The sequence below is a fragment of the Arvicola amphibius genome, chromosome 5 (genome assembly GCF_903992535.2).
Source record: "Arvicola amphibius chromosome 5, mArvAmp1.2, whole genome shotgun sequence".
Lineage (NCBI taxonomy): Eukaryota > Metazoa > Chordata > Mammalia > Rodentia > Cricetidae > Arvicola > Arvicola amphibius.
The window spans coordinates 55,579,214-55,846,380 of record NC_052051.1 but is presented as its reverse complement, the minus strand read 5'-3'; the positions used below and the strand labels follow the sequence as shown (position 1 = coordinate 55,846,380).

General features: G+C 45.5%; 4 protein-coding genes across 7 annotated transcripts; 3 read left to right on the top strand and 1 right to left on the bottom strand.

Annotated features, from left to right (window-relative positions):
• The first annotated feature begins 54,561 nt into the window (after positions 1 to 54,561).
• Positions 54,562 to 146,374, top strand: Mga (MAX dimerization protein MGA). 4 transcript variants are annotated; one of them, XM_038329616.2, is made up of 24 exons: positions 54,562 to 54,747; positions 87,067 to 88,192; positions 99,619 to 100,561; positions 102,626 to 102,704; positions 102,831 to 102,926; positions 105,030 to 105,161; positions 105,423 to 105,527; positions 106,248 to 106,906; positions 108,333 to 108,675; positions 114,088 to 114,314; positions 115,056 to 115,238; positions 115,769 to 115,838; positions 117,404 to 117,921; positions 120,761 to 121,055; positions 122,687 to 123,310; positions 127,717 to 128,007; positions 128,179 to 129,656; positions 132,451 to 132,578; positions 134,341 to 134,392; positions 137,234 to 137,440; positions 139,350 to 139,461; positions 139,736 to 139,969; positions 141,270 to 141,446; positions 142,455 to 146,374. In XM_038329616.2, the coding sequence occupies exons 2-24, from the start codon at positions 87,132 to 87,134 to the stop codon at positions 143,717 to 143,719; spliced, it is 9,279 nt and encodes a 3,092-aa protein (XP_038185544.1). In that variant the 5' UTR covers positions 54,562 to 54,747; positions 87,067 to 87,131; the 3' UTR covers positions 143,720 to 146,374. The 4 variants fall into 4 exon arrangements, with proteins under 4 accessions (XP_038185544.1, XP_038185547.1, XP_038185546.1 ...); XM_038329619.2 differs by having other exon boundaries at positions 54,563 to 54,747; positions 120,908 to 121,055; XM_038329618.2 differs by lacking the exon at positions 54,562 to 54,747 and adding an exon at positions 54,962 to 55,035.
• Positions 146,375 to 151,511: 5,137 nt separating this feature from the next.
• On the top strand, positions 151,512 to 205,677 carry Mapkbp1 (mitogen-activated protein kinase binding protein 1). Its single transcript, XM_038331659.1, has 30 exons — positions 151,512 to 152,255; positions 178,375 to 178,466; positions 189,699 to 189,761; positions 189,955 to 190,012; positions 190,763 to 190,933; positions 191,315 to 191,452; positions 191,646 to 191,828; positions 192,364 to 192,524; positions 193,344 to 193,533; positions 194,041 to 194,187; positions 194,403 to 194,578; positions 195,275 to 195,366; positions 195,957 to 196,082; positions 196,381 to 196,451; positions 196,589 to 196,710; positions 197,179 to 197,254; positions 197,338 to 197,449; positions 197,755 to 197,818; positions 197,984 to 198,118; positions 198,268 to 198,404; positions 198,589 to 198,644; positions 199,708 to 199,929; positions 200,065 to 200,231; positions 200,395 to 200,540; positions 200,652 to 200,843; positions 201,013 to 201,097; positions 201,345 to 201,628; positions 201,857 to 202,453; positions 202,857 to 202,942; positions 203,445 to 205,677. The coding sequence occupies exons 1-30, from the start codon at positions 152,139 to 152,141 to the stop codon at positions 203,670 to 203,672; spliced, it is 4,494 nt and encodes a 1,497-aa protein (XP_038187587.1). The 5' UTR covers positions 151,512 to 152,138; the 3' UTR covers positions 203,673 to 205,677.
• Positions 205,678 to 210,636: 4,959 nt separating this feature from the next.
• LOC119814209 (cytosolic phospholipase A2 beta) lies at positions 210,637 to 221,054 on the top strand. Its single transcript, XM_038329682.1, has 22 exons — positions 210,637 to 210,786; positions 210,990 to 211,066; positions 211,251 to 211,410; positions 213,991 to 214,063; positions 214,310 to 214,446; positions 214,567 to 214,698; positions 214,990 to 215,030; positions 215,179 to 215,221; positions 215,446 to 215,500; positions 215,744 to 215,874; positions 215,979 to 216,062; positions 216,303 to 216,340; positions 216,994 to 217,129; positions 217,682 to 217,818; positions 218,036 to 218,258; positions 218,386 to 218,503; positions 218,768 to 218,905; positions 219,017 to 219,121; positions 219,284 to 219,463; positions 219,608 to 219,774; positions 220,205 to 220,391; positions 220,475 to 221,054. Exons 2-22 carry the CDS (start codon positions 211,047 to 211,049, stop codon positions 220,696 to 220,698), a joined length of 2,529 nt encoding a protein of 842 aa, XP_038185610.1. The 5' UTR covers positions 210,637 to 210,786; positions 210,990 to 211,046; the 3' UTR covers positions 220,699 to 221,054.
• A 2,049-nt stretch (positions 221,055 to 223,103) lies between these two features.
• Positions 223,104 to 264,603, bottom strand: Sptbn5 (spectrin beta, non-erythrocytic 5). Its single transcript, XM_038329681.1, is given in 66 exon segments — positions 223,104 to 223,143; positions 223,145 to 223,179; positions 223,265 to 223,369; positions 223,648 to 223,698; positions 224,292 to 224,396; positions 224,505 to 224,681; positions 224,837 to 225,014; positions 225,147 to 225,457; positions 225,640 to 225,792; positions 225,870 to 226,064; positions 226,298 to 226,502; positions 226,626 to 226,822; positions 227,659 to 227,871; positions 228,099 to 228,285; positions 228,541 to 228,797; positions 228,887 to 229,024; positions 229,802 to 229,948; positions 230,048 to 230,138; positions 232,647 to 232,819; positions 233,277 to 233,354; positions 233,594 to 233,782; positions 233,978 to 234,143; positions 234,362 to 234,480; positions 234,608 to 234,721; positions 235,418 to 235,532; positions 235,621 to 235,736; positions 237,343 to 237,423; positions 237,601 to 237,792; positions 237,883 to 238,032; positions 238,468 to 238,635; positions 238,919 to 239,023; positions 239,448 to 239,597; positions 239,843 to 240,046; positions 240,344 to 240,526; positions 240,711 to 240,821; positions 240,903 to 241,017; positions 242,974 to 243,119; positions 243,298 to 243,433; positions 243,812 to 243,957; positions 244,974 to 245,090; positions 245,320 to 245,520; positions 245,726 to 245,912; positions 246,184 to 246,398; positions 246,763 to 246,927; positions 247,218 to 247,388; positions 247,952 to 248,051; positions 248,189 to 248,328; positions 248,463 to 248,703; positions 249,601 to 249,888; positions 250,634 to 250,873; positions 251,099 to 251,229; positions 251,522 to 251,674; positions 252,382 to 252,525; positions 252,606 to 252,694; positions 253,734 to 253,860; positions 254,816 to 255,073; positions 255,186 to 255,386; positions 255,501 to 255,654; positions 255,905 to 256,137; positions 256,242 to 256,380; positions 258,025 to 258,656; positions 259,656 to 259,884; positions 260,323 to 260,480; positions 262,134 to 262,250; positions 264,155 to 264,322; positions 264,484 to 264,603. Coding segments are annotated over 66 exon segments (10,851 nt in total). The 5' UTR covers positions 264,595 to 264,603.
• Between the last annotated feature and the right edge of the window lie 2,564 nt (positions 264,604 to 267,167).

Sequence of the window (267,167 nt, the reverse complement as noted above, 5' to 3'; positions counted from 1 at the left end):
AAAGTTTGTTACATAACCTGTATAAATATTTAAAAGAGAGTCTCTCTCTCTCTCTCTCTCTCTCTCTCTCTCTCTCTCTCTCTGTGTGTGTGTGTGTGTGTGTATGTGTGTGTGTGTCTACGCTCATGCCATGATGCATGTGAGAAGGTCAGAGGACAATATGTAGAAGCCAGTTCTCTCTTTTCTTCATATGGGCCCTAGGGATCAAGCCCAGGTCATCAGGTTTGATGGCAGATGCATTTACCAGCTGAACTCACCAGCCCTTAAGAAATATCTGTTATTATAGTGTCAGTGTGTGTGTGTGTGTGTGTGTGTGTGTGTGTGTGTGTAAGAGAGAGAGAGAGAGAGAGAGAGAGAGAGAGATCTGCTCTGCTCTCTTCCACCACATGGATCCCAGGAAGAACAATCTATTTTAACTACACAGTCACACCTTCAAGCCCTATTTATTATTTATCTTTGTTTGACTTGAGATAGAATTTCTTTACGTAGCTTTGGCTGACCTGGAACTCCCTATGTAGACCAGGCTGGCCTTGAATTTACAAAGCTCTGCCTTCCTGTGTCTCCTGAGTGCGGGATTAAAGGTGTATGTCTACAATATTGGGTATTTATATTTAATTTTTTTTTCTATCTGAGACAGGGTAGCCCTGGCTTTCCTGGAACTCACTTTGGAGATCCGGCTGACCTCAAACTCAGGTGGACCTGCTTCTGCCTCCTGAGTGCTGGGATTAAAGGTGTGTGCCAACACTGTCCAGCCATTTTCTCAATCTCTTTTGTAGTCTGGGCTGGCCTTGAACTTGCTGGGATTATAGGGGTATTCCACTGTACTAGACAACAGTGGAATTACTGTTGTGGTTCTGGGGAATAAAACCCAGGGCCTTATTCACAGTAGGTGACCATCCTAAGCAGCACCTCCTACCCCAGAGTGAGCCTTTATTGATGGACAAGGCAGGAAGCACAGCGCCGCAATCATGACTGTCTAGTCCTTGACAACGTTGACAGATCCCAACAGCAAGCAGTCAGATCAGAAAACAATATTCCCAGCTCCCAGGAGCCACCCTTGGGATCTGCTCCAGGTCTCAGCTTCCTTCTGCTCCTCAGAGGCAATCTCTAGCCGGACAGATCCTTGCCTGGGATTAACGTAGTTTTTCTTGAATTTGTATCTGAGGAATCCTTTAGGATAAATAATTTTTCAATTGGCTCCTTCCCCCCCGCCCCCCTCTGCCCTTCAATTTGTCTTCATCCCTCCCTTCTTCCTTCTTTTTTTACTTCTAGGGATCAGGCCTAAGATGTAATGCATACTAGGTATGTATTCTGTCACAGTGCTTGCTGGGATTTTATATACCTAGCACCAGCAAATAAATAACAGCAAAATATGTTTTTAACAGCCTTGCGGTGTAGCACGATGAGGCCTTGGTCTCCATCCCTGGCAGGCTCCTGAGTGCTAGGGTCATACCTGTCCCATAGGTCCACCTAATTTCAGTAACTTTCAGAGTTTGGAATCAAAGGGCAAAGGCAAGACCAGAGTTGGTTTTCATTGCTTTTTTTAAAGTGCATGTATGTGTGCATTCGTGTATAGATGAGTTCGTGTGGAGTCCAGCGGGTAACACTGGGGCCTTCCTCCATGACTCTCCATCTTCCTTTTTGACACTGGACTAGTTTATAGAGCCGGCTAGTCTGGATAGCTAAAGAGTTCCTCAGGTCCACTTGCTTCCACATCCTGCCCCGACCACTCAGGTTTCAATACCCTCGTGCCTAGGTTCTTGAGTAGGCACTTTACACACTAAATCGTCACCTCCCTAGCCCTTGGTTTTCTTTTAAACCTGTCTTTTAGCACATAGGTCAGGTCTGCAGCCCTAGCTGGCCTCGAACTCAAAGAGATCTACCTGACTCTGTCCCCTGAGTGCTGGGGTCAAAGGTCTACACTACAGCTGGCCTGCTCACAGTTTTGAAACAATGTCTCCCAGACAAATCATCTCAGAGGCTTGTCAAAATGTAGGCTTTCATCGGAAAGGTCTGAGGTAGGCCTAGGGAAGGGAGTCTACATTTTTGGTTTCTCTTTTACTTTCATCCTTTTGTTTTGTTTTTAAATAGGGTCTCACTGTGTTGCTCTAGCTGTCCTGGAACTCAGGATGTGGACCACGCTGGCTTCAAACTCACAGAGACCCACTTGGGCCTGCTTTCCTAACGCTGGGGGTAAAACCCTGTGCCGCCACGGACAGCTCTCTCTTCCTTGCTTCTTAAAAACCTTCCTAATTTTTCTTTTCTTAACAAGTTCCTGCTATGTAGCCCAGGCCACTCTCAAACTTGAAACCCTGCTGCCTCCACCTCCTGAATGCCGGGATTGCAGGTGTGCAAAATCTCCCCTGGCTTTAGGCTGTGTTTCTAACATGCTCGCTGCTCATTGTGGGCGCTGCTGTTGCTGGGAAAGAGCCCACAGTGAGGACTAATAATTAATAATTCCAAAATGTGCAGTGAGATTTTAAAAAGACCTTGCATGATTACAATATAAATCACTTAATGTAATACAAATGGAAAAGATGAAAACAGTTGAATCTCTGTATTAAAGTTTTAATTAATTTTTATTATTTCATTTCTTATTATTTTATTAACATTTAGTTATTACTTGCATAATTGCAGAAGATGATTTTGTTTCCCAGAACACACAGGTAGTCCACAAGAAGCTTATAACCCTAGCTCCAGGGAGATACTATGCCTCTGGCCTCCTAGGGCAACTGCATTCATATGCACAAAACCTACCAGACAGATAAATGCAATAAAAAAACTTATTTATATAGGGGCTGGAGAGATGGCTCAGCTGTCAAGAGCACCAGCTGCTCTTCCAGAAGACCAAGGTTCAATTCATAGCTCACAATCAGATCTGAAACTCCAATTCCAGAGGATCTGTCGTCCTCTTCTGACTTCTGTGGGCACTGGGCATGTGTGTGGTTGGTACACAGACATAAATGTATACACATAAAATAAGCCAAAGTGCTTGGAAGACTCATAGTGACCCTGGGCCTGTTCCCCATCCTGCTGAGTCTGGGAACCTCTGACTGCCAGGATTGGGAGGCTGAGTTGGAGCCTGGTCAGGAGCTGGGTCACACGCGGGGTCACATGTGGCTTCTCTTCTCCTGGGCCTTGGCAGCGAAAGGCTCTGCCGGGCTGGAGGGGACACCATCGCCTTTGTCCTTGGTGTGGCAGCCCTCCAGCTGCGAGTGGAGCAGGCACCCAGGCGACCGAGCAGAGCACTGCAAGGGTCAGGAGGGGCGACTAACGGGCACTCAATAGGAGTCCCGCATTTCCAAGTCTCCTCGGTCAAGCTTTTCAACCTGCTGCTGAAGATCAGCCACTGCTTTGCCAAAGCTGTCTGAGTTTGCCGCCTCTGGTGGTTAAATTCATCCCCTAAGTAGCAACCTGATGGAGAGGAGTACAAAAGAGCCCGAGCTCCCGTTCTTATGCTCAAAGGCTCGTGCTCATGGCAACAGTCGAAGTCTGTTTGGAGGCAGGGACACAGGAGAACTGGTCCTCGGTCCTAGTTAGGTGGCTCATAGAGGCTGGTGATAAAGCTCATCCTTAGCCAAGTAGCAAGTTCAAGGTTTAGCCTGGGCTACCTGAGACCCTGTCTCAAAACAAATCAACCAACAAAACCCAAATAAGATGGGTCCTAGTGCCACAGAATTATAATGTCACCTACACATTTAGCCCAGGAAATCCAAGGCCTTCCTGGTCTACAAAGTCAGTTCAAGAGTCAGTCTGGGTGTCTGTGCTGTCTCAAAATAAATAAAATTTATTTTTTAAAATAAATAAATTTAAAATGAGAAAGAAAACTACAACACAGTGGTCTTTATGTTGCTTAGTCTTGAACTTCTGAGTTCAAACAACACTTCAGTTTCTCAGGCAGCAAGGACTACAGACAATAAACTACACGACCCACCCCAATACCCTAGCACCCACCAGCACCCACCCAACACCCTACCTAGCACCCACAGCACCCATCCAACACCCTACCTAGCACCCACAGCACCCACCCACCACCCTACCTAGCACCCACAGCACCCCCCCAACACCCTACCTAGCACCCACCAGCCACTCACCAACACCCTACCTAGCACCCACAGCACCCACCCAACACTCTACCTAGCACCTACAAGCCCCACCCCCAATACCTTTACCTAGCACTCACCCCACACCCTACCTAGCACCCACCCACACCTTACCTAGCACCCATAGCAACCCACCAAACACCCTACCTAGCACCCACAGCACCCACCCAACACCCTAGCACCCCAACACCCACTCAACACCCTGGCTCAGATCTCCTGCAGACTCTCACACTGGCCTAGTGCAGTACAGCTCCCCTTACTGGATACGAGCTCTCAGCGAGCCTGTGATAGAAGATGTTCTCCAGCAGTGACTGACAGCCATTCTGCTCACAGTCTCAGTCCAAGTTAACATTTTCAGATGTTTTAAGTTTTAGCAATCTGATGGGCACGACATCCTTGCTTACTGGTGATTTGACTGCTCAGTTGTTCATGGGAAACTGGGTATGGCTTGATTTCCTATAGCTTATGCTGTTTTTTCCTTTGTACTAACCTTGAGGAATTCATTAACCATTTTGAGCCAATTATATCTCAGCTTTATGACAGACAACTCTTCTGACTGTGACTTGTGGTTTTCTTTGCTTTCTCTTTGTCTCTATTTTTTTGTTCTCTTTTGAGACATGATCTTACTTTGTACCCCAGGTTGTTCTGGGACTTACCATGTAGCACAGGGTCATTCCCCCTGCCTCAGCCTGCCAAGTGCTGGGACTGTGGACATGAACCACAACAGCAGGCTAGCTTGTCTTTTTTTTCTTAGACATGACGTTGTGTACCCCACCCAGGCTGGCCTACATAGTAAGTTGGTCAACAAAGCACTTGCTATGTGGTCCAAGACAGCCTCAAACTTCCACTCGTCGCCTGCCTCCACCTGTTACCAGTTGATGGCATTACAGGTGTGTGCCATCATATCTGGTTTATGCCATTAAAGGTGCTCAAACTCAAGGATTTGGCATGCAAAGCAAGTGACCTACCAACGAGCTTCATCCTTAGGTCCTATGTAGGCTTTTTTTTTAGAAAGGGGAGACTCTTCACTTTTCCATTTTTGTGAGATTTATTTTTATTTATGTGTATGAAATGCTTGCCTGCATGTAAGTCTGTGCACAAGCATGCAGGGCCTATGAAAGCTGGAAGAGGGTGTTAAAATCCCCTGAAACTAGTGTTACAGACATTGTGACCTGCCATGTGGGTGCTGGGAACTGAACCTGGGTCCTCAGAAATGGCAGTTGTTGTTCTTAACCTCAGAGCCATCTCTCCAGCCCTTTATGTGGGCTTTTTTAATACAGAAGTTTTAAATTACAATGTAGCCAAATTCACAACACACACACACACACACACACACACACACAACAACACACATATATAGTTGAAACAGGGTCTCATGTAGTCCAGGTTAGTCCTGAACTTGTTATGTAGCCAAGGATGACCTTTGAAGACTGTTTTTTGGGCAAAAAATGGAGGGTTTTATATACAAAAATCTTTTTATTGCCAAGTGGTGGTGGGGCATGCCTTTAATCCCAGTACTCAGGAGACAGAGACAGGCGGATCTCTGTGAATTCAAGGCTAGCCTGGTCTGCAGAGCTAGTTCCAGGACAGCTAAGGTTGTTATACAGAGAAACCCTGTCTCAAAAAAAACAAAAACAAAACAAACAACAACAAAACAAAATTATTTTATGTACTGGAGTGTTTTGCCTACAGAAAGTGCATCAGTGTGTCAGTGCGTGCCTGGTGATTGCAGAGGCCAGAGGAGGACATCAGACTCTCCGGAAGTGGAATTACTGCAGCATGTCTACCTGCACACCACTGTGTCTCACCATGATGTTAATGGACCTGCATTGTAAGCGAGCCACCACAATTAAATATTTCCTTTGTAAGAGTTGCTGTGGTCATGGTGTCTCTTCAGAGCGGTAGAAACTTTAAGTAAGACACTTTGCCTTGAAACACACAATACACACACACCACACTACACACACACATACACACACTTATAAACAGACCAGCAACTATCATTACCTCTAGGGCTAGAGGTAGGTGAGTATACAGAGTTGAACAGAGGCCTTCAGGGGAGCAGTGATTAGCAGGACCCAAACTGAAACCTTTCTGGGCTCAGACTTTAGGTAGTTGTGCGGAAGTCTAGGCGAATCCTAGGCTTCAGAGGAGGATTTAGTAAACTCTTGCAGAAGGTATTTTTGTCATCAAGACTGCTGTGTGGTCTGGTTGCCTGAAATTCCCTGACTGTATAGCATTCTGACGCCAGCCATTTAGTAGACATCCAAAGAGTACCCACAGAAAAGCATGGGGTCCCTTGAGGTCCAGCACCTGAGGCAGGAACCTATCTGTCAGCTCCAAGAAACACCCGAGGAACAAGCCTAACTTTTCCAACCCTCCGTCTCCTGACTACAGTGACCTGAGCATCCAGCCCTCTCTATGGCCTCACACTCAACGCTGCTGCCCCAGGCCAGGGGGAGAGGTTAGTGTATAGAGGCCAAGGAGACTGCAGGAGAAGACCTCCCAATCTTCGTGGCTATGAGAAAGTCCTCATCCCGGCTGGGTAAAGATTTTCCAGTGTGGCTTGTTTTGGGGGTGTTTTACCAACACCCCTGTAGGTAATCCCTCAATAAACTCACCAGTTGTCTAGAACAAACTTTCATGGAATCATGCCTTGGTTTGTAACTGGGACCTTAGGAGAAGGGGTGGACACTTGTTTATATAGGCCTCCCCCAGGGAAGGACAACCTTGAATTCCTGACCCTCTGCTTCTTGCTCTCATCAATACTAGGATTATTTACAACCACAAAATGGGCCCCGTTTTCGTAATATTCTTTTTTTAAAAATAAATTTGATTGTTTTATTTTTTAATGATTATTTATTTACTTTATTGTGTTGATGCTTTGTCTGCATGTATGTCTGTGTGAGGGTATCAGATTCCTTGGAACTGGAGTCAGAGATAATAGGGAGCTGTTATGTGGATGCTGGGAATTGAACCTGGGTCCTCTGGAAGAGCAGCCAGGGCTCTTAACAGCTGGAACCACTTCTTCCCGCTCCTGTAATATTCTTTTTATTATTTATTTACTTTGTATGTTTGCATGTGAATGTTTGCGCCTTGCAATGGATACTATGTGTGTGCCCCGAGGAATCCGAGAGAAAGGCTTTGGGTCCCCTAGAACTGTAGCTTTCAGACAGTTGTAAGCCAACACGTGAGGCGCTGGGACTCAAGCTCAGGCCCTTGAAAGAGCAGCCAGTGCTCGTAACTGCTGAGACACCTCTCAAGCCTTTCTTAGAGTGTTTTGGGACCAATCCTCTAGTGATTAATTGCTCTGAATCACTTTTTCCTTGATATGTTCATGCCTTTCAATCTGGAGTCTCAAGTGACTTACAAAACACAGCTTCACACCTCCCAGGATCTGCCTCTTCTACTCGCCCCCCCCACTCTTATTTTATTATTGTCTTAGTTACTTGCCTTGGGGTTGGGGGTGCAGTTAAGACAGGGTCTCATGTTTGGGGAGACTGGCTTTGAGCTTTTGCCTCTCCTTGCCCCACCTCTCAAGGTCTGTGATTATAGCTTGGGCCACACATCCGCCTCTCCTTTCTTGCGTGGGGGGCCTTCTTCCTATTTGGTCCCTCTGCTGGGATTTTATTCCTGGCACCTTCTCCACTTGCAGGGCTTCTTGGAAGGAGTTTATAATTCTGAGGGTTTAGAAATGCCCAGTCTGTTCCTCATCACGAGCTCCTTAAAAAACAAAAAACCCGAAATGTCTTTTGGGTCTGGGTTTCCAGGGTCTGGAGGTGTGGGTGGGAAGGAGAGAGGCTAAAGGAAAACAGAAAGATGGATTATTTCGGAGGAAATGGATCAGCAGTTGGAGGAAGGAAGACAGAGAGCAGTGAGGTCGAAACAAAGCGTAATGATGTATATGTGTGAAAATGCCATCATAAAACCCAGTATTTCAAATGCTAATTTTTTGAAAGTTAAGAAAAATAAAGAAGACAGTGTGACTACTTAGCTCAGGCTGGAACTCACAATTCACCTGCTTCCCCGATGCTCTTGTCCTAGTGTTGGGAGTGTAGGTGAGTTTATCACTGCACCTGGTACCATGAAGTCTTTATTTTATTATATCTATTATGTAAGGATGCCATGTCAGGGTATAAATGAGATCAGATGACATGGTCAGATGCCATGGTCAGAGGACCACCTTCAGAATATCCGTTCTTTCCTTCTACCACATGGTTCCCGGGATGGAACTCAGGTCACCAGCCTCAGTAGCAAGGACCTCCATTTCCTGAGCTGTCTTATCTTGCTGGACTAAGCAGCAGCTCTTACTGAACCTCCATGAGGTGCTGTCGTAGTCATTAGACGTCAGGAATTCCTTTCTTGGCTTCTGTTGAATGCTGGTGATTGAGGACAGAGGTGCTCTTGGCTACTATCAAGGTGTCCAAGAACAAAGTTCTTTCCCTTCATCAACCTAACACAGATTCCAACCCCACAGCAATCCTAGCAGCTTGAAGAAGTAAAATCTCACATGCATTAGAGTGTGGAGTTTTGGTTTTGTTTTTATTTTTTGAGACAGGGTTTTTCTATGTATCCCTGGCTGCCCTGGGACTCACTCTGTAGACCAGGCTGGCCCAGAACTCATAGCCACCTCCCTCTGCCTCCCGAGTGCTGACATGAAGAGTGTGCCACCACCACTACTCAGCTGAGACTGTGGATTTTATTGAATACCTTATCCCAGGCTTGTGGAGATGGACACACAGTTGGGTTGGATAGCCATATGAACCACCTTGCTTCATTATTTTATTTATTTACCCATGTTTACTTAGAAGTAATGGAGATTATACCTAGAACTCCCAGTATGCTAGGAAAGGGCTCTGTCCCTTGACCTATATCCCCAGCTCCTTTTTCCCTTTTTATTTTGAGACCAGGCTTCTCTGTAAGTTTCTAGAAAGGCCTTAAACTTTCAATCTTCCTGTTTCAGTCTCCAGAGTAGCTGGGACTATAGACCTCGCTCACTATGAATTATGACATGGTTTATTATCATTTGATATTTTCCTGTGTGTGGTACTAGGTATTGAACTTTGCATATGTTAAGTTACACATTGAATGTGTGTGCTTAGGTATCATTTCTCAGGTGCTTGCCTTCCACCTTTGAGTCAGGGTGGGTACCTTGGCTTGGAACGTTGTGAGGAAGGCTAACCACTGTCCACCCACTCCTGGGATTGCAAATGCACTCCTCCACACTAGGGTTTACATGGATCCTTAGGGTCAGACTCAGGTCTCCATGTTGCAAGGCAAGGGCTTTTCTACTAACCCATCTCTATCTCCCATCCCATGTTTTTTTGTTTGTTTGTTTTTGGCTTTTTGTTTTGTTTTGTTTTGTTTTTTTGAGACAGGGTCTCTATATTTCTGCCTGTCCTGGAACTCGTTGTGTAGACCCAGCTGGCCTTGAACTCACAGAGATCTGCCTGCCTCTGCCTCCCCACGGTTGGGCTCAAAGGTGTGCTCCACCATAACTGGCTCTTAGTTATGGTGTTTTTTGAGACAGGGCCTCATAGAAGTCTCCACTTGCTGTGTAACCAAGGAGGATGATTTTGAACTCCTGAGTGCTAGGATTACCGGTGTGGACAGGTTTGTGCAGTGCTGAGGCTCAAACCTTCAGGAGTCCTAGGCAAGCACTTAGGCCTCTGAGTTACCTTTTCAATTCTAAAGCATCCCATCCTAGGCAGCTGTCAGGGGTCTTATTCCTCCAGGTTCGTTCTGTAGTGAGAATGTTACCCCAGTACCTGAGCACTGAGTGTGACTTTAGTGTCCCTTGCCTGGAGGACTTTCTACCCTCTGTGCCTGGCTGTCTCTTCCCCCATCTTTACAAGGACTTGTAGCCTGGAGTTTCAGCTCTATCCATGACTTTGTGTTTCTATTTAGTTGAAGGTCCCAGAGATGATAATCTTGTTTTTGAACTCAACACTATCATTTTGGTGTGTTCTTTTTGTTTTATCTACAGTTGCTATGCAATTAGAGTGGGGCGCAGGGGAGGGCACCCGGAGAGTGAGCTCTCAGAGCCACTTGATTCAGAGAGTCCCAGCGAATATCCACGAAGGACCGACAAGCCGCTGTGAGGAGCAAAAAAAAAAACGAGGAAGGCGTGGTTTCTGATCTGAAAGGGATTAGAATTTGAGGGAAGAAGGTGGCTCTGTAAATGCCACTGCTTTATTAGGATCAAACGCTTTACTGGAAGTAGTTGAGACCTGTGTGGGCCCAGAAGAGAAAGTAAGAACTTCCGGGTGAGGGGCTGGGGAAACTTCTCTGACGGAGTGGCTTTGAAACAGATGCTATAGACTTGGTGAGAACAGACTTTGCTGTTTGGGGACAGCCTCCTTGCATGGGTGGGCAAAGAGGATGCACTGAAGGGCCAGATGGCTAGAGGTTAGTATGTAGGCCATTTATTTCTCTTGGTCCTCACTCCCATCCTGACCCCATCACTCCAGAGGTGTGAACCTGGGCAATTTGTTTTGTTTCTTTGAGCCTTGGTTTTATTTATAAAGAGAAATCAGCATCTTCAGTTCCTTGAGGTTGTGAGGATAATTATGGGTACCTAACGAAGCATGTAACATCATAGCAGACTCTCAGTGAATGGCAGCCAGGGCTAGGGAGGTTGTCATCTGCCTCAAAAGCATGAGGTCCTAAGCTGCATCCTCAGAGCCCAGATAGAAGTACCAGGTGTGGTGATTCACATTTATAGTCCCTGGGGCTCAGCCATCTAATTGGTAAACTAATGAGAGACTGCCTTAAAGGAGGTATATGGTTTTCCTGAGAATGATACTCAGAGCTGTCCTCTGGCCTCCACATGTATGTGCACACATGTGCTCCCAAACACACACCTGCTATGTATGCATGTACACACACGTGAAAGCAAACAGGGTCTGAGAAATGGTTAAGAACATTTGATGCAGTCAGGCGGTGGTAGAGTACCCCTTTAATCCCAGCACTTGGGAAACAGAGACGGGCAGATCTCTGAGTTCAAGCCCAACCTGGTCTACAGAGTGAGTTCCAGGACAACCAGGGCTACATGGAGAAATCCTGTTTCAGAAGAAGAGAGGGGGGAGGGGGGGGGAGAGGGAGAGGGAGAAGGAGAGAGGGGGAGAGGGAGGGAGAGAGAGAGAGAGAGAGAGAGAGAGAGAGGTGTGTGTGAGAGATAGAGAAAGAGAGAGTGTGTGTGAGAGAGAAAGTGTGTGAGTGAAAGAGACAGTGTGTGTGTTATATGTGTGAGGAGTGTGTATGTGAAAGAGAGAGGGAGAGTGTGTGTGTGTATGTGAGTGTATGTGTGTGTATGTGAGTGTATGTGTGTGACTGTTAGAGAGCATGTGCTTAGCATGCAGTTTCCTGGATTCAATCCCCATCACCACAAAGCAAAGCCCAGATGTCTGCCTCCTAATCTTAGAAACCTGTGTCTGTAGTTACGTTAGGCTCCATCAAAAAGGGGAAGCAAGGCTGCAGCTGGAATTAAGGTTGCAAATCTGGTGACCCTGTGAGTGTGGAGAAGATTATCCCCTACTAGCTGGTAGGTGGTGGAATGAAGACCTCAGGAGAAGAGGGAAGCACAGGAGGGCATCACAAAGCTGGCACTGGATGTCCTTCACGTTTCTGGACATCACTTGAGAGATAGAAATGCCATGAGCCCAGAAATATAGGGAGCCTCTAGAAATAAGGTTTCTAGGAAAAATTAGCTTGGATTGGCCTTTTACACTGCATTAAAGGAGCAAATCAAAATGGAATTACAACAGTTCTCTGCCATCAAACTGAATCTAAATTCTTTAATTTTTGCGGTGCAGCTGGGAATGCCTCCACCTCCTGAGAGCTGGGACCATAGACAGTATCACACCAAGTTTTTGTGGTGCTGGAGATGGAAACCAGGGCTTTGTGCATGTTAGACATATACTCTACTATTTGAGCTACATTTTCGTTTGTTTTGTTAATCCCACAGACTCAAGAAGAAAGACCATTGACCCAAATCATGGTCAAATTGGAGCAAGCTCTTTATTCATGTTCACAGGCTGTCTCCCCTTTGTACAAGGTTCAAGAAATCAGCATTGGACATGGGGAAAATAAGGGTTTTATAGCTCAGGGATATGGGTCTTCCAAATGGGGGATAGGCAGGCAAATAGGTGGGGTCACAGAGGGAGAACATAAACGTAACAAGTTGGTCATAACAACCTCCTGAAACAAAGATGTGGTTGCAAGGTGATCATAAAAGGCAGTCATAACACCTTGGTGAACCAAAGCGTGGAACAGGCAATATAGGATCATTTGTAGTTCAGGCTACAGGTGCAGCATAGGCCGATTTGTGAGAAACAGAGACTTAATTATAAACAGGAACAAACCTAGTTTGTTTTCTACTGTAAGATGGCTTCCAAACCTAAAATGAAGGCAGGCTAGTTTATCAGTCTGAGTCAGGTTTTGTCTTGTAGTCCAGGCTGGCCTGAGGCGGTCCTCCTGCTTCAGCAGGCTGGCCTGAGGCGGTCCTCCTGCTTCAGCCTTTGGAATACTGGGATTACAGGCAGCATGACCAAGCCTGGCTGAAACTAAACTCACGTCAAACCTGTCACGTACTCAGGAAAGCACATGAACAGCCAAATTTCCCAAATGCCTGGTTTCAAACAGCATGACTACTTGAAAGGTCATCCTCTAATATCAATTCAAGACAAACTTGGGACAGATGAGACCTTGCCTCTTCAATAACAACAAAATACCCCTCGGGGCTGGAGAGATAGGTTAGTGGTGCAAGTGCCTCTTGCTTTTGCAGGAGACCTGATTTGGGTCCCATGACCCAAGTGGGGCTGCTCATACCAACCTGTAGCTTCAGATTCTGGGGACCTAAGGCCTCCCGAAACCTCAGTGGCCATCTACACCCATGTGTACATATCTACACACACATGTATGAGATTCAAAAATAAATACTTTTAATCTTTTCTTTTGAGATTATAATATGATCACATCATTTTTCTGCCTTCCCTTTCCTCCTTCCAAACCCTCTCATATACCCCTCCTTACTCTCTTTCAAATTCATGAACTCTTTGTTGTTGTTGTTGTTGTTTTTCAAGACAGGGTTTCTCTATATAGCCCTGGCTGCCCTGGAACTTGCTCTGTAGACCAGGCTGGCCTCAAACTCAGAGATCTGCCTGCCTCTGTCTCCTGAGTGCTGGGATCAAAGTGTTTGCCACCACCACCTGGTTCTCTTTCTTCATTAATTATTGTATACGTGTGTGTGTGTGTTCCTAAACACAAATACAACCTGCTTGGTCTGTATAATGTTACTTGTGTGTGTGTTTTCAGGACTGGACCATTTGATACTGAATAATCAGTGATGTGTTCTTCCCTGGGGAAGCCTATTCCTCCCACTCTCAGCGTTTCTTAGCTGCTTATAGTCATTTGTGTAGGGCTTCGGCTTGGTGAGCTTGCCCTGTGCACGTTAGCTTGTCTATTGGTGTCATCCTGCTTCAACTCATGCTTAGGTGAGTAGGGGTGTGACTTCTGAGCGTCCTAAGAGGCACCATCTCACAGCACACTCCTTGATCCTCTGGCTCTTACAATCTTTCTGTTCCCTCGACCACGATGATCTCTGAGCCTTAGGTACAGGAATTATATAGCAGAGGTATTAGTGGGGTTGGGCTCCACAATTCTGCGTTTTGATTGGTTGTGGTTTTCTGTAATGGTCTCCTTTGCAGAGGATGTTGCAAAGGGGTGAGTACCACACTTATCTGTGAGTATAAGGACAACTATTTAGAATGTAGTTAAGGATTATACTGGTTTAATAAAGAGCAATTCACTGGGCTGAGGTGGCACATGTTTTTAATCCCAGCACTCGAGAGGCAGAGGCAGGTGGATCTCTGTGAGTTCGAGGTCAGCCTGGTCTACACAGAGAATCCCTGTATCAGAAAAAAAACTGCTGATCACCAAGGTGAGTGTGCCGCTGCTGAATCTCGCACCCCTAGGATTATCGTGCTATGCTGGCCATTGTTGGGGGTCGTAGGCTGTTGGAGCCCACAAATGTAGATTTGTTCCACCTTGACCGAAGGTCGGAGAGTTCAGCCTATTCTGGCTCCTTCAAGGTTACTGACTGGCAGTTTTGTTACACCGTGACTACCAGCAGGAAGTTTGGACCTAGGGTGTGGTTACTTGATGCTTTGGGTATTGAAAAGACAACTTTGTTTGTTCCTTACATTTTGGTAAACAGGTCTTTGTCTTCCCCTCCTGTCTGGATGGGGTATATAAAGCCTATGAAAAGTAAACGTGGGCAGATTCAGTACTCACTGGCTTGCCCTCCTGACTCTATCCTGTGCCTCTATTTCTTTTGTATCTTTGTTATTTTTTTTTTCTTTCTGCCAGCATTTCTAATCTACATGCCCCTATCCTGGAATGTATGAACCGAACCCGTCGAGGCTGGACCCTGACAACAGGCATCATGTCTGGGTAGGACTCTTGGTTGCTTCCCCTTTTTGGAAACTTTCATGGCACTTTCTGGTGTCAAGAAAAGAGTCCTCAGGGAGGAAGCACTCAGGGGTTCCCTCTCAGGGCCTCTGGGCCCTGTATGTGAATTGCATGGTGTCTTTAGCAATAGGTGCTTACCTTCTTCCTCTGGGGGCAACTAAAGGTAAGAGCAAAAGCCTATAATGTTTTTGCCAGTCTTTGGACAACTCTGACCAACAGCTCAAAAGAGGGCTTCTCATGCTTGATGTTGGGGTTTCGTTAGATGGTCTATGGCTCTTTGGGGGAGCATCGTCAGATCAGATGGGAAAATTTCATTTAAACTATATATGTATATTTATGTACTGACTTAAATATATTATAGGTATTTTTGGTAGCGAGTTAACAATATGATTCCTTATGGTTTTTCAGACATCCTTACTGTTCTCTTCCCTCCTCCCTTCTGTGTTTATCCTCTTCCTAATTAGAGCCCCCATAATAATTCTTTTTAAAAAAAATCTCATAAAACAACCAACTGCCTTTCCCCCAACAAACCCTACAACCCACAAAGCGAGGGCTGGAGAGTTGGCTCAGTAATCAAGAACACGGGCTGCTCTTCCAGAGGACCAGGTTTTGATTTCATAGGGTGACTCATAACCCTCTGAAACTCCAGTTCCAGGGACTCTGCCACCCTCTTCTGGCCTTCCTGGGCACCAGGTATGCATGTGGCACACTGTATACATGCAGTCAAAACACCTGCACAGAAAATAAAAATTTAAGAAGTCCCCAAAATGTCTAAACTTCACTGAGTGGGCTGGTGGAATGGCTCAGTGGGTAAAGATGCTGTGACCAAGCCTGAGGACATGAGTTCAATCCCCAGGACACACATGGTGGAGGAGAGGACTAACTCCAGAATGCCAAAACCACAACCGCCACACCACAGAATAAATACATGGAGAGCATGGTGGAGCAGACCGTTACGTCCAGCACTCGGGACACAGAGGTAGGCTGTTTGTCTCAGTCTCAGTCTCTCAGTTTGAGGCCTGCATGGTCTACAGAGTGAGTTCCAGGACAACCAGGCTAACACTGAGAAACTCTGTCATAAAACAACAGCAACAAAACAAACAAACCAAATGAATGAAATTTAACTTGCTGTAATTTTCTTCCTTTCTTTTTTTTTTCTTTTTGTTTATGTGTGTGAGTGTTTTGGTCGTATGTCTATAGACCACATGCATGCCTGGTAACCAAGGAGGTCAGAAGAAGGCATTGGGTCACCAGGAACTGGAGCAATGGATGGCTGTGAGCCTCTCTGTGAGTCCTGGGAGTTGGACCCAGGTCCTCTGCAAGAACAAGAAGTGCTCTTACCTTCTAAGCCTTCTCTTCTGCCCTGCCTTGTTTTTGGTTTTTGAGACAAAATGTTTAACTGGAGCTCACGGTGACCATAACTTCTAAGGCCAAAGAGCAGGTGCAAGTGTTACAGCTCTGAGGGGAAGGCGTCCTGCCAAGGAAAGTCGCACCACCCCACAAACCTCATGCAAGATATTTCTGCCTAGGCCAAGGTGAGAAGAAGGCAGGCTTTGGGGGACGGAGCTCTCTAGGTGGCCTGGGATTGGTGGCCTGATCTTGGGCTTTTTACTCTGTTCCTGGGAGCATGGCTACCTGCTGCTTGAGGGGCAGTTATGGCCATTGAAGTGTCTTGTGGGTCTGCAGCCTACAATTGGAAGTCCTCGGGGTGGGCCTGGCGGCCCTCATGCCTCAAGAGCCTTACAACAGAGTAGGACAGAAATCTTTAAGTCAAGCTTAATTTAGAGAGCAGGCAATCTGAGAACAAAGCAGAGAAACATATTTAAAAAAAAAAGATTATTTGGGGCTGAAGAGATGGCTCACCAGTTAAGAGCACAGTCTGTTCTTCCAAAAGACCTGTGTTCAATTTCCAGAGCCCACATGGTAACTCACAACAGTCTGTCATTCTGGCGCCAAGGGATCCATTGCCCTCTGCTGGCATTTTTGGGCAACAGGCATTCACATAGGCACACTTGAACTCAAAACACCCAAACACATGAAATAAAATTAAGATCAAAAAGAAACATTTAGCTGGGCGGTGGTGGCACATGCCTTTAATCCCAGCACTTGGGAGACAGAGGTAGGCAGATCTCTGTAAGTTCGAGGCCAGCCTGGTCTATAAGAGCTAGTTCCAGGACAGGCTCCAAAATTATGGAGAACCCTGTCTCAAAAAACAAAAACAAAACAAACAAACAAACAAACAAAAAAACAACCAAAGAATAAAACAAAAAACCAACAACAAAAAAGAAACATTTAAAATATTTATTTTACTTTTAATTATGTGTTTGTATGTGTGTCTGCGTGTAAGTATGTACATGTGAATGCAGATATCCTCTTAGGCCAGAGACATCAGAATTCCTGGAGATGGAGTTATAGGAGCTTGTCAGTTGCCCAATGTAGGTGCTGGGAAGAGAACTCAGATCTTCCACAAGAGCAGTGTGTGCTCTTAACTACCGAGCATTCTCTCCAGCTTATTTTTAATTGTCTGTATGAGTACGTGTGTGGTGTGTGTCTGTGTGTGTGTGTGTGTGTCTGTGTGTGTGGTTGTGTGCATGTGAATGCAGCTGCCTGTGGAGGCTGCTATAAAGGGCATCAGATCCCCTGGAACTCAAGTTACAGGCTGATCAGTGTCGGTACTGAGAACCAAACCCGGATCCCCTGCAAGAGCAGCAAGTGCTCTTAACACTTGAGCCATCTCTCCGGGCTCTGATTGAGTAACCTGGTAAAAACAAACACTCTATAGCCCCCCACATTCCCAGATGGCAGAGAGACGATAGGGTGGAAAGACAGAGGCAGTCAGCATCTCAGAGTCCATCTTAGCTTTCTGGACAGGACAGGAGTCTGCCACATTTGTGGCAGATTTATCACGTGCCTGCCTCTCTTGTTACCAGTTCCTCATTTGGGGGCTATCAGGGCTCAGGTATTTCTTGAAACCCTGACTATAGTTAGTGCTTGCTGGTATCAACCTGCCTCTTCTCCAGGGGCACAAGTATGTTTTCTGATAGAGAATATAAAAGTGCCCCTATTTTTACCTTCTATCCCCTATTAGTTTTACTTCCATCTGACCTCAGACTTGGAACTTGAGGTCTTCCTGTCTCAGCCTTCCAGCTACTGGGCTAATCAATAGGTGTGTACTGCCACACTCAGTTTACATTGATTCAAAGTAGACTTTGCTCAGCACTTTAGAAGCAGAGGCAGGTGGATCTTTGTGAGTTCAAGACTAGCCTGGTCTACATAGTGAGACCCTGCCTCAAAATCAAAAAGCAAGCAAACAACAACAAAACTGGAAGCAAGAAATAAATAAATGAAGAAAAGTTGTCTTTGAACTTCTGATCTTCATGCCTCTTCTTCCCAAGTGCTGGGATTAGTGGCCTGCTCCATCAAGCCTGGCAAGAACTGTTGGTTTAGGAAGGGAAGGTGGCTTTAATAGTAAAGAGCTTGTCTTGCAAGTATAAGGAGCTGATTTTTACCCACAGAGTCCACATAAAAACACCAGATGCGGTGGTAAACACTTGCAATCTCAGTGCCGGGGGAACAGAGACAGGCTTGCTAGTTAGCCAGCCTAGTTTATTTTGGCAAGTTGCAGGCAAGAGACCACGTCTCAAATACTCAAATTAAAAAATAAAAAAAGAAGCTGGGCGGTGGTGGCGCACGCCTTTAATCCCAGCACTCGGGAGGCAGAGGCAGGTGGATCTCTGAGTTCGAGGCCAGCCTGGTCTACAAGAGCTAGTTCCAGGACAGGCTCTAGAAACTACAGGGAAACCCTGTCTCGAAAAAACCAAAAAAAAAAAAAAAAAACCCCAAAAAATAAAAAAGAAAAATAGACAATGCTTGAGAAATGACACCCAATATTATCCCCTAGCTTCCATGTGCACTTGTACACACACACACACACACACACACACATACACACACCTCTGTCCCTTTCTTTCCTTCTTTTCTTTCTTTCTTTTCTTTCTTTCTTCTTTCTTTCTTTCTTCCTTTCTTTCCTTTTCTTTTTCTTTCTTTCTTTCTTTTCTTCTTTCTTTCTTTCTTTTTCTTTCTTTCTTTTCTTTCTTTCTTTTTTCTTTCTTTCTTTCTTTCTTTCTTTCTTGGTTTTTGGTTTTTGAGACAGGGTTTCTCTGTGTCACCCTGGGTGTCTGGTTGTCTGGAACTCAGATCTGAGATCTGCCTGTTTCTCCTCCCAAGTGCTGGGATCAAAGGCATGCGCCCCACACCTGGCCAAGAATCTTAGTCTCCAAGCAAATGTTGTTATGCTAGGCATGATGGTACGTACATATTTATAATTCCGTAACTCAGGAGGGCAGAGGCTCTCAAGTGAGTTTAAAGGCTTCATGCTTGACTAGCATGCACAAAGGCCTGAGTCCTAAACCCAGCAACACAGAACCAAAGGAAATACTAAATAAAAAGATAGGGCTGGGGAGGTGGTGGCGCACGCCTTTAATCCCAACACTCGGGAGGCAGAGGCAGGCAGATCTCTGTGATTTCGAGGCCAGCCTGGTCTACAAGTGCTAGTTCCAGGACAGGCTCCCAAGCTACAGAGAAACCCTGTTTTGGGAAAAAAAATAGAATAGGCTCACAACTCACAATCTCAGAGAACCTAGACAACAATGAGAGACATACATAGACCTAATCTACATGGGAATTAGAAAAAGACAAGATCTCCTGTGTAAATTGGGGGCATGGGGACTTTGGGAGAGGGTTGAAGGGGAGGGGAGATGCAAGGAGGAGAGCAGAGAAAAATGTAGAGCTCAATAAAAATTAATTAAAAAAAAAACAAAACAAAACAAAAAAGGAGATAGGGCTGGACATGGTAGCACCGCCCTGTGATCCTAGCACTTGGGAGATGGAGGCAGGAGCATTAGGAGTTCAAAGTCAGACTCAACAATATAGCTGTTCTAGAACAGCCTGGGCTACATGAAATCCTATCTCATAAATCATTCAAAATAGGGGTTGCTAGAAAAAAATAATCTTGGTGTTCCACAAAGGAACACGTGAACACGAGAGAGTGAAAAGGAAAGGGGAGGGTCAGGAGGTATGAGCCCTTGCAGAGCTAATTTCCCTTGATTTAAAACAAAATGGTTGCAGTCATGGATGTGGCTCAGTAGGCAGAGTCCGTGCTCAGCACACACAAAGCCTTGGATCTGACCTCTTAGCACTGAATAAGCTGGGCATGGTTGTGTGTGCCTGTGATTCCAGCACTCTGGGATCAGATGTCCGAAGTCATCTTAGGCTCCCGCACCGATTACCGCTTTGTCCACCTGACACAGCTAGGATCATATGGGAGGAGGGAACCTCAACCAAGAAAATGGCTCCATCAGATTGACCAATGGGCAAGTCTGTGGGGGAATTTTCTTGATTCATGATCGATGTGGGAGGGACCAGTTCACTAAGGGAGGTCCCACCCCTGAGCAGGCAGTCCTGAGTAGTATAAAAAGGCAGGCTGAGCATTGGGACCAAGCCCGGAAACAGCATTCTTCCATGGCCTTTGTTCCTGTGTCCGGTTTCCTGCCTAGAGTTTGTGTCTTGGCTTTTCTTCATAATGAATTGTAAACTGTAAGATGAAACGAATCATTTCTTCCCAAGCTGCTTTGGTTATGGTGTTTTTTTTAAGATTTATTTATTAACTATGTATACAGTATTCTCAGTATTCTGTCTGCATGTATGTCTGCAAACCAGAAGAGGGCACCAGATCTCATTACAGATGGTTGTGAGTCATATGTGGTTGCTGGGAATTGAACTCAGGACCTTTGGAAGAGCAAGCAGTGCTCTTAACCATCTCTCCAGCCCCTTGGTTATGGTGTTTATCACAACAGTGGAAACCCCATCTAATACAGCTACATACAAGTTTGAGGCCAGCCTGGTCTTTTTTTCTTTTCTTTTCTTTTCTTTTCTTTTCTTTTCTTTTCTTTTCTTTGTTTTTCCTTTCTCTTTCTTTCTTCCTTCCTTCCTTCCTTCCTTCCTTCCTTCCTTCCTTCCTTCCTTCCTTCCTTCCTTCCTTCTTTCTTTCTTTTTTTTGGAGATACAGTATCTCTGTGTAACCCCAGCTGTCTTGTAACTGGACAGATAGGCCAGGCTGGCCTTGAACTCTCAAAAACTACCCGCATCTGCCTTCCAAGTATTGCAATTAAAGGTGTGTGCCACCATGCTCAGCTCTTGTCTTTCAAACATCTTTTATTTTGATTTTTAGCTCACTTTATTCTATATGTATGTGTATATGGTGTGTGTGTGTGTGTGTGTGTGTGTGTGTGCACTCCCTGAGGCCAGAGGTGGTTGTTGAGAGTCCTTTTTAATTACTCTTTGCCTTATTTCTTTGAGTCGGAGCTGCTCCCTAAACCCAGAACTGATATGTCTTGTCCAGGCTGGCAGCCAATAAACCCCAGACATCCTCTTGTCTCCATTCCCAACAACTCTGGAATTACAGGTGTAGGTCGGATCATGTCCGGCGTGGTACGTGGGCACAGGGAACCTAACTCAGAATCTCGTGGTTGCACACAGGTGCTTATGACTACTGAGTCATCTCTCCAGCCCCATGGCTGTCATCTTATGACTATGTTCAATTCGTTGGCCATTCATGGACAGAGCATTCACCAAAGCCTCAGGCAAACAAATATCAACTATGGGTTTCTTTGTCTCTTATCTTTCCTGTGTTACCTTTAGTTGCGTGAAGAACAGACCTCTTTTGCTAGCTTTCTCCTGGGTGCTGGAAAGTGTCTGCATCCCTTAGGCACCCATGGTGCTTATACTTTCCATTGGACAGGGTTCTGAGTATTTCAAGCTGTATCTTTATCTGAGAATGGATCTTTTCTGTTTTGCTTTGCTTTGCTTTTTTTTGTTTTTTCGAGATAGGGTTCTCTGTGAAACAATCCTGGCTGTCTTGGAACTCACTCTGTAGACCAGGCTGGCCTCAAACTCACAGAAATCTGCCTGCCTCTGCCTCCCAAATGCTGGGATTAGGGCATGCACCACCTCTGCCGGGCCTGAGAACGGATCTTGCTATGCAGCCTGGACTGCCTGCCTTTGAACTCCAGGTCCTCCCACACCATCCTGCTGAGTTACAGGGCTGTCCCAGGCCAGTCCTTGGCTTCTTGACCCATAGACTAAGTCAGTTACTAGAGAGATGACTCAGTAGTTAAAAGCACTTGTGTGCAGTTCTGAGCACCTGAGTTAAGATTCCCTACACCCACGCACCTTTCCCCTTTATTGAGATTATCAGGGTCTTCTTTGTGCGTTTCTGTGTGTTATCTCTCTGGTTGGAAACACCCTATTTATAGCCTTCCATCAAGTGATTACCGGACACGCTTAAAAAAAAAAACAAAAAAACCAGGAGTGGTAACTACATGCCACACCTTTAATCCCAGCACTCGAGGCAGAGGCAGGAGGATCTCTGTGAGCTTAAGGAGTGAGTTACAGGACAGCCAGGGCTACACAGAGAATCCCTGTCTTGAAAACCCAAATAAAATAATTAAAGAAAAGACTCTAGCTGGAAGATGGTGGAACCGAGAGCCCTTTCCTTGGTGGAGGATCCAAAGGTCCTCTTTGCTCTGATTCTTAGACCATTGCCCCTCCTACGACTCTAAACTAATGCCTGGAGGCAGTGTTTTGACAAAGAACTCAAATTTCCCTGCAGAATTGTTGCCGCTCTTACCTAGCCCACATCTTTTCTCTACAAGTTCCTACCATCCACAGGGCAGCCATTTGTGTGGTATGGGGGCGTAGTTACCTTTCACGTTTATTTACTTCGTGTGTGTTTGCACGTGGGTACTCACGCAGGACCGCCATGCACACACAGGACCCGGGGAACGGCTTTTGTGCAGTCAGCTATGTCCTTCGACCTTGCGGGTTCCAGGAATCAAACCCAGGTTGTCAGGCGTAAATACCTCTCCCCACCGAGACAGGCTAACTGTTTTGCCTACATCCTGAGCAAGTCTGCTTCAGGGGTTCCAGAGGCTTCTGTTCTTACTCCGAGTTAGAATAGAAACTGTCTTTTAGGGTCTCTTTCTTTTAGCTTGGAGAAATTCTTTGCTGCAAGCCTGAGGCTGATGAGTCACTTGGCTCAGGGATGGCTCATGACCTATTCTGTGTGTTCAGTGCTGCTGTCCCTCTCCTTAGAGTAGGGTAAGAATGGGAAAATGGACTCCATGAAGCCACACTGTCACCTTTATTCATTTATTTATTTATTTATTTATTATTTATTTATTTATTTATTTATTTTGTGTGTGTGTGTGTGTGTGTGTGTGTGTGTGTGTAGGTCAAAGGACAACTTGCAGGAGCTGATTCTATCCTTCTAAACATGGGTTCTGGGGATTATACTCAAGTCACCAGATTTATGTGACAAGCATCTTTACTCACCGAGCTATCTTGCTGGCCCTACATTTTCATTTTTATCACCCAGGCTGCCTTCAAACTTGCTAAATAGAACCAGGAGTTCAAGGATGACCTGTATGCTGGCGTACAGTTGAATCTCCTGTCCCCCTACTAATCAGAATGTGGCCTCAATGGCTAGGATCCTCTTCTCAGGAGTGCTGGGATTACAAGTATGTTACTGTGTACCTTGGTTTATCATTTAGAATATTTCCAAGCAAGCATTAAATCAGAACATCATCAGTTCTTATCGGTAGAAAGGGCGCAGTTTTCCACAAGGAGATGTGCTCATGAAGTAGGCTCAGTATAACATTTGGTGCTGTGCAGGAGTAGAAATGAACAGATGGCGTGCATGGCTGGGGATGGAGTGATTCCTGAACCACAGTCTTCCTTTTGACAAGAAGCTTCTGGGCTTTCCCTTTCCCGACATCTAGAAGTAGCCTATGCCTCTTGATCTTCAGAATCAGAGCTGATGTCCTTTCACTGGGACGGGGCCTGGCATCTTAAAATGGCTCCTGCATGAAGCCACCTTGGACCACACTGTGCATTAAGGTCACATTCTACCTGTTAGGGGACTCGCAGGTTCAACTAAATTTCAGAGTACATAAATTACAATTCAATGTTTCTAGGGGCTTCAAAAGTCAAGTCTGTCTTAGTATCCCTGGGCCAGAGACTTTTTCTAGCACCATCTGGACTCCTTGGAGTCACTGCCAATAGGACAGCAGGGACGCTCCAGACTGGTTCGTGTTGACCAGCCTTAGGATACCAGTGTGGTTTCCTGTCATGTCTCCCACTCCCCGGGTCAGCCATCAGTCGTAGCCTGTTCCATCGCTTCACACAATCCTTAAATGGAGCTGTTTGGTTCCTGCAGGAGTACAGGAAGAAAACAGCGAGGTAGGAGTGAGGAGAGAAAGCCTGCTGCAGAGGAGGGGAAGGATGGCGTGCGGCTGAAGGGGGAGGAAATGGCACACAGCGACCACACAGCAGCTGACAGCAGCAGGAAGAGCAGGGCGGGAAGAAGGCAGAAATGTGGGGTTAACATTTTATAGCCACCTATCAAATTTGCATGAGAAACTAAGCTAGCAAACTTGCAGCTTTAATTAATGATAAAGCTTAGCGTTTCCAAGTTCTCCATCTCTAGCGAGAACTTCAAATGGCTTTCCTGAGTTTCCCTCTTCTCTGCAACGTGATCAATGTCAAACTGGGAGGTTAGTAGAACTCAAGGCCTGTGTTTCCTCCTCCTCCCATACATCCTTGTGGTTGAGAGCCAACAGTTTCTTTGAGGGCAGTTCAGTGTGGTGCTTCTTTCTCTCCCGGGGCTTCCTTCCTTCCACTCTGCTGTGCCTTCCTTTGGCCTAGTTGACTCTGGATAGGTTGATAACTTTTCCAGAATTTTCAACTGCCAGGGGGATGGGGACGTTTTTCTAGGCCTTCACTAGATCACTGCATGGATGAAATGAGCTTTTATTTATAAAAGACTTTGGAAAGCCAGTAGTGGTAGGTGGTTCATGTCTGTAACTCCAGCATTTGAGAGATCAAGTCAGGAAGATTGACATAAATTGGAGGTTGTTTTTGGCTACTGAGGGAGTTCCAAACTAGCCTAGGCTACAAGGCTTTATAGCAAGACCTGTCCCAAAAAACAAAACAACAGAAAAGAGTCTGTGTGAGGATTCCTCATGAAAGCTGTAACCTAGGATCGAATTGCTTGCCATAACACACAAATGTTCTACTCCTTAGCATGACTGTCAGAGTGGGTGCTGTTGCTATGTACGGTTGTTTGAACGAGATTAGCCCCATGGGCTCATATATTTGAATGCCTGATTCCTAGTTGGTGGAATTGTTAGAGAAGGATTAGGAGGTGTGGTCTTGTTGGAGGAGGTGTCTCACTGGGGACTCTCTTTGAGCGTTCAAATGCCCATGCCACAGGGCAGCAATGGTGCACACCTTTAAGCCCAACATCCAGGAGGCAGAGGTAGGTGAATCTCTATGAGTTCGAGGCCAGACTGGTCTATAAAGCGAGTACCAGGACAGCCAGGGCTACACAGAGAAATTCTGTCTCGAAAAACAAAACAAAAAAGTCATATGTACATGCCACTCCTAGTTAGCTGTCTTTGCCTTGTGCTTGTGGCTCAAGATAGGAACTCTCAGATACTGTTCCAGTGCCATGCCTGCTTGCCATGGTCCCTGCCATAAAGGTCATGGTCTCACCCTCTAAAACTTTAAGAACAAATAATCAAATATATGAAGTTATGGGAGCTAGTCTCAATCAAACCATCACAGTGGTGTGGTATGGCGCACGCGCACGCGCACATGTGTGTGTGTATGTGTGTAGGAAAGACTTCATCATGTTATGTCAATAAGTTGTGAATCAGCAAGAAGGGTTTTCTGTATAATTATGGTCAGCTCATTCTAACCCAGCAGGAGACAGGAGCAGCAATGATAACTAAAAAGAAGAGACCTGATTTTTGGTGGAAATCTTAAGAAGCCAAAGTCTACACAGGCCAAGAGTGATGAAGGGGATATGAAATACGCTCAAAACTCAAGCGGTGACACTCTGGATTTAGCCTGGTACCAGGAGATTAAGATAGACTTATAGAACTGGAAGTGTCTTCCGAAGGCTGGTGGGACTTCAGGATTATGGAGAACCTTCTTGAAAAGAATCGCAGCAAACAGCTTGCGGTCAGATAGTCTGCTAGATCTTCGCTCTGTGGTCTGCTTGCTCATGTGGTTGTGTGGTGTCTGCCTGTGGCTAGAAACAGTGATAGGGTGGCAGGGAGACAGCCTTGCTTTGTTAGGAAGATTGTGTAATGAAGTTGAGAAGGCCCAGAGCTTGGGGCTGGTGAAGGCAAAGAGCTTTCAGTGCAATGCCTTTCACAACTTAAATTGACTTAAAATTTTTTTAAAATAGTTTATTTAACTTTATTTTCTGTGGATTGGTGTGAAGGTATCAGATCCTCACAGACTGGAGTTACAGTTGTGAGCTGTCATGTGGGTGCTGGGAATTGAACCCAGGTCCTCTGGGAGGACAGCCAGTGCTCTTAACCGCTGAGTCATCTCTCCAGCCTGACTTAAAAAATTTTGTATTTAGATTTTATTACATTTGAATTATTTTTTTATGTCTTTATTTATTGTGTACGGACATGCATGTGAAGTCCGAGCATTAGAACTTGCAAGAGTTGGTTTTCTCCTGTTGCATGTGTCATAGGAATCAACTCCAGTTGTCGGGTTTGGCAGCAAGAACATGTCCCCACAAAGCCAACTCTGTGGCCCTAAAGGCACCCCTTCAGTATCAGGTGTTCTTGAGATCTTCTGAGCCCTTCTTTGAGTCCATGAGAAAAACTGCTGTCGTCTCTTTCTAGAGGAGGACCCGGCATTACCAGTTGCCACTCCTGTGAAGTCTGTTGCAGAGAAGAAAGCACAGGATGGGCTCCTGGGGGCTCCTCAGTCTGACTCCTCCCTTCACTGTGGGGAACCAGGTTTTCCTCCCACCGGGATGCCTGAGCAATGTTCCATCTCCCAGATTCACAGGCATTTGTAGAATGCTTCCCACTTCCCTCCTCCAGCCGAGGATCACTGAGGTTAGTGGAGGATCAAGTTCACCTCTCAGGATGGGGAGGAGAAGCTGGGGGAAGGGAGACAACGAACATACGCAAAAGAAAATGACTTCTGCAGCACATGGTGCCTGTGCCACCAGGGAGAGGTTGGTGACAGCCTCCTCCCATTTCAGGAACAGCTCCCAGAGTTGTCTGTAGGGCGGATGCAAGTGATACATCTCAAATTGACGCCATTCTGTGCTGTTTGCTCCTTGTTCACATTCTCGACAACAATGGAGCTGTTACATAGCTAAGCTTGGTTCTGGATCGGTTGTTAGATGAGCATCCAGGCTGCCTGGCATGGTCTCTGAGCCAGGATTCATCCTTTCGAGTCATGAAGCCTCCCAGTCCCGCTGTGTGTGTTCAAGTGAACTGGAATACCTCAAGAGAGTTATTGTTAAGTTGCTCGTTCATTACCATATTTTAATGTGAAAAAACTATTAATCTGTATTGCTGGCGGAAGTTATAGTGATGATGGCAATTTGCCTGCAAACTATCCTGAATGTAATCTTTTCTTTTCAGGTTTTTTTTTTTTTTTTTTTTTTTTTTTTAATTGATGCATCCATAAGGGAGGAGCATTTTGACTCTAGTGTGGCTGCTTTTCTGTTTCTCCTTTAGGAAGCTTGGCCAACATACCGCTGACATTTGAGAAGAGAATAGAGCAATTTGGCTTCTTACTTCTAAAACCTTCTGTTTCCTTAGTGACGTAAATAATTGTGGAATATTTCAAAAGTCTTCTTTAACCGATTTGGGTTTCTCTGTTTGTTTTTGAGATAGGGTCTGGGCTTTGTAGCCCAGGATGGCTTGGAGGTTAGGTGTCCTGATTCAGGCCTCTCCGTGCTGGTATTACAGGTGCCAACACTTGAAGGTTAGATCTGGCTTGTTACCCATGGGCAGGGCTATAAGAACAAACCTGGGAAGAAATCCTTTTTCTTCTTTTATTATTTTGTTGTATAGGGTGTTTTGCCTGCCTGTGTATCTATGTTACCCGCTTGTGTATAGTGCCTGTCGGAGCCAGAGGAGGGCATCAGATTCGTCCAGAACTGTAGTTAACAGATGGTTGTTAGCTTCCATGTGGGTGCTGGGACTCCAAGACTTCCCTTTCTCAGGAGGAGTAGCTGGTGTTCCTAACTGCTGAGACCATTTCTCCAGCTCTACTCTTCCTTTTTAACTCACTTTATTTAAATTAACTAGTAAAGTTTTTTAACTGGCCCTCACTGTGTATTGTATTACTATATTTTCTTAGAAACTATCCTTATTGTTTTTTATAAGTGGAGAACCATTTACTTCTTTCCTTCCTTCCTTGTGTGTGTGTGTGTGTGTGTGTGTGTGTGTGTGTGTATGTGTCAGGGTGGGGTGCATGCCTGTGTCCACACATGTAGAGGCCACATGTTGAAGTCCAATGTCTTCGTCTAACAATCTCTACTTTTCTTCTTGAGACAGGGTCTGTTGCTGAACCCGGAGGAGCTTGCCTTTTCTGCTAGACTGTCTGACAGCAAGTCCTGAGTACTTGCTTGTCTCTGTGTCCCCAGTACTGAGGTTACAGGTATGTGTTTCGACTAGGGTCCTGGGGTGTAAGCAGAAGCTGCTTGTTCATAACACTGGAGATCAAAAATCAGGTCCTTTATCCCACTGAGCCACCTCCCCAGCCCTGAGGCTGATATCCAGCTCTATTCATTGGTTCATTTGTTTGCAATGAAGTCTCACATAGCCCAGGCTAGGCTTGAACTCGATATATGGCCTAGGGATCAACTTAAACTCCTCATCAAACCTGTCTGCATCTCCCAAGCACTTTGGATTATAGGTTTGCTCCACCATGCCTGCCTAAGATTCAATTCTAGGGAGTCATTATAAACAAGCACCTGAGCCCCAGGTGTGGTGGCCCATACCTTTAATCCCAGCACTTAGAGGCAGAGACTAGCCTTGAATTCCCCAGCCTAGTCTTCACATTGAGTTCCTGGGACAGCCAGAAACTACACTGTGAGGACCCTGTCTCAAAAGAAAGAAAGCAAAATCTAAATAGCTTAGGTTGGCACCACGATGGTTTATTAATGTTAGATTTCTTACTATTACTGGGAAGACGTGGGTCAAGTTGAATTTGAACTCCGTTCTCCAAATCCTTCACCTAAAGATGCCTTCTTTCCTCCTGGCTTGTCACTTCTCTAGTACTGAGGAAAAGAGTTATTTCTGAAGTCAGCGTGGTCTATCCGCATCTTGCCTTCTCCTTATCCTCCCCGGAAAAACTGTCTCACGAATTGTTTGGCTTCCATGGTTTTCCATTGGCTCCTTTGTTTGGGCGTCTGTTCCCTTCTCACTTCCAGGCGGGGCTGTTTGAAAAAAGGCCTCTGTAGGACACGACCCTCTCTCTCTTTAAGGCTTCTGTCCCATTTTCCTTCTCTTTCCTGCCAAATTCTGAGCGCTTTCCATGCTCTTCGTGACTCACTCTTGGGTCCTCTGCCATCTGGCTCTTCCCCAACCCCCACTCCCACGGCTGTGTTTGTGGTCATCTATCTCCAGATATGTAGGGGTTTGTTTTTGTTTGTTTGTTTTGTTTTGTTTTTGAGATAAGTCTGCCTGCCTCCTCCCTTGGAAGCTGCACCTGGCTCCTTTCCTTTCCTTTCCTTTCCTTTTCCCTTTCCTTTCTTTCCTTTTCTTTCTTTTCGGAGTGCTGGAGAATCCAAGCTTAGGTGCTCATGTCTGAGAAGCAAGCCCTTTACTCACTGAGCCATCTCCCAGTCTCCAGCGTCCCCCTTTTCAAAACGATTTATTTTAAATGATGTGTATGTGTGGTATTAGAGAGGTGGCTCAGCAGTTAAGAGGAACCCCTGGTATCAATTCTTAGCCAACTCACATGGTGGTTCACAACCATCTGTAACTCCATTTCCAGGGGATTTGTTGCCCTCGTCTGAATTCCTCCAGACACCAAGCACTCACATGATGCACGACATACAAGTTAGCAAAAACACTCATATACAGAAAATAAAATAAAAGAATCTTTAAAATAAATATTGGTTAAGGGAAGACTCATTTTTCTTCTTAAAAAGAAGCTTTAGGGTCTGTGTACCTGAGTGCAGGCACCTGCAGGGGCAAGAAGAGAGGCACTGGGTTCCTTGCAGGCTGGTATGTCAGGGAATTTTGAGCTACCTGATGTTGTGTGGTAAAACTTTTCCTAGGGAGACACAACACACACGTATCTACATACCCCAGACAGGGAACTCACCATGACCAAAGTACAGATAATAACATCAAAGTCCAGGTTTGGTGAAGCCAGTGAGTTTTATGGATTACTTACAGGTGAGGTATTACTTACAGGAGCAGAACTAATCAAAGACAGGCTGCATCACCAAAGCCCCACCCAGCATGAGTGACAGCTCCAAAGCTGGGAACCTGGAGCTCACAGGTCAGACAGTGTCCTGTCCACGTTCCTCAGTTGGTCTAACTCTCTTCCAGGAAGCTTGGCTGGTTTCTGCTTCTTCCAGGCAGCTGGTATGGTCTTTGGATTTCTGCTTCTTCTTGTTGGAGAGGACACTCAGCTTTTATTGCTCTTACACTGACAGAGAGGGGCTTAGTGAATCTGGTCAGTTTCAGGAACTTCCTGAAGTTATTGTGAATTGTTTGCATTCTTGCTTAAGGGATGTTTTAGTCACTGTTCTATTACCATGAAGAGACACATGACAAAAGCAAAACTGGGGAGGAAGGGTTTATTCGGCTCACACTTCCACACCACTGTTCATCATTGAAGGAAACCAGGACCGGAGCTCAAAACAGGCCAGGACCCCTGGAGGCAGGAGCTGATGCAGAGCTGTGGAAGAGTGCTGCTTGTTGGCTGTTCTTCATGGCTTGCTCAGTCTGCTTTCTCATAGAACCCAGGACCACCAGCCCAGGGAAGGCCTCACCCACAGTGACCAGTGCCCTCCCCCACCGATCTAATTAAGAAAACTACCCTCCAGGTTTGCATTACAGCCCAATCTTATAGAGACATTTTCTCAACTGAGGTTCCTTTCTCTATGATAGTTATGGCTTGTGTCAAGTTGACATAAATAGGCCAGTACAGGAACTTCCCTGAAGGATGGAATGTTTTAGTCTCTGAGGGAACTGTTGTACCAATCTGATGAGGGTTTTGTGAATCCTTCTCTGTCCTCTGCAAGAGTAGTGTGTGCTTGCAGTCTCAGCCCTCCATTGTTGAGACAGCATCTTATATATCCTATTCTGGTCTAGAACTCTCAATCCTCCTGTCTCTTGCCTTCTGAGTGTTGGAATTGCACATGCTTTTCATCATACCTGTCCAAAGGACTGTCTAGGAATTTAGGTGTTTTGTTTTGTTTTTTTTGGTTTTTTTTTGTTTTTGTTTTTGAGACAGGGTTTCCCTGTGTAGCCCTGGCTGTTGTGAATCTGTAGACCAGGTTGGCCTAGAACTCAAAGAGATCTTCCTGCCTCTGCCTCCCAAGTGCGGGATTAAAGGTGCACCACCACTGCCTGGCTGAAGTCAGGGTTTCTATTACTGTGAACAGGACACCACAACCATGGCAGCTCTTACAAAGGAAGCATTTCATTTAGGTGGTGGCTTACAGTTCAGACGTTAGGTCCATTATCAACAGGGTAGGGAGTATGGCAGTGTGCGGACGGACATGATACTGGCTTACATCTTATTAGACGGCAACAAGGAGTGGACTGTCTCACTGGGCGCTATCTGAGCATGTATGAATCCTCAAAGCCCGCCTCCACAGTGACACACTTCCTCTAATAAGGTCACACCTACTCCAACAAGGCTACACCTCCTAATAGCGTCATTCCTTTTGGGGGCAATTTTCTTTCACACCACCACAAGAACTTTTCTTGATTTCTGACTTTGTTTTTTTTTTTTTTTTAAAGACAGGATAACCTGGGATTCACAGAGATCAGCTCACCTCAGTCTCCTGGGTGCTGATTTCTGATCTCCTCACTTGTTTGCTGGTAGTCAGTGTTGTGGTCTGTCCTCTACTGTAAGAAATTCTTTGTCCAGTGCCTTCCCAGCCTCCATCGCTTTCCTGCCACTCTCTGGTGTGGTAAGGAGGAAGGTTGATGGACAACTCTTTTTTTTTAAAATATTTATTTATTTATTATGTGTACAATATTCTTTCTGTGTGCACACCTGCAGGCCAGAAGAGGGCACCAGACCCCATTACAGATGGTTGTGAGCCACCATGTGGTTGCTGGGAATTGAACTCAGGACCTTTGGAAGAGCAGGCAATGCTTTTAACCACTGAGCCATCTCTCCAGCCCCAATGGGCAACTCTTGCTCTTCCTCTGTATCCTTACGCAGCCAGTGTTTTAACTGCTGAGTTATCTCTCCGGCCTGGAATGCAGAGTTCATTATAGCATTGACTATGAACTGTAATTTTGTTTAGTTAAGGATGAATTTGGTCTCTGTGCATATTAATCAAGCACGCCAAATGCCATTCTTTACCCAGCTAAGACAACTTACTGTTTTTTCTCCTTTAGGCTTCACTGTTTGGTGGACACGTCTGTTCTTTAGGGCCGAGGGGCAGTTTCATGGAGACATTTGAGTCCTTTACTCTTTCCTAAATCCTGTATTCAGTATTCTCCAAATTCTCAAGTCTTCTGGTTCTCGTGTTCAGACTTTGGTACCTGTAGCTTTAACACTCAGTAAACATATACTAGCATTATAGAACTTTGGGGGTGTGGTCGTTTGAATAAGAATCACCCCATAGGCTCATTATTTGAATGCTTAGTCACCAGGGAGTGGCGCTGTTGGAAAGGGTTAGAAGGATAGTAGGTGTGGCTTTGTTGGAGGAAGGGTTGTCATTGGGGTGGTCTTTGCTGTTTCAAAAGCGAATGCCAGGCCTCCGCTCTCTGTTTCAATACCTACAAATCAAGATGTCACTCTCAGGTACAACTTCAGCTCCTGCCCGCCTGCTGCCAGGCTCCCCCACCATGAGGATATGGACTAAATCCCTGAAACTGTAAACAAGCCCCCAAGTAAATGCTTCTTTCATGAGCGATGCCTTGATCATGGTGTCTCTACAGCAAAAGAATAGTGACTAAGGGCTGGAGAGATGGCTCAGCGGTTTAAGAGCATTGGCTGTTCTTCCAGAGGTCCTGAGTTCAATTCCCAGGCAACCATATGATGGCTCACAACCATCTTCTGACCTCTTCTGACCTGCAGATGTAAATGCAGACAGAACACTGTGTACATAATAAATAAGTAAATCTTAAAAAAAAAGAATAGTGACTAAGACAGAAGTTGGTACCAGGAGTCGGGGATTGCTTCAGCAGGCCTCACCATGATGTGTGTGGAGGAATACGGAAGATTGGGGACTTTGGACTGAAAAATGGTCAAACGCTTTAAGTGGGGCTTAATGGGCCAACCTAGGAGGCGCAAGGACAGTAGTGTTGACAGCAATGCAGACCCAGCTCAAGAAGTTTCAGAGAGACAGATTATTAGTAAGTGGCCTCTATGTGATATTCTTAGATTAGGGTTATGGTTATGGTTAAGGACCTAAGTTATTCTTGTGATATTTTGTCAAGTAATACAGCTGTTTTCTGCCCTTGTCCTAAAAATTTGTCTGAAGCTACACCGAAGAGTTTTGGGTGGATGATTTTGGCAGAGGAGATTGCAAGACAGTCTAATATTGACTGTGTCATGTGGTTTTTAGTGGTCACTCTTATGCAGATCTACAATAAAAAGGGCAAACAGAGCAAGAAAAACTGCAAAATGTACAGTTTGAGGAAAAAAGGAGTACCAGAAAATGTAATGGAGCTAGGTCCAGTGCTCAGGGAGATAAAAAGCTTAAGGAAAAGGGGCTAAAGAGATGGCTCAGCGGATAAGGGCACTGGTTGCTCTTCCAGAGGACCTGAGTTCAGTTCCCAGCACCCACAGGGCAGCTCACAACTATCTTTAATTCCACTTCCAGGGGACCATGATACCCATGGCAATATACCAATGTGCAGAAAATAAATAAATTTTAAAAATCTTAAGGAAAAGCCAGATGCTAAAGGGAATAAAGAAAGTAGCAAGGCAAGATCCTACCCAGCTAAGTTTCTAACTTAAAAAAGGATTAAAGAAAAGCTTAAGCAAAAAAAAAAAAAAGGGGGGGGGCGCCAAGTTACAGCCTCAGCAAGCAGCAGAACTTTGCAGCTTTAGCCATATGGTTCTGGCTTTAAGGTCAAGGATACAAGAAAGGGGCTGTTGAGCCTCTTTCTCTTCAGCTAAGAAAAGTTGCTGAGGTCAGAGTGTGTCAAGGTCGGCCTTGCATGGAGGCCATGTGTGAAGCTGTGAAGGAGAAACCTGGATTTCATTGGAGACCCAAGATCTCAGACATGCCAGAGTCGTGGGATACCTGCCAAAGAGAGCGGCAGACCAGGCATGGAACCAGCCCGAAAGAGAGAGAGAGAGAGAGAGAGAGAGAGAGAGAGAGAGAGAGAGAGAGAGAGAGAGAGAAAGAGAGAGAGAGAGAGAAGTGTGTTGCAGCCAACAAAGCTAAAAGGAGCTGGAGACCTGAAGATCACTTTAATATCAGACATGGAGATGCAGAGTTTGGAGTTTGCCTTTCTGGTTTTGGGTCAGTATTTATTCATTATGTTCCTTCTCCTCCCTTTGGGAATGGTAATGTATATCATGTGACATTGTACATTGGAAGTATATGATATGCTTTTTGATTTTGGTTTTACAGGGGTTTACAGTTAAGAGAGTGCATGAGTCTCAGTAGAGGCTTTGAACTTTGGACTTTTAAATAGTGTTGAGACTGTGATAGATTATGGGGACTTTTGAAGTCGAATTAAATGTGTTTTTTTGTTGTTTGTTTTTGCATTATGTTATAACTATAAACTAATGGGAGCCAGGGAGATAAATGTAGTAGTTTGAATAAGAATGGCACTATTTGAAAGGATAAGAAGGATTAGGAAGTGTGACCTTGTTTGAGGAAGTCTGTCACTGTGGGTAAGCTTTGAGCTCTCTGGGTCAGGATGTAGCTTTCAGTCACTGTTCTAGTGTTTGCCTGTAGGCTACCATGTACCCCACCATGGTGTAAATAGACTAAACTTCTGAGACTATAAGCAAGCCCACCCAAACGCTGTCTTTCATAGGAGTTGCCTCGATTATGGAGACTCTTCACAGCAATAGAACAATCATTGAGACGGGGTGAGTGTTAAGATTGAAGCCAGGGCCTTGGGCATGCTAGGCAAGATCACTGAGCGACATCCTCAGTCCACAACTTGTTTCTGATGACGTATAATTTTTGCAGATAGCTGCAGAGGGGGAAATGGTTACAGCCTTGAGTTTGTAGAGGCAACCAAAGAAATGGAAGCAAGAAAACAGGAGAGAAGTGGCCGTCAGAAGACAGCCGCGGGTCCAGATCTAGGAAACGCCCCATCGCAGGATACAGAGGACTATTTACCACAAAATGGTGAGAAATATCGAAGAAAGCCTGATTGATTCACTGCAACCCACTTTCTGTTTACCGAGAATCTACTCCCCGCCCAGCGCTTGGTAGTGATAGGAAGATGAATCAGAAGTTTTCTTTCCTGAAGGAAGTCAGTGAAAAAGAGAAATCTGTAAACAAAAACTTAAAAACCGATGTGCAGTAAGCATTATAATAAGAGTATTCACAAAGAGTTCTCGGAGACAGAGGAGAGGGTGACTAAGACTCGGCACAGAGGTGGGTAGAGGTGGGCGTGGTGATGACTGGGACTTAGCAGCCTGAGATGGGTGACAGTCTGCCAGGAAGACAGCACAGCCTCCTGAAGCCTGGGCCCTGTGAAACTGAAAACCATTCTGCTTAGTTTCAATGGGAAGCGGGGACTGGTGATTTTGTAGAGTTTATCACACCATTATGGAGCCTAGCTGGGCTGTCATCAAGCTTTTTGATTTTTGTTTTTCACAAAGGATCTATGACTAGCTGCCTGGAGATCCCTGACCCTACCTAGCCAGTGTGACTACTAATAATAGTCATGAAGACCACAATAGCTCCACGGAGAAGGCACAAGAGTCCAACCACGCCACCCAGTTCAAACTGCCAGCCTCTCTTCCTGAGCAAGAAATTAAAATTATGCAGGAAGACTCTGAAGATATATGACAACCACTATGTCACACTCATGATGGAGCTGAAGCCAAATGCTGGGCTTGGAATACACACCGACTTTGCCGATAAGATTGCAAGCCAGAGTGGCTTGCATGTACTCCCTAAATGCAAACAAAGTTTTATAAATTATACACAGCATATAACTTTTAAGTCTTCAGTTCGGAGTTTTGATATGGTAGACATTTTCATAACCATTCATCTGATCAAAATATATAGACCATTTCATCTCCTCTGAAAGTCCCTTCCTGCCTTTCTAGGGCTGATCTGGCCTTTTCTCTCAGTTTCCCACCAACACCTATTATCATGTTTCGGTAATCTATTGATGTATAGAAATCCCAGGTTAGGGATGTGGCTTAATCGGTAGAGTGTGCCCCAGGTAGGATGCATGATGTCCTGGGCTTGATTCCCAGGGCTGAAAAAATCAGACATGGTGGCTCACAACTGGAATCTCAGCAGTTGGGAAGTAGAAGCAGGAGGCTGGATTGTGTGCAAACTCCTGTGTACCAGTGTGTGTGACACACACACATGACCTAAAACTGATGCGGTGCCATTTCTGCTGGCTGTTTTTGTTTTCTTTTCTTTTATTTATTTGTTTTGAGATAGGTTCTTATTATGTAACTCCAACTTCCAATCTGTCTGCCTCAGCCTTTCAAGTGTCATAGGTTTTGCCACCATGCTTAGCAATTTCTAGTGTATTCTTCTGGTCAGTGCCATTGTAGACTTAGTAAAAATTCAAGTGGCTGGTGGGATAAAGTTGTAGATGAATGGAAAAGTAGTGTGTGGGTGGGTGGTGGTGGTGGGAAGTGGGGCACGCATGCCTATGGAGAACAGTTGTTAATATTGGGTGTCTTTCTCCAATTTTTTTGAGAAAAGGTCTCACTAAGTAGCCCCAGCTGGACTGAAACTTACTATGTAGACTTAGCTGGCCTTAAACTCACAGAGATCCATCCACTTATCTCCCAAGGGCTGAGCCTAAATGCCTGCATTGCCATGCCTGGCTCTCCATCTTAATTTTTGAGACGAGTTCTCTCACTGAGCCTAGAGCTTACCAGTTTTGGCCAAAGTAGCTGGTTATCCAGCCCCTGGATGTTTTGCATTGGGGTCTTGGAAACAAGTTCAACTCTATGAGTGCTGAGAATCACAGTTCAGGTCCTTAAGTCAGGTAAGCATAGGCGAGAGTTTAGTCTGGAACCCTCTCTGGATTTGGCTGTGTATAACCGGTCTTTTGTAGTAATGCACTTGGCAGCCAAGGTCCCTGACCTTAGTATGCACACATGCTCCTCTCTAAATAACTCACCTAACAATCCCAGAACCCTCTAGAACCCCCATCTTCATTGGGCTACACATAGTGTAATCTCTGAACAATAATATAAATTCTGGCCCTAGTAATAATCAAATTTAGAAAGTTCAATCAGTGTCTGTTTCCACTTGTCTGGTAAAGACTAGAAGGGCTGATCCAGCCTAAACTGGTTTGGCTTTATGTCCTTAGGCAAAACTGTGTCTTTTTGTTTGTTTGTTTGTTTTGTCTTATTTGTTTTGTTTTTTCTGTTTTTTTTTTTTTTTTTGGAGGCAGGGTCTTTTTACATAGTCATGGATGGCTGTCCTGAAACTCACTATGTGGACTAGGCTGGCCTTGAACTCATGGAGATCTGCCTGTCTCTACCTTCCAAATTCTGGAATTAAGAGTAAGTGCCACCATGCTTGGTGATTATATTAATTTTTGGCTTACAATTTTATTGTTTGTTTGTTTTTTTTTTTTTGTTTGTTTTTTGAGACAGGGTTTTTCTGTGTTACAGTCCTACCTGTCCTGGAACTAGCTCTTGTAGACCAGGATGGCCTTGAACTCACAGAGATCCGCACTACCACCACCTGACTTTATTTTGTTTTTAATCATTTGTGTGCAGAGTTGGTACGTGCATGTGAGTGTGACTGTTCTCTGAGGCCAGAAATGTCTGATTCCCTTTGAGCTGAAGTTAAAGGCACTGTGAGTTGCCTGTCGCTGGTGCTGTGGACTAAACTTGGGTCTTTAAGAGGGCAGTCATCACTATTAACTGCTGAACTGTCTCTCCAACTTCCTAGCCCTTTAAAAAAAACTTGAGACTAAAAAGATTTATTTTATAACTGGACAGTGGTGGCACTCGGGAGATAGAGGCGGGTGGATCTCTTTGAGTTCAAGGACAGTCTGATCTACAGAGTGAGTTCCAGGACAGCTAGGGCTACAAAGAAAAACCCGGTCTCAAAACTAAGCAAAAACAAAAAACAAAACAGACAAAAAATAAAAACAATCCTAGCAAATAAAGAAAATGAAGCCAAACAACAAAAAGATTTACTTCATTATGAATTATGTGTATATGTGTGTAGGGGTGTGTGTGCATGTGGGTGCTGGTGCCCTCAGAGACCAAACCCCTTGGTGCTGGAGTTGTGACAGTTGTGAGCAGTCACGTGGGTTCTGGGAACTGAACCCCAGTCCTCTGCAACAGTTCTATATGCTCGTAATGGATGAGACATCTGTCTAGTCCTCCAGCAATAAACTAACTTTAAAAAGTAATTAAGGTACCAAGTGTGGTGGCAAAGCCTTTAATCCCAGAACTTGCAGAGGCAGGCATATCTCTGTGAGTTCAAGACCAGCTTGGTCTACACAGTAAGTTCCAGGACAACCAGGGCTACACTGAGAAGCTCTGTCTGGAAAAACCAAAAAAAGAAAAATGGAATGAATGTGTCTGTGTGTGTGTCTGTGCATGCATGTGCATGTGCAAATGCAAATATGTCTCTGTGTGTCTGTATAAACATGTGCAAATGTGTCTGTGTGTGTCTGTGCAGGCATGTGCATGGACAAATGTGTCTGTGCACACGTGTGCATGCACAACTGTGTCTGTGTGTGTCTGTGCATGCATGTGCATGTACAAATATGTCTGTGTGTGTCTGTGTGTGCATGTGCAAATGTGTCTGTGTGTGTCTGTGCACGCATGTGCATGAGCAAATGTGTCTTGTGTCTGTGCACACATGTGCATGTGCAAATGTGTCTTTGTGTGTCTGTGTATGCGTGTACATGTACAAATGTGTCTGTGTGTGCATGTGCAAATGTGTCTGTGTGTGTCTGTGTGTGCATGTGCAAATGTGTCTGTGCACACATGTGCATGCGCCTATCGTGGCAACTGTGTGGCGACCAGAGTCTCTTCTCTCTTTCCAAAGCGGTTTTATTGATTGATTCAACTTGCTGGCCCCACAGCACTTTTTAAATGTTTGAGACAAGGTCTCACCATGTAACCCTGACTGGCTTGGAACTCACTCTGTAGAACATCTGACATTGAACTCACAATGTAGACCAGGCTACCCTGTAGCTTTTGGGGATCCTCCTGCCATTGCCTCCAAATTCACTTTTAAAAATGCTGTTGCTTTTTGTTGTTTATTTGAGTGCATTTGGTGTGTGTGTGTGTGTGTGTGTGTGTGAACATGTACACAGGATCATGCCACAAAGATGAGTGTTTATGTAAGTCTTTAGGTTCTCAACTTCCACCGTGCATGTTCCAGAGAGCAAACTTAGGTGATCAGGCTTGGCATCAGGCTCCTTTACCTGTGGTTTTAAACACAATCTTTTTTTTAAAAATTTATTTATTATGTATATAGTGTTCTAGGCACCAGATCTCATTATAGATTGGTGTGAGTCACCATGTGGTTGCTGGGAATTGAACTCAGGACCTTTGGGAACAGCCGTCAGTTCTCTTAACCTCTGAGCCATCTCTCCAGCCCTTTAACAAAAACCATTCGATTTTAGTAATAAAGACTCGGGAGCCAGATGCTGGGGTGAAAGCCTGCTAATTCAGCGAGGCAGAGAAAACACCCAGCTAACCTTCCTCCTCAGCTGATGTCCAAGAAGCCTCCTTTCCTGCCAATTCCTACACTGTCTCAAAACAAACTCTTCACATTGAGAGTCCCTCCCTTTAACTTCCTGTGCATCTGTCCTTCTGAACCCCTCATACAATCTCTGTTTTTTCTTAATAAAAAACCAGAGATTCTTATGTTCACTTCCTGTCATCTGGTTGCTTGCTCACCTCTTGACTTATGGTTGACTTTATTTAATGCTGTTTACAATATCCAAGCATGTGTGTGCTGGGAATTAACCCTGGTCCATTGTAAGAGCAGCAAGTGATCTTAATATTTGAGCCAACTCTCCAGCCCTTTTGAATCTCTGCGGCAGTAGGGGATGTTGACATGAGAACTATGTTAGGGCAAAGAATAATTCCCACAAGGTTGAGGTTGAAACAGACAGTTTGGTGTCTTGTTTGTTTTCAGTGCTAGGGATCAAAGCGAGGGCCTTACCCATTCACCCAAAGTACTTGAACACCCTGCAGCTGAGCTGTTCTCCAGCCTCTAGTTAGTATTTGGAAGTGGACCAGAGGTCAGTGAAGACAGAAGTTTCTGTCCTGACTGGTCCTGCAGCCATTCAATCCCAAATTAATACACATAGGCTTACATTAATTATAAACTGTTTAGCCTTTTAGCTCAGGCTTAATACTAACTAGCAATTACAACTTAAATAACCCATAATTCTTATCTATGTTTAGCAACCATGGCTTGGTACCTTTTCTCAGTAAGGCATTTTTATCTTGTTTCCTCTTTGTCTGACTGGTGACTGACTCTTTGCCTTTCCTCTTTCCAGAATTTTCTTAGTCTGGTTGCCCCACCTGTACTTCCTGCCTGGTTACTGGCCAATCAGCATTTTATTAAAACAATACAAGTGACAAATCTCTACAGTGTACAAGAGCATTATCCCACAGCAGGTCAGACTCTCTTAGTGAAGGTTTATTCCTTTGGAATGTAGAGTGAAATCCTGAAAAGGAAAAAGGGAACATGAATAAAGCAAGGTAGACTTTCTGATGGCAACAAAAGAGTCTGCAGACCTTAAGATTCATAAAAAATTACCCAACTATTTTTTCCAAAGCATTCTGTACTCTTAGAAGCAGAGTTTCAGTTATCCAAAATCCGAGTCAGCACTTGTCAGTCTTCTTTAATTTTAGACATTCTGGAGGATGTGAAGTGGTATTTTATTGTGGTTTTCTTTTTCCCTGACAATCAGTAGCATTATGAATGCTTTCACGTGATCACTAGCCATCTGTATGACTTTTAAAAGAAACATCAGTTTAAGTATTTTGCTTATGTAAAAAATGTTGGGGCTAGAAGTGTGGCTTGGTTGGTAGAATCCATGCCTACAACACACAAAGTCCTGAATTGGAGCCCAGGCAACCAAATGTGATGGCATAATCCCAGTGCTCAGGAGATGGGAGTAGGGGAGTGAGAAGTTCAATGTCATCCTTAGCTATATATTAGACTTCTGACCAACCCAGATTATGCAAGACTTCACTGTTCCTTCAAAATAAAAAGATGGGACTTGAGTCAGGGTTTTTTAAAAAATATATTTTGGATTTTTATCTTTTGTTAAATATATGTGCTGTGAATTCATCTTAATGAACCAGAAGGTTCATTATTGTTTTTATTATGATTTTATTTATTTATATTTGCCTTATAAGATAGGATTTTACACTATAGCCCAGGCTGGACTCACTAGCCTCAGACTCATAGAAATCTTTAAGACTCCTAAATACTAGGAGTACTGACCTGTAGCACTTTACCAAGCTTTCAATATTATTGAGTATAGTGGTATATTATTTGTGCTTTAATAAATAAAGCTTGCCTGAAGATCAGAGGGCAAAGCACCCATACTAGTCAGCCACACAGGCCAGGGAGTGGTGGCACACATCTTTAATCCCAGCACTCGGGAGGAAGAATCAGGCGAATCTCTGCTAATTCAAGTCCAGCCTGGTCTACAGAGTTCCAGGACAGTCCCCAAAGCTACAAAAACAAAACAAAACATAAAAAGAAAGAGTTTAATTGGTGTTGTGGTTCCAGAGTGTCAGAGTCTATGTTGATGGGGTGTGGAGGCAGACAGCTGCAGCAACAATGGAAAACAGCAGGGAGACCTCAAGCCCACCTCCAGTGACACATCTACCCCAACAAGGCTATACTTGATAATCCTTCCCAAATAGCACCAGTCAGGGACCAAATAATCAAATAGGGCCACTTTCTTTCAAGGCACCACACCTGAATTGCCTCAAATTAATCTATTTGATTATACTTATTTTATGTGAATATGTGTACACCCAAGGGTATATGTGGCAAGTGCTTTTACATATATTTTCATGACCCAAACTCTTTTATTCTAAATAATTTATTCTTATTATTGTGTGTGTGTGTGTGTGTGTGTTTATTCACATGCTTGGTATACATGTAGTCATGTGATCTAAAGACAGTTTGCAGGAGTTGGTTCTTTTTTCCCATCAGTGAGTTCCAGAAGTTGAACTTAGGTCTTCCAGGCTTGGAACCAAGGCCTCTTATCTGCTGAACTATCTTCTAGCTCATAAGTCATTGCTAATGCATCCTCTACTTGATGTTTGGTCAATTTGCTATTGGGGATTAAACCTGAATATTCACGCATGCTGGTGAAGCACTCCTCCACCACTGATTGACAACCCATAGAGGTTTTAATTCCTTTTCAGTCTTTTTTGTGTAGTTCAGGTTAGCCCTGGATTTACTATACACTCCAAGCTGATCTCAAACTCATCCTATCTCTTCCTCCAGAGTGTTGATATTAAAAACATGTTTTACCAATGCCTTGCAAATTTACTTCCTTTTAAAGGTGAATAATGGGGACTGGAGAGATGACTTAGCAATGAAGAGCAGTGGAGGCTTCCAGAAGACTTACGCTTAATTCTTAGCACCCACATGGCAGTTCTGTTGGAGAAGGCTGCTTGTTGGTTCCTGGCTGCTCAGTCCCAAAATAATCACACAGAAACTCTATTAATTAAAACACTGCTTGATCCATTAGCTCTAGCTTCTTATTGGCTAACACATTAATTTAACCCATTTCTACTAATCTGTATATTGCCACGTGGCTGTGGCTTACCAGCTAAGTTCTGGCATCTGTCTCTGGCAGGGCTACATGGATTCTCTCTGACTCCATCTCCTTTCTCCCAGTGTTTAGCTTAGTTTTCCCCACTTAGCTCTGTTCCCCTATAGCTCTGCTATAGGCCCAAAGCAGTTCTTTATTTATCAATGGTAATCACAGCATACAGAGGGAAATCCCACATCACCTCCCCTTTTCTGTTTAAATAAAAAGGAAGGTTTTAACTTTAACATAGTAAAATTACATAAGACAGTTATCAAGCAAGAATTACAGTTATATCTATTTTATCTTTTATCATCATAACTAAGGAAACTATATTATTACTATCTATTATTCAACTCCATCAAAGACTCCAGAAGGATATAATATTACCGAGGTAGACAGGAAGTGTATTATTATAAACAACTTCCAAAACTGTAGAATTGACAGTCGCTGCCTGAACAGTCACCCAAAGTTCTTCTGTACCACTGGGACATCCATCTTCAGCCTACATGCCCATAGTATCTAGCAGACTTTTCCATAAAGCAGGAAATTTCAAAGACAGTTCTGCCTGTATTGGCAGTTTGTTAGTCACCTTCTTCTGTGTCCTGCAGAATGTCTAGCAGATTCTTTTATGAAGCAGGAATATTGAAGGACCGTCTCTCACCTTTAGGCAAGTTCAGCATCATTTTTATGTGCGTCCTGCATGTCCAGTTCATCAAGCAGTCTAGGCAAGAGCAGTTTCTTGCCCAAATGGCTAACCAACTCCATAAGGATCCTCTTTGATGCCCATCTTTCTCTTGAAGTAGACTGGTGCTCCCAGGAGCAGATGTATCTCATTGTCATGAAAAATTCCTAATTTTTAAAAAAGATTTATTTATTTATTAAGTATACTGTGGTCTGCCTGTATGCATGCCTGCAGGCCAGAAGAGGGCTCCAGATCTCATTACAGGTGGTTGTGAACCACCATGTGGTTGCTGGGAATTGAACTCAGGACCTTGGGAAGAGCAGGCAATGCTCTTAATAGCTGAGCCATCTCTCCAGCCCAAAAGTCCTAAATTCTTAAATATTTTAAATGCCATATTCTGTAGTCTTTGAAAGGTTTGAAGAATGCCTATCTAGCTGGATGGTGGTGGCACACACCTTTAATCCCAGCACTTGGGAGGCAGAGGCAAGCCGATCTCTGTGAGTTCAAGGCCAGCCTGGTCTATAAGAGCTAGTTCCGGGATAGGCTCCAAAGCTACAAAGAAACCCTGTCTGAAAAAAAAAACAACCCCCCAAAAAGAATGCCTATCTATATGAAATACATATCTATCCATCTAGAAAATCTAACTAACATGACTATTAGCTTGACTATTATAGATGATTATTTATTAACCTATATTTCTTTATACAATACATTTATAAATGAGCTACATAAACACAATACCTTAATCAAGAGCAGAAAATACATATACACAGTATAACAAAATTGACCTTAAATTTGTATCTAGAGCAAGATCTTTACCAATGCAAATCTCTATAGCATATCCTCCTTTAAATAGAAGCAAACATTTATAGACAATATTTGGGAATATGGGCAAACTTCCTCCTGCTGTTTATTGAGTGAAGTAATTTTTTAAGGGGTACTCAAGGCAACCTTTCAGGAGGTCTTGATCCATCAAACCACACTAGTCTAGAAGGATTCCATAGGTTCTTATTCTCTTGGAAACAAAAGAACCTCTTTTCCAAAGCAACATATCCTTAGATTCAAATTCTGAAGTCAAGATACCTTTAAAGTATATATATTGGTTACTTAGTGCCTTCACAGTCAAAAAAATCAAAGAAAACACAATAATATACATAATACAGACTGTGAATTTTCCATCTTTACATGGCTTATTTTCTTTACTCCTTTTAATCTATTTCTTTTTATAACTCTATACGCTTCTCTTCTCTCTCCCAAGCCTATGCACATTTGTCCAACACCGTGACCCATTTAGAGGTCTTTAATGTCTTAATCAGTCCTATTGTGTATCTGTAATTCCTTACTGTCCAGGAGCACGTCTTAAAATGCTAAGCTCTTCTTAAAAACTAAAGTGGTGCCATTACTAGGGTATATATGGTACTTTCTATTTGCCCTGCCCTGCCCAGCCCAGCATGGAGGAGCTGTCTGATGCCTCTGAGAGCCATGCCCACATTCCCATTCTCAGGCACACAGCCTGTCCATGCCACCATTTCTGCAGCAGTCTGCTCACAAACCCCACTCAAATGCTCTGTAGCTGGACCTCCTGCCTGAAAGAGTCAGAGTTTATGGTGGCAGTATGGCCCAGAAAGCTGGCATTTCAAAATGGTGAGGCTTTTTCCTGCTACCACCGAATCAGGAAAATCTCTCTTAAAGGAGCTGCGGCAAGCCACCAGCTGAAAAAAAATGTGGCTAAACTTTGTTTTTTCATGTCTAGAGTTTATTTCCAAGTCCTCTCAGGTTTTACATAGATTTAGTCTACCATGTTGGGCATCAATTTGTTGGAGAAGGTCGTTTGTTGGTTCCCGGCTGCTCAGCCCCAAAATAATCACACAGAAACTCTATTAATTAAATCACTGCTTGATCCATTAGCTCTAGCTTCTTATTGGCTAACTCTTTTTTTGGGGGGGGGGTTTCGAGACAGGGTTTCTCTTTGGCTAACTCTTACATATTAATTTAACCCATTTCTATTAGTCTGTGTATTGCCACAATGCTGTGATTTACTGGATAAAGTTCTGGAAGGGCTACATGGCTTCTCTCTGACGCCACTTTCTTTCTTCCAGCATTCAGCTTAGTTTTCCCCACCTAGCTCTGTTCCCCCATAGCTCTGCTATAGGCTCAAAGCAGTTCCTTTATCAATGGTAATCACAGCATACAGAGGGAAATCCCACATCACAGTTCAGGCATATTTATAACACCAGTCTCATGGAATTCATTGCCTTCTTCTGTATGCATATGGTACCCAGGCATACTTGTAGACAAAATATCCATAATCTTTTTTTAAACTTTTTTTTTAATTAAAAAAGATGATGGGCAGTGGTGGAACACACCTTTAATCCCAGCACTCAGGAGGCCTTGTCAGGCAGATCCCTGAGTTAGAGGCCAGCCTGGTCTACAGAGCAAGTTCTGGGACAACTAAGGCTATACAGTGAAACTCTGTCTCAAAAACAAAGCAAAACAAACAATAAAAAGTTGGACTAATATCTTATTTTATATATATGTATATATATATATGTATGTATGTATATATAGACTTTTTATATATACATTCATTTAGTGATATATATTTGCTGCTTCCACTTTTCAAATATTACCAGTAATGTTGCTGTGATTGTTGGTGTACAAATAATTTCTTCAACAGTCTGTTTCCTGTGACCCATGACTTTAATCTCAGCATTCAGGAGACAGAGGCCGGTAGATTTCTGTGGCTAGCTTGGTCTACATTTTGACTTCCAGGCCAGTTTGAGGTACATAGTGAGATCCTTCCCCCCACACATCCCCCAGACATGGTTTCTCTGTGTAGCTTTGGAGCCTGTCCTGGAACTTTCTCTGTAGACCAGGCTGGCCTCGGACTCACAGAGATTCACCTGCCTCTGCTTCTTGAGTGCTGGGATTAAAGGCGTGTGGCATTACTGCCCGGCTCCCCCCCCCCCCTTTTTTAAACAGCAGCAACAAAACCCATCTGCTTTCACAGCTGGGTACAATGGCAAAGTCAGTGATTCTATCATTTGGAAGGTGGATCAAGACCTTGAGGTCACCTTTGAGTACATAGTTTCAGGCTAGACTGGGATCAAGAGACTCTCTCTGCCGGGCAGTGGTGATGCATTGCTTTAATCACAGCACTGGGGAGGCAGAGGCAGGAGGATATCTGTGAGTCTGAGGTCAGCCTGGTCAACAGAGGAAGTTCCAGGACAGCCTGGGCTGTTACACAGAAAAACCCTGTTTAAAAAAAAAAAAACCCGTCAACAACAACAATAAAAGTAAACAAACTAAAACAAGAGAGGGGGGAGAGAGATTGTCTCCAAAATGACAATAAAACTAAAACAAATCTGGGTGTTGTGGAGCGTGATTTTAATCGCAGCAATGGAGAGGCAGGTGGATCTCTGTGAGTTTGATCCAGCCTAGTCTACATAGGAGTTCCAGTATATCTGGGGCTACATAGAGAAATCCCGCCTCAAAAACAAAAAGGAAAAACAAGACCCCCGCCTTCAATTCCTTTGGGTAAATACTGGAAGTGGGACTGCTGGACCATATGGCATTTTATTTTTAGTGTTTTGAAGAAATGCCATACTGTTTTTCACAGCAGCTGCACCATTTTACACTTCCACCGGCAACGCACAAGGGTTCCAATTTCTCCACATCCTTGATATTTATTAGTTTTATTCATTTAAGAAGATTTATTTTTAATTATGTGTATGCATGGTTTTTGCGGGCTATGTGCACCTGATTGCGGTGTCCTGTGGAGGCCCGAAGGAGCTGGAGGCACTAGAGCTGCAGATCCAGGCAGCTGAGACTGGCTTGAGCTGGGTGTTGGAATCTGAATTCTGGTCCTGTGGAAGGGTAGTATGTTCTCTTACCTGCTGAGCTCTCTCTCCAGTCCCTATCTGTCACTTCAGAGTAGTATACCACTAAATTATAATCAAGTTCCAACATTTTTAAAAAAATATGGTCTCACTTTATATAGCCCTGCTGACCTGGAACTTAGTATGCATACTCGCAGAGACCCACCTGCCTTTGCGTCTGTAGTGCTGGGATTAGAGGTGTGTGCTACCATCCCCTACTCCCCTTTCAAGATAGGCTCTTAAGCTGAAACTCACTTGAACTCGTGATTTTCCTGTCTTCCAATCATGAGTTGCCAAATTTGGTTCTTTTTAAAGTATTGCTTTTATTTATTTTTGTGTGTTTGGGTACATATATGCCATGGCATGAGTGTGGAGGTCGGGAAATAACTTGTGGGGCTCGTTCTCTCCTTCCACCTTTATGGGTCCTGGGGACTGAACTCAGGTCATCAGGCTTGGTGGCAAGAGCTTTTAACCCACTGAGCTATATTGCCTGCCCTATTAATTTTAATTAATTTTTATATGTATGTATGTTTTGTCTCCCTCTGAGTCTAGAAGGGGCTACTGGATCTCCTGGAAGTAGAGTCACAGTTGTGAGCTGCTTCATGGGTCCTGGGACTCAACCCAGGACCTCTGGAAGAGCAGCCAGAGCTCTTAACCACTGAGCCATCTCTCCAGCCTCCTATTTTGTTTTTTATTTTGAGACAGAGCTCCTGTAGTTCAGGCGGGTGTTGATTTGTACAGCTGAAGCTGCCCTCAAATTCCTGACCCTTTTGTCTCTACCTATCACCTGCTGGGACCACAGACATGTGCCTTACAGCTCTACTTCTTTAAAAACGTGTGTGCGTGCACATGTGTGTGCGCGCGCGCCATAAAGACAGACTGGGGGCTGGAGAGATGGCTCAGCAGTTAAGAGCACTCACTCCTCTTACAGAGGACCAGGGTTCAGTTCCCAGCACTCACATGATGGCTCACAACCATCTATAATTCTGGTTCCAGGGGATCTGGTGCCCTATTCTGACATTCACATGCACCAGGCACACCTGGCACATATACATACATGAAGGCAAAAGACTCATCCACATAAAAAAGTGAAAATGATTTCTTTAAAAGGCAGAGTCCCTTCATTTCAGCCTAACTGTCCTGGAGCTTGCTATGTAGATTCAGCTGGCCTAGAACTCATAAAGATTCCTCTTGCCTCTACCTGGCAATAAACAAATATTTAAAAAACACCCCAAAACTAAAGTGCTTGGTACTTTTGTTGACAAGAGAAGAAAAAGACAGGGAGGAAGGGAAAAAAAAAAAGCTAAGGGTCCTAGCCTGGCGGTGCACATCTTTAATCCTGGCACTTAAGAGGCAGAGACAGATTGATCTCTGAATTCAGGATGAACTTGGTCTACAGAGTGACTTCACAGCCAGCCACTTTCAAAGGGAGAAGAGGAGGAGGAAGGATAAGAATGAAGAAAGTTCAAAATGTGGAAATGATTTGATAACTGCAAACATAAAGGGCTGGCCAGGGAATACCAAATCCAGTCAATATCCATGGAAATTAGAAACCAAATCCTCAGGTCCCTGATTACCAGTCAAATTAACTTTTATTCCTTATTACTGAAAGAGACTAATGAGATGACTTTATTCTTGCTGCTTAATCTATCCCAAGAAGTTCATTTGGTATCCAGCAGGCATGACATTGGTTTTGCTGAATTTGAAAATGATGGGTAAGAGTCAGATGTGGTGGCTCATGCCTCTAAACCAGCACTCGGGAAACTGAGGCAGAGGCAGGTGGATCTCTGAGTTTGAGGCCAGCCTTCTCTACAGAGTGAGTTCCAGGACAGCCAGAGCTACATAGTGAGACCTGTTTCAACACCCTTTACCCAACTCCCACATAAATGGGTAGGTTGTTGCTGCTGGAGGTGTTTTGTAGGGGCATTTTGTCAAGCCATTTCAGTGGCTTGTGAAGTAAAGACAGAATTTTTGAGAAGAACTAAAATAACCCAGTGTTTCTCTAGCTTTAGTAAACTATGAATTATAAAGGCCTTAATTTTGTTCAATAAAACTTTTATTTGTAGTCATAAAAGGAAAGAAAATAAAACAAGATCATAACATAGCAATGACTGGTTGGGCACAGAGGTGCAATTTAGCACTTGGGAGGTAAAGGCAGGAGGCTTACAAATTGGATGCCAGTCTGAACTAAATAGTTATATATTTAAATAAACAACAAGCAAAAAGTGGGGCTGGCAAGATGGCTCAGTGAGTGTCTGATGCCAAGCCTGACTGTAGCACGAATAATAAAACCCCAGAGACAGAAACTGAGGTTCAGCCTGAAGGTCAGAAAAGCAAAACAACCAAGCCACTAACGAAGTCTGACCTCTACCAAGCCTGGGTGATCGTAAACTTAGCATACTAAGCTTCTCTCTCCTCCCATTTTATATTCCCTCTAGGACTGGTATTAAAGGTGTGAGCCACCACCACCTGGATTTGTTTCTGCATTGATCTTGTATATCCCAGGATGGTCTTGAATTCACAGAACTCCATCTGCCTCTTGTTTCCCAGATCCTGGGATTAAAGGTGCATGTCACCATTGCCTGACCTTTAGTGGCTTTAGCTTTGCCTCTGGTCTTTAGGCAAGATTTATTTATCTAAATGCAAATAATATACCACTACACCTGAGTTTGATCCCCCAGACCCACATGATGGAAGCAGAAGTTGTCCTTTGACCTCACACCTGCCACCTGCACCTTAGCACACATCCTGACACACTAAATAAATAAAATTAAAAATAAAACAAAAAGACATTAAACATGTCCCTTCCCCAAATGAAATATCCCTGTCTAAGGCTCCAGTGAATGTTCTTTCTTTGGGTTATCCTCAGAAAGTTGTCTCTCGATGCTGCTAGTCTGTTGTCTCCATTGGTCCCTCCATCCTTCCCTGCTCCACTCCCTTTCTCTTTGCTGTACTGGGGAACCAAAGCCCACACATGCTACATAGGCACTCCATGGATAAGCTGTGTCCCTGGCTCCTCCTTCCTTAGCAGTGCTAAGAGTTAAACCCTGGGTTTTGGGCATGCTAGGGAAGTGCTTTCCACTTTTATAGATACCCAGGCCTTAGTTTCTTGAGACATTTTGTTATGTAGCCCAGGCTGGCTTCAAACTCTTGCTCCTCCTGTCTCAGTCCCCCCAGTGAGGGACTGCAAGGGTGCCACCACGCCAAGAGTTTCCTTTTAAGTTTGTGTCACAACTTGGACACTGGCATTTGGCACCTTTCTTTACCAGATGGGATTTTCGAGATTTAGCAACTTCTGTTTTTGTGCCACTGAGTGTGTTCTGTATTGTAACAGACAAGTGCAAATCTGATGAGAGTCTTATCAAAGTTAGATCTTGCTCACATTACATAGTCATTGCAGACTGACTGAGGAAATCTGCTCGGTGTCATCCTCAAAAGAGACCAAAGGTGGAGCATTGGTCATAGCTGCAGGGAAGATACAATGGTTGAACTCTGCATTGATATTAAAGTTTCTTCCCGGAAGTGATTTACAAAATTACCATTTATATTTTATTGGTAAAAAGTCATATAATCACTCTCCACTTCAAAGGCACTAGGATGGATAATTATACCATATTCTTTGAAGTAAGATAATACGTAAAATATTTGAGAATAGTATGAAAATTATTTTCAGTGTTCAGGAGACAGAGGCAGTAGGATTGCCATGAATGAGTAAAAATAAACAAAATAAACAACAATGAGTCAAAACAAAAGAAAATAAACAACAACAACCCCCCCCCAAAAGAAGTCCTAGAATGTAGTAGGAAGGGATGCTTGTTGGTTCCTGGCTGCAGGCTAGTTTAGACCTGAAATAATCACACAGAAACTGTGTGATTAATTAAATCGCTTCTTGGCCCATTAGCTCTAGCTTCTCATTGGCTAACTCTTACATCTTAATTTAACCCATTTCTATTAGTCTGTGTATCACCACAGTGGTTTACCGGCAAAGTTTTAGCATGTCTGACTCTGGCGGTGGCTACATAGCTTCTCTCTGACTCTGCCTTCTTCCTTCCGTGCTATAGGCCAAGCCAGTTTCTTTATTCATTAACCAATAAAAACAACACATAGACAGAAGGACCTCCTACACCACTAGAACAGCAAACAACAAAGAAACAGAAGTTTTGCAACTACCAGTACTCATGCTAGGCATGGTGGCGCATGCCTTTAGTCTCAGCATTTAGGAGTCAGAGGCAGGAGGTTTTCTTTGAGTTTGAGGCCAGCCTGGTCTACATAATGAGTTCTAGGATAGCCAGAGCTACATTAGACCTGTTTAAAAGTAAATAAATAAAATAAAAACCAAATAGATAAAGAAATAAAAATAAAAGAAAGAAAAAATACTTGAGGCAGGAGCTAATGTATGGTATGTTTCCCAACAGATGGACAGTATCACCAAGAAGTCCCAAAGAGATCTACAGTATAAAAATGTATTAGTGGCTGGGCGGTGGTGGCACACAACTTTAATCCCAGCCCTCAGGAGGGAGAGGCAGGTAGATCTCTGAACCTGGTCTATAGAGTGAGTTCCAGGACTGGCTTCAAAGCTACACAGAGAAACCCTGTCTTTTTTTTTGTTTGTTTGTTTGTTTGAGACAGGGTTTCTCTGTAGCTTTGGAGCCTGTCCTGGAACTACCTCTAGTAGACCAGGCTGGTCTCTAACTCACAGAGATCTGCCTGTCTCTGCCTCCCTAGTGCTGAGATTAAAGGCATGTAACACCACTGCCCAGCGGAGAAACCGTGTCTTGAAAAACCAGAATAAAAACAAAAAATAATCTGTTAGTGTTCCTCTAGCACCGTTGAGGCGAGGGAAAGAACAAAGTCGTCAAGAAAAAAAATCCAGGAGTATGTTATAGTAGGCTAGGTGTGGCACACCTTCAATCCCAGTACTGGAGAAGTAGAGGCAGGTGGAACTCTGTGAGTTCAAGGCACACCTGATCTACACAGTAAGTTTGGATTCAGAAAGAGAGACCCTGTCTCAAAAGAAAACATAAAAAAGAAAAGAAAAGAACATATTTTACTCCAGCAGTCTGGAGGCAGATCTCTGGGAGTTCACGGACAGCCTGGTCTTCATAGAAATCTCCAGCAGGGCAGTGGTGGCACAGGCCTTTAATCCCAGCATTTAGGAAGCAGAGGCAGGTGAGTCAAGGTCAGCCTGGTCTACCCAGTGAGTTCCAGAAAAGTCAGGACTACACAGAGAAACCTTGTCTCAAAAAAATAAACAAACTAACTAAGGTTATACAGTGAGACCTCCTCTTAAAAAATAAACTGGAGAGATGGCATAGTGATTACAGCACTTATTACTTTTACAGAGGTTTGGTTGTGGAAGGACGCTTAAAAAAATCCCACATGAGCTCAGAATTGAGAAATAGACAGTTATTTATTTAGGGGCAGACTCACAAATCAGAATCCTCTGCTGAAATGGAGATCAGAACCTGAAAACCCATAGACAGAAAAGACAGAGAGACTACACCAGCATATATAGTATAAGAGGCCACGCCCCGTGGCTGTAAGACTTCCTACAGCATTTGGTTTCCAACATTTACATGGGGTCTAACAGAAGATCTGATGCCCCCTTCTGGCTTTTCTGCGGGCACTAGGCACTTGTGTGCTACACATGCATACATGCAGGAAAACACTTATACACATAAAATAAAAATAGAAAAATCTTAAAAACAAACAAAGAATATGCCTTACTGGACAGAGAACAGGACTGTGTTCAAATGCAACCATCACCAACAATTACTACTGACTGACATTTTAGAATGTTTTGTAATGAAGAACTACGACAAATGTTCTAAATTTTTTCCTCAAAATCATTATGACAATCCAAATATTAGGTAAGAGTGTCCCTAGTTCTCTTCTCTTCTTCTTCTTCTTCTTCTTCTTCTTCTTCTTCTTCTTCTTCTTCTTCTTCTTCTTCTTCTTCTTCTTCCTCTCTCTCTCTCTCTCTCTCTCTCTTTCTCTCTGTCTCTGTCTCTCTCTGTCTCTCTCTTTCTCTCTCTCTCTCTCTCTCTCTCTCTCTCTCTCTCTCTCTCTCTCTCTCTCTCTCTCTCTCTCCCTTCCTTTCCTTTTTTTATACTAAAGGAACTTGATATAAAAAAAAAGTTCCGAAGTCTTTTCATAGCCAGGAAGTGAATCACAAGCTGTCACATCTATCAGACTTCAAGGCTCTTTCTATTACAGTCTATGGATTTTATTTTTGAGATAAAGTGTTATATAACCTTGAGTGGTCTCAAACTGGCTGTAGCTAAGGATGACCTAGAATTTTTGGCCTTCTTGCTTCTGCCTTCCAAGTGCTGGGATTACAGATGTGTGCCACAAAACATGGTTTATCTGGGGGCGCAGAGGACTGAATTTACGGCTTTCTGCATGCTAGACCAGCCCTCTACCAAGTGAGCTACATTCCTAGCTCTAGAGAGTGGATATTAAGCCCAGTTTATCAATTTACCTAGAGAACACCGAGGGATGGTAATATTAGTAGCTTCCAGAGTTGTTGCTAGAGTTAAATATAAAAACAGGTTTCTTAAAATAAGCTTCAACAGATATGATAACATATGTTTATAAAATGCTTTTGGTTTCTTGTCCAGGAATTAATTTTAGTATATTAGAGTAATGAGTACCTTCTAACCAGGAGTGTGCTCTTACATTAGGTTTTGGCTTGTAATACTGTAAATAGACCTGTTAACTAATGTCTAGTCTATAACTGTGACCTTGTGAGAGTCAGGATTTCTCAAACTGAACATCCTTTGACTTATCACAGTTTTGATATCCTCCATGTTGGTAAGTGTAGTTCAAAGCAGACGAGGTGCGAATTACTGTAAACAGGGGCTTCATTGTGGGTAGAATACTAGGTTCGGCTCTCAGCGGTGAATTTGCTAATGCATTCCAAAACCAACTCATTCTCGTATAAGCCCACCTTTTCTTAGTGTTAGCACTTTTTTTTTTTGCATAATTCCAATGTGCTACAAATTGTTTAGGTAAACCAGGGCCTATGCTGGGGACGTGTTGTCGTCGATCTTTAAAAAAAAATAAACAACACAACCCTACTCCTCCTATTTCCACAACAATAAGCTTATTGAGAAAGGTCGACTATTCCAAGAGAAATTGTAAGAATTACAACCATTCTTAAGTGGAGATTGCGGTAGACCGGATTCAAGTCAGCGTTCTAGTCCATTGCCCACGAAAGGCTGGTGGTGCTTGGAGGTAAACACCCTGGCTATTTTTCTCCAATGGTCACTGTTAGCACGCAGTGCTCCACGAAGGCAGGCTGAGCGGTTTTCCTCAGAACACACCGATCAAACAAGTAGGGGAGGAGGGACTGAAAGTGCCTGGTGTACTGTCACAGTCCGGTAATTACCCAAGCCGCCTCGTCCAGGGACCGGCTTTCAAAGGGACACCAAAGCAAAGCCCGAGAGGTGACAGCCAGGAAAACGGGAGAGGTGGCTTTCCCGGCATGCTCTGCAGCACACTGAGGGGCGCCAGACGCATCCCGGCGTGCAACGGGGAGCGCCCAAGGGCGATGGTTCACGGCTCCTGGAGGGGCAGGCGAAGTTAAGCCGGTAGGTGTGATTTTACTTAGTTCCGGGACCCCACTTTCTCGGTTCCCCTTTACGGATACCACCCCGTAAAGGGCAGAAGGAGGTCTTGCGGCCACGATCCCCTTGCGCGTGCAAGCCACTTTCGGTGCCGCTTCGAGCACCGTGCCAGGTGATTAGCGGCCGTGGGCGGGCCCGCGAGCGGCACGTGACTGGGCCCGGCAGCCAATGGCCAGCCGGGTGGTCCGGCAGCGCGACGATCCCGGGACCCCGGAGCGGCGCGGCGTGGGCCGACTCCCGTCCACCCGGCAGGTACGCGCAGGCGCCTCGTTTGTCACGCGTTCCGTTCGTCCCTACGTGCCCAGTAGCGTGTACTCGGCCCGAGGCGTGGAGAGTCTGTCGTGGGTGTTTTCGTGGGCAGGGGGACGGCGAGGGTGAGTGGAGGGGGGGGCGCCGTTGGCGTCACGTGCGCACTGCAGCCTATCGCCGGCCGAGGCGCACCCGCAGCCCTCCTGGCGCCCCGGGGTGCGATGTGTTCCGTGAGGCTCGGGCGGGCCCTCACTGGTGGTGCGCTCTTTCGAAGCCCGTGTGCGGCCTGAAAAATCTGCCGGCGACGTTGTGTTCGCCCGGCTCCCGCGCGAGCACCGGCGACAAGTTCTCGGCAAAATGGCTGCTGGAAACAGTCGCCTAGCAGGGGCAACGCTGGGGCCGCGTGAAGGTCACATGACGAGGTTGGCAGCGCGTGCTGCTGGCGCGGGGAAGGGGGAGGCTCAGGGCGTGGCGAGTCACGTGTCCGCGGCTCGCGAGCCTGTGATTTCGAGCGACTTTGCTGAGAGGCCTGATGGTCGACTTTTACCCCTCCCTTCTCGAAGCCTGGCAAGCATCCGTGAGAAGCTGTGCGGTGCAGTGGGATGAACCATAATCTGGGAGGCTAGATACAGGGTCCCCGCCTTTGGCCAGTTTTGTAATCTTCCTATCTATAGTTTAAAAGCAAGGTAGAGATGATTGTTTCTTAAGGTCTTATTAAGGCCCATGATTCCCTGGCCGCAGTTACGCGCAGAAAACCAAAATAACAGGTGGTAATGGGGAGTGAGGCTCGGTTACAGAATGCTTGTTTAGAATTTAGAAGGTTTTAGGCCACAGTGAACAAATTATTGATATTTATTACCGGACAAACTTTTCCCTCAACCACTCCATCTACCTCTTCGATTTGAGACTATGTAAACCAGGCTGGCTTCGAGTTAACAGAGGTTTTGTTCAAGTGCTGGAGTTAAAGGGATGTACCACCATGCCCTCTGGCTTTATCTGTCTTGATCAGTTCCATTTTTGCTGTATATTTGTTTCCTAAAGCTGTCTGAAAGGGCCTAGACTTAACACTTGTAAGAATGTTGAAGCTTTCTACCATCCAGCCTTTGTTTTTATCAAGGTCAAGGCTTTGTAGAAATGAGAAACCTAGAAATTATACATTGCCAATCACTACTAATAACACGTTTTATAATTTTCAGTTTTTTAACTTTTAGGGACAGGGTCTCTTTATATAGTCCTTTCAGCCCTGGAACTTGCCCTGTAGACCAGGCTGATCCTGAACTCAAAGATCCTTTTTCTCTGCCTCCCCAGTGCTGGATTAAAGGTGTGCACCACACCATGCCTGGCAAATAACACACTTACACACTTAACCTTTTTTTTTAAAGTTATTTTTTTAGGGAGTCAGAGATCAAGCCCAGGGCCTCAAGCACACTAGACAGGAGCTCAACCACTGGACTTCACCCCCTATGTACTACTGTTTATATTTTATAGTATCTTTTGATTTATCTTTACTTAAAATGTCTTTGGATTTTGTGAAAACAATTTGGAAAATATTCATTGAGCAATCAATAGGTGTCACTTTTGAATAATTACACAAACAGCTAACCCTTTTTTGGTTTTTGAGACAGGGTTTCTTTGTGTGTCTGACCATCCTGAAATTCGCTCTGTAGATCAGGCTGGCCTTGAACTCAGATCTACCTGTCTACCTCCCAAATACTGGAATTAAATGCACGTGCCACCACAGCTCAGCAGTAGCTAATACCATTTTTATAGCCTGGTTTTCTAAGTATTGTGTATGTTCTTTTTCTTTTCAATTTCTTGTTTGAGACAGGCTTCTATGTAGGCCTTATGGATCTTGAACTTACTATGTAGCCAGGGATGATCTTGAATTTCTGATTCTCCTGCTTCTATCTCTTGTGTGCCTGGATTGCAGGTGTGTGCTACAGTACCCATATTTGGTCTATTCAATACTGGAGTGGAACACGGTGGAACCAGGCAAGCATTTTACCAACCGACCTACATCTCAAGTCTTCTAAAATTTATTGGAAAAGTACAGCTATAGAGTAGGAGAATTTTTAAATTAAATTTTACTTCAAATTGTGTCTCTCTGTCTGTCTGTTCTTAGAGGCCGGAGGCATTGGATACTCCTGGACCTAGAGTTCAAGTCAGTTGTGTGCTGCCTGGTGTGGGTGGTGAGAAATAAACTCAGCTCTTCTGCAAGAGCAGTAAAAGCTCTTAGCACTGAATTATCTCTCCAGCCTTTAGGAACATTTTTGAAAAAAAAATGAGCATGGGTTCTTTTTGTATTAGTGAATATATTAAAAACCCTTTAATAATCGAAATGGTTAGTCTGTAATCTCAGCCCTCTACAAGGAGATAGGCTAGTTTGGATTACATACCGCCACCCTGTTTCAAAGCAGAAAACCAACACACATAAGTTAAGTAGCAACCTTGAAGTAGACAGGGCAATGAAACAAAATAATGAATACTCTGTGGGAAATGTTCCAAAATTATGTAGGACCATTAAGCTAATCATTTGGGGAAAAAAAATCCTTTAACATTTAAGTCAAACTCAGGTGAATTAATTATTTAAATATAAAAGGTGAATTAGGACTGGGGTGGTGGTGGTTTACTCATTTAATCCCAGCACTTAGGAGGCAGAGGCAGGCAGATCTCTGTGAGTTCAAGGCCAGCCTGGTCTACAGAGTGAGTTCTAGGAGAGTCAGGGCTATATAGAGAAACCCTGTCTTGATCCCCCCATCCCCCAAAAAGGGTGAAATTAGAAAATTACTACTTTGGGACCAAGTGAGTAGTATATATGCTTGTAATGCCAGTATTTCAAAAGTAAAGAAGATACCTCTTTAATGATGAGTTTCAGGCCAGCATGGACTGCATAGTGAGTCTTGTCTTGATTAAAAAGCAAGATTGGCCGGGTGGCAGTGGCGCATGCCTTTAATCCCAGCACTCAGGAGGCAGAGGCAGGCAGATCTCTGTGAGTTCGAGGCCAGCCTGGTCTACGAGAGCTAGTTCCAGGACAGGCTCCAAAGCTACAGAGAAACCCTGTCTTGAAAAACAAAACAAAACAAAAAAAGCAAGATTGCTGCTTTGAAAAAACTGAGTAAACAGCAGAGGTTAGTGCACATGCCTGTAATCTCAGCACTTGGGAAGCAGAGGCAGGATTACCACAGGTTTAAGGCTAGACTGAGATGGCTTAGTGGGTAATAATGTTTCTCCCGAGCCTGATAATCTGAGTTTAGTCCCTGGAATACACATGGTAGAAGGAGAGAACTAGCTCCCTCTACCTGTACACTATGGCATGCACCTACTGATACACATTTCAATATATTGACACACACAATAGGTAAACAAATGTTAAAAAGAAACCCAGAACAATAAAGATTCAGACTTGTGAAAGGAAAAATAAATCTTGCCTTCAAAACTTATTTAGTGATAAAAGTTTTGCTTTGTTGCCTAGATTGGTTTGAAATTTTTTATCCTTTTGTCTCAATCTCTTGAATATACTATCCTTTTGCCTTAGTTTCTTGAATAGATGAAATTGAGCAGTAGTACTAGAACATATTTTTTGTAGTTAAAATCTTGTTCCAGTGTTTTCATTCCCATTTTTTCTATTTTTATATTTTGAGACAGTTCCTCTGTGTAGCTTTTGGAACCTGGCTTGGAACTTGCTCTATAGACCAGATCTCAAACTCAAAAGAGATCCTCTGCCTCTGCCACCTGAGTGCGGGAATTAAAGGTGTGTGCCACCACCACTGGGACCTCCATCACCCATTTTATTTCTTCTTACCTGCCTAGATTTGTCTCAAACTTGCTAAGTAGTTGAGGCTGGTCTTGAACACCTGACCTTCTTGTCCTAGAAGGAACTCTGCCAATTTCTGAATACTTGAATTTCAGGCACATTCCACCATACTCAGATAGCTAGGTCTTTTTAGGTTCTTGGCTCGATATTTTCTCAGAGTTTGCTTGTTATTGATGACTCTGATAGTTCTTGCTATGTATTCCTGGTTGGCCTCTTTCTCTGTATATAGACCAAGACTGGAATGATCCTCCCACATTTCCCTCCTGAGTGCTCAGATGTAGTTGGATATTTTGAGCATGAGATACCTACTAGAAAGCCAGGGGTAGCTGTTGAATAGGGAAGTGTTCAGATTTCAGCCCCAGAGTTGAACATGGTAGCACATATCTTTAATCCCAGGATTCAAGAGGCAGAAGAAGGCAGAACTTTTTGAATTCAAGGGCGGCCTGGTCTGCCTAGGAAGTTCCAGGCTAGCCAGGGCCACATGATGAGATCTCTGTCTGTCTTGTTGTTTTTTATGATAAGGTTTTTCTGTAGCCCTGGCTATCCTGGAACTCTCTGTTGACCAGGCTGGCCTTGAACTCAAGAGATCCACCTGTCCCTGCTTCCTGAGGGCTGGGATTAAAGTTGTGCACCACCACCTCCCTTTATTTACCCACTCCTATTTTTTTAAATTAATGTATATATTCTGTTTGCATTGTATGCCTGCAGGCCAGAAGACGGTAGCAGACCTCACTATAGATTGTTGTGAGCCAAGCCACCATGTGGTTGTTGGGAACTGAACTCAGGACCTCTGAAGAGCAACCAGTGCTTTTAATCTCTGAGCCATCTCTCCAGCCCCATTTCCATCTCTCCAGTCCTCCCCTGATGTAGGAGGTCCTTCTCTTTATATGTTGCTTTTATTGGTTAATGAATAAAGAAACTGCCTTGGCTTTTTGATAGGGTAGAGCTTAGGTAGGCAGGGAAAACAGAACTGAATGCTGGGAGGAAGAAAGCAGAGTGAGAGAGAAACCATGGATCCTCTGCCTGAGACAGACACCAGTTAGAATCTAATGGGCCAAACAGTGTTTTTTGGTGTGTGTGTGTGTGTTTGTGTGTTTTTTTTGTTTTTTGTTTTTTGTTTTCGAGACAAGGTTTCTCTGTAGCTTTGGAACTAGCTCTTGTAGACCAGGCTGGTCTTGAACTCACAGAGATCCGCCTGCCTCTGCCACCCGAGTGCTGGGATTAAAGGCGGGTACCACCATTGCCTGGCTAAGCAGTGTTTTAATGAATATAATTTCTGTGTGGTTATTTTGGGGCTAAGCTAGCCGGGTGGCAAGGATGAACAAGTGGGCTGCTTCTTACAATTGGTGCCCAACGTTGGGCTCGAACCCACGACCCTGAGATTAAGAGTCTTACGCTCTACCAACTGAGCTAGCTGGGTGGCTGGGACGAACAAGCAGGCCTCTGCTTACAACACCCCCCTTTTATTTTTTAGAAAAATTCTTATTTGTATGTATGTTTGTGTGAGTATATGAATGTAACGTGTGTTGGTTCCTTTGGAGGCCAGACGAGGGAGTCATAGTCTCTTGAGTGGGAGTTATAGGCAGTTGTGAGCTGCTGGGAGCTGAACCTGGGTTCTTTGAGAAGGCATTGAATAAGCTCTCATAACTTCTGAGCCATCTCTTCAAGCCCCCATTTCTATTCTTTTTTTTTTTTTTTTTTTTTTTTTTTCTGAGACAGGGTTTCTCTGTATATCCCTAGCTGCCCTGGAACTCGCTCGTAGACCAGGCTGGCCTCAAACTCACAGAGATCTGCCTGCCTCTACTTCCCAAGTGCTGGGATTAAAGACATGCATTACCCCCGTCTAATGAGAAAGTTAATTTTTTAAAAAACAAAAATTAGTAGAATTTTTTTTTGAGAGATGCAAGACTAGGAGTTCAAGACCAGCATTGGCTGCATGAAACCCTGTCTGAAAAAAACCAAAAAACAAAAGTCAGGATAATACCTGTAATTCCAGCATGTGGGAAGCTAAGTAGCAGGATCATTTTAGATTCAAGGCTAGCTTGGGCTACATAGTAAGTTACAGGGCAGGCTAGACTACACAGTGAGACCCTGTCTTAAAAGTCAAGAGCCAGACAGTGGTGGAGCACGCTTTTAATCCCTGCACTTGGGAGGCAGAGACAGGTGATCTCTGAGTTTGAAGTCAACCTGGTCTGGTGTACAGAGAATTTTCAGGATAGCCAGGGCTACATAAAAAAAACTCTGACTCCGAAAACAAACAACAACAACAAAAACTAAACAAATAAAAAAAGAAAGAACAGAAAAGGGGCTTGAGGATAGCTTAGCAGTTAAGAGCACTTACTGCTCTTGTAGAGTACCTGAGTTCAGTTCCTACCACCTGTGTCAGATGGCTCACAAATGCCTATAACTCCAGAGCCAGAATATTTAATGTCTCTGGTTTGTGTGTGTGTGCATGTATGTGTGTGTGTATTTATACACTCATACTTGTTTGTGGATGAGCACTTTTCAGGAGTCCATTTTCTCCTTTACCATGTGGGTCCCAGGAATCAATAAAGTCCTCAAACTTGAAAACAAGCACCCTTACCTACTTAGTCATCCCACTAGTCTGATTTCCTTTCTTTAGAAGGTATTTTTATCCATGGCTAACTTGAAAGATAAGACTTTATCACCTGGTGGCTGCTGGGATTTTTGCCTAACCTGTACTATATTTTTCTCTTAAATTCTAATGAAATTGTACTTGTGCTTTTAAAAAAAGTTAAAATTAGGTAGCAATGTATTTTCTCCCAATTTGGATGGGTAGTTGATCTCTTACTTCATTTCTTTTCCCAGAGCTGCTGTTTGTGCTTTTATTTATAGCACAATATAAAATCACTTGGCATTTTCATTGTTTGTGCTTGGCATGTGAACAGATGCTTAATGATAATGCTTAGAAAGTTTATATTGTTTTATTTGACTAATAAGTAAATTAAAATTATATCTGGGTATATAGTTTAGTTGGTAGAGTGGTTGCCTAGAATGCACAGAGCCTTGGGGTTCAATCCCTAATACCACATGAACTGATCATAGTGACATGTAATCCAACCACTTGGGAGGTGGAGGCAGGAGGATCAGGAGTTCAGGGTCATCTTTGACTATATAGTGAGGTGATTTGGAGGCCAGCCTGGGCTACTTGAGACTTTGTCTCAAAGTCTCAAAAATAAAAGAGTTCCAACAATATATAATCATGGATTTCTAGCCAATTTTTTTAGACTCATTATGGCAGGTTTTAGTTTCACTGATATTCATTGTGATGTAAGTTAGCCAGTACAAAGTTTGAAGAAATAATGTAGGAAGTCAGTTCAAAGACATGGCAGGAGTGTTTTTAGTCTCTAGGGCTGAATAATGTTTATTCTTTGGAAGCAGCTGTTACAATAGATTCTTCCTTCTCTTGCCCACTTTCCCACCTACCTTCTCAGTAGTAAAGAATTCTATTTTAACATTGCATATGTACTTTGAGCTCTTTGCCAGAAAAGGAACCTAATGTAATAAATCGAGTAGACTCAGCAGTCCACCCCAGGAATGTCCTTTTAGTTGTTACATAAGAAGGAGAATTAATGGTGTGAACTGTAAATGTGAGAGTTTCAGTCTGTGAGTCCACAGTAGAGTTGATTATTTTGTTATTCAGCATGTATTGAGCACCTTCCATCTAGGGGCCACAAATGAGGTGTCCCTGGGGAGCCTAAGACAGACATAAAAAGCAGTTCTCTGTATAGATCTTGGCAAATGGTCGAGGAACTCAAACGTAACAATAAAGAGTAGTTTGGTCTTAACAAGAAGTATGTCAGTAAAAGCAGAGTGATATGGTACATATGTCAAGGACTTGAACTTCTTAAATCCATAATTACATTCTCAAGAGTTATATGCAGTCGTATGCCAGTTTTCAGCTTTTTTCTTCTTCCTGAATTGAGGATTGACTCTATGGTGTTTTTGCCCCAGCATCTCAAGTGTTGAGATTGCAGGTATGAACTACCACACTCAGCTAATTTTCATCACTTGAACTTGACTTGCAAATTCTGCATGCATATAATTTTTGCCTCACCCCCGTCTCCAGTGCATCTATAGTCCCATTTTTTTCTATGTGTTTGTGTGCATGTTGGGGGCAGAGGTTGACATCTAATGTCTTCCCCAATCATTTTTCACCATGTTTTTGTATGTGTACTTGTTAGTGTGGATGTGTACAAATGTCGGTGTGGGTGTGTATACATCTGCATGGATATGAGGGTCCAAGATCATGCTGGGTCTCTTTCCATCTTTATTTATATTTTTTTCTCTACCACTAGGTCTCTGTAGCTCATTTCTGCTAGACTGGCCAGCCAGTGAGTTTTAAGGACCTGCCTGTCTCCTCACCTTACTCTCCAGCAGTGGTGTTCATTAGATCACACTTTTTTATTTTATTTTTTATTTTATTTTTGTTACCTGGCTTCTGGGGATCCACACTTAATTCCTTTTGGTTTGTGGTAGGCACTTGAGTGACTGAGAAGTCTCTTATTATACCTTATTATTTTGAGGCAGTTTCCCAATGAATTTGGAGCTCATTGATTTGGCTAGACTGGATGACCCACAAGTTCTAGGGTTCTGCTTGTCTTCACCTTCCCACAACAGATATGACCAGTTTTGTTTTTTTGAGACAGGGTTTCACTGTGTAGCCTTGAGTGGCCTGGGGTTTGCTAGTATACCAGGCTATCTTTCTTTTTAATACAGTATTCTGAATACAGAATACAGTATTCTGTCTGCATGTATGCCTGCAGGCCAGAAGAAGGCACCAGATCTCATTACAGATGGTTATGAGCTACCATATGGTTGCTGGGAATTGAACTCTGGACCTTTTTTCTTTTTCTTTTTGGATTTTTGAGACAGGGTTTCTCTGTAGCTTTGGAGCCTGTCCTGGAACTAGCTCTTGTAGACCAGGGTGGTCTTGAACTCCCAAGTGCTGGTATTAAAGGCGTGCGCCACCACTGCCCAGCTGAACTCAGGACCTTTGGAAGAGCAGCCAGTGCCCTTAACCACCGGGCCATCGAGCCATCTCTCCAGCCCCCAGGCCGTCCTTGAACTCATAGAAATATACATGCCTCTGCCTCCTGGTCGCTGCAATTAAAGTTGTGCACCACCACACCTGCTTTCTTTTGAAGATTTATTTTTATTTTATGTGCATGGGTGTTTTCCTTGCATATATATCTGTGCATCATGTGTTTACCCGAGGACCACAGAGGCCAGTAAAGTTTCCAATTCCCTGGAATTAGAGTTATAGACAGCTGCGAACTGCCACCTGGATACTGGTAATTGAATGTAGGTCTAGAAGAGCATCCAGTGGTCTTAACCACAGAGCCATCTCTTCAGTCCTCATCCAGATCCAGATTTTTTTTTAAATGTGTGCTGGGGAGCTGAACTCAGCCCTCATGCTTATAAATACTTTAAGAACTGGTGAACATCCCTGTCCCTCATTCTCTGTAAACATTTTTTAAAAATATGTACTTTTGTGTTATGTATGTATAGCATACAAAGTTTAACTGACTACTTGCAGGAATTTTTGCCTCCTACCATATAGATCCCAGGAATCCAACACATTCTCAGGCTTGGCAGTAAGCACCTTTACTAGCTGAGCCATCTTGCTTACTCTCTTTTTGAGACAGTGTATCACGTGGGCTTACTTCAAACTCTTGGGCCTTCTGTTAGGCTCCTGAGTGTTGGAATCAGCATATGTACCACTGCTCTTCCTTTTCTTTCTCTCTCTTTTCTTTTGAGACAGATCTTACTATGTAGATCTGGCTGGCCTGCAACTTAGATATATAGAGAGACAGGCTGGCCATAAATTCACAGAGGTCCACATGCTGTCAGCATGAAAGCAGTTACAGGACAGTACACACATGGCTATGCTCCAGTAATTTATGCTTCCTGAAACTGGAATTTCATATAATTGTTTTATGTGGCGCACGCCTTTAATCCCAGCACTCGGAAGGCAGAGGCAGGTGGATCTCTGTGAGTTCGAGACCAGCCTGGTCTACAAGAGCTAGTTCCAGGACAGGCTCCAAAGCCACAGAGAAACCCTGTCTCGAAAAACCAAAAAAAAAAAAAAAAAAAATAATGTTACTGTTTTGAAGGGTTAGGGATATAGCTCAGAAGTCTAGCATAGACAAAGTCAGTCCTTAGTTCATCTGCAGCACTGAAAATAAAAGTTAAATTTTTTTCTAACTATGTAAAAATATAAGTTTTGGGACTATAGCTCAGTGCTAGGGGAAAAAAAGGGAAGATATAGAGACTCAGCAGGGTTGATTCATGGCTGTAATTCCAGCACTCAGGACACCAAAACAGGAAAATTGCTCTGAGTTACAGTCCAGCCTGGCCTACATCTTGTGTTCTAGGTCAGTGACATAGCTGCAGAGTAAGACCCTATCTCAAATCAGAAAAAAAATGTATGTGTGTTAGCCTGTGGGCTGTATAAAAGCATGTAGGGCATGGCCCGTGGAGTTGTAGTTCACTATTTTTATACAACCACCCTTATACGACTCTTCTGCCTGCTAGTTCTTCTTTAGTATGGCTCCTATTAAAAGCTTAACTGTTGTCACAATATTAGGGAAGACAGTTTGTTTCATATCCCTTTCTAATGATGGGATGCATTGTTCAGACAGTACCCTCTTGGGATCTCTATGAGTTTGTCAGTCTCTTTATTTGTGTGTGTGTGTGTGTGTGTGTGTGTGTGTGTGTGTGTGTGTATGTGCATTTGGAGGCCAGGTGTTAATGCTTAGTGCCTTCTTTCGTTTCTTTCCATACTAATTTTGAGAAATGGTCTCTCTGAGCCCTGGAGCTCAGTGATTGGGGCAGTCTCTTTGGCCAGTTTGGAAAGGTTTGCTCTGTTTGCTCCCCCTGCTAGGACTAGAGATACTCTGCAGCATACATGGCTCTTTAAAGGAAGATGGTGATCCAAATTCAGTTGTTCATGATTGCACAGTAAGCACTGTTTTCTGAACCTGGGGCTCACCGATTCAGCTGGCAAGCTTCAGGGATGTTCCTTTCTCTGCTTTCCTGATGCTGGGATTATAGGCATTGAACACTTTACCTGGCTTTCTTTTAAATGGGTACTAGGGATCAAACTCAGGTCCTCATGCTCTCATGACAAACACTTTACTGAGTTATTTTCCTAGCTCATAGTTTTGCTGTCACATTACACTAGTTTCCAACTTTTTTCAATGAATATTTACTTACCAGTATAACAGAGGCTAACTTGGCATTTCTCTACTTAAAAATATTATAAACATTTTAAAAAACATATTTGTATTTGTGTGTGTGTGTGCATGAACACAAGTACACACATGGCCATCTTCCTATCTTAGCCTTCCCAGTGCTGGAATTACAGCCTAGTTTAGATTATCTATTTTATATTTATTTTTGAGACAGAGTCTTGTAAACTGAGAGTGCTCGTTCATTTCCTAACTGCGTGGACCCGAATAATCACACAAAAACTGTGTTAATTACAACACTGTTTGGCCAAAAGCTTAGGCATATTCTTAGCTAGCTCTTATATCTTAAATTAACCCATTTCTATTAATCTGTGTATTGACACAATGCTGTGACTTACCGGGTAAAGTTCTGGGCATCTCTGCTTCAGCAGCTATCTGGTGTCGCCGTGACTCTGCTTACTCACTCTCTATATCTCTTCCAGTCTATGTATATTCTGCCCTGCCATATGCCAAAGCAACTTTATTCATTAACCAATAAGAACAACACATTTACAGAAGGGCATCCCACATCATCTCCCCTTTTCTATCTAAATAAAAAGATTTTAACTTTAACATAGTAAAATTGCATATACAAAACAGTTATCAAACAAGAGTTATAGTTACAATATTTAGTCCATTTATATTTGAAATTAAGGAAAACCTCTATCAACCCTTATTTTTGTAAGTCTAAAGTTTTATATCTAATTTATTCTTTATCATAACTAAGGAAAACTATAACTATCTGTCTTCAACTCTTCAAAGACCCCAGAAGGATGTAATATTGCCTAAGTAAACAGGAAGTGCATTGTAAACAACTTCCAAAGTTTTAGAATTGACAGAGACATCATCCAAAGTTCTTCTGTAATGTTGGGGCGTCCATCTTCAGCTTACAGGCCCATAGAATTCAGCAGACTTTTCTATGAAGTAGGAAATTTGAAGATCTGTTTTGCCTTGTAATGGCGAAGTTCATCAGTTGCTTTCTTCTGTGTCCTATAGAATATCTGACAGACTCTTTCATGATGCAGGAACCCTGAAGGACCATCCCATCTTTTGGAAAGCTCAGCAGTCACTTTTCTGTGGGTCCTGCATATCCAGTTCATACAGCATACTATCAAGCAGTCCAGGTGAGCAGTTTCTTGCTCAAATTGCTAGACTTGCCACATTGAAGGCAAATTCCATGACAACTGCTCTCTTCCCAGCCATAAACCTGCAGTTTTTTAGAATCTCACCAGAGCCATCAGTGAGGAAGGGAGGTGCACTACACTGAGGCACCACTGGTGACTCCCTAGTAAGACTGATTCATTTATTTTTATTTATGTGTATGAACATGTTGTAAGTTTATGTGCACCAAGTTGTTATAGGCCAGAAGAGGGCACTGGGTCCCCTGGACCTGAATTTAATACCATAAATAAATATTAAATACTAAAATGTCTTTAATGGGGGAAGAGATGAGTATGATATATGGAATCTTCAAAAAATTGATAAAACATTAAAATATCTTTAGTAAACTTTCTAACTCTGCTTACTATACTGGCTAGTTTGAAATTCTTTTAGTATCAAAGCTATGAATTTGGTTTGTGGTTTGGCCTGAGTCAAGGCACTTAAAAGTTGAGGGAAACTCCTCAGGGTGTTGAAGGGAGGCACTGTGGGGCTGTGTCTTTGTCACCTTGACATTGACTTAACACTAATCTTAAAATCTAGAGGATTTTAGACTTCTAAGAAATGGAAATGGAACCTTGTAACTGGTAAATAGAGGTTTGTAGACACATTGAAATTTGGTTCTCAGTTATGTTCACTCAGTTTGGAAGGAGCACTATAATACAAATGTGCCCTTTCCTTACCAGGTGGCCTTATCAGGAGTATGCATCTGTTAGTCTTTTCCAGTCTTAGCTGGCCTGGCCTGTGGTAGGGCACGCCTTTAATCCCAGCACTTGAGTGCTGGGTGGGTTTCTATGAGTTTGAGGCCAGCCTGGTCTTCTGAGCGAGTTCCAAGCAGTCAAGACTACACAGAGAAAACCTGTCTTGAAAAATAAAAACAAAAAGAATCCAAACTGTTAACTGTATTTCTGTCTTGAAAATGAAAGCTTTTCAACACTGCAGGTTATTTTTCAATCTTTAAACTGGCTTTTTAAACAGTGCACACCGACTTCCAGCAGTTTATGTTGACACTAAGAACTTAAGATAATTAGATTTTGTGCCATTTGGGATATATTTGAAAAGAACAAAGTTTTTCAGATTATATTTATATAGAAGTGTATTGAATTTCCTCATTCTTCTTAATACTGTAATAATTCCTCCTCCTTTTGCGGATACTATCCTCTGAATATAATGCTTTTACCAAAGATTTGGGTAGGGCAAACCTTTCCTGTCAGCTTTTGATTTTTAAATACAGGATTTCTTTAGCCTTGGCTGTTCTAGTGTAGTGTACTTTCTGTGTAGACCAGGCTGGCCAAAAATTCAGATAGAAGGCCACACTCTGACTTTTTCTGTTTTCTTTCCTGACACCTTTAAGGGAGCTATGAATAATGACAAAAATGAAATTATTTGTTTAAATCCATTTGTCGATTGAATTTTGTAGTGCTAGAGATTGAACCGAGGACCTTGTGTATGCTGTGCAAATGCTCTACATCTCCAGCCCTTGTTTCTTTCTTAAAATTTTTATTGCATTTGTGTGTACATATGAGTGATGTGTTTATGGGAAGGGGGGATGTACATGCCAAACCATATACATGGAGATTAAAGTATAATTTTGTGGCATTCACTTTTTTTAAACATTTATTTTTATGTATATGGGTGCTTTGCCTGCATGTATGTCTGTGTATCACTTGTAGGCCTGGTATCCATAGAAGGCAGAAGAGGGCATGAGACAGTTGTGAGCTGCCATGTGGGTGCTGGGAATTAAACTCAGGTTTTCTAGAATAGCAGTGATGCTCTTACCATCTGAGCCATCTCTTCAGCCCCAGGAGTTCACTCTTTCTTTCTATCTTTATGTAGGTTCTGGGGATTGAACTCAGGTCTCTAGGTTTGTTCAGCAAGTGACTTTAGCCTGCTGAGCCATCTTGCTCTCTGTCCCTCTACCCCTTTTTTGAAACAGGATTCCATATAGCTAAGGTTGACCTTGGATTTAAGATTCTCCTGCTTCTACCTTTTAATTTAATGCTGAAATTATTGATGTGTACTAATATATTTGGTGCTGGAAATTGAACCCAGGGCCTTATGTATACTAGACAAGCATTCTTATCAGTTGGTTATATCCCCAGCCCTGGTTTTGTTTTTGACAAACCTGCTCCTACAACCCCTCACCTATATTCCTGTGAGTAACCCTAATAAAACTCATTCATCAAATTGGACTTTGGTGGTATCCGTACTTTGATCTGTTGTGTACTCCCTGTCTAGGGTGAGTTGAGGTCTGTTGTGTCTCCCCTGAAAAAGTTTTGTCACACAACAGGACCCTTTTCTCAAAAACAAAACCAAAAGTTTAAGATCATATGAAGTCTAACCCAAAATCTTGCTGTTTATCTTACTGGTATTTTGCTTAATAAGGTGAGAAAAAATAAGCTGGCTTTTTATTTTCATTCTCTACCTCAAGAGATAACTAGAAGTATATAGGTTACCATCTATACGTATGGTACGTATGAATGTTACTGTTCTAGTTCTGTTAAATTGGGTATTAATGGCTCATGCCTGTGATCCATGCACTTTGGAGGCTGCTGAAGATTGCTATGAGTTCCATCTGACCTGGACTATAAAGTAAGACTTTGTCTGGAAAAAAAAAAGAACATAAGAAAAATAAACATCACAAAACAAGAACAAGTACTATTAAGAGATAAGCTAGCGGGCTGGAGAGATGGCTCAGAGGTTAAGAGCATTGCTTGCTATTCCAAAGGTCCTGAGTTCAATTCCCAGCAACCACATGGTGGCTCACAACCATCTGTAATGGGGTCTGGTGCCCTCTTCTGGCCTGCAGGTGTGCACACAGACAGAATATTGTACACATAATAAATAAATATTAAAAAGAAGGTTTTTTTTTTTAAAGAGAGATAAGCTAGCCTTGGGAAACAATAATGATTTTTTTCTATTAGGCACAGTAGGCATAGTGCCTAGGGCCATAGTAACTATAGGATCTAGCATAGTTTTTTAGTTTCTCTTAAAGGCAAGAAAAAAATTAGGACATATTCCTGAAATTTTGGGCAATTTTGTTTTTGTTTTTGTTTTTTCAAGACAGAGTTTCTCCAGGTAGCTCTGGCTGTTCTGGAATTCACTCTGTAGAGTAGGCTGGCCTCAAACTCATAGAATCCCACCTCCATCTCTCTCCCAAATCTCAGATTAAAGATGTGGGCCATCATTACCTAGCTGAAAGAAAGAATTTAATGTATAACTTTTGCAACAGTGCAGTCATAACAGTCACACAGCTTTAATTAACTTCTTGGTTTTTTTTTTTTTTTTTTTTTTTGCTTTTTGAGATTGGCTTTTTCTGGTTAGTTTCAGGGATTTCCTGATGCTGTGATGAGTTGTTTACTTTTCTGCTTAAAGGGGCTTCTTTTTTAAAATATTTATTTATTATATATACAATATATGCCTACAAGCCAGAAGAGGGCACCAGACCTCATTACAGATGGTTGTGAGCCACCATGTGGTTGCTGGGAATTGAACTCAGGACCTTTGGAATAGCAAGCAATGCTCTTAACTGCTGAGCCACCTCTCCAGCCCTTAAAGGGGGTTCTTGCAGGATGAAATGTTTCAGTTCTGGTAGGAAACTGTTACACAACAGGAGCCTAGGCTGGCTTTGTGGGCTAAACTTGTGGGGCGTGTCTTACCTCCCAAGTGCTAGGATTACTGGTATAGCTATCATGTCTTGCTTTATTTTTTTCCATTCCTTTCCTTTTTTGGGGGGGTTGTTTGCATATTTTTGTTGTTATTTTGTGTGTATGAATGTTTTGCCTGTGCATACATGTGCATGTATATGTATGTATATCACAAGTGTGTGTGCCTGGTGCCCTCAAGGTTCAGAAGGAGGCACTGGATTACTTGGTACTAGAGTTACAGTTGTGAACTGCTATTAAAATAACCATGTGGGTGCTGGAAACAGAAAGTGGGTCCTTTACAAGAGCAGCAAGTACTTTTAATTTCTGAGCCATCTCTCCTGTTTTTTATTTTTTATTTTGAGAACAGGTCCTTATATATTTGAGACTGGCTTTGATGTGACCAAGAAAGCCCTTGAATTTCTGATCCTCTTGTTTCCACCTTCTGATTGCTGATATTATTGGCTTGTCCCACCATGCCTGGTTTATGTGACACTAGGAATCAAATCTTGGGCTCTGTATGCTAGGCAAATTATCTACTAATGAGCTGCATCCCCAGCTTTTTTGGAATTCTATGTACTCTTAGTCCTATTTTATTATCCTTTGTGCTTCCTTTACATTTAGCAGAGAAAACCAGTAGCATTCTTTAGTCTTTGCTGTTACTGATGATCATTGATTATAATAAATTGTATGATCAGTGATTGCAAGCTACTGGGGGCAGAGATCATGTCTTTGTTTTCCAGGATTTATACATGCTACATACTCAGTAAATGCTTGACTTAAGGAATTAAGGTATCCTCTGTTTATTTGCATCATGTTCCTTTGTATAATTTTTTTTCTATTTTTTTCTGAGGGGAGATATTTACTAAGGCAGTCCCTTCTTTATGTGCTTAACATTTGAAGACTTTTACTATTAAAATAGCCTTAGTAATAACTCCAGGGTAGTTTCTCCCTCCATTGTTTTTATAGGTTTTTATTTATTTATTATTACTATTTTTATTTTTTATTTTTATTTTTTTTATTTTTTTTTATTTTTTTTTTTTTTTGGTTTTTCGAGACAGAGTTTCTCTGTAGCTTTGGAGCCTGTCCTGGAACTAGCTCTTGTAGACCAGGCTGGTCTCGAACTCACAGAGATTCGCCTGCCTCTGCCTCCCGAGTGCTGGGATTAAAGGCGTGCGCCACCACCGCCCGGCTTTATTTTTGTTTTTTGAGACAGGGTTTCTCTGTGTAACCCTTACTGTCCTGGAAGTCACTCTGTAGACCAGGCTGGCCTCAAACTTAAGAGACCAACCTGCCTCTGCTTTCCAAGCGCTGGGATTAAAGGCTTGAGCTCAGCTAGTTTTTCTTTTTATACCTCCAACAAATATTTAACAGTATAGAGTATAATCTAAATGTTTGAATAGGTGAATTTATATCATGAGCTTCATGGACTTCAAGACATGATATTATATTGTTCAAGTGCTCAGGCTCATTTCATAGGGAAGTTATCAATACATAATCTGCTTCCCTGTTTAGTGAATTTGATAATCTACCTTGTGTCAGTCTTTCTTGTTGCATTTATCTCTGTTTAAGTGTTTTATTCGTTTAAGACAGAGGTTCTGTCTATGTAGCTAAGGATGTTCCCGAACTCGATCCTTCTACCCCTGCTCCCAAGTGCTAGAATTATAGGCATGTATCACGTTGCTAGCTCATGGTTTATTCTTGTGTGTGGAAATGTGAGCAAGATACAATGATTTATGCATATGAAAATTTCATAATGAAAAATATTGTTTTGTATGCTAATAACATTTTAAAGTCTTATTTTCTTTCTTGTTTTGTTTTTGAGACAAGGTCTCCACATAGCCCTGGTTATCCTGGAATTCACTATGTAGACCGGGCTAGCCTTGAACTCACAGAGATCTGCCTGCCCCTGCTTCCTGAGTGCTGGGATTAAAGGTGTGCACCACCATGTCTGATATTTTGAAGTGTTTTTTCATTTAAAAATATTTTTATTTTATTTGAATGTATGCACACTGCAGTCTTTAAACGTACCGTGGGTATGCCTGGTGCCTGCAGAGTTATACCGGCTACCCTAGAACTGGAGTTGCAAACAGTTGTAAAGGACCATGTGGGTGCTAGGAACTGAGTCCTCTGCAAGAGCAGCAGTGCTCTAACAGCTGAGTTATCTCTCCAGCACCAATCTTCTTTTTCTCCAAAGGCCTTTTATTTTATAGGGAAAATCCTATTTCCAAATTTTGGATCATTTACTGTTTTTCTGTTTATTGATTTTGTAGATGGTACACATGATGGTTGTTCATGCCTCTGATCCTAGTGCCCAGGAGGACAAAACAGGGTAATCATGAATTTGAGGTCAGTTGTAGCACAAATTCTAGTTGGTATTAATGATAAAAACCCAGAGTCGGATATAGGGGTTAATGCTGAAAATCACAGAAGCAGTGTGGCCAGCCACTAGAGAGACCTTTTACCTCTACCAGTACTCAGACTGAAGGAGTGATCCTGTACTCACACTGTCTCCTCAGACTGCAGGGTGATCCTCAGACTGCACTGAGCTTTTGTTTACTCTCTCTGCCCAGCTATATCACTCCTGTCTCCACCTCCCCAGTGCATGAGTTCCCAAGTCCTGGGATCACCTTTCTGTGAGCTCTGTTACTCTTTTAGACAGATTGTAGCCCAGGGTGGCCTTGAATTTATAGAGCTCTCTCTCTGCCTCGGTCTCCCCAGTCTTGGGATTAAAGGTATGTGCCACCACTTCCTGACCTCTATTGGCTGATCTTCAGGCAAGCTTTGTTAAAACATAAACAAAATATCACTACTGTCAGCCTGGCTACATGAGACCCTTTCTCAGAAAAATAAACACAACAACAAAAAACCACTGGGAATCCTTTTTGTAGTGTCTTTAGACCCTGTATGTTCTTTGTTTTCTTATTGTGCCCCCCCAAAGCTTTGTTGAACTCTGCAAGCTATGACTTTGCGTTCATGTATCTACTCTTGAGGGTTCTTGCTTTTATTTACTCTTTTACCTATGCTTTATTCTCTAACATGTAATTAGTACTCAACAAGTATTTAAGTGATTTTAATTAATTAAACTAATAATTAAAATTAATTTTTTTACTTTGCATCTGTTGCAGTGACTGAACACTCTAAAAGCAACTTAGAGGAGGAATGGGTTTATTTCAGCCTACAGCTTATAAGTCCATCTTTGTTTAAATTCAGGGCAGGACTTCAAGCAGGAATTTAAAGCAGAAATATGGAGGAAATGCAGCTTACTGGATCACTCATAGGCCCATGCTTAGTTAGCCTTCTTTTCTTTCTTTTCACCCCCCTTGTTTGTGTGTCCCCCCCCCCCCCCCCGCCATACAGCATTTCTTTGTGTAGCCCTGACTGTCTGGAAACTCATTCTGTAGACCAGGCTGGCTTTGAACTCAGAGATCTGCCTGTGTCTGCCTTCCTCAAAGCATGTGCCACCACCGCCCAGCTTCCCACTTGATACTTAGTAATGTATTAATTTTACAAGTGCTATTTGTTCTGGATTGGAGTGTTTCCTTGCTTAGACATTATTGTTCTGAGAAGAAGCTGACCATTGATTTCTTGGCAAGATGATTTATATCCCATTCTGAGTTTGTTTTGTGCTATTTTTTTTTCTTCAGAAGACCAAATCATATGTCTGCAAGGACATTTTCAGTGGTATATAAATCTTCCATCTATATAAATGTATCAAGATTATTCATAGGTCAGTGAGATGACTCAATAGGTAAAGGCACTTGATGGCAAGGTTGAAGATCTGAGTTTAACCCCTGGGACCCATGATAGAAAAGAGAGAATTGACTCCCACAGTTTTTTTCCTAGCTCCATAAAGGTACTGTGGTATGTGTGCTCACACAGTTAAACATAGACACAATAAATAAATGTAAAATTTTACAGTGTAGAAAAAACTAAGGAAATATGAATAAATTTTAGCTTTCTAAAATGATTATTCATTGTAAGGTATGCCCTCTCTAGTATCTAATCTTAAAATGCTCCCCTTTAAAAATAAATAAAACATGATATAGTAAATGGTATCTTTTTTGATTTATGTGTATGTATGTGTGGGGTGTATATGTACATACATGTGCCACAGAATGCATATGGAGATTAGAAGGCAACTAATGGTAGGTAGGTTTTTATTTTATTTTATTGGAGACAAGGTTCTCTGTGTAGCCCTGGTTGTCCAGGAATTCACTCTGTAGACCAGGCTGACCTTGAACCCAGAGAGCCACTTGCCTCTGCTTATTAAGTGCTGGGATCAAAGACATTCACCCCCACTGCCGGGCTCTTTATGTGGGTTGCCAGGAATTGTATTTAGGACATCGGAGTTGGTGGCAGAAACTCCTATGTTGATTACCATTATCTATTTTTGAGAGGCAGTGGTGCTCTTCATGGAAAGTAAGTATGATTTATTTCATGTATTTGTATAATTTTTCAGTGTTTTTCTTCTGCCATATAGGCTTTTGGGTTTTTCTGTGAGTCCAACTGTGCAGTACACTTGCTATATTCCATCCAGTTCTGTTTGTTAGTAGTTTAACTAAAAGTGACATTTAACTATGAAAGATTAGGGAAGATCCCCTTAGGTAAAATGTGAGAAACATGGTTCTGTGCCATATGAGGCTGTAAAAGGGAATACATTTAAGTTTTTTTTCCAGTGCTGTATGTGTATGATATGATGTGGATGTGAGAGGACAACTTTTTGAAGTTGACTCTTTCCATCAGGGGTGCTAATGCTTTCTTCGTAATAGTGAAGCCCTTTTTTTACTCTTTTCTGTCTTTTGGTTTTTTGAGATAAGGTTCTTCTGTGTAGTCTTGGCTGTCCTGAAACTTATCTTCTAGACCAGGTTGATCAAACTCACAGAATTCTTTTTGCCTCTGTTTCCCAAGAGCTGAGATTAAAGGTGCATGCAACCACCACCCAGCTTTCTTTTAATCATTTAAGAAAGGTATGTCTAGGTGCTGGAGAGATGGGTCAGTGGTTACAAACAGCTCATCTTGTACAGGACCTGGGTTTGGTTCTTAGCACCCATACTGATCAAAACTGTAACTCCAGCTCCAGGAGATCTGATATCCACTTCTGGCCTCCATGGGCACCAGGCACACATTAGTAAACAGACATACATGCAGTCAAAACAGCCATACACATAAAATCTCAAAAAAGGCATACCATTTTAGAAGAACTGAAAAGGTAGAATCTGAATAAATTGCTTAAGATACATTTTTTTTTGTGTTGAATCTGCTACTTAAGTTATCCCAAGCGTTCTAGTGTAGAAATTTGAATGGTGTGTGAGATGACAATATTTCCCTTTGTCCTCATCATTTAGCAGGTATTCTATTTATTGAGTAGAAAAAGTATGTGTAAGGATGGACTAGGAAAATAACTCATCCAGTAAAGCACTTGCCACACAAGTGTGAGCATTTGAGTTTGAATCCTAGCATCCACATAAAAGGCTGGGTGTGGTGGCACAGGCTTATTCTCAGTGCTGGGAGGCAGTTTCCTTGCTTAACAAAATGCATGTATACGAAATATACATAGATCAAATCTGTACATTCTAGACAGATCCTTTATATTCTATGCATTATTTTTTCCTCCCTCAATATTTAGTAAAATTTTGAAAGTTAAACCAAGAAAAATCAAGGGAAAGATCGTGTGAGTTAGGCTTGAATGAACAAGGTGAGCCATGAGAAACAAGTTGAAAATTCCAGTAAGAAAGATGAAGCCTAGCTAGCATCAGCTTTAGTGGTTAGGTTGGCACTGTGCTATATTCAAGGCAGTCCTGGCTTGGCATTTTAAAACTTTGGTTATAAGAATATCTTTTTTAAAAAAAAACTCCTCCCCACTCTAATCGCACTGTGAAATGCATATGGTTGTAGCTTTTAGATTTTTAGAGATTGAACCTAGGGCTTTGCACATGTACTTTTTAAGTACTCTCTACCACTGCTGTATTTTTCCTTTTCTTCCTTTCTTCTGGAGATAGGTATAGTTCATGCTGACCTGAAACTTACTCTATAGCTTTGACTTGTTTGGCAGTTAATGATCTTCCTGAATGTTAAAATTATAAGCATGCACCATAATTTCTGGCTAATCACTTCTGCGCCCCCACCCCCTTGGTTTTTGAGAGAAAGTCTCTCTATGGAGCTATGGTTGTCAGTATGTAGCTCAGGCTATCCTCACATTTCACAGAGAATCACCTGCATCCTCATCTAAGTGCAGAATTAAAGGTATGTACCATCACATTTGGCCAAGGATGGACTTTAAAGGAAAATAGAATATAACTAAGTACAATTTGAAGAATACTGCATTGAAAGTAGAATGTAACCATTTATGCAATTACTTGAAAGAGCAATATAAAAAACACAACAGCTGGGCGGTGGTGGCTCACGTCTTTAATTCCAGCACTCAGGAGGCAGAGGCAGGCAGATCTTTGTGAGTTCGAGGCCAGCCTGGTCTATAGAGCTAGTGCCAGGACAGCCAAGGCTACACAGAGAAACCCTGTCTTGAAAAACAAAAACAACAAAAAACAAAAAAATCAAAATACAAATAAAGAACCCTAAAACAAAATAACAACAAAACCCCACAACAAACAAACCAAAAAAACCCAAATAATCATGTCACTTGGTCACTGGAATATAGCACAATTGGTAGAGTGATACTTAGCATACATAAACCAAGTTTGTCAGTAGCATCTGTTTGTACCTGGACATGGAGTCAGGAAGGTCAGAAGTGAAAAGTTGGCCTTGAGTATGTAAGTTTGAAGCCAGTCAGGGATATATAAAACCCTTTTTTAAGCAAAATAGTTACTTGGTAAATCCCAACTAAATCACTGAAATAGATATGGCTGAATTATTAATTGTAGGTTAGTATATAAAAACACAATTTTCAGAGAACTCTCAGACTCTAACTTTCAACATTTATAGGCTAAGTAGACGCCACTCTGAAAACCTGTGGGTAGTGACCCATTAGATCATCTAGTGATGCCTCTTGAAAATGTTGTATTAATTAAAAAAAAATTAGCCTGGCCAGATGGTAGTGTCACATGCCTTTAGTCTTGTGAGTTTGAGGCTAGCCTGGTCTATAAATCTAGTTCCAGAACAGACAGGGCTACACACAGAGTAACCCTCCCCACCCCCCACCCCCCACAAAAAAGAAAAAAAAGAAATAACCTGGAGGACCATTTCATGAGAGAGAGAGACAGAGACAGAGACAGGATGGGCAAGCTGTAAATCTTGTTAGTTGGAGGGAGTGTAAGAAAGTTATGCCTTTTGAGTCAGAGTCAGCAATGGTGGTCTGCAAGAAGCTCTAGAAATGGTGAGAGTAGTCTTCAGAGAAAAGAAGAAAGCCCAGAATGTCAGGGCAAATATACTTAGGATTTTGGCAAAAAAATTATGCTCAGAAAACCAATGAGTCTTATAAGTGAAAATCAGTAAGCAATTGTTGAAAGTTGTTGAAATGTGGCATCTCATGTTTGAGGGGAGCAGGGAAAGAGCACCAAAGAGCATTTCCATGGCCCTCTTTATGCAAGTTGTTCTCATTGAGTTTTCAATTAGAGAGGTTATTAGGGTTGTCTTTTTGGAGGTGCTATGAAGTCATTCATACCTTAGGGGTAGACATTTTTAATACTAAATAAACTCAAGTTTTAGTCTCAGGAAATGGAATTTTTGAGGAAACATCCCAACCCTTGAGAAGGCATTTTGGTTCTTGAAGTTGAAAAGGAACATCTTAAGGAAATGGTTGTTTTTTCAGTCCTGCTTAAGATCTTGAATGCTCTTGTTTGAATCATGGTTTTCAGAATGATTTCAGAAGTCTGTAAACTTTAGTTCTGGACTTGATTAGAATAAGCAATTTCTATGTATTGCATGTCTTCTCAGGAAGAGCTAAGTGAAAAGAAGCAAGTCAAATCAATCCTCTTGGCTCTATCCTTACAGTCTTGTTTTTTTTCCAAGTGTGTTTGTGTTGTCAAGTAGCACAGAATAACTTTACCTATTATCTCTCAGTTCTTTTGAGAGTGTAAAGTTTAGGAATGTGGACTGCAGTTTCTGTCTTCCTACTCAATTCTTTGTACCCCCATTCACTTCAAACATTATTTACTGGTGTATTAGCAGCATGAAAGTAGTAAGTAGCAGAGAAAGAAAACTAAAATTTTTGATGTTTGGTTGAGAAATACTGTTCTTTGACCTAGTTTTGCAACAGCCTGATATAATTGTTGGTTAATGGTTTCTTTGCATTTTAAAGCTTCAGTGCCTTGAAGAAACAAAAAATACACAGGATCAAATCACTATATCTTAGACAAAGCTCTCAGGCAAATTGTTTTTTAAGACATCTTTCATCTTGGTATCAGCAGTTTAGTGGCAGCTCTCCATCCTTTAGCGAACTTCTCTTTCCTTTGTTTTTCATTTCGACAGGGTGTCTCAGCAGGCTAAGCAGTCCTGGAACTGGAACTGACTATAGAATTCAGTTTAGCCTCGAACTCGCAGCAATCCTCCTGCCTTAGCTTCAGTGTTGTGATTACAGGCATAAGCTTCCATTCTTTGCTCTCAGGGAAGCTTTCTCTTATTTTCCCAGCGTTCTTTGTTGGTGAATATTGGAAAATTGCTTACTCTTCTTACATGGTGTTTGCTTCATAGTTTTCCAGTGCTCTGGCGCTTTCCAACCCCTCAGTACTTTGTACAGGAGGTCCTCAGATTCTTTTTTGTTGGACTTGTGAAGCCAGGGTGGGTCTACGAAGCCCTGTGTGGGTGGGGCCGGGTACGGCAGGGCGGGACCATTGAGGATCCCCTGGGAAAGGCTCAAAAGTCTAGTTGAGAAAGGCCCGGTGGGCTGTGGTTTCAGAATTTTCACGAAGGCTTCGAGTACAAGGTTGAAGGTATTGGGTACCTCTCTCCTGCCTCGCCTTTCTTGATTCTGGAAGCTTCAGTAGCTCTTTCTGGGTTTCTAAGACGTGAAAAGACTGCGGCTTCGGCTCCGGGGGCGGATCCCAAGGGTCTTGACGCTGCTCCGGGCCTTTTGGCTTCCTGATGTTGGGGGAGGGGTGAAGAGGTGCTGCTCGCGCCTCCCTTTGCGCCTGCGCGGGGGGCTCCAAGCGGGTAGGAGCGCGTGCGCGGTGACGTGGACGTCCGGTGCGTGCGCAAGCTCTTCAACTGAAGCGGACACACGGTGTGCGAACCCTTCAGATTAACCCGCCCCTAGAGGGATATGAAGGACTCGGGGTGAGGCCGACCACGCCCCGCACGGTAACTCTCGGGCCTGGGTGGAGGGCATCGCTTCAGTAGTGGCCCGATTGGAGTTTTTTGAGAGTTTAAACCACTTGTGTATTTGAATGGCTTGACTAGCGTTCCGCAGAGAGAGCTTCGCACGCCTGGGCCTGGCTTGGCCCTGCGCGATGCAGCCTTTGGTCCCTTGAGTGAGTTGCGCATGTCATCTCGCGCTCCTCCCCGACCTCACTTCCGTGTCGATCCGAGAACTAACCAGGAACATCGACGCCGGAGACCGTGGCCACGAGGCGGGCGGGGTGAGAAGTGCCCATGGCTCGGCCCTGCCCTCGCGTGCGTGGGGTGTTGAACAGCATGGCACGTTCTGTGTGACGAATTTTAGCCTGGCTGTAGGTCTAAACCTGTGCTGAATAAGCGCGAGTTTTAGAGTTCATCTCTCGGGGTTTCAACTCTCCGAGGGAAACAACCCACGTCGATTTCTCTAAGTAACTTGATGTTGTGTTTTGACACCTATACAAACGTCCCCCAGCGTTTTAATTTCTGGTCAAATGAAAGCAAGACCACTAATTTAATGGGAAGGGGGTGTTGAGTGAGTTGAATGGGAGTGAGAACTTTGTAAACAAAGGACCTGTGATTTGTTAGTGCAAATCGGAGGTGGAGAAAACAGGTGGGGGAAGAGCAGGTGTTTTATTTTTCTCTGTGGGCAGCCTTGACTGGTTTTCTGTTCATAGGATTTCCCCTTTCTGTTGAATTTTCAAGTAGGTTGTGTCTTGTAAGGTGAGCAGGGGCATTAGTAAGCTTACCACCACTAAATTGGGGAATCTGTGTTCGAAGATTATGTAGAGAAGTTGGGAGTCTTTTCGAACTGGAGAAATCGTTAGCAGAGTGTATTGCATTGCTGTGAAGTTTTTTGCCTTCACTTTCGTTCCCCGGAAATGTTCCTTTGCTCCGGCTAAATGATGGAAGCAGGGATGGGTGGAGAGTGAAAAGGACGGTGACTTGATTGGTAGAACGGGAGAATCTCCGTCTGAGGGAGACCCACCCTTGTTCGCCGCGGGATCCGACACGTGGATCTTGAGACATTAGGGCCCATTTATGCTCAGCCTTTGCGTGTTGAGCTCGCCAACCTTAAGTGGCCAAGTGCCTAGTAATCCCTGCCAGGCCTGCTTTCCTTTCCGGCACGACGCCGCAGCAAGGCTGCAGTTAAGGTGCCGGCGTGACGGCTGCTGGGAAATGGGCTGGCCCGGTGGCTCCTTGTGTAGTCTCCAAGGTAACCGAAAGCGACTGAACAGCCCTAGGACCACAGGGTTCCGCCTGGCTGCACGTGATCCTTGGGATTATACCCCATAAGAGTTTTCTTTGAGACATTTTTTTTTCACGTTTCTGGCTAGCTGTCTTCTGTAGTTGAAAAGCGAAATAATTGGGGCTTTTTTCTTTTGTTTGCTAGTTTTTTAAATTCACAGGTAGTGAGTTGGGTGCCCTTAACTACAACATAAAGGAAATTTAGTTCTCTTGGTGCTTTGGCATATTTTTTTTTCAAATTCTCTGCCCGTTTCTGTTGTAAAGGTTTTTCAGATTCTACTTAGTAGTTCGTGGGCACCTAAAAGCTTACTAGCCTGAATTGTTTTAGATTGATACCAAGGAATGGAAATATTTAATAAAATTTAAGTTTCAAAATGCGGTTTAAGGAACAAACATCATAGTGAACCTGCCATACATAATACAGTAACTTATTGTTTGAAAGGGTAACATTCAGAAATGGTGCTGACCATCTTTCGAAATTTGTGTTTTAAAAGTAATAAATTGACTTGGAATTTTGACTTGGTGTAGTTAAATTTTCTTGACACAGTATGTAAATCATTAAATTGCTACATAGTGTGATTTGTGGGTTGTATCAGGGTCACAATTATAGTAAAAATTTACCAACACCACTGGATGAAAAAATTGGTACTCTGAGTTTGTTACATTTGGTGCACTTTGCTACACTGTTTTAAAGCATATACCTTAGAGGCTGTGTATGTAGTTAGGAACGTCAAGAATCACCAAGAAGTTTTCTCTTTACAACTAAATTTAAGGCCCTTACTAATGCACTGTAATCTAGGTAAATGCTTGATGAGAAAAGGCTGAACCAAACATTTTTGAATTTTAAAATGTATGTAGATAAGCCTGGCCTAGAACTCACAGAAATCCTTCTGCTTCTGTCTCTCCAGTGCTGCGATCAAAGATAGGCACCACTGATTTGTGCTCTTTGTTAAAACTTTAAGAGAGCAAAATACAGAGTATTCCAGTATTGCTGAAAAGGAGGTTTTTTTCCTTCCTTTCCTGATTAAAGTACATTTGATTTTTGCAATGGACATTTATGGCTATCTTAGACTTTAGAGTGCTCTTCATAAGTGTGAAACAGCATGTTCACCAATTGACGAGCTGTAGATGAGAAAAATCAATTATAGGGCTGACAATGTATTTCAGTGGTATTCCAGGTGCATATCATGTGAAAATCCCTGGCTGGGTTCAGTTACCAGCACTACAAGGGAATCCTGTTTTTAATTGTAGCCATTGTATCTCAAGTTCCTGATACTTTGGGACCATAAATTGGCTCTTTGATTTTATGTTTTTTGGTTAACTGATGGAATAAATTGCTAGGTTTAGGTTTTTTTGTTTTGTTTTTTTTTGTTTTTTTGTTTTTTTTTGTTTTGTTTTGTTTTTGTTTTTTTTTTTTTTTTTTTTTTTTTTTTTTTTTTTTTTTTTTTAGTTTTCCAAGACAGGGTTTCTTTATAGCTTTGGAAATTGTCCTGAAACTAACTCTTATAGACCAGGCTATCCTTGAACTCTCAGAGATCTGCCTGACTCTGCCTCCCAAGTACTGGGCTTAAAGGCATGTGCCACCACTGCCTGGTTTAGGTTTAGTTTTTTTTTAATATTTTATGCAAGCCTACAAGTTCTGACTTTTCCTGGTTTTCATGTGTATTTTCACATTTTTTGTTGGATGACTGTGTACAAAGTTGAAATAAGGCAATTTGAGTTTTTTCTTTGTTGGGAGGGTTGGGGCAGGCAGGTCTTATGTATGGCTAGTTCAAGGGATTAAAGGTGTGAGTTACCACCACCTGGTTGATCCCTCCCTCCCTCCCTCCCTCCCTCCCTTCCTCCCTTCCTCCCTCCCTCCCTCCCTCCCTCTGTCCCTTCCTTCATTCCTTTCTTCTTTTTTTAAATGTGGTGCTGGGCATTAGCTTTTTGTATACTAGATAAGCACTCTGTTGACTGAGTTACATCTCCTCCCCAATTTGAGTTTTTAGCATTTAACTATTTAGGCAAAGGAAAAGCTAAACGTAGTTATTTCTACTATGGTGTATAACTTATGGTGAGTTCTTTAAGCTTAAGTATGTTACAGTCACCAGGTGACTTGTGAAACTTTTTGCTTTGTTAATGTTTGATAGGTAAGGTCTAAACATACTAGTTTTAGAAAACTATCCTTATGGATAAAATCTTAAGTCAGTTTTAGAAAATAATTCTTTTAAATTCTTTTACCTATTCTAGGCCATGGGTTTAATTCCTAGCACTATAAAATAAATATCCACATACTAAAGCCATTTGAATCCTAGAACTCCAGAGCCCAATATATTTCTGAAGAGTGCATCACTGGTCAGCCTAGCTAATAGAGGGACCTTGTCTAAAACAAACCAACAAACATCAAGATTAAACAAAACTAATCCAAGCCAGAAGAGTTTATCTTTGCTCATGAATGTTAGTGCTTTATTATTAAGAACTAGATTCCCTCTTTTTAAGCCCCTTGAGCTGGAAGTGGCCAGGCCCTGCCCCTGATGACCTCCAACTAACTGCCAGGCTATGACTAGCTGTGCCACAGAAAACCATAACAGCAGGACCCAGCTCCTTGAGATGGCGGAGGCCAAGCCCTGCTCCAGAGTAAAAAAGCCCCAAATTAGGCCACCTGGAAAGCTCTCGCCTAAGAAACTTTATATAAAGCCTGCCTCCAGCTCAGTTCTTGCTGCTTCTTGGTGAAGCAGAGGTATCCCCACCCTCCAGTATTTCCTCAGTAAATCTCTTGTGTGAGGCTTGTTGTTTGGTGTGTGTTATTCCTTGGCTCCTGATTTCCAGGATACCTTTCCCTTCAAAGCTGTAACACATCCCACAGCCCCTTTTATCCTGATCTCATCTCATGGCTTTTGCCTTAGCAGCCTTCTGATGGCTGTGATTGTAGGTGTGAGCCATCAAGTCTGGCTATAACATTTTGTTTTGGGAGACAGTGTCTACTTAGTCCTGGCTGTCTTGGAACTCTCTATAGATCAGGATGGGCTCAAACTCACAGAGATCCTCCTGCCTCTGCTTCCATGTTCTGAGATTAAAGGCATGTGCCACCATGTGCTGCTGTTAGTAACTTTTGAGCTATACTTCACCTAACATAAAATTCATAGTTTAAATGGGCACCAGGACTTGGAGAGATGAAGCACTTAAGTGTGAGGACTGGAGTTCTTGTCTCCAGTACCCAGATAAAAAGCCAGGTGGGCATGATAGCCTATTTGTTATCACAGCTCTGGTGAGGCAAAGATTGGATCCCTCTAGAACAGTGGTTCTCAGTCTTCCTAATACAGTTTAATATTAACTGTAATACAGTTCCTTATGTTGTGGTTGACCCCCCCAACCACATAACTTCGTAACTGTAATTTTGCTACTGTTATGAGTCATAATTCAAATATCTATGTTTTGTGATGTTTTAGGCAACTCCAAAGGGGCTGTGACCCACTGGTTGAGAATTACCGCTCTAGAACTAGCTGGATATGATATTTATGAAGTCATGTCAGTGCCGTATAAAGAATTAATTCTGGAATTGTGTATATAGTTCATGTTAGAGCACTTTCTGAGCATACTAGATGCCCTGCGTTCAACTCCCAGCACAGCTAATAATAAAGTTAATTCTGTAGTTTCTCTTTAGAGTGGGAGTGAAAATTAAAATTTTCACCCATCCCCAAAGAATTTGATATAACTGAATCTTTTTGTAAATTATTTCATAACCATTCCTTTTTAAAATGCAAATTATTTCATTTTATGCATTTATTTTTTCCCTCTCATTGTCCTCTCTCCCTTTAGTTTTATTTTGTTGTTGGTTTTTTTGTTGTTGCTTGTTTTGTTTTTTGAGACAGGATCTCACATAGTTCAGGATGACTTTGAACTTCTGACTCTCTAGCTTCCATCTCATTAGTGCTAGGATTATAAGCATGTGCCAAGCCACTATGCTCATGCTTTTTAGTTGGTTTAATAGGTGGCTACTCTGCCAACTGAGCCTACGTCTCCCTTTCCCCCTTTTTGAAGTAGAAAGTTGTTTTATTTGAAAGCAAGTAGAAGTTTAAGGTAGATTTCTGCCAAAGAGAACAGCCATCTTCTGTACCTAAGAGCTTCTCTGACTGCTTAGTAGTCCAACTGCCCTTGGTCTTAAGTAATCTTAACCTGCCTTAACCTTTTGGTTTTTCAAGACAGAGTTTCTCTGTGTAGCCCTGCCTGTCCTGGAGCTAGCCCTGTAGATCAGGCTGGCCTTGAACTCACAAGAGATCTGCCTACCTCTGCCTCTCAAGTGCTGGAATTAAAGGCAAATGTGCCCACTGCTTGGCCAGCCTTAACCTTCTAAGTGCTAGGATATCATGAGAACCACACCAGTTTATATAGTTTTTCTAAAACAAATGTATAATTTTAGTTTGTGTAAGATTACAGGGTTATTATTTTTTTGAGAGATAGGATATAAATAATTATTAACTCATTAGATTAGATTAAAATTAGTTTACAAAGATGATAGAAATGATTAGGATAACTGTATGTAGTGGCCTAGGCCTGTAATAATCCCAGTACTTGAGAGCCAGATAGAGGAGGATTAATGTTTGAGGCTAGCCTGTTCTGTATAGTGAGACTCTGACTCTGTCTTAAGAACTCCCACTTTTTTTTTAAGAGTGATTAGGTATTGTAGAATGAATACCTTTACAGCGATTGAAAGAAGGTTATAAGCAATATCTTAAGAGAGTTAGGAATAGAGTTAGGAATATTTTTTGAATAACATAATCAGTTGTATTTTTTTTTCTTTTGAGGCAGGATCTCATGTGTTCCAGGGTTTAATTATTTTTTTTGGCAATTTCATACTTGTATATAATGGATTTTAAATCCTTTTTTGTTTGTTTGTTTGTTTGAGATAGAATTTCTCTGTAGCTTGGAATCTGTCCTAGAACTTGCTCTGTAGACCAGGCTGGCCTCGAACTCAGAGAGATCCGCCTGCCTCTGCTTCCCGAGTGCTGAATTAAAGGCATGTGCCACCATCACCCAGCAGATTTTAAATCATTTTATTTCTGTTCATCACCCTTTTTTTCTCTCTTCCTCTCCACCCCTCTGCAGTTGAAACCAGTTTTCTCAAGTTCAGTGTTTTTCTTTTTCTTTTTTTTTTGTAATTCAGTGAATTTAAAGTTTTAAAATAAATGGTTACTGTGTTTGTGTGGATCTGCATGCCTATTTATGAACATGGAGATTTAAGACATAAGTAAAATTTTGGAATCCGTTTTCTCCATTTTTATGTAAGGTTCAGAGGTTGAACTCAGATCAAGAGGCTTGTCTGACCAGTGCCTTTTCCTGCTGAGGCATCTCACTGGCCTCCACTGAGTTTTAAGTAGCTTGGGCAGGGGTTTATTTACTGGAACATGGACAAGTGCTGGACAAGCATGGACTATGAACTTGTGTTCTTTCTCTCTCCGTCTCCCAAGTGTGCTGAGAGTACAGGCTTACACCACCACTCCTGGTTTATGCAGTGCTGGAAATTGAACCCAGGCCTCATGAGTGCTACAGATCTCTACCAGATGAGCTAGAGTTCCAGTCATCACAGTTGTATTTTTGTTTGCAAAATTCTGAGTTGATTAAAGTTTTGTTTTGTTTTTGTTTTTAGGATGAGAAGCATTTGTGACTATGTGTTGACTACAGTTTCTTACTACTGAATTTCTCACTGGAATCATGGAAGAGAAACAGCAAATTATATTAGCTAATCAAGATGGTGGGACAGTGACAGGAGCAGCACCTACCTTCTTTGTCATCCTCAAACAGCCAGGAAATGGCAAAACTGATCAAGGAATTTTGGTTACTAATCGAGATACCTGTGCTTTGTCTAGTAGGGTGTCATCACCAGGAAAATCTAAAGGGAAGATTTGCCTTCCAGCTGATTGTACTGTGGGAAGAATCACTGTTACCCTTGATAACAACAGTATGTGGAATGAGTTCCATAATCGAAGTACAGAGATGATTCTGACCAAGCAAGGAAGACGCATGTTTCCTTATTGTCGCTATTGGATAACAGGCTTAGATTCAAATTTAAAGTATATCCTTGTAATGGACATATCTCCTGTGGATAACCATCGTTATAAATGGAATGGTCGTTGGTGGGAACCCAGTGGGAAGGCTGAACCCCATGTTTTGGGAAGAGTTTTTATTCATCCAGAATCTCCTTCCACAGGTCATTATTGGATGCATCAGCCAGTATCTTTTTATAAACTCAAACTTACCAACAATACACTGGACCAGGAAGGTCATATTATCTTGCACTCTATGCACCGTTACCTGCCAAGGCTTCATTTGGTGCCTGCAGAAAAGGCTACAGAAGTGATACAATTAAATGGCCCCGGTGTTCATACTTTTACTTTCCCCCAGACTGAATTCTTTGCAGTAACAGCTTATCAAAACATTCAGATTACCCAGTTGAAAATAGATTATAATCCATTTGCCAAAGGCTTTCGGGATGATGGGTTGAGCAGTAAGCCCCAGAGAGATGGAAAACAAAGGAATAGTTCTGATCAAGAAGCGAATAGTGTTTCTAGTTCTCCTGGTCATCGTATTCGTCTTACTGAAGGCGAGGGATCAGAAATACATTCAGGTGATTTTGATCCTGTGTTAAAGGGTCATGAAACATCAGGCCTAGGCTTGGAGAAGCCACTCCATAATGTAAAACAAGACTTTCTTGGTTTTATGAATACTGATTCTGCACTTGAAGTTCCTCAGTTGAAGCATGAAATTTCTGAAAGGTGAGTCATAGTTTTTCTTATATTTATTTAGTGTTGTATGTGTGTGTATAGGTCAAAGGACAGCTTTAGGGAATTGGTGTTCCCTTTTACATCATGTGGGTCTAGGATATCAAACTCAGGTCATTTGGCTTGGTGGCATCCACCTTTGCCCACTGATCATCTCTTTAGTTGAGAAATAGTTTTTCTGTTTTTAGAGATAAAAAGAAGATTGAGATGGGCCAGATTTTGGAATTAGTTCATTGGTTTCGTGGAATGCAGTAGATGTTGATATCAGTTACTGTAAAGCAAACCCCACCTGCTTTTAATTCTTTGACAGCTTATTTTGGTGTAAAGAATAGCTACTTAGTTCAGGTTGTAGAATTGCAGCCAGATTGGAAAATTTATCAAAATAGGGAACTTTATTTATTTGTGGATTGTTCCTTGTTAACACATATAGACAATTTATGATTGTGGAACAGGGAGAAAAAATTAAATTATAACTGAAACAGTTTATCCAATTAAGGCCTAAGTGTACTCAGTATAAGCTGAATTTATAGCCATAATAAATAAATATTGCCCAAATAAAATAGAATCAAAAAATTACTATCTGTGAAAATATTCCTAATATATTTTCTAGAAATGAATTCATTGTATATAATTGAACCTTTTGTGTTTAAAAAAAATTCTCCAAAAGGTGGAGTACTTCTAAATACCAAACATTTCAGATAAGAGGTACTCAACTTCTTTATATTTTATACTGATTCTTCATTTTAGTTGTCTGTATGTACATATATGCACTGTTGAAAAAGAGGCTGTGTATTATCCACTGTAAAAGCCTGTGTGTGTGCGTGTGTGTGTGTGTGTATGCGTGTATGTATATACAGATGCTTCTAGTTTAAATTTTGGGGTGGGTCAAGGTTTCAGTGTATAGCCTAGTCTTCTGGAGCTTGCTATAGTTAGCTCATCTTGGCCCCAGGTTCAGGATCTTTCTGTCTCTTTCTCAGCTACTGGATATACAGGTGAATTTTAGATGTCTACCCATGGTGACTCTGATTCTTTTTATTCTCAATTTTTTTGGGAGAGGGTCTTATTATGTAGGCCTAGCTGGCCTAGAACTTGTTATGTAGACAAGGCAGGAATTGAATTCACAGAGATCTTCCTGCTTCTGCTTCTCAAGTGCTGGTATTAAAGATATGCATCACTATGCCTGACTTAAAAGATTCTTTTATTTAAAAGAATATTAATTTTTTTTTTTTTTTTTTTTTTTTTTTTTTTTTTTTTTTTGGTTTAACATTTATTTATTTATGGTTTCTCAAGAAGGTTTCTTTGTGTAGCCCTAACTGTCCTAGAACTTGTACTGTAGACAAGGCCGTCTACAGAGATCTTTCTGCTTCTGCTTCCTGAATGCTAGTATTAAAGGCATGTGCTACTACCGCCTGACTGATTTTTATTTATTTTTAAATGTGTGTGTATGTGCTATATGTGCTGTATATGCTAAATGTGTATGTGTTGGTACCTGTGTAGGCCAGGAGCGGGTAGATTCCCCTGAGCTGGAGTTAGAGGTATTTTTGAGCTACATGATGTGGGTTCTCTGGAGAACAGCAGATGCTTTTAACAGCTGGTAACCCTCCAGTCACCCCATTTCTTTTTTAAAAACAGATTTGTTTCTTACTATCACCTTACTTAAGCATTTAAAAAAAACCCCAATAAACAACAACAACAACAAAAACCCTTTAAACATTTACAGAAAGATTCTCTGCCCAAGGGTGTAGCTCAGTGGTACTTAATATGTTCTGAGTAATATAGTACTGAACTTCCTTTCAAAATGATGTATTAATTTTTAAGTTGAACACTTACGAATAGCATGATGAAATTCTGTGTTGCCCTGCACTGTCCTGCATGAGATGTGCATTCCAGTGTCTAGGATATCCATGCTGTGTATGCTACCTGCTCTCTAGTCACTTAGTAGCCTTCTCAATAAGAAAGGGAATTGTGGAAGGATTGTAGTTGTTGTTTTTGGTTTATGTTTTATATATTATCCTATGCTGTTGGCACAGTGCTGTGTTATTTATCTCATGTATCTAATCAGAGGTATTTTCCAAGTTCATCACAAAAAAGGTGAGTTCTGTATAGTAAAATACTTTTAGAGGAGACCTCATTCACATTTATTATAGTGTATTATAATTTTATGATATTATTCTTTGTTTTTAATCTATTGTGCCTAATTTATGAATTGAGGTTTATCTTAATTACCTGTGTATAGAAAAAGTATAGGGATTGCAAGCATTTCTTATGGATAACTGTACTTTAGGACTTTTGATGCACCTTTTATAGAATGCTTGCCCACTATAGGCCATACCTTAGGTTTGATATCCAACCCCACATAAAAACTGTGCATGGCTGGACGGTGGTAGGGCACACCTTTAATTCCAGCACTTGGGAGGCAGAGGCAGGCAGATCTCTTGAGTTTGAGGCCAGCCTGGTCTATAAAAGCTAGTTCCAGGATAGGATCCAAAGCTACAGAGAAACCTTGTCTCAAAAAACCAACCAACCAACAACAACAACAACAACAAAAAAAAACCCTCTATGGTGCTACATGTCTGTAATCCTGGCACTTGGGAAGGGAAGGCAGGAAAAAAGATCAGAAGTTCAAGGTTATTCTCACCTATATATCAAATTTGAGGTCAGCCTGAAACAAGTAGACCTTGTCTTTAAGAAAAATTGTTTTAAGCTCTCCCTCCCTCCCTCCCTCCCTCCCTCCCTCCCTCCCTCCCTCCCTCCCTCCCTCCCTCCCCTCCCCTCCCTCCCCTCGCCTAGTCACTCTAACTAGAGTGTCCTGGGTTGTGATGTGTAGAACTGCTAAAGGTGAGAGCATTATAGTTTTAGGTTTCATTTTTCTGATGACTGAGAACTATATATGAGAGAGTCTTCCTTGGTTATTGTTTTCTTTCCGTGTTCAGTTTTATGTACCTTTAAGGTCAAAACTACATTGTTTTTTAAACTAATAGAACTTTATAGTCCCAACTGCCCTACTATGGTCCTATTACATAGTTCACCTTTTGTTGTAGTGTCTTTTTCTAAAATTAGTCATTGTTGACTCCCAACTAGTTTGATGTTATTTTTTTATTCTGTTCTCTTTTGCATCTTCCCTTCTCTGTTTTTTTAAGACAGGGTCTCACTATTGGTTGGTCTGGAGCTCCATATGTATACTAAGCTGGCCTCAAACTTAGAGATACTCCTGCCTCTGCCTCCCATGTGTTGGGATTTAAGGTGTCTGTCTGTCTGTCTGTCTGTCTGTCTCTCTCGTTTTTTGAGATAGGGTTACCCTTTGTAGTCCTAGTTGTCCTGGAATTAACTCTGTAGACCAGACTGGCCTCGAACTCAGTGATCCACATGCCTCTGCCTCCCGAGTGGAGGCAGACTTGTGGCCCCATCGCCCAGCTGCTTTGTCTCTTGATTGTGCCATCCATTCTTCCAATTTTGCCGTGACTTCAAGTAGTGAGCCATTTACCCAGCCCCCAACTATCAATTTTACATGTTATTGTCCCTCCTTTCTCTTCTCCCTTCCTTCTCTTCCTGTCTTAAGTTGTGGGGATTGAAGTGAAAGTTTTAGGCATGGCAGGCAGATGTTCTACCAGCTTAACTATATCCCTGCTCATATACTACCTACTACCTATTTTATTTGTTTTTTGCTTGTATTGGGAACTGACTACAGAGACTCGTGTTTTACCACAGGACTAACCCCTAACTCCCCCCTCCTTTTTTTTTTTTTTTTTTTTTTTTTTTGAGAAAGTGTCAAAGTAAGTAGCCTGTGCTGCCTCAAATTCAGTCTAGCTCAGGTAGACCTTGAATTTGTGATCCTTCTGCTTTAACTTTCATTACTGAGATAATAAGCTTTTGGCAACAGGACCTACAACTTAGTGTGCTTAGAATTGAACCCCGGGCATATGAGATAAATTTTATCACTGAACTACATACGCATCCTTTACCATTTAAAATTATTTGCCAATGCAACAATTTAGCTTAGTTTATTTTGTTTGAATAAAACATCAGAGACATGGTAAATTATTTGTCCTTTTGTTTTGAAGGCTAGGAAATTGAAGAGCATGGAAGTGGTATCTGTTTGGCATCTGTGAAGTCTTCCCACTACATCATAACATAGGGTATCACTGTGAGGCAGCAGGTGGTCTAGCCTTGGTTTCTTTAGTCTTAAAATGCTGTGAATGCTCTGCAAAGGCACTCCTCTAATCTTTACCTCTCCAAATGGTGTTAACATCACTTTGGGTTAAGTTTCTAATACACAGACTTTCAAGGGACATATCAAAACTACTGAATACAAACCTCATGATTGTTATTTCCCCTTTATCCTCTCTGTGTTGTGTAGTTGGCTAGTTTTCAGTAAGCAGTGACAGAACACTGCAAAGTATAAACTGCCTTCTTCACACTGTATGCAGTGATTGCTTCAGAGACGCTTGCAGACTCGTGTGTGAGAGTTATAAGTTTGCCTTTTAAAAATTTTCATTTGCTTTTTGAGACAGAGTTTCTCTGTGTTGCTCTGATTGTCCTGGAACAACCAGGCTGGTCTTGAACTCACAGAGATCTAGTTGCTTCTGCCTCTTGAGTCCTGGGATTAAAGGTGCACACCACCACTTGGCTACCTAGTTCTCTTTTTAAAACAATTTTTTGTTACATTTATTGTATATGTATATGTGTGTGGATGTTGTGTCATGGTGCGTATGTGGAAGTCAGAAGACAACTTGCAGGAGTCAGTTCTTCTGTCATGTGGATCTAGGGATGAACTGAGATCATCTGGCTGTATGTATATATGTGGCCCTTTTACTATAATTAAATTTTTTTAAAAGATTTATTTTCATTTCTATTTTGGTGTCTGTGTGGTATGTATTTGAGTTTGGATGCCTGCAGAGGCCAGAAGAGGGTATTGGATCCTATAGAGCTGGAGTTAAAAGTGGTTGTGAGCAACCCAGAGTAGATGTTGAGAACTCTTCTACAAGAACAGGAGCCATCATTTAGCACTTTTATGTATCTTTTGTAGTATCTTTTATCACATGAGGAGACATTTTTATTCCATTTTCCACTTTGAGTTGTTAATAATCAGTAAATTTCATAAACATATTTTTATATTAATTGGGATATAATGTTCCCGCCCCCATTTGTTGATAAATTTTACTGATGGGGTGCTATTACCCAGCCTTGCATTGTTGGACTAAACCTTATTTATAGTAATACTGTTTTGTTGTTGTTTTGGGTTTTGAGACAAGGACTCTATATAGTCCTGGCTGTCCTGGAACTTGCTATGTAGACCAAGTTGGCCTTAACTCACAGAGATCCTGCCTCTGCCTCCCAAGTACTGAGATTAAAGGTATATATCATAACCAGATATAATCTTTTAAATATTGCTGGGCTGAGTTTGTAGAAAATTTTCATCTAAATTCATGAGAGATAGCTTTTTTTAGTTTTTTTTCCCGTGGGTAGGTATCATGGTTGTAAATTTCCCCAGAAAGAAGCTAGAAGTATCCCATACTTTCCAAGTTGGTGTTTAAATTTTGTTTTAAATTTTTATCACCTTAGGAAACTTTATAACAATATAATTATAAATTTAAAAAGCAATACAGTCTTAAAAGAAAAATTTTCAAATTACAAAATTCTTCAGAACACATTAAAACTTTTTTTTCTAAATGGATTAGTGTTAGTGATTGGTTAGTAGTGTCTAATGCCTGTTGGGCTAATGGTCAGTGGAACTAGAAAACTAGTCAGCTTTCCTAGAAAATTTTTTTTTGGAATGCTGTGTGTGTGTGTGTGTGTGTGTGTGTGTGTGTGTGTGCGCGTCTCTCGTTTTTCTCTGTGTAACCCTGTCTGTCCTGGAACTCACTCTGTAATCCAGGCTGGCCTTGAACTCAGAGGTCCCTCTGCCTAGGATTAAAGTTCTGGGATTAAAGATTTGTGACATCATTGTATTGCCTTTATGGAAAAAATGTTTTTTACTATTTCAGCACACAGGAAGTTTAATTCAAAAATCCACAGAATAAAAACTATGACAGAATTGAAACTAGCAACATACTACTAGCTTTATATTCTTTTTTCCTGGCTGGTGTCCCTTTGCCTACAACCTGTTCCTTCCTTATCACCTAATTTTACCATCTCTTGGTCTTTCTAAGCTTTTAGACTTTACGTATTTATACTCATTTAAATATGTGTGTGTGTGTGTGTGTGTGTGTGTGTGTGTGTGTGTTTATATTATAGGATGGTACCTGCATGACAAAGAACTTTTAATTTTTCTACCTTTGGATCTTGTTAATTTTATTTGCTTTTGCTTTAATTAATCCTGTATCAGGGGTTAGCAAGTCAAGACTTGGGTTCATACTTCATCAACTGTTTTTTTGTGTGACTTGCCAGCCAGTAATAGTTCTTACATGATTAGTTAGATAGGAGAAAAAGAAGGAATAATATTTCACCATCTCTGAAAATTATATAAAATTGAAATTTCAGTGGCTCTTTGTTGGATCATAGCTGTGTTTATGTTTTGCATGGATTCTTTTGTGCTTTAGTGGCAGAGAGCTGGCATAGTTTAAATGTTTTACTAACTTTTAGTCTTTTACAGAAAATAAATTCCTATAATAGATAATTTATTTTAGACTTTTGCTTTTCTTAGCATATATATTTAAAACTAAATTTGCTTCTGAATACTATTTTAGTTTACATCCTATATATTTTGATATTTGCATTGTTTCTTACTCATTTATTGTTTGAGTTTATTTCTGCCCAAGAACATAAGGCTTTGCTGTATTTGCCAGCCTACTGTGTCTTTTGGAGGGTTAATACTTTATGTATGTACATATTTTATTGATAGTGAGTGAAGTGTTCTGTTTCTGTTTTGCAAGATAGTGTCATTTGCTCTGTTTTGTCTGGCCTGGTATTCACTGTTGCCCAGGTTCTTGAATTCATGATAGTCTTTGCCTTAGCCTCCCAAGTGTAGAGGTTACAGGTGTGTTCACCAAGCTCACCTTTGAATGTAATCTTCTACAGTTAACTTGGTAAATGTAACTGATAATACTGCTGAGTTCTGTCTCGTTACTGATTGCTTGCTTGCTTGCTTGCTTGCTTGCTTGCTTGCTTTCTTTCTTTCTTTCTTTCTTTCTTTCTTTCTTTCTTTCTTTCTTTCTTTCTTTCTTTCTTTCTCTGTTTTTTTTTTTGAGACAGGGTCTCACTAATAGCTCTGGCTGCCCTGGAACTCACTGTGTAGCCTGCTTCTGCCTCATGAGTGTTGGGATTAAAGGTGTGCTTTTAATTACTGAGTTATCTTCCCTTCTACCCCCCTCCCCCCCCCTTTTTTGGAGACAGGGTTTTGTGTGTAACAGCTCTGGCTGTCCTGAGACTTTGTAAACCAGGCTTGAACTCTTATTCAGGCTGCTTTTGAATTCATGGACTCAAATTATTCATCTTTCTTGTGTCCTTTCCGTTCCTTCCTTTCTTGATATTGTCCCTTGTAAGATGTATAGCTGGCAAAGATTTTCTCCCATTCTTTTGCCTTAAGTAGTACCAGGAAGTAAATGCTTTACCACAGAGGTATAGACCCAGTTGTTCTAGGCTATTTATTTTGTTCCTTGGCCGGCCTTTTTAAACTTGATTCAACCTGCTTGTCATTTTGTATTATTTTTCAAACTGTAAAAGTTCTTTAAAATGTCTTTGCCTGTGCCTGTATTTGTTGTTGTTGTCGCCCCCCCCCCCCCATGTTTTCCTCTAGTTCAGGTACTCAACGTGTAGAGCGATGCATATCAGATATTGTACATAATGGATATTTACATTATGATTCATAACAGAAAATTACAGTTATGAAGTAGCAACAAAATAAGTTTATGGTTGGGGGTTGCCACAAGTTGAGGACCTGTATTAAATAAAAGAAGGTTGAGTACCGTTGCTCTAAGCTGTTTGGGTTTTAGGACTGACATAAAAGTCTTTGATTCATTTTGAATAGATTTTTGTGTAGGGTTAGTATAATAGCTACTTACTTGTTCCTGATAAAAACAATTTAAGCAAGGAAGAATTTATTTGGGCTCACAGTTTAAGGATACAGTCCATCATGTTATGAAAGGCACTGTGGCAGTAGTGTGAAGTAGCTGGCCACATTGTCTCCACTATCAGGAGATACAGGGTTTGTCTCCACTGGGTTTCTCTTTTTCGAATTTTGTTCAGCCTGACACCGCAGCCCATGGGATGGGGAAGCTTATCATATCTGGGTTGAGTGTTCTCGCCTTCTTCAATCTTTTCTGGAAAATAACCTCATAAACATATCAGAAATATGATTCTGTGGTGATTCAGAATGTTCTTAAATTAACAAAGAAAATTAACCATCACAGTGATTTTGAAGAAATACTTATCTGTGTGTAGATAATCCTGTTCTCGGCATCATTTGTTGAAGAGGCTATTTATTCTATGTGCCTGTACGTGCATGTGTGCATGCATGTGTATATATAATGTATGTTTTTAGCCCCTCTGTTGAAAATTGTGTACCTGTAGATGCATGGTTTATTTTTGTGTTCACTGTTTTTATAAATGGAAGTTTCTGTACCGTCTGGTCCTGTAACCATTTAGTCCCAAAAAAATACAGAGGCGTATAGTAATTGTAAACTGTTTGGCCTATTTTTTCAGGTTTATTATTAACTATTTCTTACAACTTAAATCCATAATTCTTATCTATGGTTAGCCATGTGCCTTGGTACCTTTTCTCAGTATGACATTCTCATCGTCTTCTGTTTCTGTCTGGTGACTGACTCTTTGCCCTTCCTCTTCCTAGAATTTTCCTAGTTTAGTTGCCCCGCCTATACTTCTTCCTGGCTACTAGCCAATCAACATTTTATTAAATCATTATGAGTGACAAATCTTTACAGTGTACAGAAAACATCCCACAGCATGTTTTACTGCTTTATACATCTGCCTTTGTGCCGGTATTATGTTGTTTTTGTTGCTATGGCTTTGTTATTTATTTGAAACCATGATGTCTCTTGCATTGTTCTGTTTAGGATTACTTGGGGTATTTGGAGGTTTGAATGCTTCCATATGAATCTTAGGATTTTTTTTAGTTCAGTTAAGAAAGTCATTGGAATTTTGATGGGACTGCATTGAATCTGTAGGTAGCTTTCAGAAATTTAGCCATTTTCCACAAAATTTATTTTTCTTAATCAATTAGCATGGATCTTCTCATGTTTTCTGCAGACTAGGTTTTCCTTTTTTTCCTCCTCTCAAGCTGTCTGAACGAGTTTGGGATTTTTCTGTTGTAGCCTATCTACAGCAAACTCCACAGGCACTGGGGTCCAAATGCTGCTGGAGTTGGCCCCTCACCACTGGCCAGCTCTGCCATTAGGCAGCTCCCACCACATGTGCTTCTTCCCCACGATCCACTGTGTGCAATTTTCAGACAGCAGGCTACCTCTCTGGGTGGGTTATGGGCTTTCCCTGGACCCTTTCCTTGGACTGCTGCCAAACTTGAAAACCCACTCGGTATTTTACTTTTCTGCACAGCAGCAGTCAGCCCTATGTTGCGTGCCGATGAAGTGCAATCCTAGTCTTATTAATAAAAACCTGGAGTCAGATATCGGGGTAAAAGCTGAAAGATTAGAGAAGTAAAGGAGTAGCCACAGTCACTTCTTTACTCCGAATTATCTGACCAAAAAGGGCTAAGATCCGTCTACACCCTGGCTTATCACTTCCTGTCTTCTGTCTGTACAGATCTCCAGACTTCTATGTTAACTAGTGACTAGCTCTACCCTCTGATCTGTAGGCAAGCTTTATTTGTCAGAACACAAATAAAATATCACCCACAAGATCTGGCTGTTCTGGAACTCACTCTGTAGACCATGCTGGTCTTGAACTCAGAGATCTGCCTGTCTCTGCCTCGTGAGTGCTAGGGTTAAAGGTATGCACCACCACCACTTAGCTTTTATAGTGTGTGTGTGTGTGTGTGTGTGTGTGTGTGTGTGTGTGTGTGCGCGCGCGCACTAGTGGGAATTGGTTTTTCTTTTACCATGTTGGTTCTAGGGGTCACATACAGGCCATAACGGCAGTCACCTTTACCACTGAGCCAACTCAAAGGCCTGATCTTGGATTTCTTGTTCTTTGTCTCCACTTTCTAAGTGCTAAGATTACACATATGTGTCATTATGCTTGATTAATGTGATGCTGAGGATTGACCTATAGGACTTTGTACATGCTGTGCGAGTACTTTACAGACTGAGGAACATTCCCAGCTGTATGTAATCTAGCCTTTTACTTTGGAAGAGTTTGTGGCAAAACTCTTATTTCTGTCTTTTTATCTGTCCGTCTGTCTGTCTGTCTTTGATTCAGGGTCTCACTTGGCAGGCTTGAAATTCTTTTTGTAGACCTTGCTTCACCTCAGATCCACCTGCTTCTGAGTGTTGAGATTAAAGACATATGCCATTACCACCTCCATGGATGCCATGCCCAGCTGCTGTGGTGAATCCTTGAATTGAAAGCATGTCTTTCCTGGGGGCGGGGAGGGTCTAGTACTCTACTACTGAGCCACACCCCTTTTCCTTGAAAGTGAGTTTTTTTAATTTGAAAAATTGAAAATCTTCTGGTAGTAACCTGAGTACACTGAGAAAACTATAATATATTGCTTAAGATGTTAACTTTTATTTTAAATATTTTATCTGAAATATAGACAAGAACTAGCATCTTGAAAGCACATTATTTTATTATGATTTCTAGTAGTGATAGACATTTTTTCCCTCTTCCTTATTGGCAGTTGATGATGCATGAATTTTGATTTGAGTTTTGATCAGTTCTAGCTGACTTTCAATATGGAGTTCCGTATATCTGATCAATATCTAAAGGCAAACATGTTTTATAAGGTACTCTGCATTTTTATTTAATGATAAAGGTAAACTATATTCTTTTCCCATGTTTTATTTATATAAGAAGGGTCAGTTTATGTGGTGATGAGGTTTGAACTCAGGACTTTTTTGTTCTAGGCAAGTATTCTACCAACTGAGCTACATTTCCAGCCCTGAAACTTTGCTCTTGAATTATATTTTTTCATGAAACATTGATAAATGTGTTACGTCAGTTAATTCTTTCTAAAAATTTTTTTATTTTTATTTTATGTACTTTGGTGTTTTGCCTGCATATATGTCTATATGAGGGTGTCATATCTTGGAGTTATAGTTGTGAGCTGCCATGTGGGTGCCATGTGGGGAATTGAACCCATGTCCTCTGGAAGAGCAGTCTGTTCTTAACCTCTTAGCCATCTCTCCAGCCCCAGTAAATTGCTTTTGAGCCCTTTGTTAAGTTACAGATCGTTTTTAAGGGATGGTTCATAAAATCTGATGCATTAATTAACTAATGATCTTAACTGTTTTTCCGTTCTTGAGTTTTGTTTATGGACAGTTCTGTACTTTTTATCTTCTTTCTAGTCTTATTGGGAACAGTTTTGAAGATGATTCCCAGATTGCCTCACCATTAAACCCGAATGGAAACTTTAATGTCGTCATTAAAGAGGAGCCTCTAGATGATTATGATTATGAACTTAGTGAATGCCCAGAAGGGGTCACTGTGAAGCAAGAAGAGACAGATGAGGAAACAGATGTATATTCAAACAGCGATGATGATCCTATATTAGAGAAACAACTAAAGAGACACAATAAGGTTGATAACTTGGAATCTGACCATCCATCTTATAAGTGGCTACCAAGTAGCCCAGGTGTTGCTAAAGCTAAAATGTTTAAATTAGATGCTGGAAAAATGCCAGTGGTTTACCTAGAGCCCTGTGCTGTCACCAAAAGCACAGTGAAAATTTCTGAACTTCCCGATAATATGCTTTCCACATCTCGAAAAGATAAATCAGTGTTGGCAGAATTAGAATATTTGCCTACATATATTGAAAATTCCGGTGGGACTGACTTTTGCTTAAGTAAGGATTCAGAAAATAATCTCAGAAAACATTCATCAGACCTCAAAATGGTACAAAAGTATACTTTACTTAAAGAACCTCAGTGGAAATATCCGGACATATTTGATAACAGTAGCACAGAAAGAATAAATGACAGTTCAAAGGGGTCATCTGGAGACTCATTTTCAGGAAAAGAGGACTTGGGCAAAAAGCGAACAACTATGCTTAAAATGACAGCACCTTCAAAGACTGTGAATGCTAGTCAGAGTGCCTCTCCAAACACTCCTGGAAAAAGAGGAAGGCCTCGAAAGTTGAGACTCTCTAAGGCGGGGAGACCACCTAAAAACACGGGGAAGTCTTTAACTGCTACAAAGAATGTTCCTGTAGGTCCTGGAACTACGTTTCCTGATGTGAAGCCTGATCTAGAAGATGTAGATGGTGTGCTCTTTGTTTCCTTTGAATCAAAGGTAAGATTGTGATGATCAGCTTTTTTCTAAGGTGTGTTTTGAATTGTAAATTGGCTTAAAATTTAGGATCTATTTTTGTTAATGTATCTATTTGTGAGTATGTTGGGAAAGGAAATGAGTATCTTCACGTTTGGTTTAGTTAACAGCATCACCTCTTAATATACCTCCTTTGAAATAGACTTTAAAAATGGACCTTTGCTTAGGTCTCACTCTAATTTACTCAGGGTATTTATCTGATTAAAAAAAGATTGATGTGTATCTGGTGTATGTGAATGCAGTTGCCTGTGGAGACCAGAGGTGTTGAGTTACACTGGAGCTAGAGTACAGGCTGTTGTGAGCTGGCATTGGCACTTGGAAATTGAACTTAGAATTTTCATTGTTGAAGACTCAAAGCTTAACAATTCATGAAAAGTTCACTTTTTCCCCCCTGAGATACTGTCGGGGACCAGCCTAGGCAAGATACTTCATCTCTCCTACTACTGGCTAGTAACAGTGGTGTAGAATATTGGAGAACAAAATAGTAGCAGTCTTTGTTTGGGGACAGGGGCTCTCTACATAGCTTTGGCTGTACCAGAATTCAGTCTGCTCTATAGATAATGCTAGCCTTGAACCCACAGAGATCATTTTGCTGTTTCCTCTGAGAGCTGGGACTAAAGGTGTGCTACCATGTCCAGCTCAATGCTAGCAGTCTTGATGACTTAAGTCTTACCTATAGTGTTTTGGTTTGTCTCCTCTCTACATGCATAATATTTTCCGTGCAGATGTTTTAAGGAGTCTGGTATTTCTAAGTTGGCTGTAGATGTTGGATGTCTTTCTACCTGTTTTTTTTTTTCCTCCTCCTCTGTTACTGAGAAAACTACTTTATGTAGGCTCTGAGACATGAGCATGTAGATTATGGGTAAATATAGTTTAATGTTGGTTTAATATGAGATTATATTTGTCTTTTTATAGGTGGTGGTGGTTTTTCTCCTCTTCCTTCTTTCTTTCCCCCCTTCTTCTTTTCTTCTTTCTCCTCCTTTCTCTTTTCTTCTCTTCCCTCCCTGACCATCCCACCCCTATGTTTGTATCAGGAATGGGGGAGAACAGTGATGGAGATCAAACCTAGGTCCTTATGCATAGTAAGAACTTCTGTACTACGTCTTAGCCCCTTATGATTAAAATAATTGAATGTGAATACTATAGAAAATAATAAAGTACATTACACTGGATATGGTGATACATGCCTAAAATCGTAGCACTTGGGAGATAGAGGAGCAGCATGATCAGGAATTGACTAGCACACTCAGCTACTTAATGAGTTTGAGTCCAGCCTGTGTTACATTAAACCCTGCTGCCACCACCACCCCTCCACCCGAAGACAAGAAACTCTCCAAAGTATGAGAACAGTTACTCCTCTTCTATGAATTTGAAGCTATTGGTGCTTTTATATTCTTAGTCCTTTATTATTATTATTTTAAAAAGATTCTGTGTGTATGAGTGATTATAAATGTATTTGGGTATCAATGTGCATGCCTGCGTATGTGCAGAGGCCAGAGGTTTGCGTCTTCTTCATTGTTTTCACTTTTATTCTTTGAGATAGGGTATCCTCAGGAGCTCACTGATTGGCTAGGCTAACTGACCAGTGAGCTCCAGAGAGTCTCATGTCTCCTTCACCCTGATCCCTACTAGGGGTTACAGAAAAGTGCCACTATACCCAGCTTTTGCATGGGTCCTGGGAATAAACCAGGTTCTCATGATTACGTGGTGAGCACTGTACTTACTCAACACTCCCTCTGGCCTCTGGTCATCATCATCATTTTTTTTTTTAAATTTCCTTTAAAAATTTTAGAAGCAGGGAGCTGGAGAGATGGCTCAGAGGTTAAGAGCATTGCCCGCTCTTCCGGAGGTCCTGAGTTCAATTCCCAGCAACCATATGGTGGCTCACAACCATCTGTAATGGGTCTGGTGCCCTCTTCTGGCCTGCAGACGTATATACACACAATACAGAGTATTGTATACATAATAAATAAATAAATATTTTAAAAAATTAGAAGCAACATAAACGATTTTATTTTTAATATATAGGAGGCTCTAGATATTCATGCAGTTGATGGGACCACAGAAGAAACTTCTAATCTTCCGACTACAGCCACAAATGACCCAGGTATTATATAAATATAAAAACAGTATAAATTCAGATATATTTACTGTTGGGGCTGTAGTAGTAAAGTGTGAAACATTTATTCTCTATGATATGTACATTGTTATTTTATCACTGTTTTGTCAATAGATTGCAGAACAAGAATTTCCCAGTTGGAAAAGGAATTAATAGAAGATTTGAAGTCTTTGAGGCATAAGCAGGTGATACATCCTGCTCTTCAAGAAGGTACTAGTTTCTAAGTGTGGACAAGCCAATTTGTCTTTTGTTCATTATCTCCTTTCTCTTTTTTCTTCCTACCCCTTTTTGCTTATTTCTTCATTCTCTCTTTCCCTCCTATCCATTTCATTTCAGTGCCTCTTAACTAGCAATTTTTTATTTTCTCTGCTTCTAAAGTTTTTTTCAACTTAAAAGCACATGTAGTTCCTTATTCTAGTAATATATATGTATATAGCATGTACTATAAGATGTGTGTGTATATATAAAATGTATCTCAGGAAGCAGTATTTTCTCTTCAAAATGGGAGCATTTTGCATCTTTAAAACTGGTTGCATTTGTGAGGTCTTTTTGCTTTGGGGTTGAGAGTCATGTTTTTATTTCTTAAATAACATATTAAGGACACACACACACACACACACTTTTATTGGGGCTGAAGAGATGGCTCGGTGTGCTTGCTATGAAGTATGAAGATCTTACTTTGATCCCCAGCACACACATAAGAAAGCCAAGTATGTCGATACATGCCTGCAGTCTTGGTGCTTGGAAAAAAAGAGACAAAAAAGATCTCTGATTTGTGCTGTCTGATCTATTTAGTCAAATTGGTGTGTTCCCGGTTCAGTGAGAGAACTTGTCAGAAAAAATAAAGTAAGGGGTGCTTGTGAAACTGGTATCTGTCTGTGACCTCCACATGCATAGGTGCTGGTGTTACAGCATGTCCATGTGCATGCTTCAACACATAAATACAAGAGTATTTTTGTCATTGTGTGCCTGTAAGTATATAACATTTGGAGGAGTATTGGGAACTTAATTAAAAAATTTAGATGGCTCAGTAGTGTAAGGTACTTGTTGCCAAATCTGGTGATTAGATTTCAATCTCTGGAATCCCTGTAGTAGAAAGAGAGATACGATTCCTGTCCAAGTTATCCTGATTTCCTCATGTCAACTTCCTAGACCCTTTGTGAGTTTTTGATTGGAAACTCAGCCTGTTACTTCTGTTTCATATTATATTACTTTATTTACAGGGTTATATTATAGTCTATGCTGGCCTCTATCTTATCTTCTTCACCTCTCTAGTACTTACATGCCTACTTAATATAGTTTTTGTTTGTTTTTAGTAGTAACCTATTCATTACAACGTCACTCTATATAACCTTTAAACTCCTTTTGGCCTTGTTTTTTTAAAAATTCTGGTGAAATATTTTTTCAAAATATTGTCTCTTTATAAGTAAGTCTCATTTTAGGTTCATTGATAAAAACTGGAGAGTTAGTGCTCATAATCAGGCCAGAAACTCTATCTGTGGCAAGGTTTTATTAGAACTCAAGAAGGCTTCTGAACCTCAGGGCCTAAAAAATAAAAGATTTGGATTTTGCTTTATTTATTTATGCTTCTTAGAGAATTGCTACAAATTTGACAACCTAAAATGGAAAACATTTATATTTTACACAGAATACATTTATATTTTACATTTTCTGTGTATTTGTAGTCTGAACATGGCTTGTCCCTTTCTTAGGTTCTCAAAAGAGTATAATCAAGATGTTGATGAAGCAATTGGCAAGGCATGTTTTTCTCTTCATTATTTGCTGGAGAGGATTCTGCTCCATTTTCCTTTAGTTTATTTCTCTGTCTCTCTCTTTCTCTTTCTATTTTTTTCAAGATTGGGCTTCTCTGTGTAACAGCCCTGGCTGTCCTGGAACTCACTTTGTAGACCAGGCTGACTTCTAACTCACAGACATCTGCCTGCTTCTGCCTCCCATGTGTTGGGATGAAAAGCATGCACCACCACCAATAACCACCCCCCCCCATCTTATTGACAGAATTTATTTTCTTGCAGCCTTAGCAACACTTCTAGGTTATCACATGTACATAACTTTGTAGGTTCCCATGCCCTGTACCACATTCCATTGGATGTAAGCAAATCATAGATTTTTTTCCTTATCCAAGGGTAGGTAATATGTAATACTGTAAGGTAAGGATTTAAGTGGGGCTGTTACTGCTTACTTAATCATTTTGCTTTTTACCGTTTGCTTTGTTAACTCTGAGCCAAAAAAAAATATTTTCTTCCCCAAAGACAGAAGGGAGATAATATGAGGTGTGATCTTTTTTTCTTGTAGTGGGCTTAAAACTGAATTCAGTGGATCCAACAATGAGCATTGATCTTAAATACTTGGGAGTACAACTGCCTTTGGCTCCAGCTACCAGCTTTCCCTTTTGGAACCTTACAGGAACCAACCCTGCTTCTCCTGGTGAGTGTGTAGTAGCATTTTTATAATTGAATAATATTTTTCTTCTTTAATGCTTAGAGTATTTGTAGTATAAATTTTAAAACATTACTTTTATTCTCTAACTTAGGATATTTAGATATCCATTTAGGATATTTTAGAGAGTAAATCTTTTGTTTCTTGGCATTGAATTAATACATAGAATGTATCATAGTAGAGAAACAGTAATTTGACATATTTGGCTGACTAGAACTCTGGTCATTTCTTTTGCTTTTTCTTTTATAGATGCTGGGTTTCCTTTTGTTTCTAGGACAGGGAAGACCAATGACTTCACCAAGATCAAGGGATGGAGAGGAAAATTTCATAGTGCTTCTGCATCTAGGAATGAAGGTAATTAGATTTTTAGTTTTTGTGTTTTGTATTTTCTAGTACTAGAGATTAAACATAGGATTCTAACAGCTTCTCAAGCATTTTCCTACTCAGCTACTCATTGTAGTCCAGTCACTTGGGAGTTAAGGAATTGCAAAAGGTCTGGCCTAGTGTCAGATCAAAGACATCCAGGGCTACATAGTGAAACAAAACCAAACAAATGAAAACTTAAAGATTATGCTCTTTTTTTTTTTTCCCCTTTTCTTTCTTCTTTTTCTTTTTCTTGAGACTGGATTTCTCTATAGCTTTGGATCCTGTCCTGGAACTAGCTCTGTAGACCAGGCTGGCCTTGAACTCACAGAGATCCACCTGCCTCTGTGACCCAAGTGCTGGGATTAAAGGTATATGCCACCAATGCCCAGCTTGGGGTGTGTGTTTATTTATTTATTTTTGTGGAACTCAGCTCTCTTAAATAACTCTGGCATTCTGTTGAAGTCTTCTTTGATTTCCTTTTTTTCCCCCTTGCTGTTATGTTTTTATTCATCACTGGTTTATAGTTAGGTGAAAAGAGACACTATCTCATTTGTCTTGGTTTTCTATTTTTCCTTCTTTCTGAGTGGAAATAGTTTAGAGAAGTCTCAATAGCATCTATCTCAGTATTCCCGACCTTGTAGAATGTTTTTTTTCCTGGAGATCTGAAACTCTCCTAGGTTTAAATGTCTTGTATCTCCTTATTTCTAGGTGGAAATGCAGAGGCCTCACTGAAAAACCGTTCTGCTTTCTGTAGTGATAAGCTGGATGAGTACTTGGAAAATGAAGGCAAGCTGATGGAAACAAGCATGGGTTTCTCTTCCAATGCGCCCACGTCTCCAGTAGTCTATCAACTACCTACCAAGAGTACCAGCTATGTTCGAACTCTTGATAGTGTACTAAAGAAGCAATCTACTAGTTCTCCTTCTACCTCTTATTCTGTGAAGCCCCATTCCGTAACCACTGCCTCTCGAAAAACAAAATCTCAAAGCAAACAGACAGCTCTCAGTGGTCGAACTAAATCATCTTATAAGTCAATTTTACCATACCCTGTTTCACCAAAGCAGAAAAACTCTCACGTGATCCCAGGAGATAAAATTACCAAGAATTCCTTAAATACAACCTCAGATAATCAGGTGACTAACTTCGTTGTGCCAGCTGTAGATGAAAGTTCGTTTCCAAAGCAGATTAGTTTGCGGCAGGCACAGCAACAGCAGCTGCAACAGCAGGGAACACGTCCTCCAGGCTTGTCGAAATCTCAAGTAAAGCTTATGGACCTGGAAGACTGTGCGCTCTGGGAAGGAAAACCAAGGACCTATATTACTGAAGAGCGAGCAGATGTCTCCTTGACTACTCTTCTTACTGCTCAAGTAAGTATTTGCTGTTTTCTGTAAACATTGGTGCTTAGCTAGAAATTAGACATTGATGCTTTTGACAAATGGTTAAGTTGGGTGTTAGCATTTTAATTACCTAGATGACATCTGCCCATCTCTTGGCTTCGCATGTGCTTTTAGTCCCTGTACTCAGGAGACACGGAACTCTGAATTTGACGCCAGCTTGGTTTACATAGTGAGCTCCAGGCCAAAGCTACATAGTAAGACCCTGTCTCAAACAAAAGAAGGTGGAAAGTCATAAAGGTGCCTGATATTGACCTCTGGCCGCCACATGTGTATGCATGGGGTAGCATACACACAGTTACACATTTATATACTGTACACGTACCGCAAATAAATACAAAAAAATAAAATAAATTTCTGGGGCTAGCAAGCTGGCTTAGTAGTTAAAAGTGCTTTCTACACAAGCGTGGCGACTGGAGTTCAATCCCCAGAAACAATGTAAAGGTGGGTAAAGAGAACCAACCACACAGCCTTGTTTTCTGAGTTCCATATATGTGCTTTGGCATGTGCATCCTCACACATCATGCACAAACAATAAGTAAAAATAAAATAAAATTCCGTACTGAATTCTAGAACTGAAGATCATGAGGCATCGGCAGTAAATGCTTTCTGTAATTTGTATATGTGCATGTATGCATGTATATTTCTATGTATACATGCATGTGTACATGCATATGTGTTTGTAGGTAAAAGTCAATGACAGATCTTGTTTAGACCCTCTCCCCTTTATTTATGGAGGCAGGATTTCTTGTTAAAATTGGAGCTAGTAAGCCAGCAGCTGGCTCCAGAGATCACCATTTCTGTCCCCCAAGTACCGGATTATAGGTGGCTGCTTTGAATGGGAGCACTTTATCCACTGAATCAACTCTCTAGTCTGTGTCCTGTATTTACTAGTCATTCACAAAAGATTCATTTATGATTTTCTTCACTTTTTATTGGTTATTTAGGGCATTTTGTACAACATAGTACATCGTAATTATTGTAGATTTTACAGAACATATATGCTGTTGGAGTGTTATTCACTCTGCTGTTGCAGTCTAGGCAATATGAGCCTGCTTGTGCTCCAGGAAAACTGTATGAAACATTAAGTTTGACCTATTCACCTTAGATTTGTCAGTTCTGCAGAAGAACATTATGTGTGGTTTCTAGTGAGTAAATAAATAATCTATATTTGATATTTTTGCTCTTAATGAGAAATTTCTTTCGCTGATATGTGCTAATCCATTAGAGTGGGAGCTTGTTTACTCAGAGCCCTAATTATATTTGTAGTCTGACCTTTGCGTCTGTGTTAGTCTTGTATTAGTACTCATAATCAGAAGGTAGATGAATATGTGACTCTAAAGTTGTTGGTGGTATTGGGATGATTTTGTAAAATTTTTACTTTCTCACTCAACTTTAGGCATCTCTCAAAACTAAACCTATCCACACAATCATAAGGAAACGAGCCCCACCATGCAACAATGACTTTTGTCGCCTGGGTTGTGTATGTTCCAGTTTAGCTTTGGAGAAGCGCCAACCTGCTCACTGCCGTCGACCAGACTGTATGTTTGGCTGCACTTGTTTGAAAAGAAAAGTTGTATTGGTTAAAGGGGGATCCAAAACAAAGCATTTCCATAAGAAGGCTGCTCATCGAGATCCATTATTTTATGATACACTGGGAGAGGAAGCAAAAGAAGGAGGGGGAGTCAGAGAAGATGAGGAACAATTGAAGGAGAAAAAGAAGAGAAAGAAGCTGGAATACAGTGAGTTGGTTTTTATCTTTTTTCTTTCTTTTTTTTTTTTTTTTTCCAAGGCAAGGTTTCTTTGTGTAGCCTGGCTATCCTGGAACTTACTCTGTAGACGAGGCTCAAACTCAGAGATCTGCCTTTCTCTGCCTCCGAAATAATGGGATCAAAGGTGTGTGCCACCACCACCCTATAGTGAGTATTAGTTAATTTAAAACTGTTTCATTTTTTGTAAAACTATACTTTTTGTATGTGTTTGTACCTGTTTCTGTGAATGTATGTAGAGGGGCCAGAGGTTGAAGTCATTTGTTTTCCTCAGTTGCCTTCCACTTGATTAAAATAAGTTTTAAAATTACACTAAATATTGTGTGTGTGCACGCGCGCGCGCGCGGGTATGCATTCCTAAGCATGGCAGCCAGAGGACAACTTGAAGAGTCTGGTTTTCCCCTTTACTACGTGGGTCCTGGGGATCAAACTTGGGTTGTGACTTTTGATAACAAATTCCTAATGTGCTGAGCCATCTCACTGGCCTGCCCTCCCTTCCTTTCCCTCCCTCTCCCTCCCTTCCTTTCCCTCCCTCCCCCCCCTCCCTCCCTCCCTCCCTCCCTCCCTCCCTCCCTCCCTCCCTTCCTCCCTCCCTCCCTTTTTGTAAAATTTAGACAAGGTTTCTATGTGTAACAGTCCTGGCTGACCAGGCTGGCTTTGAACTTAAAAGAGATCCACCTACCTCTGCCTCCCCAAGTGCTGGGATTAAAGATGTGTACCCCCCACTGCCCACTTGTCCTCCATTCATTGATGTGACTAGACTGGGTGGCCAACAAATTCCCATGGGTCTTGTTTCTACTTTCCCAGTTCTGGTACTGCCACATCTGGTTTTTAATGTTAGTGCTGGATGGAGATCTGTGCTTTGGGTCCTCGTGTCTATGTATGAAACACTTAAATAACTTAAGCCTTCTCTTCAGCCTGTGTATGTGTGTGTGTGTGTGTGCGCACACTCACGCACTCTCTTTCTTAGCACTTATGCTTGCTTAATAAGCACTCTACAATTGAACTAAATCCTCAGTCTCTTCTAAAAAAATTTATTTATTTTTAACACATATGTGTGTGCCTGAATGTATGTACCACCTGCATGTAGGAGATCTCAAAGATCAGAAGAGTCATCCTCTTCACTGGAGTTACAAATGGTTGAACCACCATGAGGGTGCTGGGAACTGAACCGAGGTTTGGTTTATTTATGCAGGCAGGATCTCTTGTTGAAACAAGCTAGTTTAGTGAGGCATCTAGTCCCAGGGATTCCTCCATCTCAGCCTTTCAAGTACTAGGATTCCAGGTGGCTGGCTGCCTTGCCTTCCCGACTTTTATGTAGGTTCTGAGGATCCAGACTCTGGTCTTAAATGCTTGAATGGCAGCACTTGATCCACTGAGTCATCTCCCTAGCCTTCCTTTATGTGCTTACTAGAAATTTCTTCAAACTTGCTGGCTCATACTTGTAATCTCAGCATTAAGGAGGATAGCTGAATTCAAGGCTAGCCTAGCCTATAGAAATACTCTGTCTCAGTTGCTTCCCCAACCAAAGACGGGCGTAAAGAGTCATCTAATATAAAGTAGACTTGACCCAAGAAGGTAGAAAAACTTCATTGGATATTAGCTACATTGCTAGACTAGAAAACAATGTCTTTAAAGTAGAGAAAATTACAAGTTACAGATAAGAAAGTTAAAAGGCACTAGATTTACTTTTTATAGGCCAATCATGTTTGATACCCTGGGTGATATGTTTATGATTAGATGATGTATGTGAAAACCAAGAATTCCAGGAAGGCAAAATTCTTAATACAAGGAAATAGAGTAACTGTAAATGCTTTGGTAAAAATTTGAGCAATTAGTAAAAGTAATGAGTCTCCATCTGAACAATCGAAATAAAGTTAGTGATGCACAATTAAATTTCTTCTCTAAAAGGTGGTTTGTATATATTCTATAAGGATTAATCACTTAAGCATGATTTTGGAAATGAGTTGATAGGTTCTGTGGTTTTTAGAGTAGAGAGACTTATACACAAAGCAGCGATGACTCAGACTTGATATAGAACAGGAATCAGTAACATAAACCCAATGGTTGTTAGAGCTGACAAGGCAGAAGTGGAAGAAGGGTAAGGTACCCACCTCCTTCCATTCCAGTGATCACTTAGCTTCCACTAAATCATGACAATAACCGCTAAAATTACAAATGGTTAACATTAGTTATTGGAGCTGAGTTCAAGGTCAACCTGGTGTACAATGTAAGTCCCAGGATAGCTAGGGCTATAGAGAGAAACTGTTCCAAAAAGTAAAACAAAAAATTAGTTCTTGGTAGGGACAGTGGATCTCTGATGGAAGACATGTTTTTCCTTTGCATGTTTCTTTACAGGATTTTAATTTTTGCAAGTTTATATTGTACAACTAGGATATAAATTAAAACTTTATATTCTCATGGCATGAAATTTAGACCTTTATGAGGCTTTATTTTTTTGTAATTATGATGACTAAAAGGATTTATATTGTTTAAAATCCATTAATCTATTGGTGTGAAGGAGAAAAACATTTCAGACACCTTGTAAGGATACCATATACATTTTGCAGTCTTATGCTGAGGAAGCTTTATTCTCTATTTTGCAAATGACTTGATTGGTGTTTAGTCTCAGTTTAACTTATCCAAGATTATATAGTTTTTCTAACTTGTACAACTCCGTGTTTTTTCTAGTATGATTTCTAAAGTATGGTTTCCTCAGGTTTTTTGTTTGATTGTTTTTTAAGACAGGATTTCTCTGTGTAGGTCCTGACTGTCCTGGAACTCGCTCTGTAGATCAGGCTGGGCTTCTCTGCTGAAATTAGAGGTGTATGCCACCACCACCTGGCGGTTTCTTGAACTTTTAATTTTACCTGCTAATACTCCCTTTTGACTTCCACTCTGTCACCTGTTTAGCCTTTGATTTGTCAAAAAAGTATGGCTAGTTGTATAAAGACAGTGTGACTATTTGCTGTGAGAAATATCAAACATAATAGGATTAAACCTGGCATTCTATTTTTTCTGATTTATTTTTGTTTTATATGCATTTGCATTTTTATCTCTGTGAAGGTGTTAAATCTTCTGGAGCTGGAGTTACGGACAGTTGTGAGGAGCCATGTAGGTGTTGGGAATTGAATCAGGATTTTCTGGAAGAACAAATAGTGCTCTTAATCGCTGAGCCATCTCCCCAGCCCAAAAATTTGGCATTCCTGTTACCTAAGCCCTCTTAAAATGTTGTTGGCGATAGAAGAAATAACTAACAATCTGTTGTGAAGATTAAAATAATTGGTTCTTATATATAACCTTTCTGATTAGGGAAAAAGTATTAGGAACACAGGTAACTAACCTATAGACTCCAAAAGAATGGCAACAGATTAATGTTATGAACAATTCTGTGCCAATAGGACAGTTCAGATGACAACAGACAAATTCTTTGGGAGATGTGAAACTCATAGAAGTAGAGGAACTGCTGGGAATGGTTGTGTATGCCAGTAATTCTGGCACTCAGTAGGCTGATGTTGAATATTTAGAGTTCAATGCCAGTATGGATTACATAGTGAGACCCTGTTGCAGAAAAATATTTCATTGTGCTAAAGAATTATACTGATAGTAAAAACATCTGTGATAATCACTAGCTTCACATGACTTTACTCTTTTGTTTTTGTTTTTGGAGAGAGAGTTTCTTTGTGGTTTTGGAGCCTGTCCTAGACCAGGCTGGCCTCGAACTCACAAAGATCCACCTGCCTCTGCCTCCCCAGTGCAGGGATTAAAGGCATGCACCACTACTGCCTGGCAATGACTTCACTCTTAAATTCTGTAACATACATAGGGAATAAATAATATTAATGTATAAAACTATCCCATAAAATGGTCTCATTTTAGGAGGCTATACTCACGTTTACACAGTGACCTTATAAGAAAACTGTACACTAATATTTCTGATGAGTATAGATTTTAAAATTCCAAACACAATTTGACTAAGTAGAGTACAAGAATGCATCCCAGGAACCTGATCTTAGTTTAATATTTGAAAATCAAATCAACAGTCAGGCATGGCAGTACATATCATTAGCCCTGGCTTTTAGGAAGCACAGGCAAGTAGATCTCTATGAGTTTGAGGCCAGCCAGACCTACATAGGTCATATATATATGCATGCATGCCCAGGTTACGTAGATTCTGTTTCAAGCAAAAAAAAAAAAAAAAAAAAAAAACAAGAAGAAATGAAAGAAAATGAATTTAACAGTTTTCTATGACCAGAATAGATCTTTTAAGAAGCCATATAATCTTCTCAATGACTATTTTTTAAAGAATTAGCTAATCCAGCCTGGCGTGGTGGCCCAGCACTTTGGAGGCGTGGGTATGTGGATCTCTATGAATTTGAGGCTAGTCTGATCTACCTAGTGAGTTCCAGGATATCCAGAAATACATAGTGATGCCCTGTCTTGAAAATGCAAAAAACAAACAAACAAAAAAACAAAGCAACCAATTGCCAAAAATCTGTCTGATAATGAGCTCTGTGAAACACTTTACAATGTGTTAATCATGAAGGACTGAGCTAGTGCTCCTCTTCCCCCAAAGACAGAATGAGGAAGAATGTGTGTGCTTTCAGTCACTTTCAAACAGCATTGCATTGACTCAAGTGCATTGCCATGGCCTCATTTGGGAGTCTGGTGTAAAGAGTATTACTCAAGTCCAGGATTTGGACCAACCTGGGTAACAGCCAGACTACATCTCAAAAACGAACCAATCCCAGAAAAACTACACACTGACAGTCCTATCTAGTGTATTAAGGTATGAAAAATAAAGGTATCCGGATTGGAAAGGAAGAATTAAATTGAACATTTTCCATAGAAAAATCCTAAGCTGCTAGAAGTATGAATTAATTTAGTGAGACCACAGCATACATCATTAGTATGTCATGTATAAGCAAGAGACAGTTGGAAGTTGAGATAAAAATTACCATTTAAAATAACATCCAAAGGTTGATATGATTATTTAGGCAGTAAAGGCACTTGCTCCCCCAAGCTTGATGACCCGAGTTTGATCCCTGGAATTCACATAATAGAAAGAGAGAATGTACTTACAAAAGAATGTACTTTGACTTCTGCATGTGCTCTCTTTCACACAGGTGTATCCCCACGTCCAGTTTTAAAATAACAGCTAAAGAGATGAGACATGATACATTTAACAAAAGATGCCTAAGATATATGTATGTATATGTATGTATTCACACACACTTTGTTTTATTCTTAGCTTTTCTCTTGCTTGGAGCTGAATAAAATAATGTATATGAAGACAATTAGAGGTCCTCAGGGAACATGTTTGTTATAAGTTACTGTCCTATGTGAGGGAAGCACATAAAAATCATGTACTCCTCTTCTATTAAGCCGTATGTGAAGCAGAACCTGAACAGCCTGTTCGACATTACCCACTGTGGGTGAAAGTAGAAGGGGAAGTAGATCCAGAGCCTGTTTATATCCCAACACCTTCTGTCATCGAGCCTGTGAAACCATTGGTGTCACCTCAGCCGGACATAACTTCTACTACCACGAAGGGCAAGCTTCCCACTGGAATTAAACCAGCACGAGCATATACTCCCAGACCCAATCCTGTGGTAAGGCTGGAGTTGTGGTTTGTTTCTTATTGTAAGTTTCACAAGCCATTTGTAAAGGTGATAGATTTCAAGCTGAGTTTTTGTTCATATTTAGTCAAGATTGAGGTAATATGTCTGTAGGGCTCTTCTCAATTTATTTGTTGTGATAAAAGTGGAAGTGGCTAGTAATAATTGAAGATAGCCAAGTTTTCAAGTTCATAGATTTTTTTTTTTTTGGTTTTTCGAGACAGGGTTTCTCTGTAGCTTTGGAGCCTGTCCTGGAACTAGCTCTTGTAGACCAGGCTGGTCTCGAACTCACAGAGATCCGCCTGCCTCTGCCTCCCGAGTGCTGGGATTAAAGGCGTGCGCCACCGCCGCCCGGCTAAGTTCATAGATAATTTTTTATTTTTATTTTTGTATATGTGTATTTGCCATGTATATGTGTGTATATACCATATATGTATGTGTGCTCTTAGAACCCAGATGTCGGTTCTTGTGCAACTGGAGTTAGAGGCTGTAGGGAGAGAGGGACAGGTGGATTTCTTGAGTTTGAAAGACCTGGCTTGGGCCATAGAAAGAGTTCCAGCATAACAAGGGCTGCATAGAGGGACCCTGTATTGAAAAAGAAAGAAAGAAAGAAACAAACAAACCCAAAAATCAACTTCTGTAATGGAAACAAAGATTAAACTCTTCTTTTGGATTCTAGGATAAGTTTCTTTCCCCATCATTATAATGGTGTGTTTTGTTATTTGAAACTTACAGATACGAGAAGAGGACAAAGACCCAGTCTATTTGTACTTTGAAAGTATGATGACTTGTGCCCGAGTTCGAACATATGAACGAAAGAAAGAGAAACAGAGACAACCATCTCCTCCCCTGTCCCCATCTTTATTATTTCAGCAGCAGAGCTCATGTTATTCTAGTCCTGAGAGTCATATTACAAAGGTGAATTGCTTGTTTCATAATAACCTTTAAATTTCCATTTTCCAGTTGCTATTAGAATTTTTATTGTGATCATCATAATCTTTGTGTTTGTCTGTGAAGTGTAAATAAGCCTATGTCTCTTGTCTGTTTAATCTCTTAGTGTCTTTAGCAATTAAAATAAACACGATTTTAAATCAAAATACTTACCTATTAGTGTGATTTAGTTTTCACATCGATGAGTTTTCTAAGTGAAGCTTGTTCTTTCCTTAGAGTATATGAAAATGTATAATGTAAATTATTTAATTGACTCAGTCATTTTATTTCTCTTTCCTCCCTCCCTCCCTCCCTCCCTCCCTCCCTCCCTCCCTCCCTCCCTCCCTCCCTTCCTTCCCTCTCTTTTCTCTCTTTTCTTTCTGCCCAGGATTATATAATATGATAGTAATGTAACTGGGCAGATGTAAAGTCGTAGATTTTTCTACTGATTTATGTCTTCTCTGTAGATAATAAATACATTTTTATTTAAAGTATTTCTGTACTATTTTTTTCTTTAGGAACCTGATTCTGAACAGACCTTAAAGCAACTCATTTGTGACTTGGAGGATGATCCTGATAAATCACAAGGTCAGAATAAAAACTATATATTAACAATTGATACTAATTATTATGTAATTCTGAATTATTTAATGGCAGAAATTCTTAAACCAGCAGTCCAGAATATGTCACTGTGCTTTTACTAACCTCTGCTAAAATAGAGATAACAAGCAGAAATCTTTCCCCATTGTTCATCTCTAAAAGGTCTGCTTGTGTTGATTAGATATTTTATTTCAGCAGATCTGTAAGAATGTCGGTGAAAAATTTATCCTCTTTTCAAACCTCAAGGCTATAGGCATTATTCGCTATTAAAATTTGCCTTAGGTCTTCCAACTACCACTGGGGATATGTAAAAGGGAGAATGAAAGAACAACTGTCTCTGATGATCTAGAAATCTCTACTGCTAGAATTTCTTTGAAGAGATTGTATAAACAAATAGGGAGTTTAACTGTTTGATTTTGGTTATGCAACACCTGTGCAGCAGCACTCTTCCTATAATGACATAGTATCATTAAATAAAATACTTTCATTCAACATTTAAGAATATAGAGGAAACTGCTTGGGTATAGGAAACCTGCTTGAGACTATGTGCTCTCTGGGGATGATAGAGCTGGAGCCTGTATTCTTGACATAATTCTAGCACACTGATTGAGAAGTTCTACTGTAGAAATCTGATGCTTATGAAATCTATATCTTGTCAACATGTCACCATGGTTAGGGATGCATTGGGAAGCTGAGTCATCGTTATACAGTGTAGACATGAGGAAACCATATATCTAGAGACATTGCGGCATTTGTAGTAGAAACTAGTGGTAGAATGTTCCTTAAGGCTTTTTAAAAACTGCACTTGTTTATTTTATGTGTGTGAGAGGGTCATGCTTGCCATGACACAAGTCAGAGGACAACTTGCAGGAGTAGGTTCTTTCCTCCCAGTTCCCCAGGGATTGAACTCAGGTCACCAGGCTTAGCCACAGTGCCATCTCACCAGCCTCTTAGTTTTATTTTAGAAACAAAAACACTACATTTTACTATTAATGTTGATTCCTGCCTTCACATATTTCAAAGCAGGCTTACCAAGTATCTGTTTTTGGCCTATCTGGATATCAGTATAATAACCTCTATCAAGTCAACTTTACCTTTGTTATAGGTCACACTTTGCAAAGTAAAACTTTTATATTTTTGGCCTTCTAGAGCAGGGCCAAGGAAATTTACTTTTTATGAGTGAATGTAGTCTCTGGGATAGAAAAGACAACTGTCTATCTAGTTTTGTGAGATTTTTTTTACTCCTTAAAAACTCCAGAATGTCAAGTTTACATACTAGTTTACCCCTGAAAGTATTAGTAAATAGGACAGTGGGAAACTTGAATTTCTTTCAAAGTTTATTAGTATGTCTTTAGTCCCAGCACTTGGGAGACAGAGGCAGGTAGGTCTTTCTTGAGTTTGAGGCCAGTCTGGTTTATAGAGTGAATTCTAGGACAGCCAGGGCAGCTATACAAAAACCCTGCTTCTCCCCCCTCAATCAATCAATCAATATATTAAAGTTAAGTACAGAATGGCTGTGCTATAGAGGGTCTTTCTATTTATTTCTTAAATAGAAAAGAGCTGGAAATCCCCCTGCAATGAAGGAGAATCCTCTTCTACATCTTATGTACATCAGAGATCACCTGGTGGTCCTACCAAACTGATAGAGATCATCTCAGACTGCAACTGGGAAGAAGATCGTAACAAGATCTTAAGTATCTTATCTCAGCACATCAATAGCAACATGCCACAGTCACTTAAGGTGGGCAGCTTCATCATTGAGTTGGCTTCTCAGCGGAAATGTCGGGGCGAGAAGAGCCCTCCTGTTTATTCTTCTCGTGTGAAAATCTCTATGCCATCAAGTCAAGACCAAGATGATATGGCTGAGAAATCTGGATCAGAGACTCCTGATGGTCCATTGTCCCCTGGGAAAATGGATGATATCTCTTCTGTGCAGACAGATGCCCTGGATTCAGTGAGGGAGAGATTACATGGAGGCAAAGGTCTGCCTTTTTATGCAGGGCTTTCTCCTTCAGGGAAGCTTGTGGCCTATAAACGTAAACACAGTTCAACTACATCTGGGCTTATCCAGGTGAGAATTATCTTTAGTCTGGGTATAGTACCTTTTTATACTTAGGTAATATCTTGTGTGTGTGTGTGTGTATGTATGTATATGTATATATATCCAAAGCCCTTTATTAACTTTAGATCATATTCAAATTTTCTGGGAACTGGATAATAAAACATTATTCTTTAATGTGTTAGATAAGGTGAACTGCTGTTACATAAACAGAAATATGGACCCTCACATTATTGTATGGTTATCTTTTTATTTCATTCTAGAAAGTTTGTTTTCATAAGCTTTACTACTTGATAACTAAGCATAATAGGTATTTAGTTTGGGTCTTAGAATATCTTTTGGCATAAAATTTCCAAAACAAAGCTGGGCGGTGGTGGCGCACGCCTTTAATCCCAGCACTCGGGAGGCAGAGGCAGGCGGATCTCTGAGTTCGAGGCCAGCCTGGTCTACAAGAGCTAGTTCCAGGACAGGCTCTAGAAACTACAGGGAAACCCTGTCTCGAAAAACCAAAAAAAAAAAAATTTCCAAAACAAATATATAGACTACTAGTAATAGTAGAGATAAGAAGTTGACTTTTAGATAGTATAAACCAGGCTAGTGGCACTCAGGAGGCAGAGGCGGGTGGGTCTCTGTTAGTTTGAGGCCAGCCTGGCTTACAGAGTGCGTTCCAGGACAGCCAGGGCTACAACAGAGAAACCCTGCCTTGAAAAATCAAAACAGACAAACAAACAAACAACAACAAAAAAGCAAACCACAAAAGGTAGCATAAATTTGTAGTTAACAGGGAGGGGAGCTATTTTCGTTGTTTTACAATAGTATTGATTGAACCTACGCAGGTACTCTACTACCAAGTTACATTAGTATCATTGGAAAAATTTAATTTAGTAAGCTGTTATTCACACATACAGTTTTTTTTTTTTTTTAAATGAGCTGTAGTTTCTCCCCTTTTTATTTGGAATTTTTTGTGTAGAACTATTGAAGGATAAAAAAAATACCTTCTTACTGTTTGTAAATTAGGAAGTTAGTTGGCTTGCAGAAAATTCTTTGGAGGGAGAAGTTCTGAATTAAATGTGAGCCATACACTGGGCATGGTAACACACACCTCTAATCCCAGCACTCAGGTGGCAGAGGCAGTCGGATCTCTGAGTTCAAGGCCAGCCAGGGCTACACAGAGAAACCGTCTCACAAAAAAAAAAAAAAAAAAAAAAAAAAGAAAGTTACTCTATAACTGGATGATGAGTCAGTTTCTATTACAAGTTGAGCATTCTTAATCCTCATACCTGAAATTTGAAATTATCCAAACTTTAACTCTTTTTGGTCATCAGCAAATAGAAAATTCCACAACTGACCTCATGTGATGGGTTATAGTCAGAATGCAAGTACACTTCTATTATTGTAAAACTATCTATGGCCCTTATGTATGTGTGAGATTTTCTGTATAGCTAAAAGCTGGTATGGTTTACTTTTAGATGGAAAAAAAAAATCTCCCTTCTTGATATCAAATTTGAGGGATTGGGATTGCTGATCTTGCTGAGAATAATCGCAATTAAGTAGCAAAGAGTAATTTTGTTTTATGTAGTGGGTTGCTATAGTTTCTTTACTATTTCTCTATTAATTTGAAGAGTAGATGACTTACTCCATTTACTTTTAAACGATGATGGAGACAGAAAAGGTTATGTTTTCTAGATGTTAGCTAGTAATATGACCTAGAAAGCATAAGTAAGAAACATGAGAAGCTTCTGTATTCTCTCTAAATGCACACATGGATGTATGCATGCTCGCTCATATCTCTCTCTCTGCATGCTAGCTCCATCTCTCTCTGCATGCTTGCTCGCTCTCTCTCTCTCTCTCTCTCTCTCTCTCTCTCTCTCTCTCTCTCTCTCTCTCTCACACACACACACACACACACACAGTTTTTTTCTACATTGTTGCCTAAAATGGGCAGTCATCAACTCAGACATCACAAAAAATATATACTTCATTTGTTCTCTTTATTCTGACCATTTAATGACTACATCTAGAATTATGTTTATACCAACATTTTGTTTTGAGCGTGTTCTATTTACAGTATGAAGACAGTATCTCTAGAGTTACCCCTTTGAAAACCAAAAAAACTGGGGCTAGAAAATACAGTTTTGTAGTTATAAACATTAACTGTTCCTTTATAGGACCCTTCTTCAATTTCCAGCATTTAGATGGTGGCTCACAATGGTCTGTAACTCCAGTCCCAGGGGATCTGACATCCTCTTCTGACTTCTGTGACACCAGGCATGTACCTGGTACACAGGCAAATATTGATATAAATAACATGAAAACAAATAAAATCTTAAGGGAAAAACAACAACTAAATCTGGGGTGACTTAATAGCTTAGGTTATAGCATTGAGTGTCCTATAACTTCAAAAGTAGATTGTATTTTTTTTTAAGATGAAGGATACTTAAGACCCTTGTGTTGAGGGCTTATTATGCCTCTTTGGTCTTAGAGAGATTCTGTGGTTCACAATTACGCTTTTTGCTTATGACTCATTAATAACCACAATTGCTTATTAAAGTAAAACAGATGAATTGTTTGACAGTTATGTCTTTTACATACCTATAATGTAAAAGCTCATTTAGTTTCTAAGATTCTCTATTTCCAAACTATAAATGAAGCTGAGCCTAGTTCAAGTATCATATGCTAACTATCTAATTACTCGGATTATCCTGAATAGAAAAGCTTCACTTCTTTTCCTTTTTACATCTGAAACATAGACTTTAAAACACCTCATAAAAATGAAACCCCTGTCAAGGGAGAGGAGTTATTAGCAAGAGAATTTTATCTTTACAGAATTTCTCTTTGCCACTTGTTTCAGGTTAATGGTAAGAGTTACCCGCAGGCTAAGTTGCTATTGGGACAGATGGGGGCATTGCATCCAGCCAATAGGCTAGCTGCTTATATCACAGGCAGGTTGCGACCCTCAGTCCTGGACCTCTCAACCCTCAGTACTGTCATCTCCAAGGTAGCATCCAATGCCAAGGTGGCTGCATCCAGGAAACCACGCACCCTATTGCCTTCAGCATCCAATTCCAAAATGGCATCCTCTGGCCCAACAACAAATCGCTCTGGGAAGAATCCGAAGGCATTTGTTCCAGCAAAAAGGCCAATTGGTAAGTGGTTTGAAAAGGCCTGCAATTTAGTGTTGGCCAATGATTACAATATGAATATTTTAAAAGTAGGGAAATACAGAATTGGGCATTGTTATTAATGCCCTTTCTTAAATATTTTTAAAATAATTCTAATGGTTTATGTTATTTGATAACTTGAACTCTACTTTTAAAGTTAAAGACTTTGAGACTTTATATTAATATAGAAAAGACTTAGGATTTCGCTTTAAATATTTTCTTCTTCCTGTGAGGGTTGATGTTTTGTAATACCAACCATATGCATAGTCCTTGTACTTGAAAATCTAAGAAACTAGCAAGAGCTAGTGGAATGAGTTAGTATAGGCTAAAAATAAAAGGCTCTTATAAATCATAATTTTCAAAATAATGTAGTGTTCTTGTATATTCCTGTCTTGTGTATGAAATCTTTGCCTAACATTGTAGTGCTATGGTCTGTACTAAATTAATTGCCTTCTTGAAAGATTTGTTTTAGTTGAAAGCTCTGCAGCTGGTTTATGGAATTCCTCTTTTGTTGTTTCAGTTATCTTTAGGAATGTTAAGTAAAGTCTTTATTTTTATTCTTCTAACAGGACGTTGAACTATCTGGCTGAAGGCTGGAGGATGGGGAATTAATGCTTTAAAAAGAGCCCACTTTTGCCTCTCTAGTACAGCTTTAATTAGAATTTAAAACAATAATAAAAGATAGTACTACTCTTTTTTGAGAAATGTGTTTATATTCTAGAAATATGTAGTGTTTAACTATCATAAAAGGACAGCTGTAGAGGTGGAGCTGCTGAAGGAAGAAATGGTAGAAACAGTAAGGGTATGTGATGGGAATCTTGTCCTTTCCTTTTCATATGTTTTAGGTGATAAGGTTAGTGACTGCACTTTTTTAATTTGTGTATTTTGAGACTGGTTCTCTATGTAGCCCTTGCTGCCTGGAACTATTGTAAACCAGGCTGGCCTCAAAGTCACAGAGATCCACCTGCCTCTGCTTCCCTAGTGCTGGGATTAAATGCATGTGCCACTGTACCCAGCGCTCGTGCTCTCGCTCTCTCTCTCTCTCTCTCTCTCTCTCTCTCTCTCTCTCTCTCTCTCTCTCTCTCTCTCTCCTTTCTCTCCCTCCCTCTCTTCCCCCTCTCCCTCCTCTCCTCTCCCCTCCCCCCCCTCTCTAGAATTTAGATGTATTTTGTAGCCTGAAAAAGTTGAGTCAGAGCACTCAGTTTTATTTATTTTTTTAATCAGAATTATAAAGCTTTGCTTTGGGTTGAGGAAAGTGTTTGAATTTTGTGGGTAGAAATTGGCTCATGTAGGTGGATTAAGAAAGTGGCCCAGTGGGCACAACTAATATTGGTAAGCATAGTTGTTGCACCAGTGATGGAGCATGCCTTTAATCTGAGCACTCAGGAGGCTGAGACAGGAGAATCTGAATTTGAGGCCAGCCTGGTCTACAGAGTCCCAGGACAGGCTTCAAAGCTACAGAGAAACCCTGCCTCGAGAAACAAAAAAATTAAAAAGAAAAGAAAGAAAGAAAATGACCCAGTGGATGCAACTAATATTAATAATCACAGCTATTTAGTAAGAGGGGGCACAGTAAGAGAAGTGAACATTTTTGACCTGGGAATTTTTATTTGCAGCGGCTCGGCCCTCTCCTGGCGGTGTGTTCACACAGTTTGTGATGAGCAAAGTTGGAGCCCTGCAGCAGAAGATACCTGGAGTTCGCACACCCCAACCCCTGACAGGGCCACAGAAGTTCAGTATCAGGCCTTCTCCAGTAATGGTTGTCACACCTGTGGTTTCTTCTGAGCCAGTTCAGGTGTGCAGCACTGTGACTGCTGCTGTCACTACTTCTCCTCAAATGCTTTTAGAAAATGTTCCTGCTGTGACATCTATGTCTGCTATTTCTGATGCGGGAGCTAAAGAAGCTACTTGTTCTTCTGTTGCCTCTGCTGCTGGGGTTGTTGAGATCTCTGAAACAAACAACACTACCCCTGTAACATCTACCCAGTCTACAGCCACTGTGAACCTTATAAAAACTACTGGGATTACTACTAGCCCTGTGGCTTCAGTTGCATTTCCTAAATCATTGGCAGCATCTCCAACTATAACTCTTCCTGTTGCTTCCACTGCCTCCACCTCCATAGTCATGGTAACCACAGCTGCATCTTCCTCCATGGTGACCACACCAACTTCATCACTGAGTTCTGTACCTATTATACTCTCAGGAATTAATGGAAACCCACCAGTGAGCCAGAGACCAGGTATGGAGTAGTTGTTACAGTCTGCTTTATTTTTATCTCTCTCTGTCTGTCTGTCTGTCCATCTGTTGCTTTTTTTTTTTTAACACAGGGTTTCTCTGTGTAGTTCTGATTATCCTGGAATTTGCTCTGTAGTCCAGGCTGGCCTTGAAATCAGAGCTCAGGCTGCCTCTGCCTCCCAAGTGCTGAGATTAAGGCTGTGTGCCACTTACAGACTGTTGTGAACCACCTTGTAGGTACGCAGAACTGAACTTAGGTCCTTTAGAAGAAGAAAAGCCAGTGGTGCTCTTAACCACTGAGCCATCTTACCAGCCCCAAATTTAAGTTGGCTTAGGTTAAATGAATTTAAAATGATATACCTATCTACTTTAATAGTTTTTAAATAAATTATTTGTATGTTTTATGTATCCTTGTATGTCAGTGGACCATATGCATGAAGTGCCTACAAAAGCCAAAAGAGGTTGTGGGGTCCTCTGAATGTAGGTCTTATGCACGAGCAACAAGTGCTAAGCTGTCTCTCCAGCCCCTGCAACTAGCTAAAAATATGATTCTAAAATAAGTAAATAAATTCTTTTTAGTCCTCCCAAAGAATTTATGTAGGGAGGCTAGGGAAATGGCTTAGTGGGTTGCATTTGTTGTCCAACCTTGGCAATCCGAGTTCATTTGCTGGAACCCCATATAAAAGTGGAAAAGGAAAGCCAACTCCACAAAGTTGTCCTCTGACCTGTGCACACGTATGCTCATGCATACCGTAAACACACACAAGTGATAATAGTACTAATGTGAGGAAAGAGCAACGGAGAAACCACTCAGCAGCAATTCTATCTTACTGATATTTTTCCCTAGTAAATATTTTTGCTTTTGGCTTCATGATCCAAATCCCTTTCAGACTTTTAATTCATATAGAGTTAGTTTGTAAGTCTGTTGAAAAGAAAATTTGTCTTCTGCTTATATATATCTGTAAAAACATGTTTAATTTAACATACTGTGTAAATTTGGAGGTGAGATCTTTGTAGGTGATGCTATTTTGATTTCCTTTTGAATCTCTTTAGTTCATTTCTATCATTTTAGTTTTCTAAGTTTAACTTTTAACTTTTTGCATTTAAAATTTTTTCTATTTATTCTTTTATATGCGTGAGTATTTTGCCTGCATGTCCAAAAAGAGCATTAGATCCCCTGGGACTGTAGTTACAAATGGTTGAAAGTCACCTTGGGAATTGAACCTGGATGCTTTTAATTGATGAGTCAACTCTCTCGTACACTTTTCCTATTTTTCATGTTCATGTGTGTATGTGTGCTGGAATGTATGGGTTTGTATGAGGCACCTGAGGATGATATGATACCAGGAATTATCCTTGATCTCTCTTCTATTTTATTCACTGAGGCTGGTCTCTCAGTGAATCCCAGAGTTCACTGGTATGGCTGGTACTACTAGCCAGCTTGCTCTGGGGATCCTTTCTCTGCCTTCCCAACCTGGGATTGTAGGTAGGCTGCCACTCATACCCAACATTTGTATGTATCATGTGAATTCACACTCTATTCCTTTTGCTTGTTTAGGAAGAACTTACCCACTGATCTAATGGCTTCTAAGCTGTAGATTCCAACCTTTTTCTACACTTTGTTTTACAGTACTTATGTAGAAGCAAACATTTTACCACTGAACTGTACCCTCAACTAGTCTCCATACTTTAAATTTTGTCCCCAAATTAGTTTAGTTTTTCTAGTTACATTGTTTTGCAGACCTCAGTTATTCAGGTATATTGCTTTTAATGTCCTCTATCATTTACTTAATGTTCCTGTTTATATCTATTATTTAAATTGTTTTTAAGACTAATTTTATATTGTGTTTTGCATGTATGTATGTATGTGTGTATGCATGCATGCATGTATGTATATATGTGCACCACATGTGTGCTTGGTGCCTGAGAAGATAAGAAGAGGCTTTGAATACTCTGGGACCAGAGTTATAGTTGATAACAAGTCATGTGAGTTCTAGGAATTGAACCCAGATCCTCTGCAAGAGTAGTCTGCTGAGCTAACTTTGCAGTCCTGTACCTATTTTTTAACCGGCAGTTCCTAAATAATTGACTCAGAGACTTAATATAGCTAGTTATTAATGCTCAGCCAATGGCTCAGGCTTTTTACTAACTAGCTGTTACAACTTAATCCATTTCTATTTTTCTATGTGCTGTCCCGATCTTGTGGTTTTTACCTTTGTCCTATTTTGTATGTCTGACTCCTTTGTCTGTCTGGCGACTCCTCTGACTCCACCCTTCCTCATCCCATCACTCTTTGTTTGGTTGCTCTGTCTATACTTCTTGCCTGGCTACTGGCCAATCAGCATTTTATTAAATCAGTATGAGTGACAAATCTTTACAGCATACAGAAGGATTATTTCACAGCAAAACCAAAAATAAAAAAATAAGACAAATTAGTACTTTAGTGCTAGATAAAGAAGTACATACCTGTAATTCCAACCCTGTTTCACACAAAAAGGAGAGGTCAGCAATACATTGTTTTCCTAGCATGTGTGTGACTCTAGGTTCAAATCTCAATACTGCAGGAAAAAGATGTGTACTTTTTTTATTTAGTCAAAGGATTAAAACTGAAATGGAATTTTCCATAAATAATAGTAATCTGTATTCACATATTACCTGAAATGTAAAATTAAGACATTTCATTTTTATTATATTTCATATTTCAATTTTATAATAAATTGAATATATTCTCAACTCTTAAAGGGAATCTCAGCTTAGATACTTTGTAACTGACTTTTTATTTGTTCTACCCCCTACCTTTTCCCCCTATTTCTTTGGCACATTTAATTGAATAATCACATATTCAGGGATAGTAAAGATTTCTTTGTCTGAATGGAGTGGTAAATTAGGCTTTAAACTAATAACCTGAAAAGTTATTGTGTATGTTTCTTAGATCATATTAGATGCCCACTTCCCATAGGAGAGGGTCTTACTGTGTATCCTTGACTGTTCTGGAACTTCTGTGTAGACAAGGCTGGCCTTGAACTCCCTGGAGGTTTGTCTGCTTCTACCATCCAAGTCCTGGAATTACAGATGTGTGTCACTATGCCCAAACAGGTGCATTTTTATTTTTTTTTTCCGGTTTTTCGAGACAGGGTTTCCCTGTAGTTTCTAGAGCCTGTCCTGGAACTAGCTCTTGTAGACCAGGCTGGCCTTGAACTCAGAGATCCGCCTGCCTCTGCCTCCCAAGTGCTGGGATTAAAGGCGTGCGTCACCACCGCCCGGCTCCAAACAGGTGCATTTTAAAAAATTATTTTATTTGTACGAGTGTTTTGCCTGCGTGTGTCTGTGCACCACATGTGTACAGTACCCATGGAGGTCAGAAGAGGATGTTGGTTTCCCCTGGGGCTTTAGTTACAGACAGTTGTGAGTTGTCGTAAGGGTGAACCTGGGTTCTATAGAAGAGCAGCCAGTGTTCCTAATATGAGCCATTTCCATGCATGTTTTACAAAGGTTTATGTGTACTTTTATGCTTGTGTCACTGGAGGCTAGGAGAGGCTTTCAATTCCCTGGAGTTGGTGTTACGTGCAGTTTTTGAGCTTCCCAACATGGTTGCCAGGAATTGAACTGTCGTTTGTAAGAGTAGCATTCTCTGTTCCGTCTCTCTAGCTCTTGGGTGCATGTTTTTGTTCTAGTTGCATAGTGCTATTTTCACAGACAATAAAATAGCAAACTTGAGATATTTATTAGCAATGTCAGATAAGTGTACTAATTTGAACTAATACTAGATCAGTTTTGTTTGTACTTATTAGTAGCATTATACCCATTTCTTTACCCTAGTATCCTAAAATACTATCTTTTCTCATCTTGTATTTCTGAATTGTTCTTCTAAACATTAAATCTCATTTGTTGTTATTAATGGTTTGAAATGTCTTGTTTTTGTTTTTTATTTTTTGAGGCAGGGTTTCTTTGTGTAGCCCTGGCTGTCTTGGAACTCATTCTGTAGAGCAGATTGGATTTGAACTCACAGAGATCACCTGCCTCTGCCTCCCAAATGCTAGGATTAAAGGCATGCACCATCACTGGCAATGTGATTTCTAAAATGATAATAATGATCCAGGTATGGTGGTGCACACCTTAAATTGGCTCTTAGGGCAGAGGCAGGTGTGTCCTTTTGAGCTTGAGGCCAGTCTGTTCTCCATAGCGAATTCCAGGACAGTCAGGATTACATAAAGAGACCCTGTCTCAAGATATAAAACAAAGCAAATTATATTCTTAACTATGAATAGTATACTACAGAGGGACAGTACTTCATTAACTTTATAATTCAAGTTAGACATTACTTGCAGTATTATTAGATCTAATCTCATATTTTTACCCATATATTCTGAAAGATAAATTCTGATAGCTTCTCATTTTTCTGTTTTTCAGAAAATAACCCTCAAATTCCAGTGACTACTCCACAGATCTCTCCTAATAATGTGAAACGTACTGGACCTCGATTGTTGTTGATTCCAGTGCAGCAGGGTTCTCCTACTCTTAGACCAATACAAAACCCACAGCTTCCAGGACAGCGGATGGTCTTACAACCTGTTAGGAGCCCAAGTGGAATGAATCTATTCAGACACCCCAATGGGCAGATTGTTCAACTTTTACCTTTACATCAGATTCGAGGCTCTAATACCCAGCCCAGTTTACAGCCTGTGGTGTTTCGGAACCCAGGTATTAAGTTAGAGATCTTTCTGATGGGTTTTGTGTTTGAATCACTTGACCATGTGGTGCATTGGGTATACTAGACTTTTTCTTTCTCAGTCTCTTAAACTGGGAATCATATCTTAAAAGACTTGATGAGATGAGCAGTGGTGATTTAAATTCTTTCTTTTTTCTTACCAGGATCTGTGGTGGGAATCCGACTATCAGCTCCTTCCAAATCTTCTGAGACCTCGTCATCTTCTACTTCATCCTCTGCCTTCTCTGTCATGAATCCTGTAATTCAGGCTGTTGGGTCTTCTCCGACAGTAAATGTCATTACTCAGGCACCTTCGTTGCTTTCCTCTGGATCTAATTTTGTCTCTCAGGCTGGTACACTGACCCTGAGGATTTCTCCTCCTGAATCTCAAAACTTAGCAAGTAAAACAGTCTCTGAAAGCAAAATAACACCGAGCACTGGAGGGCAGCCTGTTGGAACTGCTAGTCTCATTCCTTTGCAGTCAGGTAGCTTTGCCTTGTTGCAGCTCCCAGGACAAAAGCCTATTTCTAGCTCCATTCTTCAACATGTTGCTTCCCTTCAGGTAAAAAAGGAATCTCAGAATGCAGACCAGAAAGATGAAATAAACTCCATCAAAAGAGAGGAGGAAACTAAGAAAATTCTAATATCAAAAGAAGAAGCTGTAGACACTGAGACTGATATACTTAAGCAAAACTCAGGAATTAATGCCTCAGAAGATACCTTGAATGATTCATTTGATGATGGGGGTGATCTTTTGGATGAAGAAACCCTTACAGAAGATGCCAGAACTTATGAACACTCTTCTAGCACTGGGTCTCACACAGATGAAGACAAAGATGGTGATGAAGGATCTGGGAACAGGAGTCAGAACAATCCAAAGGAAAAACAGACTGTCCTGGAAGTTAGGACCATTTCTGAAAAGGTCAATATGATGACAGTCCAGCATGCTAGTAAAGCACGCCTTCAAAAACACGCTGAGGTGAAGATGGAACAACAGCAGCAAGGATCAGACAGTCCAGAGGACCCAGATGAATTTCTATTCATCACTAAGGAAGAAAGTAAATTTGAATTATTAGGGACCCAAGTTAAGGAACAGCAATCTAACTCAAAGGCAGAGGCCAAGAAGGATTGTAAAGATTCTCTGGGAAAAGACAGTCTTAGAGAGAAATGGCGAAAACACTTGAGGGGTCCCTTAACTCAGAAGTACATTGGAATTTCACAAGAATCTAAGAAAGAAGCAAACATGCAGTTCTTTACAGAAACAAAGCCATGTCAAGAAAATTCTGAACGGGACATCTCTGATTTCCTTGGGAAAAGCGGAACTACTGAGAATGATGGAATCTTAAAACCTGAGGGTAGTTCTTGGAGTAGCATTTCTAGTTCTGCAGCCTTCTCTATCATTCCTAGGAGAGCTACAAAAGGAAGAAGAGGGAGCAGACGTTTTCAGGGTCATTTCCTACTCCCAAGAGAACAGATAAAACCAAAGCAAGAGACAAAGGGTGGGAGAAGCAGTGCTGACTTCACTGTTTTGGATTTGGAAGAGGAGGATGAGGAAGATGAGAATGAGAAAACCGATGATTCTATTGATGAGATTGTGGATGTTGTTTCTGGCTACCAGAGTGAGGAGGTTGATGTAGAAAAGGTGGTGAGCCCATTTTTGTTGTGACTGAAACCTCATGGATTTAAATGATTAGAGATAGTAGCTTTTCTAGAGTATCACTAATACCTAATATATTAATTTGGGTGCCTAAGTTTAGAATCATTATTAAATGGCTAGTGTTTAAGGCAACACTGTGTCTTGCTTGTTGCTATTATAAAGGTGGCTTGAGTAGAGATGGTATAGAGTGCTTACCAAGGTGAATTTAAAAGACATCTTGTATCTTTTAAGTCCCTGTAGTTTCTGTCACATTGTCTGTGATGTGGTTGACGCTTATCTGATAACAGATAAAATAAGAAACAATGGATGGGGGCATCTTAGAAATGAAAGAGAAGGGGTTTAGAGGGAAATTTTTTTCTAGGAGAAAAACGTCAAAGTACCTGGTACTTCAATATAATAATTGTCCAAAAGTTGCTTTGTATCTTCTAGTGTTAAGTATGTTATAGCTATAATTTATATAGTCTAGACTTGGATCATTGTCCTTTACAATGTGACTTTTATTATAGTTTTATATTTTAATTCAAGTTCTTTTCATTTTTTGAAAGGTTTTCTATTTAGGAGTCTATTAACTGAATTAAGTAACTGAGGGTCTGGCATGATATAGAGCAAGACATTACGTTTTTTCCTATAAAAGGGCCAGATGGTAAATATTTTACGCTTTACAGATTAAATGATTCCATTGCTGTGGTAGTATGGAAGCAACCACAGACATGAGAGTGAATGAATGTGGCTGTATTACAGTAAAACTACAAAATATGCTGTGGGCTCTGGTTTCCTGACCACTCTCATAGACAGCTCCTTCAGGAAGTCCAAAAACTTAATGGTCAACTCTCTTCAGGATCAGATGATCGAAACCTTTGTACTATTTATATTTCAGACTCTTTTGAGATATATTTAGTTCCTGTTTCTACTGGTATCTAATTGCTTTATCAATTGCAACAAAAAGGTAGTGTTTTAAAACTAAAATAGCCGAGTATGCTTGCACACTCTTTTGATCTCATCCATATCTCTTGAGTCAGAGACAGTAGGGTCTCTTGAATTTGAGGCTGACTTGGTCAACCTTGAGTCCCTGTCTCAGAAACAGTCCCCTCAAAACAAAACAAACCAAAACAACCCTCTAAAACATTTTAATCTTGTGTTATATCTGTACTTCAATAATTTGACTTATAAGGATACAGCTCTAAAATTGGATAATTTATATATGCACCTTACACTTTTTCTGTAGGCTAATCTTTTTCAAGGATGTAAATCCAAGAATATGGAGTTTGTAAGGTTTTATTGCAAATGTACTGTATTTTTACAGTCTCCTTTTTGGTTAGTCTAAGTAAACATTGCATCAATAAACAAAAACATAACAGTCCAACTTTAAAATTAGCGAGGACTGTAGCTATCAGTGGAACTAACTTTGCAGAGCCTGTAGAATGCCTTCATTTTACAGGGGCTCTTGCTTTGATATACTCATAATCTGACAAAAAAAAAAAGTTTACACTGACTCCTAAAAGAAAGCATGTGAATGATCTCTAAAGTATAAATACTGTATCATATTTATATGCATGTGCTATGTCAAAATTTTCTTGACACTTACTACTAGACTTGTATTTGAATGGTGTGAGGAAATAACTATTTTGTCTTCTATTGAGATTATTGTATACTATTTACAAAGCCTGCAGTTAAAATCTGAAGTAGATAGATGTGGGGTGCAGGCCTATAATCATATCTGTGAGGAGGTAGAGGCAGGAGGATTGCTGATTTGAGGCTATCCTCGACTACATGTGTCATAAATCTATGAAATAGGCACATACCCTTCAGTTCAAGTATTATAAATCAAACCTACATTAGTAACTTTAGATTCTGTTCATTTTTGTTCCGTAGGAGTAATTATAAAATACACTGTCTAAATTTAACATATATTGCTTAAATTATGCTTATGTTGAAGTGGGCACTATAATGATAGCTTGTATTTAGTGTCTATTAGCCTTATGGAGCCTTTAATTTGGTGATGATTTTTCCAAAATTGTAAATGTAAGAGTTTTAATAAGGTGATTGGGATACCTCATTTTGAATTATGCCTCTGAAGTACAGTTCAAATATATATAAAGATAATACGTTTTTAGTTTCTGGCGCTATAATACTGCTTTTAAAGATGGACTTGAAAATATCTGTCTCACATCATACATATAAGTTTGTAAAAGAATTGGATGAGTTTCTGGGACAGGTGTTCAGTTTTACTCAGTTGCCTCTGTTCTGATATTATAGGGAACTATACTTGGGGTTACTTTTGAAAACTGAAGTTCTTTAAAAGCTCTTACTCTGTGGAGTTGTATCCCATTTCCATGTCTGTCTTATATTAATGTGTGTTGATTTATGGGCATTTGATCAGATATTAGTTGTGAGGCACCCCTTAAAACAGGATTTTATGGGTTTGGAGGGATGAGGGGTTCGGCATATTTGATCTTAAGATTTTATTCAAAGCCTTAATGCATCACATGTGAATGCTATCCTCTAGAAATAATATCAAAACATCAAACATAGCCTTCTATAGACTCTCCAGCCTAAGGTTAATGATAGCCGTTTAATATACACCTATTACTTAACATGGTTGTTGATGTTAACTCTAATTGTGTTATCTTTCTGACATAATCTTTTTGTGTGATTATAAGTTCAGGTTAGGTAATTCTTTCTTTGGAACTAGTTGGTTTATTAAGGGAGCTTGCATTTGAAAATTTGAGGTATGTGTGCCTCCCAATACATTATTTACTGTTCTAATAATATATTTCAGAATAACTATGTAGACTATATTGAGGATGATGAGCAGGTGGATGTTGAGACTATAGAAGAGCTTTCAGAAGAAATTAACACTGCCTACAAGAGGACCACAGCAACTCACACATACTCCTTCAAACAGCAGTAAGTCATACTTTCCTTTGGGTGATTGTTTGGAACCAGAAACTAAAACAGATACTTTCTTTAAAAGCTCTGGGGAAAGACCCACTTCCATTATTTTCTTAGGGTTTATTGGTTTGTATTCTGATTTTTCTTTCCTCCTGGGTAGTTTAGATGAGCCACTGAAATAAGGAAGTAATTTTCTTGCTAGCAGGTAGCATGTAAATATGAATAACATGCTTTAGAGACTGGTACACTTGTGTTAAAATACTAGTTTTTATGGTAGTCCCTGGGAGCTGGGAGACAGAGGTTGAGGCAAGCAATCTCTTGAATTTGAGGCTAGACTGGTCTATATAGTGAGTTCTAGACCAACCAGAGCTATACAGTGAGATCCTTTTTAAAATAATAAATAAAAAAATAAAATACTGGTTTTGAAAGTTTATAGGTACTTAACCTTGGAAAAGTTTATAATTTCTTTGAACCAATATGCCCTATGTTTAGAGTATAAGATGAAATAGCATACACATTTTCCATAATTTCTAATATGAGTTGATTACTCAACATGTTAGTTGTTCTGTATTTTAGTAATAAAGCATTAAAATTACAAATTTAGTTATTGTACTAGATGAATAAATGAGATACAGGTATGAAATTCTACTTATGCCACTGATAAAAGACACAGGAGTGCTATGGTATGCTATCTCACTATGTAGGAAGCTCTGTAGGGATTGGGGATTGGCATGTAAGACAGACAGGAAGGAAAATCCAGCTTCTTTTGTCTTGTTTCCTAAAACAGCCTCCAAGTGACTATCTTTACTCCAGAGCTGTTTTACAGGTTCCTTCAGTTACCTATTGCCTAAGGTGAACGTGTTTAAATCCCTTAAAACTTAATTATATTTACTGAATTCAATAGTGTTTCAGACAGCTAATTGGAAAGTTCTGCATTTTAAACCCAAGTTACTAAACAGCAACAAAGAAAATGTAATCTTAAAAATAACTTTTTTAAAATAACCGTTTTCAACAGTGACAACAATAAAAACTTTCTGGGAATATAGTTTCATAGGCTATAAATGTTTAAAAAGAAATCACTGACAGCTTATATACTATTTTCTCTTTTTAATTTAAAGATTTATTTATTATGTATACAGTATTCTGCCTGCATAAATGTCTTCAGGTCAGACAGAAGAAGGTACCAGATCTCATTACAGATGGTTGTGAGCCACCATGTGGTTGCTGGGAATTGAACTCAGGACCTATGGGAGCGCAGCCAGTGCTCTTAACCACTGAGCCAACTCTCCAGCTCCACATATACTATTCTTTCACTGTGGTTCATAAAATGGATTTTGTTGTGCCTGACAATTCTTATATCTAAAAATGGTTTTGGGCTGCCTTGGTGGCTCATACTTGTACTGGAAAGGTTAAGGTGAGAGGATCATTGCTAATTCCAGGCCAGCTAGGACTACATAGTGATACAGAAACAGAGATCTCTTTGAGTTTGAGGCCAGCTTGATCCACGCATACCAAGTTCAGAACAGTCAGGACTTCATGATGAGACCCTGCCAATAAATAAACAGTGGATGAAAATGCAGTAATTTGTAATTTTAGTAACTGTTTGGATAGTAGGGAGAAAATGTAATATTGAATAAATTGCAGCCATCTAGTATACCTTGGAGAAAAGAAATGGTTGTAATTTAGGAACTTTGGGATGGTATAGTTTCATAAAGGTATGAAATAGATTGATGTTAATGGATTTCAGTGAAACATTAAAACTACTTTCTTTATCTAGGTGTCATAGCCATATCTCTACAGATGAAAAAGCTTCTGAAAAGAGTCGAAAGGTATTTAGAATGTATTTAATATAATTGTTTAATAAAATTGGTAACATTTGTTTTATGATTGAAACATAAGATCTGTTAATTTTTTAAAGACTTAATTTATTAAAATTAACTTGGCCCTTCTATAAAATTATGCTACCTGCTCTTTTCCTTCTTAATTCTACCCCTCTCAGAGGATAGAATAAATTTGGAGGAGTTAAATGAATATAGTTTATGAAAATAGATTTGTTTATTTGAAAAAACCCATACATATTAAGTAAAATAATTGATTTAAAATTAAGACATTTTTAACCCAAGAGTAAAATATGGAAGATTTACTATCAATCCCCACCCCCTACTCCTCCTGGAGACAGGGCTTCTCTGTGTATCTCTAGTTGTCTGGAAACTTACTGGCCTTTGAACTCACAGGGGTCCTCCTCTCTCTCCTGAGAGCTGGAATTAAAGGAATGCCACCATGCCTGGCTTGATACCAATTTTTAAAACATGTTCAAAAGGAAGAATAGCAAGAAAGATACAGATATTAATAGCATTTTGAAAACAAAGGGACAAGATGTGTTATGCATGTTGCTCAAGATGAATAGAAAAACTAGAGTTAGAAACTGTATTTAGAGTGCTGAGATACACAAGAGTAACGTGAACAAAATCCTTTTATGCGTAGGAAAAAGTAAAAAATCATTGGCAACAGCAAAAATAAGTTTATATTATTACTTAAGAATCAAAAGAAGCCACACATAAACATGTGACACATTGTCATTCCTGAGGATCCTGCTAGAGGTGAAGGGCATATATCCAATATACTTAGCATGTATTTACAACTTTATATGTTGTTGGTAATTTTTTTTTATTTTTTATTTTTTATTTATTTATTTTTTTTTTTTTTGGTTTTTCGAGACAGGGTTTCCCTGTAGTTTCTAGAGCCTGTCCTGGAACTAGCTCTTGTAGACCAGGCTGGCCTCGAACTCAGAGATCCGCCTGCCTCTGCCTCCTGAGTGCTGGGATTAAAGGTATGCGCCACCACCGCCCGGCTTGGTAATTTCTTTCTAAAAAATACATTTTAGGACTGATGAGTTGGCTCAGTAGTTAATAGCATGTACTGTTTCCAGAGGATCCAAGTTGGGGTTCTAGTACCCATGTCAGGCTTGGAACCACTTGTAACTCCACCTCAGTGGGGGTCTGATGATTATGGCCCCTGCTGGCACCTGTACTCAAGCCCATGCAAAGACATAAACATATATGTGTCCATAATTTCAAAAAAATAATTTAAGCCAGGCAGTGGTGGTGCACGCCTTTAATCCTGGCACTTGGAAGGCAGAGGCAGGCAGTTTTCTGACAGGTCAATCTGGTCTGTAGATCGAGTTCCAGGACAGCTAGAGCTACACAGAGAAGCCCTGTCTCGAAAAACAACAAATAAATAAATGAGGAAATTTAAAATTGAAATAGAATAAATAAAACAAACGAGACCTTAGTGTATGCTGAGAATCAAGAAAGACCTCCCTGAAAAATTGTGTGGTGGTAACATTGATTGGGAGGAGCCAGGGATAAAGAATCCACGCCACTCAAGGAAGTGTGGTGTTGGGTAATGTGTTTGAAGAATTTCTCACAGTTAGAAATGACCAAAGGAGCTGGTGAGATGGCTTAGCCCCAAGCCTGATGATCTGAGTTTAGCCCCAGGATCAATGAGTTGGAAGGAGAGAACTGATTCCCGAAAGCTGTCTTCTGATTTTCGCATATGTCATCTGCTTGCCCTTAGCACCACAATTAAGTATAAATATTTTTCTTTTTTTAAAGAAAGGGCTGGATAGAAAGTTTATTTAGTAGAGAGTGGAAACAGTTAGGTGGTGGTATACACCTTTAGTCTCAGCACTCAGGAGGCAGAGGCAGGTAGATCTCTTGAGTTCGTGGCAGCCTGGTCTACAGAGTTGAGTTCCAGGACAGCCAGGGCTACACAGAGGAACCCTGCCTCGAAAAACAAAAATAAGAGAATGGCAATTGTTCTTTCCCCAAATTGTGAAAGCTCTTTTGTGTATGTGCAGGGGTGCTGTACTTGCCAGATATGGAGGCCAGAGGTAGATATCAAGTGTCTCTTCTATGTCCTCTACCCCTCTTTTGAGATAAGGTCTCTCACTCTTGGAGCTAGGCTAGCTGACTGACTGTAAGCCCCAAATCTACCTGTCTCCACTTGTCCAATGCTAGGTGGGGATATAGCGGCACACACTCAACTGCCTAGCTTTTCTGTGGATGCTGGAGATGTCAACTCAGGTCCTCATGCTTGTATAGCAAGCATCCTAACCACTGAGCCATTTCTATAGTCACCCTAAAATATTTTATTTCTCTGGTGGTGGCGTACGCACTGGGTGTCTCCCAGCACTTAGGAGACAGAAGCAGGCATTTCTGTGAGTTTGAAATACCCTGGTCTACAAAGTCACAACAGTCAGGGTTATTACATAGAGGAATTCTGTCTTAGGAATACACACACACACACACACACACACACACACACACAAGATTGTGATTTTTTTTTATGTTCTGAAAACTAATTTTAATGATGATAAATTATATAAATAAGCTTTTCCAGATCTTTCCTTCCTAACTCCCGGTGCTTCCTCCTCATTTGAGAATCACCAAAACTTGAACTGGAAAGCAATACGATTATGTTAATGTATATTAGAATTCATACTGTTGGTGTTGTTAAAGAGATTTGGAGGAACGATAGGTTGGTAAAATGAACACCTGAGAGGACAGTTCAGACAGAAAGTGTATCTGAGATAGAAGTGTATCATTTGGGATGGAGGAAGAGGGCAAGTACAGCAAGAAAGATGCTGAGGAAACAATGTTTTTGGACAGGTTCCTTTAATTTCTCCAAAATTGAAAGATGATTGCTGGAGTGACAAACCCCAGAAAGAAACAGAAGCCTTTGCATATTACCGCCGGACACATACTGCTAATGAGCGACGTCGGCGTGGTGAAATGAGGGATCTCTTTGAAAAATTGAAAATTACATTGGGATTACTTCATTCTTCCAAAGTTTCCAAAAGTCTCATTCTTACTCGGGTAAGTATTCTATAAATAACACATGTAAATGGACATTCAACTAAGAGAGTCATACGGATATTATGATAAAGGAAATCCATTGTCGCCTGAGGGGGATGGAAACGAGTCACTTGTACTTAAGAATTTAGTGAAGCTAGTGGCTGGTCCTGGTGGCTCCTGTCTAGGATGTCAGCATTGGAGAAGCTGAACAATAAGATTGCCTTCAGTTTAAGGTCATCCTCAGCTATAGAGTGATGCTGTGTCAAAAGCAGGGCCAGTAAATTAGCAATAAATACTTCAGGGGGGAAAATCTTTATGTTAAGTTCTCTTGTGTCTGAAGGCAGGAGAGCAGGGAAGATTTGTGGGTGTGTGATGTGTAAGCACACGAGTCTATGGTTTACATGTTCCCATGAGTATGTATGCAGAGATGAGAGCAAGCTGTTGGGTGTTTGCCTTTATCACTTTCTTTTTCATTACTTTAAGATAGGGTCTCTCATAGATCTGGAAGCTTGCCTTTGTGGCTAGCCCGGGTGGCCATTGAGCTGGGATCTTGCCTGTCTCCTCATCTTGATGTTAGAGTTACAGGTTTGTGTAGCCATGCTTAGTTTTTTACGAGTGCTCTGGATTCAAACTTAGGTCCTTGTGCTTGTAAGTACTATTATTGTTACCCAATGAGCCATCTCCCTAACCATAAATGTTTTAAGTTTTTAAAGTCAGAATCTGAGCACTGGGAGGATAGCTCAGTTGACAGAGTGCTCACCTTGCAAGCATGAAGACCTGAGTTCTAGAACTCCAGAAGCTACCTTTAAAAATAATGCTGGGTGGAGCTAGAAAGATGACCCAGAGCTTAAAGGCACTTGCTGTTCTACTCGAGGACCCCAGTTCAGTTTTCAGCATTGTTGTTGGGTATCTCTCAACCACTTGTAACTCAAAGGGGATCCAACACTCTATCTTTGTCCTCTGACAGCACACCCACACATGTGATAGACACACACACGGACAAATAAATAGAAAAATAACTACAGAATGGTGGCACATGCTTTTAATGTCAGCTTTGGGTGGGTAGAAATAGACAGATTCCGGGCTCACTGGCCAGCCAGCTTAGCCTACTTGGTGAACTCCAGCCTGAAAGGGACAAAAAAAATATAGACAACACTATCAAGTCAGAAATTCTTAAGTCTGTGTGCGAGTGTCTTTATATTATTCCCCATATCATTTAGAACAGTTTATCATAGTGTAAAATGCATAGCAGAAGAGTATTAGCACATACCATTTTTGGGTAGGAATTGAACACAGGGTTTCATGCATGTGAGGCAACTCCTTTACCAACTAACTATAGCCATAATTCTTAACATACTTCTTAATAGTTAACAGTCATTTAAAAAGAAAATGAAATGCTCAAGTTAGCAGAAGTTTTAGCTCTGAGCATAAATCATTTAAGTTAATACCGTTTCATGACTTTTAATAAGTAGAAGCTGGGGAAGTATATATCTAGCATTCATATCCTCTCTTGAAATAAAATAGATTGTATAAACATTATTTTAAAATTTGGTTAAAATCTAAGCACAAAATGAATGTTTTATATCTCCTTGCAGTAGTTGAAGGCCTGTTTACCACTCAGTGATGATCTTAGAAATAATCATTATCTACATTCCCTAAAAATATAGGCTAGAAAACAATTTAACAAATAATGTTGGATTGGTGATAGAGCCTGGGGTGTAGAACGTTGGCCTAGCATGTATAGGACCCTAAGTTTCTATTTCCAGTACCACAGTCAGTGACTTGGTCCATTAACCAGTTTCTGAAACATCGGTAGTTGTTTATAATAGTCTCTAAAATACTGGCTTAAAATACTTCAATTAAAGAAATTATGTAGGCTTCCTGTACTTTTGGGAGTTAGTGCTCCATTGACATACTGTTTCTATTTTAGGCATTCAGTGAAATTCAAGGGTTAACAGACCAGGCAGATAAATTGATAGGACAGAAAAATCTGCTGAGTCGAAAACGAAATATTTTAATACGGAAGGTATCATCTCTTTCAGGTAAGCTTTGTAAATGTGGGAAAGAACATAATAAACAGCTTTAGCAAGGAGAAATGCTCACTGGGTCTTTCAGAGTCTGTTTAGATTAAGGATTGGCATCCCAGGTTTATAGCATAGTTATCTTTGAGTGGGTTATATCTTCTGAATTGTATTCACTCTTGCCTTCTGTAGTTTTGGGGAATATAGTTAAATCAACTAGATTTCAGCTAATTATTTCTCATTATTATGTGGGGGTCATACAGAGAGTGATACTTTATTCCTTATCAACCTGTAGGTAAGACAGAAGAAGTGGTCCTGAAGAAGCTAGAGTATATTTATGCAAAACAACAAGCACTAGAGGCACAAAAAAGAAAGAAGAAGATGGGATCAGATGAGTTTGGTGTGTCTCCTAGAATCAGCAAACAGCTGGAGGGATCTTCTACATCATCTGTAGATCTTGGACAGATGTTTATAAATAACAGGAGGGGAAAACCTTTGATTCTTTCTAGAAAAAGAGATCAGGCTACAGGTAAGAGAGATGGATATCCTTGTTTTCCTCATTGTAGATATACATCAATTTATTTTATTGGACTGAACTTCTTCTCTTGCCTATAGTCCTAATTAGTTGAATTGGGATGAGTTTTAAGAAAAAGAACTATAGCTGGGTGGTGGTGGTGCACACCTTTAATCCCAGCACTCAGTAGGCAGAGGCAGACAGATATCTGTGAGGTCGAGGCCAGCCTGGTCTACAGAATGAGTTCCAGGACAGCCAGGGCTATATGGAAAAATCCTGTCTTGAAAACAAGGAAAAAAACAAACAAAAAGCCAAAAGTATAAAGAAAAAAACCAAGTTGTAAATTTCAATATTTTTACATATAATAACTCTAAGACATTAGTATTCTAATGTATGAGTTCTAGTTCTGATAGCAGTGTCTACAGTACATGTTTCTAGTAAATACATAGCTGTTTGTGTATGTGAACACTTGATTTTCTTGAATTTACTATGGGTTAAATAAATTGGAACTTTTAAAAACTTTTTTTGTTTGTTTAAGTTAAGTTGGACGTGGTAGTATGTACCTATAGTCTCAGCTACCTGGGAAGCTAACACGGGCAGGTTGTTTAAGGCTCAGAATTGATGTCAGCCTAGGTAACAGTGAGACTATTTTTTTTAAAGGAATAATTTAATTTCTTTGAACTAGTCCATTTTTTATCATCTCTCTTAAAGAACAAAGGAAACTGACTTTAATTTCTTTCTTACCTTGATTTTGGAAGTGGTTCGCTGTTATTTGCTGGTGTGTTAGAGGGGGAGTGTTCTCGTTTGCTCTTAAGATAGCTTGATATATGGACCAGAAAAATCTGACTTCTAGCCGGGCAGTGGTAGTGCACACCTTTAATTCCAGCACTCAGGAGGCAGAGGCAGGCAGATCTCTGAGTTCGAGGCCAGCCTGGTCTACAAGAGCTAGTTCCAAGACAGGCTCCAAAGCTACAGAGAAACCCTGTCTCGAAAAACCAAAAAGAAAAAAAAAAATTCTGACGTCTGTTGATCCAGGTGGGTTCTAAAATAAGAATTAATTTTGACATTACAGAGTGAAGTAATAGTGTTTTAAGAGTTAAATGACCTAAATTCACAGATGGAAAGACACTATGGCCTAGAAACTTGAATGACTTTTATAGGAGTATATAGAACAGGAAACTTGTGAATAGGCTTGTGTTTACCTTCATTTAAGCTCTCGTTGCATCTTTGAAGTTAGGGTTTACGGCTGCCTTTCTCTGGAGGATACCAGCATTAATTGAAAGTTTGTTTTATTAATTTTTCATTTTCTTTGCAGAAAATGCTTTGACTTCTAACACTTCACACTCATCTGCCAACCTGGTGATGACTCCACAAGGACAGTTGCTTACCCTAAAAGGCCCCCTATTCTCAGGACCAGTGGTAGCTGTTTCTTCTGCTCTCCTAGATGCTGATCTAAAGCCTGAAGTTACAAGTAGTACTATGGCTCAGTCAGGTATGTGGTAGTATCCTCTATGGTTAGGGATAAAAGATCCATGGTATCTCAGTGATAGGAAACCTTTGCATCTCTTTTCTTTAGTGATCCAGAGTTGGTCTCTTGGCATTTGCCTTGGTAAGAAATCTTCTAGCTTGATGGGAAGTTTTATTTTTACCTGGGATTTTATACTGTTTTGTGAACTCTAGTGAAATTTTTAGCAGGGGAAGAATTAAAACAATGTCAGAATGGAATGATGATGTTGGCAGGGCCAATATTTATATTTTTGGTATTGATCATTCATTGTTTTGTGTTGTCCTCAGATGTGGTGTACTCCCTTGGTTCCAGTCCAATGCTTGTTTTGAGTACCACCCTTTTCGCAGCAAAGACTAAAGTATTATTTTGGTGGCTTGGGTTCCCAGCACTCAGACCTCCTTAAGAAAGGGTATTCTCATCACTCTTAAAACTGTAGTGATTTTATTGCCATTACAACAACAGTTGCTTGTCTCTGCTGCCAAGTCTACTCTGGAGAACTCCCTTTCCTCTCACTATGCTGATCCTAGACTTCCAATTTCTCTTCTAACTAGCAGTTAATTGGGTTAACAAAATAAAGGTGAATTTCTACCTTGGGGCAAGAATTAGCTTGACAGGCTGGACTTTTGATGGTGGCCTGTGCCTATAATTCCAGCACTCAGGAAACTAGGGCAAGATTTTTATGAATTGGAGGCCCACCCTGGACTTCATAGGAAAATTCTAAGTCTGTCTAAATTTAAAGCTGGGAATGTAGTTTAGTGATAGAACACTTGCCTAGTATAGGCAAAGCCCTGGGTTCTATAATTAAATGGAGCTATTACTAATTATAAAATATCTTAGTGTCTTGCCTAGATTTTACTTGAGTTACTATTTCATCCGTCTTTTGATAAAAGTGTACTGATGAATTCAGGTAGAATGACTTGGGAAAGAGAGGAAGAGACGAAATTCTCATTACTGTAAATCTAATGAATTCTGTCTTTAATTTTTAATTTTCAGAGAATGATGACTTATTTATGATGCCACGAATTGTTAATGTGACATCATTGGCTGCAGAGGAAGAGTTAGTAGATGTGGGTGGCAGCAAATACCCTCATGAAGTTCCTGATGGCAAGCCACTTGACCACCTGAGAGACATTGTTGGGAATGAAGCTAGCTCCTTAGTAGATACAGATAGAATCTCTTCCAGAGGAAACCATAGAGATGGCAGAACAGCCCGGGCTCCAACACAAGTGTTGTTGGCAAATAAGGATTCTGGGTTTCCACATGTAGTTGACGTTTCCAATATGCAGGCTGCACAGGAGTTTGTACCTAAAAAGATTTCTGGTGATATGAGAGGACATCGATATAAATGGAAAGAGTGTGAATTGAGAGGAGAGAGACTGAAGTCAAAGGAATCCCAGTTTCATAAATTAAAGATGAAGGAGCTCAAGGACTCAAGCATTGAGATGGAACTGAGGAAAGTAGCTTCAGCTATTGAGGATGCAGCCCTTGATCCCAGCGAGCTGCTGACTAACGTGGAAGATGAGGATGATACTGATGAGACACTGACTTCACTGCTCAATGAAATTGCCTTTCTTAATCAGCAACTAAATGATGACTCTGGCCTGGCTGAAATGCCTGATTCTATGGATTCAGAATTTCCAGAGGATGCTCAGCGAGCTTTTATCAATAAACTTGCTCCTGGGAACAGATCAACTTTCCAAGTTGGACACTTGGGAACGGGTTTGAAAGAATTGCCTGATGTCCAAGAGGAGAGTGAATCCATCAGCCCCCTCCTGCTGCACTTGGAAGATGATGACTTTTCTGAGAATGAAAAACAACTTGGGGACACAGCTTCTGAGCCGGATGTCCTTAAGATTGTTATCAACTCTGAGATAAAGGATTCTCTTGTTCCCCAGAGGAAGTCTAGTGATGGAGGGAAGAGTACTTCTGGTCTCCCTACAGAGCCTGAAGGTGTATCCTCACCTCCCATCCTACACATGAAGACTGGTCCAGAGAACAGCAACACAGATACTTTGTGGAGGCCTATGCCAAAATTGGCCCCTTTGGGTTTAAAAGCAGCTAATCCTCCCAGTGACACAGATGGTCAAAGTCTAAAGGTGATGCCTTCCTTGGCACCTATAGCTGCCAAAGTTGGACATAAAATGAACTTAACAGGGAATGATCAGGAAGGCCGAGAGAACAAGGTGATGCCTACATTGGCACCTATTGTGGCTAAATTAGGCAGCTCTGGGATTCCATCAAGTTCTTCAGGGAAATGAACTCATTCATCCTCATGCAGAAGCCAGGCTATGAGGGGGAATTGAATTTTACCTCCTTTCTCTGCAGGCATCTGTTTGTTTGTCTTATGGAACTATAATCTTTGACTTTGATTATGTGGATATTGATGGAGAAAGGGGGGTTAGGGTGCTGGTCCTGGTGTTTGAAATTCTGATCATGTTAAAAATGTTACCTCACTTGTGGTGCTGGGTCCCCCATCTTCTCTAAGAAGGTGCGATCCCTCTTGCCCAAGGAATTCATAATAAGAATCTGGCTCCATCGAGTACCCTATTTTTTTTCCCCTGAGAAAATGCTTAAGACTTGGAATTACTATGAACTAAACTGTAAGTGATAATTATTAGCTCTAAATTCTGAGAATTGTGATACAGTTGTATAAAAGGAGCTAGAGAGAATTTTTAGTTATTATTTCAACAATAGAGCATGATAATGCACACTTGTAATTCCACCACTAGAAGACTAAAGCAAGAGAATTGCAAGTTTGTATCTATCCTGGGCTATAAAGGACCCCCCTACACACACACACACACACACACACCACACCACACCACACCACACCACATCACATCACATCACAGATGGGGGGAGGGAAGAATTATGCTAGGTAGGATGGATACTATGGAATACCAAAGTGAAGGGTTTTTGTCATTCAACAGACTGTTTCATATCCTGAATAGCTGTTCCCTTACCCTTTCAGTCAAAATTATAAACTTTAAGCTTTCTAGTAAAGTAGGAATATACTTTTAACTTTTACTATTAATGTACTTATTTTGAGAGGCATAAAAGAGATACTTCCTTGCTGTCTTTTGTGGTATTGAAAGATCCATTCATGATGCCAGGGGTTTCTACCCATTATTAGTTTTTTGAAAGTAGACATAGAGTCAGTTGTTCCCTTTCCAAAATCATTGCCACTCCAGAAACAGCTAAAATGAAAAGCGATTTCTCCCCAGACCAGAGGCCATAGCCAAAATAAAAATTTGTGAGGCTGGATATTTCCCAAATGGAACCAGCCTGTAGGTGCTTGAAGGTTTTGTTCACTGTCACCTGCACAGGATGTGACAAGAAAGGCGAGTCACAGTGGTCGTTCTTTAACAGGGATGCAAGGCAGTGTTTGAGTCATAAGATATATTTTTATCTGCTGCCATGGCATCAATGATCTGTAGAGCTTTTTCACTCAGTAACTGTCAGAATGTGAAGGACTGACAACCTGTAAAGATGAAGATATTTATATTTTTGTATAGTTGTTTTCATAGATTTCTCAAGGGATGAAGTTTTCAACCTAGAAGAGATTTGTATTGAGTATAGAAATGTTTCCTATCTAGTTTGTAAATAATCATGGTGCATTTGAGGGGTCTCTTGGAAGCTCCTGGGGCAAGAATCACTGTTCTGAAAATGTATAGACTGAGATTTAGCTGCTGCATTTTGCCTTTCTTAAATAATTATATTTTGGAATGTAACCCGTTCTGTCTTCAATGACAGGATTTGCTTGTGTTGTAAAACACTTTAACACAAGTGCTTCCGGTGCCTGGGCCGTGCCTGGGTAATTCTATTTCTTTTACATCCTTGCCTTCTTTATCTCAAGTCCCACTCAGAGTATCTTCAGACCTAGGTTGTGAGACCAACTTTGGAATGAATCTAGCCAGTGAATGATTACTTCCATGTTCGATTCCCTTTTTAGATTAACTCTGATAATCATCAGATTGAAATGATAAAATATCTTCCACTGCAAAATGCAGTGGTAGTAAATTCTTCATTGGTTTTGTGCTGCTTGCCTTCCTGGACAGCTCAGCAGCACTTAACCGTCCCTGTTTACTACAAAAGCCTGACATAGTAAAAACAGTATTTCTCAGCTTCTCCTTTGTCCTTTCTGTCCTTTACCCAGCTGACTTCATCCAATGCCTTAGCCATGGAGTGCAGCACCTGTCACCCTTGCTACCAGCTGTCCTCGGAGACCTAGTTCTTTAGCCCGGGTATGGCAGTTTCCATCGGTTTTATTGCCTGTTTCTTTCCCGTGTTTCCTTCTGGCTTTAGAGAGTCAGACAAGAAGCAGCAAGGGAGTAAGTGAATAATCCTCAGGAAAAGAAGGACCATGTTAGCTTCTAACACTTGTTTCTTTTTTCTCTTTTTTTTTCCTTTTTTTATAATTTGAAAAAAAAATAGGCAAAACAGGTCAGAGTTTAATACTTGGCTGCATTTATGAGAGATGTAGAAAGTTAGAAATGAAGTTTGGTTCTAGGTGTTCAGGGAAAGCTGCAGATGGTATTACAAACTCCTAAGATGCATTGTTCTTAAGACAGATTTAGGAGCTATCAGGGCTATTTGAGGAGGGCTTAGTCTTCAGAACAATCTTGTAGTCTTGACAGAAATCCAAAAATCTCCCCCAAACTCCTACCCTTTGCATTAGGGTAACCTTACATTAGGAGAAACTGGTCTATGAAAATTACATGTATGATTGTGAAAGGTGAAGTTAAGTGAAAACATTGGAGGAACCTGAAAAAAAGCTCCCATCCTAGCTAAGCATGATAGCAGTAGACCAATCACTCGCCTTTTTATACACCTGTAAATAAATGGAATGTTTTTAAGAATATAATTATGTCAGATTTAGCATTTTCTTTTATATATTAAATATATATCTTTCATTTCTGCTTTTGAAAGTGATTATTTTTTTAGAAATAACAGGCTTGGCAGTTGAAAGGAAAGACATGTGAACCCAAAATAAACCAGTTATACTAATTAAATCAGAACTTGGTGTTGGGAGGTTTATGCCTGAATGGAGAATTCAGTGTCTTCAGATATATTTGAGAGAGGATGCCATTGGGAGATCTTTTTAGAAGCTTCTTGTCCTTAAAGCTTTTTATGTGCCATTTGGGAAGACCTTTGGTGGTATAGTCCTTGTAGCTAGCATGTCTTATTGGGGACTTAAAAATTATGTACAATCTTAGGACAAATATTTACCATTCTTTAGTAAAAGCTAGTTTTATCGTTGCCTTGGGAGAGCAACAGAGCATAAACCCAATCTTCGTGGCTATTGACAATAGTGTTCTTTTAAAATTTGTATATGTTCTTTTAAAAGAAGTGTTCATGTGTGCCATGGTGCACATGTGAAAATCAATGGACAACTTTGTGGATTCACTTCTCTCCTACCAGGGATCAAACTCAGCTTGTCAAGCATTCATAGCAGAGACTGAGCCATCTTGATAGTCTAATAGATGTTCTTAATCTTAAGCCAAGGTGTTAAGGGGTTTCATAATATTACAAAGTGTTCTTATGGGAGTCTTAAACATTAAACTGTTGCTATTAAGATAATTAACAGATCAAATTTAATTAGTTATATAAACTTCATAGAAGTGTTTACTTTGTGTACTTTTATAAGTGCAGTTGGTTTTTGTTCCCACAACATTATGGATGGAAATAGTAGGCCTTTTTTTGTTTGTTTTTTTGAGAGGGTCTCACTATACAACCCTGACTGGCCTGGAGATCAAGCTGGTATCAAACTCACAGAGATTCACCTGCCTCTGCCTGCTGGGATTGAAGACATGTGCCATCACACACATCTTTATACATTATTTTTGGCAAAGTTTCATACATTTTCCCTGACTATAGTAGTTATTTATAGTGAAATTGTGTGATCAGTGTGCCTTGGACAAGTCTGCAAAATAGCGATGTCTTTGTCTCTTCCAGAATTAAGCTGTGGATAGTGTAGGCAGCTCATTTTCAGGAACTAAAGGTTTATCCCTTCATTTCATGGAGAATTGCTGGTATTCAAGGAATCAATAAAATTGAATAGAATTGTTGAAGAAAGTGCTATAAGGATCTTTTGATAGCCCCGTGTTGTATCATTGCTTAATTAAAACTCACATCCACATGGGCTAGGAACAATGCTTCCCTCCCAAGTATGAGTTGAATTCTTAGAACCCAAGTAAAAGTGCCAGGTGTGTAATCCCAGTACTGGGAAGGTGGAGACACAGGGATCCTTGGGGTTCTCTGGCCAGCCAGACTAGCCAAATTGATGAGTTCCAGACCAGCGAGAGACCCTGTCCCAAAAGTTTGATGGCATTCATGAGGATGGTACTAGAGGTGGTCTCTGGTCTCCATGCTCAACATACAAATGCAGATGTGCCTGCTTGCACAAACAAATTTACACATACATGAATGACTTAGTACATAGAAAATTAAAGCTCGGGCTGGTGAGATGGCTTGTTGGGTAGAGATACTTGCATTCAACCCTGGTGACCTGAGTTCAGTCCCCAGAAGGAGAAAATCAGCTTCTACCATGAACTTGCACCATGGTATGTGCAAATCCCTCAACGTAGAAATAACAACAAAACCATTTTATAGTCTGTTGTATGTAGTTTAGGCCATCCAGGACTGCGTAGTTAAACCCTGTCTTCAAAAAAGAGACTTGGTACATCCCTTTAATCCCAGGACTTGGGAGATCAGAGAGGGAGGTGAGTTCAAGGCTGGCCTAGTCTATATAGTGAGTTTCAGGCTAGCCAGAGATAACATAGTGAGGCTAAGGTAGGTAGAATTACTGCCTGTAGATGAAGAAAGTGAGTTATAGATATTGGAAATAAAAATACACAATTTTAAAATCTTTAATTTTAGTATATTTAAAACTGGTTTACAGAGACAGTTTTAGGCAGCAGTGATGTGGGGTTAGGAGGCTAAACCATAACAAGGTGGAAATTTGAGACAAATGTAAAATATTCTATCATTGTAGACTGCTCATAAGATAGCACCATTACCAGTGGGAAAGCAGCTTTGGAAACATTGTCTTGAAAGCTATTTTCTTTACATCTGCATTTATTGGTCTCAGCTTTCTCACAGTGCCTTGAATGTAAAGGTGCTCAAATACTTGAATTGATGAGCAAATATTCTAGCATGTTAATTTCCTAGGACCTCTGCATCTTATTTGCCTAGGATGAGTTCTAAAATCCTATCTAATAATTTTAAACAAGACTATTATAACAGTCTCAGGCTGGAGAGATGGCTCAGCAGTTAAGAGCACACTGGTTGCTCTTCCAGTGGACCTGAGTTCAATTCACAATCACATGGTGGCTCAGAATCATCTGTAATGAGATCTGGCGCCCTCTTCTGATCTGCAGGCATACATGCAGACATACATGCAGACAGGACACTGTACATAATAAGAATCACTTAATACTATAGCATTCCCAACATCTGGAGATCTTGAGCACCATGTATATTTGCTTTGGACATGCACAACCAGCACGTCCGTGGAGGTCAGCTGCGTCTTGGAGAGTAGGATGACATTTGTAAAGGGAGTCGCTTCTCTTCACTTGTACATGAAAGAGAACACTTTCAACCTGTTGCCATACTAGCATCTCAAAGGAGCATGATACTTAGACGGCTTGCTTGGATTGGGAAGAATTTTAAAAGTTATTTTTAGCCTTAGCCTGAAAATACACAATTTCAATAGTTATAATTCCTCATGTCTTCTGTTTTTCATCTTTAGTCAAGGAAAGCAATCACTTAGATTTGCCCGTGTAGTTCAGATCAAATGAGAGTAATGGTGTGTGTGTGTGTGTCTATGGAGCTAAAGTAGTTTTGGATGAGAAATTACACGTTGTAAACCCACTCACTAGCATTGAAAGAGAAGTGAGAATACCTATTAGTAAATAGAAATTTGCCTAAAGATGTGTGCAGCAAAGAAGACCAGGTTCTGTAGCAACTAAATGAAAACACCAGGTGGCGCCATTTCTTAGTGTTACAGCAGGTAAAATCACAAATTAATAGTGCTGAGTTAAAGAATCCGTTGTTTCTATAGTTATATGATCATTTCTGTCTTCAGGTTTAGACAATTGGGAAGTCCCGTTTTAAGTTTCACTAGATCTATAATATGTGGTTCAAAGGCTAGAGGCCTTAGGCCTCTGGTTACTATTGCCAGTTGGTAGTATCCTTGATGCCTGTATCAACAGGTGAAGGTTTATACGTTTGCTTTTAATACATAGCTATATAGAACACAGGTATCTTCCTGTTTGAACATTGGTTGTTCAAGTACTGCTAAACACTGATATTAGGGATCCTTCTTCCTTGCAAGCCTACCATCTCCAGGAATTCAGAGCCTGGAATAAGAGAGACACACATCAGTGTATACTGTTAAGTACAGGTCTTTGGCGATATCCTTTTTAGAAAGCAATTTCTCTTTCTTTCTGCCTCTTTCTCGTTCTCCCCCCCCCATGTCTCCCTCCCTCCCTTCCTCCCTCCATCTCTCCCTACTTCCTTCGTTTCTTTTTGGTTTTTCGAGACAGGGTTCCTCTTTGTAGTTTAGGAGCCTGTTATGTAGACCAGGCTGGCTCAGAACTCACAGAAATCCTCCTGCTTCTGCCTCTAGAGTGCTGGGATTAAAGTCAGACGTCACCACTGTCCCGCTGCAATTCTTTTTCTTTAAATTATGTATATGGAGGGGCCATGCGCATGCCTTTAATCCCAGCACTCAGGAGGCAGAGGCAGGCCTGGTCTACAAGAGCTAGTTCCAGGTCAGGCTCCAAAGCTACAGAGAAAACGTGTCTCGAAAAGTAGCGTGTTTTGCCTACTCATGTCTATGCATCCATGTGACTGGTGCCTATAGAGGAGAGGCCAGGAGAGGGCGACAAATCCCCTGGAATGGTTGTGAGGTGCCACGAGTGTGCTGGTAATCAAACCTGAATCTTCTGGAAAAGAAACCAGTGCTCTTAATCTCTGACCCATCTCATCTGTCCATTGCCCCCCCGCCCCAGGTAATTTCTTGAAGTAGTTACTAGAATGGGACATTCTAAAGCTTCTAAAATTAAACCGACTTACATATCTATGAAGCATGAGTGTGGTGATATCTCTCCTATCTCCATGAACTAGGAAAAACAAAACAACCCGATAGCAAGTTTCATATTGGTTAAGTGTCAGCCCTAGGGGTGTTTGCAAAGAAAAGATCTGGAGTAGCAAAATACTGTTAACGCTGTGGATAAAGGACGTTGGTGACTAAAGAAATGATGGAAGGTATCATGGGTGCATTCACTCTCTCTGTTCGCAGTCTACCTAAGGCTCTATTGTGGGCATGAAGCTTCCATCATTAACAGGTTGTTCAGTTCTAAAATATGTGAGTTGAGTTACTCCACTTGCGTCATTGTGTTAGTCTGGCCGTAATCACAAACCATTCCAACCGTGTTAAATCCCAGCAGTTGGAGTGGAAAAGAGTTCTTTTGGCTGCATCCCAGCTTTTCTTTTCTTTTTTCTTCATTTCTTCCCTCCCTCCCTGCCTCTCTCTCTCTCTCTCTCTCTCTCTCTCTCTCTCCTCTCTCTCCCTCCCTCCTCCCTCCTCCCTCCTCCTCTCTCTCTCTCTCTCTCTCTCTCTCTCTCTCTCTCTCTCTCTCTCCTCTCTTTCTCGAGTTAGGAATTAAATTTCAGCGGTGGTCTCAGGCCTACCAAATATCAACCTTAGGCCTGGGGGCGTGGTTATCGTCTTGGGAATCTGGGAAGTTCTCTGGGGGACCAGACCTGATAATACCGTAAAAGGCCTGGTTCTCTCAATTCTAAAGCCATGTTATGTTGACCTTGCTATAAGAGCGGTACCCACAATTATACTGTGCAGAATCCCCAGCCCTCCGCTTCCACAGTTCATTTCTTGGCTCCGCCCCACAGACGTCCAATGCCCAATCAGGAACTGATCTTCTGCAGACCGCACCCCCCTTCCCTAGGCCCCGCCTCCCGGCGCCGCTCGGCCCAGGCTCTAGTTCGCGTTTTGAGCCGCTGGTGCCACCATAGCCGCTACTGCTGCGGCTGCCGCGGCGGAGCTGAAGTCGTCGAGCGCGATGCCCGAGGGCGCTGTGAGCTGGGCCTGAGCGAACGGGGGCGCTGACGAGTATTGAGGGCTTTTGGAGCGGGTGGTGGGTGTCGGGGGATTGGAAGCGAGCTCCCAAGGCCAGGGTGGGGGAGGGAGGCTTCCGTATCAGATCGGGTCAGCACGAGCCCGGGCGGCCAGCACGGTGTCCCGGCCCCCAGCTGACCGCTCGGGTGACTTCGGCAGCCTCCTCCCTTGGACACCGCAGTTACCATGGGAACACTTGGGCTGTAACCGGCGCCAAACCCTCGTAGAACCCATCCCATTCTTCAGTTAAACGCCTCTGGCTGGCGTGGGCCTGACATTTCTTCACTCTAGGGGGTCGTCCTCCCTTCCTAAGAAATCTAGCTGGCTAGGGTGGGGATGAGGAGTGAGAAAGAACAGGGCAATGCCCAGAGTAAGAGCGGCTGACAGGCAGAAGACACCTACTGTGATGCCAAGGTTGCTTCTGCCATCTCAGGCCAGTGAAAGTGCATATCGGAAGGCCCTGCTGATAGAGAAGGCAGTACCACTGCTGAGACAAGTCCTAAGGCTAGGCCAGGGACTGTCCTTAGGGGCTCCTCCTTATGATGGCTGGGGAAGGGTCGACCATTACCAGCCGCATCAAGAACTTGCTGCGGTCCCCATCCATCAAATTACGCAGAAGTAAAGCAGGAAACCGGCGAGAAGACCTCAGCTCCAAGGTGAGTCCTACTGGGAGCCACCTTTTTCAACTCTACCCTCTGTTGCACCTTGTTATTTTTTCACCTTTCTCTTTCTTGGGGGGAAAAAGATAACGAAATTCCTCTGTTGGCTCTAAAAGATCAAACATGCTTATCTATAACAACTTGATTTGAAGTTGGATGAGCAACAGCGCGCGTGGGTGGGCATGCTGAGACTCAACCATGGGAAGATGTGCATAGGACCTCAGTTCAAACTAAGTGTGTGCTTGGGGAAGCTAGTTGACATGTTATGACTCAGTTTCTCTTCTTGGAAGAGGACAGTGAGATCACCTAGCTGTGAATAATGGGGATGTATTAGTGTAGCAGTTGGGATTATGCCAGCTATACTTGCTTAAAGAAATATACTGAAACACTTCATCAGAGATATCAAAACAATTTTATGACAAGCTTGATGATGCATGCCTGTAATCCCAGCACTAGTGAGTCAGAGGCAACTTCAACCTGGTCTATATAGCAAGTTCCAGGCCAGCCAGGGCTACATGATTAGACCCTGTCCTATCTAAAAAAGATGAAGAAGGTTGGACTAGCAAGATGGCTCAGCTGGTAAGGACACTTGTCAACAAGCCTGATCTCCGGATTTGTACTCCTTGGGCTCACGTGGTGGAAGGAGTAAACCAACGCCTAGGAGCGGTTTTCTGACCTCCGCACATGCATGCACACACGCACACCCACAAAGAAATGAATGTATTTTTTTAAAATCTCTTTAAGAGAACTAAATTTGTTTAACTGGAACTTTGCTTCTTGGTTTCTCATGATAATGTGAAGGAGCCAAATGTGTGCCAGAAAGACAGCTTTACTGGTTTGTGCTTATATACAGTGTATCCTGGTTACTGTATGCCCACATCCTTTTCTGGACAAATGTTACATAGTCCTGTCTGGGTTCACACTCAACAAACCACAGTGTCCCGGGTGCTGGGGTTCTGGCATGCCCAGCTTATGCTTTATTCAGCTGCCGGTCCCCACGATTTGGGGCATACAGCAGTAGAATACTTTTATTTAGTCTCTTGAGGGAATCTCGAGCATTGTCTACAGGATCAGATTAGGTTTTGTGTCTTATTAGCAGTCTGCAAACACAATAGTTTTGTAGTACAGGATTGCTACCGACAGAGGCCTTTGAGACAGCAGCATTTTATTGCCTTGCCTGTGACTCTTCAGAGATGATCAACCCTGTTGAGGAAAGACTTAGAGTTTAATGTACAACATGACAGAGTTCTGGGAGGACTTACTGCATCCTTTAGCAGAGCTGTCATTGGCTTTGGTAAGGTGAACAGCTTTCCTGTACATTCTAGCAGGGATTCTATTGAATTAAAATTTGCCACGTTTTTGTGGTGGTGGTTAGGACCTTTATCAAGGACTCTTATTAATAATTGTTCCTATTCTCTAGAGACAGAAGAATGAGCCCTCCAACTTAGAAACTCTTAGGTACAGCTTTCTTTGCCCATCCCTTTTAAAAAAGCTTTTCTTTATCGTTATCATATTGTGATGTGTGAGAGCAAGCATACATGTGCCATGGTGTTGTTGTGGAGGGCAACATGGCAAGCACTTTTACCTGCCAAGCCACCTGGTTGGCCCAAAAGGTGTAGACTAAGCTGCCCTCCAACACCTGATCCTCCTGCCTCTGCCTCCTCAGCATATCCTATCGCCATACACTACCACCACAGGCACGTTTGCTGCTTCAGGTCTGTCGTCACTAATGTGTTGTTCTGGAAATACGCACTAAGTTGTCAAAGGAATTACAGGGGCAGGAGATTAGGAGAGACTTGATGGAGCAAGGGATGTTTGCACTGTTGAGTCCTGAGGCAAGAGAGGGTCACTCTAGGAAAACAGTGACAGAAAACCATCTCTGGCATCACCATTTAACATCCTTGTTCCAAGTAGGAAGTTAGTGCTGACCTTTTAAATGGTGTGACTGAGCATGAGCTGTCTTTGTGTACCTGGTACATGACCTTTTTTCCCAAATACTCCTCCATGAAGGCTTTCTACTTAGGGTTATTGTAAAAGCTTGCTTTATGATCCACATAAGACCTGGCCCATAAGTTTCCCTAATGCATGGTAACTGTGGCATGGATTTATGGACATTTGATTTTGTTTTGTTTTATGAGACATGGGTCTCAATATGACCCAGACTGGCCTGGAACTTCCCATGTAGCCCAGACTGGCTTCAAATTGGAGATCTTCTTGCCTCAGCCTCCTGCATGCCGGGATAGTTATATTATACCACTGCACCTGACCATGGTAGCTAATCTTGAAACAAAACTTGAAGATAAAAAGATAAAAAAGGGTTGAAGATAAGGAAGGAGGGGTCAGAATGGCATTATGCAGCTCTTAACTCAGGTAGATTCCTGTTTTAATTTTTTTTTTTTTTTGAGACAAGATCTTGTTATCCAGTAGCCCAGGCAGACCTCAGACTTGTGATTCTCTTGCTTTGGATCATACCATTCTGTATTACAAAATTATCCACTCATTTATAGCTCTTGTCTCTATATCTTCCAGAACATAGGGACATCTCTGATTAGTTCTGCTACTTTGAAACCAATTTCTAGTTGTCCTTTTATGTGTGTCTTCAATTGCTAAAGACAGCAGGGAACTTGTTCCTTACAGTGTGAGCTGCACAGCGGGTAGGAAGGCAGCGCGTGGCCGAGACAAAGACATCTACGCAGATGAGCTGGACGCCCAGAGAATAAGAGAGGAGCAGGAAGAGTTGTGTCCTCCCGAGAAGTCAGAACCTGGGGTAATGGGATGGCTGAAAGGAACTAGAGAGGACACTGCTCCTTAAGGGCTTTTTATTCAGGAGAAAGCCATTAAAATATGGTTAAATATGGCTTAAAGCTGAGACAAGAGAGCCAGGAGTAAAGGTGGGGTTTAACGACTCTAGGGAGAGTAGATGAGCAATGAGATTTTATCAAGTTTTGTCGTGGGGAAGGCGCTTTCTACAGTGGAGTAAACTCGAGAAGACTGGTAGGCGATGCCATGCCAGGTCTGCAGACTCTGAAGAGCTGGCGCTCTCTTCAGTTGTAAACCTTTCAAGCCCAGATCCTGGGCGTTTGTCACTTCCCGCCTCTTGTCTCCGCTGAGGCTGTGTTTTCTTTAGGAATGAAATGTGTGTGCTCTTGGTAGCTAATCCTTTTCTCTCCCCCTCTTTTCCTAAAGTTTCTGGAGATTTTTGTGTAGAGGGAGCCTGGGTGGTTCTATTTTTACAAGGGACAGAAATGGACTGAGGCTGAGCAGGCAGGATTGAAGTTAGGGACACAAAAAGATTCCTGTACTAAGTGGTAGTTTTAAAAACATCTTTCTTAGTCACTGTTAATCTGGTCTAGGTTGTATATTATTTGTTCAGATTTTCTTCTAGCCCAGCTTTATGATTGTACAGCTATTCTTGTTCTTTTCCTGTATGATTATATGCTGTTGCTTTGGGCCTTTAGTATGCGGTTGCTCTAAAGAGTGTGTAGGTAGGTTTCATGAAAGAGTGAAGACTAGCAATAGTCTAATTTCAGCCTTTGCCTCAGTATTTGAGCCCAGATATTAGTCTCAAAAGCTTTTTCTTCTGCCTTTTTGGTAGCGGGAAACATACTTATTTTCAAAGCACTTGTCAATCCTAAACTCTAGCTTAAGGCTGACAGCTTGGGAGAATGGTTAGCAGGGCCTCGGACTATTGACATTTCAGAAATAAGCATTCAGGTGGTAGAGTGCTTTCTTAACATGCACGAAACCCTAGGCCCCACCCTCAGCACCATGTAAACCAGAGTAGCACACATTAAAATCCCAGCACATGGAAGGTTGATGTCAGCCTGTCTCAAAAAAGGAAGAAAGGTAAGTAAACCCTATTCCAGGACCCATTCTCGTATTACAGAATCAGAGCCTCTTGGAGTGGAGTTTGGGAGTTGTGTGTATATTAAGTTCTGTGAGAAGCCCACTGTCAGTTATAGTACTGTGGCTGAAGTACTATGTCCCTGACATCTGGTGGTTTCATACCCAAATCCTTACTGAAGTTTATTGACAGCACACTAGTCCAGCTTGGGACACATGCTCTTTTCCTTGAGTGGATGTTTGTTCTTGTCTGTCTTCTAGACGTCTAGCTGTGTAACCTGTCGGGTGGCTCGAGGGCAGACCTATAGAGTCAGTTGTTGTCTCACTAAGACAGTTCCCAGGATAGCATCTGATGAGCCCGGGCCAGCTCTGTCTCACCGTCCTTCCTAGGAATGAACAGACTTTATTGTGGGGTATATACTCTCTGAACTCTCTCTCCACTTGGGATAGATGACCGGGAATAGAGGTCTCTCAGCCAGTAGCTTAGCACTTCCCTCCCCACAACGCTCTGTTTTCCTGCCTCAGCCTCCCCAGAGCTAGAATTGTGGGCACTTGCCACTGTGCCTGGCTGTGGTGCTGAAGCTGATCAAGTGTCATGAGACCCTGGGAACAGGTGGTGCGCTTGAACAGCGCTACTCTCTAGTTTTGTGATCATTTCCCTGCTGGTGCCCCAAGCCCTTAAAATGGTTCTTACTGAGAGAGTCCTCTTTCCTGAACCCATAACACCTCTTCCTTCACTGTCTAAAAATATCCTGGCCTCTTCAGGCTGAGTGTCTCCAGAGACACTGCTCATCTCCTTGGCTGCTCACTCCAGAGTCCCTCTCACTTAGCTGGTTAGGCCAAGTTGTCCTGCTGGATCAGCCTTTGGTAATTTTTTTTTCTTTTGCAGTGCCAGGGTTAAACCCAGAGACTTGATTGGTTAGGCAAACACCCTACCACCACACTCTATCATGTCCCCAAGCTCCTCCTTCACCCCATCTCGCTCCTACTAATTAGACCTTGGAATTTCTCACTTCGCCTCCATTTGTCACCTGTGTGCTTTCATTTCTTGATGAGTGAGGAGCACAGGTGAAGGTGGCGCCTCTGCCTGATTCTCTGCCCCACCCCCAAGCCCCTTGACTCTCCAGCTGGACTTGAAACTGTTATCACTGCCCTTTGGGGAACAGTCAAGGGCTTGAAATCTGGGACTATGTTTATTCAAACTAAGCTTCTCTGAGAACACGGGCTATCAAGCTGTCCTTTAGAGGGTGTGTTGGTTTGACTTCATGTTCAGGCAGCAGTGTTGTTGGGGAAGCTGCAGTGTTTTCAGTAGGCTTTGTTATGGTAGACATCTGCTGCGAGCTAAGCCTCTTTCTGCTGCTTTCTCAGTGCAGAGCAAAGGATTTTCTGTCAGCTGCCTTTTCTCAGCTCCCTAGCGCTCATAGAATGCAGACCAAGGCTAACCCACCTTTTTTGGTGTTTACTGTTCTACTGTTGTGAGAATTCCATCCCTGGGGAGACATAAACAGCACCTACTCCTTCCTCATAAAGTCCCAGTGGCAAACCAAAGTCGCATTCCATCAGAATCTGCTCTAGGGAGCCAGTAAGTTTATTGTGTTTGCTACAGAGCATGGGAAAGGGGTGACACAAGTGTGGGGGACCCCAGAGCTACCGTACTGGAAAGTCTTCCTGAGACATGGATGATGGTTTCCCCGCAGCCTCTCATAGATGGAACTCCTCCCATTTAGCCTTCCCAGACTGCATGCTGGCAGCTCTTCCCCAGACACCTTGAGACCTGATAGTGCGCGTGCAATTAAGGCATGGAAAGTGCCGGGAGCAGCTGGGATCTCAGGGACACTACAGTGACGCACCCCTTCTCTGAGTGGACCTCAGCAGACCACAGGCGGTTTGGTGGTAGTCTCTTGCAAGCATGGCAGCTGTTCTGCTTGGCTTTGCCTTAATTATTTATTTTTCTTAAGACAGGAACTTCCTCTGTAGCCCAGACTAGCCTTGAACTCAAGGTAGTTCTTCTGCCTCAGCCCTGCCTCCCAATGCTGGGATTAGAGGTTTGTGCTACCCTACCCTTAACTTCTATTACTTCATACTTAATATTTAAAAATGAAAGGGGACAGGGATTAAGGGAGATTAAAAGTGAGCATGACAGCCATGCTGAGTAATATGGACCCTTAGGATCTGAGTTTTTGAATGTTGAGATTTTTCCACGTCTTTTCTTCTTATTTGACACTTTTATCAACAACCCCATAGTGCTGCCCTTGTGTTTTCTTTATTTCTTTTTCTTTTACTTTCTGGGGACAAATCCTCGCTAAGAATTGTAGGCTTTCTGGGTGGTGGTGGTGGACACCTTTAATCCCCGCACTGGGGAGGCAGAGGTAAGAAGATCTCTGTGAGTTTAAGCCTGGTCAACAGACTGAGCTCCAGGACAGGCTCCAATGCCACACAGAGAAACCCTGTCTTGAAAAAACAACAAACAAACAAACAACAAAGAATCATAGGCTGGGTTCAAACTGAGCAGCTCTCTTGCTGCTCTGGCCTTCTGTGTGTTGGGAGTACAGGGAGCACCCAGATGCCAGTTTTATTCCTAATGCTTCTTACTCTGGTTTTGAAGGACACTTGGAGGGTTCTCCTCCTAGACTGCTAGGGAGTACACGGTACTCCCTCTCACAACAGAAACTGTGTAACGCCTTTTCAGGCCTTCTCAGGGTGTAGAACCACGTTTGTCAAAGACGGGGTTCATAAGCTCACCTCCCCTAACACTGAGGCGAGGCTGAGGGTGCTTTCTCTCCTTTTCCTTCATTCATAGTGAAGATTTAAATTTACTTAAAGATCTTGGAAGACTTCTTGCACCCTTATGACTGATATTGCCCCACATGCACCTTGTCAAATGCTCTTTTAGAGGCGTCATGAGAAGGTAGGTTTTGTGGGGTTTTCTTTTTGTTGTTCTTTGGAAATTTTGTTTTTTATTAGTGCTAGAGTTAGGATCCAAGGCTTGGTCTAACAGGCAAGTGCTGTACCCGGGAGGCAGACCTCCCACCCTGTGCTTTGGGGTTTGAGTGTTCCTTTTCATTTGACGAGGTGCTACACTTCTCCTCAGTCTTTGAGATCTGCCTGACTATAGTGGCACTTCTGGCCATTTCTCCGTGTGTTTGCCTGGCCTCTTACAGGTGCGGGCATGTAACAAAGAAACACAACTTTTAAAAATACAGGAACTATAACACAGCAAAGTTTCTGCAATGTAATAGTGTGTTATGAATAATTGTTTCCACCATGCATGTTGGGGACTGAGGACTGTTCAAGTGGACAGTAGGAAGCTCCAAAACCCAAACTTTATTCTGTACTCCTCTCAAGGTTATCTTCATTTCCAAAAGAAGCCTATCATTGCTATAGCCAGTGCACTGTGTATAGGTTGGAGGAGGTACATTGTTAGTTTGTATTAAATACACATTTTTATCAGGGTATAGTAGTCCAGGCCTTTGATGCCAGCACTTGGGAAGTGGGAACGGGAGACTGGGGACTTCAGGACCATCTGTCCTGTCATCTAGATCTTAGAGAATTCAGCCTGGGCTACATGATACTCAGTCTCAAAAACAAAAAAAACAATTGTGAACGCACATGCTCACTCTTTTCCATAACCTTCCCTAGAAAGGCCAGTGTAATGAGTCCCCACTGCTGCTTTAGATCTATGGTCTAGTAACCTTTGTCTGTCTTCTTGCTTCTCTTCTCACCCCCGCACTTTGCTGACTCTTTCCCCACAGCCTGCCCTGTGATACTATTAGGAAGAGTTTAACCTGTGGGCCTGTGAGTAATTGAATGTCAAGTTGTTGCAGCTGTGTGGTTCCAGATGCCTGTGAGCCACAAGCAATTGCTGCTGCTTTTAGAACTGGTGTGGAGTAGAAACCAACAGATGCCTTGGCCATCTCTGTGGCGGCAGGGATGGCTGGGTTTTCATCTGAGGTATTGTCTGGCAGGCTGATCGTGTCTCTCAGGTTTTTTGAGCAGGGCCTAGTGTAATACTGGATCTTTCCCTCCAGCTGTACCTGTTTGGTATTTTAGCCTATAGCCAACTTTTTTTTTAAGTCATGGAGAATGCTGAGTGAAATTTTTATTTTTGTGAAAAACAAAAACTACCCCAAATGCGCCATGCGCGGACTGACCTGGATGGTGACAGGGTCGGGTGAATTTGAACACGAGCAGAGAATGAGGCCACTTGTTCACCCGACTCCCTTTATCTGCATGGGCTCCAGGGTTACACATTTCCTTGAGCAGATGTCTGCCCTCACCTGACCTCACATCTCTATGGTTTTGATTTCTTCTCTCAAGTAGTCAAGTGTGACCACACTGTAAGTGCAAAAACATGGGTCTCAAGGCCCGCTCCCCTGCATTGCACACACCCAGGCCTGCCTTCCAGGACTGTGGTGAGGTTTAAATGAGATTTAGTGACCATGAAAGAGCGATGTAAGACCCAAATAACTTCACAGATAGAAATGATTGCTAATAGTAACAGAGCACAGAGGTTTGTAGACTGTCAATGAACTTTGTTCTCGTTTGCTGGTAAAATGTAATTCCTTCTAGTTTCCATTTATGAGAAGTCCCTTTTTGCAGGTTTAGCATCATTGGTTCCAACATGGAACACATCCTTGGTATCTTTTCCTTGCCAATGATTAACTTGTGTCAACAATGCTAACTGAAAGGGTTAGTAATGTTCTGTGTTTTGGAGACCTGAGAAGTCAGGTGTCTGTACTATTACTTTCTGCCTTATTCCCTTGAGACAAAATCACTGAACCTGGAAGCAGCCCAGTGGCCAGCACTCTCTCCAACAATCTTCTCTTTACCCACATAGTGCCAGGGTTACAGGAGCACACCAACTTTTTACATGGGTGCTGGGATGTGAACTCAGGTCCTCATACTTGTACAGCGACCATTCTTTCTCGCTGAGCCATTCCAGTCCACAATGATCTTTTTGACATCAATTACATTATAATTTATTTCTTTGCTATAGCAATAAGTTTGTTACAATTAAAAGTCAAACTAAAGGCTGGAGAGAGGGCTCTGTGATTATGAACACTGGCTGTTCTTCAAAGGACCTGGGTTCAATTCTCAGGATCCACATGGCAGTTCATAACCATCTGTGTAACTCCAGAGATTGTAGGGGATCTGACTCCCACCTCTAACCTCTGTGAACACATAGGCATGCATGTGGTGCATAGACACATATCAGGCAAGACACTCATACATGTTAAATAAGTCAAACTAGTGAATTCATAGGGATAGGAGTGAGTCTTAATTTTCCATGTTAGATGAAAGTTACTGGGGTTATGAACATATTTTGTAGTAGCAATGCCTTCAACAAGGTAGAGAAATAATTTTCCTTTAGAGGAGGCTAATGACATTTATATTGAAATAATTGAGAATTATATTGGTCCTATAATTTCAGTCAAAGAATTTTTTGGGGGGGGTGGGAGTTGTTTCAAGGCATGTTTCTCCGTGTCCTGGCACTCCTGGAACTCATTCTGTAGACCAGGCTGGCCTCGAACTCAGAAATCCACCTGCCTCTGCCTCCTGAGTGCTGGAATTAAAAGCATCAGTCTAAGAATTGAAAGTCAGTGTGAAAATATATTAGTTTTATAACCCACTAGGTTTCTAATTTGGTACTGCAGTGAAATTTTTATTTAAACAGTTTGGTGGAGCGGATCTTTGTGTGCATCCCTGTAGTCCAGAACTTAGGAGACTTAGGATCCAGAGTGTGAGGCAGCCTGGGCTCAGGAGGACCTTGTCTCAGAACAGACCAATAACAACAAAGAAAAAGATACATATACAAACCCCACTAAGACTATATGAAGATGTGAGGCTATCTCACTCATACTGCAGATCCAGCATCTAGTATAATTTGGTAATACTCACTGGAAGAAACACTTCATTTTTCATAATATGTTCTTTGATGTTCTCCAAGTAGCTCTGGATAGAATGGCATACGTGTATGAAATGAGATCCCTCACTGCTGAAAAGAGTGAAGTCAGTCTGTCTGTACTGATATGCAATGAAGTATAAGATATATGTGGAGAGCAACAGCAAGTTGTAAAACACTCTGCTAATGATGACTGTTATTTTTGTGAAAACATACATATCTAGTAGTGTATACATAGAAAAAGTGAAGCTATAAATAGCACTTGTAAGTATTGGTAACCTCAGGGAGAGTTAGATTATGGTAATTGTCACTGAAATTCTATAAGATTTGAATTTGAAGTAATACACCTCCATTATTTTTGTAAGCAGAAAAAAGTAAAGATGAAAATTTTAATTCAGATTTAAATATAAAATGTTCAAAATCAGCTGGGTGGTGGTGATGCACACCTTTAATCTCAGCATGCAAGGCAGAGACAGGCAGATCTCTGAGTTTGAGGCCAGCATGGTCTAAAGAGCAAATTCCAGGACAGCCAGAGTGACACAGAGACACCCTGTCTTGGAAAACAAAGTTCAGAATCTAAAATCTATACTTATTATTAGTTATACACAAATGTTACTGAAAATGTGTCTGGTTATGATAAGCTTGGTGGTTTGGGATGTATAACATACATATTAGTATTAATGGGACATAAAAATACTTTTTTGGGTCTGGCGAGATGGCTTGGTGGTTAAGAGCACAGCTCACAACTACCTGTAACTCCAGCTCCAGGGGACCTGACAGTTCTGGCTCCTGTGCTTCTTCACCCATGTGCACATACCCAAATGTATGCAAGCGCGTGCTCGCGCACACACACAAATAAAAATAATAAAACAGAATCTTCAAATTTTTTTTCTTGAAAATCTAGGATAGCCTTGTGAGTTTGAGATGCTTTACTTCTCGTATCTTTAGAAATACTTTTTTATTGATGTTTAGTCAATAAAATCTTTTGATGCGAGCCAAGTGTGTAGATACAAGCCAGGTGTATTGGGTGTGCCTTTAATCCCAGCACTCGGGAGGCAGAGGCAGGTGGATCTCTGTGAGTTTGAGGCCAGCCTGGTCTACAAAGTGAATTCTAGGACAGCCGGGGCTACACAACGAAACCCTGTCTTAAAAAACCAATAAACAAAAAAGTTTTGATGCTTGTAAGCGATATGTGCTCTGTGAAGAGTTTACTCACAGGGTAGTGTAAAGAGGAGGATCATGAAGAAGTTGTCCCATAATTTCAACACGCAGAGAAACCACTGAAAGTTGAGACTCGGGATATGTGACCTTTGAACTGATCTGTGCATGGAAGCTAGGATATCGGTATGTTTGGTAAAGGCTCCTTTTGGGAATAACCTGCACTGGCAAGTGTGCTTGTTTCTTTTAGGTGAATAGTAGGAAACTGAATTAGATTTCGGGGCTGGTGACGCTAGGTGCAAACATTTACACTTTATTTAGCTGGCAACAAGGACCCCTTGAAAGTTTTTGAGCAAGAAGAAAGGGTAGTGTCCACAGGAGGGTATTTTTATATGAAAGCTCTTGCTACCTCTGGGAAAGTGAGGAAGGCCTTAGGGTGTGGAAAGGAGTCTTGACCCCAAGTCACCATGATGGCTGAGCACTACAGCCTTCCCCACACCCATCTTCTCAGCTGCACACTCACTTTACCCAGGTCGTCTTGGCCAGGAACTCAGTATTCTTCCTGCTGACAGCAGTGGGAACTGGGAGATCAGAGCAAACAGCTCAGCTGTGTAGATTGGGAAATGCCCCCTTTTTGTTGCTGTTTTGAGACAGGGTCTCAGGTAGTTTGAGACTGCCTTTAAACTCACTATGTAGCTGAGTTCCTAATCCTCTTGCCATTAAATCCCTGGGATTACAGGTGTATGCTACCACATCTGGCTTTAATTAGGCTCTTTTGAGGACCATGCTTTAGTTCACAGAGCTTTGTGATTCTGGTCTTAGTATAGAGAAGTCTTACATAAGAGGGGAAAAATCCCCTCCCCCACCCCATCTGAATTAAACTGTCTCATATCTTTGCTTTTCTGGTAGCCACGGAGAAGTAAGAAAGGGTCAGAAGGCTTCCTCTGCCCAGGCACAGTGCTGTTGGGCTGCTTATTGGAAATGGGCACGTGATGGTGACGTGCTGTAAGGGGCTTGTTAGCAAGAGTCCCTCATTCCCTCTCCTTTGGGCTGATGCTCCCTTATTCTCCCTTTGTCTGCATAGAAAATCAGACTCTCCTGCGATGCCAGTTACCTTGGAAGCAGGTGTCAACTCTCCATATTGACTATAGGTTGTAGTATGGCCCAGACATGTTCAGGTTCTGACCACTTACTTTCCTCTTTCTTTGAAGTCATCCACTGAGGAGTGGATGTTTTTATAGACTTATTTCAGGTACTGATAAGTTGTGAATTTTTGTTTTTTGGTTGTTTTGTTTTTTGAGACAGGTTTCTCTACATAGCCCTCACTATCCTGGAGCTCACTGTGTAGACCAGGCTAGCCACAAAATCACAGAGATCCACCTGCCTCTGTCTTCTAAGTGCTGGGATTAAAGGTGTGTGCCACTACATTAAGTCCAAGTAGTGACATTTAAAAGAAAGGAAGGAAGGAAGGAAGGAAGGAAGGAAGGAAGGAAGAAAGAAAGAAAGAAAGAAAGAAAGAAAGAAAGAAAGAAAGAAAGAAAACATTAAAGCTGGGGCAGGAGAGATGGCTCAGTGGTTAAAGGCACACTGTTCTTGCCGAGGAGTAGATTCAGTTCCCAACACTGTCAAACAGCTCACAGCTACCTTTAACTCCAGTCCAGAGAATCTGACACCCATTTCTAGACTCTGCAGGCATGCTCACACACAAGAACATGTGCATGCGTGCGCATGCGCGCGCGCACACGCACGCGCGCGCGCACACACACACACACACACACACAAAATAAAAATAAAAATGAAACAAATCTTTAAAAACAAAACCATGAAGCTAGCCTGACAGGCATGTTTTACCCCTGTTTTATCCTGATGCCTTCTGTCTTCTCTTTTCTAGTGATTTTGTTGTATTTTGAGACAGACTGGCCTGGAACTCACTACTTGCTATGTAGCCCAGGCTAGCTTCAAACTTGGAATGGTCCTCCTGGCCTTGGTCTGTAAGATGCTAGGATTACAAATGTGTCTCATCATATCCAGCCCCACCCTAACCCCCAGGCTGCACTTGAATTCTTGGGTTTCTTAACTTTCCAAGTAGCTAGGAGCACAAGGGCATGCCTGTCACTGCCCGTGTGCCCTCTACCTCCTTGGTTTTCTGGCCTGTCCCTCACGTGCACCCAGAGGTGAGGTGACTCCTAGTGTGTGTCAGCAGAAATGGCAACATTCTGTTGATGCTGGAAAACCCAGGCCTCTTCCTCACAGCATTGTGGCTTCTGCTGCAGGCTGCTCTGGTGTACACTCACTGTTTACCTCCTTCTTTCTATTTGTTTATTTAATTAACTTTTTTTCATTTATTTTGTTTCTCTGTGACATGGGTATAATCCCAGTCCTTCATGAAGTTGTCACGAGTGTTACATTAGATACTCAGTGTGACGTGCTTAGAGCAGTTGTTGGCGGGTTGTGTGTTAAATGAGTGGTAGCTCTGGTTGCTGTAGAAACGGTCTGCACAGACCCTTTGTCCCTTCAGGTATTGTCTCAAGACTTGAAGTGCCAGCTTTTTCTCGTGGTCCCAGCACGGCCTAAGATTTGGGGGAAGTGGCAAAATGCTTTAAATGTAGTTGAAGCCTGATGGTGATGGCACACACTATAAATCTCAGAGTTTGAGAGACAGAGGCAGGCAGATCTCTGAGTTTGAGGTCAGGTGGTGAGTTCCAGGACAGCCAGGGCTACACAGAGAAACCCTTGTCTTCAAACAAACAAACAAACGAATGCTCTAGTTCAGACCCTGATTCTTAGAACCATTTGGAAAGCTTTTCTTTTTTGTTTTCTTTTTTGACACAGGGATACTCCATGTTGTTCAGACTGACCTACAGCTGCTGGCAAACATTTTTCTTTCAACCCCAGAAGTAACAGGGACTTTAGCTGTGCCTCTGGAGAGCCTTTGCCATGCAGATGAATTAACCCCTCTCGTGTTTCTATTCAGAACCTTGCAAAGCCAGCTGTGGTTTTGTCTGCCTGTAGCCCAGCTACCTAGAGGCTGCTGTAGGAAGATTGTTTGAGTTCCAGAGTTTTAGACCATCCTAAACACACAGGGAGACCTACCTCAGAAAAAGTGGTGGGGACTGAGGAGGTGAGCCAGTTAGTAAAACGCTTGCCACACAAGCAGGAGGATCTGAGTTTGATCCCCTGCACCCACTTAAAAAGATGGACTCTGGCTCAGACTGTGCCAGCACTGGCTTCCTAAGACTTGCTGACCAGCCAGATCAGCCGGATCAGCAAGTAATAGACTCTGTCTGATAACATAAGGTAGGAAGCTAGAGAAGATGCCACTCGTATTTGGATGCACATAACCTCACAGGACAGGACAAGGGATCGCTCGAGGGGTAGGAACTGCTGCTATCTGGGCCTCGTGGGGATCTTGAAGTAATTTTATTGCTGGCCCAAGACTGGGCAACTTTTGTTCTAGTCTGCTGGTCTCCAAGGACTTGTGATACAGGATCTCTAAGATTATCCTTTCCATATAGTAGCAGACTGACCTTCCCTGGAAGCTGGTGCTGTTTGAATCCCAGCACAGGAGAATCAACTCAGCTCCCACTAGTCTGAAGTGTTGAACAGGAAAGCTTAGTTTAGTCACATTGGAGTCACTGGTTTCTGGTGGGCTTTGTGGAAGATAGTGTAACTCTAAATCATCCACAGTAGGTTAAGACCAGTGCAGAGTTGAGAGGCCAGGTCTCTTTGCCTGCCTTGGAAGGATCCTTTTTGTTCCTAATTACCTCTGACCAGATGACACTTTGACCTCTAAATCGCCAGAATCATTCTGTCTTCTTGGTCCAGTCTTTGGGTCTCTGCACAGCTGCCTAAGGTTCTGTAGAAAGCCGTGGGCTCCTCTGCAGCGTCTGTGTAAGTGGCAGTTCTTAGGATGGGGTGGGATTAGAGTAGAGAACAGACAGGTCACTGCAAACAGTTTTTCTTAACCTCTAGGAAGGGAGGGAGAGGTAGCAGAGTCTCTGGTGTGTTTGTTTATGGAAGCCACAGGCCACCACTTGTCTGGAATGGCTTATATCCCTGGGGTTTATCATTTGCGCCGGGTGGAATTGAGAAGCTGGGGTGCTGGAAAGAAGGAAGAAGGAGGCTGGAGGCTACAAGATGGCAACAAAAGCTGATATCACTTTCCTTAGTGTTGGGGATTTCTCACCCATTTGAGGTCAGCCAAACCCTAGATGACCCAGGCCTTTTCTAAGTGATTTTGACTTCTAAGGTCCTCATCATGAGGGGGCAACCCCTTCATACATGGGCCGACTCCCGGTGTGGTGGTTCCTCACACTAAGGAAGAAAGAGAAAACCTTCACAGTCTCGGCCTGGTCCGGGCAAGGAGTCCCTCTGTCAGAGCAAGTGAACAGCCAGAGGTGGAAGCTCGAGAGCTTAGCTCGAAATGGCCAAGGCCCTCGCTGCAGTCCTGGGCTGTGTTTAGTTTAACAGCCTGGGGCTTTTTGGGACTGGGGCAGATGGCTCAGACATCTGAGGAATCCTGTTCCTGCCTCCTCGTAGCATGCACGTTGATGGGTGCTCCCCTATAGGAACTCCCCCTCTCTACTGCCAGGCACCTCATCTTTTCCACAGCATGAGAATGGGTTTTCTCCAAAGCTCTGCTTAGTCTCTCCTTCCTGTCTTCTGTCTTCTCCTATCTTGTTGTGAACACTTATCAATAAATATTTCCAGTCCTAACCTCTCCAAGTATTCATCCTGTTTATGTTGCTGAATGGAGTGCTCTGTGGTTCCTCCTAAATACCCCAGCACCCCGACAGAGCAGTGCCCTGCCCCCTCTTAGACCCAGGTCCTGCTTTTGACTTTGCTATTTTTGAGGTTCAGAATTGTGTTTTATTTTTTCTCCACAGTTGTATAGTGCTCATTTATTGCCAGTTTTATTTGCTTTATGGCTTTTGATTGTTATTTCTGTTCTACTGCTACTGTCTTGATGCTTGTCTCGATTTCATTACTTCTCACCTGAGTTATTCTGGCAGCCTCGTAACTGTCTCCGGTGTAGGTTTGTGTTGGAGCTTTGCTTGGACTCCTCCCGTGGTCTCTGAGGACCTAAAAATTACTCCTCTTAGTTTGGCACTCAAGGTCCTTTCAGAGTGAGGCATGGTGGCACATGCTTGTGGTCCCAAAACTCAAGAGAATAAAGCAGGAGGATTGCCATGAGTTTGAGGCCAGCCTGTGATATGTAGCAAGTATCAGGCCAGTCAGGGCCTATCTTAAACAAGTTCTTTCTGGTCCCTTTGCATTCTACCTCTCTAGACTTAGAATTCTCTGGAGCACGATTTTATCATCTCTTTTATCTCCTGCCATCAAACTGTTCCTCGCACAGCTTCCTCCAATAATTCCTTCTGTGTTTTCACCTGTCACAGTCCTGTGAGGACTGTGATGCTCTTGTACCATAGTACATAGGTACACACAAACTAAATAAATGTAATCAAATAAATCCTGTGTATACCACAATGCTTAGCCTCAAAGTTTTGAAAGAAATCTCATCTCTAAATACTAAGGAAACACCAAATCCCCACTCTGTATCACTAGGCAAGGTCTCCTTCGTGAACCTGCCCAAATGTCACGTCTCGTTGTTGAGGATTCTGTTCTTTGTCACACACTGGATTACTCAGGACTATTCCTGATGGGATCCCCATAGCATCCTGGTGGCTTCCAGACTCATATATATATATATATATGTACGTACGTACGTACGTACATACATACACACACACACACACACACACACACACTAAACAGTTTGTGGCTGGAGAGATGGCTCAACAGTTAAGAGCACATACTGATCTCCTCCAGAGAATCCAAGTTTGATTTCTAGTGTTCATGTCAGAAAGCTCACAAGCAGCTATAACTCCAGCTCTAGGGGCATCTGACCTCCCTGACTTCTGCAGGCACCTGTGCTCATGCACACACACCTGCACAGAGACACATAATTTAAAAAAACTAAAATTCACCGGACAGTGGTGGCACACTCCTTTAATCCCAGCACTCGGGAGGCAGAGGCAGGCGGATCTCTGAGTTCGAGGCCAGCCTGTTCTACAAGAGCTAGTTCCAGGACAGGCTCCAAAACTACAGAGAAACCCTGTCTCAAAAAACCAAAAAAAAATTTAAAAAATATTTATATCTATTTCATAGTATTTTTGCCTACATGTATGTCTCTACACCGTTTGTGTGCTGTGGTCAGAAGAAGGCATCAGAGTCCCTGGAGTTGTTGTTGTTTTCAATGAACCAGCCATTTATTAGGAAATTAGGAAGACAGAAGTTCCAGGGCTGCCCACCTCATCCCTCCACTAAGTCCAGATCTACACCCTGTTACAGGTCTTAAAGACAGTTGTAAGCCACTCTGTGGGTGCTGGACAGTTAACCCGGGTCCTCTGGAAAAGCAGCCAGTGCTCTGACCTGCTGATCCATTTCTCCAGCCCCAACTCTCAGACTTTTGAAAACACCCATTAATATACTTTACTTTGTGACCTGATTCTGCATGATCTAGTTTTGTTCGGTTTATTCATTACTAACCAAATTGTTTTCAAGTCCTATTCATAAATTGCAGTTGGAAAATAGTTTTATCTGGTATGAATTAGTGTGTAGTCTTACACCTCTGAGCCACTTGTTTCTTCCACTACTCTTTTTTCTTTTTAATTTATTATTTTATATACATCTATGTTTCCCCATGGGTGTTGGGTCCCCTGGAACTGAAATTACAGACAGTTGTAAGCTGTCATGTGGGTGCTGGGAATTGAAACCAGGTCCTCTGGAAGAACAGTCAGCGCTCTTAACCACGGAGCCATCTCTGCAGCCCTTCCCCTACTCCTTAAGAGTAAGCAGAAAGGGCACCTAAACATAGGACTTTCTCTCTCTCATAAGCTGTTCTCTCTCTCTCTCTCTCTCTCTCTCTCTCTCTCTCTCTCTCTCTCTCTCTCTCTCTCTCTCTCTCTCATAAGCTATTACAAAGTTAATTATCTGATTAGAGTGAGGGAAATGTTGCCTGCGTCCTTTCTCTCTTGAGGATATGCTATGTCTGGTTCATACTGGGGGTGGTGGGTGTGTCAGCTCTCACGGGCTACTGTAGAACCCTGCCCTTGGAAAGATAACACGAGTTCCGGGCTGGGAAAGACTCCCCTCCATTTCAACACTCTCCACCTGCTGAAGCAAGAGCTGGCTCAGGCTCTGCACATGGTGCCCTTCCAGCTTTAGACTGCATTGTGGATACGGAGATCATGCCAGGTATACAGTGGGTGCTCTTGTTCCTAAGTCTTTGCTTCTGTGGGAATGATGTTTCTAGAGCAGTGGGTTTATTTTGATGCAGTTGTATTCCAAGTCACTGGCTGTAAACAGTTGGCTTATGTATTTCTTGGCTATGTTTTGTTGGCATTTGAATCTTTCAGAACTCTGGAGCTGCACATGGTGATATATACCTATAATCCTAGCACTCAGGAAGCTGAGGCAGGAGGATTGTCTCATGTTCAAGGCCTGTGTTGCCTTAACTTTTCCTGGGGAGACATAAACAGATGTCTGCTCGTAGCAGGCAGAGCGCCAGCAAGCAGAATAAAAGAATGGTTCCACCAAGTGTAGCTTGGTGAGCAAGTGAGCTTGCTGGATTTATTTCAGGGGCATTTGTGATCCCCCAATTCATCTATCCGTCATCCTGCATGGGCGATGATGTTTCCAAAGCTACATAGATGAAGTTTTTCAGTTCTATCCCCTATATATTCTTAAATCGTGTGTGTGTGTGTGTGTGTGTGTGTAGTCTGTATGGGCATTTTGCTTGTATGCATTGCATACACACACACACGTGGAAACAAAAGAACAACTTGCTGAAGCATGTTCTCACCTTCAGCCATGCGGGTTTCAGAGATGACACTCAAGTTATTATGTGCTTACCAGCACATTCTTTACCCACTCAGCCCTCACCAGCCTGGGTCGGGTTTGGTTTCACTTTCAGCTGTAGTTCATCAACCACCTAGGGAAGTTAGGGCAAGAACCCAGAGGCAGGAACAGAAGCAGAGGCCATGGAGGAACTCCACTTACTGGGTTGCTCCACATGGCTTGCTCAGTTTGCTTTCTATACCACATAGGGATGGCACCACCCACAGTGTGCCGGGCCCTTCTGCATCAATCATTGATCAAGAAAATGTCCAACAGACTTGCCTACAGACAATCTGATGGAGGCATTTCCTCAATTGAACTTCCTCTTCCCAGATAATTCTTGCTTGTTAAGTTGACGTAAAACAAAACAAAACACAAGAAAACCCATAGAACTAACTAAGCTGGGCTCACAGAGACTGAACTGACAACCAGGGAGCCTGCGTGGGACTGACCAAGGCCCTCTGCATATATGTGACAGTTTTGTAACTTGGTTTTCGTGTTACACTCCCAACAGCAAGAGCAGCGGCTGTCTCTGACTCTGTTCCTGCTTTTGGGACTCATTCTTCCTACTGGATTACTTCCTCCAGCCTTAATAGAAGAGAAGGTGCCCAGTCTCACTGTAACTTGATATACCATGGCTGGCTGGTGTCCATGGGATGCCTGCCTGAAACAGTGGAAGGAGGAGGGGACTTTGGTTGGGGTATAAAAAACATCAGTGTAGTGAGGAGCTGTGGACCGGATTCCCGCTGCCCTGCTCCCGCATGCTTAGCTTTACACGCGAAATAACAACACACAAACTGTATTCATTTAAACACTGCCTGGCCCATTATTTTCAGCCTCTTATTCACATCTTGACTAACCCATATCTAATAATGTAACACCATGAGCGGTGTCTTACCGGGAAAGATTCAGGACGTCTGACCTGGTGGCTGGCAACATCGCATCTCTCCCAGAGAGGAGAGGCAGGGCAATTGTCTGAGCCATCTGCCTCACTTCCCTTTTCCTGTTCTGTCTACTCCACCTATCTAAATCTTGCCCTATCAAAAAGCCAAGGCAGTTTGTTTATTAAAACAGAAGACCCTCCCACATCACATCAGCAACAACAAAAATTTAAAAAAACAAACAACTAACCAGCACAATCAGTTTTAGAGAAGAGCAACCTGTTAACTGAAATAACCCATTTTTTCTGGTCCTTTTCATGACTGATTCTTTACTGCTCCTGAGAACTCTGTCAGACAGCCACAGTTCAAATATCTCAAGTGCCTTCCCCCCAATTCACACCCCTCCTGGTCCTCTTCCTAACTTCTCCTAGGTATAATCCTTCATTTCTCTTACCCCCCCTTTTTTCCCTGATAATCCACAGTCATTTTTGTGTTGCTCATGTACTCATGGGTATGGATGGGGCCATCCCCTCAAATGTGGTAACCTCCCTTAAAGAAAACTAACTCTCAGCAGGCAGAGGCAGGCATCTCTAAGTGTGAGGCCAGGACAGCCAAGGCTCTATAGAGAGATCCTATCTCAACAACAACAACAACAACAGCAATCCCCACAACCCTGACATCCCTCTCAAGAAGCCATTAACTGTCATAGCTCCCTCTCCCCACATGCTAGAAGGTGGATTGGTTTGATGTCTGCAGGTCTTGTGCAGGCAGCCACAGCTGCTGTGAGTTCATGCGCAGTGGTCCTGTCATGTCCAGAAAGCTTTGCTCTGCTCTGATCCTCCCCAGCCTTTGGCTCTTAAAATCTTTGTACCTCATTTCTGGATGGTCCGTCAGTCTCAGCCAGTGTGGTATTAGGGATTTTTTTTATGTCTGTACTTTGACTAGTTGTGACTTCTTCTTTCTTTCTTCTTTCTTTCCTTCCTTTCTTCCCTCCCTCCCTCCCTCCCTCCCTCCATCCTTCCTTCCTTCCTTCCTTCCTTCCTTTCTTTTCTTTCTTTCTTTCTTTCTTTCTTTCTTCTTTCTTTCCCTTCCTTCCTTCCTTCCTTCCTTCCTTCCTTCCTTCCTTCCTTCCTTCCTTCCTTCCTTTTGTAGCACAAATTCTAATTGTTCTTAATAAAAACCTAGAGTCAGCTATTAGGGGGTGAAAGCTGAGAGAGGAGAGAAGCAGAGTGGCCTACCACTAGAGAGACCTTTTTACCTCTACCAGTGCTGAGACTGAAGGGGCGATCCTGTCCTCTGACTGCATCTCTGGACTGCGCTGAGCTCCTGTCTCTTCCCGCCTTATTAACGCCCAGCCATTTCACTTCTGTCTTTACCTCCCTAGTTCTGGGATTAAAGGCGTGGGATCCCAAGTGCTGGGATCACCTTTGTGTGAACTCTTCCTCTTATAGACTGGATCAATTTCTCATAGTCTAGAGTGGCCTAGAACTAACAGAGATCCTCTGCCTTTGTCTCCCGAGTCCTGGGATTAAAGGTGTGCCTACCACTGCCCAGCCTTTAGTGGCTCTTCACTCTAATCTTCAGGCAAGCTTTATTTGTTAAAACACAAACAAAATATCACTACTTTTTTTTGAGACAGGATCTCTCTATGTTGCATGGCTGTCCTAGAACTCTCTACATAGAGCAGTTTGGCCTCGAACTCCCAGAGATTCACCTGTCTCTACCTCCTACTGGGATTAAAAGTGTGCTCACTGCCTGGCTAGTTCTGAATTAATCACCATCTATTGCAGAAAGAAATGTCTCTTCCTCAGAAGAGACCTCATCTGAGGGTTACTCTTAACCGATGGGTAGAGAGATGTGAGTTTAGCAGGCAGTCTGGCGGTACAATAGCAGCAGGTTCACCATCAAGTGTCTCCTCTGTGAGAGGTGTGGTTTAGTGCTGCAGGTAAGGATGGAGCAGTGGCTAAGTGCTTAAGAGTACTGGTTACTCTTGTAGAGGACCTGGGTCCAGTTCCCAGCACCCACATGGTGGCTCACAGTTGTCGGTAGCTCTGGTTCCAGGGATCTGATGCCCTCTTCTGACCACCTCAGGGACCAGCCATGCATGTTGTACACATACATACATGTATGCAAACACTCATACACATAAAAATAAATTAGCTTTTTTTAAGTGCTTAGGATATATGAATAAGTGATGGGAATCTAAACCCTGTCCTTGAAGGCTCCTGTGTGATGCGGAAGCCCCTAGGCAGAGATGAGGTGATGATCTTACCTGCCTGTGTATACTGTGAGGTAAAGTCAAGATGAGGAAGGCTAGAAATTATGACAGGGAATTCTACAAAGCCCTTTCTGAGGAGAAAACCTTTGAACAAAGGCCTGAGTCACATCACTGTGAGAAAAGCTAAGGGAAGAGCTGTTGAGTCCAAGGAATCTGTGGTGCTGTGGAGACTGGGGTAGCTGGAGTAGAGGGAGCAAAGAGAGAGTATAGGAAATGATCTCAGAGAAATAGCCAGAGGCTGGGTGATGTAGGCCTTTTTAAGTTTAAATCAAGTGTTTGAACTTTAAGGGAGATGGGAGCCATTGGAAGGATTTGAATAATGATATGGTCTCATTTATGTTTAAAAGAATCAGTGTGGCCAGCTGTGTTGAGAAAAACTGTAGCAGGCAAGGCTCGAAGCTGGGAGAACATTTGGGGGGTACAGACACACTTCAAGTGAAAGATGATAGTCACGGGAACTCATTGGTGCACTAGTTTATATTGCAGGATCCCCAAGAATGGGGAGAATCCTAGACTGATTGCTGATTGCCATGGTAAAGCACTCCCACCATTGAGAGGCTAAGACTTGTGATGCTGTCACTGCCTGTGGGGAAAGCTGTGCGAGTCAGGGTTGATGAGCTGGTGCAAACCCACCCCGCACACAACTGGTGGTGTTCTGGTGCGCTCAGCCTTGGTGTCCAGGCTTACCTCCCTTCTGTAGAGCACAGGGAAGCTCTACTATCTTTCTGAAGAGAGGAGAGGGAAAACACGTTATCGTGGGGGAGGGTCATAGCCAAGTGAGCCTAGCTGTTGCAGGCTTCAAAAGAGCTCGGGGACTCCCAGATCCTTTGAGAGAGGAGTTTAGCCCTAAACCTCCCTGCAAACAGGAAGCTGGTTTGAGTTAAGAACGTAAAATAAAAACCAGCTGATGCCCCGAATGTTTTCCTGTGCTCCTCCCTTCAGAGCGCCAAAGGAAACTGCTTCCCTCCCTTACTTAGATGACTACTTCAGAGCGCCAGAAAAAAACCAAACCCGGAAACCTTTTGAAAATGAGCCAAGATTTTAGCCCAGGCAAACTCTTGCTTGTGGGATTCCTAGCCAGGAAGTATGCCCCTGTGTGCGGGTGGAGCCCTGAGAGGAAAGTGACAGAATATAAAGGCTCCAGTGGTTAGCCTGTCCCTAGGCCTGTCGGGGACAAGTGTGGCAAGCTCCCCAGCCTCAGTCTTCCAGCCCATTGTAGCTCATGGAGTTGATAAAATTGTCATGATCAAAATTAAAAGGAATATACTAGAGTATATTAAAGCATATACTGTAATTATTGTTTTATGAAAATTGTACCTCAGTTTTGTTTACCTACACACATACATGCATGTGCACACTGGGTCACTATATAAAGCATGTTTCTTACGATGAATGAATCATAGTAAATACATTTCTTTTTTTTTACTATGAAAATTGGTCTTTAGGGTATGTATAAACTGAATCTTTCTGCTTTATCTTATTAAAAATTGCCAACCAGTTTCAAGATCCTCTATAGAACTGGGTTCTCCACCCACAGTCCTATGAGAGGGAAGGGCAGCTGAGAACCAGCATATTAGTCTAATTCGTCGGGACCAACACTGACCATAGGGGAGTAAGGGATTGTACACATTTGAATCTAAAGGATTTGCTTCAGTTTATATGAATTTGAAGAGAATTGGAGGTGTATAGCTGTACTTGGTTCGATAACCTCACATTCCACGTGAGCCATGGTGACTTTAGGCTCCTCTCTCTCTTTCCTGTCTCAGGCAGAAAGTACGGTAGGGATGCTGCAGACCTCTCCTTCCTCTGGAGTAATAAAGGCACAGTGCCAAGATCCCGATCTGGGATAACTAAATTAGCGTCTCCCCAGGGTGAATTTGTGTCTGCAGTCTGTACCTGGCTGACTGGGAGGAATTCAGACTCGCTATCCAGAATGTCTAGCAGAGGCAGACGAGCACTCGCTTATGTCATGTCAGGGTTAGCACCTCAGCTGGGCCCAGGGATAAGTGAAGAGTGGGGTGATTGGTGATTGGACTGATGGACTCTGCTGAGTAAACATGTTTGGAATTCTTTTTTTGAGGGGGGTGGAGTCGGGGAGACAGGGTTTCTGTGTAGTCCTGGCTGTTCTGAAACTCACAGAGATCCACCTGCCTCTTCTCATGAGTGCTGGGATTAAAGGTGTGCATCACCATCACCTGGCAACATGTTGGAATTTTTGACCTATATTCCTAAGAAGCCTAAAAGACTCTTAATGAACTCTCTGAGAAAATTTTGTTTAGCTGTTTGTTTGTTTGTTTGTTTTAGCTTGTTTTTGTTTTTTTTTTGAGATAGCTTATTAGCCCAGACTAGCTTAGAACTCACTCTATAGCTTGGGTTGTCCCCAAACTTATAGTAATACTCCTGTCCCAGCTTCCCATGTGTTGAGATCACAGATGTGATTATACCTCTGCATTCTTTCAGTGTTTTTTCCTGTTTTGTTTTATTTTCAGTTGCTAGGGCTTGAATAACCTTTTGTACTGGACTGGGCTAGACTGGACTGTAGGTTTTAACTGTACTACCTTGGGAGGTTTATTTTAGTTTTTCTCAACCACAGGGCATTTCCTTTCCACCTAATGACAAATAAAATGGCAGCTGGGAGATGGTAGCGTATGACTTTAATCCCAACACTGGGGAGACAAAGACAGCTGAATCTCTGTGAGTTCAAGGTCAGCCTGATCCACAAGAGCTAGTTCCAGGACAGGTTCCAAATCTACAGAGAAATCCTGTCTTGAAAAACCAAAATAGATAGATAGATAGATAGATAGATAGATAGATAGATAGATAGATAGATAGATAGATAGAAAGAATGGCCTTTAAGGTAAGAGTTTAGTTTGGTTGTTGTTATGTTTATTGTGTGTATGATGTGCCCACATGTGCCACAGTGAATGTGTGTGGTCAGAGAACCTCTGGAGGTAAGAGTCTAAACGGGCCCTCTAAAATCACTTCCAACAGTTCTTCTCTTTAGGCCAATAAAAGAATGTATCCAAAGACTGTTTCAGTTGATTCTGGGCTTCCCCACTGTAGAAACTGGCCTGTCATAGTAGATTCTATCTTGCCCAATATTTCCGGCTTACTCCACTTGTTGGCCCACCAAGGCAGAGTTTTCATAGGAGAGTACGCTCTGTTTACGTGGCCACTCATACATTCTGTGCGCAGAAGTTCCTCACTCTAATCAAGGAAGAACAAGGACATCCCTGAGGGAAGGCTCCTGCAGGAAGTACACACAGCCCTGGAGGGGACTGGGTCTGGAGAAACCAGAAAAACTGTCACAAAAAGCACCATGGAGTGACAATTACAAGGTTATAGGCCAGTATGGCTCTCACATGACCTCATCCACAGAAAGACGAATGAATTAGTTTGAGGTTAATCTTGTGGGGGTCCTGTGGCCTGCAGACAATGTGGAACAGCAGCGTTGTTGATGAAGGTGGTGAAGGTCTCGTGTGTCACGTCTTCTCAGACTCTCCCAGCACTTTACACAGGCTTCCCTTTCATCTCTGTGGGAGTTGTGGCTTAATAACAATAATCAGAGTACCCTGAGCATCTGTGATTTGCAAAACACAGCATTCAGCGTGCTTTGGCCTCCTAAACTCCTAGACTGTAGAACTGCCAGACGTGGGGAGGTGGAGTCCTCTGAAGGAGGGTTAGCCCACGATGGATGCACAGATTAGTGGTGTCCAAGTTACCCAGTGGATGCCTCACGTTCTTCTGGCTGTTGGTAGGTAGAGAACACAGTGCAAACGCTTGAAGGTCATTGACCTCATATGAGTCCCACAGACCGCAGATCCCAGTCTCTAGCCAAGACTTAGTGTCTTCTTTCATTGAGAGAGTGCTTGTTTCTCTTTGGTCATGAAGGGGTACGTTAACCCTTTCATTTTCTTTCTTGTGGCAACCGCAGGTGGAGCCTGTTAAATGCAGATGGTACTCACTACTGGACTTTTCTCATGTGATCAAGAGGCTTTTGGTCAGAACAAAACTGAAGAAGGCATAGGCTCATTTTCCTGAAGATAAGGTTGTAGGGAAAATTGTGCTGAAGAGATGCTGTAGAAGCCCTTAGTGCCTCATCCCGGCCCTGCTGTGTCTACAATAAATCACTTCTCTGTTTTGCTCTAACAGGTGACCTTGGAGAAGGTGCTGGGAATCACAGTATCGGGAGGCAGAGGACTTGCCTGTGATCCCCGGTCAGGTTTAGTTGCCTACCCCGCTGGGTAAGTGCTTTTCAAGAGGTCTTGTTGCATGAAAGCTTATTTTTTGTTTTTTAGTAACATTTTATTAATTCTCTGAGAATCTCATCATTATTTGGATCAGATTCACTCCCTTCCCCCTGCTGCTCCAGGCCCACTCCACTTTTCTATCCATCCAACTTGTGGATAGAGCCACATCCAACCTGCCTTCTCTCCATCTCCCACTCCTTTTCTGGCTTTTTCCTCTTTCCCTTTTTATTTATTTATTTTTTTAGATTTATTTTATTTATTATGTATACAACATTCCTTCCACGTATGCTTGCATGCCAGAAGAGGGCACCAGATCTCATTATAGATGGTTGTGAGCCACCATGTGGTTGCTGGGAATTGAACTCAGGACCTCTGGATGAGCAGTCAGTGCTCTTAACCTCTGAGCCATCTCTCCAGCCCCTCTTTCCCTTTTTAAATCAAATTTGTGTTGCCCAGCTACTCTTGGTTGTGGGGCCTGTCCTTGGCTGCAGTCAGCCTACCAGGGAGTATACCATGAACTAAATAAATGACCCCCCCCCCAGCGGCTGTCAAGACTCTGGGCCCACCCCACCACTTCTGTCCCCTCCCCACCCCGTCCATGTCAGCACTTAGTCTGCCTTGAACTCACTCAGAGCTTGTGAATGCGGCCACAGCTGCAGTGAGTTCATATGTGCAGTTGCCATGTTGTATCCAGAAAAGAGTTTCCTTGACGTCATCCACTGCCTCTGGCTCTTATCATCTTTCCACCTTCTTTCCTGTGACATCCCTTAGTCTTGGGGAGAAGAGTGTTAATTACAATTATGCTAAATTAGTTGAGGACAGTAAGTTTCTGGAATCTTCTGAGAGATACATCTAGATTGATGTTTTGATGCCATTTCTGTGAAGAAAATACATCTAAGTAAAAACTCGGGTGTTGTCCTTGCTATACTGTGTGCTGGTTGATATTTGAACATCATACCACTCCTATATCCACACGTGCATATCTGTACTTTTCTTATATAGGATTCCCAACGCCAACTTTAAAACAAAACAAAACACTAATTTTATTTTATGTGTATGACTGACCTGCCTACACTCTGTGAACCAAGTGTGTGCCCTGTGCCCATGGAGGCCAGAAGAGGACATCAGGTGCCCTGGGACTGGAAATTACATAGTTGTGAGTCACCATGTGGGTGCTAGGGATAAAATCCTGGTCCTCTGAAAGAGTAGCCAGTGCTCCTAATTGCTGAGCCGTCTCTCTAGCCCCAACGCCCTCTTCTGATCCAGAGACAGATCCATTGCCCACTACACCGTTGGCCCACCCCACTCAAGCACCATCTTTAATACTACCGTCTAGTAATTTTTAATGGCTTTGTTGTGATGTGATACCAAATGTTTAAAATGTCTAACTCAGGTCTGGGATAGAGCTCACTGGCAGAGTGCTTACCTATTTACAAGACCTTAGTTTTGATTCCTGGCAAAATAAAGCTCCAACTCAATGAATTTTAGTAATTTTTTAGAGTTTTGTAGCCATTACTACAATCATCTTTAGAAACTATATACTAAGATGCACTGCTGTGTGATACCAAGTACTGGAGAGGCTGGGGCAGGGGCAGGAGGAGCACATGATCCTAGGAGCTTGAGGTTGGTATGTTCTCAACTCCATATGTGAGGGAAGGAAACTGAGATCCAAGGTGAAGCAGTTTGCTCAGAGTTCTATTGCCAGTGTCTGACCTGACCCTAGTGCTCTGACTCTACAGTGGCATGGAGTGGGGGAAAGGCCAGACTTTCCGCGTTTTCTCTGAACTGTCTACCTGCCATTTGAGTTTATGTGCAGAGTAGTCTGTACCAGGGAGTCTTCTGCCTCTGGGTTCTGAGCTTGGGTGTCTCTCCTAAGGGTCCTATCGTGTTTAGTGTCCATAATTGGGGCCCTGTGGTTGCTACAATGGCTTAGCCTGGCAAAAACTGGACACCCCTCCCCCAAGTGACTTGATGAAAGGTCTGCCCTGCTAAATAACCTAGTACTGCCTGCCCCAGGGGAATTCCACTCATTCCCTGCCTGCCCCAGCCAGGGAAAACCAGGTCCCTTCTTGTTGAAGTGGGGCTGGGGCTAGATAGTCTGTGCAGGAAAGCTTGGGGTACACTCTCTGGTATGCTGAGCCCTGTGTCAAGGCCTTGGGAAGTGTGGAACTCTGACCCCTCTCTCCTACCTTCTACCTCTGGATGCCAGGCCTGGAGCTGTGGAGTATGTGCTTATCTTTACAGACACTTGCAGCCCAGTGTGCTGCCTGGGAGTCCTCCTCCTGGGTTGGGCATGGTGTCTCTCAGGAGATTTCCTGAGTACGCTTGGCTTTGGCTAACCCTGGGCAACATTCCCAGGTTGGTCTCTGACTTGTGCGTTTCTTAGAATCTGGGTTTCTCTCTTTGCAAATGGCTGCTTCAGCTTTGGTTCCTGTCTGTGGTGGTGGTGGGGGGGGGGCTCACTGTTGTGCCCCTAGGCACATGGGAAGCACTCTGTCTGCGTGAGTGCAGGCAGGCTCTCCTACCTCCTTTGCCAAGCACCACCCTCAGCCCCCACACTTGTTCCTGCTGCTCTTGCTGTAGGAGCCAGCTCAGGTATCCTAGAAACAAGAAGAGAAACAAAACTCAGAATCCTCCCAAAGGCCTAGCAGCAACTATCAAACCAAAACAAAATTTTCTGAGAGGAAATGAAACAGCACAGGGAGGGGTGGCAGCATGTGTCAGGCAGAGGTGGGTGGGCTTTGAGTGACTGTAGTGTCTCTGGGCCAAGACCCCTCAGCTTTAGTGCCTCCTGCTTCTCTTCTGCAGAGCTTTCCTGTTTTACTTTACCTGTTGTCCCACAGGAAGCCCACCCCTCACCTGCCATACTTGAAGCGCCTTGTGTTAGTACCTTTCTCCTTGCTGTGACAAAATTATGTCACAGAAACAGCTTAGGGGTACCCCCAAACTATGAACTAAAACAAACCCTCCCTTCCTTCTTAAAGCATGTCAGCAAGAGCATATGTTCACCAGTCAGGGTGCTTCCGTGGTCAGGAAGGAGAGAGAGAGAGAGAGAGAGAGACAGAGAGAGAGAGAGAGAGAGAGAGAGAGAGAGAGAGAGAGAGAGAGAGAGAGAGAGGAAGGGGGAGGGAGAGAGGGAGAGGAAGGGGGAGGGAGAGGGAGGGAGGGAGAGGGAAAGAGATGGAGAGGAGGGGGAGAGAGGAAGAGAGAGAAGAGAGAGAGAGGAAGAGAGAGGAGGGGGAGAGGAGGGGGAGAGAGGAAGAGAGAGAAGAGAGAGAGAGAGGAAGAGAGAGACTGGTGCTCAGCTCGCCATCTCCTATTTATTTTGTCCCCAGCCCACAGAATGGCACTGCCCACAGTTAGGATGGGTCTTACAACATAAGCTCACCTGTAACATGGAGGGTACTTTTTGTTGTTGGGGTTTTTGTCCCTCCCAGTTTCCCACAGCTGTTGAGCCCCAAAGAAAATTACACATAGGTCTCCATAAATTATAAGCTGATTGGCCCATTAGCTCTAGCCTCTCAATGGCTAACTCTCACATCTTGATTAACCCATTTTTCTGATCTATTTTAGCCATGTGGCTCAGTACCTTTTTCAGTGGGGCAGATCACATCCTGCTGCTTTGGTGGTCTGGGCAGGAGTCGGAGGAATCAACTTCTTCCTTCCCAGAATTCTCCTGTTCTCATTGCATCATTTCTACTTCCTGTCTGGTTTTCCCACCTATACTTCCTGCCTGGCCAATCAGCATTTATTTAAAACATGATTGACACAATACAGACAATTCTCCTGCACCCCTCTTTAAAAAAAAATGGAAAATATCCATAGTCCATTTTTTGGGAATGTGGGCGTAGTATTCCAGGCTACTTCCAGCTGGTTGGGGGTGCTTATAATCTTATGGGGACCTAAAGAAAATTTAGAGTTATGATGAAGTCCTGACTGAAGTGTCCTGTGAGTCTTGATCATCTCAGGCAGCAGTCTTGAACCTGTTCTGGATGAAGAACTCAGACATCTGGGCCATCTATTCCTGTCAGAGATTTCTCACGTGGTCTTCCTTGATCAAAGCTGATTTTTCTTAACTCTGAATAAATCCAGAGCTTCTCGTTTTCTGTGGAAATAAAAGCAAATCCTCTTCTTCAAAGTAACATATCATTTTGACTTCAATTTTGAAGCCAAGGTATTTTCAAAATACCTATCTTGGATTAATTCTGCAGCATTTATAAGCAAATATCTTTTAGCAGCTGTTGCTCCTTTCTCAGCATTCAAACAATTCAAAGAGAGCATAATAACATACAGTATCAAGATTCTCTGTGTATTTTCCATCTTTACGTGGCTTTATTTCAACCTCTATTTCATTTATTTTTACTTTTACTTTTTGAGACAGGTTCTCTGTATATCTTTGTCCTGGAATAACTCTGTAGACCAGGCTGTCCTTGAACTCAGAGAGATCCGTCTGTCTCTGCCTCCCAGGCAAATCCTACCAGCGTGCACCACCATTACCTGTTACCATGGTGATTCATGGTGTCAAGTTTACAAGATAAAGCATCACAACTCCACCTCTGATCATCTTATCACTTAAACACATCAGTTTGAATAATAGCATTTCACCAGGACACCTCAAGTCTCATTTTAATCTCATACTCCAAAAATACATTGTTAGTCTATCTTCAAACATTCCATAATCTTTAACAGTCTTAATAGTCTTTAAAAGTCAAAGTTCCTTATTAGACTCAAGGCAATCTCTTAACTATGAGCCCCTTTAAAATAAAAGCAATTTTCTTTCTTTTTTCTTTTTCTTTTGGATTTTCAAGACAGGGTTTCTCTGTGTAGCCTTTGGCTGTCCTGGAACTTACTCTGTAAACCAGGCTGGCCTCAGACTCACAAGAGATCCACCTGCTTCTGCCTTCCAAGTGCTAGGATTAAAGGTGTGTACCACCACTGCCCAGCAATTTTTATACTCCAATATAAATGGCACAGAAGAAATATTCCTATTACAGATGGGAACACTGGGAGCAGAGAAAGGATAGATGCTCACACAAGACCAAAGCCCAGGATGGCAAACACCAAAAACTGTAGTCACACATGGAGTCCTTTGAGTCCCAACAGCTGGTCAGCTTCTCTCCAGCTCTGCTGCCTTCCTGTCTGCAGTGTGCAGAGACTCTTGGGCCAACTTCACTCCATGTCTGCTATTTTTCTAGGTAGATGTCATTTAGCCTTGGTATCCCCAATATGCTAGGGTCTTCATTGGAATTTAGGATTCATTTTCCCAGCTTTATACAATGGCCTCTAGGGGCCTCTGCAGGAACCATAGCCCTGCCACACATTGCTTGCCTTAGTAGATTCCTGGAGCCTTGGTGAAAGCCTCCACAACCCACTCACCTTTGCATCTTTTTTTCCATGCCTGCAAAACCAGCACCACAGGAAGCATGTTGCCAGGTTCTGCTGCTCGTGTGAGATGTAGCTTGCCAGGCTTCCCGCCACAGCTGCAGCATCTTCCATGTGCCTTGGAAGCTTATCCTGGGGAAACAGTCTCCAGGTGGCCATTACTTGCACTGTTGCATGCTGGCCCTTCAGTGGGTGAGGTCTTGTCCTCGGGGTACCTCTGCTAGCGTTCCAAGTAAATCAGGACTTTCTGTAACCATTTCAACTGCTTTCTCTGCATCCTTTGTATCCACAACTTTAAATCCTCTCAAGTTCCTTTCTTTGCCAAACCACACATTTTCCATACCTTTCTGCCACTTTTCTCTCTCCTAGCAGATCCAGATCTGAGCAGTGAGCAGCTCAGCTTGAATACTATCCTGTCTTGAAATTCCCCTGCAAGGCAAATTAGTCTGCTGCTTTTGAATTCAGCTGCACTTAAGTTCTCAGGATTCAGGCAAAATGAAGCTAGATTCTTTGCCTGATTGTGACGCCAATAGCTTCTAGCCCAGTTCTTGAGACAGTCCTCATGGCCACAGCTGCCATGTTCTCTCAGCAGTCTGATATTCCAGACTCTCCAGATTAGTCCAGTAAGCTCTGCTCCCAGCGTCTCAGAGCTTCTCCAGCCTGCAGCTCATACACTTAGACACTCCTTAGGCAGAGGAATCACTTCAGCTTCTTCATAGCCACCCATCGTCCCAGTTAGCTAATGCTACTGTAGTGGCTTGAATAAGCTCCCATAGCCGTGTTTGAATGCTTCGTCCAGGGACTGAAACTGTTTGAAAGAATTAGGAGGTATGTCATCAAGGGTGGGCTTTGAGGCCCAGTCTCCCTCTGCTGTGGATCTGGCTTTAGCTCTCAACCACTTCTCCCAGGGTCATGCTCCTTATCATGCTCTCTGCAGTGATAATAATGGGCTAAGCCTCTGAAACTGTAGCAAGCCCCCAGTTAAATGCTTTCTTTGTAAGAGCTGCCTTGGTCATGGTGTCTCTTCACAGCAACAGAACAGAGACTAAGACAGAGACTCTTATGCTATAATAGAGTTGCATGACAAAGCAGCTTGAGAGAAAAAAGCTTACTTTGGGACACAGTTTGAAGCTATAGCCCATCCTGGCGGGGAAGCCACCGCAGCAGGTGTGAGGAGGCAGGGAAGCCACGGCAGCAGGTGTGAGGAGGCAGGGAAGCCACGGCAGCAGGTGTGAGGAGGCAGGGAAGCCACGGCAGCAGGGGTGAGGAGGCAGGGAAGCTGTGGCAGCAGGGGTGAGCAGGGAAGCCACAGCAACAGGTGTGAGGCAGGGAAGCTGTGGCAGCAGGTGTGAGCAGGGAAGCTACGGCAGCAGGTGTGAGCAGGGAAGCCACGGCAGCAGGTGTGAGCAGGGAAGCCGTGGAAGCAGGTGTGAGGCAGCTGAGCACATTGCAGAGATGAAACCCATGCTCAGCTTCCTTCCTCCTTTTTATTCAGTTCTAGACCTCAGCTCATGGTTTCATGCTCCCTACATTCAGGGTGAGCCTGCCCTCCTCAGTTAAACCGTTTTGGAAATTCATAGATGTGCCAAGAGACATGTCACTGTGGTGAAGGTGATAGTAGAGACTGTAGTGAACACCATGCTGGCTGGGTGTCCACAACAGTTCTGGGAGGAACTTCTGCTTCACAGATGAGGAGACTGAGGGTTTTGAAAGTAAAGAAACATGTTTTCAGGCCACACCGTATATCAGCAGATGAGTCTGTCTGACCACAGTGATCTTCATCTATCGCTGTACTACCCTTGGGCACCAGTGAGCTATGACTGTAATATGGAGAAGCATGGACCTGCCTCTGCAACTCGAGGCCAGAGTTCTGCCCGGCTTTTCAGCAGAGTTTGGAGGTCTTGAGACTTGTGATTTAAGGCTTGGTTTCTCTTTCTTCCTTCTTTCTTTCCTAATTTTCTTCTCCCTCTCTTCTTTTATTTCTTCCTCTTTGCCTCTATCTTTCCCTCCTTCCCATCTTCCCTCTTTCCCTCCCTCCCTCCTCCCTTCCTCAGGCTCTTATGGATTACATACTGACCTCAGAGTCATTATGGAACCCTTGAATTTGTGATCCCCCTGCCTCCACCTTCTGAGTGCTGGGGTTATAGGCATGTACCATCACACCTGGTTTAAAGCTCTATTTCCACCTTCCACTAATACTGAGTGCCTGGCTTCCCGGGACTGGGACTTAACACAACACAAAACACAAAAATGACCTCTTGGCCGAGTTGAAAATGCAGCGATAGGCACCACTCACAAAGTAAGTTAGGTGGAGAATTATAAGTTGCTGCATGCTTTGGAGAAAGAATGAGCGATGGTGGTAAAGTGCAGTAAAGAAAGCGGGGAGTGAGGTTTAATAATAGGACCAGAGGTAGCATTTTAGTCGTGCATGAAGGGACCTCCAGTATGCTCTGTGAGGCCTTTCTGATTTTACTTAGCCTGAAAGAAATTTGAAGACACGTTTTTTGTTAACAGCCTGGGCCTGCTCCTGTGTGTACTGCTCCACTCATGGCTCATGTGTGGTTCCTTTGCCTTTGCCTCTGGGAGAGGGAGAAGACAGGTCCTGTGAGAATGAAGCAAGCCTGGGCCTATGCAGGATTGGTGCCAAGGGCTCCACCCTTCCCAGCCCTAGTGTCCTGAACTGAGGCCCGAAGGGACATACCCTCCCTCCGTGAGGATGAGCCACCTCTCTGTGCCCTCAAGTTCTAAGTTACAGGAGTCAGCCTGTTGGGCCAGCCCAACCCTGTAGTCCTTATGTTGGTGATTTCAGTGAGCATTGCTGCAAGGGCTCACCCTGCCTGGCAAGGCCTGATGCCAGCTGTGCCCCACCCTTCTCTCCCTGGCTGAGTCGTTTGCTAAAAGTCCACTAAGAAGACCAAAGAGGGTTCTCAGGTGTTTGGAGAATAGGCCTTCCTGTGTACTTGGAAGGACTTAAATGAGCTGGGCACATCTCTTCCATAGAGAAATACATGTGTGCTCACTGTGTCTCTCTTTCTCTCTAAGGGGTTAGTTTCCAGTCTGAATAAATAGGCGTAAAGGCTGCACCTTGTGTGTTTCCTTCTCTGTCATTCCTGGGGATTTCCTAGTGAATAGGGCTCATCTGCCTGTAGCCAGTTATCACTCTGCCTGCGTTGTCAGGCACGCAAGTACACGCACGCACATGCACACACACACACACACACACACACACACACACACACACAGTGTTGTTTGCCTTCCTATTTCCTCTGTGAGCTTGAACTTAGGAGATGGAAGAAACAGAAGAAATCGTATCCCATAAAGACTCGAATTTGTACATTATGACTAGAAAGGTTTTGGGGTTTTGCTTTGTTTTAACAGGATCTTGTACAACCAAGGCTGATCTCACACCTAATGTATAGTTGAGGATGACTGAACTTCTGGTCCTCCTGCCTCCACCTGCTAAGGGCTAGGATTGTAAGTGTGCCACCACACCAGGTTGGAGTGTTTCAAGCAGTCTGATGCACTGCCCTTTAATGGCTGCCCTGCTGGTAGCTACCCTACCTCTAGGGTGACAGGTGTAAGGGAGCACTCACAGGCAGAGCCCCAGCACCCACTGTTCTGTATGTGGAGTGTGGTTGGCTGCACTGTGTCATCATTGCAGTCACCAGAGTTCTGTAACAAGGGGCCTTGTTTATCTGTTACTGGTCAGAAAGCTAGTGGCCCACAGCCTGTCAGACTAGCCAGCCACCTTTGCTAGAGCTGAGCCTATAGGGGCTCTTCAACAGCTCAGGGCAAACTATAAGGAAGGGTTCAGAACACAGCAGCCACAGAAAACTCTGTGGGTTATAAATCAGTGTTGTCAGCCTAGAGGATATTATTTTGCACACACTGAATAGTCTTGAATTGTAACTAACATGTATTTTTATATACCTGTTCAGAAGTGATAGAGCACAGAATTTCCAGAGCCATCTTGGGTTATGTCATGTTTTATGTTTTTAAGGAAAAGTTTTACTTTGTAGTCCAGTCTGGCTTTGAACTCTGTCTTAGTTAGGGTTTCTATTGCTGTGAAGAGACACCATGACCACAGCCAACTCTTATAAAGGAAACATTTAACTGGGGCTGGCTTACAGTTGAGAGGTTCGGTCTGTTATTGTCATGGTGGAGAGCACGGCAGCACATTTGACAGATGTGGTGGTGGAGAGTTCTACATCTGGGTTGGCAGGCAGCAGGAAGAAAGAATAAGACTGAGCCTGGCTTGAGCATTTGAAACGTCAAAGTCCACCCCCAGTGCCACACTTCCTCCAACAAGGCCACACCTCCTAACAGTGCCACTCTCTGTGAGCCTAGGGGAGGGGGCGTTTTCAGCCAAACCACCACAAACTTGGTATATTGCACACTGAACATCTGAAGAGTCAAAGCTTGATTTGGTTGGATGTTGGATGACAAGTGTGCCCCTGAACATGGCTTTTGTCATACTTAAAACCCTTCTGGACCATAGTACTTTAGAAGGAGACTTGGGCTGGACGGTGGTGGCGCACGCCTTTAATCCCAGTGCTCAGGAGGCAGGCAGATCTCTGTGAATTTGAGGTCAGTCTGGTCTACAAGAGCTAGTTCCATGGCAGCCAGGGCTGTTACACACAAAAACCTTGTCTCAAACCTCCCCGCCCTAAAAAAAGGAGACTTGGGAGATCAGAAGTTGATGTAGGAAGAGAAAAGAGAGAATAAGGGAAAGGGAGCAGGAGAGAGTGGGATGAGGGAGGGAGAAAGAAGACAGTTGAAGACTGGGAGAGGGAATGGATGGTGGTGAGATTCAAGACTTCAGATTTGTTGGTCAGTAGAAGTTCTGGTTCTGGACATTTGGTTCCACCAAAGGCCCAGCGTCTCCAGAGAACATGTGTGCTCTGTATATTGGATTAGCTTATTGAGCCCAGGACACTAAGTGCTTGTTATCAGTGTGCACCTCTGCGTGGTTTCCCACTGCAGTCTCTGTCCGCTCTTCCCTCCTCCCCTCTATGGTGTGCAGCCCCCAGCCTTGCCCTCGTCAGCTACTCCAGTGCCAAGAGGTTAGACAGCTGGACAACAGGCTAGGGCCTGCTTACCACCAAGGGGCCTGCTGAGAACACTGTCTGACTCTTGGCCTCTGGCATTTTGCTGCATCTCCCCTCCCCAGAGCTGCCTCTGGGCAGTCAGTCTGGATCTGGTCCCATCTGGAAGCCCTGTCCCCTGAGTGGAAACGTAGTCTTCCTGAAATGGTCGTAGAATCTCCTCTTGCCTTGGTTTGGTGGTCAGAAAGCCTTGCTTAGGCCCTGAAACCCAGGCATCCTTGGGCTCAGCCAGAAGCTCTGTAGCATTCCCGAGTCATTCCCAAGGTCCTCTCAGGCTATCTCTGCTCCCTCCACCTCCAGTTTATTAGGCCTCCCTACAGTTCTGGTGCCTTGCCCACGGTCTTTCTTATTCAATAGGTGGAGGCACACCGTCTATAACAATGATTAAGATGTGGCTCTAAGCCTGAGAACTGGTTGCAAGCTGAGGCCTGAGCTGATCAAACCACATTTATTCTTCCATCTTGTATTCTTTCTTTGGGATATGTGTAAAGGTTGTGGGAAGTATCCCTGCTGTCCTTTGTGGGCATGATTAGAGATGGGGCTGGTACTTAGGGTCCTGGTGAAGGGGCTTCCATGGAGAGCCCTTTTACCACCTGAAGCTGCTGAGATAGACCCTTTGAGTGAAGACTCTCAGAGCTTGATCGATCTGTCCCCTCTGCCGGGTGACCAGCAGTCCCAGGTGGGCTCTTGAAGGAGCTGTGGTCCGGAGCTAAGCCTAACATGTCACTCATTTTCTCAGATGCGTGGTTGTGCTGTTCAGTCCCCGGAAACACAAACAACAGCACATCCTCAATAGTTCCAGGTATGTGGGCGTGGCCTCTAGGGGCTTGGGACAAGGTTTGGCCTTGAGGCCAGATAGGAAGTGCCCTGCAGACCCCATAGCCTTTTGGCCTTGCCTTTGGAAACTGTGCAGGAAGGAGGGAGGAAGGGAGTGTGGGAGTGGGGGGGGGGGCTTAGTTTCCTAGGTCCAACCAAGCTTGCCCTATTTCTTGTAGGAAAACCATTACTGCCCTCGCCTTCTCCCCTGATGGCAAGTACTTGGTCACTGGAGAGGTGAGTGAGGAACAGGCAACAATATTGTGGCTTATGGGTGGCCTGCCCTCAACAAAAAGCCACAATCCTATGTCCAGTTAGGGTGCCGTCCCCCTGGCTTCTGTCGTGTCTTCAGGAGTTGTTCTTAAGCTTAGTGTGACCAGAGTCACTGTGAGGCTTTCTAAAGTGCTCACAGCTGGGCCCCTGCTCCAGAGTTATGTGATTCTGTAACCCAGGATTCCCCAGGTATCTTTTCTTTTAAAAGCAATACAAACAAAAAAAAATACGTACTCATTTTTTTGTGTGTGGGGAAGGGAGCATGGAAATGTCACTCAGGTCATCAGGCTTGGTGTCGAATGCCTTCCATGCTGAAGCCATCTCTCACCTCTTCGCTGTAGCTTCTAACAGGGTGGGATGGCTAAGGACACCGTTTGAAAAGCCACCACCTTAACTATTTCTTATCTCCAGGTGCCCCCTGCTGGACACACCACGCACACAGCCGTTGGTCTTATAAGGAGAAAGAGTAGTTAGTAGACTGCTTACCAGAGTCATTCAGGGAGCTTTGGGCAGACACAGAGGCCTGGGTTAGTCTGGTCCTCATAAGTGTCCCCAGATGTTTATTGTTTCTCTTCTGTGCCTTTGTCCTGATGTTTGCTGTTGAGCAGAGACCCGCTGTAGAAGCAGTGTTTAGAAGCTGAGGAGTGGAAGCCCAAGGAGGCTACACAGCACCTTCCCATAGCTCTCACAAACGCACATTCTTGCTTTCTACAGAGTGGGCACATGCCTGCCGTGCGGGTTTGGGATGTGGCTGAGCGTAGCCAGGTAGCAGAGCTACAGGAGCATAAGTATGGCGTGGCTTGTGTGGCCTTCTCCCCTAGTGCCAAGTACATCGTGTCTGTGGGTTACCAGCATGATATGATTGTCAACGTGTGGGCCTGGAAGGTGAGTGGGCTGGGTGGGGTGGCCTTGGCATCCTCCTGGGGCTCTGGTGTGTGTGGAGAGTCGGGAAACTGCTGACTCGAGCAACTTCATTTGCTTCACTGATTTCCATCTCACTCCTGAGCAGAATCTGAAGTAGAAACTAGTCACTGGGTACCAAGGGGTTAGAGGGCTGGCTTTGTGTTTCCTATACTCCTGAGGAGTTAAAACCTTTGAATTCGTTTAGAAAAGGTTTTGTCTTTTTCTTCTGACCAGTAAATACTAGGAAGTTGTTTTGTTTTGTTTCCCAAGTAGAAATTCTTGCTAGCTCTTCTCCATTCTCACAACCCCTCTTAGTTCCCAGGGTCAGAGCTTTGATTCTTCTTCATTTAACTTTTCTTCCAGAAAAACATAGTTGTGGCCTCCAACAAAGTATCTAGTCGGGTGACAGCAGTGTCCTTTTCTGAAGACTGCAGCTACTTTGTCACTGCAGGCAACAGGCACATCAAGTTCTGGTACCTGGACGACAGTAAGACCTCAAAGGTGAGGACAGACTCTGCCCCCTGGATACTGCTCCAGCTAGCTGCCCGTGGCTGCTTACCAGTCACGAGTTCTGGACGGGCCTGCTCTGCCTGGGCTGGGGAGTCATCTTAGAGAGTAGGGGAGCTTGTGCTTGTCCTCTCCTCCTGAGCACCACATTTCCAGGGTAGATGGATGTAATGGCATATCTCCACAGGTGAATGCCACTGTGCCCCTGCTGGGCCGCTCGGGGCTGCTGGGGGAACTGAGGAACAACCTGTTCACGGATGTGGCCTGTGGCCGCGGGAAGAAGGCTGATAGCACTTTCTGTATCACGTCGTCTGGGCTGCTGTGCGAGTTCAGTGACCGCAGGCTTCTGGACAAATGGGTGGAGCTAAGAGTAAGTAACTCTGGCTCCAGGACAGGGTTCAGTTATATCTCAAATTAGGGGAGAACTGACCTTGGGGCTCTAGACCTGGGGCTGGGCCTCCATGCATGCCAGAGGGGCTGGGTTTCCAGGAGACCCAGGGCTGGTCCCATGACCTGTATGACTGCCTCCTCTTGTTCTTTCTCATCTCTCTCCCCTGCTTTCCTCTTGTGCTCAGAACACTGACAGCATCACAGTAAGTGCTCCTAGGTCTTCCTCTCTTCCTCAGCTGTTTTTTCTCCTTTCTGGGATTTTCCTACCTTAGCATCTTGTCCCCTCTGATACCTAGAAGGGTCCCTGATTTTCACCCCACTTCCCAACTGTACAGGGCTATAGGCCTTCTGGGCACATGCTGCTGGAGGGAGGGCATCCTGGATGATAACTGAGGGGCTGCCCCTGCCTTGGCCTGTCTCTCCTTTACAAGTGACTGCTGCAGAGGGCGTGGCAATGATCAAACAAGGCTAAATAGGAAGGTGACCTTTACTGACTTGTGCTACTCTGCCCACAGACCACTGTGGCCCACTGCATCTCTGTGAGCCAAGAATACATCTTCTGTGGCTGTGCCGATGGCACAGTGCGCCTTTTCAACCCCTCCAACCTGCACTTCCTCAGTACCCTGCCCAGACCCCATGCCCTGGGAACAGACATTGCCAGCATCACTGAGGCCAGGTGAGCTAAGTGGGGCCCACAGTTCCATTCAGAACTTTAGTCAGTACTTCAGGGAACAGAATGAAAAATGTATCGATGCTTGAAGATCACCTGGAACACCTTTGTAGACAAAGAAATCTGGGTTTCTTGGTATTTGTCAGAACCAAGGAGCCTGAATACTGTGAAGGACCATGGAGTGGCTCAGTTAGTGAGTGCGGGAAGAGCTGTTAGAAATCTGGTTTGTCAAGGGTGGTCTTAGGAATGACTGAAGGGATTGAAGCCTCTGGTTGGATGATACAAGGAAATGGGGTCAGTTTTACAATTGGTCACCTTGATTATCTTTAAGCACTGGGATAAAGACACAGCCACCAATCATGCTGAAAAGGAAAGAGTGATGTTTGGTGACTTTATGGTTAGGCGTGTGCCCTCAGTAGATGACGATGGTGATGATGACGATGATTTTGCAGTGCTGGAGGGAGTAGCCACGGCCTTGCTTGTTAGAAAAGTGCTCTGCCACCGAGCTATATCCCCAGCTTCATTTTTGTGATTTGTATGATGATCTTATTTTGATCTGTGTAGAGATGTTTATAGAACCATCAAGATTTGTGCCCATTGTGCCCCGTTGTTACCACAGAATTGCCTCATCTGATATTCGTGGCCTATGAACTAGTTAATGTTCTAGAAAACTCAATGCTCAGCAGCTGGTGTTGGGTCAGCTCGTGGGTAATGTCTCTAGGGACTGCTTTTGTCTTCTCAAATCTACTTCCAGATCTGTAGTCTGGAGACAGTGTCCCGTGTTCCATCCCTTCCTTTGTTGTAACTCTGTTCTCTCTCCCACAGTCGCCTTTTCTCTGGAGGGGCCAATGCTAGGTACCCAGACACCATTGCCTTGACTTTTGATCCAACTAATCAGTGGCTATCTTGTGTGTACAACGACCACAGCATCTATGTTTGGGATGTGAGAGACCCCAAGAAAGTGGGCAAGGTGTACTCAGCTCTGTATCATTCCTCCTGTGTCTGGAGTGTGGAGGTATGTGGGATAGGTTTGCTGGAATAGCATCGTGAGAATAGAGGATAGAGAGCACCAAGAACAGCTTTCGGGTTCAGTAGCTTCCCTGTCATGGACCCTGGGGCTAGAGTTTGAATGTTAGTGCCTGTGCATATCAGCGTCTTCTTGTGTACCTCTGCCTAGCCCGAGGTTTGCCTCACCGTGGGCTCAGGGATCTTGGGTGAGTTACTGAACTTAACCAAGCCCCAGATTCCTTAACTGTAAAACGATGTACCCAATCCATGCAATTGTTGTAACAATGAAATGAAACAATGTAATGTAACTGAGATATTATGGCACATAGAGGCTGCTAGGTTCCTGGGCTTTTTCTCACTGTGTATGCATATCTTGTCTCCTTACATGTCAGGCATCTGGAGAAGTCTTAGTGCTCTGTGTTGGATTTCATTCCCATTTCCATCTCCTTGAATAGGCAAAACTGCCCCCCCCCCCCGCCAAATGGAAGCCTAACTCTTCCCCTTTTCCCTTCAGGTCTACCCCGAGGTAAAGGACAGCAATCAGGCCTGCCTGCCCCCCAGTTCCTTTATTACCTGCTCCTCAGACAACACCATTCGCCTGTGGAACACAGAGAGCTCTGGGGTACATGGCTCTACCCTGCACCGAAACATCCTCAGCAATGTGAGCCAGAGGCTTGGACCCCAGTTTCATATTTAGCGCCCCCCATGCCTACAGATTTTGACCTTGTTTTCAGGAACCGGCTTCCCCAATCTTGATCATTCAGCTTTTGTTTGGCTGGGCCCTGTGAGCCAAGGGCTGATCTTTACCCAGCAGTCCTCAGTATTGCAGCTGTCCTGCTGGGATTGCCTTACCCATGTCTTCCTACCCTCCCCTAGGATCTCATTAAGATCATCTATGTGGATGGGAACACTCAGGCTCTGTTGGACACTGAGCTACCTGGAGGAGACAAAGCTGATGGGTCCCTGATGGATCCCCGAGTAGGCATCCGTTCTGTGTGTATCAGCCCCAATGGACAACACCTGGCTTCAGGAGACCGTATGGGGACACTTAGGTAATGTCAGTTCTGGGCTAGGTACTGGTTGTCTCCCATGGTGGCTGGAATAGTTGGGTCCTCAAGGACAGTGCTTTAGGAGGGGTGTTTTTTCCAAAACACTCAGGAACAAAATATTTATTCACTAAAAGAGAAAGAATGAGCTTATGGTGGGAAGCTCAGGGAAAGAAGTCTCAGCAAGTGGGCATGGTTAATAGCCATGCGCAGCACGAGGAAGCCCGTGGCACAGTGTTCTAAGAAGGATATGATTTTTTTTTTAGTGTTTCTGTGGTGTTCTTAAAAAAATGCATATAACTCAGGTCACTCATGTGTTAAATGAGGTACATACACCAGAGTAACTGTCAGTGTTCCTCAAAAATGTCAAGGTCATGAAGGGTAAGGAAAGATGGAGAAACTATCACAGACTACAGGAAACTAAAGAGGAGTGATAATTAAATGCCATTTGGATTCTTGTAAGGACCATGGGAAAAGTGGTGACACGGGAATGATATTTAATTGATAACAAATGCCCTGGCTCTTATAATGTGTTGTTGTTATGCATATTAATTAAGAAGAACTGGACAAGAAAAATATAGAACATCTGTACTATCTAAAATTTTCTTTAAGCTTTAAGGTATTTTTTTAAAGGTGGGGGAAGGATGTAACAGAAGGAGGGCCCTCCTCTTGCAGCCTGGCAGTGACTTCTCATCCTTGCAGGGTACATGAACTGCAGTCCCTGAGTGAGATGCTCAAGGTGGAAGCCCATGATTCTGAGATCCTGTGCCTGGAGTACTCTAAGCCAGACACGGGTAAGGTCTAGCTCTGGCACAGGGCACCTTCTGCCCTGCCAATGCCATTTACAACTGTCTTGGCTCCTGATTATCTTGAGTCCTGTAATCTTTTGGATCATTCTGTCTTTGTAGGACTTTAAGAAAAGAGTATGTCTTAGTCAGGGTTTCTGTTGCTGTGAAGAGACAACCATGATCACGGCAACTCTTACAAAGTGGCTTACAGTTCGTAGGTTCAGTCTATTATTATGGTGGGACATAGGGGCATACAGGCAGACCTGTGCTGGAGAGATAGCTGAGAGTCCTACATCTTGGCAGTAATAGGAAGTGGTCTGAGTGTCACACTAAGTGAAGCTTGAGCAAAAGCAACATTACAGCCCAACCCCACAGAGACACACTTCCTCCAAGAAGGCCACATGTACTCCAACAAAGCCATACCTACTAATAGTACCAGTGCCTTTGGAGCCATTTTCTTTCAAACTAACTACCACAGGGTAGCCCTGTCCCTGTTCCATGGTTATACAGCTATGAGACGCCATCTCCTTGGGGCTCTTTACTGGGCATCATTAAGAGTCTGCTCATGTGAGCTGATGGCGTTCTTCCAACTCCAGGTTTGAAGCTGCTGGCGTCAGCAAGCCGGGACCGTCTGATCCATGTACTGGATGCTGGGCGGGAATACAGTCTACAGCAGACTCTCGACGAGCATTCATCCTCCATTACTGCTGTCAAGTTTGCAGGTGGGGCCTGGGAAACTGAGGCTGTACATCCCTCCACCTACCACCTTGTCTACTGGTGGCGGGTGGGGGAAGTATTGGAAAGTACCTAGGAGTCGTGAGGCTAGGTGGGAAGACAGGTGGGATACAGAGTCTGAGTCAGACAGGCTGGGCTGAGGGTGAGGACGTAGGGTTAGTGGAATACATTCTGTTTTAGTTGGTTGGTCCACCATGTAGAGTAGCTAGATTGGAGGAAGTAAGGGAAGACAGAAGAAAGGCTGCCTTCATATGGTGGAAGTATCCACGTCCCTGTCCCCCATAGCTAGTGATGGGCAAGTGCGCATGATCAGCTGTGGCGCAGACAAGAGCATTTACTTCCGAACTGCACAGAAGGTAAGGCCACTGGGTGTCCCTGACAGGGCAGGGGTGGCAGGAGGGTCTCAGGTTACAAGAGGTGAAGGAAGACAGTGCAAAGCTCTGTGACCTGGTGACGCATTGGGTGTGGTCTGCCCACGTCCTCCCTGCTGCAGTCTGGAGAAGGAGTACAGTTTACGCGAACACACCACGTGGTACGGAAGACAACTCTCTATGACATGGATGTGGAACCCAGCTGGAAGTACACGGCCATCGGCTGCCAAGACCGAAATATTCGGTGGGCATTCCCTTCTCAGACTTTTCAAAAACTCATTTTTAATTATTTTTATTTTGTGTGGGGCGGCAGGGAAGGATGTGCACATACATCCCGGTGAGTATGTGGACATCAGAGGACTATGTTCAGGGCTGGTTTCTCTCTTACCGTGACATGGGTCCTGTAGATCAAACTTAAGTCATCAAGCCTGGCAGCAAGTGGCTTTACCCCCTGGGTCATTTTTCTGGCCTCCACTTCTCAGACTTTTGGGCCACATTCTTTCAGGCAGCTCTGTCCCCATATTTGTCCTTTTTTAACACCCCCCCCCCCCGCCGCCCAGCCTTTGAATCTCTTTGAGGCAACAAAGTGCCATGCCTTACCTGAGAGAGTAGCCCGAGGGTGGTCAAGAGGGTCTCCCAGAACGGGGTGAACGCTAGGTCTGTGCCACCTGTGCTGTCCCCCAGCCTAATGTGAGCAGTCCTTCCTCCACAGCATCTTTAACATCAGCAGCGGGAAGCAGAAGAAGCTGTTTAAAGGCTCTCAGGGTGAGGATGGCACTCTCATCAAGGTAAGGGCCAGGCTGCTCCGGGATAGAGAGGTTCTGGATGAAGAGGGCGCAGCTTCCCCACTCTTCCCTGTGTGTCTTCCCAGGTGCAGACAGACCCCTCAGGGATCTACATTGCCACCAGCTGTTCTGATAAGAACCTCTCCATTTTTGACTTCTCCTCAGGCGAGTGTGTGGCCACTATGTTTGGTCACTCAGGTGAGTGTAGCACCCACCTCCCCATCCAGAATTCTACTTTGTTCCCTTGTGTGTTGCCACCCTATGACTCTGCCCATCTGCCCTGGGAGGGGACGGTTGACGGAAGCAAGGGTAGGAAGCCCTGCTGGCAGAAGGGGACAGTGTGGTTGGTATCCCCTTCCCATCCAGACTCTTAGAGCAAAGGCCCCTGATGTGGCTAGAGCCTGCCCATGCCCTGCAGTCAGTGCCCATCTTCACTGTAGAACAGAAGGGATTTGGTTAGGCTTCTGTGGTAGTTCAGAGACCACATTCTTTACTCTTCACAGAGATTGTCACTGGCATGAAATTTAGCAACGACTGCAAACATCTCATCTCTGTGTCAGGGGACAGGTGAGCTCATGATGTCTCTGGGAAGTGGGTCTAAATAGGGACAGTTCTTGGTGGAGTCTAACCTGGCAGTGGAGGGTGGCTTGGATCTCTTTACCAATTCATGGGAAGTAGGGAAGACTGGTGTCGCTACCTCCAGAGTTCTCACACCTGCTGTGGCTCCCCCAGCTGCATATTTGTCTGGCGCCTGAGCTCTGAGATGACTATCAGCATGAGGCAGCGCCTGGCTGAGTTGCGCCAGCGTCAGCGAGGGGCCAAGCAGCAAGGACCAACCTCTCCCCAAAGGGCTTCTGGACCCAAGCAGTAAGTAGCACAGAGACTGGCTCTTTCCATTGTCCACATGTGATGTCCCTGTTCCTCCTCCCTTAGAACCTGGTATTCAGCAGCTCCTGTCTCCCTAGACCTCCTTTCTCATGCACAAGCCCTCTCCGATGTTCTTGTCTTGAACTCAGGCACCAGGCTCCAGTGGCTCCTCCTCCTGGACCAGCTCTTTCATCAGACAGTGACAAGGAGGGGGAAGATGAGGGGACTGAAGAAGAAGAACTGCCAGCTCTACCCATTCTTGGGAAGAGTACCAAGAAAGAGCCAGGTTTGTGGCAGTCAGGGATGAGGCAGATGGCACAGCTGGTGTAGTGGCTAGATGAGCCCCATCTGGACCACAGGCTAAGGAAACTGGGCCATCACAGTGATCACGCAGGGAAGGGGATGCTGTGGGCTCCTGGTCCCAGAGGTGGGTAGGTAGGAAACACTTCTGACTTCCTGTTTCTGTCTAGCCTCGGTCTCAAGTCCAGCCTTGCTCCGAAGCCTGTCCCACTGGGAAATGAGTCGGGTAAGTGGCCATCTCTGAAATGTGCTTCCAAGGTTACTGGAAGTGAAGGGGTAGCCTCTGAGTCCCTTGTGCCTCATGAGGCATTTGGGTATCAGATCTGCCCACATGCTCCAGTCTGTCTCCAAAGAAGGCCTTATGTCTAGTCTGGGATGAGGGCTGAGGGAGCACCAGTCTTCCTTCTTGTATCAGATGACTAGCTTTTCTAGAGGAAGTGTCTGCCTGGCTGGCCTGGAGCTCACTGAGATCCACAGGGCCTTTGCCTCTGTGTGCTAGGATTAAAGGCCTGCACTACCACGCGCTGCTTGAACAAAGCAAAGCAACAATAACAAACACGCAGCATGTGCTGGGGAGTAAAAACGTGCTGTGAGTCACATGGTTGGAACAAAAGTCCAGGAAAGCAAGGGTCCAGGAAGTAGAAGACTAGGGACACTATAGTTCTGAAGACCCCAGTGAGGAGGTAAGTTCAGAACGGTCAGAGGGAAAGGCTACAAGACCTGTGGCTGTTGCAGAGTGGCAGAGAGGGCGAGATCTTTCAGCAAGCCCCAAAGCAGCCCAGCCCTCGCATGTTCCAAGTTGGGATTTTGAGTCTAGCACTCCATTGGTGATGTGGAACCTGGTACTCTCTGGCTATGCCGGGCCTCAGTTCTTTGTTGTTGGTTTGTCCTTACTGCTGTGAAAAGACTCAGGGTTCTGATGGGTGTCTTCAGAGAACAGGATTATTTAGAACCCTAGCTCTATATAAGACACCAGGTAGAGGTAGAAACTAGAAGAGTTCCTATTTTGAGGGTCTAGAATGCAGCTCAGAGCATGTGCTCTAAAGCCAGCCTGGCTTGCAGGCCACTTACTGTCCTCCGTGAGCTTGGGCTAGTCACTGAAATCTGTGCTGTGGTTCCGTCATATGTACGACCTGGGATGATGATGTTGCCTTCTCTGTAACCTTGCTATAAAGATGAAATGAGCTAGTACATGGAAGGTGCTGGGCATGCAGATTATATATACATATATGTTTGTTTATTGATAGTGTGATTCTAATTATTACTCCTTTTTCACCTACAATCACCAGGAGCAAGAGAACATGGAGTTCCTGGGCTCAACCCCTGTAGCCAACACAGGACCCAAAAGAAGAGGGCGCTGGGCTCAGCCAGGTGTGGAGCTGAGTGTTCGTTCCATGCTGGACTTGAGACAGCTAGAGACCTTGGCCCCAAGCCTGGATTCACTGGCTGTGTCCCCATCTGGTCCTGGGGAGCATGGTCCGCAGGCCCCCGCACTCTCGTGTGCTGTCCAGGTGAGCTGGCTTTCTCCAGCCAGAGCCCAGCCTGGCTTCTGCTGCCTCACCAAATCCTTGCCAACTCTGCCTCTTCTCAACACTCTTTTCTCGCATCAGCAGCCCTTATAGGTGCCCTTTTCTTTGTGTTTCCAGAAGGAAAAGGCCCCTCAGCTTCAGGCTTCCCAGCCCTGCTCCTGCCCCCACATTATTCAGTTGTTGTCACAAGAAGAAGGCGTCTTTGCCCAAGATCTGGAGCCTTCACCCACTGAAGAGGGTATTGTCTACCCGGAGCCCAGTGACAGCCCCACCATGGATACCAGGCAAGGGTTGTGCCCTGGCCTGAGCACATAAGGCCATGAAGCCCTATTGAGTTTTTTCAGTTAGGCAGTGGTTGGCATCCAGGCCCTAAGGGTTTGCCTGCCACCTCAGGAGCAGCTGACCCCTGCTCACTGTTTTTCCTTGTCTTTGCTGCCTTCCTGGCAGTGCGTTCCAGGTACAGGCTCCAAGCAGAGGCTCCCTAGGAAGAGTCTACTCAGGCATCAGGGGCTCAGAAAAGCACAGTCCTGACAGCGCGTGCTCTGTGGATTACAGCAGCAGCCGGCTGTCCAGTCCTGAGCATCCCAATGAAGGTAAGGCTGCAGTGTGAGGAAGGGACGACTGACTGAAGCGGGGCCAGGGCGGGGGGGGGGCACCTGTACAGATGGGTACAGTCGGATGCCTCTCCCTTCTCCCACATCCAGACTCTGAGAGCACAGAGCCCCTAAGTGTGGATGGCATCTCCTCAGACCTTGAAGAGCCAGCCGAGGGTGATGAAGAAGAAGAGGAGGGAGGCACTGGCCTCTTTGGGCTACAAGAAGGCAGCCCTCATACGCCGGACCAGGAGCAGTTTCTAAAACAACACTTTGAGACTTTGGCCAATGGGGCTGCTCCAGGTGTGGTCAGTGGGCCATCCTTCAGTCAGTGTGGAGTCTGCCTGCCTCCCTTCCATGCCTACCTGAAAGGGAGGGTATGGAAGGCAGTGCCTAGGTTTCTAAGAAGAGGCAAGACCTGAGGCAAGCACTTAACTTCTGACTCAGTTCATGGTTTCTGTGCCTCCTGCAGGGGGTCCAGCACGGGTCCTAGAAAGGACAGAGTCTCGGAGCATCTCATCACGGTTTCTGCTTCAAGTGCAGACCTCCCCCCTCAGGTATACCCCACATGATTCTGCTGGCCTGGGGCTCTTGCACCTGGCACAGCATGTAACATCCTTCCGTCCTCTCCCTAAGGGTACAAAGTACTCCCAGCTTTGGAACTAGTGGCTTCACCCAAACCCTGTCTTGCTTTGTGATTGTCCTCTCCTGGTGCCTTTCTGTCTGTGAGAGCATCTGGCAATTTTAGAGGGAGGAAAACACTGAGCCTTCTCTGGACCCGTTCTAAACCCTTTTTCCCTGTAGGGAACCATCTTTATCCTCCTCAAGCTTGGTCCTGATACCAAGATCTGACCAGGTGTCACAGGTATCTGGTGACCAGCTGAAAGGCAGTGGTGCCACTCCCCCAGGAGCACCCCCAGAAATGGAACCCTCTTCTGGCAACTCCGGCCCCCAGCAGGTGGCTCCTGTGCTGTTACCACGACGGCGTAACAACCTGGATAACAGCTGGACCCCCAAGAAAATGGCTCCAGCCCGCTCCTTAGCTGGACTCGAGAAAGCTCAGTCTGTGCACAGTCTAATACCACAGGGTAAGTAACCTGGTATGCTCCGCTCCAGGCTATGGGGAATACGGACATGTATGTGGACATGCTGGAGGAAGGTGGGCCCAATGTGGCCCTGGTGTATCTGTGTGCTTGTCACCACATGTCCCTTGGAGTGGTCATGTTCAGGGGAAAGTAGCAACTAGGGATTGAGCCCTAGCATTTGGCATACCTTCCCCACAACGTGACCTGCATCTGTCCCTGTCTTCTGTGCAGATGAGGTGCCTTCATCACGTCCACTGCTCTTCCGAGAAGTGGAGATCCAGGGCAGCTTAGGATCCCTGCCACAAGCTGATAGCTACCCATCTCAGCCCCACTCCTGCCCGAACCCCACCACCAGTTCTGCAGCCAAGCTAGCTCGTAGCATTTCTGTTGGGGAGAACCCGGGCCTGGCGGCTGAACCTCAAGCTCCTGCACCAATCCGAATCTCACCACTCAACAAGCTAGCTCTGCCTAGCCGGGCTCACCTTGTCCTGGACATCCCCAAACCACTGCCTGACCGTCCTACCTTGACCACATTCTCACCTGTAACCAAGGGCCGAGCCCATAATGAAGCAGAACAGTCTGGATCCCTGACGAGCCTAGGAAAGGCTCACACTGCATTGGAAAGGCGGGCCTGTCTAGAGGAGGGTACCACTCCTAAACCTAGGACAGAGTACCAGACTCATCCTGGCCCCAACCACCCCTGTGCCCAGCAACTGCCGGTCAGCAACCTCCTCCAAGACCCCGAGAGCTTGCAGCCCCCATCCCCTGAGAAGACTCCTAACCCCATGGAATGCACCAGGCCAGGGGCAGCCCTGAGCCAGGACTCAGGTGTGCACAGCTCCCCAGTCTCCTCTCTCACCCTATCTTCTTCCTGTCTCTGTCGGCCACTTTCTGACTCCATCTCATGTATGTGCATCCAGCCTTTGGCGTTCTCCGTCCTGTCTGTTCCTGTCTCGGTCTATAAGTCACACTCCTGGTGGTGTGACATTCCTGCCACCCTTCATGATCTCCCTACGATCCACTCAACCCTTTATGCTGGGACTGGTTCTCGGGCTGGAGCTAAGGCTGGCTTTTCCTCTAAGCTCTGTCTGTGTGGTGTCAGGAAAGGTGTTGGAAGAGAATGGGCAAGGGGCAGGGCCTGTGGGCTGGCGGGGATTACAGCACTGCTTGGAGACCCCCGAGTTGGGATGCCTGAAAGAGCAGCTGGACCTCACTGGTGTTTGTCCTTCAGAACTGGCCTTGAGCCTGCAACAGTGTGAGCAGCTTGTGGCTGAGCTCCAGGGGAAGGTGCGCCAGGCAGCGCAGCTCTACCGCTTGGTGAGTACTGGGCAGCACGCGGTGGGAAGACAGCCTGTCAGCAGTGCTCGTGCTTTTCTGCTGAGAGAACAGCAGCAGGGTTCTCCTACACACAGGGGTGGGGGGTGGAGCACTCAAGACAGGGTTGTAGCTTAGAACATCATCTTGTTCAAGAAAATCCCAGTTCGTGCCTGTTGTCTCAGTTGTAACTATTAATAGTATGCTTTTTCATATCCCAAAATGGTGTAGGCTCTTTAGATATAGGAAACCATTTAACAGTACCCACGTCTGAAGGAGAGGTGCAGCCTGGGTGGGTTGTTGAGAAAAGTGGTCAAGAAGAAGTAGATGGTTCTGTTCATCTGGAGGGACCTTCATCTGGGTCACGGATCAGAGTGGCTCTGATCATACTGATGCGTGGAACTCCTAGCTAGTCCCTTCTGGGCAGGCTAGGTCCATGTGGAGCCCCCTTCCTGTACCCATTCTCTGTTGGTTCTCCACCTCACTGGCAGCGCTCTTGTTGCAGGTGACCAGCTGTAAGACTCCTTCAGAAGAGCACAGCCACATCACCCATCTCCTGAGAGACACCTTCTCTTCAGTGCGTCAGGAGCTAGAGGCCCTGACTGGGGCTGGGCTGTCCAGCCCCGGTGGCAGCCCTGGGGCTGTGGGGGCTGAGCAAACTCAGGCCCTGTTGGAGCAGTACTCGGAACTATTGCTTCGAGCTGTGGAGCGGCGTATGGAGCGCAGACTCTGAGTTCCAGAAACCTGTCCCGAGAGAAATGCTCCCACTCCAAACTGTAGCCCTTCTTCCACTCCTCAGAACCTGTGAGAATGTCTGGAGTGGATGGCAGGGATCCGCGCTCAGAGGCAAGCAGCTTTCCCAGCTGCTCCTCATTGGGGCCCCTGTATTTATTAATTTATTTCCCTGACTGTTGCCTCACTTCCTTGAGACTCCTGCCTCTAAAGCCCCTCCAGTGGCTCCTATGAGCAGGGCAGTCTTGAGTCTATGTCATCTTGGTGCTGTGAGGGGTAGGAGGGCAGCCTGCCTCACCTGGGGACATCGGGAAGGGCTGGCCTTCTCAGAAGCCATTTGAAGTTACTTCAGGGATCAGCTCCCTGGAGTGGAGCATACACAGGGTACTGTGGGGTAGAGATGAAAGGTGGTGTGCTATTTGGTGCCCTAAGCCAACTGTAGACCCTTGCCTCTACCCTTCCTCAGCTGCACTCTCCTGGCTGCCAAAGCAGGCATGGTTTTCCCCAGTTCCTGGCAGTCGAGAAAGGTAGAGCTGCCTGGCCCTCCAGGGGATTCCCAGCCCTTAGAAGACTTGAGTTGTATCAGGACCTGAGCCCCCACATTCCACTCCCATTCTCCCTGCAAGAGAGCCCAGCATTTTCTACCCCCATCCCTTTTTTTCCTTGTGGAGCCAGTTGTGGGATCTTGCTGCAGGACAGTAAAGCCCTCTGCTGGGCAAACACAAAGCCTGGCCTACTTTCTTCCACCCTTTAGGCTTTCTTAATTCTCTAACCCTGGTCTCTAGAGGACTACTGAAGCCCCCGGGACCACTTTCTCCCTCTATCCTGGGCAATGCGCAATCAGGAACCTGTATTGGGAGTTCCCTCATGGTTTACAGGGCACTGGCCCATCTTTCTAGGACTTTGGCCACACACACACACGCGCGCGCACACACACACACACACACACACACATATACACAGTCAAGTGTTCATTGTTAGAATACTTGCCTGGCTGGTACATGTACCTGGTTTCTTCACATTTGGCCTCAACTTCACTAGCCTGGCTTCGTTAGAACTCTTATCCAGAAACATGAAAGCACACTAAAATTCTGGGATCTTGGTTGTCCGCAGCCAGGCTGACAGGAGATGGCTATGGGACACCTGGCTCATGGAGGAGGCTCTTTTTCAAAGGCAGTGCTGGGTGCCCAGAGATACTGAATGCTGAAGATTGTGGAGTCGTGGGTCTGGGCAAGAGACATGCTGGAAAAGTGATAGGTGGACAGTCAGGTGGCAGAGGTAGGGTGACAGAATTAAGGTCATTTGTTAGAAGGTAAAGAGAAGGCATAGGCAGGCTGTAGGTAGGGACAAGTAGTGATGTAGTTACAGAATTGGTGAGTATGTGTCTCTGGGCCCTCCTTCCCTCTGCATCAGGTATGGCAGAGTGACATTTCACCAGGTTTAGACAACAAAAACCTGCCGAAGCGCCTTTCAAACTCTGGAGGCAGAGGCTAAAAAGAAACGGTTTTAATGGGTGCTTAGCTTTGGAGGTTCAGCTGGAGTGTCCTAAGTCCACCCAAACCATGTATTCCCATTTTTTTTACTACCCGCCTGGCCAAACTTCTAGCCCGAAGAACAGTATCGGCTAAGGGCCGACCCGTTGTCATCCAGAGGATTAGAAATCCGCCCACTGCAATAGGGCTGCCCTGACCTACCAGGTTCTTAGAGGGTCTTAGCCAGCGTACCCTTCTCGAGGGAGCTGGTGTTTCCCTGCGCCTCTACCCAGCATGGATGGGGTCTTGTGGCCAGCGGCGCTTTGTTTCCTTTGCATGTCTGAGGCCTCTGGCAACAGCCGCCCACGTCCAGATTTGTCCCATCCCAGTTTTGAAAAGCCCCTTATTTATAACTTTTATACTGTGGCACCTGTCTCCTCCTCGGCTGTACAGGGCGGGGCTGTTTTAACGTCTCGTTTGTACCGATGTATGAAATTGTCAATAAACACAATCATTTGTTAATTGGATAGAAAACTCCGAAGCGCCGCTTGTCGCAACTCCTGAGGGGCGGGGCGAGGGCGGAAATGGAGGCGGGGCTGCGAGCCTAGAGCGGAAAGAGGGGCGGGCTCTTTTCCCGCGGGCGTCATGGCGGAGGAGGCTCTGGGCTCTGTGCGGAGGGCGTTGCAAGAGTTCCCGGCTGCGGCTCGCGGTGAGTGGCGTCCGCGTGGTGACCACGTGGAGAGATCCTGGGGTACTGGGACTCAGATTGTGTGTGCATGAGTGGCCTTCTGGTGGCCACACATTTTTGTATGTCACCCTTCTCTAGCTAGTGGACGAGCCCTCAGCTCACGGTCGCATGTTCCGGTGCCTTCGTGGGGTGCAGTTGTGGGTTTGTTCAAAGCCCAGCTCCGAAGGTAGTTGTGCCGTTCTCAAAGCCAGCCGGGTGCTGAGCCCCTGTGCTCTACATTGCTGCATTTCCGGTACCGAAGACTCTTTGACCTCAAATATCTTGGATACTGGTGGGTTCTGAGGAGAGAAGCGGTCGACTGCGAGCGTTCGTTCAGCGCGAACTCCAAGCTTTGAGGATTTTAGAGACCCACCCAAGCAATACTGTTTCACTACTAGGTGTTATGTTTCCTCCACCATCCTCACTACCTCATTCCTCCTCCTTCCCTTTGTCGTTTCTTACTGAACAGTAGTGCAGGAACCTCTGTATGCAATGTAAATAAAGTAAGCTTCACTGCCACCCCCTCAGCTGTCCAGAAAGACAGTTCGCTAAGCAGTCTTTGCTGCATCTGGTCCTAGAGGGCATTTCAAGTGCCTCTGCTTCAAATCTTCACATCTGTGAACCACGGTACCCATTATTGATAGGCGTGCAGGTATTTTAACCTTTTGTTTTCAATAATTCTGCTGCAAATACTTGGCTGTTAACAAAATTTAAGTACCTCTGCGTGCCAGAATGTGTGTGTTCAGTGTGTTTAAATTTGGCAACAAATGTATCTGCCGAGCCATCTCACCATCCGAGGGTATTTAGATTACCTCATTAAAGAAACAAACCGGCTGGAGAGACCGCTAGCTGAGTGAGTAAAGTACTTAAGCACATGATGACCTGAGTTCAGAGCCCTGCGCCTGATGAGGATGTCTGCCGCTGTTCCAGAGCTGGGAGGCAGAGTCTGGAGGACCCGAGGGGTTCGCTGGCTGGTCACCCTAGCAACTGCTGAGCTCCAGGTTCAGTGAGAGACTCTCTCAGAAAATAAAGTGGAGAATGGTAGACACCTGCTGTCAATTGCCTCCACCCATGCATGCACAAGCATAGACCATCACCGCCGCCACACGCACAGAGAGACAGAAGTTTTCTATCTCCACACAACTTAGAGGCTCGGGGCAATCCTGTGATCGTACCAGCCATGTAGCACAGAAGTGATATAGAGGACGGTTGCAGAGTCACTGGAGCCCGCTAAGGGTGTGTACCAGCTATGTGTAGGGAACAGTGGGGACTGAGAGCCTTGGAACAGGTTCTGGGTTCATGTTGACTTTTGTCAGTTAAATTCTTAACCGAATTGCTGGGTCACAGGAATTGTTTGGAGTTCAGTGTGAAGCTCTAGGGGAGAAAAGTAGCTCTTCTCGAAATGAAGAGCAAACAAAACCGATCTAGTTCAAATCCAAGGCTAGATGGGCAGTTTCACACCAGGTGGTAATGGTGCGCGCCTTTAATCCCAGCACTCGGGAGGCAGCTGCAGGCAGATCACTGAGGCCAGAGCCACTTCCTCTCCTGAAAAACAAAGCAAGTCAGTTTCTACTCATTTTTAAAGTCTAGGGTAGAATAACACAGTGGTAATGTTTTCCTAGCATGTACAAGGCCCTGGGTTCAATCCCAAGCATTGCAAAATAGACCCCCAAAAGCAGCTTAGTTGTCCTGAGCCCCAGTTCCCATCTAAGATTACTGCTTTGTGGGGGGCTGTTGTTCCTCCCTCCCAGGTCTGCTTGGTGATTCTTACCCCTGTTCAGGACAGCAAGTACATGACTAGCTCTTCTCTGCAGTTTTTGTGGGCCCACCAATGTGTCTCAAGTGGTCCCCAGGTCCAATTTAAAGATACTCACTTTCTGACTGGTTGCAAGGGATTGCAGGCGGCATGGAGATGGAACTACGAATGGGCATGACCTCGGGTAAAATGAAGGCTGTAGACGTTTGTCTGGGGTTTGCTGCTTGGTCAGACAGTAAGGCTGAACATTAACAAAGCAAAGCACTCTGCTCTTGTAAAAGCCCAGAGAGGGAACAGCAGGCATGAAACCCAGCCAGAGTCAAGGGCCTGTCGTCAGGGTCAGACATAAGACAGTAGCAAACCAGACTGGAAAAATGTGGGCTGGACTTAGTCGTGGAGCAGCCTGAACGCATGCAGGGTGGACTGCATTCTGCCAGGGGTAGCAGCGAGCTGTCAGAGGAGTCTTCACTAGGTGCACAACAACAGGAGATTGCCTTTCGGGTAGATGCTCTTGAAAGGGAGTGGGGTCCCACCAGAAAGACCAGTTGGTTCGCTGCAGCAGCAGCCAGGGACTATAGGACACTTTCCTTTGACTTTACATTTGCTGAGCACCTACTGAGTGCTAAGGCGCTAGAGATGCGATCATTCAAGCCATTGTGTTTCTGTTCTGCTGAAAGAGACAGAGAATGAGTAAATAAATGGATGGAAAAACTATCCAGGGTCAGGTAATGAAAAAATCTGTGGAGAAAAACTAAATAGGCACAGAGATAAGGACTGTTTCTGACATGTGACAGGTTAAAGGGGGTGGCCAGACCCAGAGCAGCAGAGGGAGGGGGCCTGTCGGTGTGACTGGGACCTGGAGCAGCAGAGGAAAGGAAAGGGTGGTTTGAGAGACAAAAAGGTACAATCTACAGGATTTCGAGATAGCCAGGCCAAGGGCAGGATCGGGGTAGGATAAATCAAAAGAGACTGCAGAGCCAGGTGTGGTGTTGCACGCCATCGTCAGCAGTATCGTGAGTGTCCGCTAAGTACTACACGCTGCATTCTGGGATAATAAGCATGTTTTCATGAAAGTGTACTTAGCTTCTTTAGTAGGCTCCCGAGTTTCCTTAAACGCCTGATGATCTCCTTGAAAGAAGCACTCCCATAAGCAGACAGGATGTCCTTGAACTTGTTTTGTAGCTGAGGCGGCTTTGAACTGATAATCCTACTTCCCCCTCCCAAGTGCTGGGTTTACACCTGTCAGCCACCACACCCAGTTTAAAGGTGGCACAGAGCCACTTAAAATGTCTCCATAGGTGGCACAGTGGCCAAGTGTTGGCCCAAGGTGGCTAAAGATGCTGCTGCTGTTCTGTGAGACCCAAAGCTCAGCTCAGCCCCTGCCTGACTTCCGGTGTTGTCGCGGGGTAGTTATCTCCCCAGACAGATAGGCCATGACCTGCTTGAGATGACGGGATCACCCGATATCCACAGCGGCCAGGCCCAGTGCTGGGCCCATGTCAGATGCTCAGTGAGTCTCACCAATGGACGGCATCCCAGAGCCAGGCCCCATCACAGTCAGAGCCTGTGGCCACCAGCTCAGCGACTCCCTTTCCTAATGGATGCTGCTGGACGATTGCTTCTTCAGGGCAGAGAAGTGAGGGGTCGACTGTGTAGGCTTCCCCGGTCAGCAGCAGCCTTGCCTAGGGCACCCATGATTGAGGATTTCTTGTGCAGACAATGTGACAGAAGGAACCACCCACTGATTTCAGACCCCCCACTCATTTTTTTTTCTTAAGACCTCAGTGTACCTCGTGCTGTGCCCTACCTGGATGGGCCCCCAAGTCCACTGTGCTTCTACCGGGATTGGGTGTGCCCCAACAGGCCCTGCATTATCCGCAATGCTCTCCAACACTGGCCCGCCCTCCAGAAGTGGTCCCTCTCCTACTTAAGGTAAGTTTTCCTTCTGGGGCAGGGTGGACCAGTGGCCATTAGCAGCAGATTACAAACCAAGGGCTTATTCCTTCAGAGCCACAGTGGGCTCCACAGAGGTGAGCGTGGCTGTGACCCCAGATGGCTATGCAGATGCTGTGCGAGGGGACCGGTTTGTGATGCCCGCAGAACGTCGCCTGCCCATGAGCCATGTGCTGGATGTGTTGGAGGGTCGGGTGCAGCACCCAGGAGTCCTCTACGTGCAGAAGCAGTGCTCCAACCTGCCCACCGAGCTGCCCCAGCTTCTGTCAGACATCGAGTCCCATGTGCCCTGGGCCTCTGAGTCACTGGGTGAGTGGAGGGGCAAGAGGCAGGGGGCATGGGGATGAAGTGGAGGAAAAGGGATCAGTCTGCTTTCCCATTTTCTGCCTTTGGTTTTGGTTCTGTGGGATCAGGTGCCACCTACCTGCCCACCCCAGGCTTTGACATAAGAACAGAAACCCTGAAAGGGCTGCTCTCCCTTCTGCTTCAGAGGTCACATTCCCAGCGTCACCTTCTCCCAGACTCCTTGGCATTCCTGTGCTCCCACCCAGATTTCTGAGTAGCTGCCCTGTGCGTGGGTAGTCCTCAGCCTGGTACTAACTCACTCTGTCCCACAGGAAAGATGCCTGATGCCGTGAACTTCTGGCTGGGCGAGGCAGCTGCAGTGACATCCTGTAGGTGGGGACTCCTAGTGGGGAGGGAGCTGATGGGGCAGAAGAAGAAAGGTGGGCTTCCGAAGGATTAGCTGTCCTCAGATTTCTTTTGGTATTTTGGGACTAGGACACCACAAAGGGTCTCTCTAGAGAACAGGGACATTGGGGACAGGGTACACCATACCCTCTAGGTCTTGAGAAGCCTCTTCAAAGTCAGATAGGAGAGCAGGGCTTGGGACGTAGAGCCTGTTGGTTCTGCTTCCCCTCCTGATTAAGGGAGTTCATATTCAGTTTCTGGTCGCCAAGTTCTGTGATGCTTTCTAGAGTCCTCGGAGTTTCCGAGTCTGCTGATCCTGTGTGGGCTCTCCCTCTCTCTGTAGGCTCTGTTGGGGTGTGGTGCTGAGGGCAGGCTGGGCTGCCTTCCTTCCCTCAACTCCAGGCCTTCCATGTGTTGGCAGTGCACAAGGACCACTATGAAAATCTGTACTGTGTGGTCTCTGGCGAGAAACACTTCTTGTTACATCCACCCAGTGACCGGCCTTTCATTCCCTATGGTAGGTGACCTGGCCTAAAAGGAGCTGGTAGCCAGTGGTGGAGGGCGGGCAGCGGGAGCCCAGGGCGGGCTAGATGCCTAGGCCTGAGGTGTAGCCTCAGGTTCCCAGCCCTCTGGTCTCTGTGTGCAGGGAACCCTGGACTGGTTCTGGTGGGGAAAGCCTGAAAGGCTGCCGGTCATTTTTCTCTCTGATCTTGCCTTCAGATTTGTACACACCAGCAACCTATCAGCTGACTGAAGAGGGCGCTTTTAGGGTGGTGGATGAGGAGGCCATGGAGAAGGTGTCTGTTCTGTTCTTAGGTTCTGGAGAAGGGGTAGGCTCCTGGGGAGTAGGCACAAAGGGTCTGGGGAGGTGACACCCCACTCTGAAATCCTGCGTCTGTGGCTCTTCAAGGAGGAAAAGGGACAGAGCTAGAGATCTTGGGATCCTCAGAGCCTGCTCCCACGAAGCTGCTGTGTCTCTAGGTGCCCTGGATCCCCCTGGACCCCCTGGCTCCAGACCTGCTCCGGTATCCCAGTTACAGCCAGGCACAGGCCCTTCACTGCACGGTGCGGGCCGGTGAGCTGTTGTACCTGCCAGCCCTGTGGTTCCACCACGTCCAGCAGTCCCACGGCTGCATTGCTGGTAAGGTTACCCACGGCAACCAGGGCCCAACAAGGTATTGGCTGGGGGTGGCTCCAACTGAGAAGGGCCCTCACCTCCAGGTCCCTCTCCTCTCCACAGTGAATTTCTGGTATGACATGGAGTATGACCTCAGGTACAGTTACTTCCAGCTGGTGGACTCCCTTACGAGGGCCTCAGGTCTTGACTGATGGGACCCTCACACACTGCAGAGGACAGCCAGTGTCGGGGTTGATTCTAGAAGCAATCTAGAGTTTGCCTATGTACTGGCTGCTGCCAGGGTTCCTGCGTGGGCTGAGATCAGCCTTGAAGAAACCTGAAATATAGTTGGAGGACCTCACCCAGGCAGGTCTGGGTGAGGGTGCCCAGGAAGTTGCCACATAGGGACGAGGAAGCATGGATCAGGTACAGCAGTGCCTGTCACCAGTGCTATGACCTTGGGTGAGTCACTGCGTGTTAGCATCAGTCCCCCGACTGTAAAGTGGAGATAATAATGGCTCTGGCTCCCAGGGCTGTTGTGGGGATAGACATGGGCCAGCATGGAAGTCAGTCAATAAAAGATGGCGCTGATATATCTGTTCTCATGCTCCCCATCACAGTTGCCTTTTATGGCCTGCCAAGAGCTTAAATGTTCAGGTAAAAGTTTCAGGGTGACCCTGATTGAGGGGTGCAAGCCAGATCCTGGCTTGGGATGCTACCCACACAGTTGTGTTATAACTGGCTGGCTGGAACTTGATTGGTTCAGGGCCACCAGTGCTGTCTCTAGCTTGGTCCCAGACTGCTTTTCATTCTCCAGTTCCTGGGGAGCCGGCAGATCTGGAGTCCTGAGAGTGACCCAGTTCTCTAAGTCTAAACAGGAAGGGACGGGAACCATGGTCCTTGTGAGCTGCTCTCTGAGGGAAGAGCTGATCTCCACATCCACTCAGCTGAAGAGCAGGGAGAGCTCCTATCCCCACATGCCAACCCACAGGCCTCATCTCTGGCCAGCCAGCTCCAGGGGTGGAGGCAGCCGAGACACGGCTTTGAAGAGCTGTTTATGTGAAAGCCACTCCCCTTTACGGTTGATGGGGCCCGAGGTACTCTTCCGAGATTGCCCAGGGCTCCAGTTGAGACTGGGCATTCCTGTCGTACTGGCACTGGGAAGGTTGCGAAAGGACCCACGGCGACACGATGCTCGGCCCCACTGCTCACTGCTGTTTTGGGGAGCCACGGTCTGCTGGCCTGCTCAGCCTGTGGCAGCAATTTCTCCTGGAACCCCTCCTCTAAGTTAGGGCTGGTTGGTTAGGGCTCCTCAGGGAGCCCGTGGCTAACTCCAGGGGTGTCACTGATTCCAGCATCGGCTTCAGGTGTCTCACTTCCTGGGCAGGTGGCTGGGTCAGCAGTGGGCGTGGGGCTTGGGTGGAGCAGAGGAGTCTGTGGGAGGGATTTGAGAGGAATGTGTAGCCAGTTGGCTCACCTCGGCTCTGGGTTTAAAGCTGACAGTTGTTGGTCCTGTGGCCACTTCCCCCATCATACCTGTTCCCGTGGACTTGGTCTCATGGCTCTGGTAAGGCTCCAGAGGGTACTGGGCTCCCATTTCTGACTTGGCTCCCCATGTAGGGTCTGGTTGCTGCTGTTTCTGAGAGGAGCTGTGGGCTTTTCTAAGCAGAGGGAGGGGATGCTTTCCAGCTTCAGAATCAGACAAAGTAGAAGCCAGGGGCAAGGCCAGAACTGGGATGGGGTCTATCCTGGGAACGGGTCCCAGGCAGAACTCCCTGGGTATGGACCCTGGAAACTCTGGGGATCTTATCCACTGTTCTGGGGGCTTCAAAAGAAATAGCTGCTCCATGCCTCTGACTTGGTTACTTGGCATGTGGGAGCCCAGGGGCCGCATCAGAGATGAACTTCACTTCCTCAGCTTTGCTCCCAACCATGGAGCTCCCTGAACTTGACTGTTGGCACCTTTCCAGAGATATGGCTGAAGACCAAAAGGAAGGACCAGGTGGCACAAGCTTCCTCTGCCTGGGCACACTGGCAAATGTCCACATGTCCAGAAGCAGAGGGGATTTGGAAAGAGCTCTGGAGACCCCCATCAGATCTTGGATGGCATTGTGGGGTGGTCTGGGCTGGCAGCTGCTATCCTGACCCAGAACCCATCCTCAGGATGGGGTAGATAGCACCAGTTACAGCTCATTCATTTGCCTGAGCCCCAATGTAGTCCTTTCTTTTCCTTGACACAAAGCTGCTTAGTGGGGAGGGGTGGAGAGGTGAGGCAATTGGATAAAAAGACAGAAGGAACCATACCCTTTAAAAGGTCAGCTTGCCTGTGTTTTAATCCCAACCATGCCTCAAGAGAGTGGCCTCAGTTTCCTTCCACAGTTGGTCATGGTCATAGCATCCTTAATAGGATGTGTGACAACTGAGTAAATACACGCTGAGTCCTTGGTATGTGGCTGGCACGGTGTGGTGTTTAATTAGGAGAAGGTGTCATCATGTAGATTCAGTGTCTCTTGCCGCTCTGGGATTCTGATGGGTGAACTTTAAGAGACTGTCCCAACCTCCCCTGTGGCCCTGTCACACTTGGTCCCATCCATCTATCCGCAGGCAAAGGTGCCGGGGACATGCCTGCTCACTGTACGTGTCCTCCAGGCTAATGGCTTGCCTTCCAAGGACCTAGGTAAGCACACTGCTTCCCTGGCCCTTAGTGAGCCCAGAGAACAGGTGGGGGCTGATTGAGAGGAGTTAGTACCTGTGGGAGGGGCTGGTAGGAGGTCCTGCAGGGGTCTACTGGAGAGAAGGGTCCCAAAAGTGGCAGAAGGCTCGGCCCTGTGGATACAGCATCTCAGGAAGAAGGAAGGAGACTCAGTGGTAGGCTGGGAAGGGTTCTTGATCATTACAAGACCTGTGCTCCTCTTTCCTGCAGTGACATCCTCCGACTGCTATGTGACTCTGGACCTGCCCACAGCCTCCAGCCACACGCTCCAGACACGCACAGTCAAGAACAGCAGAAACCCTGTCTGGAATCAGAGCTTCCACTTCCGGATCCACAGGCTGCTCAAGGTAGCACAGGCACCGAGTCTGCCCTTGCTATTTCCCCTGTGCCCATTACCATGTCTCCTGCCCTGTTTGCCTCTCGTCCCCTCCTTCCTGTATAAGCTGCCTCTCTCTTGCCTCTTCCAGAATGTTGTGGAACTGAAAGTCTTTGACCAGGACCTCATCACTAAAGATGACCCCGTGTTGTCAGTGCTGTTTGACGTAGGGACTCTGCGAGCTGGGGAATCTCGGCGCCAGAGTTTCTCACTGAGCACTCAGGTACAGCTACAGCTGTGTGTGGGGAAGTGGGGGGAGGCAGTTCTGAGGATAGGGCTTCAGAGGCTCCCCTGCTTCAGGGAGTGACTCGGGCCTCCCAGGCAACTTTTCACCAAGGAGCAGTACTGTCCCCAACTTCCATCTCACCTTCTGATCAGAAGCACAGCTTCTTGGGAACAGTCCAAGGCATATGACAGAGAGTCGTGGAAAGGGACAGCGGCTCTTTCCCAGCTCCATGGCCTCAGCATCTCCCACTGCCATCTGGGTTGACGGTGCCTCTAACTTCTCTTCCAGGAGGACGGGCACCTGGAAGTTGAATTTCGGCTGCAGAGTCTGTGAGTAGGAGCTCGGGAGCACCTGGTGGGTGGCAGTGGAGACTTTCCTTCTGGGAAGGGCAGTGCAGCTCACCGAGACTGGTACCCCTCCTTGGTAGATGAGGGGTGCCTGGGCTCTTGCAGAGAGTCACTGGGGACCTCTTTCCAGGACAGACCGTGAGGAACAGCTCATCAGCAATGGCATCCTCGTGGTGAGTGAGGGCCAGGGCTTCCCCTGGTAGCTCATCCCTCCTGCTGTCCGCTCTTCTCCCAGGCTGAGCAGGCTCACCACAGCCTGGGTCGTGTGGGCTGAGTTGGGGACCTTGGTTTGCATGTTCCCCAAGGGAATAAATCTCAAGCAAATGCTTAATGACTGAGGGTGCTATAACAGTGTTCTGGGGTACAGTGTGTATCTGAGGGGATCTCTTGACCACAGGCTCGGGAGCTGTTCTGTTTGCATGTTCAACTGAAGAAGACAGGCGAGCCCGTGGGTGAGTTCATCCTCCTTAGGTGGTCCTTCTGCTCTCATTCCTGTCTCTTCCTCCATTCTGAGGGGGAACCTAGCACTGGCTGCTTTCGGGAAGCAAAACTTGTGAGGCCAGTCCACGCTGGGACTCCCCGGGCTCCATCTCTCCAGCTGGACCATGTCAGAGAGGGACTTCCCTACAGACTTGACAATGAATTTGGTGGACAGAGATCCCATCCTGAGTTTCTCCTCTGGTTCCTGTTTCTAGGGTCAGAGAGCAGAATTCAACTTGTGGTTGCTGGGTCCTGCGAGGGCCCACAGGATGCCTCTGTGGGTGCCAGTTCTTTCTGCTTCCACTACCCAGCCTGCTGGGAGCAAAATCTGAGTGTTCACCTGCAGGTAGCGCCTTGCTCCTGAGACCCCTAGAGCCCCTCCTGTTCCCGTCCCCGCCACAGGGAGTTGGTGGGGTCTTTGCTAAGGTCCCTTCTCCCCCTACTCCTAAGGATGACCCCCAGGAGCAGCTGAAGGTACCATTACGCACTCTACCCTCTTCAGAGTTGGTGAGACTCGTCTTCCCGACGTCCCAGGTAACTGTCATAAAGAGAAGCTTGGCTCACAGGCCTGTCACTGGCCTGGCCTTGGAGTCATCAGCCTCCTCTGTGGCTGATCCTCCCTTCAGGCCATGTCCTCAGACAATCACTGGGTGGAAGTATGGACCCTGGAAAAGTGCTTGGGCCCCAAGGGTTCTTGGGATGGACTGAGGTGCACTAGGCCACAGTGGGGTGGAAGTAGCTAGCCTTTCCGATCATGGTACTCATGTTTTCCAGGAACCACTGATGAGGCTGGAACTGAAGAAGGAAGAAGGGTAAGAGCCTGCCTGGGGAATGGGAGAGAAGGGGACAGTGCCCAGGCAGCATGGGAGAGGATCAGGCTGGCCTGGGGGAGGGGAGATACAGCAGCTCCTGGGTGCTGGGTGGGGAGGTTTGCATCGGGAGGAGGCTTCAGTGTACATAGGCTATTCTCAATGTTCCCACTTGGATTTGCTACAGTGCGGGGGCGGGGGCGGGGGCGGGGGCAGGCCCTGCCTAGCACACAGCCTGGGAAATTCAGGGTCTGTCAGGATAACCAGGCAGGGATGAACCTTGGCACGGAGGCTGTTGAGAAGGGATTTTGAATGACCTTCAGCAGAGGGAGGGTGACTTTTCACCACCAATAGGTAGGGCAGTGGGCCTTCATTCTGCCCCCTCTGCCATCATTTTTGGAGCTGTGGGTGAGGGAGAGATTTGACGTGGAGGTGACAGCCCTAGACCCTGGGTGCACTCGGTCCCATGGTCTGCTCTGCCAGTCACATGCGTGCATGGCTCTGGGTTCTCCCTCCCCTCACTCCACAGCAGGAGGTGGCGAGGGCTGAGAAGGGAGAAGGGAGGAGAGAGGGCAAGGGTCTGGCAGGTAAAGTCAGCCAGTTCCTTTTTCTGTGCTGGAGCTGAGAACTGCTTCCGGACTCTTCCTTCTCCTCAGACCAAAGGAGCTGGCAGTGCGGCTGGGCTGTGGGCTCTGCCCTGAGGAGCAGGCCTTCTTGAGCAGGAGGAAGCAGGTGGTGGCCGCTGCCCTGAAAAAGGTCTTACAGCTGGACCAAGACCTGCAAGATGACGAGGTCTGGGGGCTGAGCACTACTGGGTGGAGTTTTCCTCATGCCTGCTTAGGCCCAGGGCTGGGAGGGTTGTACAGCCCGGAGCTGGTGTCAGCTGAGGCTTGTCGCTGGCAAGCCTTGCCTGCCCTGTTCCTCTTCCTCGATGTTATCAGGATGATACATCAGGCACTTGCAGCTCACAGGTGGGAGTCTCCACATAGGCCGACCTGCGCTCGTCCACCTGACTGAGGTGATGTGGCTGATGAGACACACCTGGTATGAGGATGCTCTCTTGACTCAGAATGGTCCCCAGAGGTTCAGACCAGCCTGAGTTGGCTCCCAGGGGAATGAATTCCAGCACTGGAGAACAGGGCCTTTTGGAGACTTCTGCAGGAGCCTTGGTGGCTTCCAGAAAGTGACCTCAGGCTCCTTGTGGGCTGGCACTTGTGAGGTCTTTAGGATCAACAGGGCTAACTCGGAGCTGGTCCCAGGACTCAATCGCATCTTGACTATCATGTTTCCTCCCTGAGTGTGGCTTTCTCTATTCCTTTTTTGAACCTGACTCTTGTCTTCCAGATCCCTGTGATTGCTGTTATGGCCACTGGCGGTGGGATCCGGGCCATGACTTCTTTATATGGGCAGCTAGCTGGCCTGAGGGAGCTTGGTCTCCTGGACTGCATCTCCTACATCACTGGGGCTTCAGGGTCCACCTGGTGAGTGTTGGGGGTAGAGTCGGGGACTTCCTAAGCCACGTGGGCCCCTGTGCAAACTGCACGGACCGAGAAAATGCTGGCAGTGGGGCGCTGTGTACTCCAGGGAACAAGAAGCTGCTGACCAGACCTGGCCTTCAGGAGAAAGTCAAAGACATGTGAAGTCCAGATGGAGGTTTGGTAACAACAATCCCTAATCCTAAGCTTTGGCTCCCCTCAGGGCATTGGCCAACCTTTATGAGGACCCAGAGTGGTCTCAGAAGGACCTGACAGGGCCCACCGAGTTGCTGAAGACCCAGGTGACAAAGAGCAAGCTGGGCGCCTTGGCCCCCAGCCAGCTGTGGAGGTACCGGCAGGAGCTGGCTGAGCGTGCCCGCCTGGGCCACCCGACCTGCTTTACCAACTTGTGGGCCCTCATCAATGAGGCTTTGCTTCATGATGAGGTAGGGAGAGAGGTGGGCCTCGGGTTGGTAAAGCCATCTGGCAATGGACCCATCTCTGGATGCTACGCAGGAAAAACTGCCAGCATCAGGAAGCTGAGGGCTTAGGTTAAGCTCCTCTTTCCCTCAGCCCCATGAACATAAACTGTCAGATCAACGGGAGGCCCTGAGTCGAGGCCAGAACCCTCTGCCTATCTACTGTGCCCTCAACAGCAAGGAGCGGGGCCTGACCACCTTTGAATTTGGGGGTGAGTGGCTTCAGAGCTGGGGCCCGTGCTCTTATGGGTAGTAGGGTTCAGTGTGACTAGTCCTGTATTGAAGAGTTGACTCTGATGCCCTTGTCTCCTGGTTCAAGTACCCAAATCTGTCATCCTGCCAGCTCCTTTAGTCCCATGCTTGTAACAAGGCCTGAGCCTCCCACTCCCCAGACTATCCTGAAATAGAGTCCAGGATGGGTGTCTGGGAGCCCAAGGTCCCTAGCTCCATGGCTGAGCTGTGTGTTGTCCTCACAGAATGGTGTGAGTTCTCTCCCTATGAAGTCGGCTTTCCCAAGTACGGGGCCTTCATCCCCTCTGAGCTCTTTGGCTCCGAGTTCTTCATGGGGCGGCTGGTGAAGCAGCTCCCTGAGTCCCGAATCTGCTTCCTAGAAGGTGAGGAGGCTAGGGAGAGGGGCCTGGGTGAGAGGGGTGCCCGCCAGAGGGAGGGAGGGTTCAGACTGCGGCAGCGGAGGCAACGATGTTCTCACTGACGCCCCTTCTCAGGTATCTGGAGCAACCTGTTTGCAGCCAGCCTCCAAGACAGCTTGTACTGGGCCTCGGAGCCCACCCAGTTCTGGGACCGCTGGGCTCAGGATCAGGCCAGCCTGGGTAGGTGCCTGAGCTTTCCGTAGGAGCAAGGTGGGCAAGCCAGCTGGAGGTATCTTTAAGGCATCGTGCTGCTTACCGTCCAGGGTCCCCACAAAGATTGGGACAAAGGATCGGAGGCCTTCTTTTCCTAATGGTACCCCATATCCCCTCTCGCCCCTGCAGACAAAGAGCAGGTCCCCCATCTGAAGATTGCAGAGCCACCAGCAACAGGTGGCAGGATTGCCGAGTTCTTCACTGGCCTCCTGACAAAGCGGCCACTTGCCCAGGCCACCCACAACTTCATGCGTGGCCTCCATTTCCACAAGGACTATTTCCACCACCCACACTTCTCCACCTGGAAAGGTACCGTGTGGTCCAGGCTCTCAGCATTCCTTAGCCTCATGACACCCCCACCTCCTTTCCTCCCTCCCTGGGATATGCCGCTCTGGCAGGATTTGCTGGACCCACAATGACAGATGATGCTTCTCCCACCCCAAACCTTTGTAGCTACCAAACTGGACGGGCTCCCCAACCAGCTGACACCCATGGAACCCCACCTCTGCCTCCTGGATGTTGGCTACTTCATCAATACTAGCTGCCCACCCCTTCTGCAGCCAACACGGGATGTGGACCTCATCTTATCACTGGATTACAACCTCCATGGAGCCTTTCAGGTTGGGGAGATGGTGGGCCATCTAGGGTAGCCTTCTAGAATGAAAAATGAAACCTACTTTAGGATCCAGTATCTGGCCCCGCTCCCATTAGGGGGAATGACAGTGGCACCCCCTACTGGAGGAAGTTAGCTCTACTCTGGGAGTGGGTGCTGAGTAGCTGGGATATTTTCATCTGTCTGTACCACAGTTCTCTTTGCTGTATATAACCCTGAAGAGGTCCTGGCATACCTGCCACTTCTGGACGGCTCCCACTTTTGGAGGATTGGCTGTTGGCCACTAACTCGGGGGAGCCCTAGAGGAGCTGGAAGGGAGGGCACAGTGAGACTGAGTCTCCAGTTTGGTCTTTGGGTACCAAGTCCCATGCATCTTAGTGAATGCCTTGTTCTGAGCACACTGGGGCCCTCTAATGCCCGCTCTGCCCACCCAGCAGCAGTTGCAGCTTGTGAGCCGGTTCTGCCAGGAGCAGGGCATCCCTTTCCCACACATCTCACCCAGCCCTGAGGAGCAGCGCCAACCTCAGGAGTGCCATGTGTTCTGTGACCCCACCCAGCCCGAAGCCCCAACCGTGCTGCACTTCCCTCTGGTCAATGACTCCTTCCAGGACTACTCGGCCCCTGGTGAGCCATGGCCACCTCTCTTCCAGACTGGCCTCAGTGCAGGTGTCCCCAGGCCCCCTGCCTAGACTGGCCTCTCTCCACAGGGGTGCCACGGACACTGGAGGAGAAAGCAGCCGGGAAAGTGAACCTGTCTTCTTCTGACTCCCCGTACCACTACACAAAAGTGACCTACAGCCAGGAGGATGTGGACAAGCTATTACGCCTGACACATTACAACATCTGCAACAACCAGGAACGGCTGCGGGAGGCCCTACACCAGGCCGTGCAGCGGCGCAAACGGCGCACCCAGCAGCACAGGTCTGAGTGACAGCTGGGGTTCCCTGGCAGGGTTTCCATCTGGGAACCTGTGACCCTCCGCTCCTTCCCCTCTGCTCTGACTTGAAGACCAGCATCACCAAGTGCCCCAGAGCCTCTGATGTCCAGGCACAGCTCCAGAGACACGTGTCTGGAATCTCCAGCGGTGGCACTGAGCCTGCCAGCAGCCCTGTCACAGAGTCGAGGCTGTGAGCTGCAAGGAGAGACGCTAGGGCCTAGCATGCGGAATGGCTTAACTCACCCCTGGGATGGAGGGATGGGACGGTGCTGGTTGCATGACAGGACACTGTGACATGTTTCAGGGTTCTTATAAATGGGAGATGCTCAGGTGGCCTTGTCCCAAGATTATCTGTTGTAGCAGGCTGTTAGTTCCACAAGACACTTGATGTGAGCGCCCCTCTAGAAAATTCCAACCCTGTCCAGATGGACAGACTGCCATCTTTGTCCAAACAGAGACCCTGGGGTGAGGCCATGGTCCAGTTAAAAGGTGAAGGCTCATCTCGGGCCTCGTTGGTAACAACACGTGGTGGCAAGGCCTGTCCTCTAGACACTGGGCCTAAGCAGCCCAGGAGGGTGCCTTGGGGCCAGTAGCCAGGGGGTCCCCAGGATGTGTCTTCCCTGTTGCCTCAGTATTCATTTCAAGGCTCAGGCCTGTTGGGAGAGCAGAGATTAGGAACCATGCACCATAGAATCTTCCGTCAACATGGTGTCCGGCCCTCTGCCTCCCTGGACATCCCGCCTTCTAGCGTAGAGCGGTGAGTAGCTGCTGGGCGCTGTGAGACGAGCAGGTGTAACAGCTTGGATTCTCACAATGCAGGCAAGCGGTCTCGGGGTCTGCCGTGGAAATGTCACCCCAGCTACTTAGGAGATGGAGGCAGGAAGATCACACGTTCAAAGCCAGCCTGGCTAGTCTAGACAGCTTAGCGAGCTGTAAAGACAGCCAAGGAGGTATCTCCGTGGTACAGTATGTGCACGATTCCCTCCGCTCACTCCCAGGGCCACCAGGAACTGCCTCATACACGCCCTATTCCTTTAGCTCACACCCTCAGAATCAAGCTGGAGTTCAGGAGTCCTGCAGGAGAGGTGCCAGGGACCACAGCTGTGGCTGTCACCTGCTAGAGCCTTCTAGGCACACAGCTGTGCATCAGTCTAGATGTATGACATCATCATACTGGCCCTGGGGAACCCTTGGGGGTGGTGTTCACAGTCTCTTGATGCCTCAAATGTCCCCTATTTTTAGGAAAGGCATGGGTGAGATGGCTGAGGACCCTAGGAAGAGCCTGTGTTCACTCTGCCTCGTCCCTCGGCCTCTAGACTTCTGGCCATTGGCCCTGACTAAGCCCTGGGATCAGGGACAGAGAATCAAGACAGGATAGAGATGAAGAGCAGAGGGGCAAGCAATGGCTGAGGACTATGAGGTGGACATCCAGAGTGTTCTTGCCTACGGGATAGCCAGAGCAGGACCTGGCACCAGCAGCGGCTCCCCAGGTGTAAAGGGTGCCAAGGGCAAGATGAGACGGAGTGAGCCCCTGCGAGAAAGGGAGCCTGTGGCCTCTGCACTGGCTCACTCAGCAGGGTGGGCCTTGAGTCCTGGCCTCTCAGGATTAAGAGAAAAACCCATTCCACCCGTCCTACCTGAACACAGAGTCCTCACTCTGAGCTGGGAACCTGGCCTTGGGGTCTAGGCTGCAGAACCGGAGAAGGTTCACCCTGGCTGACAGCTTCTTCCTAGAAGCCACTGCCTGTGTCCCTGTCCTAGAGACTCAGGGGCGTGGTGAATGTGCCTTCCTACTGGGGTCTGCAGTGTGACTGGGAACTCGGCACTCCCATCAAGACCCAGAGCAGGGAGGAGGGGAGGTGATAATAGGGAGGAAGGGACTGGGCGGAACCCCTGGGACCCCATCACTCCGCAGAGAACCCATCAGACACAGACAGGCACACATGGTGAGGAGTGTTTTCTGCACATCTCCTGCTGGTGGGAGCTTGACCACAGTCCAGACCTCAATCACCAGCCTGTGAGGTCCAGAAAGGAACAGAACCCACGAAGTTCCAGGCTGGAGGGGATGGGACCAGTAGACCCCAAAGGGGACAGGGCTAGACAATCTCCCTCTGCTACTAATTAGCTGCGTCACTTTGGACAAATTTCATAACCTCCAGAGTTAAGTTCTTTGAGAAAAAAACATCAGGTCCCACTTAGACATTAGAGTAGCTACATAAAAAGACAAGCAACACTGGGAGCTTGGGGCCCGCCCACTACCTTCTTCCTTCCCCTGCTGCCCATCTGCCATGCCACCCAGGCTGGCTGTCAGTTCAGCCTGCTTTTCAGACCTCCGCTCTGCGGCTCTGCCTGCAGCCCCTCAGCCAAGCTTGCTGTCAGGGGGGCCTGGCCTGCAGTTCTCACCTTGGGGAGAAACTATGCTTCCTGTCCTCCAGTCTCACACTCAGGTACAAGGGGAGCTATGGAAGCCAGCTCCTGGGGAGAGATGGGGTACAGGGTCACAGGGGTTACCTCAGCTTTTCCCCCTGAGATTGGTCTCTACTTGCCTGACGTCTCTTACCCCAGTGCCACCAGGTACTTTGGTTGCCTTCCTCATATCCGGGAACAGGCTCAGGGTTCTGCTTGTCAGGGTCCCATGGCTATTGTTCCAGAAGCCTGTGCTGGGCTGTGGGGAAGACACAAGGGAAGATGGCCCCAGACCTCTCCAGGAAAGTACTGCCCATGGTCTTTATGGGGAAGAGGGGGGGGATCAAGGGAGGATCTGACAGAACAACCAGGAGGAGGGGGAAGAGGGAGGAGGACCCCCTTCTCTTCCCGACTCCTGTGGATAGAAACTGTAGCCTGAGATCATCTAGGAAGCTACCCGTGGTCTGCTGGTAGCCACAGTGCCAGGCCACGTGGCCACTGAACATGGAGTTGCCTGCAATGGGGGCTACTACTCACCTGCCTCCCCTCTGCAGGAGGCTGCTCCATGACATGAGTGCCCTTTGCCTCCTGAGGATACAAATGAGGGGTCCAGATGTCAGGCCCAGCACAGACAAGAGACGAGAGATACCCATTCCTCCTTTCTAGTGGGCCCTATACTCCTGACCCCTGTGCCAACTCGAGTGTGGACCATGGACCCTGGACACTGAGCCCCTGTGGCCCGGCTACATGCTCCAGGGGGATAACCGGTCCTTCATCTTACCCAAACGTGCACCCAATCCCCAGTTCAGAGAGCCTCTACAGGAAGGCTCCACTGGATTGCCATCTTGTGTGGTCCTCTGTGTGTGTGTGGCCCATAACCTTTGTCCTTCCCTGTTTTCTCCCACCCTAAGAGTGCCAGTCTCTATGACTATGTTTCAGCTTTGGAGTCTTCTGTTCTTGCCAGCCCACAGGGGCACCTCCCTCCCCAGGGCACTGAGGTGGCAGGGGTACCCCTCTCTCCAGGGCACTGGCATAGCAGGCAGTGGTGGTTTTCCTGAAGGAGAGACCCTGAGGAAGACACCACAAGGCCTTAGTGCCCTAGACTGAGGAACTGTGCCACCCGACCACCCCCGTATGCCTCTTCTCAGTGTACTCAGCCTCCCGTCATCCAGCCCTGGGACCTGTGCCATCGTCTGAAGCTGGGTGAACGTCTCCTCCTGGGCCACCAACAGCTTTTCCAGGCCCTCGTGTCTGCTGAGCAGCCGTTCCACGTCTGTCACTGAGCACTGAGAGAAATGAGGATGCCGCTCAGAGGAGGGCACCAGCCCCCTTGGCCCTCCGCGCTTAGCCCAGAGGCCGATGAGCAGGCAACGGCAAGATCTGCCTCGGCTCACCCCATAGCTGGGGTCCAGCAGCAGGCCTTCCTGGGAAGCCAGCCAGGCCTCCGCCAGCTCCAGTTTCTGTCGCAGCTGCCGCAGGCCCCAGCTCTGCTCAAGGCGCTGCCCACGCAGGCCCTGTGTGACCTGAAGCTCCTGCAGGTGTCTGTCCAGCTCCTGCAGACACCCTGCCACCTGCAAGAAGAGGCATGGAAGCTTGGGCAGAGCTCCCACCCCAGCAGGGCCAGTGGGAGGGCCAAGCCCACCCAGATCCTTCCTTTCTGCTCCTTCCTCACCCTTGGGGGCTCCCAGGCCTTAGCAGTGAGGCTCATCCCACCCTCCATTCATACCTCCGGGGACACGAAGAGGCCGTTGTCCAGCAGCTGCTGCCCTTCCTGCCGTGTGCTCTGGGCTTGACGGCAGCACTCCTGAATTTCTTGGTCCAGCTCCTCATGCTGCTCAAGGAATTGCTCAGCCCCCACCACATCCCTAGCTGACTCTGAGGAAAGCAGCTCCTGAGACCATGCTCTGCCAGTCAAGGAAAGAGAGCGGCTAGCAGAGCTGGCCAGGCAGCCTCTGGGACCAGGGCAGAAGTGCTACTCCCCCGAAGCCAGGGTAGGGCAGAGCTAAGCGAACAGTCCGGACAGGACCCCTGCTTACAGCAATTCCCGACAGTGCCCAAGAAAGGTGTGGCCCTGTGTGGCCTGCAACAGCTTCTGATTCCATTCCTGGGCTTTAGCCTCCAGGTTGGCCCAGTCCCCTTGCACCTTGGTGAGCCACTCAGCCAGACCCTCCTGAGCCACAGGGTAGCGCTGGCCCAGACAATGGGCCTCCATCTGCACCCTGGTCACCTCTTTCTCAATAGCTGTCAGTTCTCTCTGCAACCAGAACATGAGGTCAGGCCTCACTCTTGGGAAGGGCACACTCCCCATTAAGTGGCTCCTGGCCTGTGGCAACCCCTGTGTTCTGCTCTAAAGCCTGTGCCAAGTCCCCAGGCCAGAGGGGAGTGGTCTGATATCCTGGAGAAGTGGCTCGGGCAGGGCCCAGGTGGACGGCCGTTATCTGTCATCTCTGACGAGAGACTGAGTGAGGCACACAGATCTTTTGCCTGAAGAGTGGGGCTGGGGTGGGCAGCCCTGGGTAAGGCCTTTACCTGCAGACACCTCTGCTGCTGCAGGAGCCGTGCAGGTGACAGGCTGCGGCTGGGGAACTCTCCCTCCAGCAGGGTAGTCTTCTCCTGCAGCCAGCCTTGGAGCGCTGAGACAGCCTGCTCAAAGCTCTGGCGCTCACGGGCTGCAGCCAGGTTCTGGGAGAGAACAAGGGGAAACCTGCTCGGGGCTCTGCTTCGCTCTACAGCTCCACACTACCTGAGACATGGCCTACCTCTCTATGGGCTTCAATTGCCTTGTTCAGCCTCTCCCAGGTGGCCTGGATATGATACTTCTGGGCTTGGATCTGGGGGAAGAACCTGGGTGCTTCTCTTTCCAGGGGGGCCATCAGCTCTCTCAGGGTCTGCACCTTGGCCCGGCCCAGGCTCTGGACTTCTCTGCTGAAAGCACCAAACATGGCTTCCATCGCCTGGAAGGATGTAAGCCCAGGGATTGCAGAGCTGCTACTGGCAGACTTGGAAGCTCATTAAGAGCCTGGCCACACCAGTGGCCCCAGCATCACTTGGCCCTAGAGTTCTAGAACTACAGATTCCTCCAGCCTCCCTATTCACCCCTCAGACTCCCCCATCTTCAAACACATGCCTTCTCCACCTATAGAAGCCTTCCCCTCCTCTCCCCTGGGCCTACTGAGGACTAACCCACCTCGATGTCTTCTAGGTCCTGTCCATAGTCCTGGGACTCGGCAGCAGCCACCTTGGTGGTCAGCCAGGCATCCAGGAGCCGGGCCTCTCGCTCCAGCTGGTGTAGGCGTAATTGCTCACGCAGCGCTTGCCTCCTGCCCTCCGCCCTCTGGAGCAGCTGTGTGTGGGCCTCCCTCACAGCCTGCAACTGGGACAGCACCCTGGGACTAGGACGGGAAGAAAGGGACAGCATAGAGCATAGCCCTCCCTCTCTGGTCTGGACCAGTGTCCTCTGCCCCCGTGACAGCGGCATCTTCTGCTCCTCTCCAAGGATTATGGCTCTGGCATACCTGCCCAGGTGCTGCCCACTCTCCAGGAGGGCCACTGCGTGCTGTAGCTGCTCAGTGCGACTGCCGAACCCCTCCAAATCTCTTATGGTGGCCTCCAGATGCCGCAGAAGAACCTGTGTAGCCTCAGCATCCTGGCCCAGCTCCTCACTGTCCAGAATATGGCCCCGTTCAGCTAGCCAGGATCCCGCCTCCAGGAGCTAGGCGGTGTAAGAGCAGGAATTAGTTTCCTAGGCCTGGCACTTCACTTGGAAACACAGGCAAGGGCTATCAGCCTCAGGGTTGAGTGGGGTGAGGGGATGGACTGAGGGAGGGTGTCCTCAACCAGTTGCATGGGAAAATTGTAGAGTTCTCATTGCCTAGCACCTTCCAGAAGATTCTTACTATACTGGAAGGACCCTGAGTGTCTGTATTTCTAAGGGTTACATGTGATTCTTTCCTTTTTCCTCCATATAACAAATACAATTTACTTTTGCTTCTCTGAGACAAGGTTTCTATTTAGTATAATAAAAGCATATTAAAAATAAAATCAAGTTTTAGCCAACAGTTCTTACTTCATATTTTTCTTTCTTTTTTCTTTTCTTTCTTTTTTTGTTTTTGTTTTTTTATGAGACAGAGTTTCACTTTAGACCTTGGTTGGCCTGGGACTTGAACTGGACCTTCCCGTCTGTTTCTTGAGTGCTGGAACTGTGAGCATGCACCACCATCCCTGGTTTCTAATTACTTTGTTATTTTTGAGACAGGGTCTCATTATATAGCTCAGCCTTCTAGGTGCAGAGAATATACGGCTCACATTTCTTGTTTAGTTTGAGGGGTAGCTCAGATGTAGTTGCCAGGTGATAGCTCCAGGCAATGCTGACCAAGTTCTAGCCGAGAACCCCAGGTTTGGAAAAAACAGTTAAAGTCAAGCCCAGTGCACTCAGTGTTGTGAGCAGAAGCCACAGCGCTTCCCCTGCCCCTGGGTCATCTTTCAGTCCATACACTCCTGGTGTTCTCAGGCCGGTCTGACATCTCAGCACCTACAACATCCTCTCACCTCCATCAAAATCTGCTGGGCTTCCAGAGCCTGCTGCAGCATCCTCCTCCTCCGTGCTGCCTCTGTCTGCAGGTGATCTAGAGCCACCTCCAGCTGCTGCACCCGGGCAGCCACCTCTTCCGCGGCGAAGTGTCCAGCCTGCACAAGCTTGTGACCCGTACCCACCACCACCTGGCTCAGAGCTGTGTGGCTACTGATTTCATTCTCCAGATTCTGCAAAGGATGAAGGACCAGAGAGGTACCAACAATTGGGGAACCGACGCCTCGAGCTGGGCCGAAAGATCCTTCAGACTTTTAAGGAGTTTCCATCCCGGGATTTCCAAAGAAACTAAATGTCCCCAAAGCAGAGGCTTTGCTGGATCACAGTGTCCCGTCCTTGACTGTGAGCCTCCAGCTCCTCTGAGGCAAACCCTCCCCAGCCTCCCGGCATAGGCCAGCACCTGGTGTTTCTCCTGCAGGTGCCGTACAGTGCTCAGGCTCTGGCCATAGTCCTGGGCTGTGGCAGAGGGCAGCTTCTCCTGAATCCAGGCCATTTCCTCATCAGCATCCCTGAAGAACTGTAAGAGTAGGCTCTGGGCTTCCAGGGATGCCCTGCGCTCTTGTAGGGGCCCCTGAAGGCTCAGGAACCTGAAAGGGAACCAGAGGGGGCCACAGCCATCCGTGTTAGAACTAGACTATAACAATGCTCACCTACTCTGTGCCCTCCACTGTGGGCAGGAGAAAAGATGAGAACCATGCCAGAAGGCAGGAGGGGTGCCCCTCCAAGAAGGCAAGGGTGGGTTCTCCTCCCAAGAAAGCAGGGGTGGGGGGATGCCCCTCCAAGGCAGCAGGCAAAGGAGGGCAGGGTACCAAACCAGGGGGGGAGGGGTCTGGGCAATCTACCTCTGAAGCAGCTGCTGGGCTCGCTCTTCCACACCTTTGGCGAGGCAGTGGCCTTCCTGAAAGCAGGCTTGGGCTTGGCCCTGCAGCTCCTGCACTTGCCTGGTCTGACTAGCGATAGCTGCTTCCAGCTCCCTCTGCACCCCCAGGAGCTCGCCCACCCTAGGCAGGTCCTGGCTTTTGACAGGGTCTCCCAGCTCTGCTTCCATGGACTCTAGCCAGCTCTCCAGTTTCTCCAGCATCTTCTGCAGATGCAGAGCCTGGGGCAGGATATAAGAGAGTATAAGAGAGGGGGGTGGTGTGTCCTAGAGGCCTGTCCAGTGAGTTGCTTCATAGCTCCTAACCTCACCTTGCGGGCCCCCAGTAGTCGGGTCATCTTCTTTTGGCAGTTGGCCTGCAGCTCAGCCCAGAGGCCTCCTAGTTCTTGCAGCCGCTCCCGGATGGTCTCTGAGGCTGGGTGGCCTCCTTGTAGCAGCCTCTGCCCCTCCTACACCAGACATTGTACAGACATCCTGGACTAAGGATGCTGGTACCCTGGTACCAATGACCAGCCACACTCTGTGTGACATGGGACAAATTTCCATCCCTTCTTCCCTTCTAGTGTTCATCCTTTTTCCTCCCCCGACCTCTTGAGAGTGTCTCACTACACAGCCCAGACTGGCCTCAGACTCGCCATTACTGCATTACTGCAGTTCTTTCTGTAATCCTGAGTGCTGGGATGATGGTCCGCACACCAAACTGGCTCTTCCTCCTGTCTTCCCCGGCCTTTTCACTACTGTCTAGCCTCAGCCTCACAGTGCTGGCATTATGGGTGTGTGTCCACACCCAGCTTACAAGCTTCTTACTCTAAGTCTGTGTCCTCTCCCATGCAATGGAGTAGGACTGATTATTGGTTAAATGAGGTAAGGAACACGAACTACTTAGCCACACACTTGATATCAGGAGTAACCAGCTTGGGGCCAGGATTCCTTTCCAGACAGAGAAGGAAATGTTTTAAAACCAAACCAAACCAAACAAACACAAAGATACTCTGTTTTGATATCCTGAGCTCCAGGGCTGCTGGCTGTGTCTTATTGTTCCAATATACTCTCTATAAAATTATAGAAAAGGCACCAATTTTGAAGAGGGGATATCTACACACAGCCTAGCACAGCCTGCACAAAGAAAACATGCAAAGGACAGCAGTTGTCACTACTGTGAGTCAAAGCCAGCTGCGAGGGTGTAGGAGACTAGGCTGTGGCCCCTCAGCCTCATGGAACCTCACCATCTGCAGCTCCCGTTGCTGGTAAACACTGGCATCCAGCACAGCCTGGAAATTCTGCTGCTTCTGCAACTGGGTTTGCAATATGGTTGGGTCCTGCTGGCCCTTGTCCAGAGCCACCAGGTTCTTCTCCCTTAACCATGTAGCGACCTAGCACAAGGACAGAACGAAGCTCTGCATTCCCTAACCTCTGGAGAGCCTCTGGGGAAGGTGTACCCCCACAACCCTCCCAGCCCAAGCAATGGGAACCTCATCGGAATCCTGCAAGAAAGTCCGAAGCTGCCGCAGCTCCTCCAGCTGGCGACCCCACACCCTTGCTCGCTCTGTGAGTGCCTCTTTCCTGCAAGAAGAGAGTTTCATGGACTCCCAGGCTCAACCACCAGGACTGGAGAGTGTGTGTGCCCACACCCCGTGTGTGTGTAGCCCAGCCTTTCACGTGTGTGTGTATAGCCGAGACTCTCGTGTGTCCATGAGTATATGTGTGTGTGTGTGTGTGTGTATATATATATATATATAGCCCAGCCTTTCATATGTGTGTGTGTGCATGTGTGTGTAGCCCAGCCTTTCATGATAAGCCAGAGGTTTCCTTTGAAACAAAGACGTATATGTTTTCCCTTCATACCGGTGTCACTTATGTTCATATCCTAACCCTAATCTGAGGACATAACTGTATTTGGAGATAAAATCAGCTGGACTCTGAGAGAACAGGTGTTCTTATATAAGGAGGTTAAGGCAGGACACACCCAAAGGGGTGACCATGTAAGGACACGGGAGAAGACTATACTCCAAAGACAGACTCTTCTATCACCTTGGTCTTGAACTTCTAGCCTCTAGACTTGTGAGAAAATAATTTTTTATTGTTTATATCACCCAGCCTGTAGCACTTTGTTATAATAGTCCAAACTAATACAGTGTCTAAGCAACTTTTTTCTTTTTACTATGTTGGGGATTGAACCTAAGACTTCACACATGCTAGGCAGGTGCTCTCCCACTGAGCTGCACCCCAAGCTCTCCTTTTGCTTTTTAAACCTTGTGAGGCAGGGTCTCACTAACTTGCCCATGACTGTAAATTTACTCCATAGCCCAGGCAGGTCAAGCGATCGTCTTGCCTCAGTTTCTCAAGTAGCTGGGATTACAGGCCTGAGAACACTAGAACTGTTTTGTTTTTATGCTATTTTTACATTTTTTATTATATGTATGTATGTATGTATGTATGTATGTGTGCACGCACGCGCGCGCACGCATGTGCACATGCACAGGGAGGTCAGAGGTCAACTTTTGGAAGCTGGTTCTCTCCTTCCTCCAGAGGTTCCACCAGCTGAAGCTCATACAGCAAGCCCTCTCACCTGGTGAGCCATCTTGAGAATCCCGCCCCCGTTTCTTTTTGAAACAGGGTCTCACTATGTAGCTCAGTAAGGCTTCAAACTTGCTATGCAGCCCAAGCTGGCCTCAAGACTCTTGATCCTCCTGTGCCCCTCCAACAAGTGCTTGGATTACAGGTGTAACCATGCCTGGCTTTAGCCACTTTTTGATTATGCATTGTTGTTAGCAAGAGTACACACACACACACACACACACACACACACACATTTTAATATTTAACACATTTGAAACATTTGATATATGGAAGTTACATTATGTATTAATTTATATATTCTGTATATATACCTTCGAAGCAAAGTATTAAAAACATTAGCAGATGCACACAGAATAAAGTTGTGATACTTCCAACCCAGGGGCCATGAACAGTTCCTCATTAGCTTTTCCCTTCCCTGGTGTTAACCAGAGGGCATGGAGCTGGGGGAAACTAGAGGTAGACTGAAGCTGAACAGCCTTCTGAGTATGGCACAGCCTGGGGCGAGGGAAGGGGTCAATGCCATCCTGCTGGGGTTGACTAGGCCTGTGGGAACCACCTAATGTAACAGAACTGGAAACTAACTTGCTGTTTATCTACTCAGACCTCCATGGATACCCAGGAAATTCACCTGCAAGAACAGAGAGGGGTGGGGCCTGAGAGAGGACCTGGGTTCGATTCCCAGCACCCACAGGGCAGCTCACAATCATTTACAACTCTAGTTACAGGAAACCTGATGCCCTCTTCTGGCCTCTAGAGGCACCAGGCAAACACATGGTGCACAGACATACATGTAGGCAAAACACTCATACACATAAAATATAAAGAGATAAGTAATTGAGAGGAGATAAACTAGCTCCTGCTGGACCACCAGCCCAAGGAGCCACAGAAGTGGGAAGGAAGGTAGCTCCAGCTAGTCTGGGACATGGCTTTTGACTGTCTCTGCTTTGGTCTATACACTGGAGGAGCTGGGCCCACTAAGCCACGGGAGCTGTTATAGGGGAAGGCAAGGCTAATGTCACGAAATGTGCAGGCCTTGCAGGTCTACAGTTGAGCTTCAGATGCATAGGAGATCTTCAGCCTACTCGGGGCATAGGTACCATGCTAAGACCCCAGGCCCTCAGAGATAGATTTAAGACTTAACTAGGGCAGTGGAATCTGCCTCAGGTTCACCCATTGGGTAGCAGAGCGACTCAGGACTGACCTAGCATGCTCCTGTCCCTCCCACGTCATTAAGTCACTTCCTCTCAGTTTCCTAGTGTGAGCTTCTTAGTGGAGGAAGCTGGGATGAAGGAAGTGGATGCCATATATTGTCTGATGGAGAACAGGCCGACATATTGCCAGGTCAGGGGTGGGGGATACTCCTAGTGTCCTACCCTAGGCTTTGGAAATGCTAGTAGTTGAACCAAGGAGTAGAACAGGAAGGGAAGAGCTTGGATAATAGATATCCAAGCTAGCTCACCCCAGTTCCCATCATCCCAGAGCCACGGGTACCTCAGGAGTAGGCCCTGGCACCTAGCCAGGATGCTGTGGGCCTCAGGGTGTCCACTCTGGTGCAGGCTGTGGGCTGTGGCCTCCAGTGCACTGATCTCTTCAGCCCTTGCTTTCAGGTTCTGCTTGCGCCTCTTGTGCTTTAACAGAAGGGTCTCCACTGCGGCCAAGGGGTCCTTCTGAAAGTGGCGTGCTGATGATGACTATAGGGTTGCCACCACTCCATCATGAACCACCCGCTTCCCTCTAGAACCCCTTTCCACAGGCGATTGACCTCCCAAGGACCCCACAAAGCTGCTTCTAGCTTTAGGATAGAGGAGGCCGCATCTGTGTCCATTTCCAGGGTAAGCTGAAGGCTTCCCTCTCTCCTCCACGCTCTGAGTAGGACTGTGTTGGCCTGATTATTCTTCCAGGTCTATGTGAGTTCTGCTTGTCTGTTTCTGGGGCTAAGGCGATGTTGGAATGAGGAAAGAGCTGTGAGGGAATGACCAGCCTAACCATTAGCTCACTCCCTCGGCCCCTCAGACCCTACACCCAAAGGGGCAAGGACACTTAGGATGGATGGTAACCACTCCTGACTCAGAGAGCTTGAGTGCTCCCGGCCATCCTTCCCCACTCCCCTTGGGCACCTACCGCAAGTCCCTCACTAGCTAGAGAGGACTCCTCGCTGTCGAGCCAGCGTTCCACCTTTTTCACAGAGCTCAGAAGTAGCTGGTAAAAAAATGACAAAAGACCAAGTCAGGAGAGGGCCCAGTGACTACACAGACAGGGGTGTGACCTTTCTGGTGGCTCAGGTTGAAGAACCAGGGGCCTGGTGCCGTGGTACAGTAGCAGGTATAGAACGGCAGCAACACCCAAGGGAGGTAGTCCTTTCAGCTTTGGCCTTGACCAGGGCTGTGGAGACCCGTAGCCCTGAGAGTGGGGTAGGCTGGAGTTGGTCTGGGGCCCACCTGCTGCTCCAGGGCTTGTTGGAGCTGCTGCTGCCGCCTCTGCCATGTTTCTTCCAGGCTACTCAACTCCTGCTCCGCAGCAGCCAGGGGCTGACGAACCGCAGAGGCCAGTTGGTATCCAGATGCAAGCAGTTGCTGTTCCATGCTTCGGGCCAGGCTAAGGCTGGCTGTTCGGATGTCCAGCTCAGCCTGTAATAGGCCCAAGATCAATGCCCTGTAGGCTGGGGCTTACCAGAGGTCCAGCAGGAAGGAGACGGGAGGATGGAAATCAAGAGGAGGATGGAAAAGGACAAAGTTGGTCAGGAGACAGAGAAAGGTCAGAGAAATGGGGGATAGCGAGGGGGACACATTTGAAAGACCTAGCACCTTGGGACTGCGGCTCACCTTGTATGCCTGGTGTTCTTGCAGCATGTACTGGGATCTCTCGGGGCTGCAGGGGGTTCCCCGCAGGTCTATCTTGGCCTTCAGTCCCTGTGCCCAGTCCTGCAGCTCCCACAGCAGCATCTGGAGCTTCCAGGCTTTGTGGCCCACACCTAGTGACTCCGTCCTGCTCACAGGACTCTCTAGTTAGTTCTAGAATCATGGAGCCTCCTCTCCCTCATGCCCAGTATCCTTTAATCCCCAAGAAGGTCTGTGGGCTGGGAACTCATTGGTAAATGGTACAGAAATTCAGGAGAAAGAGGGGTCAAAAGGAAGTGTGTGGATTGAGAACTAGGTGGGGAAGGGGGGCCGTTCGGCATGGGACTAAGGCCCAAGGACTCATACCACTTCTGGGCCCTGCTCCAGACCTTCTGCCAGCTGTCCATCATTTCTCGTCGCTTATGACTGAGGCTGTGGGCAGCCTCAGGACTGCTCTTGCAGAGGCGGTCAACCTTAACCTCAAGAGACTGTGGGGATAAAGGTCAGAGGCTAGGCCGAAGGGGCCCGGGCTATGCGGGTCTTAGCAAATGGCTCTCAGGAGCTCACCAGGGCTCCTGAGGATGTACCTAGGGCCCGGATCCCCTAAACGCACACCTCCACCTGAGTCTGGATGAGGCCCATCCCCTGCTGCAGCATTTCCCGTTTCCATGACAGCCTCTGTACACTCTCCAGATCTTCTGTACTCTCCAGGGCCTGGATCAGGGCTTCCTGGCAGGGTGGGAGGGGGAGCCATTGCAGGTTAGGCCTAACTTCAGCTGTCCCCTCATCACAGCAGCCTAGCCGCCTCGGGTGACAGTGGAGAATGAAGCACCCTACACGAGTCCCTCCCAGTCAGCTCGGTGGGACTGGAGCAGGGCCCAAGGCATTTTCCTCATGTGAAACCACGAGAGTTCTGGGGCAGGACTTTGGGTCTTTACTTTCCCTGGTAGGACGCATGTAGCACTTCCTGGCGTTTGATCTCTTCTACTCTCTTCCCTCCGGGAAGAGATCTCAGAGGATGGAGACCAGGGTTAGCTGTGAGGCCAGGACCCAGGGGAAGAGGATGCTGTCCCCATTGGACTTGTCAGGTTGTAGAGGTCTCACTTGAACCTCCCAAGCTCTCGTGCACCTGCATCTCTGTGGGAGCTGGCTCCATCCCGGACCAGACCTCTTCTGGACTTTAGACTTGCTTAGAGTCCGAGGAGAATAGGTGTGCTCTGGCTGCTAGACCCATCACACACCTGGGCTAGAAAGAGGCAGGGGGACTGGCTCGGGAGCTGCAGAGGTGGGGGTGGAGGTTTAGAGTCTCCGGTGGGCTCCTAGTGGGACCCAGCTGAAGAGCCGAGGCGGGCCAGGGACTGGAGTCATGGGAGAGTCAGGCAGTGCCACTCCCAACTCAGTACACAAGGAGACTTCTCACTCTACCTTTTCCCTGATCCGCTCAGTGATGTCATCCAGTGCACTGGACAACGTATGCATCTCCAGGGCTGCTTCAAGCCGCTGCTGATACAGGAGCAGGTTGTCACGGAGAGTCTTCCACCTGACCAAAGGATGGGGGTGAACCTTGCAGCCCGAGGTGGCACCCGGCCCCTCTTCAGCCCCACTCCTCTCCCCAGCCTGAGACTGACCTATCGCTGAGCTGGCTTTGCCGCTGGCAGATGGTCTCAGATTCCTCAGGGCTCTGGTTCTTGTGCTGCAGTGACAAGTTTTTGATTCTCCTGACGTAGGTGTCATCCACTGTGACCTGTGGGAAGGCAGAAGTGTGGACACTAACGCTACTTGTTCAGGGCCTCTCCTTGGAAAAGCTGCCGTGCCGTGCCGTGCCCTGCTGAACGCAACCGCCATCTTGGGGAGTTCAGTTCAGCTGTGCCACTGCACAAAGATCATCCCAGCTGGGCTTGTTGATGTTTGGGCTTCCTCGCAGGTGGGTAGGTGGGGGGGTCACAGGGCCCTCACCTGAATATCCAGGTGCTCCATAGCATCTGCTGCATGCAATTCTGCCTTAATTGCACATGGGGAAGAGGCTAGAGTGTATGAACCTGGGAAGAGTGCCGGAGGGGGCTCCTCCAGAGCCCTCATCCCTTCTAGGTAAGGCTTCTCAGCTTGTTGGGGGAGGAGAACCCACATTCCTGTATTGTGCTCCATGAGGAAGCCCAGTGAACCCAGGATGAACTTTGTCTCATGTCTTTATTTGTCCCTGGGGCCTCGGGAGAAGGGGGAGATATTGCTTATGTCTCCCCCGGGAAGGAATTTTAGCAACCACAGCACATTTGGGGAGTGGGAGGTGGCTGCTTCCTCTGCAGTAACTGGAGATCACCGCTTCAGCTCTCAGGTGGGGAAACGTTCTCAGAACGAGGACTGGGTAAGAGGGGGGAAGGTGACCACAGGCCCATGAGTAGTGTGTAAAAATGGAGCTTGGACACAGGCAGGCTTACAGGTCCTCAGGGAGGGGAGCCCCAGCAGGGTGATTACAGGCTTCCTGTTCCCACATTTGTACCATTTAACTCCTCTTAATCTCCAAAGCCCCTTCCTGTGAAGCGGCTCATCTGAGAGGTGATCCGGAGCACAGTGGGGCTCAAAGGGCCATGTGCTCTCTCATGACAGGGCCATGAGAGTCTCAAGACTTGCACCCAGGGAGCTCCTTCCTGCTGTACCATGTGGCACAGCAGCCAGCAAATGCTACCACCAGCTAAGGAAGTATTGGGGTTGAGACTGCAGCCTTTACCAAAACCTATACACCTGTGTAAAGGTTAGCACAAGGATCAAGCTGACCCCCAAGTGGGTTAAGCACACCCCATCATTCAACATCTGATCATGAACATATTTGCCAATGTCCCCCCTCTGTATTGCAGAAATAGATTCCCGGTGTATTTAGTCAGTTGTGTGGGCGAGGAGATGCTGAACTACTCACACCGAAGGCAGGCATTGATGATCCACTACACTCAGGCAGAGATTGTATCTTTTTTTAGTAATTTTGAAATATTAAGTTATGGTTGCAATTTTGTATAAGTTCAGAAGATTGCCAAAGTTTCTCAGTGGCTCCAGGGACCACCCCTGCTTCTTACCATAACACTGAAACCAGTCTACCAACTTCTCCAGAAGAGGGATAATGTTATTATAGGTGTATAATCATGTAATCACCACTACACACATATATTTGCTCACCTCTGAGGAAGGCATGCTACCCATTTTAGAGATGAAGAAACCAAGGATTGTTAGGTGAAGGAACTTGCCTAAGTGTGTCCGAGTAACACAAAGCCGAGCTTGAGCTTTCCCTGGATTCTGGAGTCCATCAGACAAATGTCTCAATGGGAGATACTGTGTCAACCCTCTTGAGCACAGCCTCTCACCTGTAATTTGCGGACCTGTCTGCAGAGCTGCAGGCAGTGCTCCAGGTTCAGGCCCACGTCACTGCGGTTCACCATCCTCTCCTGCGGAGGCCAAGGGTGGGGATGCAATGCTTAGCTCTGGCCACTTGCAGCTGAAGCTGGGTCTTCCCACCAGAGCTCCCTCCTAGCATTGGGGAACCAGACAACTGCAGGCCTGGCTTTTCCCCACCCCATCCTTAGCTCCCGGTCCCCAAATGCCCTGTTCAGGGAAGCCTTCACCTTCTCCTGGATCCAGGCCTCTGCGAGGTCCACTCTCTGCAGGAATTCCAGGAAGCTGTATCTGTCCTCCAGGGCCTGGCCCCGCAGGGTCACTGCCTGCCTCAGCTTCTCCCAGAGCTCCCACAGGGCCTTCAGCTTCGGGGAGACCTCTCCAGTCCGAGGATGGCACTGTCTGAGGAGCCCTTCGCCTTGCTGGGAGACAGGAAGAGGGGAGCGTTCAGCACCTTTCTTACCTGAAACCTTAGCCATCAACACTTTAGTCTGGGCTGAGGCTAGGGTTACCTTGGCAACAGAGATCATGACCTGCTCGTGGGCCTGAACCTCAGCCTTGAAAACCTGGTGTTTCTGCAGGTGCTTCAGATAATCTTTTAGGTTTCCAAGAGGGCTCCAGGCTCTCAGTTGCTGGACCCGCTCCTGCATCCAGTCCTCAACCTGGTTGGGATGGGGCACAAATCCTATGATGTCCCATTCTGAAGACCCCCCCCACTCTCCCTCAACTCCCATTCCACACCAGCAAAGTTCAGGTGGTGGGCTACTGGGGGCAGAGCTAGCAGTATCTAGTAAACAAGAACCAGGCGTCTAGCCCAGGAAGCCACAGCCCAGGCCAGCCTGAGCAAGGAACTTGGATGGGAGTCCATTTCAGAGGAGTGAGCCTCCTGTTCCAGGAACGTGTACAGCTATGTTCTCCTTCCTATAGCCCTTCCTTGCGTTGGCTCTGTCAGTGTTCAGCAAACAGATAAATCTCAGCCTCCAGGAAGCCATTTAAAACTCTTTCTGTCGTCATAGTGTTCTGCTGAGTATGACTGTCACCTCAGGCTGTACAATGTACTCTAAGGGTTGGGCAATGGGCAGGGATGGTCCTCTGACCTGAGCTGCTGCCCTGGTAAAGTTGGCCATCATCAGGGAGGAGTGTAGGGCCTGGCCTCGGCTCTGTGCCAGCTCCTTCACTCGCGCCCGGTGCTCCAGCACGTGGCAAAGCAGCTTCTGCCCCTTAGGGCTTGGAATGGTCTTCAGCTGCTCACACAGAGCCGCTTCCTGTGGAGAACAAACACCTTCTGTGGTCTGCTCTGGCATCCTGGCCACTGACTTTCTCTCAGCTCTGTGGTTAAGGGCTGGCTGAAGGCCCTGGCAGTAGCCAGAACCCCTCTCCTTTCAGCGACCTTAGACTAAGTAAATGCTCCCGGGGGGGGGGGGGGCTGCAGTGCAGAGCACCCCAGCCTGGGTCTTTTCTGGGCATATGCCCAACACACAGCCACGGTACCCCTTTTGAAGACTCTCCCATCGCCATGTCATGTTCAGGGCTCCCTGAGTCCATCACCTTCGTGTCCTGGAGAGCCAGCACTTTCTGGAAGATCACGTGCTTGCTGATCAAGTGTTCCACTTCTTCCACCGAGCTCCCCAGGGCGCCGGCTTTTAGGAACGCCTAAATCATTTCGAGGAGAGGTCAGAGCACTGAAGGCTGCCAGTGCTGTCTGCCAAGACAGGACCCCTGCAGCCTGAGTAGCTGACATGAACACCGCACTTGACGGGGAGTGGTGAGGGGGAACAGGAGCCCAGGAAGGAGGCCAACAACACTTCAGCCTCTGACAAAGTGGAGCTTATGGGCCATCTCTATCGAATTCCATGGGTCTCAGTGTCCAGGCTGGGGAAGAGCAGGGCTAGATCTGGCCTGCGGGTGCTAGTGGAGGCCATGGTGCCCCGGTGAGCTCCAGTAGCCACTGGGGAGGACTCAGCCACAGCCCTATCCCTATGTCCAAGAAAAAGCCAGAGACTCAGGAAGAAAGGGAAGAGCAGACAGAGGCATGGAAGAGGAGAAGGAGGGTCAGAGTCGGGGCAGCAACACCTGCCTCCTGGCCAGTGAGGATCTTTGCCAGGTGCTCACACTGTCTGAGGAGGCGCTGTTCTTGAAGCATGGCCTGCAGCTTCTCTTGCTTGAGTGTCCAGGCCTTGAACACCTGGTCACGTTCTTCCTGTAGGGCTTGAAGCCCGTCCTGGACCTGAAGATGAGACAGTGGCAGTTGGGGCTAGGGAGGGCCACAATAGGTCCCCAGGGAAGCCTTGGAGAAGGGGCAGTGGGGTGGGGGCCACAATAGATCCCCAGGGAAGCCTTGGAGAAGGGGCAGTGGGCTGGGGAGGGTCACAATAGATCCCCAGGGAAGCCTTGGAGAAGAGGTGGTGGGGGTGGGAAAGAGGCAGCCCAAGGGAGGACAGGGTAGGTGGGGAGCATGGGAAAAATGCCCACCTCCTTAATGGGTGCCCCTGCGGCCAGAAGTGCTTGCTGGCCCAGCTTAGCGGCCCGCTGCTGCAGCTCTTCCCCAGCTTCCAGTTCTGCCCGCAGCCATTGGTGGGCTCTGAGCCTGAGCAGGTTACTGCTGGGTTCCCAGGAACCCTCCTCCACCTGCAGCTCCTGATGCATGCTGGCCACCCAGGAGGTGTACTGCCTCACCTGACCCCGGGACACAACGGGGAGCCACTGAGATGGGGCTGTGACAAAGAACTGCGGCCTGCCTGAACCCATGCACATACAGAGACATCAAGCTGCCTGAGACAGGGCTTCTGGGGAAACTCACAAGCCTCTGTCCCTTGGTTTCTCTGTCACCATCCAACCCAGTCCTTCCAGGATCACAGACCCTCGCGCTTGCCCTTTCTGGCCACACTTATTTTCCCTCCAGAACTAGAGGGCCTCGGTGCGTGCACACATCTGTGTACACACACACCCCTCCCGAGAGGAGAGAGCCCTCACCGCTGTGTGGAATCGGACCAGGAGGTGTGCTCGCTCCAGCTGGGCCCTGCGCCGCTCCACACGCAGCTGTAGGGTCTTCCAGGCTTGAGTTACAGCTTGCTGCTTCTGCTGGACAGCGGCCAGGGCCTGAGGACCTGGACACAGCTTCTGCACTCTGTCTCCAGCCTTCAGTAGTTCCTGCAGCTAGCAGGTAAGGGTAGGGGAAGAGAGCAGTTTCTTCCTGAGGTGAAAGGATCTGAGCATCCCAAGGGAGGTTCTGTGTCTAAGTACTCAAGCCTGGAAACTTCTTGGGCCATGCTCTGCCACGCACAGCAGCCCCAGTGAGAACAAATGGACCAGGAGGGAGGGCTGGTAGCAACCTGCTAACCTGCTGTTCCATGCCTGCCAGCTCACGTGCCAGCCCCTCATGTCTCTGCAGCTGGTTCTCTACCCCATGCAGGTCCTGGGCCACATCATTAGGGAGGCTTGTCATTTTCTCCTAGGGCAGAAAAGGGTTAGAGCAGGGCAGGAAGGTAGGGTGGGGCACTGAACCTGGTAGATCCACGTCTAGAGTTCATACCTGAATCTGAGTAAGGACTTCTAGAAGGTCTCTGTGGACTCTGAGGGCAGTCTCTGCGTCATGGAGCAGGCGGCTTTGGGCACGGGTCGACTGCCACAGTTCAGACCAGGCAGCCCTACCGCACAGAAGAGCAGCCATGGGTCAGCCTGTATTCCCTCTCTGGTCTGTCTAGCTCCTGAATGGGGTCTTCTCTTTGAGCCGCCTGCTTCTGGCTCCCCCTTCCTACAGACTCTGCCTCCTTCTGCAGAGCCTCCCTAGCTCCCTAGTGTAGCTGTGTGCTCTAGCCTGCCACGCTCAGCATTTCACCACTCTCTCTGTTCTAACACTGCTCCCATCTTTTGGGTCTGATTTCAGCATGTTGATGGGTCCCATTTGTGGTGGTTTGAATAGCAATGGCCCTCATAGACTCATGTGTTTGAATGTTTGGCCCATAGGGAGTGACATTATTAGGAGGTGTGGCCTTGTTGGAGCAAGTGTGACCTTGTTAGAGAAAGTATGTCATTGGGGGACTGGCTTTGAGGTCTCAAATATGCTCAAGCTATGCTCAGTGTGGGACAGTTCACTTCCTGTTGCCTGGGGATCAAGATGTAAGAACTCTCAGCTCCTTCTCCAGCACCATGCCTGCCTGCATGCTGCCATGGCCTGCCATGATGGTAATGGACTAACCCTCTGAAACGTTAAGCCAGTCCCAGCTAAATGTTTTCCTTTATAAGAGTTGCCATGGTCATGGTGTCTCTTTACAGCAATAGAAACTATTAACTATGACACCATCACAAATGCCTTTAGCAGAGAGTCCCTGTCTTTCCTCTATTTCTCCCTATATATGTTCCCCCTGTGCTCCAAGGCTTCTTCCAGGCTAGACTTTATGCTGAAGGTCATAAGAAGATCTGACCTTGCCTTAAGCTCACAGGCTAGAGAAGGGCCCATGCCAGCAGGTGGACACCTAGGAATAATGCATGGAAGAGCTGTGAGCATGGGAATTTGGAGCTCAGAGCTCATGGGAGGCCTTCTCTCTAGCTAAGGTAGTTTCTTTCCACAGCTCCTCCTGCAGGTCCAAGGAGGCAGTAACTGGGAAAAGTGTCCCTGGGGGGCTGGGAATATCTGATTGGTATCCTGTAGTGGAGGCTGTTTGTTTGTTCCTGGCTGCCCTGACCCAAAATAACCACACAGAAACTATATTATTTAAGTCACTGCTTGGCCAATCACTTAAGCGTATTGCTAGATAGCTCTTATATCTGTGGTCAACCCATTTCTATTATTTTATATTTTACCATGAGGTTTGTGGTCTACCAGCAAGGTGCCAGCTGGCAGCTGGCATCTTTCCCCTCTGGTGGCTACATAGCGTCTGTCACAACTCTGCCTTCTTTCTCCCAGCTGTTTAGTTTTCTCCACCTAGCTCTACTCGGCCTTATCATAGGCCAAGCCAGCTTCTTTATTCATTAACCAATAAAAACAATACAATACAATACAGAAGGACTTCTCACACCATTATTTTTTTTTGCTTGATACCTGTTTTGTTATATGTAATTTTACTATGTTAAAGTTAAAACCTTCCTTTTTATTTAAACAGAAAAGGGGAATTGGTGTGAGAAGTCCTTCTGTACATGTGTTGCTTTTATTGGTTAATGAATAAAGAAGCTGGCTTGGCCTGTGATAGGGCCGAGTAGAGCTAGGCAGGGAATACTAAACTGAATGCTGGGAGAAAGAAGGCGGAGTTGTGAGACATCATGTAGCCCATGGTAAAATATAAAATAATAGAAATGGGTTAACCAAGCTAGCAATATGCTTAAGTGATTGGTCAAGCAGTGACTTGAATAAAATAGTTTCTGTGTGATTATTTTGGGCCAGGACAGCCGGGAACGAACCAACAGCCTCCTACTACAGTATCCCCAGCCTCATCTTCCTTCACAGACCACAGTGGAGGTTTTAGCATCTCAGGGACCTTGCCCCCTCTCGCTGAGCAAGCAGGGTCCTATGTCCCACAGAGAGTACCACCCTTTGTTAACACTCCAAGACACTGGGTCAGCGCCCTCCCCCAAACCCAGACCGTTGCCTGAGCCATCACACTCACCGTAGATCCTGCTGCCTCTGGTGGGCCTTGGGTGCAGCACTGTGCCCACACTCTAGAAGGCTTTCTGCCAGCTGCTGGCAGGCTTCTACTCGCTGGACACCAGTTTCAATTTGGTTCTGAAACTTTGCAAACTTAGTGCAGAGTTGCTGAGGAGAGGGGAGTAGATGACAGGATAGTCTTAGTCTAGGTACTCAGCAACAGTGTAGAGCTGTGTGGCTATACTGCCGGCACAGTCCACCCCGAAGGCACAGTCCACCCAGCCAAGCAGGACTCGCTCCTGTCATCAGCATCTGCCTCCTGCCTCTTCCCTGCTCCTAGCCTCACCAGCACATGCTCATAGTCTTCTCCAAAGTTGTCCCCTCCACTGGCCACTTGTTTCCAGCTGGCCAGCCAGCTCTGCAGGTCCTCGGCTTCTCTCATGAATTTGTGTAGCTTCAGGGTCCCCTCCAGCTCCTGGCCCCTGTGGTGGCAGCCAGGGGTTTCCCAGATGTTAGCAGCTTGTTCATCCCCCTGATGGTAGGACCTGAGGGTGGGGTGCTGAGGAGTGGAGTTACTTATGATCGTTGCCCAAGCCTTTGACGTGGGAAGAAGACATAGCAAGGCCAGGGTAGGGGACAAAGGACGCTGGCAAGAGATGGAGGGCTGGCAATTGAGGGCCCAGTTCCTAAGTGGGCTTTTACTGCAGAACTTAGAGAGAGGTGAGAAATGTGAAATCTCAGCCTTCTCCTGGTGCATCCTAAGGCCTGGGTTCCCGCCAGCAAAGGGCCACAGCAGGGGACAGTCAGCTGTGCTTAGGGCCCCTGTGCCCACTGATGAGAGGGTCCATAGTGCCCCTCACCTTGCATCTGCCAGCTTTTGCAGTGCCTGCAATTGCTCCCGTACCGTACCCAGATGCTCAGTGGCCTCAGATCCACAGAGGGCCTGGAATCTCTGCTCAAGATCCTCCGTGGAACTCCAATAAAGAGCTAATTCCTGCTGCAGCATCTGCCAACGTAAGAGCCCAGACTGGGTGGTACTTCATCTCTCCATACGCTACCCACAACACAACCTGCACACTCACCCCCAGGCACCCATTCATCCGCTCACACACTCATTCACTTACCAGTGGACTCATCCAGCTGCCTACCCATCCACGTTCCACTCAGCTTCACCCACCCACTACCCACTTACCCAAGACTGATGGCACTTTACTCTTTTACAAAATGAAGATATGGTCTCCGTCCTCAGAGGGCTCACTACTTAGCCAGAAAGAGTAAATGGTGGGAAGACTGGGCCAAGGAAGGGAGGGCACAGGAGCCATCATGTTGGACCCCCAATATCACAGTGTAAAAACAGACCGAGCTGAGCAAGCCTCTCTGCATGCTTGGTACATGGAGGCTACATGAGGCCAAGCCTGCAGGCATATCCTTCAGGAACAGCTCACTGAAAATCCTCAGCCATGAGGCACCGCCGAACAGTGACCACTGGGGCATGCAGGAAAGTATCTGGACAGGAGGACATTTCCATGACAAGAAGCAGGAGTGCAGTGGGGCTGAGGCTTTGGGGTTTGATGGTTCTAGGAATCCACACTGGCCTCCCTCCTTCCTCTCAGGGAGACTTATGGGAGAAGATGGGTTTTAGGATGGCAACGGGCTAACAAAAGGATGATATTCAGAGTCCCAGAGAAGGACACCTGTGACAGACACAGGACAGGCTGGAGCAGGAGACTGTGAGGAGCGGGAAAGTGCCAGGAAGGAGATTTTGCGTGGAGAGGCGGGTCCAGGAAGGCTCCAGGGGGTAAACACACTCCTGCATCACAAGGCTGGGGCTGGACTGGCAGAGGCATGTGCTCAGGGGGGAGGGTGAGTAAAGTCTTGGGTGGGTGGTGGAGGAGGTTAGCCATGTGTTTAGAAGGAAACAGCAGGGACCTGTGTCTCAAAAAGTAGGATGTGGCCTTTGGAGTGTGGCAGACGTCCTTGTGGTCTATGTTCACTCGCATGGAGATGCTCAGGACACAGTACCTGGTGTTTCCTAATGAGCCCAAAGGTAGCCGCTTCATCACTGCCATACTCCTGACTTTTTGCCAGAGGCCACTTCTCCTCCACCCAGGTCTTTATTTCAGACACACTCAGAAAGCACTGCAAAGAAAGATGTCGACTCGCCTTGGTGATCCTAGCTGGAACCCTCCATCAGCCATTCCTGGGCACCAGCAGCTAGCAGAGGGGCTTCTGGACCCTCACTGGAACCAGTTGATTCTTAGCACAGCGCTCTCCTCACTGGGCTCCCTCCATGAAGGTCCCACCACTCCCCTCTCCCACAGCAGACCCAGCTCCCACTGCTCTGCAGACCCCACCCTCTGTCTCCTACCTGCTGGACAGTGACGGCCTGCTGCAGGCAATGGGCACGTGCCTCACATGCCTGCTCCAGTTCTGCCCAGTGGCCTTCTAGCTTCTGGCACTGCTCCACAATGTGCTGAGCTTGGGGGTGCCCGGAGACTGCTAGACTCTGACCAGAACTTAGTACCCCATGTACACGGCCCACATGGGCTTTCACCTCAGCCTGGAGCATCTGCCACAGAACAACCCAGATGCCCAGGTTAGAATCGTGGGTGTGTCTCTAGGTTCTAGGTCACTCAGCTAGAGCAAAGTGGATTTGGGAATCAGGACACCCAGGGAGAAGCATTTAGAGGCCAGGATACCCTGAATAGTGCAGGGGGCTTCTAAGTTCTGGGAATGAGGTATTGGGAGCCCTGGGAGGAGACAGGTGACACTACCTTGTGCTTACGTTGAAGGCTCTGGGCATCGTGCCAGCAGTGGGCAGGACAGGCAGGACTGGAACTGGGCATATGCTCAGCCACCCATGTGAGTTCCAGGTTGCTAAGGCAGTTAAATCGGTGGAGCTCAACTGAGGCCTGCAGTTGTATGTGCCGGGTGGTCAGCTTGCTCTGCAGGGACTTGAACCTGGTAGAAGGAGAAAAGATAAAGTGGCTGGGGGAGGAAACAGAAAACAAGGTCATGGTCCTTTCCTCTTCCCCACCAGGGACCCATGAGGAATAACGCGGGGAGCAGAAGAAAGCCTCTGAAGCCCTCCCACCTCAGAATGACCCGACTCAGAAAGGAAGGAGGTTTGGACGCCCTCAGGTCCTATAGGTGCCACTCAGGCCCTGGGTTCACAAGGCGTGTGTGGAGGGAGAAGCATGACCCTCAAGCACAGTAAAGATGGAATGGCCACCTCTGGTGACACTTCTGGCTCTCCTCCAGGATGGTCAGGGAAGTGAAGGCGTTGTGGGTCTGAGAGATGAGGGCAGCCATCTTGCTGGCAAGTGCCTGACTCTTATCATCCAGCTGACAGTGCTGTTTCTGCAGCCTCATGCTGGAGTGCAGGTCCTGTCCCATTTCTGTACTCTGCAGGGCTTCCTCCAGATGCTCCAACATTGCTCTGACATCCTGGGGAGGGTGGCAAGAGGCTGCATTCACCTTTCTTCTCCAGCAGGCAACCCCACTGGGGCTCTAAGTCTATAGTGTTCCTAGCTCCAGATTCACCAGGGACCCATCATGTCCTCACAACTTACACACCTTCCTCTCTGGACCACTTAAGCTGTGATGATCACACATGGGACACACAGAAGTCACTCCTGTGATGGCCTGCTGCCGGGCAAAGCCAGGCTTAGCTTACTCTGGGCCAGAGCTCTACACAGGACTTCATGGGGCCACCCTGTCAGCCCTTTCTGTCCTGCCTGCTCCCATCCCGACACAGCCAAGTTCCGGTGTTCCTTCTGCATCCTCACCCCCATCCCACATTCCCCAGGACCTGCAGTAGCTCTAGGAGCTGCCCCTGCTGTCTGGTCTGCTGCAGCCTGTCTCCTCGCTCTGCCACCCTGTGGTCCAACTCTTCCCACTTGTGATTCAGGTCCTGGAGTCTGTTCTGAATGTCCTCCTGGGCATAGGGGTGGCTATGCAACAGCTCTCTCCCAGCCTGGAGTGGAGACAAAGGCCCAGGTATTTTCCTGAGTTGTGAGGACCCCACCACCAGCCGCAGCATGCTGCACCCAAGGGCAGGAGGCAGGTTGCTGGCTACCTGGGATGGTGGTAGCTTTCTGAGCTCATTTGGGTGCCTATCTAGGGGGACACCCAGCTTCACACCCAGGTGAAGGAGGCAGAGGGGTCCCTTCCTTCAGCGACTGTGCTCTATAGAAATAGGAAAAGCAATGTATGCTGGGAATCTGAAGACAAGAGGGCCCGGCACCTGCTGTCTAGTATCCTCACCTGCTGTAGGTCCTCCATGTACCCACAGGTAGCTAATAGCTCACTCTTAGCTATTTCGTGCCACTTGAGTTTCTGCCGAATACTGCTGCATACTTGGGAGGGTTCATCGGCCACCATGGGCCACTTCTCCTCCATCCAGAGCATTAACTCTGCCACAGCCTGCTTCCACTCCTGTCGGAGAACCAGGGGACAGAGGGTCTCAGGACTCAGAGTGAGGGGTGGCACACCTGCTTCTAGGGCAAGGGACCCTGTGGTGAAAAACAAGACCCAGAGCCAATCCTCGGGTACAGGGGAGGTAGAGCTTGCATTTTTCTGATCCACAATGTGGCAAGGACACTGTGCCCAGAAAGAGAAATGCCTATCAGGTCCAACTCCTACAGACCACACCAGATCTCGTGGCTCTTGATCTAAATAGGTTGATGTTCTTGGAGACTTGGCCTGGCCCTACGGCCTGAACAAGCATCAAGGCTAAGCTGCAGCTGCTTTCTTTCACCATGCAAGCCTCTGGTGTGTCAGAAGTGAGGGCGGGTGTGTAGGAGGATGAGGGGGCAGTTAGTCAAGGCATCCTTCTCTGAGAAGCACAGTGAGCACAGCTCCAGCCTCCTCTTGGAAACACCCAAGAAATGTGCTTCAAGGTAGGGAAAGGCTCAGTAAACAAGATCCTACTGGCTCAGCGCAGCTGTGGGCTCCAGGGCCCCGCTTCTGCAGATGTCTCCTGTGGCCAAGGAACTCACATGCAATTGGAGGGAAGCCAGAAGCTGCTCCCTTCTCTGCTCATTCCTCTCCTGTACCCTGGCCCACTGTTCCTGGGCACTGTGGAGCAGCTCTCTGATCCTGGAGTGCAGAAAAAGGAGAAGGCTCTTCACTGCCCTGAACCCCTCATTCTCCAGTCCAAGGAAATCCCGCCCCACCCAGCCTCAGGGCAGCAGTCTGCCCAGGTGCTGAGAGAAGGCAGCAGGCAGGTGGCTCACTTGTGCTCAGCAGGGTGTTGGCTCAGAAGCAGCTTCTCACCACATGCCTGCAGGGCCTCAGCCCTAGATCTCAGGGTGCTCCGGAGCCACCCAAAACCCTGGTGCTGCTGCAGCAGGCTCTGGGCCTCCCTTAGATCCTCCTGGTACAGTGAGAGACCTGAAATCAGCTCATCCCCAGGACCTCCCTGCCCACCCTGGCTTCTGGACCCAAGGAGGCCAGCTCCCTCTTGGGGCATTATGACGACACTCCAGTTTCACTTCCCTAACTCTTTACCCCAAGATTGTCCTGGTGGAGGAAGGCCTCATGGTTGGTACAGGCAGCAATGAAACTATCCACTTCTTGGCCAAACCTCTGCAGCTCCAGCCTGTCCCGAAGTTTCTGCTCCGTCTGTCCCCATAGGGCCTTCAGCTGTTGGCCCTGCTGACCTAGGAGCCTTAGGGCACGGGCCACCTCTTGGGACTGTGGGGAGTCTGAGATTGCCACCAGCTGGGCCTGAGCCTCCAGCTGCCGCAGCCTGTGTAAAATAACAGACATAGTACCAGCCCACCCCGCCTTGGCACCAGCGCCTCCAGCCCTTCACCACAGAGCTCTGAAGTGAGGGCAACTGGCTGCTCAGTCCTGCTGGTTCACTTTCTCACAGGACAGCTGTGCCTGGCCTATGCAGAGGTGGGAACACAACAGGCCTGGCAGAATGCCCAGGATCCACATCACACTGTCCTCTAGGTAGATGACTGTGGCATGCTGGGACAGTACAACTCAACAAAAACATCACTCAGTCCGCACATGGCTGCTGTCAGGGCCACTGGAACTTTTGACCCAGCATGACAGGTGCCCCTTTAGGCTGAATGCTGCCCCCCCATTTTGAAAACATGTGGCATGTCTGTGGGAGGCAGGAAAAGCCAGCATTTCCTCTAAGCTGCTACAACCCTAAAGGGTGTGTGTGACAAGTGTCTTGAAGGCAGGTGTCTGTCTCTCAGGGTCCACTTGATACCTATTAGGCTCCTTGGAGCAGGGGACAACCTGAGGGTTGTACATGGTGGCTGTTTGCTCATAAGACTGTATGTCACTTCTGATGGAAGAGACGTAGAAATCTTAGTCCCATTGGTGGGTCCTTGGCCCTTTGACTGTAGAGGCCAGCAGGGTACGCGCTGCTCAGAATGGGAAGCTAGATTGGGGGGGCACCATTATCACAGCTGAAGGAGAGTGACTGGGCTGGAACTCAGAGCCTCTGGCAGCTCAGTGTCTGGGGTCCCTTCCCAGAGTGTGCAGGATGCCTGAGGTGGGCTGAGGTATCTTCTGAAATTCTGCCTGCAGGGCCACGCTAGATACCAGCCTGGCTCATGATCAAAAGTTCATGACATTGCTCTCGACCTTCCTTTTATGAACTCCACCCCCTCAGGTCTGTCCTGACCTCTCTTGCCACAGGCAGGTCTCCTCCTGTAGGCCTCCATGCTTCCTCAGCAGCTCCCGGGCTGAGGCCACATCCTCCAGCTCCTCTTTGCTGCACAGTTGAGCCCGGATGCCCTCCGCCCACAGCAGCAGCTTGTGGCTCTCTTGTAGGATACCTTGCTGGACCCGAGCCTCAGTCTGGATTTGGACCTGCTGGGCCACTCGTCCTTGCACTTGCTTTAGCAGATCCTGCAGCATCAGCACCTGCTCCTGAAGCACCCAGCCCTCTCTGGGGCCTGACTCCTTCGCCCTGCAGGATGATAGCCACCGCAGTCAGTACCCAGGCCTGTGTCTCCTGGGAAAGTGGTGACAATCCTGAAGGTGTCCCCCCACCTCCCTAGCTAGAAGCAGCATGACCCTGGGGTTCTCCCTTTCTCTGAGTGATGGGAGCCAGACCCCATCCAAAGCTTTCTCAGAAGTCCTAATGAAAGGACGAGGAGAAAGCTATTTCTGTATCCTTGCCTGGGGTAGACCTTGTAAGGTCCAGTGTGGGGCCTGGGCCTCGAAGAAGTAAAGGTGTCGGTTCCTGGGAACCAGGTCTTCCCCTCTGAAATGCTGTGGTTACCAGTCCCGAGACCGCTGTGTCAGCTATCCTGCGCTCTCTTGCCATCCTTGTCTAACTTAGCTTTCCTCTGACCCTGGCCATTCTCTCCCTGCAAATAGTATACAAGATGCTGTACTTCTTAATAAATTCGCTTGGCATAAGGCAGTTTGTGCAAGGCCTCCCGACCCCAGTTTTTTTGGTCTTTATCTTCTCATCTCCTGGCCCTCTCACTCGAGGCTTGTCACTGAAGAACAACCTGCCAGTGCAGGTCAAGAGAGCACTTTCTCATGCCAACAGTATCTGCCTTCTGCCAGCATCCTTCCAATACACATCTTGGTCACCTTCTCCCCATCCCATTCTTGCCCCTTCCTTATTTTGTTAGGACCCTCCCTCTCTCCCTCTGCCCTCACTGCCTCCCCGGCCACCACCACCATCCCCAAACTGGCCATACTCGATGGCTGCTCTTTGGAGGTAGGAGATCCTGTTCTCCAGTACCAGGACCTTCTGCTGAATCTGCTTCAGGGTACGGTGACTGTCCTCAGAGCCTCCTGGCCCCAGAGCCTCCAGCCTGCCTATCACATTTAGCAGCTGGGCACGTGTGGGTTCAGACTTCTGTAGAAGATGGTGCGCCTCCACGCTGCGTGTGAGCTGCAGGCCTTTCTCCTCCTTCAGGGCCTCTAGCTGCTGCCACCTGAGCGGAGGATGCGGGAATGTATCCATCACAAGGATACTTCCCATCCATCCAATGACACTAAGCCACTGAGGTCTTAGAGCCTAGCAGGACAGATGCTTCTAGACTGGTGGTCCTCTGCCCACTCCTCACTATCTTTGACACCACCTAGCCCCTCTACCTGGTATGGTGAGAGGCACCAAGCAAGGGCTTTGCCCCACCTGCATCCCTACCCCTGACTGTCACCTCTGGTTCAGGTCCTCCTCCTGTTGTTGGATTTTCGAGGTATGTTCTGGACATCTCTGTTTCAGCTGTTCAGTGGTGTTGATGACCTCGGCCCAGTGGCCTTTTTCGACAGCTAAGGTCACGAGAAAGTTCTGCGGAGAAGAAGGACCCAGAGCCCTGGGAGACAGGCTCTTCTCTCCCCATTCCCTCTTTGGACCACAAAGGGCCTTGGGATGGTTGGCTCTAAGACACTCATCCTGCTGGCCTTGAGACAGAAAGCATCTGAGTCCCTAGCCTCAGCGTCAGGCCTGCTGCTGTGGGACCCTCCCCAGACAGGGCCAGAGCAAACATGAAAAACGGGGCAAAACAGTGAGGAATAGGGAGGCAGAAGCAACGCCAGGGTGGCGGAAACTTCGGGCGGTCTCCATTAGCGCGGCCGCTTACCTCACACTTGAGCTGTGCCACCTCTAAGTTGTCACCCTTGGGCTGCAGTGTTCGGAACAGGGATGTCTGCTCCTCCAGCCAGGACTGGAGCTCCCTACAGGAGTTGTAGAAGCTAAACAGAGCTACTGCCTCCTCTAGCCGGGCCCTGTGAAGCTGAAGGGGCAGCCCCGGGTCAGGGTGAAGGGTCAGTGCCCCCACGGGAAGGGAGGGCACTCAGAGAGGTCCTGGGTGTACCCCTGCTTATCCCAAGCCACTAGGAGGATCGAGTCTTTACTCCACAATCGTATCACATCCCTTTAAAGATCCTGGTAATAATGTAAGCTCTTTTAGACCAGGGAACACGTCAGTCACTGCCTTGTTCCTGGGATCATATATAGCCTCTAGCCTAGTGGTTCTCACCCTTCCTAAGGCTGCTGCCCTTTAACACAGTTATGTGGTGACCCAACCATAAAATGATTTTCATTGCTTTATAACTATAATTTTGCTGCATATCTTGTATTGTACCTTTGTAAAGATCTTATAGACAGGATATATGATATGTGACCCCTGTAAAAGGGTCATTTGACACCCGCCCCTAGCAAAGGGGTCATGACCCAAAGGTTGAGAATATTGCTTAGCTTATGATGGGGCATGGTTAACTTCCCATCCTTTCTCTCTTTTGGTGTAAGGATTGAACCCTAGCATCTCAATTATGCCAGGCAAACATGAATTCACTGTTTTGGGGTTTTTCATCTTGTTGTGTTTCCCAGGCTGATCAAGAACACCTGGACGTATGCAATCATCTCATCTTGGAAGTACCTGGGAGTAAGGACATATGCCACGTGCTTAGCTATGGGCATTTCTTGACCAAAGAGCATTACCTTTGCCAGGGCCCATAGGTTCTCATAGTTCTGTCTCAAGTGAGCCTGTGCCTGGAGTATGGTGGTGGAGTCTACATTGAAGTCACATTCAGTCTGAAGAGCCATCCTTGGGCCTTCCCCTGGAAGGCACAGGGCAGACGCCACCTGTGCAGAAGGAAGGCGGTGTGTCCACACCTAGCTCCCACCAAGTAGTAGGATATCCAAGATGGGGCCTGTGGTTGTACCTGGGGTTTCTGCTCTATGCTGTGAATGATGGGCATCCTGCTCTGGCTGATCCCCAAGTCTTTAAGCTCCCAGGTATTCAGCGCCTCTTCTGGAAGCCAAGAGATACATACTGTTTTGAGAGCATAGGATAAAGGGGGTTTGGGGCCCTCCTCTTCCCTACTCAGTAGCTCACTACAAGGTGGGTCAAGGTTGTTTGGTGCCCATTGCTTCCCTGTGCTTGGTCCTGCATGAAGAGCTTTTAGAGACTAAAAGGATTGAGACTGGACGTTCCCATTGGGGCTCATAAGTCTCTCAGGGCTGCAAGGCTCACAGACCCAGAACAGATAGGACAGTATCCAGGGATGTATGTAGGTAGGCAAGGCATGTAGTCATGTCAGACACCGTGGGTGTCTGGGGGAAAGGAAAGCCAGATGGTCCGAGTATTTAAAGAGGGTAAGACAAGGCCCACTAGACTCTGCCCAAGAAGTGCCGTGGTGTGGTAGCAGCTAGGCAGAGAGGAAGCACAGGCTAGCACCCCTTCCTGTGAATGGATGAGCACCCAGTCTCTATCTTCTGTACTCTGTCCCTGGGCAAGTCTGCACTTCAGCAGCAGCAATAAGATTACTCAGAAATGGGTTATGGACATCGTAACAGTAAGTACAGAGCTGGGTAGTGGTGGCGCACACCTTTAATCCCAGCACTTGGGAGGCAGATGTAGGTGGATCTCTGAGTACGAGGCCAGATTTGTCTACAGAGTGAATGCCAGGACAGGCTTCAAAGCTACAGAGAAACCCGGTCTCAAAAAACCAAAATCAAAACAAATCAAACAAACAAACAAGCAAAAAGAATCGGTACCGAAAGGGGAAGAAATCAGAGGAGAACCTGGAGAACCTCAAACTCCACAGAGCCAGCCTGACCATCTCATCTAAACTTTGCTGGTGTGAAAACCACCTTCCTGGGCTGTCTAGAAGCAGGAACAGGCTGCTCTGAGCAACACAGGGTGTTTCTGGATAGCTCCAGTTACTTCTTTCTACTGAGCTCACATTGGCTTCCCCTGAACTTCTTCAGTTTGGCTTTGGGATGCCCTAGACACAGCTGCAGGGAAGATGTTTGACCTGGTCGCTCTCACAAGGGTCATGACCTTGTACCTCTGGTGGAGAAGGGCATCTGTTGGTGTGAATGCTGGCTGCCTGCTGCTGCTAAGACCTGGGTCCCACCGTGAGGTTCTCCAGCTGTGTCTCCGTCAAGCCTTTTCCAGTCTTCTGGAGATTCCTCCTGTATAGAGGGACAAGGTTCTGCTTAGGCGACCAAGTGGCTCCCCACCTGGCAGACTCTAAGCCTCTCCTGCGAGAGTGTGATAAAAGCAAAGACTGAGAATGCCAGGGGCCAGGCCTGGGGCCTCCATCTTTGCCTGCACCGGGTGGAACAGGAACACACAAAAGGGACGAGATGGCTCCCATTATTAATAAGTATCACACTGGGAAGGCAGATGCACAGAGCAGGAAGAAACCATGATGTCTTGGACCAAATGCACCGTGTGTGTATTGTAAGTACTAGGAGTGAAGCCCCACAGGTGCAGGGGTGGGGAACGTGTGCATGTTTAGAAACAGCCTTGGTCAAAGAATCAAAAAGGCCTCTTTGCCAGAGAAGATGAGGTCTTTAGGCAGTAGCCTGCCCCCAATCTCATCTTGATTAACTTATTTGTAAAGGCTGGTGGTGTTCTAGATACTTGCTAACACATAGATCTGCTTTTTAAACGATTAATTACGTGGTCAGGGAGTAAACACAAAGGAAAAGGGAGAGATGGGCCCATAAAGTCTGGGAGCGTGAGGCACCGTGTGCAGGCGGGGCAAGGTCTTTCCTCCGTCCAACTACCAGTTTCGTGGCTGTGTTAGGTGAAGCAGACTGGAGTCCCTAAATGCAGCCTCCACAGGAATACATGGGACAGGGCTGGGCAGAGAAGGGGAGAGGGATGTGGGACATCTTTAGGGTTGTCAAATCTGAGAACCAAAAGGGACTTCAGGGTGAAGGACCGTGAAAAAAGCTTTTTGGGAGAACTTCCATGTTCTTGAACTATGCTGGCCAGACCAAGCCAAGTCCAGCTATCCTTGATGCCCTTGTCTGGTGTCCACAGACAGAATTCCAAGTGACCTGAGACTTGAGAACGGGAGAGGCCGTGGGGGTGAGGAATGAACGATCAGCTCTGGGCAGGGAGTAGCGTGTGCCTCGCATGTAGTGTAGGAGACAGGAGTCGGAGGCCTTTCCAGATTCAGGAGCGTACCTTGAGCGACACCAGGGCTGCGGCAGCCCTCGCCTGATCCTCTAGCTCGCTCAGCTCCGCCCGGAAGGCTTGCACGCCTCGTTCCAGGAGCAGGTGGCGCTGCAGCAGGGTCTCGGCCTCTGCCAGGTCCTTCCCGCAGGACGCGCTTTCCAGTTGCTTCTGCCGCAGGAGAAGCCAAGAAGCTGCCTCGGCTGAGTCAGAAAAGTACTGTGGGGAGGTGGGGAAGGGTTGAGAGCGAGCAGGTGCAGGTGCCCCCGCTCGTCCCCCCCCCCCCGCCCTGCGCGCCCCGCCCCGCCCCGCCCCATCCCGCACGTTCTACCTGCCCAACCAACAGTGCACTTTGCAGCCGGGCGCGCCTCCTTGCGGCTTCAGTCCAGAGTAGTTGCCATGTTCCCTGCACTGTTTCGGCCCTTTCCAGAGGATCTGGCTGTGTCGGGGGCCCTCTGACACTGAGGTTGCGAGCCCTCTGCATGAGATCTGCACACACAGACTGGTGGCGATGGAGTTCGGTTTCCAGAGCCTAACAGGGTTAGGGGTGTGGTTTGTGAAGGGAGGGAGAGGTGACACCCGGAATTCCAAGCCTCACAGGCAAGGAGATCGGGATGTCAGAGCGAGGCACTGGGTGAACAGACACCTTGTGTTTCTGCAGAGCGGTAGAGATCTGAGCGAGGTCCCGGCCCAGGGCTGCCTTCTCCATTAGCTGTCTGTGCTCCCTCAACCAGGCCTCCTCCTCCTCACAGCTGTGCAGGAGCTGTGCCAGCTGCAGGGTCTGTTCCAGCCGGGTGCGTCTGAGGAGGGACGGAAGGGTCATGAAAGGGTTTGGGGAAGAGCATAGAACGGGGAGGGGCTTGCCCACTTGCATCAGACATGGCCCTTAGGCAGGATTTCCTCAGAATGGCTTAACAAGTAAGACGGAGACTTGGAGGCTCAGGAGCAGGGTAGAGGAGGTGGCCAGATCAAGATTTCTGCTTGGGCAGGAGATAATTAAAGTTTCAGGAAAGTTCTACAGACCGGTGAGGAGTTGGGACCGGCTCTTACTGGGCTCTGACAAGGGACACGAGGTTGTGGTGCAGCTCCACCAGTGCCAGGGCTTTAGCCTGCAGCACCTGCACACCGGTGCCCTGGGAGGAGTCCAGCTGGGACGTCTGCTGGGCGAGGTGGTTCACTTGGGTTCTGTGGGCTGAGACCTGGGCCTCCAGCAGGTCATGCCTCTGCAGCAGCAAGGCTACTTCTTCCAGCTGTGGCCCACAGGCTGTGGAGCTGGCCAGCACCTGGCCAGAGAGGAGTGGTTAGCACATTTCTAGTAGCTGGGTATCTGTGAGCACCCGTGCAGGTGGGGGGATAGGACCTCCCCGAGTTCAGCTGATCTGCCCACCTGCAGCTCCCCAAGCTGGTCCATGGTAGCCTCCACCTCCTGCAGAAGGCTCAGCACAGCCTGCGTGCCTGCGATCTGCTTCTTCTGCTCCTGTAGACACTGCAGGAGCTTCTGCCAGCGCTGGGTGATCTCCTTCTGCCTAGAGAACAAGGCAAGGGAGCATGGCTGTCCCTACCTGGGGAGCCAGGGTAGGGTATGAATGTGAACATCTAGACAGGGATGGTTGGGAGTGTGTGTTCACAGTCAGAGGGAGCCTGGAGGGTTCAGATGTCCAGACCCTTACCGCCCCCTCTCACCCCCCCCCCCCCCAGCTAGTCCCCATCTCTATGAATGAAAACTATCTTTCCAGGTACACAGACTAAAACTATGACAGCTCAGTTAACTCCGGATCTGTTTGCAAATCCTGTTGGGTACTATCTTCAAAATGTATCAATTGATCTTGGCTACCACAATTGTAATCCCAGGACGCAGGAGGAGAGGGCGAATTGCCAGTTTTGAGGCCAGCCTAGTCTATATAGTGAGTTCTGTCTCTGTGAGACCCTGCCTCAAAAGCAAAATAGGAAGTTGTATTCAGAATGCCAGCACTTTCTGCCACCCCACTACTTTCCCCACAGGATTCTATGCCAGTTTCATAAAGGGCTCTTTACTTCAGCCTTTACCCCTTCAACCTGCCCTAGCATACACGCAGGTGACCACAGGCACCAAGCCTACAGTGGCTTACTCCTCTGCTCAAGACGCAGTGATCTCCTAGCTTTCTGAGGAAAAGAAAAAAAAATCCACCAAAATGCTTTTGCCTTACTATTTAAGGCCCAGCTTAACCTCCATCCCTCTCCCTCATCTCCTGTGCCTTGGTCATTTAGCTACTACCCCCATGCTACTTTTCAACCTTGTAAGGTGTATAACTACCTTGGGGTGCTATTCTTGCCATTCCCTCTGCTTAGGACAGTCTGCACCCCACATAAACACAACCAGCTCACTTTCTTCTCCTTGATCTTAACCAAAAGTCAACTGACAGCCTCCTGCCTTGGTCTCTCATAGTCCTATGTTTGCTTGCTTTTCCTGTCTGTCTGTCTGTCTGTCTGTCTGTCTCTCCCTCCCTCCCTCCCTCCCCCCCTCCCTCCCTCCCTCTCTCCTTCTCTCTTTCCCTCTCTCCCTTCCTTCTTCCCTCCCTCCCTCCCTTCCTCCTTCCCTCTTTCTTTTCTGAGGACTGAACCAAGGGCCCTGTGCATTATACACATATAACACTGAGACAGACTCAAGACCCTAATTTTTTTTGTTTTTTTTTTTTTTTTGACACGGGGTCTCACTAGGTAGCCCTGGCTGGCCTAGAACCTGCTCAGTAGAGCATTCTGGCCCTGAAACTCACAGAGATCTGACTGCCTCTGCCTCCCAAGTGCTAGGATCAAAGGTGTGCGCCACCACACCTGGTCCAGCCCCTAATTTTTAAAACTGCTCTCACACACTTAATTGATTTATTTTCTTTCTTGTTTTCCTTTAAGCCTCAGGAGGGAAAGAATTTTTTCTTGCCCACAGCACTGCTAAATGTGTGATAATGGTGTGTAGGGTTATAGTGTGCACCACATAAATGCCTGTTTAGTGAGTGTGCTAACTAATAAGAGGCTAACCAGAGAGACCAGTGCTTTACCAGCGTGGGTAAGTTATATGTGGTGTGGATTTGTGCATCCATGGGATTATCTCTTAGGCAGTTCTCTGAAGTTACAGACCACCCTGCTCTTCTGGCAGTTGCTGTGAGGACAAATGGTTTCACTTGCTTGGTGCTCACCTGCAGGCCACATCTGCCCAGTCGTGATACTGTTCCTGCTGCAGGATGGCTGCAATCTCGCCCAAGGCCTGGAGGCGCCCTTCCTGGGGCAGGATGCTAGCCTCTAACATGCTCAGCCTCTGGGAAGCTGCCTCCCCTATGGCTGGGTTGATGAGGGAGTCTCTGGCCTGCTCTAGCATCTGCTCTGCCTCGTTTAAAAAGCTTTCCCGGAGGGCTGCCTTGCGCCGGAAATGGCAGGCCAGAGTATCCAGTCGCTCTAGCTGGAGCAGCCTGTGCTGCAGGGCCTGGCTCCTGGAGGTCTCTGCCCTCTCTAGTTCTGCCCAGCGCTGGGCCAGTTCTGCAGGGCCCAGGCTCTCTCCGGGTAGGAACGGCCTTCGGTTTTGGGCTCGGAGTGTTGTTTGCAGCTGGAAGAGCAGGGCCTCTACGGCTCCTCGCTGCTGCAGCCGAGGAGGCTTTTCCTGGGCATGGAAGGAGGCAAAAGCTGCCAGTAGCTGGCGCATGGCCGGCAGCGAGTCTGGGAAATCCCGGGCCTCCAGCTGCATCTGCTTTTCTCCAATCCAGCGGAGCAGGTCGGCCATCAGCTGCGCGTATTGTGCCTGCAGTGCTTCTGTCTCCTGGAGCTGCAGCAGGATCTGGAGGAGGGCAGAGCACTGGTCAGGCTGCACCTGGGCTGGGCCTCAGTCTGAAAGCTCCACCACGGGTGCTAAGTGCCAGGCAGAGTTGTCCATGTAAGGCTGGCGTTCCTTCTCTTAGATGAGGATGCACAAAAATACCCCCCTTGTAGCCAGCAGAGTGGCAGGGATTGTACCCTCAGACGGCCGTACTCCCTCCGCAACTGGGCTCTATCTAACGTTGCTCCTTTAGCCTCGTCTGCGGGTTTAGGGCCTGCAGGCTGGCCTCTCCTCAGCTTTCTGGCCCCTTCTGCCCTGTGCCCCTACTCCCTAAATCAGTTCCCAGTTTCTGACCTCACACCAACGTTAGGACACTAACCCTGAGGACAGCCCTTCCAGGCCTCAGACTCTACCATCGCATCCACAGCGTGAGAGAGCCCCCCAAAAGCAAGGACTCAGTGTAGTGCCGGCTGCAGGAGCCTCTTCTATGCCTGCCGTGAAGATTTAGCTCTCTAAACCTTTTTTTTTTTTTTTTTTTTTTTAAGTTTTTCGAGACAGGGTTTCTCTGTAGCTTTGGAGTCTGTCCTGGAACTAGTTCTTGTGGACCAGGTTGGCCTCGAACTCACAAAGGTCCTCCTGCCTCTTCTTTCCGAGTGCTGGGATTAAAGGCATGCGCCACCATCACCGCCTGGCCAGCTCTCTAAACCTTTTAATTCCACTAGAAGCTTAACAGTTTTTGAGGGCAGTGGAGGCAGAAGGCCAGAAAGGGTCACTGCTCCCTTGGCTTCTCGTGTATGCCAGGCACCATGCTAACACTAACACTAACACTAACACTAACACTAACACTAACACTAACACTAACACTCCTTAGGGCACCCAGACAGCCTTCCATCACTCAGAAGTTGTCATCTCTATGCCACATGTGGAGCACAAAGAAGTGAGGTGATTTGGACAAGGCCATGGAGCCAGTAAGGCACAGGGACAGCCAATTAGACAGACGTGCCCCCTCTTATCACCAACCTTAGCCAGCCTCCTCTGGGCCGTCTGCCCCTGGCGCAGGCGGGAGAAGTAGTGGTAGTACAGGGACACATAGGTCATGATGGAGCGCTCATCTGGATGCAGGGAGGCCACGTCCTCAGGGTCCAGCAGCTGGGCGATGCCTAGCTCCTGCTCAGCCACTCGGAAGGCAGAGGAGAGGTTGTGCAGAGGGTGCTGCAGACTCAGTGAGCCATAATCCAGCAGGTCTGGCCTGGGCAGAGAGCAGGAAGGTTCCTCGGAAGAATGGCCTGCGTTGCTTACATTACTGCTAGTGTGACAGCGCTTTTCCTCCAATAGAGGGAGGACAGGCAGAGCTTGAGAAGTGGGAGGGTTAGCGTGGCAGAGGGGCCAGGACACAAGATGTGGTGGGGCATCCCAAGGGGTAGACAGACACTAGCTAGAGAGAGGATTAGGAAGAGACAAAGCACAGGAAGTAGGGAAGGCAGGGGTCAAAGGCAAAGCTGCAGGAAAGGAGGAGGGGCAGGCCTAGGGCAGGGACCAGATCCAGGGACTCTCCATTTACGGCCCCACTTGTCCTTCTCTTTCCAAGCCTAGGGACATGGAGGGTAGGGTGGGTGGAAGAGCCGGCAGCATCCCAGCCCGGGGTTCTGGGCTCAGTGGCTGGAGGCCTTCAGGCTTTAAGACGCACCTGTGAGCATGAAGGAGGGCATTGAAGCCAAGCCCGTCGCTCCAGCTGCGGGAGAAGTCGGTGATGTTGACGTTGGTGTAGCTGGCTGTCTTCCGCTGGCACCACACCAGCAGGGCTTCCTTAGCAGACAGCAAAGCTGCACTGGCCCCAAACTCCTCCTGGCAGGACAGGGCGGTGGGGTTGGTGTGTGCGGTGGGTGGAAGCTACCAGAGCCTGCAGGCTGTGGCAAGGGGGGCTCAGAGGCCTGGACAGGGGCTTTATTAAGAGTGAAAAGTGAGAGTGACAGGGAGAGAAGAGGGTGGGGATGACAGGGACACTCTGGGTTCTCCAAGAAAGGATGGCTGGGGAGGGCCAAAGGAGCCTCTTCAGATAGCAGCCTTCATCTCTGGACCAAACCCCCAAGCGGTCTTCCTAAAGGGTCTCAGATCCTCAGGAAAGGAAAAGTCTGATTTTTTTTTTTTAATTTTTTAAATAACCTTTTAGGGTTGGTGGGAAGATTTAGGCATGTGACTTAGCTCAGTATAGCACATGTGACCAGGAACATAGAGGAGCCACACAACATACATTGAGGCCTGTCAAGTCACAGCCTGAACTGTTTCATAACTCTGTCCCAGAGAGACTGGCAGGGAGGTGTGGCCTCATTTAGGCTCTGCGGTCAGGTCTGAGGAGCAGGCCTATGATCTAACACTCCAGGTTTACAAGAAAGCCCCTCTCTCTCTCTTAATGCCCTATCGCGGTATTTTTAGTATACTGTACTATATTTAGTACACTTCTTTCTCATGCTTTCCCACCTCAAGGCCCTTCCGAATGAAGCTAGTTCCGGAAGAGGAATTGTGAGTCAGCCCCTTCACAACCCTTCTGAAGGGCCAGGCTGGAGCCAACTGACCTGAGGCCTCACAGAACGGAAGGTAGGGCTCACTACACTCTGTCACCCCAACTTTGTAGGTCAGGCACAAGGCCTTTTCACCTCAGCTCTCTGTTCTCTGTGGCAGTTACCGTTAGGGTTTATACATCTTCATACACTTCTGAGGTGAAGTCTCTTTACATATATAATTTCCTCTAGTGGTGCTGAGAAGTGTGTAAGAGAAGCTAGGACACTATCCGGGACCCAGTAGAGCAGAGAGAAGGCCTGAGGTGGCTGCAGAGGGCCAAGGGAACCAGGCTTAACAGCAAATGCCTTTGCCCACTGAGCCAATTCACGGGCCTTCAGATGGTGAGTTTTGAGGGGCATCCTGAATATGTCAGACCCATGACTTTTTTATTAGGGTTTCACTCTCCAGCTTGACTTCCCCAACCCAGGTGGAGTTGGGGGTGCGGCTTTGGAAATCATAAAACAGAAACTTGATAGATATCAGGGAAGTCTGCTTGTATTTCCTGACCCAGGCAGAGGGGGAAGGAGGAACAGGAAAAGATGGAGACCATGATAATACTGCCTCTGTGGTCTTCAAGATCCCGAGGACTTCAGAGGCCTCTGGGCCAGGGTCCCTTTTTATATCTAACTTCCTCTGATGGCGCATTGTGGTGCAGCGAAGGTGGCCAGGATCCAGTGCCAAGTAACACGCCAGGAAGGGTTGGTGGCCAGCCACCTTGCGCCTCACCAGCAAGCCACTTGTCCCCTGACCCCCATTCTTATTTCGGCACATGGCAGCACCCTGGGTTCTTCGCCCCCGGATGGAGGGTGAAAGTTCAGTCAGTGAGCACCAAGGGTCTGCTGTGGGATCATCAGCATGGGTGGAACTGCTCTGTCCCCAGGGGCCTGAGGTGAAGCCAGGGCTGGGCTAGGCCATGGCATACTGGAGGGTGAGACATACCCTGTCCAGGGAGATATGGGAAATCTGAAAGCGCAGAATGATGACCCAGAGAAGTCCCAGGATGAGCGGCTGGTCTCCATCCACAATGTTCTCTGGCCCGATGAAAGCTACGGGCACCTGCGGGCATGGGTGATTCGGCTAAGCCACGAAGCCTCTGTTCCCGAGAAACCCGGAGTCCAGGAGGCTGTGAGATGGGAGGGTCCTGGAATCCGGACTCCTCCAGCCAGCGGTCCTCCAGGGAGAGCAGGCAATAACAATATCAGGAAAAGAATGGTGTTCTGAATAGTTGGGACATTGGTCTAAGCCTCCCCAGGTGCCCTCTAAGCAGGTAAACCAGCCTGGGTAGCGGACCCTCATATGTGGTGCTGGAAATGAGCGTTCTCGAGTGAACTAAATAGACAACAGCCAGTGTCTGCCTCCTTTTCCCAGTGCCACTGCATCTCAAGGGCATGGCTGGGTCCCTGAATTGCCCCCAGACCTCAGTCTTCAGTAGGTATTTCAACTCCAAGAGAGCTATTAGACGTCCAGGGTCTCCATCTCCACCCAGCCAGACTCTCTAGAGTCTGGGCCCAGGAGTCTGCATTTGAGCAAACAGTGGGTGGCTCAAGGGTGAAAACACCGGTCTAGATCTCTCTCCTCAGAGGAGAGGACAGGTTAACTCAGGACAGATGTAGCAGAGCCTCATGGGATCTGCCTGGTACCCCCGCCCCCGGCTCCATCTTCTCTGCTGAATTGCTTGGTACCAAGGAGGAGAACTGTGAGATCAGGACTCCGGCTTTGCTTGTGGCATCCCTGGTGCCTGATCCTAACACAGGCCTTAGTGTCCTTGCACAGGCTGGCTGTCTCAGCTGTCTAAAAATAGTCCCCCCCCCCCCCAGACGTCCGCATGATTAGTCCCCTTTCTTCCTTTAAGCCTCTAGTGTGGTGTCGCTTTGTCAACATGGGCTGCTCCAACCATCTCATTTGAAGTTGAAATTATGCATTTCCCTCCCACCTAGACACACACATCTGCTTCCGTTTACTGACATAAACATACACCTAATGTACACCACCGCTCCCGTAGTGGGGTGTTGGTTTTGCTCCCCAATACAACCCCAGTTCTTAACAGAACAGTCTACCAGGTAGGAACGATGAGCTGAATGAGCAAAGGGGAGGCACCCTGTAAGACCAGAGCAGCTGTGAGCTGGTCACTAGCCCTGTGTGAGGAGCTTCCCTAGGTATTGTACCTTGTGGGCACAGCGGCACCTCACAGGTCTCTGAGCGATGCACCCATGCACTTCTCTCTCCTCCTGGCCCACTCTGTATTCACCTCAGCTTGAAGGTGTGACACCTGGCTAAAGGAACGCTCGTCTGCTCCTTCCAGCTCTCCAGGGTCAATTCTCCCAGCTTTAGGTTTAGCAATATCAGCGAATCAATGAACTCGATTGCGATGGCAGGAAATCAGTAAATATTCAGACTTTGGTGTGATGGTGGTGTGTGTTTATATATGTGTATGTGGCAACAGACCAGCGGTACTGGTCATGAGAGGCCCTCTGTGCTGTGGGAACTCTTGCCTCTTTTTAAGGCCCATCTTTTTGGTTCGTCTCTTCCCCAGGTGATTCTGGTGCCCTCCTGAACCCTTCTCTATGGTAGCCTCCTGTGGACACCCCCTCCCCCCAGACTCTGCTACGTGGCTGACCATGCATCTCGCCTGATAAATCATTATGGATCTACATGTCCAGTTTTAAGAAGAGAGAAGTTCACGAACACTCAGATTCTTTCGGCAAAGAACCCTGCAGTCCTCCCTTATTAGACAGAGATGCTTTCTGTCCTGTTGGGATGCAGACTGTTCCTGCTGTGGCCAGCTGGTGGCCTAAGTCAAGTGCACTGTGCAAGGAGAGCTTTGTGCTGGCTCTTGTGCCTCGGTTGCACCTGGTATTCAGGCCCAGCTCTCCTGCTCTGCCTGAGGCCTAGTCCTCATATGATGGCCTCTGGTTGCTGCTCACCCAGCTATCCACCCAAAAACCCTTCCAAGAACACACCTTGGCCCTGAGGAAAGCCAGTGCATGGCTGTTGTTCTCCAGAAAGTGCACACGCAGGCGGCCTGGGCTGGGCGCTGGCAGGACCTCCCCAGAAATAAGCTCCAACAGCCGCAGGAGGTGGGCACCGTCAGCAAGCTCTGCATACAGGTTCTGGATTCTGATACCCGCCTGAGGAGTGGATTGGGGCAGATGTGGGATCGGCCCAGCATCTCCTGCCCACCCCACTTTAAAGCCTGGGAGGGAGCAGGCCAGAAGAGCTGCAGGCAGGGGATCCCATAGCAGGTTCCCAGGTCGCTGACCGGAACTGGAGGTTCCCAGGCCATACATACCCGGCCCAGTCGGAAGATGTTGTTGATCCAGTTGGTGAAGGTCTTCTCCTGCATCTGCGCATGCTGAGCCTGGAGCTTGCGGACATGGCCGATCTCATACTCAGAGTCCATGGCCAAACTTGGACTCAGCAGGATGGAGCTGCGGGCCTGAGTCTCTTCCTCAGAGACGCCAAGGAACTAGAGGGTTGAAGGGACAAGCAACCTATGACCCCTATAGCTCTTGGAGGATGAATGGCAACTGGCATCTCCCTGTGTCTGGAGACGGTGGGAGCATTGAGGCTGGGAAGCACTGTGGGCACTGACGAACCTCCTGCCAGAAGCCCGAGGCCCTGTCCTGCTGCATTATTCCCATGAAGGACAGGAATATGAGGTGGAGCCTATTTAGATAAAAAGCCTGACTGGTAGCCTGCACTTGAATGACCCAGAGTCACACACCCCCAGATTCTTCTCCGAACCCCCGCTAGTCCTACCACCACAGCCATTGCCCCCTGTTCTTTGGCTCGGTTTTGGCACAGAAGGAAGACAGGGCCTGCTCACCTTGGCAGTTGACGTCCGGGTCCTCACTAGGAGGCCCCACTGTTGGATGGAGATACAAGATAGCAGGGCTTGGGGAGTGAGGGAAAGGCGACCAGAAAAGTCAGGCTGGAGTGGGGCCACAGCATGGCCCTCCCCTTTGCCAGCCTGTCAGGGGAAATGGCACACAGGCAGTATTATCCTCCCACCTGCTACAAGGCGGAGTCTAGACAGGAGGGGGTGGCTTGAGAATGTTCTAGGTTCATAGCTGGGGGGTTTCCTCCCTCATTCTCTACCCCATCCTGGCTGCTTCCCTTGTTGGCAGGTGAGGGTCTTGGCTATGGGGGTCTTGTTGGCTCTGGTGAGAATGTGGTAGGATGCTGAGGTCTGAATGAGACATCAATGGCCAGGGTCTCTGGCTGAAAGCTGTGGACTCACTTCCCCTTCTGCACTCCATCCTAAGATGATGGCTTGAGCAAATTTGACAGCCCCTCCCTAACCTGAGAACAACTATGGGGACCCTAACATCCTGGGCTCAGCTTCCTAGGCTCTGACCAGCTCAGCCGAGCATTGAGAAGGCAGCCAGTGACAGACGAATTGTACCATGGAAAGCAGCTTCTCAGGGGGGCAGTTCCCATTTACTCCCCTATAAGCAACAACCCCCTCCCAGACGCTGCCTGTCAGAGGCCCTCTTCTCAGGAGCCTTGGCCACAGGGACACCCACCCTGTGCCCTCTCCCAGGGCCTCTAAGGACATCCACACACAGTCATTAGAGACTGCGGCCCAAGTTTAGCCAGTTGTATGAAACCCCCAGGGCAGGCGCTCATCCCTCCTCTGACTGCAGCACAGGAGGGAGCTTACCACCTCTGCATGGCCTGCCTGGAGCCCCGGACCACTGTCAGCTCCAAGGAAGATTCTGGAGGAGATGGCACAGTCTTTCAGGACCAGTTCCTGTTTTGTAGGGGAATACTTCAATTGGCTTAAGCTAAACAGGATCCATCCTGGAAAGAGGGGCGGGGTCTACTGTACCTGTGGGTTCTGAGTGAGAATGAGAAAGGAACACGCTGTGCTGAATGACATCCAGGTCGGCACCATCACGAGGGTGAAAGGAAAAAGCCCAATGTTGCGCAGGTGCACACCTGAAGTGCGTGAGAGAGTGAGGCCTGCATCTCAGGTTTGTGCTCATCGCTGCCCCACCCCACAACCCAGCAGTACCCAATCCCCACAGTCCCTTCAGCCTGGGCTTCCAATCTCTCAGGTAAGGTGTGAGCCTCAGTAGGGGCTTTGTCCCCAGTGATGTGACCCACCATGAGACCTCTTCCCAGAGAGGATGTGGGAGGAGCTGGGGTTACAGGGATGCATGGAGAAGAGGCATAGCTCCCTGGACTCTTCCACCTCCTGTCAAAACGGACCCAAGGGACCATTTTCCTCTTGAGAAGTGGGCACAGTTACAAGTCAGAGCCAGTGTGGATATACACTTTTAAATAAGGTTTTATAAAATAGAAGCATTGTATACTTACTGTTGCTAAATACTATATTCTGACATGCTCTTGAATTGGGCCCTGGGTTACTTGAATAAACTCAGGCTCCCTGTTCTGGGGTCATACTGTCTGGCCATCTGCCCACCCTATGAGCTCAGCAGGACTTCCCTGGCAGGGGAGGATGGCAGGACCTAGCTGAAGGGCTCATTTGCCCTCACTTGCAGGGGTTCCTGTCATCTGATGGTTACAAACATGGTCTTTGGAACCAGGGAGAGCATGAAGCAGCCATGCAGTCACAGACGACATGCCAACCTGTCCTCCTGTGTGTAAACCCTCTGAGGTGGCTTCCTTGAGAACTAGGGTGATGTGTATGGTCGTTGGGTTACAAGTGTACTGAAGGCTTGGTCAATAGGATGGTGATTGACCCATAGGGTTCTGAGTTTATCCACAGATAAGACGAACGGATACGACGAGGAAGCAGGTCACTGAGGCATGCCTTGGAAGCAGCTCTCCTGACTTGGGTCTCCTTCCCTCTGCTTCTTCCTTCTGGCTGTCAAGAGGCAACAGCCTCCTCTGTGATATGCTCCTGGCTGTTACATTCTCACCTCAGGCCCAACGGAGCCAGCGGAATGCATACATGTTTGTATGTTTCTCTGTGCTGAGTTTTCCCAAACAGTTGACCAACTTAAG

What these genes read in the sequence shown, in the direction of transcription:
- Mga (XM_038329616.2), top strand. Translation starts at nt 87,132, where the DNA reads ATGGAAGAGAAACAGCAAATTATATTAGCTAATCAAGATGGTGGGACA. An exon ending in AAGCATGAAATTTCTGAAAG is followed by an intron (nt 88,193 to 99,618) that starts GTGAGTCATAGT and finishes TCTTCTTTCTAG; the next exon opens with TCTTATTGGGAACAGTTTTG. An exon ending in TTCTGCATCTAGGAATGAAG is followed by an intron (nt 105,528 to 106,247) that starts GTAATTAGATTT and finishes CCTTATTTCTAG; the next exon opens with GTGGAAATGCAGAGGCCTCA.
- Mapkbp1 (XM_038331659.1), top strand. Translation starts at nt 152,139, where the DNA reads ATGATGGCTGGGGAAGGGTCGACCATTACCAGCCGCATCAAGAACTTG. An exon ending in ACGACAGTAAGACCTCAAAG is followed by an intron (nt 191,453 to 191,645) that starts GTGAGGACAGAC and finishes ATATCTCCACAG; the next exon opens with GTGAATGCCACTGTGCCCCT. An exon ending in GAGTACCAAGAAAGAGCCAG is followed by an intron (nt 198,405 to 198,588) that starts GTTTGTGGCAGT and finishes GTTTCTGTCTAG; the next exon opens with CCTCGGTCTCAAGTCCAGCC.
- LOC119814209 (XM_038329682.1), top strand. Translation starts at nt 211,047, where the DNA reads ATGAGGAGGCCATGGAGAAG. An exon ending in GTTTCTCACTGAGCACTCAG is followed by an intron (nt 214,699 to 214,989) that starts GTACAGCTACAG and finishes CTTCTCTTCCAG; the next exon opens with GAGGACGGGCACCTGGAAGT. An exon ending in ACCTCCATGGAGCCTTTCAG is followed by an intron (nt 219,775 to 220,204) that starts GTTGGGGAGATG and finishes CCCACCCAGCAG; the next exon opens with CAGTTGCAGCTTGTGAGCCG.